Genomic DNA, 255009 nt, shown 5'->3' on the forward strand with positions numbered 1-255009 from the left:
CCTATAATGACAATGTGAAAAAATATTTCAAAAATTATTTTAATTGTTGCACATTTATTAATAATAAAAAACCTGAAAAAGCACATGTACGTTTTCACAGCCTTAGTGGTGTACAGCCATTTACAGATCTCTCAGTGTTAAATAGGATTCATTTTTGGGCTCTGGCTGGGCCACTCAAGGACATTCACTGAGTTGTTGTAAAGCCACTCTATTGATATTTCTGCAGTGTGCTTTGGGTTATTGTCCTGATGGAAGGAGAACCGTCACCGAAGTCTGAAGTCAAGAGCACTATGCAGCAGGTTTTCTTTCAAGATGTCTCTGTGCATTGCTGCATTCATCTTTCCCTCTATTCTGACTAGTCTTCCAGTTCCTGCTGCTGAAAAACATCCCTACAGCATGATGCTGCCTCCACCATGGATGGTATTAGCCTGGTGATGAGCAGTGTCTGGTTTTCTCCAAATGTAACGCCTGGCATCCACTCTAAAGAATTCAATTTTAGTTTCATCAGTGCAGATAATTTTGTTTCTTATGGTTTAAGAGTCCTTCAGATGCCCCTTGGCAAATTCCAGGCGGGAAGTGACTTCCGTCTGGCCACTCTACCATACAGGCCTGATTGGTGGATTGCTGCACAGATGGTTGTCCTTCTGTAAGGTTCTCCTCTCTTCCCAGAAGAATGCTAGAGCTCAGACAGAGTGACCATCGGGTTATTGATCAGCTCCCTGACTAAGCCCCTTCTCCCCTGATTACCTAACCTACATGGCTGACCAGCTCTAGGAAACATCCTCCAAACATCTTCCACTTATGGATGATGGAGGCCAGTGTGCTCATTGGAACTTTCATAGCAGTAGATTTTTTTAGCCTTGTGCCTCGAGGCAATCCTGTTTCAGAGGTCTACAGACAATTCCTTTGCCTTCATGCTTGGTTTGTACTTTGACATGCACTCTTACTGGGACCTTATATAGACAGGTGTATGCCTTTTTAAATCCTTCCAATCAACTGAATTTACCACAGGAGAACTCTAATTAAGCTGTTAAAACAGCTCAGGAATGATCAGTGGAAACAATGTACCCGCACTCAATTTAAAGCTTCATGTTATTTACATGTGATTTTTCAGGTTTTTTCTTTTCATTATATTTGCAACAATTAAATGTTTTTTTTTTTTTTCACATTGTTAATATGGGGTATTGTGTAGAAATTTTGAGGAAATAAATTAATTTAATCCATTTTGGAACAAGGCTGTAACATTAAATAAATGTGGAAAGTGAAGGGATATGAAAACTTTCCGGATGTACTGTATATAATATGCTAAAAACAGCATGTGAGCTGAGTAGTAGTGATGTCCCGATCCGATATTGATATCAGAAATTGGTCCGATTTCAGTCCAAAAAACTATATCGAACTGCGTTCAAAATCTTTGATATAAACAGTCTGATTCGCTCTAAACTCCGTTAAAGCTATTCTATCCAGCAGCGTCCAGAGTCAGTGTGCAAAGCCCACGTGATCACAACACTGCTTGCTAGCAAAGTCTCTAAGATTTAACATGCTCTTCACACTAAGTTATGGTTTATTACGATAAAAACCTATTGTAATGGTAGCACGCGCTGACAACAACGGCACATCTCTAACGGTACTGGTTTAATTACTTCACGTCCAGCGGTCTTTACATTGTTTTGTGTACGCTGCTAAGTAACGCAAGGCACCGAATGGCGACGTACCGCACATCATTTGAGCCTCATTTAAAACGTTTACGTTACAATTCAGTCATGGCATTTCGTGGTTCATCCAGTGTGATACCCAACTCAACACCAGCGCTTCACACACATAAGACTTTACTTCAGTGGCCCAGTTCTGTGTGCCTGAGAAACACTACAGACTCGGATGCTCTGCTGCCCACAAAGTTGCGCTGGGCACAAAACTATCTGTTTTGACTTTGGTAATAGCTTTGGGAAGAGCGTGAGGACACGCGGAAAGAAAAGTGTTTTACTTAATAGACTGATGCAGCTCATAATTTAGGGTGACAATACATCCTTTTTTTCCCGGACATGTCCTCTATTTGGGTCTTAAAAAATTCATTCAGCCAGGGTTTCTAAGTCGCATAACATGTCCCGAATTCTGCTTTCGTTTTCTATAGCTGTCATGTAAAAGGTGTTAAAAGCTAAAAACTTTTGTTGTTTTAATTGTCTGTTAAATAAGAATAATACATTATGTTGCTGAGGGCCATGACAGTTAAAAAGAAAAAAATGGTATTACTTGGAAAATACTTGGAACATTATTTGAAAAATTTAATTAGAGGCATTCCCATATTTAACTCTTCTTTAAAAAGCCCAGAAAGATTAAGTGCTCTGATAAACAGTGTCAGCTTTGCACATGAGTCTGCAGTTCTGTCTTTATTTACATTGTTGTTATAGGGTGGAAGCTGTTCAATATATTATGCAAATACAATTAATTTTGATAAATAAAATTATTCTTAAAAGTCACATTATTTTATGTACTGTGGAGAAAAGGTGTGTTTCAATCCAGCTACTGCAAGTATATTTATGTTAAAGATAATATGTGCAATATATATTTTTATAAAATTAATAGTGTTTTGTTTGGGAGCATTGATACAGCCATAATCTTCTTATGATACAAACACCGATTAAATAGATCTGATCATGTAAATGCTTGTACTAACCATACTGCACATTTTTATTAACTTATAATAACTCATAAAAATAACTCCTTATTTCTGCTGCCCATTGTGACAGATATTTTACAGCTCAAAACTGGATCAAAAATTCATCAAGTAGCTGTGTGTAAAATTGAAACTTTGGGCACTCAACCTGTAGCAATTGCTCAATTAACAATATATATATTTTTTCTTATGTTCCTGCTCTCTGTTACTATGTTACTACCATTTGCTGATGGTTAAACATAAATAACTAAAGTGACCTTTAATTAGTATTTTGCACTTTAAAAAATATATTTTTGTTTATTCAATTATAATATTTTTTAGGGTCTTGATATTTATTCTTTAATTGTTTTTTTATATATTCTAATGTAAAAGGTTCCTATTTATGCGACCAATTTATTAGTTAATAAATTGGTCGTTTTTTTCCATACTTACTGTTGCTGACTTTTGTTCTCAGTTTGAACTAACCATACATTCCACTCAATAAAATAGGTAAAAGTAAAGTATTCATGATTTGTGCTGATTTTGGATTTGTATTGGTATTGGTTCCTACTGAAGGCTGCAATATCGATATCGTATCGGAAGTTAAAATGTTGTATCGGTACATCCCTACTGAGTAGTGTGTCCGAATTCATAAACTTTAGAAAACAGTATGCAAGAAGTAGCCGGCTGACCTACTACTTCCGGCGTTATCATCCCATGCCTACTCTTGGAAATCTGGATTACTATAAAAGCCTCCTTTTTCCTCTAAATTTTGGTTTGGAATTCAGTTATTTGTGTGGAATTGTGAGATTGTCACATGTTTGAATTAATTTTCTTTTCTTTTCACTTATTTCTTTCTTTCACATTATACATTTACTTACAAACTTCTTTTTTTCTTCCTTTTTTGTCTTACATTTAGAAGTTAATCTAAAATATCTGACATTTTAATTTGCAAGGAAGATTCATCAGATTCTTGAGAAAAAATTAAAGTGTGATAAGAGTGTATATAAATAGTCAATATGAACACCTGTAAGTTGTTACTTTTTGTATTCAAATGACTAATATAAAAAAAAATTGCCTCAAAGTAAAAAGTATTACAAATGATCAAAAGCAACTGAAAATATTACACAAACAAGCATTTTTGAGAAAAGCTTATTTAAAAAAAAAAACAATATATTTATAATGTGCACCTTCTAAGAAAATGCTTTAAGTCACACATGGTTTCTTTAAGCAGCATTTGTGCACTGCGGTTTTAGCAGGAGACGCAGCAGCACAGTGAAGATACAATGTTATCAAATGTGCTCAGCCAAGGCCTTTCTGGCATTTCCTTTCCTTTGCTTTATCCATTGAGGATGACTGCTAGCAAAGTGCTGAAACCGTGGCTTCGAGCGCAGCTTCCAATGACAGAGGAAGTTCATAGACATTTGTGCACAGACAGCTCTTGTTCATTGCCTTTAGTTTAGCAAGATCAGAGGCCTGAGGCGAGATGATAAAACACACTGACACACAATGACAGGATCTGTCTGTGTTTCTCGCAGCACTATGGACCAATGTGTGCTGATGATAGGTTTTGGAGCACACAATAACTATGGAAAGGTCATCCACTCTCGCTTGGTATTTGAATTCTAAACAATTGATAGCACGCAAAGTTGCAGATAAGTGCATGCGAGCGGAAAAAAATGAACGTTTTGTAGGTTTATAATGCTGAGTGTATAGTTATCTTATTATATGGATGATGACCAGGTCTTGAAAAAAAAACAACAAAAAAAAAAACATTATATATATTCACTTCTTTGTGAGAAAATGCAGCGTGTTTTATTAATTTGGTTGCAGTGTTTAAAAATGCAGCAACTTTTGTCATGTGTATGCGTTGTGAGGAGTTGCAACGTGTGCTGTCAAACAGACAAAGATTTTTTTCTTATTTTGCTGGTGTTTTTTTAGGAGTTGCATGTGTTTCTCTCGGCCACCTTACTATACACTGTGCACTCACTGTACACTCAACCGTTTAGTGTAAGAATTTAGTCTAAATAGAAAACTAAAATTTTGTATGTAATAACTGGAAGTCAAAGGGCAAAAGATGTTTAATGGTCATCACACAAAGTCAAACTAGTGAAATAAATTCCCAAACTGCCAAATAGTAAAAAAAATATATAATTTTGATTAAAATATTAATAAATTTAACAGTCTAGTCAGTGTCTGATAGCTGCTTTCCTTTTAATATGTAAGCAAAGCTACATAAACAAAGCTATGTAAGCAAAGCATCAATTATTGTATATATAAGTCTTTAATTAAATTAATTCCATGCTTTTTTTATCGGTCGAATGAGTTCATGTTTAAAAGAACACTTTTTTTTAGACAATTTTTGTGTGTATATCTGTATATGTATATGTATATATGTATATGTATGTCTTGTGTGGTTGCCACTTTATTACCGGCCTAGTTATGAAATTAATATTAAATTGAAGAGGGATCAAATTAAAATGATTGATCATCAAAATTAACAAATGTTATTGTTAAATATTTTTTAACTACTTGTACATGCCTATAAACACAGTTTTCACTGATAATGGTACTTGTTATAATAATAATAATGCAAAAAACAAAATAAAAATAGCTGCTCTTTTAACCATTTTAGGTCTTCTGATTACAGTTATCATGCAAATAACCCACCAAAACACAAATGTTTTTGTTTGTTTTGGTTGTAATGCCAGTGTATTTTGTGCATTTGTATCCACTGGAAAATTAGTGACCAGTATAAAATTCTAAATATCAGCTAATAATGACACAATTTTAAAATGTAAGTCATTAGAAAGAAGAATTCTTGTTGTCACAATGATTCTCGAGAAATATTTTTAAAATAACAAAACCTTGCTGACCTTAAAATGTTTACTCTGGTACATATAACAAGGGTTAATTTATTTAGCAGTCCCCAAATGAGGCCTGTTTCCTGTGCTGGGTGTTTGGGGAGGAAGAACTGGCCAATTCACAGATGTGTTTAATAGCTTATTTCAGAGTTAGAAGCCCAAGCTACAGTCTGCCATTGTCCTTGTTTGTGTTTATGCAGGCTCCTGTTTACTTGGCCTTTCCTGGTGTACATTATGAGGTAACATGCTAATAAAACAGGGCCAGATGGAAATTGCATGACACTACTTTAAGCCTGTGAAACATATCACTAGATTCTGAATTTCTGTTGAGTTAAACTATTGTTGCGTCCATAATACGCTTTTATTAGGCATTTCCATGGAGGTATCATGCATTTTAAATGATCTCATGCACTGTGACAGAAGATATGTCAACAGTTTATTTCAAAATAATGATTCAATTATTTTTCCTGTGGCTATAAATCAATTGACTTCAATGCATGTGGGTGGCTACTTTGTGTGGCAGTAAAATTAAATTATTATTATTCCATTAATTATGCAAAACATGTTATGACAAACCGCTTTTTGTATCTTTATTTTTCAGAAACAGACCTTTCAGGATGGATGATAGACAATGCTACTACAACGAAACCATAGCCTTTTTTTACAATCGTAGTCAGAAGTATCTGGCCACAGAATGGAACGCTGTAAGCAAGCTAGTCATGGGACTTGGGATTACAGTATGCATTTTCATAATGCTAGCAAACCTGCTGGTGATGGTGGCCATCTACATCAACCGCCGCTTTCACTTTCCAATCTACTATCTAATGGCTAACCTAGCAGCCGCAGACTTCTTTGCAGGACTTGCCTATTTCTACTTGATGTTTAACACAGGGCCTAATACGAGAAGGCTAACGGTTAGCACGTGGTTGCTTCGACAAGGCCTCATCGATACAAGCCTTACAGCCTCGGTTGCTAACTTGCTAGCTATAGCCATTGAGCGCCACATAACTGTGTTCCGCATGCAGCTCCATACCCGCATGAGCAATCGAAGGGTAGTTGTGGTTATAGTCATCATCTGGACCATGTCTATCGTCATGGGGGCTATTCCTAGCGTGGGCTGGAACTGCATCTGCGCCATAGACACTTGTTCCAATATGGCCCCACTCTACAGCAACTCGTACCTGGGCTTCTGGGCAATCTTTAACCTGGTGACCTTCGTGGTGATGGTCGTACTTTACGCCCACATATTTATGTATGTGCGTCAGCGGACCATGAGGATGTCCCGGCACAGCTCGGGTCAACGGCGTAACAGGGATACTATGATGAGCTTGCTGAAAACTGTCGTGATTGTATTGGGTAAGTGCTCCAATCATTTTTGTATTTTTATCATTAATCCTTCAGGCTCTGCATGCTTCAAGACTATTGTCTGGAAGTTTGTAGTAAACTTGAACAAATGCTGATGTAAGTTTCAGAATAAGCTGGGGTCATACTTTATTTTGATGGTCCGTTTGTTGCATTGCATCTACATGTCAACTAATTTTTATTAGATTATAAGTAAACTGTTAGGTTAGGGTTAGGGTTTAGTGAACGTTGACATGTACTTGCAAAGTTTCTTATAGTCAGTTAATGTCTGTTGAAGGAGCAGTATCAACAGATATTAAGCTGACAGTCCACTAATACTCAAATGGATCATCAAAATAAAGTGTCACCTTAGCTGGTTCAAATGTGTTTGATAACCATTAGACAAAAAAAAAAAAAAACAGACTTGTAGGATAGTGGAACTTTGAGTGCAGAATTCAGTTTAAGGTAAACATGTGTTCCAACAAAATTAACACAACATTTCTAGTAATACTATAATTCTATAAACGAACTTTATAGCAAATGTTTGCATTTTTTTAAATCGCCTTGAGTATTACAGTACTATTTTTAAATCCATTCATCTGATCTTTGGGACTGGCGGGAACACTTTGAGCTTAGCTTAATATAGATGATTAGATTTGACCATTGACACCTATATTTTAATATTTAATATTTTATTAATATATTTTCTATTATTAATATGATAGCTTTAATGTGTTACAAATGTATGAAGAAAGAATAGCTGAACACCAAATACCATTATTAATTATACCATGATTATTTATTGGCCATACTACCAGTGAAGGGTTGCACTGTCGCCTCACAGCAAGAAGGTTGCTGGTTCAAGTCTCTGCTGGGTGATTTGACATTTCTGTGTGAAGTTTACATGTTCTCCCTGTGTTCTTGTGGGTTCACAGTCACAGTCCAAAGACATGCACTGTAGCTGAATTGGGTAAGCTAAAAGTAAGCTAAAACTGTCCGTAGTGTATGTGTGTGAATGACTGTGTATGGATGTTTCCCAGTAATGGGTTGCAGCTGGAAGAGCATCTGCTGCGTAAAACAAATGCTGGATAAGTTGGTGGTTTATTCCACTGTGGCGACTCTGTGATTAATAAAGGAACTGCGCCAAAAAGAAAATAAATGAACTACCAATGACAAACAAGTGAAAATATTTGTACAGTGAAAGAATACATTTACAATGTAAAAATAATGAACCTGAAGGATAAGACAAAGTTACAAAAAAAGTAACAAAACTTGTATTGAACAAACTTAATGTAAACAAAACATCACACTCTCCTGAAACTAATGAAATAGTAAGAAAGTTAACCTAGGGGTTGTAAATGTATATCCTACACCTTACTTCTATAACCTCTTTGAGGTATTACTCAACAGTATCAGTTAACTGGGAGAGTTCACAAACAAACACATTTCAATCTCAAATAGATTTTAGACAAGACTTTTGATCACAAAAATAAATAAAAAATAAATAAAACCAGAATTTAGTTTAGCCTAATAAAATTAATAGCCATTATGAAGAATCTGAATCAAGTGATCAGATCTCATTAACCTTTTCTTTACTGTATAACTTAAACATTCTGATTAAAAAGCAGCAAATGAATCTCATTTAGATTTTTTGTTTGATTACATTACATAATCTGAAAATGCACAGATCTATGTCAAAAGCATTAGAATGTTTTCCTGACTGTTTATGCTCACTTATAACAAAATTTGTTGTGTTTAAAATAGCACCCACCAAGATTGACATGTTTGGATGTTATTTTGTGTAAATGCCTTTTCAAACACGGACCCAAAACTCAGTGTCCACTTTCGCTCCGGTTCAAATCACATGTACAGAATCTATTTGGGGAGCAGCATCTATTTATCGTGATGTAGTTCATCTGACAGTCACTACATGAACTGACTGTTTCGATTATTGCATAGAAGCAGCAACACCACTTGTAATGGAAAGGAAGGGTATAACACCATTTTACATTTAGTTTCAAGGTGTTTTCATGACTAAATAAAATGAAAGCACAGAACAGATTCAGAGATAAGAGCAAGGGGCATTCCCTGGTGGTTTGGTGGTATAGGTTGCGTAGAGAGAGGATCGGCTTTATAATGTTTATTGTCACCCTTCATAAAAAGATTAAAAATACAGGAAAATACCTTTACGGGATGATAGTGGGACAGAATTGTAAAATACAGGAGAATCCCGGGAAAATCAGGAGGGTTGACAGGTATGGACTAGTCTAGAAATGCACCTATACCATTTTTTTGGAACCGATCCGATCCTGATACCAAAATTCTGAGTATTGATCGATACAGATCCGATACTAAATCGTTTTTTTTTTTTTTTTTTTTTTTTTTTTTTTCTCAATCTTAAAACAGTTTCTATAGTTCTGGTGCTCAAATAATATATATTTTTTAGTAAAAATAAAAGACCTGTAAGCCGACTGTATATGATAGATGGCACAATCTAACTAAAAGCATGATGCTTGCTATAAACTATAGGCTACATTATTTGAGCAGTCGTTATGACATCAATATGATCTGTTGTGGTCCAGCTTATGTTTTCTTTTTTTAATATTAGGATTTTTCTTTGACATCTGTACTAGGCTACCACTATTGACACTAATCGTTGGTAAAATAACCTGCCTTTTAGCAAAGCGTGATATTTTCCTGCAAGTTTGAAGCAGACTAAACTTAACCGTCTGAGGCCAGTTTTACTTAATAAACATTCCCCCGCCTAAACTTGATGTGAGTGCGATGGAGAAACAAAGCATGTCTGACTCTGAACAATTAGTTTTGTTTGAAAAATTATCTTTTTGAAACTAATTTTGTTTGGTATAATTTGTTGGTTTTTAAAGTGTTTTTTTGTTGGTCATCTATCCACAAAATAAACAAGAATTTATGATGTAAAGTTCTGTTCAAAACAAGGTCGGCTTTTATGCTTCAGCGCACAAACTGACAAAAAGATCTGTTAAATAAAATGTTAATATAAATATAATTATTGTTTCAGAGTAGCCTATATTAGGCTAAATTATTTTCTGTTATTGACAATGCTTATGCGCTGAGCCGTCAGCTTCACTTTTATTAATTTAATCAACTACTTTTGCTGCTCAAAACAGACACAGCACAACATGATGTAGAACCAGCAATAAATTCCATGTTACGGGTCAAAATTAAAATTGCATTTCTCCACTGATTATTAAAATAAACAGGCACAAATAGTCTTGGGGAGTTTTTCTTGTTGTCATGAACGTAACCTGCAGTTTGAATTGTGAATGAATGATGAATGATTGACAGGGAAGCGCTGAACTGAACATGAATTTAACCACGTGAATATTCATCTGTACTTCACATTAAACTATAGAATGGCTTCAGAACATACAAACAGAAGCGCACACACACAACCCCTAAGTACGTTCTGCATGGAAATGTGTAAAGGCAGACAGGTAATAAAAAGTTGCCATTTCTTGGCCAATACGGCTAAATGTGAAAATTCATTCAGGGTGCAAACTCTCACAGTGCATTATGGGTATTTTGTACATGGTTTGTGCATTCATAATTCTGGTGCATTGTGGGATTGATTGAGGGCACTTCAAACCATTCGCTATGCCCCCACTAGAAATGGCTGCTTCCTCAAATATACTCTCTTTAAGGGTATATTTATAAACACATCCCAAATTCTTATACGCCCCACACAAATTTGAATGTGACATCACAACAGTGACTTGCATTTATAGTGTAAAGTAGTTTCCAAGTGCTAAAGGGCTTAGGGTGTTTGATTTAAACCCATTTCAGATAGGCAGTAGTGAACACTTGTGTGGCGTAATCAGTGACGTACATTTGAGTTATCAAGACGGAGGAAGAATAGCACAGGAAGAGCATATAAATGTGCACTGGAATGCAGCCCATGTGCAGGATTTACAGGCCTGTTTATTTTAAAATGACATATACATTCATTTTAGCTTTTATGCCTTAGTCTTCCGCCCCATTTACAGTTCTGTATCTCATTTCATGATGTATACAAATACAAATAAAATGATGGTCCATTACTTAATATATGTGCTAACATGCACAAACAATTAGTACTACATTAATTATGGTATTTATTCATCAATGTTAACATTAGTTATTATTAAGTCAAGTATTGTTCATTTTAGTTCATGTTAACTTACAGTGCATTTGCTACTGTTAACAAGCACAACTATGGATTTTAAACATGCATTTAGTTAATGTTGAAGTATAATTAATAAATGCTTTACAAGATTGTTCATACATAACTCACATTAACTAATGGATTATTGTCTAAAGGGTTACCCAAATATATAAACATTCTTAAATTAACATACACTGTGAAAATACAGGCTTCGACATATTTCCTTCATGTTAACTCAACACAAATCTATTAGGTTAACTAAATTGTCTTTAGAAATTTAAGTTGATTGAACATAAACAAATTAAGTTATCCCATTAAACCCTCAAGAATTTTTTTTGATTCAGCTCATTATAAATAATTAGTTTGAAGTAGCAAAAATACTTTCTTTTTTAGTGTAAGAAACACTATTAAAAACAGTAAGGTTGCACATTTTTGTTTAATGGTTAAATTATTTTCTCTTTTCCTTTTCTTTTTTTTTCAGAAAACGGGAGACAATTTAATAGCTTCTCAAGTAAATGTCTCTTAATTTAAGAATGTTTAGATTGTTGCAGTGGGAAAAGATCCACTTATAGATAATATCTGCATTTAAATAACTATCACAATCATAAGCAGATGGCCTAAAACCACAGTGACTTGCTCAACAAACAAACTGTCCATGCTCATATTTAATGTTATATTCAAATGGTGGGAAACCTCATAAAGGTCAATTCTCTTGACTACTAATAGTTTGCAAAAAATACACATGAAAAGATTATTAATCCATTTTGGTGGACCGCAAGGTTTCTGCATTGTGAATTTGAGCATCGTGGAGCCAAACTGCATATGTTCTCTGAGAATCTGTCCTTTAACTATGACGTAGAAATTGGCTCTGGGGATCAATTTATTCTCTCCAATTGCTCTTCACACTGGCCAGTTTCCATGTGTCCGCTTCCTGTTGACGGAGATCCTTTTATTGATAGTGCAAAATTACACACCACACACTTCTCTGTGGTCTGAAACAGTAGCTTTACCTAAATGGAACACTAACAGTCTCCTTTCCATATTATATTATATTATATAATATTTTATTATATTATATTAAAATATATTATATTATATTATATTATATTTTATTATATATTCAGGTTTTATACAATAATACTCTATATTATATGTTTTTTTCATATATAAACAGCAATAAAAACAGCAACAACACCACTTTAAAATCCTGTCTCTGTGTATTTATTAGTTATAATTATGTTTTTAGGTTTAATTTTTTTTTTGTTTTTCTGTAAACTATTTACGGCATTTCTTCACAAAATCAAAAAAAAAAAAATCTGTCATTTAGTGTCCTTTTTTTACTTGAAATATAAAATATTCCTGCTTTTATGTACTTTTAGACAAACAATACCAATTTCGGCACACAACGGCTCATGCCGAGTTCAGACTGCATGATTTTAGCCTCGATTTCGACAAGTTTTTGACAAATCGCTGACAAATGGCTGAAATCACTGGCAAAATGGTGTTAGTTCCTGTAACAATCACACAGTGTAAATTATTAAAGGCACAATCTGATAGAATCGCCAATGAGTCGCCAACAGGTTTTCAGAAATCACTATTGCCTGAAATCACAGGCAAATCAGTGCTCGTTTACATAAACAGAGATTAGGGCTGGGTGATTTTGCCTAAAATCAAAATATTGATTAATTGAACATTATGATTGAGGAATTATTTGCCCTCATAGTTTACTGACAAGTTTTGTACATTAAATATGCTCACATATTAAAAGTTAGATATTTTTGTATTAGTTGATTTAAAAAAAACTGAAGGAATAACACAAAAATCTACTTTCTATGATTATGTATTGAACATCAAAGTTAAACACCTGAAATTAAAACACAGGGTAAGTAATTAAAAAAAAACGACCTGGAAAAAATAAATTGATCATTGGTTCAGAATTTTGATTATTTTGTAATATTTATTAATCGCTCCAGTCCAAGTAACAATCACACAGTGTGAACCATCAAAAATGCAATCTAAGAGAATCGCCAATGAGTCACCAACACCCATGATAAATATCTGGAGCTGTCGCCAATTGAAATCATGCTGTGTGGTTGAAAATAACATTGGCGATCATGTACAGCCAATGAGAAAGCAGTATTCACTTCTTCACTTCTATATTTGGACCCAAGAAATGAAGGAGTAAGTAGTGTAAATTTGGCAGCAACACCCGTGTCTGTTTGACATGTCATTTGAGCAATACCACAACCGGGTCGAAAAAGAAAAATGTTTGAGAGAAAATGCTAATTTCCATTAAAAGTCAAAATAAGTACATTTTCTGCCCGACTAAGAATGTCTTTCTCATTATGAAGCTAATAGCAAAAGGTATACTACGTGACCTTGCGCTGTTTCCATGTCACTTCACTCTTGTGTTTGGTTGTGAGATGTAGTTTGTTGACCGAGACAACATTGTCAGCGATTTTCCTATTGTAAAGTTATGCAGTGTGAAACCCTCTTTCCCTGATCCATTTTGCAATGTAAATACAGCACAGATGGAATGCTACCCCACATAAGTCACGCAGTGTGGAAACATCTGTGAAGCGACTACTTTGAAAATCATACCGTCTGAACTCTGCATTAGTGATGAGCACTTTTGCCTCACAACAAGAAGGTTGCTGGTTTGAGTCCCGACTGGGTCAGTTGGGGTTTCTTTGGATGCTCCGGTTTCCCCCACGGTCCAAAGACATGCAATATAGGTGAACTGAATAAGCTAAATTAGCCATATGAGTGCAAGAGTGTCTAGGTGTTTCCCAGAGCTGGGTTATGGCTGGAAGAGCATCTGCTGAACATAAGCTGGATAAGTTGGAAGTTCATTCTGCTTTGGCGACCCCTGATTAATAAGTGGACTAAGCCAAAGGAAAATGGATGAATGAATGAAAACTAATGTTTACGTGTTCACTGCAAAAACAGTGTAGTTGTTGAGCTTAGTTTGGGTTTTGTCTTGTTTTTAGTCCGGATATCTAAAAATTGTAATATGAAGAAGCATTTTTTTTTTTAATAAGTATAATAAAACATTTTTTGTTTCATAAAAAACGACAAATTATGTGTTTTTCTCCTTAAAACAAACAAAATAACCTACTAATGGGGAAAGTAAAACATTTTCAGTTTGATATAAGATGATTTTCAATTGGCAGATTATTTTACCAATATTTTTAGTTTGTTTTAGACGAAATCTACTATTAACTTATTTTTCTGTAAACAAAACTATATTGAACTTGACTTAAAAAAAATTATTTAAATATTGAAATTGTCATTTTTCGAAAAAAAAAAGGAAAAGCTAAATAAATAGATAATGAGGAAAATAATAGACAACATAATCAAACCACATACTGTTAAATAAAGACAAACTTAGAATTGTCTAATGGACTCTTTCTTTTATTAATTTATTATTTAAATTAATTTTATTAAATTTTTAATTTATTTATTCCTCCTTTGTGTTTGCAATACCCTAAATTGGCATTGATAAAAGTTATATTTGATTAAAGCATCAGATGGCAGACAATTAAATATAAATTCACAGAAATATCTCATTTAAAGGATGTACAGTGCTAATATAACTGTGAAAGTATTGCAGGTTGGTTTGTGATGTAAGATGTTACCCTTCACGCTATTGTGCCAAATTGATGTCAGCGAACAATGTGGCCCTTGACTAGTCTACAGCTGAGAGCCTGTCATAGTGGTTTTGCTCCCAGTTCCACTGTTTGCCTTGCACTGCATCAGTGTCAAGCCTCACCGGCTCCCCCAGTGAAGCCTGGCCCGGAAAAAAAGAGACCCAGTCATGGCGCTCCATTCCGCTGCTCAAGCACAGTGTAGGAAACAGTGCTGTTGTTGTTTGGAGCGGGCAGAGCTTATCTTCAACCTCTGGGGAGAATGGAGAGCAAGTGCTCTGAATGAAAGCGCAGTCTGTAGACCCTGAAGATAATACATTATTACATGGCAATTACAGTGTGTAATTGGTGCTTAAATATTATAATACTTCACATGATTTTACTTTTATAATTGTTGATCTTAGCTTCGATGTACCGTGGTCTCTCGTTATTTGTGGGAGTTATGTTCTAAAAATAATCTGCAATATAGGCAAAATCCGAAAAGTTGTCAACTTTATGTTTTACATTTATTATAGATGTTTTAAGGCTGTAAAACCTCTCACTACACACTTTATACACTTTTCTCAAAGAGGCATAAACATTATATATATATATATATATATATATATATATATATATATATATATATATATATATATATATATATATATATATATATATATAATTCTTTTTTTTTTTTTTACTTTTTTTTTAATAAAAATTTTTGGATTTAAATGATCTGAGGCTGCGGTCACACTGCAGGGCTTAGTGTTCAAATCTAATATTTTTCTCAGATCTGATTTATTTATTTTTTTTTTTGCATAGCTATTAACATTGTTAACATTTATAAAGCCATAAAGCCACATTCATAAAAATAGCCTTAAAAATATATTACTGGTGTGCATCTGGAGACAAAAAAAAATGACAGTGACATATTTTAAGACATCTCACCGCAAATTGTTTTGAGTTGAGGGAGCTGAAACATGCAATTTAACCAGCCCTAAATGTTGTTTGTAAAACTGGGGTTATACGTGCTAATAAACAGTTAATATTCTAATAATAGGTAGGTAAGAAGCTTGTAGTTAAAAGTGTTAATTGCTACCTAAAGTATTACCAAAATATTGTTTTTCTGAGACCAGTTGCTTGTTTTCTAGTGAGATTTTAGCTGTGATGTCAACTCTCACATGTATAAAGCACTGATATAAATTCAGGTTTTACTATCCACCCAAAACAACTTTCCAGGAAACAATGAGACACACTGTGTCTCCTCACACTTACAAATACACTTCCTCGGCCTGAAGTGAAATCAGTTTTGCAGCTCCTCAAAGGCATGACTCACTCATTGTTGAGAGTTACTCAAGGGCGTATGGAGCATATTTCAAAAACAGAGTTACAATGATGATGAAATCATTGGATCAGTTCCCACTCCTCAAGAAAACGAGACATCGGGACTCATGTGGCGTAAAACAGCTGGGCGTTTCATTCTCAATGCGTGACTTTTTATTATCCTGGCCATTGACTCTTGTCTTATCAGCATTATCAAATCACATGACAATCTCAGATGTGCTTACATGGCATGGAGGTAAAATTGTAAATAAATGAATGTGCAAGTTCTGTTTTTCCATTATGGTGGTTACATAGAGGCAGTGAGCAGCTCAGAAATAAAAAAAAAACACAGATTATAAAAAGCTGATTGTTGCGTTTTTAATCTGTGTAAAGATTTTGTTGATTTTATTGGCTTCTTGCCCATTGCGAATCCCAGAATCGCACATAATAACATTTTATAGAAATATAGACATCACAGTCCAAGAACAAGCAATGATTTCATAGTTGAGCACATTTTATTATTAAACATCACTTCATATTGACATTGGATTAGATGGTTTTATATTACGAATTTGTTTAATTACTTGACATAAACCTTTAAACAAAATGATTTGCAAATGAGGATGATAGAAGTATATAAAGTGTCATTTTCTATTAAGACAGGACAATATTTTGCAAAGATACAACAAAAAATCTGAAAACATGGTTTATGATTGTTCCATAAAAAAAAAATCTAAATACTGAGAAAATTGCATTTAAGGTTGTCCAATGAAGACAATGGCAATGCACATTACTAATCAAATATTTAGTTTCTTTTTTTATATGTACACTGTAAAAAATCTATTATTTTACGTTGGCGGAAAAAAAAGTTAAATAACAAACATTAAATTACAGAAATGTACCATAAATTAAAATTTAAGGACATTTGTGTCATTTAACATGTTATTTTATGGTACTTTTTTTTTTTTTGCCAGCCCAGCTGCTGGAAAGTAAAATAATAGATTTTTTTTTTAGCAGTGTATGGTAGGAAGTGTTACAAAATCTTTATAGAAGATGGTCCTTACATAAAATTCTGTTTGTTTTTCATTTTGCCCCATACAACATTTATCAAAATGTAATTTTTAAATAAAATTAATAAAAAAAAAATTATAATAATCAAATAAAAATTTATCAAATTGTATATTTTTATTCATACAATTGGCCATACAGTTTTACAAAAAATAAACTAGCATAACATAAGACTTGTAGTTTTAAGGCTTTTTTACTCATGCAAGGGGGGCATTTATTTATGTTTTATTTTAAAAATTGTAGGCTTTTTTACTAACACAAGGGGAACATTTATTTATTTATTATAATAAAATAGCAATTTCCAAATCTTAATTTTGCATAATGCTATACATAAAGGTTTATATAAAGTTACAATTTAAAAGTTTATCTCAGTTTGTATGGATTTACTTTATTTTTTATGTATGGGTAAAAGTAATATGTAAAATTTGTTTTAGGGAACATCTCTTGCAAATTATACATAAAACTAATAAACATGTATGTGTGTACAGTTGAAGTCAGAATCATTAGCCCCTCTCAATTTTTTTTTTTTTTTTTAAATATATACCATTGGATGTTTAACAGAGCAAGGACATTTTCACAGAATGTCTGATATATATATTTTTTTCTTCTGGAGAAAGTCTTATTTGTTTTAATTTGGCAAGAATAAAAGCAATAAAAAAAAAATTTAAGGTTAAACTTAATTGCCATTTTAAGCTATATATTTTTTGATAGTCTACTGACAAACCAATGGTATACAATGACTCGCATAATTATCCTAACCTGCCTGGGTAACCTAATTAACCTAGTTAAGCCTTTAAATGTCACTTTAGGCTGTATAGAAGTCTTGAAAAAATATATAGTAAAATATTATGTACTATCATAATGGTAAAGATAAAATTAAATTATATATAATATTATATAAATAACTAAGTTATTAGAAATTTGTTCCTAAAACTATTATGTTTAAAAATGTGTTGAAAAAAAAAATCCCTCTGTTAAACAGAAATTGGGGGAAAAAACAGGTTGCAAATAATTCACGTGGGCTAGAACTTCAGCTGTATGTACAGTATGTATTTATTCATTCATTGATTCATTCATTTAACATGTTTTATATGAATATCAGGGATAATCCACCAAATATGGATTTCCTATCTCTTCTGGAGTGAAAACTAGTACATGGTTACTTGTACTGTGTTGAAATAAGTTAATTGATTAACTAATTTCGAGAGGACCACATGGTTATGATTGGCCATGACTGGTCCCACATAATCTATTTCATGATTTAACAATGAGCCGAATCCAAACGCACATAAATAACCAGATTTTCTTACCTTAGTCATCTTTGCCTTGAAGAAATCCCCCATCCACACTGACTCGTTCCTTTTTTCCTAGCTTAATCCAGGATAGGGTGACATGGCGGCACAGTGATTAGCACTGTTGCCTCACAGCAAGAAGGTCACTGGTTCGAGCCCTGGCTGGGCCAGTTGGCGTTTCTGTGTGGAGTTTACATGTTCTCCCCTTGCTCATGTCCACCGGCTACTTCGGTTTCCTCCTGTAGTCTAAAGACATGTAGTAAATTGGCATAGTACATGAGTGTTTTACTACTGGGTTAAGACTGTAGGGGCTTCCACTGTGTAAATACATACTGGTATAGTTGGTGGTTCATTACACCATGGCAACCCTTGAAAATTAGAAAATAAGCCGAATTAATGAATTTATAGGAGCTCTCGAGACCTACTTGAGCTCAGACTCTCCTCTCTCCTGATGAAACAGAAGGGAGCCTTGGGCTCGAGGATCTACCGATGTACTCTTGGGACAGCATGCCAAACACGATTTATTTATCAATCATCAGCTAAGTGTGAACTCTTAAAAATAAATAAATAAATAAAATATTAAAGTACTTTTAAGTTAATATAAACATTTTTTTTTTACTTTACACTTAAAATAAATATCATTAGCAGTTTACATTAAAAACAAAACAAAAGTACATTTGACTAGAAACTGTAATGTGGAGAAACAGAGATATATATTTAAATGTGTCTTTTATTTTAATTGTATGTATGTGTATGTATATAAAGTAGTATACACTGTATATACAGTACATTCAAATTATACATTTATACATACAGTACATACAATTTAAATTATAGTAAACATTACAGGTTTTCCAGTAATGGGTTTCAGCTGAAAGGGCATCCGCAGCATAAAACATATGCTGTATTAGTTATAGGTTCCTTTCTCTGTTGGGACACTTGGTAATTAAGGGACTAAGCTAAAGGAAAATTAATGAATAAAAGAAACATCACTTGTTAATGCACTATATTAGAAAATCTGTTTTGGACTAAATGTGTCGAATCTTTAAACATTCTGAGGAAAAAGCAGTCCATCTGGGAGGGCAGAACAAATAAGCGTACATCTGCCAGACGCTGCAGTCTTAAATCTGCCGTTGACTATGTGAAGCATTCGCTGAGTTCTTCCACAGGTGCTGCCGCCGCACTAAGTTCCCATCAGCCTCCTGCTAGTAGTGCATATTTCTGACCACAAACATTTGGCCATGTGTTGTCAAGTTTGCAAGAGAAGAAGATAGCGCTTGTTTTGCAGAGATAACTATCACTGTTGCTGATAGACACTGATTATTTCAAATTGTAGATGCTAAAGATGAATCATTTGTGTTTAGAGGACATATGTGAGTTAAAGGTTGTCATGTGACTGTGTATCATGCAGTTTTTGCTAAATGATAGTGGATATACGATTAGGGTAATACTTTACAATATGATTGTAGAGGTTAGTGTTAGTTAATGCATTTATTAGCTTGAACAAACAACAATACATTTATTACAGTATTTGTTCGTGTTACTTAGCGTTAGTTAATAAAAATAATTGTTCATTGTTTGTTTATGTTAACTCACAGTGCATTAACTAATGTTAATGAGCATGAATTTGGATTTAAGTAATCCATTAGTAAATGTTGAATTGTTAATATTAAATGCTGTACAAGCATTCTTCATGTTTAGTTCATGTTAGTAAATATTAACGAGCATTAACTAATGAAACCTTATTGTAAAGTGTGACCACAATTAGTGAACAGATTCATTTAAATGACCCTTTAAAACTTCACTTTAAAAACACACTGTAGGCCTTTATTCAAGTACAGCAATTTAACTTCCGATTTTGTGATGCTGCAAATGATTGTTTGAACTAAGGTTTCGAGAAAGACCATGTTGTGAAAATCTGATGCTAATGCTAACAATGACATTTTGCTACCATACTGTAGCTAGATGACAGGGATTTTAGGAAAAGGGACATTTATTAACTGACTGATGTGCTGTAGAGATTTCTGATTTAATTTTCTTTTTACTCTGTATAATATAATTTTACAATTGTAATTGAAATTTAGAATTGTACAATTTAATTTTGTTGTTGTCAACTCTTTTGTTAAGCTTGTTAAATTGTAGAGAGAAGGACACCATTTTCTTTTGGCAAGTGTTATCTCCTGATTTTAGCTAGTTAGGGAGTGTGGTAAACTTACAGTATGTTGTGTTAATAGTCTTTATTTTATTAAATTATATATATAGAAATATAATTTTAAAAAACTAATTTTTTCTCCAAACCTCTAGAAATACATCAAATTGTAACACTAGTAAAATATATTATTTATTTACAATATACTTTTATGGTGATATTAGACTTAGACTTTATTTATAAGCGCAAAAAGTGACAACTGTTGTTGACCATTGTGCTGTGCAAGAATTGTGTTAAAGTGATCAAAGGAAAAGGAATAAAACAACACACAATACATACAACATGGAACAGAAAATAGCAAGCTCACAAAACTCCGTTATCTGAAGTCTTTTCTAAAAGGTGAAGTTTCAGTTTCCCCTTAAGAACTGATTTAGTAGCACTTATTCTAATAGAGAGAGGTAGACTGTTTCACAATTTAGGGTCCACAGTGGAAAAAGCCTGGTGACCCTTTTTCTTTAACTTTGATCTGGGAACTTTTAACAATTTCTGATTTGATGACTACACATCTAGGACATATGTTAACAGTAAGTTCAGATAGAAAAGAAGGTGCCAAACCATTTAAAACCTTAAAAACAAAGTGTAAAATTTTAAACATTTAAAAAAAAATAAATATAAAAAAAAGTTTTACAAAATTTTTTTAAAAATTATTATTGTTTTTTTAATTTTAAACATTTTTATAACATACCGGCAACCAGAGGGTAAAATGGGTAATACTATCTCAAATTCAGCAGAGGTTAAACAGCCTTTGACTTGTCTTTGACTAATCTTAACTAGTTCATTAACCGTCTTTTTAAAAATCAGGGCAAAGTCAAAGATGATAACTAAATTTTTTAAAATCTTTACATGATCAGATAAACTGGCTATCGTTTAATTCAAGCGGTCAGACACAGCGCCTAATTTATACTTCTGCGTTGAGTGATCGGCGTAACCCACGGTGCATGCAATACACGTAGCCGTGCATTTATACTTCTGTGCGCTGTTTGTGTTGCTATGCAATGACACTTCAGATACGCTAGCTGGTAGTAGGTGTTTATGTTCCTCCTTTTCGAGTTTCTTCGCTGGTGTTTGGTTTTGTTCTGAATGCTACCTTATTGTACAAGTCGCTCATTTTGAGGCAGAAAACGGTGGACGTGCAACAACTTTAACTATAAAGTAAACAAAACAACACTTTATCTAGAACTCCTGCACAGGGCTCCACACTTGTAAACACTTGCTCCATCTAGCTCTCGTCAGTGATATCAAGCCGACCAATCACATGGCTTGCTTTACGCATCTTTGCGATGTGTACTGTAGTTACATTTTTTGAGAGGGATGTGTCAGCGCCACCGACGACCACGGCGAGCGCTATGCGACCACGTGTATACACGTGTGCTTAACGCAGAAGCCTTTAATGGTCCAAAGACAATCGCCTTCCATCCAAACCTTAATATCTGACAAGGCAATTTAGTCACATAACCCAGCACTATCATTTTGCTTGATGGGCACATAAATTTGAGTGTCATAAAAATAAGAAAGTACCCCACGTTTCCTAAAAAAATTAGTCCAAAGGAAGCATATGCATGCTCAATGTTTTTATTGAATTTATTTTAGTTCTTGTCCTTTAACTCAAAGCTCAGTGATTTCATTATTTTAAAATGAGCTTTTATAAAATATTGCATATACATACCAATACCTACTTAACCTAAAAAAAAAAATAGTCTCATCTACCTCGTATTAGAAATCCCAAACACCAATCAATATATATATATATACATATATATATATATATATATATATATATATATATATATATATATATATATATATATATATATATATATATATATATATATATATAGCCTTATACACTCCAAACAGTTGGCAATTAAACAGTTGAACAATAAATCGCTTGACTTCTCATTTCCAATGCAATCAGGGCATGAAACTTGTTTTCCATCAGATGTGGCCAATTCCTTTCCTGTGTCAAGGAAAGCGATAAAATACAAACCCAACATTCACACAACTTGGCAAAACGATTTCACCTCCAAGCCTGAATCTTGTGCAGTGTTCGTCTGAACACCCCAGTCATTGTGCCTGATGGTGTTAATAAGCCTTTGAGGAAGTAATAAATCCAAATCCTGTTCTATGACGGAGCAAAGCTTTGAGCAGCTGCCAGTTTAACTGCTTATTCAGCTTGAAAGTGGAAGCAAGCTTTAATGAAGGATGAGGGGGTCTTTACTGGGGTATTTGTACCTAACCAATATCCTCATTTAGATTTGACATTTCGAAAGTAGGTTAAAACTGTACAGAATAACTAAACTGTCAATATACCTTAACAAAATGCCTTTTTTTTAATAAAATATGTACATTTAATATAACGTTTGGTGCTGTTTAAAAGTACCAATCAAAGTAGCTTGATTTCACCTCATACATACCCATGATATTTGTTTTCCATTGTGTTCCTGTTGATCACGTGAAGCAAAACTCAACCCAAACATTCCAGTTATCCATCAGACTAATTACTTTTACAAAAGTCACCGATTAGAGATATAGTAGATCAAATTATTTCATCCAGTAGTGAAAGGAAATGTGTGTAGAGGTATCATATCACAATAATACCACTCACAGAATCACTCAGAAGGGCAAAATTAAATCAAAAATGTGTTTTGGTCGATTGTAATCCAACTTAAGCAATGTCAAATTTCATACTTAATTTGATGACGTAAATATTAGCTAAGAAAATTGAGTAAAATGTTTCCGAGAGCAGAGATCAGGGTTTCTGATGAGATCAGAGTTTGCTATATGAACATCAGACTGATTTAATATCACAGTTGATGGCAGTATTGTATTTAAGACCATCATCCAAGTGGTCATGGCTGATAACAAAAGCTTGTCGGCCATAAACAAGGGGGACAGAGGGAAAAAATAACATCCATGATAGCTTGTAGCGGTACATATGAAGGCTCAAAAAAAATCAAAGCAGCTTATTACAAATGTTTTGTAATGACAACAAATGATCTGGTAGTCATCCATAGCCATCCATATTTTCAAGTTCAGGAGAGAAGCAAAGGCGGCTGAACGAGTCTTTTCATTGTTTCACATACATTGCTCAGTGACATCGACACATCCAATTAGGGTTGGGTATCGAAACCTGGTGCCATTTTAGCACCTGTACCTTTGTAACCGATATATACCGGATCAAATCAGCATATCAGTTTCGATGCCTAATTTCGGTGCCACTGGTGCTGCGACAAGGATGTAAGAAGCATTAAAGGGTGCATCAAAGGGCACACATATGTACGCCTTGTCACACCATCTTTAAATCTTTATTTCTAAACAACTTTGAGGAATACGGACAAGCGATGTTAGGTGTTTGTTCTTAATGCTAAGGGGACGGATGGATGCACGCAATGCACGCAGTACAGAGCATTCGGTGAGCGAGAGAGACTCTCTTCAGATTAGCATGCATGATCGCGTTCATCAAATTTGCTTAAATTAAGCGTTCTAAAGCATATTTTTTACAAGCAAGAATTCTGACACAGCGACGTGAAGCAGATGCTTTACAAAACTTGCGTGTAAGGGGGAAACACATCTAACTCAATGACACATTTGAAGGCTCAAAGGCAGAGGAATGCACTGTCTTTGACATAATCTGGCACTTTCAATATACGTGCATGGACACAAATGCTCCGATTTTATTATGATTAAGACAATACTCTGATTTAGAGTTTAGATTACCATGTAAACAGTGATTTCTGATAACATTTAAAGGACCACAGACACCTGCGTTGCGAAATGTGGAGGTTTTTTTTCTTTCCATTTAACGTGCGGTATCAATTTCCATTAAAAGAGCACTCTTCCACTAGTCCCTGCATCAACAAGCTTGGCCCCCCTAAATTTGGACGCGCATTTTTGTGTCAAAATGCCACGAAGAAGCGAGATTAGCCATCTGCTATCCACCTGCATAGGCTGTGAATAACAGGTAATAAAGTTGTAAACAATATTTAGTTTGTAGCACAGAGTGATCATTTAAGAGCCGCGTGCAAAGTATGAACAGCACTTAGCAGTGAAAATTAAACCGAAAGCATGCACATCATTTAAATAATCATATCGCATTTTAGAGTTATGATTGTGACAAGCATTTGATATGTTTTTTTTCTTTTATAGCGAACACACAGCTGTGCATGAAAATAAATGTTTACAGTGTCAGTAACCACTCTAGCCTATACAATGTTGATTTTACCAGTGAATTAAATGGTCTAATAATGTTGTCAATGACAGATTGCAAGCATAGGCCTATATCTCAAACATAATTCAACATCAGAATTATAATAAGTAGAATAGAATTATTTGTAGAAGCCAGTAGACCTACACATAATATTATTATTGTTGTTTTACCATATGTTTGGGAAAAACAATAATGGTTGCCAACTCTTATTAAGCTTTATTTTACATCCACAGAATCGTAAGAAAATCGTGATATTTATTGGAAACAAAAGAATCGCAATTATCATTTTAGCCAGAATCGTGCAGCTCTAATCTATAGTAATAGAGATGGAGTCAGGTGTGTTGAGGGAAGTTGGAGCAAAAATAATCAGGATACTGGCCTTCGAGGACCGGGTTTGGGCATCCTTGCTCTAATCCCTTCCGAGGGACCCTCCGAAAGGATTAGGGCGTAGAGTCTTAGAAATAAAGGTACGCAAGCTGTCACAGGAATGACACCTTTTTCAAAGGTACAAATTTGTACCTAAAAGGTCCGTATTAATACCCCAAGGGTACTACACTCTCAGAAATAAAGGTACATGAGTTATCACTGGGGTGGTAACTTTTTTTAAAAGATACATATTTGTACCTAAAAGGTCCATATTAATACCCTAAGGGTATATATTAGTACCTAAAAAGTACAGAAGTGTTTCTCTTAAAATTTGTAGGTACTAATATATACTTTTGAGTTACCAGACCCTTTAAGTACAAATGTGTACCATTTGAAAAGGTACCACTTCAGTGACAGCACGCGTACATTTATTTCTTAGTGCTCAAAACTGGTCCCTTCAAAAGACACTTCGGAATGAAGGATTTTGAAGGGTACAAATGATAGACAGTTGATCCTTTGTGAAATAGTTTGGTGTCACAAAATGGCAACTGAATGCTCGAAGTTTGACATTTCCTGTACATATATTGCATTTTTCTGTAAGCAAGTACTGTAATATTTGTAAATAAAGTTATAAGTAAAATGAAGAGTTATAAATGAAGTTATTCTAAAACAAAGGAAAATTGAACATACAAATGTAAGTAAGTAGGTAGGGTGCAGCCTTCACAATCTACTCTTCGTTTCAAGCGTGTTTTCTAAGTGGCAAACGCACACCTCCTTGATCGTCTCGTTAAGATGACTCAGAAGTGTGTTGGCTCCTACCCCCTTAATTCTTCTGAAGCTGTCACTCTGTATGTTAAACCTTTCGATGGGATTAGGGCATAGGTATGTGTCCTTCTGAATGGAACGCAGGGATGGTGTGAGTATTCAGGTCACTGCTGAACAATCGGACAGTAAAAGTGTGCACATGAATGGAGAGCTTTGGAATTACATCACATGTGATCTTGCTGTACAGTTGGAAATCGCAAAGTGTATGCCAAGACTAAGCCAGGCTTTATGACAATGAAGCACTATGCTATGTATAAGAAATTAAAAATACTTACTCCTAGAGCCATTTATGTCAAAGTCGATATTTAGCCACACCATATTGATGTTTCGTAACATCTAATTTTAACAAAGTGGGTCGTTAGCCCAACGCTCAACCCCCACCTGGAAGACCAGTACGTAATCTATGGACAATTTTGCTTGCCCAATTCTCCTATAACAAGTGAATTTGTACTGTGAGGAAAACCGGAGCACCCAGAAGAAACCCACGCAAACACAGGGAGAAAATGTAAACTCCACACAGAAATGCCAACTGGCCTAGCCTGGGCTCGACCTTTTTGCTGTGAGGAGACAGCCTTACCCTCTGTGCCACCATGCCACCCAAATTAAAATTAGCAGTGTATTTTTATTTTTTACCAATGAATCGTAGGTTAAAATTTAGTGACAACATTATGTAATTTTACAAACATATTAGAAGGACTGATGCTCTCGAATTAATGAGGTCAAAGCTAGCTTCTTGCATGTGACAAAGTTTGATTCTTTTAGAATGTTTCCCTTTAAAAGCAAACCAAACCAACATGAAACTGCATTGTTGTATAAGCTTTAATCCCTGTTTTGGAACAAAGCAAACAATATGCATGTGTAAAAATTGCCCAAGACATATTTTCAATATGTGTAGCCACATTTCTGGAATGTGTTTTTTTAACCTTTAAAACAAGCTCATGCACACTAACCTTTCAAATTAGCTTTCAAAGCTGTTCATATAAAAGAAACTCTAAACAACTTCAGTTCACACAGTGAAGATGGAAATCATCTTTATTTCAAGTATGTTTTTTTTATCTGTATATTCATTATTCTCAAGGCAACAGTGAATGTGAAGGCGCATCAGGTTTTTGATTGAAATAAACAGGAAGTTTGGGTGCAATGATCCATATGTCCTTGGCATGCAAATGTATCGTGATCGCTTACTTTCAACTCAGTCTTCATGATTCCCCCCTGTTCATTTCTCTGATGAGAGCAAAACATGTGGCAAAGTTGTGCTGGAAACAGCTCAGAGTTTATCTATCTGCTGAGAGTCTCCGCATAACTTTCTAGTGATGTAAACCATTCAAGAGCAGCTGCGTTTGTCTACAAGATGAGCAGTGGTCGTGTAAATGTGTTTCTGTCATGCACAATAACCACAAAATTGCCAAAGCATTGTGTTTGGTAGGAAAAGGAGAAATTTGGTGACCAGAAAAGGTTCTGTGAGGAATAATTAAGCACTAAAATACCTGCCTTAATTTCTGTTAGTAATGGAAAATCCAGATATCCACTGCCATATACTATGAGGTGATGGCTTTGTTTCAAAACGGAAACTTTTTAATGTGTTTTGGACATTCCTTTACAGGACAAGAGCGTTTTGGGAGTCTTAAAACACAAACATTGATGGTTTTAAAATGCTAATGCATTATAATCATCATTTAAGTGTCGACTGTCCAAAACCCAATGAAAATAGCCAAAATGGAGACATATTGTAAATGTGTATTAAGTGTTTATTCATGAATAAGTATTTGAAAACACAGTAATAATACCAGCTACTGGCCTGGCATGGCTTAATTCAATTAGATTTAAGTTTATTTTTTTAATTCATCTTTATTTTTTTTAGCACTTTTACAATGTAGATTGTGTCAAAGCAACTTAACATAGAAGTTGTAGTAAACTCAAACTATCAGTCCAGTATATAGAGTTTACGTTTAGTTTAGTTTAGTTCAGTTTAGTGTGGCTTAATTTTCACAGCTGAAAGTCTAAAAACTGAAGAGCAAATCCATCGAAGTGCAACTCCACAAGTCCCAAACCAAGCAAGCCAGTGGCAAGGAATAAACTTCACCTATTGACGAAATAGAATGTTTTTTTTTTGTTTGTTTGTTTGTTTGTTTTGTACAGCGCTTTTCACAATAATTATAGTTTCAAAGCAGCTTTACAAAAGGTGCACATTATTGCATTACAATCAAATTCAGAAAAATTAGGGTTATTATCAGAACTTTAGTAGTTACTAAAAATTTAACTAATTTACTAGTAACTAGTAGCTTTTAACAGTTAAAGATATTTCATGTATACATAGTTAACCTGCAATTATATAGTATCTAGGTGATGACTATGTGTATATGTTTAATGAAGTATATTTGTGTATTAAGTGAATGGGCATCTTTTGGAAAATGTAACAGCAAGCCATTGCCATGTAAACTAACCCATAACAAACAAGAAAAAAAAAAAAAAAACCTAAAGACATAAGGGTTTTAGATGGTAACCTAGAACTACAGAGCCAGTACAACACCGCTGTGCTAATTGTAATCCTGTTTACAAAGTACACCAAACTCCATACACTGTAAAAATACTTGGTTCCACACAATTCCTTCATGTTGTCCCGATGTTGATTAACCTAACCTAATGTGTTTTTGTTTGTTTGTTTGTTGTTATATTTTACAGTATTACAGTAGAAGAAATAAGTATTGAACTTTTTCTGGAATTATTTCTATAATGTGTGATTATATCTTTCAAATCTGTTCTTTATTTTGTATTTTCCATTGGATTTGAGTCAGGTGATTGGCTGGGCCATTCTACAGCTTGATTTTCTTTCTCTGAAAGCATTTGAGATTTTCCTTGTCTGTGTTGTAAATCATTGTCTTGCTGACATGTCCACCCTGGTTTTATCTTCATCATCCTAATAATGAAGATGTTGGACTGAAGCAGCTAATATTAATCTACAATGACGAAGGGCAGAGGCTTGCTAAATACCTACTGACATTTCAGCTGCTGTCTGGCATTTCACTGCCTTTCTACACCTCCTTGCCTTCATGTGTTCTATACTTTTTTTTCCCTGTGTTATTTAATTTCATTACACATACATTGATTAATTTGTGAACTAATATATTTTCTTTTCTTTGCATATATGGATTTCTTTGGTTGGTATCAACAACTGGTAAAAATTTCAAGTCAATGGCACCTTTAGAAATATTTTTTCTGAGAAAAATGGTGACGTGTTCAATACTTTTTTCCCCCACTGTATATTTTAAAATAAAAATTGCATTGAACATAAAATAATTAAGTTGTCCCTCAAAAAAATCAAGAATTGTGTTGTTTCAACTTGTTTTAAATAATTTGATTAAAAAAGCAGCAAAATATTTTTTTTGAGTATAAAAATGGCATCATATACTGAGTTACACTGATTTTCTCTTTCTTTTTAGGTGCTTTCATCGTGTGCTGGACGCCCGGTTTGGTGATTCTTCTGCTGGACGTGGTCTGCGCCAACTGCAACGTCCTGACCTACGAAAAATTCTTTCTTCTTTTAGCGGAATTCAACTCCGCCATGAACCCAATCATTTACTCGTACCGGGACAAGGAGATGAGCATCACATTCAAACAGATCCTGTGCTGTCAGCGACAGGAGAACGTGAACGGTACTGCCGAGGGGTCCGACCGGTCTGCATCCTCCATCAACCACACGGTTCTGAGCAGCGCTCACCATAATGACCATTCAGTGGTCTGAGGTTCAACAGGGGCCAGATCGACTCACTATACGCAAGAAGAGACTGTGAAAAAGGCATTTTCATCAGCAAAAGACTTGTGGTTATGAAGTTTGATTCGCTTTGTCAGTCTTTGACACTATATTGAACTATTTAAAGGCTAATCCAGGTGGATTTAAGAAGCCAGTTATAATTGTTCCCGTATTATGGAAAACATTGGTGTTTTCAGCAAGTTCTCACTCTCACGTAATAAACCAGCAGGCGGGTTGATGTCAAAAACAGGTCAAAAACACTAGTCGATTTGATGTCAAAATACAGATGTTTATTAGACATCCACACACTGCCCTTTTGACTACCAAAATAAACAAACTAAAATAAATAAAACAAATTACAAATTTGCACTGGATTTTTGTATCCCGATAATGAATGCAAACTACTTTGATGTCAAAATGACATCAAATTGACATTTAATATTGATGTCAAAAAGTGATTACAGGACTGTAAATAGGTAATTGCGTCAATTTGAGATTGGTGTCAGTAGATGTCAATTTGATGTTGTATTGACATCAAATTGATTAGTATTTTTATGTGTTACTTTGCCTGGGTAATACAACCACCTAGTAAAATGTTCAGTTTTCACAGCCACAATAATAATAAACCTTATAAATAATAAACTTTAAATAAACTTTATTTCATTAATTCGCATCAAAACAGTATTTTTGCAGGCTTTAAGTTATGTTGTAACATACAACAAGCTAAGAGTGTTACATATGTGAAATATGTCACAATTCCAAGTGTTCATTTTTGTTGAGAAGTGGTTAGGTTGGAATAAGGTGCTTATAAATATCTAAAGAAAATGCAAATGCATATAACATATAATTTCTACTAAATATATCTGGATCTGACAAAACTGAAAATATTGGAGTACTGTTAAAAAGTGATACCAAACGTGTTAAAAAGTGGCTCAAACGGACCATATGAAAAATTGGGAGTAAGAATGAGTTGATATTTTAGCTAGTTGTAATTTTTGGACTGATCGTTGTAAGAGTTTTTTATATTGTACAGCAGGTGAATAAGTGAAGGATATGGTGAAGTTTCCAGTGAATCTGCAATGGAAAGAAAAAAGTGTGTAAGGGACCACTGGGAAATATTTTTGGTGATTTATGCAAAGTACTTGATTTTTTTTTATAAATATTATTATTTTATTTTATTTTTATTTTTTTGCACTGCAGGTTCATCCCTACAATCCCAAATATAAAACCCTCAAAACATGTCTCTCGGCCAAATATATGATTTAGGAGTCCAAAGGGCTTAGAATGTAGTAAAATGCTTGAATTCAAATTTCACACAGCAAGTATCCTAAAATAGATATGTGAAGCTGGGTAAACGTATACACCAGTGACTTGAAACAGTAAATTTTTCAATTCAACGTTTTTGTGACACGCACAAAAAGAATTTCTATCATTCCCAATATAGCTGTGCCTTAACATGTTTGTCAAAGTAAATTTCTAACAACTTAATGAAATATTTTGTTTAAACATATTCTGTACATTCTTATGAACTTAGATTAATAGTACAGAAATCTGACTGATTTATTGAAGTTATTCAACATACCTTGAGTCAAAATGAAATGTTGCCATGTTGATTTTTTTTTTTCGAATTTCTTACGGCTCAACATAAATTATAGAAGCGTCTTTACTTCATATACCTATGTATGTTTGTATGTAATATATGTATATATTCATCTTTTAGTCAAAAAGGGATTGTTTATTGTTTAAAGTTATACCATTTGAACTATGGTATAGCTATTGTTTTTGTGTGTTTAAAATTTTATGGTGGCTGAAAAAGCTTAACGTGCAACAAAGAAAAACACTTCCAATTACAAAACCGCTAGCAAATTACAAAAAGATCTTTATCCGTTTGACAGCACACATGCTGCAAATAGTGACAATGCAAAAACATTTTTAAAAAACGCACTGCATTTTTTTCACAGTGCAAACAAATAAATAAAATATAAAATGTGCTGCATTTTCTAACAACAAAAGCAATTTACAAAAACACCTGCAATTTTTCACAACACTTTCAAATAGCTCAGAAAAACAATGGAAATCTTTCAAAGGTGACCCTAAAACGTTACAGGTCTAGCTATTTAGACATGATTATTTAAGCTAATAAAGACAAAGGAATCAGTATATTAAAATAAACAAACAAACAAAAAAAAAAACTCACCTTTTAAGATCACGTGCAAGTTTACTAAGCAAGTTTACTAAGCAATAGTCACAGCGGCATCTGCAATGTTTTTGTTCTTTTTGCAAGTGTGAGAAAATGTAGAACAATTTATTAATTTGTTTGCATTGTGGGACAATGTTCATGTTGTGAGGATTTGCAGCCCTTATGCTGTCAAATGGATGAAGCAAATTGCAGCATGTTTATCTCTTTCGGCCACTGTACAACTTTTTTTGAAACCTTATTCAGTCACTCATCATTTTTGAATAAACACATAAGGACCAATGTTTTAGTAAATGAAGTGCTACATAAATCTGATGCCATGCTTCCACAATTGGATATAAACAAAAGAGGAGAAAAGGGTAATTGCAACTTATTTTTCTATCTAATACATTTGGAATTTTAAGATTCTAAAAAAGAGAATTTGGAGATGCAAACAATCAATTTTAGACTATATTTCTTTACATTTCTGAGTTAAAATAACTTACATTTTTAAATAACTATAGATATGATAGGATTGCACAACATTCAGTTACCTGAAATAAATACATGAAAATATGTGGACGTTTAAACTGCATTTTTGATAATTAGACCATTAGACATTATATATGTAAAGTTATTGAAGATTTCAGATGCAAATACCTCTAGGTGCCATCTAAAATTTCCATTGAAAATTTTTCTCAGCCTCCTTTGTTTATGCTGAGATATTTTACTTTAAAGACCAGGAAAATGACTTATTATTTGCCATTAAAGTGATATTACTGAACATACACACAGGAGCCTGATAAAAATGCAAATTTTAGAGGAAAGTTTCAGACGGCATTTAGAGGTTTTTGCATCTAAACTCATCAATTATATATTAGACTTTACATCCCTGTGACTTGTGTCCAAAAACATGTTGGTGCCACTGTAATGCTAACATCTGTGAAATGAACAGTTTTATATGGTGTATTGTTCAAAAGAGGAAAGGCTTCTCAGGAAATAACCTCCGCTTAAAAAAAAAAAAGAATAATAAATAAAAATGATGTAAAATAAGTATTATGACAAAAGGATTTCCCTTTTGGACCCTAAAGAAATGTTGAGCCTAATGACAGTATTGCCTTGTGTGTTATGGGGTTGAACCTTCTATGCTAATAAGGCTGAAATTGGAAGAATTGCACTCTTTTGGAGGATTTTTGGCTGAGATGCTATTTAAATTTAAAAAAAGAGAAAAAAAAACATATCAGTATTACCAGTTTTCATACCAAATGTACTAACATTCTCATAAGTTTTACATATGATGTTTGAGTTTCTTGAGTGTTTTTCATGTTATTTGTCTTAGCAGGAAAGCCTATAAATCCTTTAAAAAATCAAATAATAATAAAAAAAAGTGTTAATCAAGCAGCAAATGTTCCAGGATTATTGCAAGACTTACTCTGTTGCGAAAGCACATTCGAAGCAGTTCAGTGCTCCAAATATGGTCCATCCAGAAAAGACAGCTGTGCTTCATGGGTCATGGGCCATAGGTTCACTCCAGGCTGAGAAACGACAGTGTGTTTCCTGTTCATTTCAGCAAATGTGACCATATTCAGCTTCCCTTAATGAATCATGTATGGTAACACTTAACAGTGTCGTTTAATTAGTGAAAATCTTAAAATAAATCTGTATATGGATCAAATCTTCTTGGCTTGTGTCATTCATATAGACAAAAGTGTATTTAATTTCCGATGACATTTTTTGTATCTTTTATGTTGAATTATTTCTTTAAATTTATTACTTCAATAAATTTGAATACTAAACTTTTTATAATATTTTATCAATAAACTGTAAAATTGTCTACACTGAATATGCTTACAAATGGTTGATTCCTGATAATGAAGTAATGATTTAATGTAATGATTCTATTTAATAGACTAGACATAATAAATATTAGAATATTTGAGGGAAATTGCAGGTTTATACACTGTAAAGAAGGGTTCCAATTCATTATTGTTGTTCCAAGTTAATGTAACAAATTTAAGTGGCACAGTAGGTAGTGCTGTCGCCTCACAGCAAGAAGGTCGCTGGTTCCTTCAGGTGCTCCGGTTTCCCCCACAGTCAAAAGACATGCAGTACAGGTGGATTGTGTAGGCTAAATTGTCGGTAGTGTATGAGTGTAAATAAGTGTGTATGGATGTTTCCCGGAGATGGGTTGCGGCTGTAAGGGCATCCGCTGCATAAAAACATGCTGGATAAATTGGTGGTTCATTCCGCTTTGGCAACCCCAGATTAATAAAGGGATTAAGCCAAAAAGAATATGAACATAAACACATTGTGTATTAAACATAAAACAATTAAGTTGTCTCTAAATATCTCAAGAACTATGTTTTTTTTCTACTCATTTTCATCATTCTGTTCATAAGTAGTTTCAACAAGTAGCATGTTTTGAGTGTGATTACTAGTGATGAATACAATCCAGGCTCATTCTGAAAACGTAGCCCTACAGTATATACATTTCTGGAGTGCGCCAAATACATCCCAGGAGGTACTTTTTTTTTTTTTTTTTTTTCGCTGTTTTTGTTTTAGCTTATCCACCAGAGGCCACTGTGTTCGCTTTCTGAGATCTCAATCTTTTTCTCACAAGTGCAATTCACTGCTCTTCTCACGTAAATCTACCAGAGGCCACTGTCAACTGACTGAATGACTGACCGATTGACTGACCCACCCCTCTCCTTCCCAAAACCCAACCAATAGAGTTTTCAAAAGCACTGACTGACCCAAACACCTACTTCCCTAAACCCAACCGACCGTGCTTTCAAAAGCAGTCCATAAAAAAAATGCTCTCGCAGCAGCCTGATTTTTATCATTTTCAGATTTTACCACATTCTCACCGTTATTTACTTGTTTTTTTTTATTTATTTTTTATTTTTTGCCTTTTGTTTTGATGTATGTGAAGAGCCACTGTACAAAATGGTAACAGTGGAAAAGCAATCCACATAGGGGTAAGCGGTCAGTTGGAAAGCACACAAACGTAACTCGTTACATTGCCCCATAGCATTCGGTTAAAAAAACGAAAGGCAGCCATATACACTTTTGGCTACATAATTTGCAGTCTCATTTTTGTGACACGTCCCAAATACATTTCCAATGATGTATGAATGTAATTCTTAAACATTATATAGCATCAATTAACACGTTGACATATGCTTAGTTTACATAACAGATTTAGCACTGCTAAATAAATATGTTTTTCACTGTTTGGTCATATTATCAAATCCATGAAAAAATAATGTCCTAATGTAAAAAAAAAAAAAAACATTAACTAATAGGCTGTTATTGTAAATGATACAAGTTTAATATAATTAAACAGATTATGTAATGCTGAATAAAAGTCATTTTTTAAAATTGGTTCATGATATACTAATGTACTATATGTTTAGTTAACATTAACTAAGATTATGTTAGGCTTAACAGATGTGTAGTTCACTGTTAATTCAAGTTAACTAATGCATTAATGATTACAACCTTATTAAAAAGTGTCAACACAAATAAATAAATTCATTCAATGGAAGTCTATGGTTAGGTTTGCCCCTTTTTTCCAAATATCTTAATTTTTTTAACAGTAGAAAACTCAAGGTTTTGAACAAGTGAAGGGTGACACAATGTATGTTTTTCCCTTGGAGGTATTCCATTTTTAAGCAAAGTCATCAAATCACTTTTTACACTTTACACACTATAAAACCCAAAAGGTTGAAGCAACGAAAATCATTTGAGGAAACAACTGCAAAAAATATTTTTAAGTTTAAAAACTAATCCAAATAAGTACTGTGAACCTACTTTATTTAAGTTATTTAATGAGATATTTAATGAACGTATTACCTTTAACACTGAGTTCAAAACTCTTTTCAAATGAGTAGAATTAACTTTCAGTCAATTTTGAGTTAAGAACGCAATTTAAGCACAGTAAAACCTAATATATGAAGAGAACTCAAACCAATGGAGTACTGTAAAACCCAATTATTTAAAGCAACTCAAACTGTTTGAGGAAACTGATTGTAAAAAACCATTTGAGTTAAAAAAAATCAATTTGAGTTCTGTATACTTACTCTTTTTAAGTTATTTAATGAGGTATTTAATGAACTCATTACCTTCAACACTGAGTTCAAAACTCTTTTCAAATTAGTAGACTTAACTTTCAGTCTATTTTTGAGTTAACTACACTCATTCCATTCGATAAAGTTGACTGTTGGGTTTTACAGTGCAGTAGACTGAACATTTTATTTTGACAGTGCAGAAAAGTCACCACATGCACATATTTTCCATGCGCGTGTACTGAATTTATATTGTTCACTACTTTGCATTTAAATGAAGAACTTGCTTGAGCATACAGCTGACATTTTATTGTTGATTTTGGTCTTTTGCAAAGGAAAAATGTGTCAATTATCCCCATAATGTCAGGGTTCATAGTTGAGAGATATTTTCCACAATTACAACAAAATGGAGCTTTCCACGTTTCCTGCAAACTGGTAGGAAATCCTTGAGTTCAGAGCAGGCTGGTGAGAGATTGGGATATTACTTCGTCAATGCTGATGTCACTAATCTACAAGAACTAATAAAAAAAATAAAAAAACTGCTTCACAAGCCTCATTTTTTGGAAAATGTTAGGAAGGTGTCTTATATCTGTAAGACAATCAGAAATATGCCTGGTATGTGAAATATACGGCCGGAGAGATTCCACGGGACAATCAGACTACAGTTTGTGCTTTTAGTTTGCCAAGTCTATAAACCAGAGCAGCTGGGGTCGAAATTCCTCTCTATTTGCGTTAATCTTTAGTCATGTGTGATACTAGACATGCAGTGTTTCAAACAGCTATGAAGAAACTGTGAAGAAAAACAGCGTTCCTGAACAGCAGATGCAGTGCAGGAGATTTGAAGTATGTCAGAAGTGAAGAATATTGGGATCCAAAAGACTTAAAATTAGTTTAAAAATAAATGAATAGATAAATAATTGATTGTAGCAGATTTTGTGTTGATGTCAATTTAAGCTGTGCATTTTTATTGAATTATAATATATATATATATATATATATATATATATATATATATATATATATATATATATATTTATTTATTTATTTATTTATTTTTTTGTGGCAGTAGTATCATATCAGACACAAAACATCATACAACATTAATAGTAGGTTAGATTTAGGTGGATAATGTAAGAATGATATTTTGACGTCCAATAACACTGTTAAATGACGTTGATATTTGGTTGATTTTAGGTTATCTTGGAAAGTGACCAAAATCCAACGTTAAGCCAACGTCTTAAACCAGCATCATATTGTGGTAAAATACTGATTTGTCAGGTATTGCAACCAAAATCCAACCTCTGATGAACGTCAAATTGGTAACATCCACATAATGTCAAGCTGTAACATCAATAGACATTTATATTTTGTTGTTGAAAGTAACCAAAATGAAAACTCAAAGGAAGCCAACGGGTTCGGGATTATTTTCTAGTATTTTAGATGGGGTCGGGCCGAGCTTAGGTTTGTGCTCAGGTTGAAACATTTTGGTTAGCGTGAGAATTTAATCAAATCGTTTGTTACAACATCAAAACCCATCCCTGCAAAGGTGAAACATTTGATGACGAAGATGTCAAAAATAACAAATTATGCAGAATGGAAAAATGACGAAGTCACTCGCTATATTGAAACCGTTTGACTATTGTTTGACTAATAGGTGTATATTTGACCTTCCCTCAATTGGGGACATTTTGTTATTAATATATTACATATTAATAATGTAGTCTTGGCGACCCCAGATTAATAAATTTACTAAGCTAGCTAGTGCTGTCGCCTCACAGCAAGAAGGTCGCTGGTTCGAGCCTCGGCTAGGTCAGTTGGCATTTATATGTGGAGTTTGCATGTTCTCCCTGCATTCGCATGGGATTCCTCCGAGTGCTCCGGTTTTCCCCACAGTCCAAAGACATGCAGTGCAGGTGAATTGGGTAGGCTAAATTGTCCGTAGTGCATGAGTGTGAGTGTGTGTGGATGTTTTCCAGAGATGGGTTGCGGCTGGAAGGACTTCCGCTGCATAAAAACATGCTGGGTAAGTTGGTGGTTCATTCCGCTGTGTCGACCCCAGATCAGTAAAGGGACTAAGAAAATTAAAAGAAAATGAAAGAATGAATGAACTAATTAAATAAAAATATATAAAACAGGCAAACCACTTTAACCACAAATTAACCATAGGGTTGCTACATTAAGCATGGTTTAACCATGCTATTTATAGTATTAATCAGGGCTTCTCAAAATCCATCTCTGGTCCAGATTTGGAGCACAGGGGTATTCAATCCAGACCAGATTCCATTATATTGCAAGACCACACTTAAACGATTCAAATCGTGAATTTCCTTCATTGATATGCATAAACCCTATAAATCAACTGTTTAATTAGTTTTATTTTTTATGTATTTATTATTATTATTTTTTTACAAAAATACAAGGCAACATATTCAGTTTTCCTGCTTGACTGTTGTCATGAAATCCAGTGATCATACTAAGGTTCACGTGATTGAGCGGGCTAATCGTGCACGTTCACCTGCATTAACACTCCGCAGCAAAGCAAACATATCATCGGCCTCACAAAAAAGAAAACTTGATGAAGAGAATAGACTAATTAAAGTTGAATGAAATAAAGAGTAGAAATTTGAAACTCCACGAAACGAAACACAGACATTTTAAGCAGCAGTATCCACAAAATACAGATATAAGGGATACAAAACTACACCACCTCAAGTTTTCATTACACACCTTTTGTATTTTTCACAGTTTTTTTTTTTGTTTTTTTGGAGAGAAGTCTGGATGCAAACTTAGTGCAGTAGCAGTCTGAGCTGCATGCAATGCTTTTTATGCTCTCACCTAACCCACCCCTAACAGCAACGTCACTTGCTCCATTGAGTGCGTTGTGTCTGACATTGCATCTCTGAGTCTCTGTAGTCTCAGCTTGCATCATCATGGCTGCATTCAACTACTAATGGGCCTATGTTTTATTGTGTTTTGTAAATATATATATATATATATATATATATATATATATATATATATATATATATATATATATATATATATATATATATATATATATATATATCATATCACTTATATTAGTGGTTTTGCAACATTTGCATTGTATATAATCTGGTTTAAATGCAAATGCAATTTTATTTAAAGAAAAATAAATAGTGTTGACTTGTGATACATGTTTTGGATCTTTTCATGTAAACATTGAGAATCCATAGTATAAATAGTGTAATTGAATGAATGAATGAATGAATGAATAAATAAATGAATGAATGAATGAATACACTTCTCTCTCTCTCTCTCTCTCTCTCTCTCTCTCTCTCTCTCTCTCTCTCTCTCTCTCTTTCCCTCCCTCTCTCACACACATTTGTATTTATGTATATATTTATGTATTCATTGTATATACATGTTTTACAATTTTATTTACATTTTAAATTGGTTTCCCTGTGTCAATCCATAATTATTTTCCAGAGATTATTATACAATAGTGCATGTATACCTAATTTTAACTCCATCCCTAGTTATTCAATAATCGTTTACTACTAGAAATCTAAGAACTACTATTCCAACATTTATAGGAGACCTCGACTATATTAAGATGTGAGCTCAAGTCCAAAACAAACAAACCAATATGGTAACAGTCAACCTACTGTCCACTTTACAGGTTTATAATCCTCCACTCTCTTTCTCAAAGACCCTGTGTCAGACCCAGGGAAACACCAAATCTGGCATTCGATGGTTTAGACAGAATCCACAGGATAAGGAACACAGCTTTAGTGATAGAAAAGAAACATCTCATCGGTATCTTCGTTATTATTTCAAGACAGCAGTGAGATTAGATGGAGACTTGAGGGTCAGTGGAGTTTCCTGGAGTCTCCTGAGAAAATGACCTCTGTAATCTCATGTGTCTACACTAGAATTTTTTTTTTTTTTTTTTTGTGAGCATTTAAAATAATAACAGAATATGAACTCAAAGACAGCTGTTCCAAGACCAATGCTGTGACTGCCTTGAAACTGCTTTGATTACATTTTGTTTGAGATGGAATTTCTACCTGGTATTCATTTCTATTCATCTGTCTTGATCACTTGTGTTTGGACTTCACTTTGGCCATTTTTTCTTACCACAAGAGTGATGCATAAATCCTATTAAGCCCTTAACTGCCACAGAGGTATGATGTTTATGATGTTAAATGAAAACGTATTACAAGTGAGCTTTAATGAAAATTATGTGGATGAGATTTGCAGCAAATGCACTTTCCACAATTACAGAAGTTGTTACAGTTTTTTTGGATTGCTTAAGCACGATTTTCAAAACAGGGCCCGTGTTTTCAAAACAGTACACACAATTAGCACAACCACACACCCAATTAGCAAAACACTACAGATCCTTTGCATAATTAAACACGCTTGTAAAAACTATAGACTTATGTTTAAAAACCACACTATTTTACCATAAGAAATACACATTTTCACATTTACTATACACTGTTTGCACGAGTTACACACTGCTGTGATAAACCTAAAACACTTTTAGCACTTCTACTTCCCTATGATTAGAGTAGGCTACCATCAACAAAGTACAAATATAAAGTAAATTCACCAAACACTACTCAAGAACAATGTTGCACCTTGAAGAAACTCATTTATTCCTCAACATGTCCAACATGTTGGCATGAAGATTCAAAGTACTGTAACATGTCACTTTACGTATTGAACTGTAACTTAGATCTGGCATGAGAATTATCAATTGCAATGTTGTCCTTAGCAAGACACCTTGGAAAGAAGTGTCTTGAATGTAGAATCTTGTATTGCTGCTACCTCCATCTGGTCACAGGCCTCCTCCATGGCTTGGATGAGGGGTACCTCAGCTTGGAGACGAAGATCATATACCATCCACCACTATGCAGAGAAAAACTCTTCAATAGGGTTGAGGAATGGAAATATGCTGGAAGATATAGGACGGTGAAATGTGGATGTTGCTAAAACCAGTTCTGAACCAGAGCAGAACGGTGGAAAGACACATTGTCCCAGACAACAATGTATTGCGTATGATCGATTTCATTTGCTGCTGTTATGTTGTGCAATTGGTCCAAGAATGTAAGTATATGTGCTGTGTTAGGGCCCATATGGGCACGGCAGTGGAGGACCCCATTCTTTATAATGGCTGCACAGAGTGTTACTGTATATTTCCCCCACGTTGCCCTGGGACATTGACTATAGCCCTGTGGCCAATGATGTTTCTTCTACTCCGTGTTCCCGTCAGGTTGAACACACCATCATCTACGTAAGCAAACTCATGCTAGATCTCCTCTCCATCCATTCGTAAAACTACCTGAAGAACAGTGTCAGGCAAAATTGTGTCGTTCAGTGTAGATATAGTATTACAGTACAGTAAAAGATTATGAGACAGTATGCAAGATCACACTGCTAAAGTGAATACATACCTCTGCATAATCATGCCTCTATCTTTTCACCCTTTTGAAATTGTGCTCGAAAGGCACTCCATAAATTTGCTTCATTTGAATATATATATATATATTTTTTTTTATGGTGTGTGCCAGTGTTGATATTGAGACCTGATGGTTTTCGTTGAAACTGGCATTTTATAGTGCTTAAACACCTGATTGATGTGTCTACAAATAATCAAACAAGTGTTTGCACACCTGACGACTGTGTTGAACCAATTGGTTGGACGGTGCAGTAATTTGACTCAGTGCTTTGGTATTGCAAGGAAGTGACTTCATGATAGATTTTAGTGTGTAATGTATGTTAAGTGTGTTTAGTGTTTTGCAAATCACTGTGTGTAGAGATTTGCAACAAGTGTGAAGCTGACAATGTGCTTATAGTTGTGCAAATATGGGCTGATGTTTTGATACTTTTGTGTAAGGTTTTGCTAGTAGTGTACTACTTTTAATTTTTGTGTAAGCAATCCAAAAAAACTGTAAAAGTGGTCAATATCAGAATATTTAAGACCCTATTGAAGTTTAGCATCATCTAAAATTCCGAAAACACCTGATCTTCGCATACACATGTATCTTTCTTTCACATTCTTCTTTGCAGTACCTCTCAAGCTCCATCTGGTTGGATTGATGCGCAGCCATTTTCAGATATCTCAAGAGATGTTGAATTGGGTTCAGGTCTGGGCTCTGGCTGGACCACCCACTGACATACAGAAAATTGACTCATAGCCACTCCTTTGTTGTGTGCTTACAGTTGTTTTTATGTTGAAAGATGAGCAGTGTGTTAGAGCTTGTGTTAGAGATAGAGGTCTTGTCTTGCGGTCTCGTCTTTTTTTTTTTTTTTTTTTGTCTTTGAACAATTATATTTAGACAAGACAATTGTGTTGTAATTCACACATATTACTCATGAATTAGTCATGCACACATATTACTCTGTTATCAGTGACTCATTACCCTACTGCATTACAGCAAAAAGTATTTAGCTACTGTAATGCATTACTTTTCTAATGTGTTTCTCCCAACACTTTATCAGACCAGGGAGTTTTATTTCTTGTGGTTTCAGAGTCCATCAGGTGCCCTTTAGAAATTTACGAAAACACCTGATCTTTTCATACACATGTAACTTTTTTTCGCAATCTTCTTTGCAGCCATTTTCAGATCTCTCAAAACATGCTCAATTAGGTTCAGATCAGGGCTCTGGCTGGGCCACTCAATGACATACAGAGAGTTGTCTCATAGTCACTTCTTTGTTGTGTGCTTACAGTTGTTTTTCTGTTGAACGATGAACGGTCCAGTAAATTTCTCTATGCACTGCTGCACTCATCTTCCAATTATCTTGACTAGTATTAGTATAAAAATTAAATAAATAAAAAAATACCTACAGCTAAAGCAATTCTACTATGCTTTACTGTAGTGATGGTGTTGAGCTGGTGATAAGTGGTGCCTGGTTTACTCCAAACAGAGTTCTATCTATCTGTGTTACATATTCTTACTTTCAAACTGGAACTGGTATTTAAACATAGTGTAATGCTTTTACTATCTACAAAAGCAGAACTTAAAGATTAGTTTGTCCAATTACAAAGAAAAAGACTTCAATGACTACAACTCCCATAAATATAACTTTACAGGGACATTGAACTACACCTTTGTTTTTAACACGCGACCTTGAGCAGTAACATAATATTCTGCCTTCAATAGCTTGAAGCTTTACAAAAAAAAAAAAAAAAAACTTGCATGACTGCAACTCCCATAATTCTATATTGTCATTGATTGTCATCTTTGCATACATATATAACTTTCTTTCACAATCTTCTACGTCTTAAGATCCATCAGGTTGTATGTGGAGAACTGATGCACAGCCATTTTCAGATATCTTTAAAGATGTTAAATTGGGTTCTGTTCTGGGCTGTGTCTGGGCCACACTCAATGACTTACAAAGAAGACTTATAGCCACTTCTTTGTTGTGTGCTTATGTTTGTTTTTTGTTGAAAGATGACCTGTCCAGTCTATTTCTCTATACACTGCTGCACTCATCTTCCAATGATCTTGACTAGTATTAGCATAAAAACTAAAAAACTAAAATAAAAACTAAAATAAAATAAAAAAAAACTACAACTAATGCTATTCTACTACTTTACTACTACACTACAACTTTTTTCTACTTTACTGAGATGATGTTGATCTGGTGATGAGTGGTGCCTGGTTTACTTCAAACAGAGTTCTATCTATCTGTATTACATATTTTTACTTCCAAACCGTAATGCTTAATAGATTACTCGGAACTGGTACATAATTACTTACCTTACAATATAACTGAGTTTTGAGTTACTTTCACTAGCTACAAAAGCAGAACTTAAAGACAAAGTTTGGCAAAAAAATAAAAAATAAAAAATAAATATATATATATATATATATATATATATATATATATATATATATATATATATATATATATATATATATATATATATATAAAAAAAACTTGCATGACTGCAACTCCCATAATTCTATACCCAATCACAGTGTCATTGATTGTCATCTTTGCATATACGTAACTTCTTTCACAATTTTCATGGAAGTACCTCTCAAGCTCCATCCGGTTGGATGTGGAGCATTGTTGCATAAGCATTTTCACATCTCTCAAAAGATTCTCAATTGGGTTGTTGTCTGGGCTCTGGCTGGGCCACTCAATGACATACACAGAGTTGTCTTGTAGCCACTCCTTTGTTGTGTGCTTACGGTTGTTGTTCTGTTGAAAGATGAGCAGTCCAGTCTATTTCTCTATGCACTGTTGCACTCAATTTCCAATGACCTTGACTAGTATTAGTGTAAAAAATAAAATCAAATAAGTAATAATAAAAAGAAACCTACAGCAGATGCAATTCTACTATGCTTTACTGTAGGGATAGTGTTGACCAGGTGATGAGAGATGCCTGGTTTACCCCAAACAAAGAGTTCTAACTATCTGTTACGTATTTATTTATTTATTTTTTTACTTCCAAAGTTCCAAAGTGTAATACATAACAGATTACTCTTAACTGTTATTTAAATGTAATTTCTTACCTTACAATATTACTGTCTCAGAAGAGTAATTCGTTACATTACTTTGTATTACAATTTAAGTTATTTTTACTATCTAAAAAAGCAGAACTTATAGACAAAGTAAATCCAATGAAAAAAAAATGCTTGCATGACTACAACTCTTATAATTCTATACCCAATCACCATGTGTCATTGTCATTGTACATTGTATAATATCATTAAACTATGCCTTTGCTTTTAACATGCGCCCTTTAGCAGCAGAAACAATATACTCTGCCTTCAATAGGTTGCGGTCTTGTCGTGTATTTTTCTTTGAACAATTACATTTAGACAAAAAAAAGTGTTATAACGCACATGTTACTTAAGATGTAAAGAGTAAATATTACTCAAAATGTTACTGCATTACAGTATAATTAGTTACTATAATGCATTACTTTTCTAATGTGTTACTTCCAACACTGTTCATGAGACCAGATAGTTTTAATTTCTTGTTGTCATAAAGTCTTTAAGGTGACTTTTGGAAAACATTAAGCAAACTGTTTGGCCACTCTACCATACAGGCTTGTTTGGCGGAGCACTGCAGAGATGGTTGCACTTCTGGAAAGTTCTTCTCTCCTTGTTCTGGGCAGCTGACCCTAGAAAAAGTACTGATTGTTTCAAACTGCTTTTTATTTCAGATTATAGAGGCCACTGTGTTTTTTGGGACTTTCAACAATGCATATATTTTTCTGTATATATTTTCCCTTCACCGTATCTCATATCTATTTAATCCTGTCTCTAAGGTCTAAAGAAAATACATTCGAACTTCATGGCTTGGTATGTGTCCGAGGTCTACAGATAATTCACTAAACTTCATGGTTTGGTTTGTGCTCCAACATGCACTATTAACTGTGGGACCTTATATAGACAGGGTTGTGTCATGCCTAGTCAACTGAATTTACCACAAGTGCACAGTTGTAGAAACATTTCAAGGAAGACAAGGAAACAGTATCATTTCAGCCCAATTTTCAGTGTCAGTACAAAGTCTTTGACTACTTATGGACATGTGATTTTTTTTTTTCTTTTATAAATTTATAAATATTTCAAACAAACTTATTTAACTTTTTTTTTTTTTTTTCCCTGTGAAATCCCCTGTGTCTCAGCAAGGTGTTTTCACACCTCACATTTAAAAAAGTCAGGAAAGTGAAAAGTCCAGTTTTGTTTAGGTGAGAGTGTTGAGTGACGAAAGAGAGAGGAATTTGCAAGGAAAGGGGAGTTTTAGTTAGAGCATGCACTGATATTCAGAGGCAAAACAGCACACAGACGCAGTGTAGAAGGAGAGTTACTATGTTGATGCACTTGCATCTTGTGTCAGAAACCCGTGTGTGTGTATAGACTATCCTGTCACAATAAATCCTACATGACGGTAATAGATTCATTAAAGTGTTAATGTTTACATTCAGAGAGCAGTATTTACAGCGGATCTTTCAGCCCATAATATTGTAGTGATATTAACATACTTTAAACTGTAAACAAATTATTTTGACTAAGATAAGTCTTTAAAACCTGAAAGGGTACTGCTGACATTACTAAAAAACTTTGCCTCTGAATAATCACAAACAAAGAACACTGATCACTCACTTACATTTACATTTACATTTACATTTACATTTAGTCATTTAGCAGACGCTTTTATCCAAAGCGACTTACAAATGAGGACAAGGAAGCAATTTACACAACTGTAAGAGCAACAATAAATAAGTACTAAAGGCAGGTTTCAGGTCTGTAAAGTCTAAGAAGGGAAGTATTAGTAGTTTTTTTTTTTTTTTTTGTACAGTTAGTGTGATATTCAAAGAGGCAATTGCAGATTAGGAAGTGAAGTGGAGACTAAATAGTTGAGTTTTTAGTTGTTTCTTGAAAATAGCGAGTGACTCTGCTGTTCTGATGCAGTTAGGGAGTTCATTCCACCAACTGGGCAGATTGAGCGTGAGCGTGAGCGAAAGTGATTTTTTCCCTCTTTGGGATGGAACCACGAGGCGACGTTCATTCACAGAACGCAAGTTTCTGGAGGGCACATAGATCTGCAGAAGTGAGTGCAGATAAGAAGGTGCTAGGCCAGAAGTCACTTTGTAGGCAAACATCAGAGTTTTGAATTTGATGCGAGCAGCAACTGGCAGCCAGTGCAAACGGACTAGCAGCGGAGTGACATGTGCTCGTTTAGGTTCATTGAAGACAACTCGTGCTGCTGCATTCTAGAGCAGCTGAAGAGGTTTGATAGAGTTAGCTGGATGCCCAGCTAGTAGAGAGTTGCAGTAATCCAGTTTGGAGAGAACAAGAGCTTGAACAAGGAGTTGAGCTGCATGTTCAGATAAGAAGGGTCGGATCTTTCTGATGTTATAGAGTGCAAATCTGCACGATCGAGCAGTTCTAGAAATGTGGTCAGAGAAGTTTAGTTGGTCATCAATCGTTACTCCAAGGCTTTTCACCATTTTGGATGCAGTAATGGTTGCCCCATCCATCTGGATTGAAAAGTTATGGTGTAGAGTCGGGTTGGCAGAAACTACAAGCATTTCCGTTTTTGCGAGGTTCAGCTGAAGATGATTATCTTTCATCCAGTGTGAAATATCCAACAGGCAGGCTGAGATACGAGCTGGAACCGAGGGATCATCAGGATGAAAAGAGAGGTATAGCTGGGTATCATCAGCATAGCAGTGGTAGGAGAATCCATGTCTCTGGATGACTGGTCCTAGAGATGATGTGTAGATGGAGAAGAGAAGTGGCCCAAGAACAGAGCCTTGAGGTACCCCATTGTTTAGATGCTGTAGGTTGGACACCTCTCCCCTCCAAGACACTCTGAATGACCTGTCAGAGAGGTAAGATCTGAACCATTGTATAACAGTGCCCGCAACGCCCAGTGACTCAAGCGTAGATAGCAGGATCTGGTGGTTGACAGTGTCAAAAGCAGCTGACAAGTCCAGCAAAATGAGGACTGATGGTTTAGAGTCTGCTTTAGCCAGTCTGAGATCCTCCACGACCGAGAGCAGGGCAGTCTCAGTTGAGTGGCCTTTCTTAAAGCCGGATTGCTTGTTGTCCATGAGATTGTTTTGAGTAAGAACGTCCAGAACTTGATTGAACACTACTTTCTCCAGGATCTTGGCCATGAATGGAAGCAGGGATACTGGTCTGTAGTTTTCAAGTAGCGTATGGTCCAGGTTGGGTTTCTTTAGCAGTGGGGTTACCCTAGCCTGCTTAAATGTAGTGGGGAATAAACCAGAGTCAAGAGATGTGTTAATTATGTGAGTCAGTGTTGGTATGACTGCAGGAGAGATGGCTTGCAAGAGATGAGAGGGAATGGGATCGAGTGGACAGGTGGTTGCATGGCTAGATAGCACAAGTTTGGACACCTCAGACTCAGAGAGCTGAGAAAAAGAGGTGAGTGTGTGTGGTGTTGGTGTTGTATCTTGCGTGTTTGTTGTAGGTGCAGCAAATTGAGCACTGATTTTTGCAGTTTTGGTGCAGAAGAATGTAGCAAAGTCATCAGTAGTAAGTGTGGAGGATGCGGGTGGAGGAGGAGGATAGAGGAGGGAGGAAAATGTTTTAAAAAGTAGGCGAGGATTAGTGGCATTGTTGATTTTCAGACGGTAATACGTCTGCTTTGCAGAAGTAACCTCAGCTGAGAAAGAGGACAGAAGAGTTTGGTATGTTAAGAGATGTGCAGGATTTTTAGTTTTCCGCCAAATTCTCTCCGCAGCCCGAAGTTTTGAGCGATGCTCACGGAGAGCATCCGAGAGCCAGGGTGCAGGAGGACTGGCACGGGCTGGCCTGGATGCAAGAGGACATAATCGGTCTAGACATGATGCTAGTGTGGAGCAGAGTGTATTAGTGGCACTGTTTGAATCAAGTGCAGTGAGTTTGCGAGATGGAGGAAGAGAGTCTGAAACAATGGTGGATAGTCTATTGGGTGAGAGAGATCGTAGGTTTCTGCGAAAGGTAACCAGTGTTGGAGTGTGTGGCGGCTCAGGAGTAATGTGGATGTTGAGAGACAGAAGGAAATGATCAGATATTTGTAGTGGAGTTACTATTGTTTGATCAGTGAAGCAGTGTTGTGTGTAAATAAGGTCTAGCTGATTACCTGATTTGTGGGTAGCAGAAGTAGGTGCTCTTTTTAGGTCAAAAGAGGCAAGCAAAGTCTGAAAGTCTGCAGCTTGCGGTTTGTCAACGTAAATGTTGAAGTCACCTAGCACCAATAAGGGAGTGGCAAAATTAGAAAAAGATGAGAGAAGAACATCCAGTTCATCTAGGAAGTGACCTAATTTACCTGGTGGGCGGTAGATGACAACCACATTTATGTAGAAGGGGTAGATAATGGTGACTGCATGGAATTCAAAGGAGCTGATTGTTGGCAGGGACGGTATCAGAGTAAATTTCCATTCTTTGGAAATTAGTAGTCCAGTCCCTTTACCACTTACCACATCTGCAGAGACAGGACAATCAACACCAACTGCAACCACGTCTTTTTTAAAAGGAGACTTTTAAAAAAACATTTTACTATTTTCACTAAAAGCTCTCGGGTAAAAAAATGTTCCTTATGAACATATTTTTGTCACGCGTTAACAGACTACTGTAATCTACACTAAGTACAGCTGCACTCTCATAGCCGGATATTAAAAACCAAACCTTCCTTTATTTACCTTCCTTCCATTAACGCAACACTGATGACAACAATGTCTCTAAACAATTCTTCTTCCACTTGTTTTAATTACAGTTGGCAACACAACGTAGCGTCTTCCTGATGATGAACATTGTAACAGGTAAAAACAGTCTTCAAAGCTATCATGCATAATAATGAAGTTATACCTCATTAACAATAGAGCACACTGATTCGTTCGAACCAAGTCTATCTCTTGAAATAATGATGAAAGCTCGAAAAACACAAGTACAGATAGACATTCAGACTGGAATACACACAAGGATCTAATCGCTGTGACATAGCTTCTAAATTCCTTTTCAAACCGGATGAATAAATAAAGAAAAGAAAAAAAATCACTAATTGTGTTTTTAGCAGCGTGGGACACATATATGACTGTCAACATCTCAAATAAAAAAGTGTTTCGGTGTTTCATGACCCTTTAAATGTAGAAAAAATTAATCATTTTGGAAAAAGTAATAACTTTCCAGATGTACTGTACATTCATAAATAACCAGGAATGACCAAAAATACTACAAATCTGGACATACTGCTTAAAATACAAAGGGGAAATTATCTGACCTATGTTACTAACTCATACATTTTGTATAATATTAATTCTTTATGCTGGCCCTTATGTATTCATGGGAATTAACCATTTCTAAAATCTAAAACATTCTTTAATTGTAATCCCAGAGAAGTTTTTATCAATTATATTTATTATCAATATAGGTTCTGTTTAACCTTAAAATGTTCAATGTTATATATGTATATATATATATATATATATATATATATATATATATATATATATATATATATATATATATACATATATAACATTGAACATTTTAAGGTTAAACAGAACCTATATTGATAATATATATATATATATATATATATATATATATATATATATATATATATATATATATATATATATATATATATATATATATGGTACTAAAGTGTAAACAGGGATGATTTTTAAGTTTCTATTAGAGTTATCGGGAATTTTATTTAATTTTTTTTTTACTGAGTTACATCACAAGGGTCAGAGAGAGTGTACAGTTTGAACAGAAATCACTGAGGCCCAAATGCATTTTTTTTTCTCCGTCTTCCAAACGTGCTGGCAGGAGCCATGGCTCGTGAATCCATTCGTCACTTGTTTTTCCTGGCCTGCTACTTGGACGTCTGTGGTTTTGCCTTTCTTTACTTCTTGAGGTTTCTATAACAGTGAAAACTCATGGCAAAGACGATGTATTTCTAGGATTATCAGATAGGATCGGACATTCTTAGATGATAAATGAAAAGCCGGAATAAAAAAGAACCGTCCCACACACGTTGAAAGTAAATCCTTCATCTTTGTTCTTCATTAAATGCCAGCGTGATTTAATACTGTCTCAGTAAGTTCCTGTTTTGAATGCTTTGAGCAAGAAACTGGCCCTAACGCAGAGAAAAGGTATTGCTATAAATCACGAGGTCGTTTTAGTACTTGTGATGTAACACTGCCCCCTTTCTGTTACATGATATAAAACTCAATATTTATTTGGAAACACAAAAGTCCCATAGACCAGGGGTTCCCAAACCTTTCAGCCCGCAACCCCAAAAATAACAGTGTCAGTGACTCACCCCCTTTTTTTTTTCTAGAAGGTGGTTATAAATCTCCAAAAGTTGCACACAACAATAGGCATACTTATAAACATGAGCATATTAACAACACAAAACTGCAACAATCTAATAACCATTTTTTTTAATTCATTCATTCATTCATTTAATCATTTTCTGTCCATCTTAGTCCCTTTATTTATCTGGGGTCACCACAGCAGAATGAACCGCCAACTTATCCAGCGTAAGTTTTGCGCAGTGGATGCCCTTCCAGCTGCAACCCATTACTGGGAAACATCTATACATTTTTATTCTCACACACACACACACACACACACACACACACACACACACACACACACACACACACACACACACACACACACACACACACACACACACACACACACACACACACACACACACACAGTGGTCAATTTTAGCACACCTAAATCACCTATACCACACATCTTTGGACTTTTGGAGTACATGCAAACTCCACAAAGAAATGTAATTTAACTTTCTTCAGTGGGTTATAAATAAAATATGGTAATTCTAATAGTTTAATAAAAGTTATTTGAGTTATGGAAATGACCAAGCGACCCCTTGTCATTGTTCCGCGACGCTTCCAGGGGGTCCTGACCACGTGGGAACAACTGCTGTAGACTATTGATTGCTTTTAAATCTCAATAATATTATTGCAGTTAACTCAGTTACTGTGACTATATAGCACAGTGTTGCTTTTTAAATGGTAGAGCTGTGTATTTATTTATGAATATGTATTCAAGACAAAAGAAATTGTTTTATTTCAAACAAAATTCATATCCAACATCTATTCATACATCTAATGTAACCACAGTATTAAAATAGATTGCTAACATTATGAAATAATATAATGATAACATTATTATAACTATAAAAGTCATGCTATGCATGTGCAATAGCACATGTTCTAAGTATTTTTGTTTCTGATATAGTGTCAAAATATCTGCCTAAAGTTTGGACTGGCTGAACTGAAGTGAAGTCAAGTTGTTGTAGAATTTGTTATAATGTGTACTGTTATATACCCACTTTAATATATAGAACTTTTGGTTAGTACTTGAGATCTTACTTCTATTTGAGTTATCTCAGAGACATTGACCTTATTTTCTAAATAACCTGAAAACTAGTAATAAACTATATAAATTCCACAAATCTTTATATAGGATTTTGTCAAAATAAAACTGATTGAACCATTATAGTCAGTCAGTCTGTTTGTTTTCATTTCTTTGACAATATCATAATACATTTTGGTTAACTCATGAAATCATTTTACAAATAAAGTATGCTACATATTTACATACTACACTGTTTTACTTACTACTAACAAATAAAACAAAACAAACAAAGATCTTATCTTGGAATATCAATGTGAAACAAAAAACAAAGCATAAAATAAAGTGATGATGTGCCACTTTGGAATATACTATTCTACTTTTTTTTTTTTTAATGAAATGCTGAGAACAGTCTATACGTTAAAGCACTGAAACATGTTCTTGAATGAATGTCTTTTTAAGAATTTTACAAAACTATATCTAGATGCATAGTACTTTCACTACTTAAAATATATCCAAAGGGAAGACAAAAGCAAAAAATACTATACTATATGTCTCTGCTTGCAGAGATTTCATTTTAGACTGAAGTGGTATATTATTACCCGGTGATTACAGAAATTCTCAAGATATGAACCTCAAGCCTTCACTACTGTAGCTCTCATTTGAGCTCCACCATACATCTGTGCCATAAAAAAAGAAAAAAACTATTGAGCTTCAAAGAGTTTGAGGGATCAAGGTATGTGAGCCTTTTCAATCGTTTAAGGCTTTTTTCCCATTCCCCAATGTTCTTTTGGGTCCTTGGGTATTTGTGGGACCCTAAAAGGTCCTCCGGCTTGCCCTCTTGAGCATACAATAAAGTGTTTTATGCTTCTTCATGACCTCTCTGGGCTACTTTGGATTGTAATGAGTTCCTTAATGATTGGAGCTGCATTTTAGAGATCCTCAAGAAAGACCAGATTTGAGCATCTGGTCATGCATTCTTTCCAGGATGCGGTGAATGCTGGCAAAACTAGGCCGGTCAGTGGGGTGACCGCTCCAACACAAACGCATGAGGTTATACAGCTCCTGTGGACAGTTTTCTGGGCAGGAAAGAACATTTCCATCCCTTACGTAGTAGATGACTTCTTCATGGGCCATGCCGTAGTAAGGCTGCATGCCATATGAGAAGATTTCCCATAATACCACACCATAAGCCCAAACATCTGACTCGCTGGTGTAACGATTGTAAAAGATAGATTCTGGTGGCATCCAGCGAATCGGGATGGCATCATTTTCACTGGCTTTGTAGTAATCAGCTGCATAGATATTGCGTGAGAGACCAAAATCTGCAATTTTCACAACCAAGTTTTCTGCTACCAAACAGTTTCTAGTAGCAAGGTCACGGTGGACAAATTTGCGCTCCGATAAGTACGCCATTCCTGCTGCCACCTGTTTGGAAATGGAGAGCTGCTCCTGGCAGCTGAGGGGTGGGTAACGCTCAGGTTCTGACACGAGACTGCTGGAAGTCAAGGTATCCCGACTTAGACTGGGCTGCTGGGTTGCACAGCGCCGTCGCAGGAATTCATTCAAGTCCCCATACGCCATGTATTCAAACATGAGACACATGGGCTTCCCCACTGCACAGACACCTGCATGACAGATACACAAACAATTGGCTTAGTCACACTGTCGATACCAAACCAAAAATACACTTCTGTTATTCTAACACTTAATGAGGCATTGAGTCTGGTTCCGGAATACCAGAAAGGGGACTGATGCGGGGTTACACATTGGGTCAACACTGAAATGGATGAGTCAAGCTATTTTAAGGCTTTTCTTTTTGATTGCGGTACCCTTGAGGAAAGGACATACATGTAATATGAAGCAGATGTGGTTCATTTTAGGAAAGTCCTCAAGCAGATTTTTGCTTTCTTTGAAAGCAAGCAGTTGTGATACATTACCCAGGAGACGGACAATGTTGGGGTGATCAAACTCAGACATGAGTGCAGCTTCTCGTTGAAAGTCATTCTGCATATCAGTTGAAGCTTCCTCTTTCAACATCTTTACTGCCACCATGGTGAAGGGCTCCGTTGGCAAAAGACCTGGGGCTCTAAAGGAAAGCAAGCATATTAGGAACTAGTAGCAACAGCTTACTTGAATCAGAGTAAAACAGTTTTAGTTCATATTTGCTGATCTTCCTTAAAATATATGTACAATGCAAACTTGTAACTCCAATAATTTGAGAAACGTCTATAATAATGTAGTAGGCAGAATAGTCTGAGCCAAAGTACTCAAGAACACACAAGCCTGCAAAACTGGGTTGTCAGTATATACAATATTCACTGTAATGGTAAACACTTTGCTTTGTGCAGTAATAGGCCAACCTTTAGTGATCTCAAACCAGACATCCCTAAACACATTGTAACAAATTGTCTTAAAGCCTTTTAAAATATTTTAAATAGTGATGCCAAGCTATGGAAACAGAACCACAATGGCAGAAATTCAAGAACCAACTTAGAATTCCATTAAGATTGCACTTCCTGTGCTTAAGGCTCCTGTGTGTTCCTGGAGAAGTAAACACTTTTCTAATGGGCGTCTATAAATAACTTCTGCTGCAGTGCTTTGCTCACACGATAGAGTCTACAGGGAAGTTTCATATTGAAACACATCACATGTTTACTAGACCTATCCAAGATCCTATTTCAGGATACAGCCATATGGAGTATAGCTTTTACCCACTGATGAATTTCCCTGGGGTCACTATGTACCTGATATCATAATTACAGTATGTTGCCGTCTGGTCTATATATGTCAGCCCTTTGCATCAGTTTGGGATCAGGTTGTCTCAAATCTAGTTGGTGAGTTAGTAAAAAGTTTCTAAAAGTTTAATCATTACTCACAAAACTAGACAGAATTCAATAATTATTTGTAAAAGTTCACTTTGATGAATCCATGCTAAAAAAGACATGCAATGAAGTGTCTGTATAAATATTGACAGTGCCAAATCAGGACAGAAATTAGCACCATTTGCTTGTAATATTTGTAGCTCTCACCTCGCCTGAAACACCCTCCCAAAGGCCCCCTCTCCAATATCACGGACATATTCAATGTTGTTGCGTGGATATTCGAGACTGAGGAGCTTGGAGTTAAGCAGTAGAGGCAGTCGCTGGTACATGGGGTTGGGATGAAGTCTGTCCAACAAGAGCTCTGAGGGGAGGGTGGTCAATGTAGGTGTCTCCAGCACCCTACTGAATATGGAAGAACAACTGTTTAGTTTTGAGGTATTTAGTTAAAACTGTAATGTAACTTTCAAAGCAACCACAAGTACAATTTTTGTCCTCATGGAGGGTGTTCTACTCTTGGGGGAGCATCTAGAGAGCCCCTTTCTTGCAGAAAGAAGACAACTAAGATCTCCAGAATTACTTGGGCTTTACAAGCATGTGTTTGGGAGCAAAATTAAAGATCTCCTATAGACCATTGCCAACCCTGCTCCTGTAGGGCTATATTCCTAATTAATTAATGTCCAGTCCTCCTTAAACACGTTATCCTCTCAGGTGATTCTGAACACCCCAATTAGCTGGTTCATGAATGTTTACATAAGGTTGGAACTGAAGTAAATGCAAAAGTGTGAATAGACATCCTGTGGCGCAAATTCAGCTCTAAACTCAAAGAGCTGGGTATACCTCTGAAAGGATCTAGTGGACTGAGACACAACCGCGAACCAATATACACAGTTTTTTAGGCTTCCAAAAGCACATTAACACAGCTATTCTCTCAATAAAATCCACATTAGCCATTTAGCAATGAAGCAGAAGCCCTGCCCATGATGTGAATCCTTGTCTGTTGTGAAGTGAATTTGATGCACGAATGAAGCAAAATTTGATGTGTGTAAGAAGCAAGAAAACTCAAAATGTTTATGTATCTATTTATGCATGTGCGCGTCTGGTGTGAGCAGACTTAAGACTCCTGTTATCCTAAGCTAAACTCTATATTCTTTGATCGTTGGTTTGAGATGTTCACTAAAAATAATTGAATGGCCGTTGTGATCAAATGTTCCCTCCAATAAAGTTCTCTCACTGTCAGACAATGTCAGACATATTCCTGCAGTGTCACTTCAGCTTCAACAAGCGTCAAAACAAGAACCAATAAGAGTGTTGAATCTGATGACATGGCGTCAGAAGCATGGCAACCTCAAATTACTTCAGTAAGCTTTTTTTTTCTGGTTTTATTCTTATGGCATGTGTGAGCATAATTACACTATATTGTTTACGATATCTGTAAGGGAATTTTTCCAGAACCTGGGTTATTGAATGTGTCACGAATCAATTTCGTCAAACTCTGGATGGGTTTTCTTGCACTTGTCTGTGTTTCGCACATCTTCATTGTCATTCTGTCTGACACTCTGACAACTGCGATCTTACAGTGTGACATGAGAATAATGTTTGTGCAGTCTGACAAGCTGCAGTCATACGGTATTATTGACAATTGCACAGTTTGAGCGGGGTTTAAGGGTGTACTCTCACTAGGGATGTTACCTTAAACCATGCCGAAGCATGCTTGTGCCCCCTCCCATCTACTCTGACGGCCTGAACTCACATTGCATCCGAGTGGGAGCATACTTATGTCATAGATGATGCTACTATTCAGTTTAACAAGAAGAAAAGGCTCTGGCTCTTAACAATAGAAATTGCTTTAGTTATATTGTTTTGTATTATTTTTTTGTCATTTGGGATGGATTGACAAACAGTCAAATATTTTGCTGAACAGATCCACAACTTTTGATGCTTATAAATTACCATAAAAGTCCTCATGCTGCACATATTAGGAGGTTTGCTGAAGTTGCAGCTGTCGTGCAGCAAAGAGTTTGTTTTTAATAAACTATGACAGTTTGCGTTCCTTGAAAAGTAAGAATGTTTAATAAATCCATATGAAACAGTCCCCTAAAAGTGATGTCGCATCTTCAGTTTCGAACTGCGCTCTGGCACACCTCTTTCAACCAGGCCAGGGCTGGCCAATTCAACCATGCCTGAGCCTGATTCAGATCACTCACACTTGTCAAAGAACCCAGAAACGTGTTTGGGCACAGTTTGGATACGATAGTGTAAGTGAGCCAAAGATGGTAGCTATCCAACACAGTGGTTTCCAGACCTGGTCCCAGAGAACTCAGAACACAACTCATTTTAGATGTCTTTCTTATGCCTACTATCAAGCTGAAGAGTTTAATTGGGTGTGTTTGGTTATGAAAACACAACATATCCACAGCTGGCAGTTCTTCAGCACTTGTATTGCAAACTCTATGCTTTAGGAGACTTGTTGGCTGCCCCTGGAGAGATCAGTAATCTTCAAACCTACTTATAGAGAGCTACATACTTGCAGATTTCAGTTCCAATGCTACTCCAGCACACCTGATTGTAAGTATCTGAATCATCTCTGAACAACATGACTAGCTGATTTTAATTTAGGTTTTTGTTAAAACTTTGAAAATGAAATACAATGGTAGCCCAGAATGATAGCTCCCCAGAAGCAGAGTTGGAAATCAATTTTCTAGACTACAGTAATCTTGTATGGTCTGGTTGGATTTAGGGTTAGGACTTTGGTTGAGAATGTTGGTTTAGTGTTAATATTATTTCAACACCAACTAAAACCAGCAAAATGAACATACTATACGTAGCACAACATATCTCTTACAGCGACCCTCATGAATCTCCCCTCTTGGAATTTGAGTCTTAAAACTTTTACCATTTCAAGTCATTTTAGTAAGTGACTATACAGTCTATTATCTACCTTTTCCTCTTTTTCCACATTTTCTTTCGTCTGTGACACATAAGGATGAGTACGGTGAAGAAGGCTGCTCCAGCAAAGCCAGCAATAACAAAGATGATAACACTCATTGAGTAGGCCGTAGACACAGAAGGAGGAGGGTAGAAGTGGGCAGGTTTTGTAATCGAGGGTGCAGTCCTGATACTGATAACTAAAGAATGGAACAATAATATTAACTCAGATTATTTGGAACAAGTTTTGTAATGACATTTATCTGAATAAAGGATTAGCACTCAGTATGGATAATATATGAGACATAAATGACATACCTTCTCCACATTTAGGCACCAGACAATATTCCCAACGTACATTAGGGTTTGTAGTGTAGCACCAGGGTCTGTCACTTTCTCCGCCTGGGTTACGACAGTAGTTTTCTGCATTTCGCAACTCAGGAATCACATCTACAGAGAGTCTGTGTTGATGGGGATCCTGAATGGGATAAAAACAAGAGCAGTCAACCAAGAAAACTAAACCAGTGGTCAAGCCACATATCCTCTGTGGCTTAATTCAGTATTCCCTTCATCCCTGATATTTCCAGAATTTTCAAGTTGAAACCAATTGCATTAAAACATTCCTTGTTGTTTTTAAAGAATACCAAATAATCTCTTTTCAAAACTTTCTTTGAAAGGAAACCTCTGGATTTATGTATTTTGATCCTCTATTGTTTTTGCTGCAAAAACATTTGTATTTTGTGTACATATCGTTTGAAGGTCACTAAGCATATGCCAATCTGTAGCATTTGAATTGTTTGGGGTTGGGTTATTGTTTGAGGAAGAAAAGGAAAATAAACAGGGTGATATATTTGATTACAGCTGCAGGGGGAAATGATAACATGTTGAAATGTATGAAAAGAGAAAAAAGGTCAAATTCTCCCCGAGAGCATCTCAACAAATGCTTATATCATTTCTTAGTCAAGTCTATTGTCATTTGCTATTATTGTTGTTTTAACCTTTATTTCATGACTGATTTGAATAAAATGTTAACAAAGCATTGTTAAAGGTTAAAAAGCCTGCATGTTTAAATAACTATTTGGCTAGCAGATAGCTACAATTATTTTCTCTACTGATAGAGCATACCCACATAGCAAAATTTCTCTGGCCCAACTCTGGCCCACACAATCAGGTTTTGCTTGGTCCACATGCTGAAGTGAATTACGCTACATGCCTGGATCAAGTCTGTCCTTCAGAGAGGGGTCAAACATGGACCATATCTAGTGAAGTCTGGTCAAGTCACAGCCAAGTTGATAACTCATAACTGGGCCTGAACTAGGCCAGATAGGTTGGTGTGTCATGATTGCAATGAAATTGATAAACCCATGAAGTATTGCACTTTAGGCACACTATGGGCGTTTTTTACTTGAAGCTACCACATTGGTATTTTTTTTTTCTTTACTGAAACATTATTTTAATGTATTTTAAATGTGGGTCAAGACAGGCTAAATGTACATGGCCCACATATAATAATAATAATAATAAAAATAATAATGGGCGAGGCAGTGGCGCAGTAGGTAGTGCTGTTGCCTCACAGCAAGAAGGTCGCTGGGTTGCTGGTTGGAACCTCGCTCAGTTGGTGTTTCTGTGTGGAGTTTGCATGTTCTCCCTGCCTTCGCATGGGTTTCCTCCAGGTGCTCCGGTTTCCTCCACAGTCCAAAGGCATGTGGTACAGGTGAATTGGGTAGGCTAAATTGTCCGTAGTGTATGAGTGCGTGTGTGAATGTGTATGTGGATGTCTCCCAGAGATGGGTCGCGGCTGGAAGGGCATCCGCTGTGTAAAAACTTGCTGGATAAGTTGGCGGTTCATTCCGCTTTGGCGACCCCGGATTAATAAAGGGACTAAGCCGACAAGAAAGTGAATAAATGAATGAATGAATGAATGAATGAATGAACGAACGAATGAATGATAATAATAATAATAATAATAATAATACATTTTATTTGTAATGCGCTTTTCTTATACTCAAAGCGCTAAAGGCAAAATACTAAAACACAAGGCAAGCAAAACAGCACAACAATAAAAGATTAATAAAAAATAATTAATAGATTAATAAAAAATAATTATAAAATTAATTAATTACAAATTAATTAATAAAAGTTTTTTTAAATAATCCAGAGAGGCAGCATTCCTAATGATGGGGAGTTCATTCCAAAGCTTAGGCGCACTGAGTGAAAAAGCCCCACCCATGGTCTTGAGTTTACACCGTGGTTGATGCTAAGTAAGTCCCGATGCAGAACGAAGACTGGGGGCTGGGGTGGCGAGGGTTACCAGGTCGCAGATGTAGCTGGGTGCTAACCCATGCACTGTTTTGAAAGTTAAAATCAAGGTCTTAAAATCAATCCATGATTTAACACGAAGCCAGTGTAATTGTTGTAGCACAGGAGTAATATGGTGGCGTGATGATATGTGTGTTACAACCCATGCAGCAGAATTTTGTATATATTGTAGTCTTCTGAGAGAACTTGCAGGTAAACCCCCAAAAAGTGAATTACAGAAATCCAGACGTGATGTGATGAAGGCATGGATAAGCCTCTCTGCATCAGGTCGTGAGAGAAATGGTCTGATCCGTGCAATATTGCGGAGATGAAAGAAGGCAGTTTTTGTAAAGTGTTTGAAGTGGGAGTTAAAACTGAGCTGTGCATCAAAGAGCACCCCAAGATTACGCACCTGGGTAGAAGGAGACAGTTGAACATTATCAACCAAAAGTGTAAAATCCTTGTGCTGGCTAACCTTAGTAGGGGTGCCAATTAATAAGACCTCAGTCTTGGAACTGTTTAATTTAAGGAAGTTTAGACTCATCCAAGATTTAATTTCTAAAAGACAGGCAGATAAAACTGCAAAGCAGTGTTAAGATCGGGGTGAGCACTAACATAGATTTGAGTGTCATCAGCGTAGCAATGGTACCCCAAGCCATATTTACTCATAATCTAGCCAAGAGGCAACATATAAATACTAAACAGCAGTGGACCAAGGACAGACCCCTGAGGAACACCCTGATGCAATGGGAACGTCCGAGATTTATGAGCACCCAAACAGGCAAACTGAGGCCCCGTTTACACTAATGCGTTTCCGTTTTAAAACGCATAAGTTTTTCTATGGTTACGCCATTCGTCCACACTACACCGGAGTTTTCGAGCGCCGAAAACAGAGTGTTTTGAAAACGCTGGAGAGGCCGTTTTCATTCTAAAACGCTGCTGCTCCGTCTCAGTGTGGATGGGGGAAAACTGAGACATCTGAAAAGGGAGGCAGGGCTGCAGACATTCGCCTGATTGGGGCTTTTCCTCAATATTAAGTAGCCTACACACACAGTTCAGTGTCGCATCCTCTCCCTGTAAGTTCAGACTTCACAAGTTTGATATAGAAAACAGACCCTCAAGGACATGTCTGGTAAATCTTCACAGGGAACAGAGTACTTTATAACCTTATTTACATCATCCTGGCTACGTTGTCTCACTTTCTCAGCAATAAAATGAAACATGATTTAAGGAACTACCTATGTTTTTTTTATATTAACAACTTAACAGACAACAGAAATGCTGAATTCGAAAATACGAAACGTATCCTCTGCTTTGCTGAATGTCAGTTTTAATAAACAATAATAGCCATTATGAAAGTATAACACACAATAAGTTTATACATTATTGGAAATAAAGGCAAGCGATCAGTCAATATACAGAATGTACGAGGTTACATTAATTATTAACTTATCTTTGCACTCAGCCAAAACACGTTACCTGTGAACAAGTAATCAATTCAAAAGACCAAAGTCAGGGAATATGTGGTTAGATATAGACAACAAGATTAATTAAATATTACGTTTAGCAAATATAGTGAGATTAGATCCAGCGGGAGATGCTTGATGAGCAGTCCTACCAGCACAGCGCTTGCCCGAGAGTGTGTGTGTGGTCACATGATGTGAGTTTTCAGCGTTTTGGTGTGGACAGAGAGCTGTTCAGAAACGCTGGGTAAAACGCTAGTGTGGACGCGGATCATTTTCATTCTAAAACGCTGTTTTAAAACTAAAATGCACTAGTTTAAAGGGGGCCTGAGAGCGGTCAGCGAGATAAGAGACAAACCAGCTAAAAACTGTACCAGACAAACCAATCCACTTCCTGAGCCTGCCCAGCAGTATTATGTGACATATGGTGTCAAAAGCAGCCGTGAGATCTAATAAGACGAGAATGGCACAAGCCCCACTGTGACCACCTCTAAAACCAGACTGAAATTTCTCAAATAGAGTGTTTACATGAAGATAGTTATGGAGTTGGCTTACCACCACACGTTACAGGACTTTAGCCACAAATGGTAAATTTGAGATGGGTCAATAGTTTGACAACAGTGTAGTGTCGCTGCCAGGCTTTTTAAGAACCGGTGTTATAGCAGCCATCTTCAATGCTAGTGGAACAATCCCATCACTGAGGGATGCATTAACAATGGCAGTGATGTGGGGCTAAAAGACAGATACAGACTGCTTCAAAATAGTGGTGGGGAATGGATCAAGTGTACAGGTGGAAAAATTCTGTGACAGTACAATACGTGCAATAGAATCAGAGTCCACAGCGTTAAAAGTTGATGACTGATAAGAAACACAGAAGGAAGAAGCTCAACAGGGACAAGAGCATGATCGCAGGCAATAGAGTTGAATATGTCATAAATTTTTTTTCAGTGAAAAAATTGAGAAACTCATTACATCGCTCTATAGTGGGAGGGAGGGAGTTATGAGAGGGTCTGATCAAAATGTTAACTGTACGGAATAAAACTCTGGAATTAGAACTATTACTACTAATAGCTCTTAAGTAGAATTCCCTCTTAGCTGCTGTAAGAGCATTGTGATAATCAGTTTGATGCTGATCAAACAGAGATTTATGAAATGTGAGCCCAGTTTTAACATATTTCTGCTCCAATTGCCTGACAACATCTTTCATTTTCCGTAGATCATTTTTATACCATGGAGCTGATCTTTTAAACGTTACAACGCGACTTCTCAGGGGGGCCAAGTCACCTAACACATGTTTAAAAACAAGATTGTACCAGTCAACAGATGTCAAAGGAGATAATTCACCAGCAGACTCCCGAAGATGATCATAGTTCATTTTTTCCAAGTTATCCAAATGAAATAATCACAATCTGTGTGGAGGGTGTGATCAGATTGAAAGTGAAAAGCGTATGGTCACTGATCAATACTTCCATACCAACAAGTGAGTGAATAGTCACTCCCGTGGAACAAACCAAGTCCAATGTGTGACCATGTTTGTGTGTCAGAAAATGAATGTGCTGTGTCAGATTAAAACAGTCCAAGATGTCCATTAAGCATGCAGCATGAACACAGTCAGCATTGTCAACATGAAAGTTCATATCACCCATTAAAAGGAGAGCAGGGCAGTGAGCACTGGCGAGTGTCAACAATTCAGAAAATTCAGAGTAAAAATCTGAATTGGGTTTAGGAGGGCGATATATATTTAAAATCAGCACTTGGGATGAACCAGACACTTTAAACATCAAGCATTCAAAAGTTGGAAAGGAAGGGAAGGCTATTTCAGTAACTGACACATTGGATCAGTAAACAACTGCCAGGCCACCACCATGGCCAGTTGAACGTGGCTGCTCAAAATATGTGTAGCCAGGTAGAGCGCACATATTTAGATTAAGGTAGTCATTTGGCTGATGCCAGGTTTCACAGAGAGAGAGAAAGTCAAGCTTATTGTCCACAATTAGATCACAAATCGAGGCTGCTTTATTATTTATAGAGCGAGCACTCAATGGTGCAAACCTGATTGTATTGAGGTGGGCTCCACTGATAGCAGAAGACCTCCGAAGACGATAAGCCACAACGATCCATACGCCTTTGAGACCACACCGTACTAATTGTACCAGCTATGCAGATCTGTGAAGATTTCGGCAAGAGCTCCTGTGCGTACATCTTGGGCACCGAAGAAGTTTCAGTGAATGTAGCATGCGCAACACATCATTGGCAGGCAGCAAAGTGCTTTCAAGTTGGTAAAGTTCAATAGCAGAGTAGGTGTACATGTTAAAAACCAGGTGACCGATATAGGCCTTGACATGTACTCCAATAAAAACCAGGATAAAGGAGGTAAAAACGTAGCATAGCCGCATGCTAGCCACAAACACAGACTAGCCAGGGGGCAAAAACAGGTAGACGAATTGGCGTCTAAGGAAATAATGTTCCAATTCCGATCAAAGTTCGCGGTGCAGCCTGTTTTAGAGCCACAAGATCATAAAAAAAGAGCACCTGGTATACATGAACTGCAAAATCAACTAAATCAACATGATCTGGCAGAGAAGCGGCAGGTTGCGCCAGCGTCCTCTCCCACCAGCATCCTAGGAGTGTTTAGAATTTTTAATTTCTGGGCCAAATGCTACATTTTACATCTGGGCCATGTTTGGCCCACATGCTGTATGCCAGTGTCGGATGAATGCCTGGCATGCCAGCTTTATGCCAAATCTGGGCCAGAATTCTTTGCTACTTGGGTTGGTGACATTAGTTTAAGCAAACAGGAGACAGAACACAATGATTTACAATAGAACACTTTTAAGCACACCCTTCATTAAAATGACATACACTAAATACACATTCACAACAGAATAATGGATAATTATTTGCAACATAAACTGTGACATAACTTTGTGATTTTATGCTGACTTTTGCAGTACAAACATTTACCTGCTGGTTCCATCGCTGACATGGAATGGACGATGCTGTGACATTGTGTGTTCCTTGGTAAAACCTTCCTTTGTCATTGTAGCAGGTTGCTGTAGATATATCAATTGTAAATGATTAAATGTGTTGGGATGCTTGCATGTTGAATATTATAGTCTGACCTAGAAGAAAATTGAGTTATTCAATAAACATTAAATGTATTTTTGTTAATATTTAATATGTTTTGCATTTTCTTCAGTTTTAACAGTTTTTTTTTTGCCAAATAATGTCAATATGTGAAAGCACTAAAGCAAACATTACCATAACACAAGACCTCACTTCTTTTTTATATGTAAATTATAATGATTAGACACACCCCTTTCTGCTAATTAGCTGCTATTGTGTTTTTCAAATGTTGCTTAGCATGTGCATCTTTTATTAATAATATGCATTATTTTATATGAACTCTTTTGGGTCTTTTATAAAGTAACATGTAAGTACAAAAGAAAGCTGGAGAGTTTATGAGAGTATATATACTATGCCAGCATGAATTTGCATATTTTTAGCATGGTTTACACCTGGCTAATTTATGGTTATCACGTTTAAGATTGGAAAACATAGGGTTAGAAACAACACTTGCATTAATGTGTCTACATGAAAATGGAAAATGTGATGTACATGAAATGTGGTGTAACTGAAAATGTGGATTATGTATTATATAATATTATTATATTTTTATAGGCTATGTAGCAAATATAACAAACATTGTGATATGTTATTTAGTCATTGTGTGGAAGACAAAATAATGTATAAAACTATTTTAGGATAAGGTATAATGCATTGGTAAGTATGTATATATGTTTAATAGGTATATAGAAGATTCAGGTTTAGGTTCTAGATTATAGGCTAATATTTATGTATGAGAGTATTCTCAATCATGGACATAACAACCCTATATGTTAGAAGAGCTGAATATGCAGCACTGACATGAATATGGGGTCTGAATGATTGGAGAATGTAAAACATCCAAAGTTTTTCTTTTTTCTGTGGCCTTTTTCCTACCCCTTTCTAATTTTCAGTAGGTGGCGGTAATGCTTTTAATGAGTTAGTCGCCATAAAACAAGAAGAAGGCTAATGTATTTTGGCATTCTGATAACATATTTTCAGTATTGTTTGTACACTACTGCTAACAGAAACTAGCATGTTTCATGCTATACAACTGGTTAACATTTTAAGCATGCTTCTAACATATTTCTAGCATGTTTAACACATTGCTAGCACAAAATTGAATGTTGCTAGTATGTTTAACACTATGTATGTTTTTAATTTGATATTACCATGTTGCTAGCATGGTTGTAGCAGTAACACAATTAACATGTTAACTAGTTGATAGCATTAATTATACTTTTCCAACGTGTCTTGGGATAACATGTTTTACTATGTTGATGGTACTTGATTTTTAATGTTTTTGCACAGGCTAACATATTTGTTGCTTATTTAACATTTTCTAACGTTTATCACTATGCTAATATCTGCATGTTGATAACATCTCAGCATGTTCTTAACCAGTCATCTGCATGTTTACTGTGCTGCTAACATAAATTAGCATGTTTTGTCATGTTTCTACCATGTTGGTCACAAAATAAGTACACTGTGAAACACAACAGTCCCTTTTATTAAATGAAATGAGTGTAGTTAACTCAAAATTAATTTACAGTTAATTCTACTCATTTGAAAAGAGTTTTGAACTCAGTGTTGAAGGTAATGAGTTAATTAAATATCTCATTACTTCAACTTAAATGGAGTATTTTATTTTAACTCAAATGGTTTGTAGCAATTGGTTTCCTCAAGCGCTTTGAGTTGCCTTAATTATTGGGTTTTACAGTACTCAGTTGATTTGAGTTCTTTTTACTATTGGGTTTTACTTTGCTCAAATTGCTTCATTTACTCAAATAGATTAAGTTTACAGTACTTATTAGGATTATTTTTTAACTTAAATGATTTGTTGCAATCAGTTTCCTCAAATTGTTTGAGTTGCATTAACTTGTTGGGTTTTACAGTGTATATAAAAAATACTGCAGCTTATAGTAGATCAGTTTCTGTAGACAATAATAAATCTCATATTGCACATCCAGTATTTTAGTTGGTCAGTAGGCGGTTAGTTATGCAATCTCAGACGTTTAGACCCCACTATACTGTATGCAAAGCTAAAATATAGTAATACTTACATGTAACTTGGTCTTTTTTGATATCTGAAACACACACAAACATATATTTTAATCGATTTTGTTAACTTTAACAATATCTCACAAGTTTCCAAAAATGCACACAACACAGTTAAATACTTTATGACTGTATTTAACTTCTGTTTTGTACAGATTTTTACAGCTCACCAGTATAGCAGCCTGCAAACACGCCATGGAAACTTTTGGTTGGGAACATTTACTCAGCTGTCCTACTGATCCTTCCTCACACGCATGGCCATAAACCACCCTAATCTAGTCCATCTACAGGTCCGCTGTCATCACATTCCTCACAGAGCATTTCACATAAACAAAAAAACCCTACAGCATTGTCTTGGCAAAAAACATGCGTGGCGTTTTTCCGCTAACACCCATTGTTTTCAGGGGACGGATGCTTTATGAACATCAGCCCCAAAATATCACAACTAAACAAAGATGTAGCCAAACAGCAGCCCACAGGAAAATGCGTGTCACTCTTACCAACATAAGGAACCGCTGTACAGGAGGATGGATCTGCTTGTTGGCTGGGTAGAGAAGTGCATTCTGGGAGAGTGATGTGTTGAAAGCCACGCTGAGATCTTTCTTCAGCGGAACGCCACTCTTTATAACAGTATAGCTCTTTGACTGTGAGACAGTGCTCTCTGTGACACAACAGCACAATGGAGATATAAATACATATGTAAAAATAACATGGTAGTGGTTACTGGTTAGGTTTAAGGCAAAGGCTTAAAAAGCTGTCGGTTTCTGGGTTGACCACTATTGTTTTTGTAAGCATGATATTTGATCTACATTATATTAAGTTGCCTTGGATAAATGACAGCATCTTCAGAATGATTACTTACGATGTATATATTTGGGTCTTTTCTGTATGTTGTTGGAATTGTTTTTTTATTTTATTTTTTTTAATTAAGGCATGAGTTTGACTTTGATGTATGTATACAACCTTTGTTTCCCAGCAAACACTTTTTTTATTTAATGGATGTCTAAAAAACATCTAAACGTCGACAGCTTGGCTAAAACAAGGCTAAATTTGGGCTGTCATTGAACATTTGATAGACATCTAAGAATAGCCTAAAACTAGAATAGTCGTCAAATAGACAAATTAGACAGGCTATATGTGTAGTCATTAAGTTCTGTTTATGTGATGACTAGTCTAGTTTTGGCCTATTCTTTGATGTCTATTAGATTTTTATTGTCAGCCCAAATTTAGCCTTGTTTTAGCCAAGACGATCATGTTTAAATGTCTTATTAGACATCTTTTTAAAACCCCAGATTCTTTGTAACACAAATTAAGGTTTGTTAATTCATGATCTGAAGATGAACTGAGGTTTTACAGGTTTGGCACAGCATTGGGTGAGTATTCAATGACAAAATATTTATTTTTGGTGGAACTGTTATTTAGGAAGCAACATAACAGGAGTAAAAGAGCATTTTTAAGCATATTTCAGGTGCTGTATACCGAAGCACAGTATTAAAGTGTACACTACTGGTCAAAAGTCTGGGGTCAGTACAATTTTCTAATGTTGTAAAATAAGCTGCTCAGCAAGGCTGTATTTGTTTCCTCCAAAATACAGAACAAATTGTAAAGTTGTTTATAATTTAATTAAATAATTTATTCAAGTGATTTCAAAGATGAGTTTTCAGCTTCTTTACTCCAGTCTTCAGTCACATTATTATTATTATTATTATTATTATTATTATTATTATTATTATTATTATTATTACTACTACTACTAATAATAATGATGATAATAGTAATAAAAGCAATAATGACTGCATAATAACTGCATTTGAAAATATAAACAATAAGAAAGCAGTTATTTAAATGTTTAACAATAATTTAACAATTTAACTTTTTTATTACAATTTCTTGAGAAACAGTATAATTTTCTTAAAAAATAAAATAAAACATAAAAAACTGGCCCAAGCCTAAACTTTTGATTAGTACATATATGTTTGAAAAAGATCACTGATTAAAATGAGAATTTTTATTTTTTTTAGGTGTCGGATCTCTTATCCAAATACATTTCAGAGTGAATCCAGATTTTTATATTTTTGAAGCTCCTTCAGCAGACCAGACCTCTTAACATTTTCACTGGTAAGTTTCATTGTTTTTTTTTTTTTTTTTATACAGCTTTTTAACTGATGCAATTACCAATACATATTTTGAATGCTGATATAATTCCATGAAAAAATTAGCGAAACCCTTTCTGAGTTGTTTGTGTAAGCTTGTATTTTACAATAATGTAAAAATACTTCAACATATATGTCAACGTCAATTTTTATATTATTCACCTCAATAATGAAGCTTTTTTTTCCTCAGAAATGCGAAAATGTAAAATCAAACACTGTAAAATAAATAAATTTATTAAAATTCTATATTCTTTTGATTAGTATTTTTTTTAGGTTGTGCAGTTTGATTCACAAACTTTCAAAATAATGTTGTATACTGTTATCTCACATAATTTTTTGGGTCAAATCCATAACACATTTAGTTCCTTTATTAAAAATAAAAAAAAAGTTTCCAGATTGCTTTTTTTACTCTGTGGTTAGTTGTTTTGGGAAAGAAAAATAAGCAGATGTTTCAATATACTGTTTTTAGACCATTTTGAGGGATATAAACAAAAACTATGGTCCCAATGTGTTTCCTGTTTTACAGTTTTTATGTCTAAAGCTTCTGAGAATCCAAAAAGAGTCACATATTGATAAATAATGTTTTGATAGCTGTTTTAACAATAAGTTATGATCGAATTGCATCTTGTTACAGTTATGAAATACTGTAGTTTGACAACAGGAAATGTTAATGGGCGAATGACATAACCACAATGAAATGGTCTATGTAAATATACTTAGACCATTTCTTTGAATTTATGTTTCAAGTGTTTACTGCCATTTTACATCCATATTGCTGGAATTGCTAAATTAGTGTAAAAGATTGTGCCACTCGCGTAATTTAACCTAAACTAAAACGATTTAAAACAATTTGAATGATGAATATCACAAAATTACTGAAAAAAAATCAGTTTTCTTCACTGTACATTCTGCATAGAGTACAGTATATAAATGCACTCCAAAAACAAAAAAAAAAAGAAGATGTCGATTACCTGCAGACAGGTTTAGGCGCTGGTCCGAGTCCTGAAGGATTGCAGTCCTGGAAGGTGCTGTGACAGAGCAGGGATCTGGCAGCAGGTCTGCAGAATGAACTGACCCCGTCCAGCTCAGGCCATGCACTCTGAGCCAGATACTCCTGCGCATCCTCAGGGTTCGGTAGAGAGTAGTTGAAGAACACCAGAGCATCTCGCCGAAGCACATTACGACACACATCACCTCTGTATGTGCTGCAGTAGCCGGCATGGCCTTTGTACAGTCTGAATAGCACACCACAATACAGAAATCATGAAATTAAATACTACTGTGAAAGTTTACACAGAAAGTTTTATTTGCTGTTAATTTATTCATACTTGAGCCTTTTCTTTTTTACATTAAAGATCAAATAAAGGTTATTGCTAATTATTACTGAATAATGCATGTCAATAGCACTTTGAGAGTCAATATATTGATGTCTTATGAATATACTTAAGTATAATATACTTATTTTTAGAAGCTGTGGATTAAAGGTGATGTTGTAATGTTTTGTTTTCTTGCACAGACAAAGCATTTCAATTTATCGTTAGACCTGAGTGTACAGTATCATCAGCAGCCTCGGGAATTCATATTGTTTTGTTATTTTTATTTATTTATTTTTTTTGTCTGTCTGTCAAAGTGCCAACTGCCTTTTAAGGAATCATCAGAGAACAGTTCCAACTAAAAATCTGCTTTAATGTTATATTAAAAAAAGGTCTACATCAGATCATTGCAAGTTTGGGTGAACTATCCCCTTAATTGTTTCTGAACACACTTTAAAAAACGTGCACTTTATTTTAGGTTTTAAGTTTCTTGTGTGCATTATAAACATACACTCGTTGTACATTTATTTTAATTTTATTGTGAATGTTTACTACCTTTCCCAGAGATGGGTTGCTGTTGGAAGGGCATCCGCTGTGTAAAAACTTGCCGAATAAGTTGGCGGTACATTCCGCTGTGGCGACCCCAGATTAATAAAAAGACTAAGCCGACAAGAAAATGAATGAATTAATGAATGTTTACTACCATAACAAAGCTCATAAAAATAATTTTAATAAAAAATATCAAACTATAGTTCATTTTAGTTGTAATGTTTTATTCAAGGACAACATGGTGGCTTAGTGGTTAGCACTGTCACCTCAGAGCAAGAAGGTTGTTGGTTCAAGTCTTAGCTGGGTCAGTTGGCATTTCTGTGTGGAGTTTGCATATTCTTCTCGTGTTTGTGTGGGTTTCCTCCGGGTGCTCTGGTTTTCCCCACAATCTTAAGACATGCGGTACAGGTGAATTAAATAAACAGTTGGAAGGTCATCCACTGTGTAAAACATATGCTGGACAAGTTGGCAGTTCATTCCGCTGAGGTGACCCTTGTTGAATAAAGGGACTAAGCCAAAAATGAATGAATTAATGTTTTGTTCAACATTATCAAAGGAGGAGGAGGTGGGCATGCTATTTTTTATATTTTGTTCAAAACAGCACTTAATTTTGCAAATTTTATAAACATTTAAAAATATTGTTTTTCTGAACATGTCTTCTAAATTGAACAATTTCATGAATTATTTACAGACTTATGTATGTTGTAGGTTCAGTTTCAATATGTTCTGCAACATTGTTTACAGTTGTGCACAGCTCTACACAAAGGAGTTTTATGTTTGTTGTGAATAAGGGTGTATTTTTTTTTTTTTTTTGGAATTGTAAAATTGTGAAACATACATATTCAGTGTCTTGTACTCAGATACCTCATTAAATGCAGCAATGTCTAACTTTACTGTAGTTTTCAAATGGCTGTGCAAATAGTATATAGTGCTGTCTTGAGCATTTTCAGGAAGTGTCACCATAATCTGACTTTTTGCAGAGTAATGTACAGAGTAAAGTCATAATGAAAACTGGTCAAAGCCATTTGACTATTTTGTTCACAAACAATGGTGTCCGGACTTTTGATCTTGATGACACTGACACTTTCTCTGACAACAATACTTGCTTTTAAGGAATAAGATGCACATTTTAAACAAGTGACACACTTTTGCAGGTTATCCACTGTTTTGCAGTTTGCACAAATATTGAGAAATGTATTAACTGTTGTGCAAATGTAAATAGTGTTGTCAGAAATGCACCAAAGTGACTGTGAAAAACTGTGAGTAAAGCAGTTGCTTTTAAAGAATTGAAATTATTAATGAACTATGGGTGTAACTATATAAAAAAATATGTTTACTCGACGTAACAGATCCATCTTACAACTGCTTTACTCACTTATTATGCAAATTAATTACAGTTTCTCTTAGTCACGTTGGTACATTACAACTTGTTCTGCCATGTAGTTTGCATGTAAAGAGTTTTGTTATGAACAAATTAATAAATGTAAGGGGTGAGACTATTCCAACAAAGAGCATTATATTACATTTTGATCAACATGACATCAGAAAATTGCACATTATCATTTAAATGGATGTACAAAAGCATTTGCAGCTTGTTCAATGGAATGAGAAACTGCTTTTTTGATGTGCACAAGTGACACAACGAGCTGCAGATTAAACATGTAGCTTTGAGAATTTCAATTCTGATCTGAGAAATGGACCAAAGCGACTGAGAAAAACAGTTATAATTGATAACTGTTATACTGAGTGAAAATGTTAGGTCTGAATGCTTTAAAACAAAATCTCATTATATTTGCTGTCAAAATTTCGCAGGAATAAACTATAACTTAAGAAATAACCATGTTAACTCATCAAAAATGAATATAAAGGTAAGATTAGCAGTAGATTTTGGAAATGTTTCCCCTCCATTATTCACAAAAAGAAATAAATAAATAAAAATTAAAAATAAATAAAATTGCATTATATTTAACTAATTTTAAACAAATAAAGTCATGAACAAAATTAATTTGAACCGTATTGAACCGTAATTTGAACCGTATTGATGTGTAATAAATGTAAACACAGCTTACCCTAGTGAAGCATATTAATTTAAATTGCTTTATTTGGGCAACCACAATGTTCCCCTTCAGATGGGAAACTTCAAGGCTAACAGTAGATTTAATCCACGTATGGGGATTTCATTCAGAAATCCAATCGTCTAAAAGATTATGTAAACGGGTGTCACCGACTCGGTCCCAGTCATTCCCCTGACTGCCCAGCAGAGGCCACCTTCTCCGGACTTTTAGCATTACATCATCCACTTAAACTGATTGCGCACACACCTGTTATCAATCCCACTATTGACCCACTCTCCCTGTTATAAGCAATGCTCAAACACCAGTTCAGTGCGAAGTCTTGTTCCGCCACGGCTAACATCTCTGAGCGTTATTCCCTTGCCTGATCTCCTGTGTATTACCCCGGACTGTTTCTGACTCTGAGTTGCCTTCTGCCTGCCCCGAACCTTGCTTGTATCTGGACTCTGAACCACGCCGCCTGCCACTGATCCATGCCTGTTATATCACTCTGTGTCTGTCAGCTGCCAGCCCTTCAACCCTTATTGCATACTGTTGATGTGAGTTCGCACTTTAGTGCGTATTGTATGATTGTGATTGAACTGTGTCAATTAAATACTGCAAATGGATCCCCCCGTGTCAGGCTTGTCGTTACAACGGGCCAATGAAATGCCAAATGAATTGGCAGTGTCAGCTTGCGCATCTAAAGCTTGTTGCAATCAATTTAGCCTAAAAGCACAGCGAAAGCAAGATGAGGCAACCTTTTTTTACTTCAGAGATTTCTACAGCCTTCTGAGAGAGTCGATGAGGGTTCCTCCTGCTGTTATCCAGCGATTTCAAATGAACAAGAGTGGTCTCCTGGTCCAGAGTGCATACACGTGGCGACAGACAATCAAGCTGGGCTTTTCCCTCTTCCTGCAGTGGGAACTTGGGCAGATCTGAGGGTTCCAGTGAAAGATTATTCATCGCCTCCGGGCCTGTGGACCTCCCGCTCCTCCAAATGCTCCATCCAAGCTTCAAGTGGAGGAAGCGATCCGTCTAAAGAGATGGTAGCCCATACGTTCGATGATACCAGGGACCAGATGTCCACTGCTGCATCGGAAGGTGGGCCTTTATTGTCCGATGAGGATCCAGACTCGCTCGCCCCCTCCGGACAGGTGAGCACTGACAATACAGATCCTAAAATGGACATGTTAGCTGTGCTTTCCCGGGCTGATTCGGCTGTGGGGTTGAAGATGGTTTATCCCCCACCTCCGCGGTCGGACCAACTAGATGGGCGCCCATCTAAGATAGCTGCCCTGCCCCCGCCTGCACCTCCGGCAAAGCAGGCTCGTCGAGCACCTCGGAAGCAGACAGCCCCCCCTGCCCAGGGTGCCGTTAAGTCCGGTAACGGACCACAAAGCATACCTGAGACAGGTAATGCGGAGAAGAGGGAATTTGCTCTTTTCCTGCTGGGGGGCCAGACCCCATTTTCAATGGCACTTTTCACTGCCATGCAAACATCAGTGAAAGAGCACGTTTCCACTTCCCTGGATATGACAGCCCGAACTCTGCCAGTCTAGGAAGCTATGCCTTCCAGGTCGCAGGTCCTGTGCATTTCGCCAGTGGCTCACAGGCGGTGGGAGGACAGTCTCCTTTCTCCCACCCCTTGAGTCCCCCCTCCGGAGCTTGGGTGCGAGGCGAGAGTGAATCTCTCGCCTCCAGCTCTTCCTCGGGACCCACACGCTTCCCGCATAAGCACACCCAATCCGCGTTGCCCCACTGCTGGTACGTCAGCAATTGTAGCGATGAGTCCATTAGTGAGAGCTCTTCCTACCTGGTTAGCGTGGGCCAGCCCTTCGCGGTGGCTCATACGGACAATCAGACTAGACGATGCGATTTAGTTTGCAAAACGACCCCCCAAGTTCACAGGTGTGTATTTCACCAGGGTCAGCCCCCTGTCCGCCCCTGTCTTGTGAGAGGAGATTACTGTCCTCCTGGCGAAGCATGCCTTTGAGCCGGTCCCTCCAGCCGAGATGGAGAGCGGGTTTTTCAGCTCGTACTTCATCAAAAAGAGCGGTGAGTTACGGCCAATCCTAGATCTGTGCACTTTGAAACGCTGTCTGCACAAGCTGCCATTCAGAATGCTCATGCAGAAGTTCGACCTCAGGATTGGTTTGCAGCAATAGACCTGAAGGACGAGTACTTCCATGTCTCCATTCTTCCACATCACCATCGTTTTCTGCGGTTCGCATTCTAAGGTTGAGCTTAGCAATACAAAGTCATCCCCTCCAGGCTCTCTCTGTCTCTGCAGGTCTTCACCAAGCTCGCGGAGGGTGCCTTAGCGCCCTTTTGACTTGCAGGCATCCGCATACTCAATTATCTTGACAACTGGCTGATTTTAGCCCGCTCTCGGGAGCAATTGATTATGCAGAGACAAGGTGCTCCAGCACCTCCACCTGTTGGGGCTTCAGGTCAACCGAGAAAAGAGCAAACTCGCCCCCATGCAGAGGATCTCTTTTCTCTGGCTGGAGCTGGACTTGGTCACCATGACGGCGCGCCTCTCCGGAGATGCTCCGGTGTTGAATTGTCTGAGAGAGTTTGACAGCAAAATAGTGGTTGCACTGAAATTATTTCAGAGGCTCCTGGGGCATATGGCATCCGCAGCCGCTGTCACGCCGCTCGGATTACTCCATATGAGACCACTTCAGCACTGGCTTTACGATCGAGTCCTCAGACATCACTGTTACTGTGGTTTGTCCCTGCACCCTTAGCCCGTGGAATGACCGCTCGATTCTACAGGCCGGAGTGCCTCTAGAACAGGCATCCAGTCATGTTGTTGTTTCAGCATATGCTTCCAGCTTGGGCTGGGGGGTTGTGTGTTGCGGGCATGCAACTGCGGTCTTGTGTAACAGAATCCAGTTGCATTGGCATATCAATTGCCTAGAGTTGTTGGCAGTGTTTTTCGCTCTCCACAGTTTTTTTTTTTCTGGTGCTGGAGCAGCAGCACGTGCTGGTCAGGACGGACAGCACGGCGGCGGTGGTGTATATAAACTGCATGGGGGATATTTGCTCTCGCCACATGTCTCAGCTTGCCCGCCATCTGCTCCTCTGGAGTCATACGTGGCTGAAATCGTGCACCATTCACATTCCAGGCAAGCTCAACCGTGCAGCTGAACAGACTCCACTCTGAGTCTGTTCAGCTGATATGGTCGCAATTTGGGGAAGCCCAGATCGATCTGTTTGCTTCCCCTGAGAATGCTCATTTCCAGTTGTTGTTTTTTTCCCCTGACGGAGGGCTCTCTCGGCACAATGCACTGACCCACAGCTGGCCTCGGGGCATGCGCAAATATGCCACTCTCCCAGTGAGCCTGCTGGTGCAGTTACTGTGCAAAGTCAGGAAGGACAAGGAGAAGTTTTGCTAGTTGCACCCCTCTGGCTTAACCGGACCTGGATGTCAAAGCTTTTCCTCCATGCGGCGGCCCTTCCCTGGCAGATCCCTATGAGAGAGGACCTACTCTCTCAGGGACAGGGCACCATCTGGCACCCTCGGCCCAATCTTTGGAACCTCCACGTGTGGTCCTTAGACGCGAGGAAGACTTTAGTAACCTACCGACTGTGGTGGTTAATACCATCAGTCAGGCTAGAGCCCCCTCCTCGAGCGTGCCTACGCCCTGAAGTGGTTCACTGAAAGGTGCATCTCTCGTAGAGAAGATCCTCGAAATTGCCAGATCAGTGTTGTGCTTTCTTTTGTCCAAGAGAATCTGGAGAGCAGGCTGTCACCCTCCACACTCAAGGTTACGTGGCTGCCATCTACGCTCATCATGACACGGTGGCTGGCAGCATCGTGGGAAGGCATAACCTCCTCATCCGGTTTCTCAGAGGCACTAGGTGAAATAATCCACCCCGCACCCCTCTTATGCCCTCTTGGGATCTCGCCCTCGTTCTCACAAGCCTGCATTCAGATCCCTTTGAACCACTCCACTCAGTATCTCTAAGATTTCTGTCCCTGAAGACAGCTCCGCTGGTCGCGTTGGCATGGATTAAGAGGGTCGGGGACCTAGAGTCACTTTCAGTCAGTGACTCGTGCCTGGAATTCGGGCCAGCTTACTCTCAGGTTGTCCTGAGACCCCGCTCTGGATGTGTGCCCAAGGTTCTTACCACACCATTTAAAGACCAGGTAGTGAGCCTGCAAGCCAGCCATTTCATTACTTTGTCCAGTTCACGCTTTGCAAATTTATCTGGACTGCAGTCAGAGCTTTAGATCATCTGAGCAGCTCTTCGTCTGTTATGGTGGTCGGCAGCAGGGAAGTGCCGTATAGAAACAGAGGTTGGCCCACTAGATATTGGATGCCATCTCCCTTGCTTACCAGAGCCAGGGCGAGCCGTGTCCCCCAGGAGTGGGGAGCTTCGCATCCTCTTGGGCGCGTGCACACAGCACCTCTCTAACAGACATCTGTAGAGCTGCGGGCTGGGTGACACCTAATAAATTCTGCAAGGTTTTGCAATCTGCGAGTGGAGCCAGTTCATCAAAGGTATTAGGTAACCCTTGGTGATAGAGGAAACAACTCGATTAAGGTGTTGAAACCCGCTTGCTGCACCATTCTCCCTAACACGGAGATATGTGTGCTTATTCATGCTGTCAGTAAAGTTCCCCACTTAAGTGAGCCCTGCAGATTCCTCCATGGCCCCCAGCTCTGACTCAGCGGAGGAGTCACTCGCTGGCCCACTACGTTGTAGGTCTGCCCTCATTTTGGGTAAAGGTGCCCGCTATGCTTGATCCCCATTAGACAATCCCATATGCTTATTCAGCCACGGTGTAGTCTCCTCTCACGGATGGACCTGTGTCTTCCCTCCTCGCTAACCATTTTTGTTATATGCTTACTTCCCCTTCTCAGGGCTAGTCCGTATATTCTGCCATCATATCTCCCCTTTGGGTAGCAGATGGCCTCTGTACTGTCGCATTTAAATTCCTAGAAATTATCTAGACCCTTGCGGCTCCCGGAAGATATTTCTAAATCCATAAATCTTTTTTGAAGTTGGATAAGTAAGGGCCAGGATCACGTTGGAAGACCGCGCCTCTATATGAAGCGCTCATGCTCTGCCTGGCTATCCTCTCACCGGAGGCGAAGGTAAGGTGCAGACATTATGGCGTTTTCCAGACATTTCTCAATAGGTGGATTAAATCTACTTATAGCATTGAATTCCCCATTTGAAGGGGTTACTAAGGTAACCCTCGTTCCCCGAGGAGGGGAATAGAAATGCTAAATTGCATCGCCATAATGATTATTTCTCAGCTGTAGATATAAATCTCTTCAGCTGAAAAAGTTTGCCTTATCTTGCTTTCGCTGTGCTTTTATGCTATATTGATTGCAACAAGCATCAGGTGCGCAAATCTGAAGCTGCCAATTCATTTGGCATTTCATTGGCCCGTTTACATACTATCTCAGACGATTGGCTTTTCTGATCCAATTGGGGCTCGAACCAGCGACCTTCTTGCTGTGAACATGTCCCTGTGTTAACGCATTCTGGGAATCTATTAGATCAGCCAACACAATTTCTTCATGTTTTCCCAACACAAATCTAAGGTAACTTAATGTTTAGTAACTTAAAATTTAGGTGTGATTGAACATAAAACAAATCAATTGTCAAAAGAAATTACAACAATTGCTTATCTCAGCTCATTTTAAACAAGTAGTTTGAACAAGCAACAATATATATTTTAGTGTCGACTTCTACTAAACAAAATGGTTGTTCTGGGTTCAAGTCATCTAAAGATGTCCCTTCAAGTTTTCCAAGCATTTCCTGACTCATGTACACTTCCACGACAGACAGAAATAAAGCACATTTCTCACAATTAGTTCATTTTGCTTCACTCAGCTGTAACTACATCCAGATGCTGACTCTGAAGCGAAGGATAATGGCCCGGTTTATTTAAGTTCATGTGTAACTATGACCATATGGTACGCCTGGCGTCAGCGGCAGGACTGTAGTGTGTTATTCAGCGCATGTGTGGATGTTTACTTTTATCATTTCAATCAGCAGAAACATGCGGATTCAATCTGAGCACCTCTTTCCAGTGAGAGATTTTTGAAAAACTTCCGACTGATTCCGTGAGTAGCTGACTTGAGTCGTGCGATGTACTGTCAGGATCTGGCTTTTGTTTGTTTTATTGCACACAGGTTTCTTATCAGTTGTAGTTTTGTAGTTCTCAGTCCAAATTTGATGTCTTTTTAGATGTCAGCACTACACTAGCTATGTTTCCATCCACCTATTTTGATGTGCATTTGGATGCACATAAAAAAGATAATTATTTAACTGAAAAAACTAATCTTGATTCATTTTTTCATTTGGCTTAGTCCCCTATTTATCAAGGCTCGCTATAGTGGAATGAAACGCCAGCTATTCCGGCATATGTTTTAAGCAGCGGATGACCTTTCAGCTGCAACCCAGTACTGTGAAACACTCTTTCATTTAAAAAAACACTCATACACTATGGCCAGTTTAGTTCATCCAGCTCAAATATAGGGCATGTCTTTTGGACTGTGGGGGAAACCGGAGCACCCAGAGAAAACCCAAGCAAACAAAGGGAGAGCATGCAAACTCCACACAGAAATGCTAACTGATCCTGCCTGAACTCGAACCAGCGATCTTGCCACGAGGTGACAGTGCTAACCACTGAGGCACCATGCCACCAAGAAAGAATCTGCTATAACATATACATATAACAAGCTATAATGGAAACACATTTATCAAATAAATAAATAAAAAAAAGGTCCTGTGATTTTGTTTTACCACTATATATATATATATATATATATATATATATATATATATATATATATATACATATATATATATGTAAGTGCTGTCAAAATTAGTGCGTTAATGATGCGATTAATTTGAAATAATTAACGCGTTTAAAAAAATTGACGCAATTAACGCAGTTGCAGGGTATTTATTTACTTCCTGTGGTGGTCGACATGTTCAACATGCAAAGAAACATGGATAATGCCAAAGAAGCACTTTTTAAAGACAAGTTCCAGGATAAAAGAATTAATTAATGTGAATTAATTTGAACTTTGTCATGATGACAGTAAATAATATTAGACTAGATATTTTTAAGACACTTCTACAGCTTAAAGTGACATTTAAAGGCTTAACTAGGTGAATAAGGTTAACTAGGCAGGTTAAGGTAATTAGGAAAGTTATTGTATAATAATGGTATGTTCTGTAGACTATCGGGAAAAAAATATATATAGCTTAAAGGGGCTAATAAGTTTGTCCTTAAAATGGCCTTAAAAAAATTATAACTGCTTTTATTCTAGATGAAATCAAACAAATAAGACTTTCTCCAGAAGAAAAAAATATTATCAGACAAACTGTAAAAATGTAATTGCTCTGTTAAACAACATTTGAGAGATATTTAAAAAAGAAAAAAATCAAATGGGGGCTAATAATTCTGACTTCAACTGTATATAATCATTTGGCAGATTTCCGGGAGATTATCATTCATTTGCGGGCATCGGGGAGTCTCTGTGCATTTACGAATACTTCCGCAACTTCCAGGAGACTTGGAATGTCTGGACTGGACTGTCTTAGCAACTGGATGAATGTAAAGCACAATTAAGCAAAATTGTTTCTACTTTATAATAACGTTCTCAACTGACAGCAATACAATTTTACAATGAGTGTAATTTTTTGTATTTAATACTTTATTGTTTTTATAATTTTCCAATTTTCATATCTGCTATGCCTATTTTGGCATTTTTTGCAGTCCACTTAGAATCCAGCTTGGAAATCATTTTTTCTTTATTGGCATTTCTTGTTTTGAAATTCAAATGGCATTAACATGCCTGTGTTTTTATTTCTATAATAATTATGGCTGTCAAGCCAGGATCTTAATGGTTTATTGTGGATATGTTGTTTACAATAAGAAATCTGTGTTACAAGTTAAACAAAAATTTGAATAAACAATTATATTTTGAATTGAAATAGTTTTTATCTTGCGTTTACATTAATTTTACATTTGAATAGCCGAAATTACACTTTTCAGTATTTTAAGTGCAATTAATCGCGATTAATAAAAAAAAGTGTGATTAATTAGTACATTTTTAATCGATTGACAGCACTAATATATATATATATATATATATATATATATATATATATATATATATATATATATATATATATATATGTGTGTGTGTGTGTGTGTGTGTGTGTGTGTGTGTGTGTGTGTGTGCGTGTGTGTGTGTGTGTGTGTGAGTGTGTGTGTATAGACAAAAATGCACATAGCTTTTTCGGTCTGCTTCTCAAAGAACCTGGAGAAGTTGCTTCGTCCTTACTGTCATATTCATATATAATTATATATTTATAGATCAATATAGGGGTAAATGACATGACATGCATTTTTAGCTGTCCATGATGTTATCTACTAATAAAACGGGTATCTGTTAAAAAGATATACATTTATGTTGTTCCTCCGACAATATTTTTTATAGGCTAATTACAAATTTCACTTTGTGAATCAGCTCTGTCCACAAGCTGTGGGGGTTCACTGCGTTGTTTTGTCACTATGGAGAGAGTGTGTGAGAGGACAACCCTCAGTTCAACAGCCTAACACACACCATAGATATAAACACTAGATATCACATTGGGACCCTGAGCGTGCGTCAATAGGACAAATGTCATTCCACCACACTGGTCAAGACAGTGTGCCAATGTGAAGATGGTGGACTTTATCGCTGTGTACGGGTACAGTAATGAACAAACAAACAAAACAAAGCACAAAGGCAGAACATTTCATAGGTATGATTTAGTTTTTTACGTTTCTATGTTATGAACTTTTGTGCTTAACAAGTAACGTTATTGATGATAATATAGACACTATATAGACACTCACTCTACTCACTGCACTGATTATAAGGCAAAGTAGCACCAACTTGCACTAAATTCTAGACTTATGCTAGCTTTGCTGAATAAAATAAGCAAACAATGTTATGAAATATGACAACAAGATGCTGCTGTGCTAGACACTTGTATTAATGTCAGCTAAGTGAACGAGTCATTCATTGCAGGGATGGCGAGGATCGCGCAAAGTGAAGAGCTTGGGGTTGTCAGCTTTGTGCTGAAGAGCGGAGTGTTGGCAGATGTGGTAAAAATGTGAAACATGCATATTCAGTGTCTTGTACTCAGATACTGTACCTCACTAAACGCAGTGATGTCTAACTTTACTGTAGTTTTCAAATGGCTGCGCAAATAGTAAATAGTGCTCTATGGAGAATTTTCAGGAAGTGTCACCAAAATTTGACTTTTTTTGCACTGGAAAAAATGTACAGAGTAAACTGTAAAAATGAAAACACAGCAAAGCCATTTGATCTTGTTTATAAACAAAGGTGTCAGGACTTTTCATCTTGATGTCACTGACACTTTAATTGATATCAATACTTGCTTTTGAGGAATGAGCAATCCATTTTGAGCAAGTGACACGCTTTTGCAGATTATCAACTAGGTTTTGCTGTTTGTACTAATTGTTTTGAGAAATGCATTAATTGTTGTGCAAATGTAAAAAAAAAAAACTATAATAATAATTATAGTATACAATCATAGAATAATATTTTTTTTGCTGTATTACATCAATAATTACTGAAATTATTGCAATATAAATTAACTGTGTTTTTATTGGATGCAGTTAAAAAAATCCAATTCTGTGATTTATCACCTAATTTTTAGCATGCTTACTCCAGTCTTAAGCGTCACTAAAAAAAAAATCTGTTTAAAATGATAGATAGATAGATAGATAGACAGATAGACAGATAGATAGATAGATAGATAGATAGATAGATAGATAGATAGATAGATAGATAGATAGATAGATAGATAGATAGATAGATAGATAGATAGATAGATAGATAGATTACACCTTAGCTAAGCTATAATAAGAATTTAAGAGAGCAAAAAAAATATTGTCTTACCTCCATTCTACGGGAAATGTACAGGATCCAGAAACGGCCACCAGGAGCAGAACCAAGAACAGAGAAGAGTAGAGAGAAGATCTGCTTAATGTCAGAGAGTCTGCAGGCCTGATCATGGTTGTGAGAAGTAAAGATCTGTGTTTCTCAGTGTTTCTGTGTGTGTGTGTGTGTGTGTGTGTGTGTGTGTGTGTGTGTGTGTGTGTGTGTGTGTGTGTGTGTGTGTGTGTGTGTGTGTGTGTGCATGTGACAGGCACAGTATTTGGGGGGTCTGTCTGGAGATCCAGCAGGTGTGACGTTTAACAGGCTTCCTGATGCTTCAAGAATCTACTTCACAGAATAAACCAGTTCAATGGAGTGTTCCAAAAGTTCAGATACACCAATAATAAACTATTTCAGTATAAGTACAAAGTCCTAATTTTAATGGACCCTTTTCATAAGCCTGTTATGATGCGTTTAACAGTCATCAGCATCTTAAATCCTTTAAAGCTTTTAATATTAAGATTTTTGTAAATGTATGTATATTTTTATGTATCAATATAATATATAATCTTTGCTTCAAATGATAAAAAATGAATTTCCACTTATGCGAGGCATTTCTAATGCTGCATCTATATGACAGGACAGTAATTTTATAATTTTAATTATTCTCTCCTCTGGCTGCCGTTATCAGTCTCACACAAATGTTTTTCTTTCTTTTTTTTAAAGTCTTTATAACATCATCGTGGAGTTTTTTTTTATTATTATTATTATTTTATTATTTGAGCAAATAAGATTGTAAAAAAATTATTATATATTTTTAAAACTATGATGGCTTTCACTACACTGCAAAAAAATGTTTTTCTTACTTAGGTTTATTGTCTTCTTTCTAGTCAAAATATCTAAAAATTCTTAAATCAAGAATATATTTTTTTAGGCAAGCAAAACATATTGTCTTGCTTTAGAAGTAATACTTCAATATTAAGTTTTTCATCAAAACAAGCAAAATAATCTGCCATCGGGGTAACCAAATTAGTCTTGTTTTGGCATAAGATTATTGTGCTTACCCCATTGGCAGATTATTTCGCTTGTTTTGAGGAAAAACTCACTTAATCTTGGCATATTATTTCTGAAAACAAGACAATATGTTGAAGAAAACCCGGAAACGTGAAAAGGGTCTATCTTACTTGAGGCAAAGTCTAAAAACTACTTTAGTTTTGTTTTACTTAAGTAATAAATGTAAAAGTACTCACTGATGATTCTTTTTAGCAAGGTAATTGAATTGCCTAACTTGTCATGCTTTGATATCTATACTGATAATTTATGACAATCCAAGTAAAAACATGTAAAACCACATTCACAAGCCAAACCACATTCAGATCAGTTTATAAAATGTGTAAATTATTTACTGGAGACTCACTCTGAACAGATCTTTTGCTGTGATAAATGATTTACTGGAGACTCACTCTGAATGGACTACTGGAATCATTGACCTTGGTCACTTGTGAACAGTCATCAGTCCAATTCACAAATGAACAGTTCCCTGCAATTTGTGATCCGCATTCACAAGCCAAACCCCATTCAGATCAGTTTGTAAAAATAGTAAATTGCTCTGAACATATCTTTTGAATCAATAAAGGATTTCCTGGAAATTCTGATCAGATCTCTTGAATCAGTGAAGCTTTAACTGAAGGCTCACTCTGAACATATTAATTGAATTAGTGAATCATTTACTGGAAACTCACTCTGAATATATCAATTGAATCAGTAAAATTCACTCTGAATTGACTATTTGAATAATAGACATAATGATTTGAGAACAGTAGGTTTAATAAAAATCTAGTGCAATTTTTGATCCGTTTACCATTCTTTCAATCATTTATTTTCTTGTCGGCTTAGTCCCTTTTTTAATCCTGGGTCGCCACAGCGAAATGAACCGGTAACTTATCCAGCAAGTTTTACGCAACAGATGCCCTTCCAGCCACAACCCATCTCTGGGAAACATCCACACACACATTCACACACACACTCATACACTATGGACAATTTAGCCTACCGCAAGTTCACCTGTACCGCATGTCTTTGGACTGTGGGGGAAACCGGAGCACCTGGAGGAAACCCATGCAAAGGCAGAGAGAACATGCAAACTCCACACAGAAACGTCATCTGAGCCGAGGTTCGAACCAGCAAACCAGAAACCTTCTTGCTGTGAGGCGACAGCACTACCTACTGCGACACTGCCTCGCCGGTCCTATTACCAGTTTAACTGATAAAATTCAGCCTGATCAAAAATTAAAAACCACTCTCCCATCTCAGAAATGTAGAGCAGGTTTCAAATTTCAAATTTTCCCTCCAGAACTTTACACAGCTTTATTTGGGAAATGTAATGAAGTAAACGTTTCCTAAAATAAAAAAATAAATAAATAAATAAAATAAAAAAAAAGTACCAAAACTTAAAATATGTTCTCTATTCAAGAGTATAACATCACTTCCTTGAACACAAAAGAAGTAAAACATTACACTGGCATTAAGTGATTACACATTATTTTGCGCAAAGAGCAGGGCGCAAACGCATTCAGGGCATGTCAGAATCCACTTTTGCTAATATGAGGATGGAAAAATCCACTTTGTGCCGTAGCCCAAGGTCTAAAAGGGTTGAGCTTATTTTCTTAATGAGTTATAGGTTTGTTTTGAGAATAAACCAATCAGAGTCTCATCTCCCATCCCCTTTAATAGCCAGTTGCGTCATGCCATAGCACATGTGCTATTTACATGACGACTTTGTAGGTGGAAAAACTGAGCATTTCACTGCCAAAAAAACAGTTAAACAGAGCATCTGCAGCGCGAGAATGAGAGATAAGGCCTCTCATTATCTACTTTCACTTTTAATTTCGTGGATAGGGAAACCTTGTATGCACAGACATCAATTAGCCTATAAATAATTAATTTTGTTTGTTAAGTGCAAAGATTAGTTTCAAAACTATTTATAAATTCAGTTCTAAATTCCAGCAAACGAATAAATGAACAATAATAACGAAGTGTGGTCAAAAAACTGAGTTATATCCAAATACACATGCTGTGCCCCATATGGTCTGAAACCTGACAGGTGGGCAAATCTAAGCTTGTTTTTAATAAAACAAATATAAATATGGATATAATATATAATACTGCTGATAATGATAACATTATACAAAAGCAAATTGTCACGAATAAGCTAAAAAATCCCCCCGAGATGAAGAAGGCATGAAAGTATGATTTTTATATTTATGTAGGCTGGAAAATAATATGCTGTTATTATTAAATCCTTTATATTTATATCCTATATATATCCTTATTATATCCTATATATTCTTAATATTTTTATTCTTTTTTATATTTAAAGATATTTAGGTATTCCTCTACATCTTGTGTGTATTAAGCAGTGTGTGAGCAAAGCACACAACTAACGCGCTCTGCGCTGGACAACAGACCGGCTTTGTTCTGGTCTGTTGAAAAATCTATTATAGTTTCTTAAAATAGCAACATGCCAACAATGAGTCCCTTACTTTTTAGACCAGAACGCCCATGGGCGCACATATGAGCGCAAATGCATTTGCTATTTAAACAGCGTGGCGCAAAACGCCAAAACAACTCTTGAGCCAAGCTGAAACTAGCAAACAACAATTGTGTCGCGCATTGCACCACATTGAGCCGGGTGTATGATAGAGCCCTTAATGTCAAAGAGGTTTAATATTTGTTAATTAGATCATAAACCTCACCATTCCGTAAGTGAGTGCATATTCTGTGCTTCTGAATGGCTATGTTTAAAATGCTTTAGTGTTGCGTCTGGTGTAAACAGCCAAATCGCTTATTACTGCAAATCTCCTCAAGTTGCGTGTTTTTATGACACTCGGTTACAATGTAACCTGTTCGCCTAATGTTTATGCTCATAATATGTATATTATTTGCTAATTAATAACCTTATGTGGAACTCCACGAAAGACCATTTTCAAAGCAAAATAACTGACTTCATCATTGTTTTCAGATAAACAAAAATGTTGACTTAAATATGGCATGTTTCTTAAATACCTGCAAACATATTTATGTATTTTTTATGCATCAGAAATATATACATAGATCACCTTTAAGTAGTGATGAGTAACTTTTTTTGAAGCAACTTACCTGAAAATGGTACAAAACTTTCTATATGAATCGTTAGTAAAAATACAACTTGTAGAAAAGTGGTACCAAACTTTTTTTTTTTTTTTGCCTGAGACCCTCTTTTCACCTAGAAAATATTGTAAGGCCTCCCTCCACATTTAGTGATATTATCGCTTGTGAAGTTTTGCAGTAAGGATGACTAAAAATGTTGTTTTCAAACAACTGCCAGCCAGTCACTGCGGCAACTCCATCAGCACAGACCCCAATACAGTCACTCCAGTTAATCTCATTTATTCTGATGAATGTATCAAGAGTTTCAAAAATATCGTTTGCCATCGTCGTGGTATGGAGCTCTTTACAAGACAAAAAAATATTCTTTTATCTCATTTTCTTATTCATAACGAACGTATGCAGGGAATTGTGCCATTTTTGACACAGCACCAGACTCGTCAATTTGAAGTGCAAATTTATTACCACAAAGTCGCACACAAAGCTGATCCCTCACGTCTTATGACATTGTTGCGATATGTTGTTTGACCATATTATTTGATAATGGTATCTTGGCCATTTGTTTTGATTTATCCTCTATAAATAATTCCTTGATAATCTCTGTTGCGCATGGCAAAATCAAAGTTTCTGCAATTGTGTGCCCTTTCTTTGCTTTGGCAATTTTTTCAGCAACTGCGTAGGATATTTTTTTAACGTTTCTTGTCAGTAGCTGTGACATCCCTCATATCATTTTGGCTGTTTGTCAATTCTTTTGCCTTGCGCTCAAAAAATGCTCTGGGCTTGTCACGGTATTGAGGATGAGTCGTCTGCAAATTTCTTATTAATTTGAACGACCTCATGCACTTGTTGGCAACCTTTGCGTGTCACAATCAGCGATTGGGAAGATTGTGATCTTCGAAGTTACAATCGCTGGATCTTACTCATAATCACATTGGACTACAAATCCGCCTTTTCTGGACTACATTTTCATACATGCACTCCGCTCACAGACATAAATGCTTCCTCATTCTAAATAATTACACTTGCACCGCCTGAGGATTGTCAAAGACTGATTTCACACACTATGTGAGCAGCTCACACAATCCCTTCCATTGCCGAGTCTTGTTCATCTGTAAAGTGACATTACAACGTGTTTTCCTTGTCTTGTTTTCCAGTGTTTTGACTTAGCCTTGCTTGCCTTTTTGTCTCTCTCTGCTGCCTGGCTTTTGACTTCTCGCCTGATACTTTTGACTATGATTCGGGACTTCCTTTATACATCTGTTTGCACGTGTGTTGACCATTGCTTGCCTGACTATCTGACTAAACCTGCAAGTGGATATATACTTCAGTTGTCTCTGTCACTCCCCGTTTTACATTGCATTTTGTGTTTCCAGTATAGCTAGCGCTGCACCCCGAAATGTTTGCAGCTTTCTCACCTGGGTCCAGTATGCTTGGGTCATTGCTGTTAGCTGCTGATGGCGAATCAGTGAGACAATGTCTTTTTTGTGAAGGACGATTTACAAATTCGTCCATTTTCTTTAAAATAAAATTATTTTTGATTTTTACAGCAACAAGATTGTTCTCCCAATTGTGAACTGCTAAAAAAAAATTTAAAAATATGACGCGACCCCCCACAAAGCTTGCTGATGCCCTCTTGTGGGCCGGGAGCCCCCTGTTGGGATCTGCTAATTTAGAGTATTAAAAACCATGGAATATGTAACAAATATGAAAAAAAAAAATATCAGCACAAGCCAATATTCAATTTGTTGCTAATTATTATATACATTTTTTTTATAATTGTATCGTATACATTCTCTTCATGGCCAAAGCATCATAGAATGGCATTTGAGGCATGTTTGCACAGGGTTTGAGGAAGCAGAAGAACAGCTTTGCAAACACAGGAGAAGCTGAAATAGTGGCACCAGAATCACAGCTGCTGAAACTCACTTCATATTTACACAAAGCAGACTGAGGAGCATATGGAGAAACAGTGGGTCACAGCGGGGGGGTGGGGGGGTGGGGTGGGGGGGGTTTGGGTGTTTACAAGGCCCTGTTTCATGGGCCTTTATTAACAGAAGCATTTAAAATTGATTTTGCTACTACATTATGACTGGTGACTTCATAGCCTTATGATAATAGATTGTGGCTGTAACTTGGAGGAATGACTGTATTATTCAGGACTGTGATATGTATATGTATGTTTCTTTTTTTTTCTTTTACTTTGTTATGTACAGAAGACCTGAGATGATTGTTCAATTGTTATAAGTAAAATTAAAATATTTAGAGCATTAAAACACATTAAATATGGGATTTCTGATCAAAAATGTAACCTAAAATTTGACACATAGATTGTTCAATTAATTTATTATCCATTTAATATTCATATGTTATACAGCACAAACACATCTGTGGTGTTTAAAATGTTTGTGAAATATGTTTGTGACATTTTTCTGAATGTAATTATTAATTATTTTATTAAAACCCCACATTTCTTTAGGTAGTGTATTCCAGTAATGCCATATCATTATGATAATTTTGTTTTTAAATTATCCAGTTTGATGACATCACTCTGCACTTTCAGATGTTCTGTATAATAAATAGCTTTTTAGAATCTGAAACTTCCTGCCTCCTGCACTATAAATGGACTCAAAAGCTGTGACTGAAACACAATTACTATGTTATACATGTTCGATGGTATACAGTGCACTGTTAAGGGGTAATCTAATCAGACAGTGTAATTTCTATTCAGACTCATGAAGTCTGTGTGAATGAGGGTATAGAGGCAATTTTTAACATGTAAATTGTTATTATGTTCACCTGTGTCCTGCTTGGTTTTCCATATTTCTCATATTAAAGCCCTCAATTGGGTTCTTTCTTTCTTTCTTTCTTTCTTTCTTTCTTGTTATCCATTCATATCTTCTGAATTATCTTTGTTTTTGCAAATGAAGCTAAAATTATCTTTTTTTTTTGTTTTTTTTTCTGCTCAGGTAACGCTATATTCTACCATAGTTGCTAGAGGTATTGCTACCACAATTGTTCGATTAAAATAAAATAAATTTGTAAATATAGAAATATTTTGTTTACAGGAAACTCTATTCATTTAATGTATATTTAAAAAACCAAAAAAAATTGAGAGAAAGCAAAAATCACTTAACTTATCTTTTTAAGACTGCATTTTTAGATTTTTCATCATCCTAATGTGTTTATATTTTATAATTTGTCTTTATTGAATCCTTGTATTTTATTGCTTTGATTTTTCTGTTGTTGTAGCGCCTTGGGTTTTATGCACATTATAAATGTAATGTATTATTGTTATTATTTTTAGTATTATTATTATTGATATTTAGTGCAATAGGATACTTTTTTAAAGCAAATATCAACCTATTGAAATGACTCACCTGAAACTGTTATCTTTGCTGTAGCTTTGACAGTGTTTTCTCCTCCACTGTGCCGATTAGTAGCCTGACAGGTGTAGAGTGCTGGTTTATGGACCACCACTTGCAGAACTGACAGTATAACTTCCCCCACCAGTGTCTCCACCACAGATGCTCCGGAAATCTGCAGGTAAGAAAACAAATATCAGAGACACCCTTTAATCACAGTAAAATTATTCATTCATTCCATTATTCATCAGGGGTCGCCACAGCAGAATGAACTGCCAACTTATCCAGCATATGTTTTGCACAGCAGATGCCCTTCCAGCTGCAACCCAGTACTGGTAAACATGCATACACACTCGTTCACACACATACACTACGGCCAATTTAGTTTATTCAATTCACCCATACCACATGTCTTTGGACAGTGGGGGGGCACCCAGAGAAAACCCATGCCAACACGGGCAGAATATACAAACTCCACACAGAAATACCAATTGTCCCAGCTGGGACTCAAACCAGCAACCTTCTTGCTGTGATATGACAGTGCTAACCACTGAGCCACCATGTCACTCTCACAAAAAAAAAATCACTGTTTTTTAAAAAGCCAGTTTGAGAAATTTTTTTCTGTGAGATTGATATTATTCATTCATTCATTTTCTTGTCCTCTTAGTCCCTTTATTAATCCGGGGTCGCCACAGCGGAATGAACCGCCAACTTATCCAGCTTTAAAAGTTTGTTAAAAAATGTAAAGTTTTTACGCAGCGGATGCCCTTCCAGCCACAACCCATCTCTGGGAAACATCCACACACACATTCACACACATACTCATACACTACGGACAATTTAGCCTACCCAATTCACCTGTACCGCATGTCTTTGGACTGTGGGGGAAACCGGAGCACCCGGAGGAAACCCACGCAAAGGCAGGAAGAACATGCAAACTCCACACATAAAATGCCAACTGAGCCGAGGTTCCAACCAGCGACCCAGCAACCTTCCTGCTGTGAGGCGACAGCACTACCTACTGCGCCACTGCCTCGCCCATTAATATTATTATTTAATTATTTTATTATTATTATTATTTTATTATTATTATTATTATTATTATTATTATTATTATTATTATTATTATTATTATCACCAGCAATCTAGCGGCTGCAGATCGTTGGTAAACACAATTCGCTAAAGAACTACAAATCCGCTGGTATATGGACTACAAGTTCCGTCACGCACCTCACACACAGCTGCTCCTGTTTCAGTTTGATTACACGCACATACACGCACTGATTATAGCACTATTTAAACGGCACACACACATCAGTGCTGAGTCTTGTTTAACTGTACTGTTAACTTTACAACTTTACAACCTTTCCTTACCTTGCCTTGTCATATTAGACACTTGCTTTGTTGTTTTTTTTATTGCCGTCTGCCTTTTTACCATCCACCTGTTTACTGACTTTGACTCTGGATTCCCTGTATACACCCGTTTGTACATAGTTGATCATTGCTTGCCTGAGTTTCCTGTTAATACACCTGCATTTGGATCTGCACCTCCATTGTCAGCATCCCAATCACATATCAATTAAAAGTATTGGTTTTTTTTTGTTTTTTTTTTGCTTGACTTAATGTACTAATCTTTTTTTTTATTTAAAGGATTACTAAAACATAAAGTAAAATAATAATAAAATAAATAACAAAAAAACATAATTAATTTAAAAAAATTCCAAATAATAATTTTTATTTTTTTCATTTTTAATTAAAAACAAAATTTTTGTTGATACTAAAAATAACACTGCTAAAGTTTGTAGTAATGGCTGATGTAAATGTATTTTTTATTATTTATTTAAAATTGTATTAAGTAATTGCAGCCTATAGGTAAACCTTTAAAAAACATTAAACATACTTAACAAATTAAAAACCCTTTAGTGTGCATAAGCTTTACAAATAAGGCTCATCCAATCAACCTATTTTTTTTATAACTTAAACATTTATGACATTATCTTTAATAGAACAGACATTCCAGTGCATTCAATGTGTAATTGAAAGCTATTTTTATTTATAATTACGTCCATATAGCCAGTAATATTCTTCACCATACAAATAGAACAGAACAGAACAGAACAGAATTGGATACTGAAGGGAACTGACAGGTCAAATTCATGTCGCTTGATTATTCCGACAATTATAACAAATCCTTCTATTTATCGTTTGGATGTGTTAAGGCTGCTGCTATTTTGCTAATGTGATTTGTTGAGTTTATGAGAGCCTGCAGGAATGTCAATCTCATGCTGCGATCGCACCTCTATATTTGACAAAGTGCTCATGCAGCTGATTTTAGAAGCACTTCATCTGGCTAAAGAAAACCAATGAGCCCAAGAGTCCTGCCAAAACCACACTTAGGTGCTCTGTTTAACTAACAGCTAATAACATCTCACAAGATCCAGAGATGCTCTTAGGGTCAGGGGTCATCTGTCCTTATCATCATTAACTCAAACTGAATAGCTATATATATATATATATATATATATATATATATATATATATATATATATATATATATATATATATATATATATATATATATATATATAGTTGAAGTAAGAATTATTAGCCCCTCTGAATTATCAGACCGCTTGTAGATTTTTTCCCAATTTCTGTTTAACAGAGAGAAGATTTTTTCAACACATTTCTGAACATGATAGTTTTAATAACTCATTTCTTATAATGGGTTAATTTTATCTTTGCCATGATGACAGTAAATAATATTTTACTAGATTTTTTTTCAAGACACTTCTATACAGCTTAAAGTGACATTTAAAGGCTTAATTAGGTTAACTAGGCAGGTTAGGGTAATTAGGCAATTTATTGTATAATGATCGTTTGTGACTATCGAAAAATATAGCTTAAAGGGGCTAATAGTTTTGTCACTAAAATGGTGTTTAAAAATTAAAAACTGCTTTTATTCTAGAAGAACTATATAAACAATTCTGTTTAACATTATTAGAAAGAAACCAAGACGGTGATGTGTTTATTGATTTGGTCTTGCAACCTACTAAAAACTTTGTTAAATAAAAGTAAAGTAATACAAAGTAATTTATTATTGGCCTTCAAAATTATATTTCCATGTTTGCCAATGTAAGAAATAAAAGACAAAATGCTGTGATAATATGGTAATGTGGGCGAAGCAGTGGCAAAGTAGGTAGTGCTGTCGCCTCACAGCAAGAAGGTTGCTGGTTCGAGCCTCGGCTCAGTTGGCGTTTCTGTGTGGTGTTTGAGTGTTCTCCCTGTGTTTGCATGAGTCTCCTCCGGGTGCTCCAGTTTCCCCCACAGTCCAAAGATATGCGGTACAGGTGAATTGGGTTGGCTAAATTGTCCTTAGTGTATGAGGGTGTGTGTGTGAATGTGTCTGTGGATGTTTCCCAGAGATGGGTTGTGGCTGGAAGGGCATCCGCTGCGTAAAAACTTGCTGGATAAGTTGGTGGTTCATTCCGCTGTAGCGACCCCGGATTAATAAAGGGACTAAGCCGACAAGAAAATGAATGACTGAATATGGCAATGAAACAAAAAATTACTTAACTGGAAAAACTACAGCAGTTACCAGAATTGATCTCATATGAAGCAAGAGCTCGTGATGACATATGATGACATGTGCAGATGTTGTGGTGGTGTCCCATTTCTTAGAGATAAATTTTAAAGCCCTTCACCTTCACAGTCTGTTTTAAGGGCCAAGGGGAAGAGGAAGGGGTAGGGGTAGGAACACAAAAATAGGTTTGGGATTGGGCCTAAGTGAGTTTTCGAACATTGCCGAAATGGCGGAACTACCAATAAAATATAGGACACTCAAGTTTAAAAAAATTACATATTAATATATATTGATGTATCTTAAAACCCAGACAACGGGTATATATGAAGAGTTCAGATGCAAAAAACTCTAAATGCCGTCTTTTAAAATGAAAAACTCTTAAACTAGGAGTCTGAGAAAAATGCTTATTTTCAATGAATATTTCAGATGGCACTAAGAGGTTTTTGCCTCTGAATTCAGAACTTCACAACAAAAAAATATGGCAATTGTAGTCAGGGGAGGAAAATAGGCCCATAAGTCTGGTGGTGTGCTCAGATAATATACTCAGCCTTAAATAGTCTAAATCAGGGGTCACCAATCTCGGTACTGGAGGGCCAGAGTCCCTGCAGGATTTAACTCCAACTTGCCTCAACACACCTGCCTGGGTGTTTCAACTATACCTAGTAAGACCTTGATTAGCTTGTTCAAGTGTGTTTGATTAGGGTTGGAGCTAAAATCTTCAGGACAGCGGCCCTCCAGGAACAAGTTTGGTGACCACTGGTCAAAATAGTGGAGTTTCTGCATCAAGACAGTATATATTGTATGAAATCTTACAGAATATTTATGGAATAAATCATATGGGAATAATGGTAGAATATGTATAAATTCCTGCCCATGTTGGTATAGACGGGAATCAAGAGGTGGATATGTTGGCAAAAGCAGCATTAGGGAAAGAGGAGGTGGAAATAGAAGCCCCACTGTGCCAAACTGAAATAAAAGTATTATTAATAATGCAATTATCAATCTTTGGCAAGAGTCTAAGGGAAGACATTTTTATATCATCCAATCAAAAGTGGGGAAAGAAAGGAGGGTAAATGGAAACAGGAAAGAAGACACCGTTATAACTAGGCTCTGTATAAGTCACTCTAATCTTAATTGTTTCCTGTTCATGATAGGGAAATGTGAAACAGACTGACGCAGTCTGTGCCGAAGAACAAAAACATGAGCATGTGGCAATAAGCTGTAAAGCATATAGAAGAGAGAGAAACCAGCTTGTTAGAAAGTTAAGAGATTTGGAAATTAATCTCATCTCAGTTGAAGGCATATTTTAAAATACACAGAGGCAATAAAAGGTGTATGATTGTCTATTTAAATTTTGGAGGAGTACAAGTTTAATAATTTTTTTTTTAAAGCTGGTTTGCCACCCACTATTAAACTAAGAAGAAGAAGAAGAAGAAGAAGATGAAGAAGAAAAAGAAGAGTAAGTGAGTTTGTTTGATGGAGTGGACTCAACCTCATGGTTTCCCTATCACTACCGGCTTTCTCCTGCTTGTCCTATGTTGAGAACTACTTAGTTTTAGCTCAACTAAAGGACTTTTTCATTTTCACCTAACTGTTAAGTTAGTTTTATGTTCACTAATTAGCACTGGTACTAAATCACCCTTACACCTGAAAAGTACATTAAGAACAATATTCAGACCAAAAGATCATTTAGGTGGGGCACCATTTTCTGCTGAGCATAAGTCTTCGTCAGATGAACTTCATTCACCCAGATTTAAACTTGATCAATCATTGCTTTGCACTCAAATTTTCATCAAATAATAAGTTCACTTGAATGCACTAGGCTCTATTTTATTGATATAGGCACAAAGTCTAAAGCGGAAGGCGCAAAAGCATTAAGGGCATGTCCGAATCCACTTTTGCTATTTTGAGGACGGAAAAATGTTCTCTGCACAGTGGTGCATGGTCTAACAGGATTATGATTATCTTCTTAATGAGTTATAGGTGTGTTTTGAGAATAAACCAATCAGAGTCTCATCTCCCATTCCCTTTAAGAGTCAGTTGAGCTGCACCATGGCGCATTCGCTACTTGGACTTTGTAGTGGGAAAACTGAATGCTTCACCAGCGAGTTAAGTGGTTATACAGACCATCTCCAGCGCAAGGATAAAGAATGAGCTTCCTTCAATTAGCCTTTACTTTCACTTTCTCTCTTTCGAAGATAAGGAAGCAAGATGTACGTACTCTGCTGAAGACATCAATTAGTCTACATAATTAATTTCATTTGTTAAGATTTGATTCAAAACTATTTCTAAATTAATTTCAAATTTCCAGCAAACAAATAAATGAACAATAATAACAAAGTGTGGTCAAAAAACTTTTGGAGTTATGTCCAAAAACGTGCTATGCCCATATGGTTTAAAACAAATTTAAAGCTAGACAAATCTAAGCTTGTTTTTAATAAAACAAATATAAATAGGCATAGGTGGCACGGTGGTGCAGTGTATAGCGCTGTTGCCTCACAGCAAGGTCACTGGTTCGAGCCTCGGCTAGTTCAGTTGGCATTTCTGTGTGGTGTTTGCATGTTCTGCCTGTGTTTGTGTGGGTTTCCTCCAGGTGCTCCGGTTTCCCCCCAGTGCAAAGATATGCGGTACAGGTGAATTGAATGAACTAAATTGTCTGTAGCGTATGTGTGTGAATGAGAGTGCATGGGTGTTTTCCAGTGATCGGTTGCAGCTGGTAAGGCATCCTCTGCATAAAACATACGCTGAATACATTGGCGATTCATTTTGCTGTGGTGACCCCTGATAATTAACGGGACTAAGCTTAAAATGAATGAATAAGTAAATATGCATATAATAAAAAAATACTAATAATAATAATATTATACAAAAGCAAGTTGTTGCAAATAAACTGAAAAAGATGAAGGCATGGAGGCAGTGGTTTTTAAATTAATGTAGAAAGTGTTATTTTTTTGTATTTTATTATTATTATTTTTTTCATGCTGTGTAAAGATATTCTGTGTGTATTAAGCAATGTGAATGCCTTTAAGGCGCACAACAATCGCACTCTGCGCTGGACTTTAGACCTGCTTTCAGCTGGTCTATTGCACAGTCCATTTAGGTTTCTTAAAATAGCAACACAACAACAATGCACCTTAACGCATCTCTTTTCTAGACTGGAACACCCATGAATCCACAAAGTGGCGCAAATGGATTTGCTATTTAAACAACAAGGCAGAAAGCGGGGCAAACACGTCTTGCGCCTTCTTGCGCTTGGTGTACAATAGGGCCCACTGACTTTCTCAAAAAAGCTATTGAGAAAACAACTTTAAAGGTTGTTTTAGGTTTGTTAGTTGGTGTGTTTTTTTTCTAACTGAATACAGCACATGTGGAAATTATAAATAATAAAAAATGTGTATATATTATAATTTGTCTACTGAAGTGTTTATTTTATTTAGTACATGCCAAAATTCTGTTGAAACCCTCAGAGGATACTTGTCAATCATCCTTTTTTTCTCGAGATTCTCCCGTATTTTACAATTTTATACCAATGTGATCCTGTAAAGGTATTTTACCGTATTACTATTCTTTTAGTTAAGGGTGGAAATAAACATTAAAGAGACGATCCTCCCTATGTGCAACCCATACCACTAAACACCCAGGGGATGCCCCTTGCTCTTAAATATGAATCTGTTCTGTGCTTTCATTTATTTAGACATGAAAACATTTTGAAATACAAATAAAAACAGTGTTATTTCCTTCTTTTTCAATTTCAGGCGCCCTTGCCCTCCCTATGCAATCCTTAAAATAGTCTGTTTATGTAGGGGTGCGTGACTGTCAGACGTGCTGTTTCCCCAATGGATTCTGTACACACAATTTGAAGCAGAGTGAATGTGGAGAGTCTGGGTTTTAGGTGCTTGATGAACAGACATATACTGAATAATAATGATAATAATAATAATAATAATAATAATAATAATAATAATAATAATAATGATAATAATGATATTTATTATTATAATTATAATAATAAAAATAATACATAAAGCTGCAAGCAGTAATTAACGGGGTTCAAGCATGTTAACAGTGTAAGGTTAATTAGCAGTTAGGAAGCCTATAAGTAGTTCATTAGACAATGAAATATATGATTAGAGTATTAGAGTTTATAGATTGAGCTAACATAGTCCATCATGCCTCACTGAGTTTCATTCTGATAGGCCATTGTTAACTGTGTTTATTGAGTGCTCAAATTTAATTGGCCATTGGTTGTCATTTTTTATAGTGTGTCAATCTTTTTTGAGCAAATACACTGCATTCCAAACCTCAAGTTGATCCATCTAGTGGCTAAAATGGTAATTGAAACATTATTGAGGTTCTATAGACATTATAGCGCCACCTATTGCCCGATCTCCACAAAATTTTGCATGTTTGTTAACATTAACATGCCACATGTTCTGAGTTTTCCTTATGGGTTTACAGGCATGTAGGTTCATGTGGACACGCACCTTTTGTAAATGAACTTGTTAGAGCTATCCAAAGTGGAAAGTTCAACTTTTTTGGATAATTATTGATCTGCTTAGTCCAGAGATTCTAACAACGCTGGTTTCATTGTGATTATGCAAAAAAAAAAAAAAAAAACAGGGACTAGTTCACAAAGTAGATTTTTCATATTTTTATATATATTTAAAAAAAAAATAACCGAGTTTCGTTACGATTACTTATCGTTAAACCAGTTTAATGGCTGCTCAATATTAATTGAATAATGGCAGCCATGTTATTTGAGATATGCCAATGTACTTATAGTATGTCATAACAACTTGGTCAAAGACAATTTGGTCAAGGCCAAATTTCAAGCTGATTGGATTAATGGTTGTAAGGTTAGGGTCAATTTATGGTTTTTAAACCTGATAGTGCCAACATGTGGCCAAAGTCAGTGCATTTTGCACTGTGACCTCAAATTGACACTACACATGTTTGCAGCAAATTTGGTGATGGTGTTTCATTAAGTTCAAAAGTTAAAACTTTTTTTTTTTGATACTTATTACTATTCAGTGTCCAGAGACCATTTCAGAGCTGTTTTGGTTCAGATTTGTAGTAGGTTTCAGACAAATCACGATGTAGCTGAAAACTTTTCAACGTACGGAAAATCTGAGTGACTCCACTTTTGTTCGGGCTCACCCAAGGATTATAAATATCTAAGTTTTTTGATTCTACAACAAACGGTGTACAAATGGTGGCCAAAAATGTCTAAAATGTTGGTTTTTAATGCCATAGCGCCACCTATAGTTTGATTTGGCTGATTTTTGTTGAGCATGTAGTGTACCGGAATACTACCATCTGACCAAGTTTCAGCTCTCTAGGCCTTATGGTTTGGTCTGAGCAATAACTTTGGCAGAAAAAACAATAATAAGAGCAAAAATGAACAAAAACAATAGGGTTTCAGCGATTTGCGCTTGAACCCCTAATAATAATGGGGGTGACGCAGTGGCACTGTAGGTAGTGCTGTCACCTCACAGCAAGAAGGTTGCTGGTTCAAGCCTCGGCTGGGTCAGTTGGCATTTCTGTGTAGAGTTTGCATGTTCTCTCTGCGTTCGCGTGGGTTTCCTCCATGTGCTCCGGTTTTCCCCACAAGTCCAAAGACATGTGGTATAGGTCAATTGGGCTGGCTAAATTGTACGTAGTGTATGAGTGTGAATGAGTGTGTATGGATGTTTCCCAGATATGGGTTGCAACTGGAACGGCATCCGCTGCATAAAACATGTGCTGGGTAAGTTGGTGGTTTATTCCGCTGTGGGAAGAGGTCAAATTTGTCATTTTACTGTTAATCACTGGTTGTCACCTTTAATCCTGTAGATAAGCTTGTGCAAAATCGTTTCTGACTTTTATATAGAGTTCTATGGAGTAAAACGCTCTTTTTACTAACGTAACCCTCGGGGAACGGAAATGCTATCAGTGGATTTTAATCCACGAATGGGGATTTTGTTTCAGAAAGCCAATCATCTAAGAGAGTATATAACGGGCCAATGAATGCCAAATGAGTTGGCAGTGTAAGCTTGCGCACCTGGAGCTTATTGCCAATTAGCTCCGCATATAAGGGAAAGCAAGGAAACACCATCCTTTTAAGCTGAAGAGACTGACACTTACAGCTAAGGAACAGTCATTATGGCGATGCTATATAGCATTTCCATTCCCCTCGGGGAATGAGGGTTACTTTAGTAACCAGAGCATTCCCCTTCGGGTGGGGAACTTCAATGATATCAGTTGATTTTAATCCACGAATGGAGAAATGTTTGGAAAACGCCATAATGACTGCACCTTAACTTCGCCTCCGATGAGAGGATATCCAGGCATAGCGTGATCGCTCCTGCATCAAAGAGAGGCGCGGTCTTCCAACATGATCCCTGGTCCTTACTTATCCCACTTCAAAGGAGTTTTACTGATTTAGATTTTTTTTTTTTTGGGAGTCGCAAGCGTCTAGATAATTCTAGGAAAATACGACAGTACGTTGGGAATCTCAGGGGAAGCAACAGCATCGATCTAGGCTTCCCCGAATCGCGCTAATATCAGCTGAACATTAGCAGATGCCGGGCGAGCTGAGACATGCGGCGAGAGCGAATACCCCCATGCAGTTGATATACACCACCACCACCTTGCTGTCCATCCTGACCAGCACATGCTGCTCCAGCACCGAAAAAAAAACAGTGGAGAGCGAGGAACACTGCCAACAGCTCCAGACGATTGATATGCCAATGCAACTGGGTTCCTTTCCACAGGCCCGCAGCTGCTTGCCCGCAGCACACAGCCCCCCAGCCCGTGTTGGAAGCATCTGCTGTGACAACAACATGACTGGACGCCTGTCCTAGAGGCACTCCGGCCTGTAGGAACGAGGGGTCGATCCAAGGGCTGAGGGCGCGGCGACACAGCGCAGTAACAGTGACTTAGTGTGCGCGTGCGTGCCATCGTGAAGCCATTGCTGGAGTGGTGTCATATGGAGTAATCCAAGCGGCATGACAGAAAAAAAATCAACCAGTCGTCGAGATAATTGAGTATGCGGATGCCCGCAAGCCGAAAGGGCGCTAAGGCACCCTCCACGAGCTTGGTGAGGACCCGCCGAGACAGAGAGAGCCCGAAGGGGAGGACTTTGTATTGCCAAGCTCGACCTTTAAACGCAAACCGCAGAAACTGACGGTGGTGAGGAAGAATGGAGACATGGAAATATGCGTCCTTCAGGTCTATTGCTGCAAACTAATCCAGAGGACGAACGCACCGGAGGATACGCTTCTGCAAGAGCATTAATAACGGCAGCTTGTGCAGACAGCGGTTCAAAACGTGCAGATCTAGGATTGGCCGTGACCCACCGCTCTTTTTGGGCACGATGAAGTGCGGGCTGTAAAACACGCTCTCCATCTCGGCTGGAGGGACCGGCTCAATTGCATCCTACGCCAGGAGGACATCAATCTCCTCTTACAAGACAAGGGCGGACAGGGGGCTGACCCTTGTGAATACACACCCATAAACTTGGGGGGCCGTTTCGCGAACTGAATCGTATAGCCGAGTCTGATTGTTTGTATGAGCCACCGCAAAGGGCTAGCCGCGCTAACCAAGCAGGCTGTGCTCTCGCTAATGGACTCATCGCTACAATCGCTGATGTACCAGCAGTGGGGCAGCGCGGAGTGGGTGTGCTGATCCGCGGAGCGCAAGGGTCCCGCTGAAGAGCTGGAGGCGAGAGATTTGTTCTCACTCCGCACCCAAACTCCAGAGGGGAGACTTGAGGGGTGGGAGAAAGGAGACCGTCCTCCCAGCGCTCGTGAGCCACTGGCGAAATGCACCGGACCTGCGAGCTAGAAGCATAGCATCCCAGACTGGCAGATTTCGGGCTGTCATATCCGGGGAAGTGGAAAAGTACTCTTTTATTGATGTTTTCATGGCAGTAAAAAGTGCCGTTGGAAATGGGGCCCCACCCTCCAGCGGGGTAAGAGCAAGTTCCCTCTTCTCCAAATGACCTGTTCCAGGGACGCTTCGCGGTCCATTTACCGAACTTAGCGGCGCTCTGGGCAGGGGGAGCTGCCTGCTTTCGAGGTGCTCTACACGCTCGTTTCGCCGGAGGCGTGTGCGGGGGCGGGGCAGCTCTTATAGGCAGGCGCCTTCGGCGAGGAGCAGCAGATATCGATGGTTCGGCGGGCAGAGCGGGCTTACGGTCTCGCCGATAGGTGACATTACTCATCGCATAGTCGGATGCGGTGCGAAGCTCACAAGCCTAGGTTGGACCGACCCTCGGGCAGCTCGGCCAGCACCTGCGCTTGGTAGCGCTGGTAGGTGGCCATCGCTTGCAAGGCGGAAGCAGCATGGCCCGCACCCTTGTAAGCTCTAGCTCCGAGGGAGGCACATAACTTACAGGCTTTGGACGGGAGACGAGGCGGACACCACCAAGAAGAGGTGCCACACGGACAAAGATTGACCACAATCGTGCGCTAGACCTGAGGAATTGCCTCATACCCCCTTGCTGCTACACCATCAAGTGTGGTGAGGGCTGAGGGACACGCAGCACGGGCAGAAAAAAGTGCCCTCCAAGACTGCGCGAGCCTACTGTGCATCTACGGGAAGAATGGGACGAGAGGCTTAGAAGGTTTTGCCCTCTGGTCCTCTACGTAGCATCCATCTAGTCGGTCTGGCCGCGGAGCTGGGGGATAAACCATCTCCAACCCACGGCCAAAGCAACCAGTCTGGTCCCCGGTGTCATTGAACGTAAGGGCTACCATCTGTTTAGACGGATCGCTTCCTCCGCTCGAAGCTTGGATGGAGCGCTTGGAGGAGCGGGAGGTCCGCGGGCCCAGAGGCGACGGATTATCTCCCACTGGAACCCTCAGATCTGCCCGGGTGCCCGCTTCACTGCAGGGGACAGCTGGGGTGGTTCGCCCTTTTGCAAAGGCTAGGCGCGATCATAACTACGCAACAGTCATGGCATCGCAATGACGACATGAACTGCCCGCGAGCACCACATTAACATGTTGGACCACCAGACATGCAACGCAGTGCTCGTGCCCATCATCCGGGGACAGGAAACCACCGCATCCAGAAATGCACGGTCGGAGCGCCATCCTGAAAAGGACATGCTGCACGACTGTGTTTCTCTTTTTGTGAAGTTGCAACTTTATACGCACAGCTCTGGAGGACCGGACCCAAAGAACGCCAGGCAAGGGAGAAACCCAGCTCGACCGTCTGCCGATGCTATACACACTCTGGACCTGGAGAATGCTCTCGTTCGCTCGAAATCGCAGGATCACAGCAGGAGGAACCCTCATCGACTCTCTCAGAAGGCTGTAATAGTTTCTCAAGTGAAAAGGATGGCGTTTCCTTGCTTTCCCTGTGCTTATATGCGGAGCTAATTGGCAATAAGCTCCAGGTGCGCAAGTTTACACTGCCAACTCATTTGGCATTCATTGGCCCATTATATACTCTTTCAGACGATTGGCTTTCTGAAACGAAATCCCCATTTGTGGTTTAAAATCAACTAATAGCATTAAAATTCCCCACCCGGACAGGAACAGCAGTTTATAGCATGTGTGCATAAATGCACTTATGTTTATTGTGATTTTCTCAGATCATGAAAAGTGTGTAAAAGTCTCACTCACTCACACATGCACAATGACAGTAAGAATTTAAAACAGTAGTGTGGATATGGATAATTTTTAAATGAAAATTCATTATCATCTGGATTGGTGTAGCCTATGTTATGACTATACTTGTTGAGAAACATTGTTGTTAACTCATTGGTTATATATTGTAAGTAATTAGATAATTCTGTCCGTGGAATTTGTACATACTTGGAAGCACAGTATATGCCAATCTAGTGCTATCAAATACATTCTGTAACAAAAAATAATATAGAGCAACAAGCAATATCTGATGATTCATCAAATTTTAAGTGCTACATCATGATACTTTAAACTTTTCTAATTTTGTGTTATAAATTTATTATAATAGTTTTATAAATCTAAGGTAAAAATAAAACACATGAATTATCTGCAGTATCATTTATCTGAAATGGTTGGTTCAAGGATCTCTATAAACTTTACTTTGTGAGTTAACTGTGTTGTGATTGGTCAAATAAAAAATCTTTTACATCTCAAAAATAAATCTGAATTACCAAATTACCAAATCTGAATAAGTTGCAATATTGTATATTGTGTCCTGTCACTAACATATAAAACACATACGCGTTTTTTTTTTTTTCCAGGCCTCAACAACAACAACAACAACAACAACAACAACAAGAATAATAATAATAATAATAAATTAATTACATTTATACAGCGCTTTTATGAACACTCAAAGATCTTTACACATTTTTAGGGGGAATCTCCTCATTCCCCACCTGAATGATGTGAATGCAGCCATATTGCACCAGACCGCAAACCCCAGACCAACTGATTGGTGGAGAGGAGACAGAGTGATGAAGCCAATTATGATATGGGGATGGTTATGAGTCCATGATGGACAGAGGTCAGTGGGCAAATTCAGCCAGGATGCAGGGGTTAAACCCCTACTCTTTTCGAATGAAACGTAAAAGGTTTTTTAATGAACACAGGCAGTCGGGACCTCAGTTTTAAAGTCTCTTCCAAAAGACGGTGCTCACTGAGCAATATAGAGGTTCCTTCACTATACTGGGGCGTTGAGCATTACCTGCTAGCCTCACTAGCACTACTTCCGGCAGATATTTAGCACTTCTATGTGGTCTCACATCCAGGTACTAACCAGGCGCAGCCCTGCCGAGAGCTAGCTGCCAGCTGACTATAACTGCATGGTTTGAGTGTCAAAGTACACATTAATTTGTGATCCATTGAAGATCATAGACTGAAATCATCAAATGTATTGCTAATAACAATCCATTTTAGACAGTTCAGAAGCATTTCTTCGTCTTTCTTTCTTTCTTTCTTTCTTTCTTTCTTTTATTCACAGAGGTTATTTATTCTCAGTTTCACTACTTGCTGCCCACACTGATGTTTCTCTACTTATCATGCCAGAAAATAAAAGTTCCAACCACAGCTGGTTATAGCCAAACCAATATTTATCTACGCATATCTCAAAAATGATTGTATTAAAATATGATTGCCGTTATCCAAATAAAAACAAAGGCAGCTCAACTTGTTCAGATCAACTCTTTACACCCCCTGTCAGAAGCCTGAGAAATCTGGATGGTGGATTTAAAGACTTACACGCTTGTTTTCAGTCAATATCTTCATGCAAGACTGCCAATCAGTGTTCAGTTCCCTTTGTTTCAGCCTACCAAAATCCACATCCAAAAAACGATCCCTGATGATGATAACAGCGCTGAGGTGTTTTGAATTCTTTTCTTGATCTCAATATGGCTTAAACTTTATTGCCGTGGCCCTATCAGCGCTCTGAGGAATGATTGTAGTTTGAATCCTGTTAATAGTGGCACCGAGTGAAGCATTTACAGAACGCAGGCCCCCCGTTATTGTACTGGCAGAGAGTTTGAGATTCGCCGTCTGACATTTAACATGGATGTCCTGTGCTCTGCTCTCTGTTCCAGTAAGATGAGAAGAAAGTACGATTAATTTTCTCTGCAGGGCCAAAGCAAGCAAGAGGAAAAGAAGGGAATGAGAGAGAATGAGAAATGATTGGAAGTAAGTAATAAAGTAGAGGATTACCGTATTGCCGTTTTCAAGCCATGTTATCGAAGGGATAGGGTTGCCAGTGGCGTTGCACTCTAATGTGACCTCTGATCCAATCTGAACTCGCTTTTCCTTGGGAACTTTCAGTATCTTGGCAGGAGCTTTAGGAAAGTCAGGGACAAAATATGAAGAAATAGAAACAAATATATATACAGTCAAGCACAACACATCTATCTAAGTGAATTAATAATTACATCCAACGAAAGCTAACCTAAATGCACAATACCTACAGTTGAAGTCAGATTTATTAGCCCCCCTGAATTATTAGACCACTTGTTTATTTTTTCCCCAATTTCTGTTTAATGGACAAAAAAAAATTTCAGCACATTTCTAAACATATTAGTTTTAATAACTCATTTCTAATAACTGATTTCTTTTATCTTTGCCATGATGACAATACATAATATTTGACTAGATGTTTTTCAAGACACTTCTATACAGTTTAAAGTGACATTTAAAGACCTAACTATGTTAATTAGGTTAACTAGGCAGGTTAGGGTAATTTGGCAAGTTATTGTATAACTGGTTTGTTCTGTAGATTATCGAGAAAAAATATAGCTTAAAGGGGCTAATAATTTGTCCCTAAAATGGTGTTTAAAAAATTAAAAACTGCTTTTATTCTAGCCGAAATAAAACAAATAAGCCTTTCTTCAGAAGAAAAAATATTATCAGACATGCTGTGAAAATTTCTTTGCTCTGTTGCTCTGTTATATTTGGAAAATATTTAAAAAAGAAGAAAAAAATTTGAAGGAAGCTAATAATTCTGAGTTCAACTGTACGTTTAAAAAATAATGCCACCCGACTAATAACTTGCAAAACACTTTTCCCTTAAGAAATAATTATTCTCAACAAGTAACTTCAAATGCTAAAAGCACTTTCATGAGATAACTGATTAAGTACACTGTAAAAAATAAATAAAATTAACTTAACATAAAATTGTAAGGCAACTTGCTGCAGAGCTTTTTAGAGTTGACGCAACTTAAATCAGAGCAGTTAAAATTAGAGCAGTATTTGTGTCATGATTGCCATCAATCTAACCCTTAAAGATTGCTGGAGAACATTCACATTCACACGGACTACAATCCTGTCTCCATACAAACTACAAGTCCTGTCATGCACCACACACACACACCTGTTCCAAGTCTCCTTTGATTAGACTCACACAGCTGAAGCTGCTCATCATACTGATTACACTACACATATATGTGGCTCAATTTGATACTCTTTTTGCTGAGTTTTGTTTGGTTAACACCCTATAACATTACAGTGTTCCCTGATTTAGTTTCTACTTGTTTTGAGCCTTGCTTTGTTTTATCATTTACCCTGTCTGCCGTCTATATCAACCATCTGCCTGTTGCCTGCCAACACCTCAGAATCTCCTTGTTTGCATCCATTTGCTAATATTTTACATCATTGCCTGTATGACTACAGTTCTAAATAAAACCTGCATAAAGATTCTCACTCTGTGTCACTCGACAAGTTTACAACTTGGGTTGAAAGTTGAGTCAACTCAAAGCTCTGCAACAAGTTGCCTCACAGTTTTGATTTTTTTTACAGTGTAGTTTTCAGATAAGCAGAAATTAAACACATGCTTAGTATAAAATAACACTCATGAGATATGTACCGCCATTCTTCACTGAATGCAGAGGTCACTCCAGGTAAGTTTACCAAGTGAACCTTATAAAGAACTACAAATAAGCGCAAATAAAACATTGAATTCAACATGGATTTTTTAAGTAAAAAAAAAAAAAAAAAAACGGAATACACCATTGACCAAAAAACCTAAAAATACATTTGTCTCAACAGAATTTGGACATTGATACTAAGTCACACTTGTCATGTTGTATTTGCATTTGCTTAAACTTAAAAATCGGAAAATCAGGGTTCCTATTGGCCCTTGAAATACTTCAAAGTTTGTGAATCTGAACAAAACTCCCTTTTTTTCTAGAAAAGAAAAATCTATTTTATTCTTTTCTGGTCTGCTAATGTGTTACAGTACTTCGCCAACACTTTATGACCTATAAATACCAGATTTTTTGATTTATGTCACTGTAGTTACGGTACATGCATTTACACATTATATTAAGTGTTTCCAGATTAGTTACAGAATTCAAGATTTCTTCATATTATCGGATACACTGATAAAGACAGCCTATTCATTTTTTTTAGGGTGTACTATACCTTTATTGAGGAGTAAAGCTAAAGTGTGTCATGACATACCTTGTACTTCAATAGTAACGGGCCTGGAGAAAGCAATTCCAAAACTGTTTCTGGCCACACATCGATATTGTCCAGCATCTTCTTTCTTGATGTTGGTAATTTTTAGGGAACCCGATTCCAAAATTGCTATACGATTATTAGCCTATATGTAAAAACACACATGTATCGTTGAGCTGTAATTAATATTACTGTCTCAACTAATAAATACTTGGAAGATATGTTAAATGGCAAGACAAGTCTTTTTATTTACCTTGATCAAATCATCTTCTTTTATCCAGGATATTTCAGGTTTGGGATAACCTAATGATAAACATGGCAGCACTGCTTTGGACTCCAAAATCAATGTCATGTTAGTAGGATGTCTCTTGATTTGGGGCTCTAAGAAAAAAAAATCAATAATTATTAACATTGAACTCTATACCAAACTCAAAGCAATGTAAAAATACAATTGACAAAATTACCATTTGGATATTAAATAATAATATTCAAATTCAGTAATTTTTAAACTATGATAAAGAAATGCTATTTTTGCCATTAATATGGGATGAATTTTTCAAGATAAGTCAGATTTGTGACTGAACTACCCTAGAAAGATGTTATGTCAGAATGTTTTCCAAAATCATAATTCAAAACATCACAGATTAATCTTATGGGGGGGGGGGGGGGGGTTGTTTATGTTTATGTTTTTAAATGTCTTTTCAGCTTAAACCAGCTTGATATGATACAAGTAAATTTTTCAGCTTAAACCAGCTTGATATGATACAAGTAAATCATATCAAGTAACCTTTAGCTTTCGTCACAACCCATGGACGCAAAAATGACAAAAATTATTTTAAAGTACACCACAAAGGGGGCGCAATTGTCAACCTGAAGATCATTAAAAATAAACTCGAAAAAAAATTAAAAGCAAATAGCAATAAATGCCATGTGAACTGAACAACTGCCATGTGAACTGAACAACTGTTTAAACAACTTTGTTTAAACCTATTATAAACTTCAGTGTTTGGACTCTTAGTAGTGATTATTAAACCACACTGAACTGAGCTAAACTGAACTTAATTTAAACTCTGAAAACTAAACTGACACTATTTCAATTTACTATGATCTTCCATGTGAAGCTGCTTTGACACAATCTACATTATAAAAGCACTATACAAATAAAGGTGAATTGAGTTAAATTGAATATATGATGAGTGAATTAAATATCAAATAATTGTTAGGATCTACAAAGAATTATTTGACAAGTTGCATGAACATGAAATCAGATTAGGTATTCAATGCTTGGTCTAATTATAGTCTGTGATATCTATCAATAAGCTATGAGAGTAAATATTGAACATACTCATCTTCAGCTGTAGAGCTCCACAGCTCTTGGCTTCTCCAACTCCATTGTTAGCAATGCAGCAGTATTCTCCACTGTCTGAATCCTTTACATTGGGAATGATCAGCATTTGGCCATTTTCTTGAATAACGTACCTGGAATCGTAATACCTGCAAACAAAAAGCGTATAATGGACATACTTCTCAGAACATTGATCATGTGTCATTAGTGTGTAATTGTAAGATAACTGCACTTGCATCTAACATCAACGACATCGATGTTGGTCTGACGTTGGGTTCTGACGCCAAACTTATTTTCATTTCTACCCAAAATACAACATAGCAATAATGTTGAGGTGCATTGTCTGATGTCATATTGACTTACTGTGCTTTCTGAACAATTCACAGAACTGTATATTTTAACTTTCACATAACCTTGTTTCAGCAATAATAATTATATGATATACAAAAAACACCTAATTTGTATGTTTTACGTAGCATGAGAAAGTGATATGATCAAAAAAAGTCATGCAGAATTTGATTGGATTTCCAGAAATGTTATTCTTGTAGGATTAAAAGTCATAACTGTGTTGTCAATGGAGTAAATTCATATCTAAATGGCAGTTCGTTATGAAAACACTTTGTTGTGAATGCTGATGGTTCATTGCAGACCAAAGTGCTTAAAACAAGGAGCTTCAAAGGACCCTTCCAAATGTGGGAATTGTTTGTGGGCAATGGGCAACCTTTGCTCTGATTCTTTGCAAATGTTTAATTTAAGACACAAATGAGAAGTGTTACCATGAATAATTTTTGGTTGCTTGTACCCATTATTTCTTTGTAAGTCTCTGAAGGGTAAGTAAGTGGTTCAATAATTAAATTTGTTTGGCAAATTATGTTGTTTTCATTACCTTTAATGTGAAATAACAAAGCATAAACAAAAGAGGCTAAGAAAAATGCAAAAAGAGAACATTTCAGGCAGCACTTATAAGTTTTTGCATCTGAACTTCCCATTTACAGTATTAATTACTTATTCATTCATGGTTGCTTAATGAAGTCAAATTTTGACTGACAATCTAAACAGACACTTATACTTATTTTAAAACTTTAACCTCTAAACCTGATAAAAACATAATAGTAATTAAGAATAAGCATTAAATTCAGGATGAAAGTTCTAACCTTATTGGATAATTATTTCTTGTCCATATTATATCAGCTTGAGGGTATGAATCAACCTCACAGATGAAAGTAGCATTATGATCCAGAGAGGAGTCTACAGTCTCAAGCAATGTTGTGATTCTAGGTGCTGAAATAGAAAACAGAAGACATCATTTCATAAATATATCAGAATATCAAACTACATATATATATATATATATATATATATATATATATATATATATATATATATATATATATATATATATATATATATATATCTTTTTTTTTTTTTTTTTTTTTTTTTGGTAACACTTTACAATAAGGTTGATTAGATAATGCGTTTACTAACGTGAACTAATCATGAACAACACATGTACAGCATTTATTAATCATAATTGAACATTTACTAATGCATTATTAACATCCAAGTCCATGCTTGTTAACATTAGTTAATGCACCATGAGTTAACATGAACTAACAATGAACAACTGTATTTTTATTAACTAACATTAACTAACATGAACAAATACAGTAGTAGATTTATTTTTCATTGTTTGTTCATGTTAGTAAATGCATTAATTAACTTTAACTAATGATCCTTATTGTAAAGTGTGACAATTTTTTTATTTTTTTTTATTTTTTGTAATGATATCATGTAAAATGACAGACGAAAATTACAAAAAAGCAATTTGACCTTCAATTATAAATCAGACATGTGCAACTCTTGTGAAACAAACTTTTCACAACAAAATATTTGACATTTTGAACAGTTTTGGGCACACCGCAGACAGCCGGGCTCAGACAGGGTCACAGAGGGAGAATATGTTTTCAGTAGAAATAACTGCTGCCAGTGCAAGCCTGATGTTTTCCTACAAATAACTCCAGCTGATAAAAGCACATCCCTCCACTGACTGAGTACAGAGTGCACTAAAACAATGCAGTACCATGACTTTAAATGTGTGTCATAGCACAGCCATGTTTTTGGTTAATGACACATAGCAATTTCAAGTTTGTTTGTTGTTGTTTTTTTTTTATGTTTACCATGGAATAAACCATGAATTTCAGAGATGTAACGTGACCATGGGTTTTTGGATGTATATTATGATAAGTAAATAACTTTTTGTCTGCCAGATCTCACAAGGAAATGTGACTATTTAAATGTAATCAGAAAAGTGGTTAAATTTTACTGAAATGTAGATGAGATTGTACTAATTCATATAAATTAGACACTAAATCAAAATGTTATGATTGGCTGTAAGATTATGTTGTAATAGATATAATATAAATAATAATAATATACAAATAATATACCTATTTGTAGAGTGCCAATACCTTTTTTGTTAACTTTTTTAGACATTTACCTTGATAATTATCATGTTGATGTTAGACTTATATCATGGTATGCTAGAAAAAAATAAATAAATTAGATGAATGACATGTTTTTTATTCCCTTGATTGATTGATTGATTGATTGATTTAATTATTTAGCAATGTGATGCAATGTGATGTGTAGTATAGTTGTTGTGATCACCATCAGTGTGTCACAGCTGACAGTCATTTGGGGACACACACACACACACACACACACACACACACACACACACACACACACACACACACACACACACACACACACACACACACGTACACAGCTGATACACATGATCATTGATTATTGGGACTATTTAAACCCCTTTGTTTCACATATAAGTTGCTGCGTCTTGTTTTACAGTTTTGTGGCATTACAGCGCATTTCGTTTGGCTTCCTTTGTCGTGTTTTGATTGTTGCTTTGTTGGTTAGTTTATTCCTGTCTGCTGCCTGCTTTTTGACCATCCACCTGTTTTCTGACCATGGCTCTGGATTTCCTGTATACTTCTGTTTGTTCCTGACTTGCTTGACCATTCTCATAATAAATCCTGCATTTGGATCCACACTCCATTGCCGGCGTACCATCACATTACAATAGTAAAATCAACATGTTTGTGATATGTGATATGTAATTTTAATAATTTAGATTTAAATAATTTTTAAAAATATCTTTAACAAGTAAGCTTATTTTATTATTTTTTGTCTTGTTTCCTTATCAATATATATAATTAAAGGAATATGTACCTAGAGTAAATTAAAAGTTCAGATGCAAAATCAAAATCAAAGTGTCATCTGAAATTTTTGTTTATGTTAGTGTTGAGTTATTTAATGTTAAATGCCATGAAAATAAAAGTGAAGTTATTCAAGTGAAATTATTGAAAATGCACGCAGGAGCCTGAAAAAAAAACAAGAACATTTCAGATGGCACTTAGAGGTTTTTTTAATCTGAACTCTTCCAATATTACATAAGATATTGTGTTTTGTTTATTTGTTTTTTTACCCTGGCACATTTAAAAAATAAAGAGAGGGGGGCTGTAAATGGGGAAATAACGTGTGTGTACTAGCAGAGAGAGCAAATTTAATTCTAAATTGACTATATTTTAATTATCACAATTGAATCTTATCACACCCACTTCGAATGCTACCACTTTATTGAATGGGCATTATCAGTGGTTATCAGCTGATAGTCATGAGCCAGTATGAGCCTTCTGCTGGTACTTGTAGACTCAGAAGGCTGTTATCATCCATCCACATGGTTAATCAGCTATACAAATAGAGAAGACTCCAGATCCAGATCTGTTTTCATATTACTGTCACGGTTGGGTTTAGGGTTGGGGTAGGGGTAGGTGTTAATAAAATACAATTATTGAGAAATTTAAGAAATAATATAAATAATTCCGGCCACAGCCGTATGATATCTATAGCTGATTAACCATGTGGATGGATGATAACAGCCTTCTGAACCTACCAGTAGGCGCAGAAGGCCTCTACTATCTGATGCTGTATTTATCAGCTGACAACCACTGATAACACCCATTCAATCGAGTGATAACATTCCAATCGGATGGTTGTCAAAAACATGCCAAAATTAAAAAAAAAATGTGTTTTTAGCTTAGCAATATGCTAACAACAAACTCTTATAATCAATCGTTCCTTTGGGTATTAGACATGGATTTATTACAGTAAAAGCATTTATTATCATTGTATAACTACAGTTTTATTTCAAAATAACTATGCATAAGCTTTGTTCAATGCAGCAATACCATAATTTGTGGTTTTCGTGATTCAACTGTATTTTTAATTTGTAGTAAAGTCATAGTTGATTTTAATCGATATTTATAAATGTTTTTCGTAAGTATAGCACTAATTATATACTACATTGAGTTGAGCTCTCAGCTCAGGTTTTAAAACTGTTGCTTGCAAGAATTACATTCATTTTAGATACACAAGGTAATATTTAGACTGTTTAACAGCAGCAAGAACTGTTCTTTATTAAACTTTTTACATTTACCCTGTTAAAGCCATTTAGAGTAAACTTTATCTAGACATTGCGGTTTCAGTTCTAAAATGTTTGCTCTTAAAGTTACATGATGTTTGTTTTAAGATTCATTAAAACAGCATTAAACATCCCCTATAAAAATGTGAGGTCAATTTGTTGTACTTTTCTATCTGTCTTTTTGTAATACATGTTTAAACTGGAGTCATGTTGTTTAGTCTGGCACTGTAACCTCAAGACACGTCAAGTCCAGGAAGCTCTCTTTTGCAATCCCACTTTATTATTTTTTAGATATTCATTTTTTTAGATATTTTTTTTAAAGATTATTTTTTTCCATAAGGAATCATTGCAGAATAAATAACACTTGCTGTACCCCCAAGAAAAAAAAAAAAAAAAAACCTGTATTCAATTTCCAACACCTTTGACAAGATCAGAAGCTTGACCATGTTCAGATTAATCTGGACCAAATTTGGACGCTCTATATTGTGCTCACTAATGTAATTACTGCATGTCACATATGTGGCACATATGATGCATGTGCTATTTTCAGTTTTGTCTTATTATTAGCAAGACAACAAGAACAAAAATATTGTTGTACACCAGTGTTTTAGTCTTTAGTCTTTTTTTTCAGTTATATTGTTATTATTATTATTAGTAGTAGTAGTAATAGTAGTAGTAGTATGTATTCTTGTTTAGTTTTAAGTTATTTTTAATTTAGTTTAACAGTTTTAGTAGCCTACTTCAGTTTAAACATAGTTCAGTTGGTTGCTAAGGCAGCACATGTGAATATAATACATAAATACAACAAGTGTGAGTTCATTTTCAGCCATTATTGCAGGAAATTAACATTAAGATTGTACAAAATAAAATATATATTTTCCAAGACGGAATACAATTACTGATTAGAACATTAACATCACATACTTGAATTATAGTGTCACTGTCTACATTATCTTGTGTAAATGGCATTTTAAAAAGTAGAAAGGACTTCATCTCAATTTTAACAAGACAACACTTTGTTTAACCTAGCTAAAACACCTTAACCCTTATGTACTGTTGGGAATGTTTTCATCCACTTTGGGGTGATTTTGAGTCTTAATTTGGCCATATCTTATTCTGTGTTTTAGCAAATGTAAAAATGTTTGGTGACAATTTTTTATTTTGACACATATATTTAGAAAATACTTTGAGTTTTTTAAAAACCCTCTGGTTACTAAAGTAACCCAGTGCTATAAGTGGATTTAATCCATGTATGGGGATTTCGTTCAGAAAGCCAATTGTCTAAAAGAGTGTGTACACGGGCCAATGAAATGCCAAATCAATTGGCAGCGTCAGCTTGCACACCTGATGCTTGTTGCAATCAATTTAGCATAAAAGCACAGCGAAAGCAAGACAAGGCAAACTTTTTAAGTTGAAGAGACTGATACCTACAGTTAAGGAACAAACATTATGGCAATGTAATATAGCATTTCTGTTCCCCTCCTTGAGGAACGAGGGTTTATTTAGTAACCAGAGCGTTCCCCTTCAGATGGGGAACTTCAATGCTATAAGTGGATTTAATCCATGTATGGTGAAATATTTTGAAAACGCCATAATGACTGCACCCTACCTTCGCCTCCGATGAGAGGACAGCCAGGCACGGTCTTCCAACGTGATCCCTGGGCCTTACTTATCCTACTTCAAAGAAAATTTACGAATTTAGATATATTTTTCTGGAGCCGCAAGCATCTAGATAATTTATAGGAATTTAAATACGACAGTACGTTGGAAAAGCGTGCAGTCCCGATGTGGAGGATGCTGCAGAGGCCAGCTGGTACCCAAATGGGGAGATTTGATGGCAGAATATATGGATGAGAAGTGGGAGTACGCATAAAATAAGATGGTTAGCAGAGGGGGAAGACACGGGTCCGCCTGTGGGGAGGGACTGCACCGTGGCTAAATAAGCATATGCGATCGCCTAGTGGGGATCACGTGCATCTATACCCAAAATGCGGGCTGACCAGAGGGCAGACCTACAACGTAAAGGGCCAGCAAGTGACTCCTCCTATGAGTCAGTGCTGGGGGCCATGGAAAAATCTGCAGGGCTCTACTAAGCGGGTAACTTTACTGACAGAAAAAATGGCGCAGTAAGCATGTTTCAATATCTTAACCGAGTTGTTTCCTCAATCACCAAGGGTTACCTAATAAGAGGATGCGATGCTCCGAGTGGATTGCGCAAGCACTCCTGGGAAACACGGCTCGCCCTGGCTCTGGTAATAGAGGGAGATGGCATCCACTATCCAGTGGGCCAACCCCTGTTTCGATACGGCACTTTCATTCTGCCGACCACCATAACAGATGAAGAGCTGCTCAGATGATCTAAAGCTTTGCGTGTAGTCCAGATTAATTTGAAAAGCACAAACTGGACAAAGTAATGAAAGGGCTGGGTCTGCCTCCTCTGGAGGCAGCGTTTGCAGGCTCACTACCTGGTTTTTAAATGGTGTGGTAGGAACTTTGGGCACATATCCTGGGCGGGGTGTCAGGACAACGTGAGAGTAAGCTGGCCCGAATTCCAGGCATAAGTCACTGACCGAAAATGCCTCCAGGTCCCCGACCTTCTTAATCGATGCCAATGCTACCAGCAGGGCTTTCTTTAGGGATAGAAATCTTAAAGATACTGAGTCAAGTGGTTCAAAGGGATCTGAACGCAGGCTCATGAGAACGAGATGGATTCGTTCTCATAGCACCTCTGAGGAACTAGATGATGAGGCTATGTCTTCCCACGGTGCTGCCAGCCAACGCATCATGATGAGCGGTGATGGCAGCCACATAAACCTTGTGTGGAGGGCGACAGCCTGCTCTCCAGCTTCTCTTGGAGGAATGAAAGCACAACACTGATCTGGCAATTTCTGGGTCTTCTCTGCGAGAGATGCACCATTCAGTGAATAGAATCCACTTTAGGGCGTAGGCGCACCTCGTGGAGGGGGCTCTAGCCTGAGTGATGGTATTAACCATCGCAGTCGGTAGGTTACCTAAGTCTACCTTGCATCTAAGGACCACATGTGGAGGTTCCAAAGATCAGGGCAAGGGTGCCAGTTGGTGCCCTTTCCCTGAGAGAGTAGGTCCTCTCTCAAATGGATCTGCTAGGGGAGAGCCGTCACGAGGAGGGAGAACTCTGACATTCAGGTCTGGTTGGGCCAGAGGGGCGCAACAAGCAAGACCTCTTTCTCATCCTCCTGTGTCCTCACCCATATTAGCTGAACAGACTCGGGATGGAGTCTCTATTCTCCGAGACGTAAAGGGTACCATGAGAGCACTTCGGCTGCACGGTTGAGCTCGCCTGGAATGTGAATGGCGCGCAGCGATCTCAGCCACAGATGATTCCAGAGGAGCAGACGCCGGGTGAGCTGAGACATGCAGCGAGAACGAATACCCCCCCATGTGGTTTATATACACCACCGCCGCCATGCTGTCCGTCCTGACCAGCATGTGCTGCTGCTCCAACATTGGAAAAAAAACGGTGGAGAGAAAGGAACACTGCCAACAGCTCTATGCGATGGATATGCCAATGCAACTGGGTTCCTTTTCACGGTCCCGCAGCTGCATGCCCGCAACACACAGCCCCCCAGCCCTTGCTGGAAGCATCTGTTGAAACAACAACATGACTGGACACCTGTCCTAGAGACTCCCCGGCCTGTAGGAATGAGGGGTCGTTCCAAGGGCTGAGGGTGTGGCGACACAGCGCAGTAACAGTGACTCGGTGTCTGCCCATGTGCCATGCATGTCTGGGAACTCGATCGTAAAGCCAGTGCTGAAGTGATCTCATATGGAGCAATCTGAGCTGCATGACAGTGGCTGCGGATGACATTTGCCCCAGGAGCCACTGAAATAATTTCAGTGGGACCACTATTTTGCTGTCGAACTCTCTCAGACAGTTCAGCATTAGCTGAGCACGCTCTCTAGAGAGGCACGCTGTCATGGTGACCGAGTCCAGCTCCAGCCCAAGAAAAGAGATCCTCTGCACGAGGGGGAGGTTGCTCTTTTCTCGGTTGACTTGAAGCCCCAACAGGTGAAGGTGCTGGAGCATAATCAATTGCTCACGAGAGTGGGCTAAAGTTAGCCAGTCATCGAAATAATTGAGTATGCAGATGTCTGTGAGTCAAATGGGTGCTAAGGTACCCGCCGCATGCTTGATGAAGACCCGCAGAGACAGAGAGAGCCCGAAGGGGAGGACTTTATATTGCCAAGCTTGACTTTCGAACGCAAACTGCAGAAACTGATGGTGGCATGGAAAAATGGAGAAATGGAAGTACATGTCTTTCAGGTCTATCAGGTCTTTTCAGTCCCTCCATCTTGGCTGGAAGGACCGGCTTCATTGCATCCTTCACCAGGAGGACAGCAATCTCTTCTTGCAAGACAGGGCATACAGACAGCTAACCCTAAAGTAATACACACCTGTGAACTTGGGGGGCCATTTTGCAAATTGAATCCTAGCCAAGTCTGATTGTGCGTATAAGCCACTGCAAAGGGATGGCCTGCAGTAACCAGGCAGGCAGAGCTCTCGCTAATGGACTCATCGATACAATCCCTGACTTACCAGCAGTGGGGCAGTGCGGAGTGGGTGTGCTGATGCGGGAAGCGCGAGGGTCCCGCAGAAGAGCTGGAGGTGAGAGATTCCCTCTCACCTCTCAACAGAGCACCGGAGGAGGGGCTCGAGGGGTGGGAGAAGGAAGACCGTCCACCCAGCGCCTGTGAGCCACTGGCGAAATGCAGAGAACCTGCCAGCTAGAAGGCATAGCGTCCCAAACTGGCAGAGTTCGGGCTGTCACATCCGGGGAAGTGGAAAAGGACTTCTGGGTTCATGGGTGAATTCATCGACGGTGTTACCAAACAGGCCAGCCTGAGGTATGGGGGAGTCAAGAAAGTGGAATTTATCAACTTTGGGCATATGAGCCAGGTTTAGCCAGAGGTGGCGCTTCTGAACCACTAATGTGGACATCGTCCTCCCCAATGCACATGTAGAGGACTTAGTGGTCTGAAGCGCATAATCAGTTGTGATGCGGAGCTCGTGAAGCAAGCTTGGGCCAGCGCCTGTACTTGGTAGCGCTGGTGGGTGGGCATAGCGTGCAAGGCAGAAGCAGCCTGGCCTGCAGCCTCGTAAGCTCTGGCTCTGAGGGGGGCAGAAAACCTACAGGCTTTGGACAGGAGACGAGGCAGACCCCACCAAGAAGAGGCGCCACGCGGAAAAAGATTGACCGCAATGGCGTGCTCAACCTGAGGAATCGTCTCATACCCCCTGGCTGCTCCACCGTCAAGAGTGGTAAGGGCAGAGGGACACACAGCATGGGCAAAAAAAGGTGCCCTTCAGGACTGCGTGAGCCCACTGTGCACCTCCAAGAAGAAGGGGACAAGAGGCTTCGAAGGCTTGGTGCTCTTATCCTCTACGTAGCACCCATCTAGTCGGTTCGGCCGCGGAGCTGGGCAATAAACCATCTCCAACCCCACGGCCGAAGTAGCCTGGGAAAGCACGGCTAACATGTCCATTTCAGGATCCTTTTTGACATCACTCACCTGCCCGGAGGGGGCAAGTGGGTCTGGATCCTCGTCGGACAATGAAAACCCACCCGCTGATGCAGCAGTAGATGTCTGGTCCCCGGTGTCATCGAACGTAAGGGCTACCATCTGGTTAAACGGATCGCTTCCTCCACTTGAAGCTTGGATGGAGCGCTTGGAGGAGTGGGAGGTTCACAGGCCTGGAGGTGACGGGTATTTCCCACTGGAACCCTCCGATCTGCCCGAGTGCCCGGGCCAGTGCAGGGGACAGCTGGGGTGGTTCGCACTTTTGCAAGGGCAAGCCATGATCCTTAATGCACAACAAACATGACATCACAACGACGACATGCACTGCCCACGAGCACCGCATTAACATGCTGGACCCCCAGACATGCAACGAAGTACTCAAGCCCATCATCCAGGGACAGGAAACCACCACATCCAGAAACGCATGGTTGGAGCGACATCCTGAAAAGGATGCTGCACGACTGTGTTGCTCTTTTAGAAAACTTGCAACTTTCATACGCACCGCCCTGGAGGACCGGACCCAAAGAACGACAGGCAAGGAAGAAGCCCAGCTCGACCATCTGCCGTCAAGTGTACACACTCTGGACCGGGAGACCGCTCTTGTTCGCTCAAAATCGCTGAATAACAGCAGGAGAAACCCTCATCGACTCTCTCAGAAGGCTGTAGAAGTCTCTGAAGTGAAAAAGGATGCCTTTTCTTGCTTTCGCTGTGCTTTTATGCTAAATTGATTGCAACAAGCATCAGGTGCGCAAGCTAACGCTGCCAAATCATTTGGCATTTCATTGGCCCGTTTACATACTCTTTTAGAAGATTTGCTTTCTAAACTAAATCCCCATACATGGATTAAATCCACTTATAGCACTGAAGTTCCCCATCCAAAGGGGAAGCTCGACAATTAACTACCCTTTTGTTATGTTAGAGATGAAAACATCCAATAAATTAAACTGCTGTAAAATGCAATAAATACATCTTTTTTTTCAGTATATTTTTGCATAAATCAGTTAATCAAAATCAATCCTGTTCAAAACTACTAAATTATTTATAAAACGATAGGATTTTAACTCTTTAATTACCAAATTACCAAATGTGTCAAAAAACACACAATATAACATATTATAAAAAATAAAAAGTACAATATAAAAAGTATTTGTTAACCTTTTATCAATGTCTTACACTGCAACAATATTACTAATAAGATGTTGCCTCCTTGAACAATGAATAGGACAGTCTTTTGATTTTCTGTAGATTTATTTGCCCCTGTCTTTTTTCTCTTTTTTTCTGTGACGATTCGGGACTGAACAATAACAAAGATTCATTTACAAGAACGGTTCACTTACAGACTGAATCACTTATCTGACTCTTCTTCTCTTATGAACACACAATGTCTCTTTTCTCAAAGCGCCCTCAACGGTGCACGCATGTATCCCTGTACGCTGTCTTCTCAAACTTATACAGATTTATATATAAACCACAAATAAAATAAAGGCATTAAAAATAAAAGAGACATGTATAATCCTTTGAGGCTATTATAAAGAGCTGTACCAATAATTGTAAAAAAAATTAAATCTTGATTCAAATACGAATGTATATTTTAATTTAAAATTGCATGTCATATTTGTTTTGCAAATGAATGGCTTTGTATGAACTCACATTTGTACTAGCATATTTTTTATCAAAAGAAGCCCCAACATTGAATCCACCCCTAACCATAATTGTGACTTGAACATATCCTAAATGACAGCAAAATCATATTTCTAGCAATTAATGTAAAATAGCACCCCGTGTCAAAACACTAAACATCCGCTCAGTGCAGACTAATCCTGTAGTTTATCTATGTTGTTTCGGTGGTCAACTACTCGCATGTGAACATAACACATATGTGTACAAAGGCAACGTTATTATATTACTAGAATGATGTTGTGGCAAGGGGGCGTGGCCGAGTGCCATGGGAATGGAATGAGGCCACCGCGTAAGTGGATGCACCTGCGGTGCGCACCGGCCTCGAATCCCACGGAAGGAGCTCTGGACTATAAAAGGAGGAACGATGGCAGAGGAAGCCGAGAGAGGATCGGGCCCGGGTATACTGTATTGTTTTACTTTAGTTTTCAGTTTGACGGCAGTCTCCGTGAGGAGCTGCCTTCCGTTTGTTTTGGTTTGGATGGCAGTCTCCGTGAGGAGCTGCCGTTCATGTTATAAATAAATAATTTAAAAACTGCGTCGGTTTTCCGCCAACTTCTTCTCGGCGGCCAAATGGTCGTAAACTTCATTACAGATATGTTTTAGTTGATGGTGTTTTTGTTTGTTTGTTTGTTTGTTTGTTTGTTTTTTGTTTATATAGAGACAATACTAAACAGGTTGACAATATTGCCTTTTCAGGCTGCCATAAATAAATGATCGGTGTGCAAACCAGATAGGTGTGCAATATTTTTCAAATAACATACCGGCAATTTGAACATCTCATTTACAGTACATTTTCACCAATGCAATAAGCCCAGTTCAAATTAGCATAGTTGACCAGGAATGACAAAGTTGGCTTGGGATGGTGGCGATTGTACACAATGATGTGGAGGGGCTAAGAAAATGTATTTACCATATGGAAGTAAGGCTACTTAACAAAAAATAGCTATGGTACCCATTCTGAACAAAAATGTAGCTTATAGTTTTACATTGGCCCATTTGTTTACTAATTTGGATGACACGATGGCTCAGTGCCTCACAGCAAGAAAGTTGCTGGTTCGAGCCTTGGCTGGGTCAGTTGGTATTTCTGTGTGGAGTTTGCATATTCTCCCTGTGTTCGCGTGGGTTTCTCCCAGGTGCTCTGGTTTCCCCCGTTGTCCAAAGTCATGCACTATAGGTGAATGGGATAAACTGAATTGGCTGTATTTTATATGTGTATGGATGTTTCCCAGTAATGAGTTGCAGCTGGAAGGGCATTCACTGTGTAAAACAAATGCTGGATAAGTAGGTTTGGTTCGTTCTGCTGTGTTGACCCAGGAGGAATAAAGGGACTGAGCCAAAAGAAAATGAATGAATAAATTAATGTTTACTTGTTTTATTTTATTTTTTATTATTATTGGCCCAATAATTTACATATTCAAAAAAGAGACAAGCTAAATGACAAGTGATTGCAAGACAATGACGAAAATGTTTTATATGATATCCAAAGGTAAAAGATTTTAATACTGGGCAGTACCCGGGAGCTCAGCACATGTTTTTTTTTTTTTTTTTTACGTTTACTTAAAGTAATTTTCTCTTGAATTGGTCAAAAAGATTTACCGCTATTTCTGAATTAGAGGAGCACAGGGCACAAAGTAAAGTGGGGTTAAATGTAACAACAGAGTTTTAAGGTATTTGCTCAGGGTTAACCATGGCATGTTTCCAAGGTTTTCACAACAGTGTCTGCTGACGTCTTCCTACAAATTATTAAAACAGCTTTCCATAGTTTAGCTCCAACCACCTCCAACTCATACCTGCTTAATAGTCTCTAGTAGTCTTGAACACCTTCATTAGTTGGATCAGCTGTGTTTGATTTGAGTTGGAGCAAAACTCTGCAGAGCTGTGACCCTCCACAGATCACGTTTTAGAAATAGGGCTAAATTTTAACGATATTGGCGCAAAGTTCAAGGCGCAAGGCACAAAAGCATTAAGAGCGTGTCTGAATCCACTTTTGCTATTTTAGAGATAGAAAAGTCCACTTTGCGCTGCAACGCATGGCCTAACAGGGTTGAGCTTATTCCCTTAATGAGTTATAGGTGTGTTTTGAGAATAAACCAATCAGAGTCTCATCTCTCATTCCCTTTAAGAGTCAGTTGTGTCGTGCCATGGCGCATTTGCTATTTACATGACGGAGTTTGTAAGTGGAAAAACTTAGCGCTTAACTGGGAAGAAAACAGGTAAAAAGAGCATCTGTAGTGCGAGAATGAGAGATGAGCCTCCTCATTGTTAAATTTCACTTTTACTTTCACTCTCTTCCATGGATAAAGAAACATGTAGTTTGCACAGACATCCATTAGCCTACATAATTAATTAGTTTAAATTTTATTTCTAAATTCAGTTCTAATTTCCAGCAAATGAATAGATAACAACAGTAATAATGAAGAGTAATCAAAAAACTAGTTAGTTCCAAATACACATGCTATGCCCCATATGGTTCAAAACCTGACAAGTGGACAAATCTAAGCTTGTTTTTAATAAAACAAATATAAATATGCATATAATAAATACTACTACTAATAATAATAACATTAAACAAAAGCAAGTTATCATGAATAAACTGAAAAAGCCAAAGGTGAAGAAGGCATGAAGGTAGTGGTTTTTATAATTATGTATAAATAATTAATTTTTTGTAATATTGTTTTTCCTTTAATTCATTTGTTAATATATCTGCGTATTGCACACCCTGTGTGTATTAAGCAATGTTTAAGCGAAGCGCACAACTGACGCACTCTGCGCTGGCTTTAAGACCTTCTCTTAGCTGGTCTATTGAGCGGGCTATTTTAGATCCTTAAAATAGCAACAGACCAGCAATGAGCCTTAACATACCTCCTTTTTTTAGACCAGAATGCCTATGGGTGCAAATATGAGCGCAAATTAATTTGCTATTTAAAAAGCGTGCAACATGTCCAAACGACACTTGCGTCATGCTGAAACTAGCAAACAATATTTGAATCACACCTGGGCCGTGTGTATGATAGGGCCCCTATGGTCTAAGTTCCTCGTACAAAAATGTATGACCCTAAAAAGGAGGGATGGGACCAAACCCTATCATTGAGGGATGAGCAAATCATACTAAATTGTATGAATTCATGCGAATTACCCACTAAATCAAAAAGTTACGAATTGTCATGAGATAGAATTGTAGATTATGAACGAGATGTACATTTTGACAAATGTTTGTGTTTTTAACAGTTCAAGCTCAAGGAGAACAGATTGCAAACTGATGAAACTATCTTGCCCAATCTCATGAAGAAATGTAGCTATTGTCATCAATGTGGCTAATTCATTCTGGAATATGTACTATTTAATTTGTGTAAAAATGTATGATTTATAAAATGAGGCATGTGCCCACAAACCCTACCCCTCATTGGGGATGAGCAAAGTAATAAAATATATAAATAATATAGTACAAAGTAATACAGTTTAGACACTAAATATGTATGTTGTTTAGATATTTCATTGAACATTGACAGTTTAATTGTGTCATTCAGCATGACTCTGCCTGTTCTGGCTTCTCTTGAGGCCTTGGTACACTTCAAATAAAATAGAAAAAAAGAGAAATCTGAAGGGATCTAATTTGGAATCTAATTTTTGCACATTTAAGCACTGATTTAATGGCAAAAAAAAAAAAAAAACTGTTTGTGCTGATGCAAACTATTAGTAAATCTGGCCAATTATCTGTTCCCCTTCGGGGGGAACTTCAGCACTATAAGTGGATTTGATTGTAAAATCCACGCATTGGGAGGTTCGGTTCAGAAGCTACTCGTCTGAAAGAGTATTGAACGGGCCAATTAAGAATGAATTGGCAGCGCAAGCCTGCGCAGGTGAGCGGCATAAGCAATCAACTGAGTATATAAGCTCACCTGGCGCCAGCAGACGCTATCCTTTTCGCTTCAGAGACTTTCTGATCGAGTCGATGAGGGTTCCTCCTGCTGTGACCAGCGATTCTGAGCGAACGAGAGCATTCTCCCGGTCCAGAGTGTGTACACGCAGTGGCAGACGGTCGAGCTGGGTTTCTCCCTTGCCTGGCGTTCTTTGGGTCCGGTCCTCCAGAGCGGTGCGTATAAAGTTGCAAACTTCACAGAAAGAGCAACACAGTCGTGCAGCACGTCCTTATCAGGACGGCGCTCCGACTGTGCGTTTCTGGATGCGGTGGTTTCCTGTCCTCGGATGATGGGCGCGGGCACTGCGTTGCATGTCTGGGGGTCCAGCATGTTAATGCGCTGCTCGCGGGCAGTTCATGTCGTCATTGCGATGCCATGACTGTTGCGCAAGATCGCGGTTAGCCTTTGCAAAAGGGTGAACCACCCCAGTTGTCCCCTGCTCTGCAGCGGGCACTCGGGCAGATCTGAGGGTTTCAGCGAGAGATAATCCGTCGCCCACGGGCCCGCGGACCTCCCGCTCCTCTAAGCGCTCTATCCAAGCTTCGGGCGGGGGAAGCGATCCGTCTAACAGATGGTAGCCCTTACGCCCGATGACACCGGAGACCAGATGTCCACCGCGACATCGGAGGGTGGGCTTTCATTGTCCGATGATGATCCAGACCCGCTCGCCCCCTTCGGGCTGGTGAGCGCTGTCACTACGGATCCTGAAACGGACATGTTAGCCGTGCTTTCCCGGGCTGCTTCGGCCGTGGGTTGGAGATGGTTTATCCCCCAGCTCCGCGGCCGGACCGACTAGAGGGGCGTTCCCTTCTTCCCGGAGGTGCACAGTAGGCTCACGCGGTCTTGTAAAGCACTTTTTTCTGCTCGTGCTGCGTGTTCCTCCACCCTAACCACTCTTGACGGTGAAACAGCCAGGGGGTATGTGGCGATTCCTCAGGTTGAGTGCGCGATGGCGGTAAATCCGCGCGGCGCCTCTTCTTGGCGGGGTCCGCCTCGTCTCCCATCCAAAGCCTGTAAGTTATCTGCCTCCCTCGGAGCTAGAGCTTACATAGCTGCGGGCCAGGCTGCTTCCGCCTTGCATGCGATAGCCACCTACCAGCGCTACCAAGCGCAGGCGCTGGCCGAGCAGCACGAGGGTGGGTCCAACCCAGGCTTACGAGCTTCGCACCGCCGCCGACTTAGCTCTTCGGACTACTGAGTCCGCTGCGTGTGCGTTGGGGAGGACGATGTCCACATTAGTGGTCCAGGAGCGCCACCCCTGGCTGATATGCGCAAAGTCGACAAAGTCCGCTTTCTTGACTTCCCCATATCCCCAGCCAGGTTCGGCGACACTGTCTGTGAATTCACTCAGGAATTCAAGGCGGTGAGAGAGCAGTTGGTGGGTGATGTCTTATCGGCGGTCCGTAGCCCGCTCCGCCCGCCGTGCCATTCATACCTGCTCCTCGCCGAAGGCGCCCGCCTACGAGAGCTGCTCCGCCCCCGCACACGCCTCCGGCGAAGCGAGCGCGTCGGGCACCTCGGAAGCAGGCAGCCCCCCTGCCCAGAACGCCGCTAAGTCCGGCAACGGACCGCGAAGCGCCCCTGGGACAGGCCATCTGGAGAAGAGGGAACTTGCTCTTTCCCCGCTGGAGGGCGGGGCCCCATTTCCAACGGCACTTTTTACTGCCATGAAAACATTATGAAAGGGCACTTTTCACTTCCCCAGATGTGACAGCCCGAAATCTGCCAGTCTGGGACGCTATGCTTTCTAGCTTGCAGATTCGGTGCGTTTCGCCAGTGGCTCACGAGCGCTGGGAGGACGGTCTCCTTTCTCCCACCCCTCGAGCCTCCCCTCCGGAGCTCGGGTTTGGAGTGAGAACAAATATCTCACCTCCAGCTTTTCCGTGGGACCCGCGAGCTTCCCGGATCAGCACACCCACTCCGCGCTGCCCCACTGCTGGTACGTCAGCGATTGTAGCGATGAGTCCATTAGCGAGAGCTCTGCCTGCCTGGTTAGCGCGGGCCAGCTCTTCGCGGTGGCTCATACGCACAATCAGACTCGGCTATGCGATTCAGTTCGCGAAACGGCCCCCCAAGTCACGGGTGTGTATTCACCAGGGTCAGCCCCCTGTCCGCCCCTGTCTTGCGAGAGGAGATTGCTGTCCTCCTGGCGAAGGATGCAATCGAGCCGCTCCCTCCAGCCGAGATGGAGAGCGGGTTTTACAGCCCACGCTTCATCGTGCCCAAAAAGAGCGGTGGGTCACGGCCAATCCTAGATCTGCGCGTTTTGAACCGCTGCCTGCACAAGCTGCAGAATGCTCACGCAGAAGCGCATCCTCCGGTGCGTTCGTCCTCTGGGTTGGTCTGCAGCATTAGACCTGATGGACGCGTATTTCCATGTCTCCACTCTTCCTCGCCACCGACAGTTTCTGCGGTTTGCGTTTGAAGGTCGAGCTTGGCAATACAAAGCCCTCCCCTTCGGGCTCTCTCTGTCTCCGCGGGTCCTCACCAAGCCCGCGGAGGGTGCCTCAGCGCCCCTTCGGCTCGCGGGCATCTGCATACTCAATTTCTTTACGACTGGCTGATTTTTGCCCTCTCTCGGAGCAGTTGATTATGCACAGAGACAAAGTGCTCTGGCACTTCCACCTGTGGGGGTTTCAGGTCAACCGAGAAAAGAGCAAACTCGCCCCCGTGCAGAGGATCTCTTCTCTCAGGCTGGAGCTGGACTCGGTCACCATGGCAGCGCGCCTCTCCGGAGAGCGCGCTCAGCTGATGCTGTACTGTCTGAGAGAGCTCGACAGTAAATAGTGGTCCCACTGAAACTATTTCAGAGGCTCCTGGGGCATATGGCATCCGCAGCCGCTTCATGCCGCTCGGATTATTCTATATGAGACCACTTCAGCACTGGCTTCACGATCGAGTCCCCAGACGCGCATGGCACGCGCGCGCACACCGAGTCTCTGTTACTGCGCTGTGTCGCCGCGCCCTCAGCCCTTGGAGCGACCCCTCGTTCCTACAGGCCTGGGTGTCTCTAGAACAGGCGTCCAGTCTTGTTGTCGTTTCAGCAGACACTTCCAACACGGGCTGGGGGGCTGTGCGTTGCGGGCATGCGGCTGCGGACCTGTGGAAAGGTACCCAGTTGCATTGGCATATCGCCTGGAGCTGTTGGCAGTGTTCCTCGCTCTCCACCGTTTTTTTCTGGTGCTGGAGCGGCAACACGTGCTGGTCAGGACGGACAGTACGGCGGCGGTGGCGTATATCAGCCGTATAGGGGGTATGCGCTCTCGCCGCATGTCTCAGCTCGCCCGCCGTCTGCTCCTCTGGAGTCATCCGCGGCTGAAATCGCTGCACGCCATTCATATTCAGGCAAGCTCAACCGTGCAGCCGATGCGCTCTCACGGCAGCCTTGCGTCCTGGAGAATGGAGACTCCACCCCGAGTCTGTTCAGCTGATATGGGCGCGATTCGGGGAAGCCCAGATCGATCTGTTGCTTCCCCCGAGATCGCTCATTGCCAGTTGTTCTTTCCCTGACCGAGTGCTCTCGGCACGGAAGCACTGGCTTACAGCTGGCCTCGGGGCACGCGCAAATACGCGTTTCCCCCAGTGAGCCTGCTCGCGCAGTTACTGTGCAAGGTCAGGGAGGACGAGAAACAGGTTGCTGGTTGCGCCCCTCTGGCTCAACCGGACCTGGATGTCAGAGCTCTCCCTCGCGATAGCCCTCCCCTGGCAGTCCCTTCGAGAGAGCACCTACTCTCTCAGGGACAGGGCACCACCTGGCACCCTCGCCGATCTTTGAAGAGATTTTTAGACGCGAGGAAGACTTAGGTAACCTCCGATTGCGGTGGCTAATACCGTCACTCGGGCTAGAGCCCCCTCCCCGAGCGCGCCTATGCCCTGACGTGGAGTCTATTCACTGAATGGTGTGTCTCTCGCTGAGAAGACCCCCGTAATTTGCCAGATCAGCGTTGTGCTTTCTTTACGCCGAGAGAAGTTGGAGAGCAGGCTGTCGCCCTCCACACTCAAGGTTACGTGGCTGCCATCTCCGCTCTCATAACGCGGTGGCTGGCAGCACCGTGGGAACGCATAACCTCATCATCCGGTTCCTCAGGGGCGTTAAGCGAATTAATCCACCCCGCCCCCTCTCATGCCCTCTTAGGATCTCGCCCTCGCTACACAAGCCGCGTCAGATCCCTTCGATCCTCGACTCAGTATCTTTCTGTCCCTGAAGACAGCTCTGCTGGTCGCGTTGATATCGATTAGAGGGTCGGGGACCCGGAGGCATTTTTCGGTCAGTGACTCGTGCCTGTAATTGGGCTGGCTTCTCTCACGTCCTGAGACCCCGCCCGCGATATGTGCCCAAGGTTCCTACCACTCCGTTTAATACGAGGTAGTGAGCCTGCAAGCGCTGCCCTCGGAGGAGGCAGACCCAGCCCTTCTTATTGTCCAGTTCGCGTTTTGCGTATTATCCGGACCGCACTCAGAGTTTAGATCATCTGAGCAGCTCTTCGTCTGTTATAGCGGTCGGCAGCAGGGAAGTGCCGTACCGAAATAAGTTCCCACTAGATTGTGGATGCCTTTCTTTCACTATCAGAGCCGTGAGCCGCGTCCCCCGAGAGCGGCGCCCCTCTAACAGACATCTGTAGAGCTGCGGGCTGGGTGACACCCAACACATTTGCAAGGTTTTACAATCTGCGAGTGGAGCCGGTTTCCTCAAGGGTATTAGGTAACCCTTGGTGATTGAGGAAACAATTCGGTAGGGTGTTGAAACACGCTTGCTGCGCCATTTTCCCTAACACGGAGATACGTGCGCCTTTTTATCTGTCAGTAAAGTTCCCCGTCAGGTGAGCCCTGCAGATTCCTCCGTGGCCCCCAGCACTGACTCAGCGGAGGAGTCACTTGCTGGCCCACTACGCTGTAGGTCTGCCCGCTGGTCAGCCCGCGTTTTGGGTAAAGGTGCCTGCTATGCGTGATCCCCACTAGGCGATCCCATATGCTTATTCCGCCACGGTTAAGTCCCCCCCCTGGGCGGACCCGTGTCTTCCCTCCCCGCTAACCACTCTTTTGCTATGCGTACTCCCCCTTTTTAGGGCTAGTCCATATGTAAATTCTGCCATCTATCCCCCCTTGGGTAACGGATGGCCTCCGCAGCGTCCTCCCTATCGGGATTGCACGCTTCCCAACGTACTGTCGTATTTTCCTAGAATTATCTAGATGCTCACGACTTCCCAAAAAATATATCTAAATCCGTAAAACTTCTGTTGAAGTAGGATAAATTAGGGCCAGGGACACGTTGGAGGACCGCGCCCCCCATGATGTGGGTGCGTCACGCTTGCTTGACTATCTCCTCATCGGGGGTGTTGGTAAGGTGCAGTCATTATGGCGCTTTCAATGGGCTCCCAATGCGTGGATTTTACAATCAAATCCACTTATAGTGCTGAAGTTCCCCCCGAAGGGGAACGTTCGAGGTTACTAAAGTAACCCTTCGTTCCCCGAGGAGGGGAACGGAAGCACTATACTCCGTCGCCATAATGACTGTCCCTTAGCTGTTGAAAGTCTCTTCAGCTTAAAAAGGATAGCGTCTGCTGGCGCCAGGTGAGCTTATATACTCAGTTGATTGCTTATGCCGCTCACCTGCGCAGGCTTGCGCTGCCAATTCATTCTTAATTGGCCCGTTCAATACTCTTTCAGACGAGTAGCTTCTGAACCGAACCTCCCAATGCGTGGATTTTAAAATCAAATCCACTTATAGTGCTTCCGTTCCCCTCCTCGGGGAACGAAGGGTTACTTTAGTAACCTCGAACGTTCTTATTGGCCTGCTAGAGTACCAGTTTGTCCTTCTGATAACTGCAAAACCCGTCTTTAAATCTTTGGGTCCAGCTGATAACTCCAGTTTGGTTCTACATATCGTTTTTTTTTTTTTTTTGCTTTTTTTTTTTTCAAAGGGGAATGCTTTGTTCTTGCCTATTTATGGTGTTTTTTTCTGTCCTGTATGCTGATGAGTGATATCGGTGAGGCCGGAGCCTCGTTAATTTACAGCATGACTCTGCAAACGGCACTTGCTGTCGGCTGTGTTTTCTCACGGGGATGCATTAACACTCTGCACCGACACAACCTGCCAATTTCCAACGTGTGAATCAGCGGATATATCACCTGTTCCTCACAAGGACATCACTGTCAGCCCTGACCTGTTAACAACACCTCAGGATAAGACACTGCTGAGGGTTTTATGTCACAGACTCACTCTTCACATTTATCCTGTTTGATGTAAATAAATAACATGACTTTCATTCATAAAACATCAATAATTTTTGATTTGTTTAATTGGTAACACTTTAAAATTAATAGTCAATTAGTTAATGTTATTTACTGTATTTACTACCATGAACAAACAATTAGTTATACATTTAATACTAATAATACCTTATTACTATTAACACACATTAATGATACATATTTCCCTTAATACATTTAGAAAAACATTTATTAGTTTTTACTCATCTACGTAAGCATTAGTTATGTTCTTTACAGTAAGTTAAATGATGTTAGTTCATGTTAGTTCAGGTAAACTCACAGTGCATAGACTAATGTTACCAAGCACAACTTTGTATTGTAAAAATACATTAGTTAATGTTGTACTATGATTTATAAATGCTTTACAAGAGTAATCTTGATAGTCTGAAGTCACCTATTTGTGAGTATTCACTCTGTCTAGTAGACTAAACTAATCAACCAATTTTAGGGACTAGTGAATAAGGGTGTATGGTTGGATTTCAGACAGTCTGGTTAATTTCTCGAAAACAAAGGTCAGATCTGTTACCGTTATTTCCCGTATTTTGTACAGAAATAAGCTATTAATCATTTCACAAGTTTTCACTGTAATGTGTTGTACAAATTTTTACTGTTAAAATCACAGACATTTTTTCACAGTGTGACGTAAAGCAGTCATTTTCGTTTTTGTTAGTTTTGGTCACATTTATTTTAGTCTGGTCATAATAACTGATGACATTTTAGCTTAGTTTTGGTCGACAAAAACTAATAACATTTTAGTGCAGTTGTCAACGAAAATTGTCTCGTCTATGGGAAAGGCTTGTTGATGAAGATATTTTTTAGACATCATAATTTTCGTAGACCAAAGCATTACTATTTTAAGAGTTCAAATGCAAAAACCTCTAAATCCATCAGACATTTTCTTGTAAATAAGCATTTTTTATTAGGTTCCTCTGATAAGGTTCAGAAGTATAAATGTATATTTAATAATAAAGTAATTAGTAAATAAAATACTTATTATTATTATTTTTTTTTTAAATGTCACTTTAGACAATTCTTTGTTTTTTAACAGGGTAAATTTTCTTTTGCGCCAAAACCAGCTAAATCCACCTCTGCTTTTTATGCAAAATCCTCTAAATCCACCTATTGGAACAAGACAGTGTAATTAATTGAAAATGAAGATGCCAATAGAAAGTATTTTGCCAATCATAAAACACATTACACAAACCACCTGAAATTTTAAATATATAAATCTGTCAAGTAAGTGGCGGGTTACTCCGCTGTGATAAACCAGAGAAAAAGCAGAAGAAAAATGAATGAATGAAATCTGTAAAGTAAGTGCATTAATCCATATCATAAAAACTGACATTAATTAAATATTAACAATCTGTTGTCATTTCTGATATTCATGATTTAGATTTAATGTAAGTAGAACAATGTAAACACTGCAAATATTGTAAACTAAGCTTGGTAGATTCTAATAATGTATTGTAAAACAATTGTGAAACATCAATATCTGTGCATTGTCTATTAATATAAAAAGCTTTTCAGATCTACAGTTAATATGCAGTAGGCTAATATAAACTAAAAGTTTTATGCATTATATTTATCTTTTTTTTTTAAATAGCTTAAATTAGCAAATAAAACACAAAGTAGTTTTACAAGCTGTCGTTCATTCATTCTCACCATACTTAAGGTCTTGGTCCCATGTTTATCCTCATAGCATCCACGTGTGATAAAAGAACAGCATCTTAACTCTGTCTTTTTTAAAATGCAGTTGCAGTTTATTGTATAGTAAATCGGACTCAGTCAAAGTAACGTCGCTGCGTAAAAACACTGTTATGTTTTGAATGCATGTTACACTTCCTACTGCACATTTTGTTTTTTTTTTCTTGTAAGGGACGTTTTCATTTGCCATTTACTGACAGTTAGACTGGTTCATCCAGTTCATCAAACTCTGTTTTTTTTATCGAAATTGAAAACAGAATACTGTATGTCTCCTCATAAAAGCTAGCCTATCAGCGCGCTGCTACATTAAAAACATGATTGGATTTGCGCTTCTGATTGGTTCTTGGGATATAGCGGCTTTTGCTGTCAAAGGCAAGTGGGATTTAGCGGCTTTTACATACAAACTGCTATTTCTGAATGCGCTGATGCTGGGATTTAGATGATTTGAATCAAATCTATTTGCTGATGGTGTAGTACGTGCCTAAAGCATTCACTCATTAGCTCATGGTGGAAGTGGTGTTTAGCGGCTTTTGCATCTGAACTCTTCATTTCTATCCACTTAAATTGTATGTGCATTTTGGACTTTTACATAAAAACGCTTAATAGAAATGTCAGGATGCACACACATTTTGAAAATGCACTACATTTTTATGCATCTTTTTGAGTAGAAATTAACCTTCTATTTCTTCCGGCGGCACTATGGTCTGTGTAGAGCCCTGCCCTCTTTCACTACTCCTCTCCAGCCTTCGTGATCCAAACCCTGCTTTCTCATAGCATGCACTCTTAGGGTACGTAGATCATCTTCTATGTTATCTAACCACTTCCTCCGTAGCCTACCAAGATGTCTCCTTCCTTCTAGTTTTAGCTTACATGCTCTTTTAACAGCTCTTTGTTTGGACAGTCTCTCTAAGTGGCCAGGCCATCTTATACGGTTCCTCTTTATATCCGTGACCAGGCTTGGCTTTGCATTCATATCTTCCACTTCTGCATTATTTCTTATCCGCTATTAACCTTGGTCATGCTTTGGTCTATAAATCCTCCTTAGGTTGAGGTTGAAGGCAGGAAACAAACATACTACAGCATGCAGCACCTCTTTAAATCCTGTCTGCTGAGCTGAGCAAGCAATGAAAGACTCTACCGTATAGTACTGCGTCCAGTGGTAATGTATGCTAGTGAAATCTGGGTATTGAGAACCCGGGACGAACGGCTTCTAAACGCATAGGAGAGGAAGGTCCTAAGGTGAAATTAACCTTTTATGTCATAAAACTGTCAGGATTCTGCCACTTTGGTTTTTTTAATTCTGTTTTGGAGGCAGAGTCCAGACACTAGTCCTGTCTTGTCCAGTATTTTTTGCTCAGCTTGACTTTTCTCAGGTCAAGCACTCATATTTTCTGTAATTGTTTGTCTTTGTCATTGTATGAGCGCTGTCTTGGCTCCGCTAGGGTCCGGTGCAGGATCGGGATGCACTCTCCTTTCCTGGTGTTTGTGTTTGTTCCGTCTGCAGCATGTTGTTTCATTCTCAGCATCTCAGTCTAGTTAGTTTCATTTTTGGTTGGCGCTGGGATGAAACATGCAAGTTGCAGAGTGCACAGTAAGTGTTTTTTTATTAATAGTGTACTTGTGTCTTGCGTTCTGTTTGTGTTGGTGTTGTTTAAGCACGTGGTCTGGTGTTTACATTGCAGTCACGTGGTTTAGTGTCGTGTTTCATGTTTCATGAGTTCTCTCATTGGCTGCGTGTTCTAGTCCCATTTTACGTGAGCACATGGCTTGTGTGTCATGTGCTCCTCTTGTCTTACCCACCTTGTTATCCTATTATTATTTATTATTATGTTCACCTGCCCACTTGTCAGTTTATTAGTTTGCTTTCCCTATTCTCCCAGTGTGCTCTGTCCTGGGCTGATCCATCGTCATTGGCCTTCCTTGTGTAAGTCAAGTCAAGTCAAGTCAAGTCGGTTTGTCTTAATGCTATGTTTTTCCCCCACGGGGTTGTTTAAGTTGTTTTTGTTTGTCTTTTATAAAAAAAAAAAAAAAATTGTCCATATTCTGCATTTGGGACCTCGCCTCCTCTTCCTCATGCAAAACCATGACAAAAACCACATGCTCAACAATGAAGCAACAATAAAGTGCAAATACAATGGGAAAGTATCAGAATGTCAAGTAGGTTTTACAGTACTTGTTTTTATCATTTGATTTCTTTAAAGAGTCTTTCTAAACACGTCAATAAATAACCTACATATGCACTCTCAGAAATAAAGGTGCAGGAGGTAGGGGCAGTATCCTTCAAAAAAGATTCACATTTGTACTAAAATTGGACCACATTAATATCTTAAAGATATCAGATACAGTGCAGTCTTTTAAAATTATCACAGTGACAGGTCTCATGCCTCTCATATTGGATAGTGTATCTAATATGTGACCACAAAACTACGCTATAAAAAATGTGACAAAATGTCATGACATCAAATGTGTTTATGTTACTTTGATTACTTTGATTGGTTTATGTTAATTTGAACCAGTTAATCAGGTTTCAATTATATAATTTTAGTTAAAAATAGCTTGATATTTACTTCATATTTTAGTCAGTTTGACTGATGTTGAGTTGAGATGACTAGAAAAGTTCTTTTGATTCAACTAAAAAAAACTTTTAGGCAGAAAGAATGTTTTTACAGTCATAATTGTAATCTACATGTGAGCAATTCCAGGGTTATGGATGTGACATTTGCAGTAAAATCTCAAAACCTAAATTCACAAAGAAAATATATGTTAACATTTTATTAAAAATTCTGTTTATGTTTTTCAAAATAACTAACCACAGAGTTGGGAGCAGAAAAATATCAGTCTGTAAAAAATATGTATATATTTTAAATGAAGAAAATAAACATGTGTTATGGATGTGATGACAAAAGGTAGTGAGTGAACAGTATACAACATAATCTGAAGAAATTCTGTGAAATGAACTGCACAAACCAAAAGAAATAATGCTTATCAAAATGATAAAAGTTTATTCATTATAGAACTAAAACAATTGATTTTATTTTATTTGACTTTTTTTTTTTTTTTGCATTTATGAAGAAAAATCTTTATGGAAGTGATGCCTCTCAGTTATGAATGTCACAATTGTGAAATTGGCACTTGTGGAATTTTGGTAAAGCAAATAAAATAGTTTGAAAATATTAACAAAGACAATTTTATGTATTTTTAAAGCACTGTAAAATACTTGCTGACGCAAAAATAAAAGGAGAAACGGTTTCGATATTTTGGGGAAAACCTTTTTTTTTTTTCATGACAAGGTTGACACTTGCATGGAATTGCTCATAAGCAAACATTGTTTTGATCCATACAGTTTATTTTTGGCTACTGGGAAAAATATATCCATTCAACATTAGATAAAAGAGGTTTTCTCATACAAGGTCATAGTATATAATTACAGATAATAATAATAATAATAATAATAATAATAATAATAATAATAATAATAATAATAATAAATTATTATTATTATTATTATTATTATTATTATTATTATTATTATTATTATTGTTGTTGTTGTTGTTGTGTTTTTTTATTTATTATTATTATCATTACTTCATACTTTCTTCCACAAAATCCAATATTAATCCAACTTTAAAATTACAATACATTGTAATCCTGGCCATTTTTGTTATTTAGTTCTGTCTCTCTGGCTCTCATTGTCCGCTCTTATTGGTACTTTCCCATGTGAATGACATTGAGTGTGATATCAAGAAGGATGTTCTGTATATGCAAAGGGTGAGAAGGAACATTAATTTTCATTCCGCAGCTCATTGACAGCCAGATGAAGTGTAGAACAGCTACCGATGCTATTAATTTGATTGAGGTAGTGTGTGTGTGTGTGCGTCAATATCAAATTTATACCTGACTATCTGATTGCATACCATTTTGGTATCATCTACAGGGAGAGCGATTTATAGTACCAGCTTTCAAATGATTTTGTTCTGGGATTTTACTTGTTGACATTAAGTGGCAATGCTCCAAATTGGAGTCTAGGTTTTACTTAAATTCTGGCTTTTCGTAGGTATAAAAAAAAAAAAAATTCCGCTTAGTTGCCCGATTTCCATCCAGATACAAATGAATTAGTGCTAAATGGGACATTCTGCCAGAAACTGTCCCTGACATAAAACATAATTATAGTGAATAAAAAAATGTTTCATCTCAAAAATGTCTAAAATGGACTGATGATGGAGTTTTGTGAGTTGTTCTGTAAAGGACTATGTCATTAATTTTACATGACTTTCATTCTTTATTAAAAAAAACTAACAAAAAACTCTTTTTATTATAATTATTATTATTAAAAAGCAAACTCTGTCATTGTCTTTGTCCTCAGCCCAATTGAACCTACAGCTTTAATGATTTTGGTAAGCTAAAAACTGTTAATTTAAAAATAAATAAATAAATAAATAAATAAATAAATAAATAAATAAATAAATAAATAAAGTGTGATCATTCATGAAAACATGAAATTAAAAATAATTTCTACAATTAAATATATAATTCAAATAAATGTACATGTGTCCACATGTCTCTAACGCCTGTTTCACACCGCAAGCGTCAGCGGCGCGTGAGCAGAGCGTGAGCAGCGCGTATGTCGAGCAGTAGCAGCACGCAGGCGTTTGCCTTTCACACCAGCTGCGTCTGCAGCGCGCAGCTCTTCGGCAGCTGCTGCTGAGATCAACCTATCTCTGTCTATTCTATCTAGTTACCCCTCTATATACAAATACACTTTTTAAACTTTTCATCTGTACCAAGGCCCCTCCTATGCTGTTTCATTAACCTGCAAATGTTTATTTAACAAATTTTATAGATCAAATAGTACTGTATGCTTCTAAAGCTAACTTATATGAGAATTGTCTACAGTCAGAAGACAATCGCCTGTGATATCATGTCATTTGTTTTTTGATTATCAGGTTGCTGTAGACCTAGTTATAATCATATTTATACAATATAGTTATAATGATATTTATACATGATCAAACTAGTGTTAATTTCTCCGCTTCAGTGATGTCCAGCGGCAGAATAACAGCTCGTTAATTCATGCTCGTGCAGATGATGAGACGGACAAAAGTAATTAATGCATGCCATTCTTTTACTTATTTTCGTGTTGTCAGATTCACAGTGCAAACAGCTCCCGGTAGGAATAACTCGAGTGAACATAAAACAAAGCCGATTAAAACTTTCTTCCTCTGCTTAGCTGCACAGAACACAGCGAGCTCACATCATCCAGCATGCGTGTCGCACTACACTACCCACAATACACTTCGCTATGGACTACAAATCCCGTAAATATTCTATTTCCCCTCTCCTACAACACTAGTGTGCAACTTAAGCAAAACTGATAGTAAAATTGTTTTACATTCGGTTTTGTAGTTTGGGCCTAAATAAATGTTTGTTGCCGTTTTTAATCGTTTTAAGTTCATTTGAATGACTATATATAAACCATTTGACATTATTAACGCATTTATTGGGTAAAATTGCTACTTTTTACTGTCATTCAATGTGTTTTGGTCATTATCAATGCACTGTCACTTTAATTGAGCGTGAGCAGCGCGTCAAAAATAGACCCAGCGCCGAAACTATCGCTGCACTGCTGCTTCGGCGACGCTCACGCCTCGCTCTGACGCGCTGCTGCTACGTGCGGTATGAAAGCTCTAATCTGTTAACATGGACGCCGAAAACACACGCGCTGCTCACGCTCTGCTCACGCGCCGCTGACGCTTGCGGTGTGAAACAGGCGTAACAGTCCTGTCCCAAAAAAAAAAAAAAAAAAAAATGAATATATATATATATATATATATATATATATATATATATATATATATATATATATATATATATATATATATATATATATTAAAGGAGCTAATCATTTTGATCTTTTTATTATTATTATTATTATTATTATTATTATTATTATTATTATTATTATTTAAAACTGCTTTTATTCTGGCCTAACTAAAACTAATGACTTTCTCCCGAAGAAAAAAATTCAGATAAACTGTGAAAATCACATTGCTTTGTTAAACATCATTTGGGAAATATTTAAATAGGAAAAAAATATCAAGGGGTATAACTCAATATGTCAATATGCAAATGGTATGAAAGGCAAGTTCATATTGGATTTCGCATACACTGAAAAAATAAAGGGTTCCACATAATTAATATATGTTGTCCCAACACAAATCAATTAAGTTAACATACGACTTTTAAAATTTATGTATTGAACATAAAAAAATGAGTTGTCCCAATGAAATCTCAAGAGTTGGGTTGTTTCAGCTTATATTAATTAAGTAGTTTGAAAGTGATTTTTTAATGTGTACTGTATATAAAATGGATGTCCTATTTGCAACATAAATTTTGAAATATAGCAAGAACGTCCACTTTCATATTTTATTACAGATATTTACAGATACTTACAGATATGTACAAATATATTTGAATATATATATGAACCATATATATACATATATAAATATCCACACTTAAAAAAAAAGATTTTTGCTGCTTCTTCAAACTACTTATTAAAAATGAGCTGACTTAACATAATTATTGAGGGTTTTTTCCTGAGACAATCATCTGGCAACATGAGGGAATGGTGTGGAGCCCAGCATTGTTTTAAGAAACAACTAAAACATTTGAACATTTTACATACACTGTAAAAATGCAGGGTTTTACACGATTCCTTTTTAATATCCCAACACAAACCGATTAAGTTAATTTAACACTTTTAACAAATTTGTGTGAATTCAACATAAACCAATGAAGTTGTCTCAATAAAATCTCAATAATTGTGTTGTTTTAGCTCATTTTAATTAAGTAGTTTGAACGTGAAAAAATATCTATTTTTTGAGTGTATTTGCACATATGACATACATGTATTTATGTAAAATCCAAATATGAACGTGCATGTCATATATGGGATTTGCATGTCCATATCAGATATCAATATGGACAACAACAAAACGATACAGTATATAAAACTAATGATGATTGCTGTTTGTTCAAACTTACAGTTAAAGTGAGAATTATTAGCCCCCTTGAATTATTAGTCCCCCTGTTTATTTTTTGCCCAATTTCTGAGGGACGATTTTTTTTAACACATTTCCAAATACAATAGTTTTAGTAACTCATTTCTAAAAACTAATTTATTTTATTTTTGCCATGATGACAATCATCAAATCAAATCAATTTTTTTTTACATTTTTCAAGACACTTCTATAGAGCTTAAAGTGACATTTAAAGGCTTAACTAGGTTAATTAGGGTAACTAGGTAGGTTAGGGTAATTCGGCAAGTTATTGTATAACAGTGGTTTGTTCTGTAGACTATTGAAAAAAATGTAGCTTAAAGGGGCTACTATTTTTGACCTTAAAATGTTTTTTTTTTTTTTTATCAAACTACTTTTTATTCTAGCCAAAATAAAATAAATAAGACTTTTCTCAAAAGAACAATATATATATATATATATATATATATATATATATATATATATATATATATATATATATATATATATATATTATCAGACATACTGTCAAAATGTCTTTGCTCTGTTCAAAATAATTTGGGAAATATTTAAAAAACAAAAAGTAATTAAAAGTTGGACTAACAATTCTGACTTCAACTGTATATACAATGAACTGAAAAAAACCCACAATTCTTGCACTATAAAATCCCAAAAGTTAAGGCAACTCAAACCATTTAAGAAAATCAATTGCAACAAACCATTTAAGTTCAAAAACGAACCCTAATGAGTACTGTGAACTTAATCGAGTTTGAGTAAATGAAGCAATTTGAGCACAATAAAACCAAATAAATGAAGAGATCTCAAACCAACTGAGTACTGTAAAACCCAGTAAGTTAAAGCAACTCAAACCATTTGAGGAAACCGATTGGTAAAAACTAAAAAAACTAATCTATATGAGTACTGTGAACTTATTCCATTTAAGTTGAATTAATAAGGTACTGTATTTAATAAACTCATTACCTTCAACACTGAGATCAAAATTATTTTCAAATTAGTCTAATTAACGTTCAGTATATTTTGATTTCATTTGATAAAGGTGACTGTTGGGTTTTTATAGTGTGAGTATTTATGGTGACAACATTGTCCACAAAATAATTACAATACAGTGTAATAATAATTTAAGAAAAAATATTCAGTTTAACTTAAAATGAATAAGTTACTTTAACTCCTTCATGTTCAGTGGTCAAAAGTAGGTAAAGTTTCTCTAGAATTGGTCAAAAAGACCATTCACAGCTGTTTCTGAATTACTTATAAGTTTTTAGTCATTCATTTAATCATATTCATCATTTATGCTCAATGTACAGTATAAACAAGCATTAATTCATCAATCTATTGATTATTCATTTTATAGTTTCATCATCTTCTCAACTGGTCAAACAGATTCATTCAAACCTCTTCCTGATTTACGCACGGATTTGTGGGTCATTGTTAGATAAATTAATTTCATTTGTTTCCATATATTATATTTATTTTATTTATTTATTTATATATTTTTTTTGTGTAAGAAACCCAAAGTCAATGTTATAAATATGTGCGCTTCTTGATAGAATCACATGCTCAACTGTAGTTTCAATCAGTTAAATGGCTGGAATGTGCCAGTTGCAGGACAATTGTGCTGACAATGATTTGATTTTATGATCAATAGGATTCTACCAAATAAACTGTTCAGACCAATGATTAAAGCAATGTATTATCATCTGTTTGTATGACTGTATATAAACTGGCCTCGAAGGACCACCCTTTGAGCAACCAGAATAAAACATCTCGTGTTTCCTCTGCATTGTTCCCTTGCTGCAAGAACATTAAAATCTCAGAAAATGAATCTTCATGAGTCTTGGAATAATTTTTGATCTTGACAGTCATTCACTTTTCACCACAACTCGAGAAGACTTACTCAAACCTATTCTGATTTACTCTTTTTCTCATTATTTTCAAGAGTTTCCTCATTTGGCCACTTGTAAAATAATAAAAGGATTTACTTGTGAATGAATTATGTGTTGTGTTTTCTACTGAACTTGGACAAAAAGAATCAATCAAACCTATTTTGACTTACTAAAAGATCTGTGAATCATTCAGTATGTCTTATTATATTGAGAAGGGGCTCAACTTTCTTCCCCCATAGCAAACTAAAAGTAAGAGGGAATAAAATTGTCAAATTGATATCAACAGAAAAAGACCGCGACTGCAACTTAAAAGTTTATTTTTATATACTTAAAAGTGGGCAATTTAGTCCCAATTGATATCCCAGACTTACATAGACTTACAGCACAAGCATACCTGTACATATTTATGTATTTACTACATGAAGTGTCCTTAAATATATACTTGAGCATACGTCATAAAATGTCAAATTAAAATAAAAAATTTGCTTCTTAATAAGAAAGGATATAATATATTTATCCTATTAAAAGGTACTTTAAAATGAGTTTGTTTACTGTATTTGTTTTAATTGTTGCTACACTGTTAACAAATTTTGTAAAATAAACAGTTTAACTGTAATATGAACTGAATTTTACTGAGGGACAGTTTTGCGGTATGTTACTGTATTTTAAAGGTGCATTGTGAAAATGACTGTATATTTTACAGTAAATATATACAACACTGTAAATACATATGCAGCAAGATAAAAGGTGCTGTAAGCACTTTATCAGCATCTAGACCAGCAGCCTGTAAGTACATTTAAGATTTGTTTCAGTTGTTGTGTATGGTTTGAGGACTTGTTTCCAGCTGTTTGTGTAAAGTTGTAGGACATTTAAACTTGCTTTCAGTTGTGTATAATACTAGAAGTTGTTTAGCCACTGTTTCCTTGGTTACTATAAGAGCTTGTGTAGCGAACGCAAACGCGGTTTCGCGTCGTCCGCCTCAGTTTCGGCCCTTGTTTTGACTCGGGAGGCGTGTCCAAACGCCAGGTAACCACTATATAGCGAGCACGCTAGCATTAGTCGGCAGGAGAAGCACTTTATCAGCATCTAGACCAGCAGCCTGTAAGTACATTTAAGATTTGTTTCAGTTGTTGTGTATGGTTTGAGGACTTGTTTCCAGCTGTTTGTGTAAAGTTGTAGGACATTTAAACTTGCTTTCAGTTGTGTATAATACTAGAAGTTGTTTAGCCACTGTTTCCTTGGTTACTATAAGAGCTTGTGTAGCGAACGCAAACGCGGTTTCGCGTCGTCCGCCTCAGTTTCGGCCCTTGTTTTGACTCTCGAGGCGTGTCCAAACGCCAGGTAACCACTATATAGCGAGCACGCTAGCATTAGTCGGCAGGAGAAGCACTTTATCAGCATCTAGACCAGCAGCCTGTAAGTACATTTAAGATTTGTTTCAGTTGTTGTGTATGGTTTGAGGACTTGTTTCCAGCTGTTTGTGTAAAGTTGTAGGACATTTAAACTTGCTTTCAGTTGTGTATAATACTAGAAGTTGTTTAGCCACTGTTTCCTTGGTTACTATAAGAGCTTGTGTAGCGAACGCAAACGCGGTTTCGCGTCATCCGCCTCAGTTTCGGCCCTTGTTTTGACTCGGGAGGCGTGTCCAAACGCCAGGTAACCACTATATAGCGAGCACGCTAGCATTAGTCGGCAGGAGAAGCACTTTATCAGCATCTAGACCAGCAGCCTGTAAGTACATTTAAGATTTGTTTCAGTTGTTGTGTATGGTTTGAGGACTTGTTTCCAGCTGTTTGTGTAAAGTTGTAGGACATTTAAACTTGCTTTCAGTTGTGTATAATACTAGAAGTTGTTTAGCCACTGTTTCCTTGGTTACTATAAGAGCTTGTGTAGCGAACGCAAACGCGGTTTCGCGTCGTCCGCCTCAGTTTCGGCCCTTGTTTTGACTCTCGAGGCGTGTCCAGCTGAATTCAATCAGCTAGTGCTTTGGGGTTATATAAACAACTAGTTCACCGCGGCAGCGGTCGCGGCAGCCTCGTGTGAAGACCGCCTCGTGTGAAGACCGACGAGGGTAAAGACCATCGACTCTACCTGCGCGACTCCACCGAGCAAAGACACCGACAAAGCACTTGAGTACTTTACTGTATTGTTTTACTTTACACTTATTTTTTATTGTCAGTGCACTTTTATTATGTGTTTTCTAATTCCTGTTGTTACTAACACTCGCAAAACACGGGAGGTGCGCTGCAGGCGTAATTCTCACAACCTTCGTTCAATACATGTATCTACTATTTCACAACTCTCTCCGTGGGCCTCTGGAATTGTCAATCAGCTGTTAACAAGGCTGATTTTATTACCTCCATAGCTACATATTCTGACTATAATCTCATGGCTCTAACTGAGACCTGGTTGAGGCCGGAGGACACTGCTACACATGCTACTCTTTCTGCTAATTTCTCTTTTTCCCACACTCCTCGTCAGACAGGGAGAGGGGGTGGGACTGGACTACTAATTTCCAAAGAATGGAAATTTACTCTGATACCGTCCCTGCCAACAATCAGCTCCTTTGAATTCCATGCAGTCACCATTATCCACCCCTTCTACATAAATGTGGTTGTCATCTACCGCCCACCAGGTAAATTAGGTCACTTCCTAGATGAACTGGATGTTCTTCTCTCATCTTTTTCTAATTTTGCCACTCCCTTATTGGTGCTAGGTGACTTCAACATTTACGTTGACAAACCGCAAGCTGCAGACTTTCAGACTTTGCTTGCCTCTTTTGACCTAAAAAGAGCACCTACTTCTGCTACCCACAAATCAGGTAATCAGCTAGACCTTATTTACACACGACACTGCTTCACTGATCAAACAATAGTAACTCCACTACAAATATCTGATCATTTCCTTCTGTCTCTCAACATCCACATTACTCCTGAGCCGCCACACACTCCTACACTGGTTACCTTTCGCAGAAACCTACGATCTCTCTCACCCAATAGACTATCCACCATTGTTTCAGACTCTCTTCCTCCATCTCGCAAACTCACTGCACTTGATTCGAACAGTGCCACTAATACACTCTGCTCCACACTAGCATCATGTCTAGACCGATTATGTCCTCTTGCATCCAGGCCAGCCCGTGCCAGTCCTCCTGCACCCTGGCTCTCGGATGCTCTCCGTGAGCATCGCTCAAAACTTCGGGCTGCGGAGAGAATTTGGCGGAAAACTAAAAATCCTGCACATCTCTTAACATACCAAACTCTTCTGTCCTCTTTCTCAGCGAAGGTTACTTCTGCAAAGCAGACGTATTACCGTCTGAAAATCAACAATGCCACTAATCCTCGCCTACTTTTTAAAACATTTTCCTCCCTCCTCTATCCTCCTCCTCCACCCGCATCCTCCACACTTACTACTGATGACTTTGCTACATTCTTCTGCACCAAAACTGCAAAAATCAGTGCTCAATTTGCTGCACCTACAACAAACACGCAAGATACAACACCAACACCACACACACTCACCTCTTTTTCTCAGCTCTCTGAGTCTGAGGTGTCCAAACTTGTGCTATCTAGCCATGCAACCACCTGTCCACTCGATCCCATTCCCTCTCATCTCTTGCAAGCCATCTCTCCTGCAGTCATACCAACACTGACTCACATAATTAACACATCTCTTGACTCTGGTTTATTCCCCACTACATTTAAGCAGGCTAGGGTAACCCCACTGCTAAAGAAACCCAACCTGGACCATACGCTACTTGAAAACTACAGACCAGTATCCCTGCTTCCATTCATGGCCAAGATTCTGGAGAAAGTAGTGTTCAATCAAGTCCTGGACTTTCTTACTCAAAACAATCTCATGGACAACAAGCAATCCGGCTTTAAGAAAGGCCACTCAACTGAGACTGCCCTGCTCTCGGTCGTGGAGGATCTCAGACTGGCTAAAGCAGACTCTAAATCATCAGTCCTCATTTTGCTGGACTTGTCAGCTGCTTTTGACACTGTCAACCACCAGATCCTGCTATCTACGCTTGAGTCACTGGGCGTTGCGGGCACTGTTATACAATGGTTCAGATCTTACCTCTCTGACAGGTCATTCAGGGTGTCTTGGAGGGGAGAGGTGTCCAACCTACAGCATCTAAACACTGGGGTACCTCAAGGCTCTGTTCTTGGGACACTTCTCTTCTCCATCTACACATCATCTCTAGGACCAGTCATCCAGAGACATGGATTCTCCTACCACTGCTATGCTGATGATACCCAGCTATACCTCTCTTTTCATCCTGATGATCCCTCGGTTCCAGCTCGTATCTCAGCCTGCCTGTTGGATATTTCACACTGGATGAAAGATCATCATCTTCAGCTGAACCTCGCAAAAACGGAAATGCTTGTAGTTTCTGCCAACCCGACTCTACACCATAACTTTTCAATCCAGATGGATGGGGCAACCATTACTGCATCCAAAATGGTGAAAAGCCTTGGAGTAACGATTGATGACCAACTAAACTTCTCTGACCACATTTCTAGAACTGCTCGATCGTGCAGATTCGCACTCTATAACATCAGAAAGATCCGACCCTTCTTATCTGAACATGCAGCTCAACTCCTTGTTCAAGCTCTTGTTCTCTCCAAACTGGATTACTGCAACTCTCTACTAGCTGGGCTTCCAGCTAACTCTATCAAGCCTCTTCAACTGCTCCAGAATGCAGCAGCACGAGTTGTCTTCAATGAACCTAAACGAGCACATGTCACTCCGCTGCTAGTCCGTTTGCACTGGCTGCCAGTTGCTGCTCGCATCAAATTCAAAACTCTGATGTTTGCCTACAAAGTGACTTCTGGCCTGGCACCTTCTTATCTGCACTCACTTCTGCAGATCTATGTGCCCTCCAGAAACTTGCGTTCTGTGAATGAACGTCGCCTCGTGGTTCCATCCCAAAGAGGAAAAAAATCACTTTCGCGAACGCTCACGCTCAATCTGCCCAGTTGGTGGAATGAACTCCCTAACTGCATCAGAACAGCAGAGTCACTCGCTATTTTCAAGAAACGACTAAAAACTCAACTATTTAGTCTCCACTTCACTTCCTAATCTGCAATTGCCTATTTGAATATCACACTAACTGTACAAAAAAAAAAATAAAATAAAAAATAAAAAAAAATTACTAACACTTCCCTTCTTAGACTTTACAGACCTGAAACTTGCCTTTAGTACTTATTCATTGTTGCTCTTAGTGGTGTAAATTGCTTCCTTGTCCTCATTTGTAAGTCGCTTTGGATAAAAGCGTCTGCTAAATGACTAAATGTAAATGTAAATGTAAATGTAAATACAGTATTTGTGCTGTAATTGATTCAAAGTAAGTTACTGGCAAACTGCTGTCTGTAAGTTACTGTAGATTTAACAGGAAACTGTTAAAAGTATCAAGGCTTCTTCATGTATCAAAATAAAATACAAAAAAACTATATAATGATAATAATACTGTGATTTTTTTTTTTAATTATTTTTTATTTTTGTAATGGGCAATTAGTGTACAAAACCACAACAAAGTCTGAATAAAATGTAATTCTTTGTCAATTTAAAGCAATTCTATTGTATATACTGTACAAAATATAAAATATCCACTGTGCACAACACACATATTTCTTATCTGGAATTTGACAATGTTTTGTTATAACAGACAAATTAAATCAATATTTTTAACCTCTTGCAAATTCAATAAATTAGCATGTATTTTTGAGATCAATTGATTTGATTAAGCTGTCCAACACCAAAATACCTTACTAATAACCTCATAACTTATTTTAAGATGTCGTTTAGTAACCGCATAAATGCATCTTAGGAAAAAAAAAAAAAAACCTTGGCATACAGTATATCTTTCCCATCTGGAGCTTTTAAAGCTCATGCAGTGCTCCCAAAATCATCACACACATTTCCAACATGGAAGATATTGAGGTTCAAAAGCTCTGAGGTCACACAACTTCTCCAAAAAAGTCATGTGTCACAAATTATAGACGTGACCTCAGCATTTAAATCATAAATAAGTGCAAATCAAATTCCCATTTGTCAATGATTCATACTGTAAAACACTGTACATTCTGATATGGGTGTAATTGCTTTTTTCACAAATGTTCAGGAAAGCCAGACTATAATAAATGTTTCTTTACTGTTGGTGCAAAGAAAAGTGAGATTTTTTATTTATTTATTTTTTGCCTTGGAAAGTGAAGGTTAGCTTGTGAACATTGTGTGTGCATATTGTAGAAGAACATGTTGGAATCATCTGTCCTCTGATTTAATATACGATGACATAAAGTATTTGTTGTGTATGACTATTAATGCTGTTATTAATAATACAGCAGCACTTGTGTTGAATCAAAGCACAACATCTGCTGGCCAAAAAAACAGCTCTTTCATAACTTTTGGCACATCCTTTATTTTCATCCATTCATATAAAGTACATTGTTTTTTCAACAATTTAATTTTAATGTGCATTTAATTGAAGTGTGATATTTGTTTCAACTGTAATGCTCGGTAGAATTGTTACAATAGTCTCCAAATGTCTGTGGCTCTCACACAGACATTCACAGTTAGACTTCCTCTCTTCTGGAATATATCAACACCCGCATAGACAGTGTTACAACCCAGAAACAGATCAGTACATACCCGAATCAGAAGCTATGGATGAACAAGGAGGTGTGCCTCCTGCTGAAGGCACGCAACACTGCCTTCAGATCAGGGGATGCATAGGCCTACAGCACCTCCAGGGCTAATCTGAAGAGAGGCATCTAAAAGGCCAAGCACTGTTACAAGCTAAAGCTAGAGGAGCACTTTTCAACTCTGATCTCCGGTGCATGTGGCAGGGCATTTAGGCCATCAGCAACTACAAACCCAGCCAGACTACACCCACAGCCACAGACGTCTCCTTCCTGAACGAGCTAAATGACTTTTTTGCCCGCTTTGAAAGAGACGATAAAGAGCCCTACACCAGGATTACATCCTCAATCAACCACTCACCTATCACACTCACTTCCTCAGATGTCTACACCGCACTGAGTCGGATCAATGTGTGTAAGGCTGCTGGACCAGACGGTATTCCTGGGCACGTCCTCAAAGCATGTGCAGAACAGCTCGCTTGGGTATTCACAGACATTTTCAACCTGTCGCTCAACCTAGCAGCTGTGCCAACATGCTTTAAAACCACCTCTATTGTGCCAGAGCCCAAACACTCCAGCCCAACATGCCTGACTGACTACCGCTCTGTAGCAATCACCCATCATCATGAAGTGCTTCGAGCGGTTGGTCCTGGCACATCTGAAACACTCTCTACCATCCACACTGGACTCACATCAGTTTGCCTACCGTGGCAACAGGAGCACAGAGGATGCATTTTCTATAGCACTGCACTCTGTACTTACACACCTGGACAATAAAAACACTTATGCACGAATGCTGTTTGTTGACTTCCGCTCATCATTCAACACTGTCATACCCTCCATGTTAATGATCAGACTTAGAGAAATGGATATTGACACGTCTCTCTGAAACTGGGTTATGGACTTTCTGACTAACAGACCTCCGAATGTTAGATCAGGCCACATCTGCTCCACCACTCAACACTGGTGTACCACAGGGCTATGTGCTGAACCCCTTCCTCTACTACCTTTTGACAATTGACTGTAGGCCTGTGAGCAGATCCAACACCATCATCAAATTTGCAGAGGACACCACAGTGATTAGTCTAATAAGCAACAATGATGAGACGGCCTACAGGGAGGAGATCCAGCATCTGTCCACTTTCTGCACTGACAATAATCTGCTCCTTAACACCAACAAGACCAAGGAGCTCATTGTCGACTTCAGGAAGGGACGAACAGGCTCACATGATCCAATACACATATATGGGATGGCCGTTGAGCCTGTCTCATCCTTCAAGTTCCTGGGGACCCACATCTCAAAGGACCTTCTCTGGACCATCAACACCTCCAGCCTGGTCAAGAAGGCTCACCAGCACCTTTTTTTTTTTTTTTTTTTTTTGAGGCAACTTAAGAAAAAGAAGCAGCTTTTATCAACTGTCTTGGTGAACTTCTACCGCTGCACAATAGAAAGCATCCTGACCAACTGCCTCACAGTCTGCTATGGAAGCTGCTCTGTTGCTGAGCGTAAGGTACTGCAACGGGTGGTGAAAACTGCCCAATGCATCACAGGGGCCACACTGCCAGCCATAGAGGACATCCGGAAGAAACACTGTTTGCGCTGACCACGCAGTAATCTTAAGGACACCTCTCACCCTGCTCACAGACTGTTTTCTCTCCGGCAGGTGCTTCAGACTCCGGATAAAAACGAGCAGCCTGAGGAGCAGCTGTTTCCCCAGAGCAGTGTCATTTTTGAACTCCCTTTTGAACTCTGTCCCTCACTATGCCAACCTAACCCCCAGACACCCCCCCCCCCCCCCCTTCTGTACACTCTTTAACATTTGCACATTTAAAATTTGCACATATTCATTGCACTACATTGCACTGACTCACTTACTTGAACTGTACCTACCAACTGCACATGGACATTTCTAATTATAAGCGCTGTCAAAATTAATGCGTTAACACATGCGATTAATTTTAAATAATTAACGCGTTAAAAAATTAACGCAATTTACGCAGTTCAGGTTTTTTTTTACTTCTTGTTGTGGTGGACGTGTGTTCAACATGCAATAAATGTGGATAAGACCAAGTAAGCACTTTTTGAAGGCAAGTTCCAGTATAAAACAATTAGTTGCATCACAAGTTATCCAGAGTTTCATGCAATTTCGGGTGTTTCATTTTTAACTTTCGACATCTGTTGTAAGTTGATACCGCATGGCGAACAGACTCTGACTCTTGTGTGTAGGCTCAGTAATTTTACTTTTATAGTGATGAATAAGTTCTTTTCATTGCCTTTCAAGTGAAATAACTGAACATAAACATAGGAGGCTGATAAAAAAATGCTCATTTAAGGTAAACATTTCCAACTGCATTTAAAGGTTTTTACATCTGAACTCCTCACATACAATTTTATTTATATAATTTGTATTTAGTTTATTAGCAATATTATTTAAATTCCAGACAAACTAAATCACATTAAGACACAATTTTATGGCAGCCAGCTAAAGTAAACTTGGAAAGAATATGTGTATGATGTAAATATTTTATGTTAATATTTTATTTAATATTCATGTCTTATATTATATATGAATATGCATAAACAAAACAAAATACAAACTACTATTTTAGATAATAATTTAACAACGCAAAAGTTTTTAACCATATGTAAAAAAAAGTTGAATATATATATATATATATATATATATATATATATATATATATATATATATATTTCCAATTTGCTTTCATTTGATTAAAACAAATACAAATTGCTGAGAATTTTACAAATCATTTGAATTTTTTTTTATTAAATTCAATTAATTTATTAAAATAATGAAATAAACTATTACATTATATTTTTAAATCATAAAACAATTTTTTTCATAAAATAAATCACAATAAAAATGTAATAATAGTAATAATAGTACTTGTAGTAGTAAAAATAATGAACCCACATATTCAATGCGTCCACACTATGAAATGTGCAAATCAGCAAATCCTAAGTCATAATTTCTCATCAATAAACAAGCAGCCCGAGTTCACCATGTGGTTATTGCTTGCACAACACAAGTTAGCTGTTCATGTTTCAAAAGCTGTGACTCACCTCTCTGGAGCCCTTCAGTCAGGCTGAAAAATGCCAGAAAAACTACCAGAGGAGTGTTTTTCGGGACCTTCATGTTCACCTTAAAGCCTTCTGCTTCAAATCAGCTTTAAAATCCATTGGTCAGCCTCGTATCAGAACTCTGAAATGAAGTCCAGCAGATGGTACAGTGTGTATGTCTGTGTGTGTGGATGTGTGTGTGCATGTGTAGAAAGGCCTTCGCAGTGTTCGTGCGGTCAGCTGAGATAGACAGGACCAGCTGCTGGATACACTTACAGGAATATGAGGGGGATGAGATACAGAAAGTGCCTAAAAATACCAATAATGCCATTTTTTAGACAAGGGAACATGTTGTACTTTTGAAGTTTGTAGATTTTATGTGCAGCTGCTGAATTCAGAGCTTATGATTTGGCTTGAAAAAACATAGAAATAAAACCACAGTCTGTGTTAACCCTGTAAGAGCTGAGATTTCAAAAAATAGGCAGAAAATTTGAATTTTCTGGAATTGAGATGTTTATTTCACCATTTAGTAAAAAGTAAATAAATAAAAGCCATATACATTTTTCTTCATATTTTTGTAAGATTTGATAAATCAGGCATTTGTGCAAGTTTTTGCTCACAACAAAGTTAATTTGAATTACAAAAAAATATTTTGCTCTTAACATTTTGACAACAGAGAATATTTAAGACATTTTTTTTCTCTTTCTTTTTACCTGTTATCTGCTTTACCTGTTGTATATCAAGTCATTTACAACAGGGTTTTAAACAAAGAAATTATCATGTTGATATCATAGTTCTTAGAAACGTGTGGATAAAATATGATAAGTGCGGTTAATATACTTAAATGTTCTTCTTGAGTCTGAATCTTTCAGAAGTGTATCAGTTTGGTACGTAACTTGGTTTCAAACTCACAATATTACTGTATGTTCAGTATAGCAAAAGGGGAAAAAAAACATAAAAAGCTTCAGTTTTAGTTTATGAATGATATAATTTGTCACAGTCTAAGCCAGAAATCCTAAAGTACATTTCAGCTGTCTGAGTTTTGTCTCAGAATTGCAACTTGTTTGTTGTGCCCAATTCAATTTTGAAATTTATATACTTTCTACTAATAGGGGTGTGACAAGGCGCTTAATCCACGAGAGGAGACTTGACACGAGATTGGGTTCACTAGAACGAGACAAGATTTTTACAAACTATTTTTATAACACATCTTCAATGATAAAAATATATGAATGGAAAGCAGTCTTTTATTCAACAACAACAACAACAATTACAAATTGCAAAACTATTTAACTATTTAATTTTTTTTTAATTAAACTTGTAATTATTGTTATTTAACTTGTATGTTAATGGATTTTGTGCAGTAAAGGACATGCAAACACTGCAAAATAATTTGCTAAGAGCCTATGTTAATGGAAAATAGACATTTTATATATAATTTAAAATATTAGCAAAATATTTGCTAATATATGAATGGAAAATAGATTTTTATTCAACTGAAAAAAATCATGAAATGCAAAACAATTTAGGTGTTGTTGTTTTTTTTTAATGAAATTGTGATGGTTGGTTTTTTATTTCTGTTTTAATTAATTCTGTACTGTTGGACATGCAAACACTGCAAAATGTTTAGCTAGAAACTCTACAGACTGGCTTCTCCCCTGTAGTGGCTACTCCTGTGTAATTTTTGTAGTATTTCATTTTTATTTTTTCAGCAACTTCAGTTTCATTCAGCAAGATTTCGTTCATGCCTCCGTGAGTCGTGACTCACTCTGTACGCAGGTTGCGTAGGGCCTCAACTCCGAATGGGGGCACCATCTATGGAGTTAGATTCATTGCTTTTTTTTTATTGCCAAGCTCGACCTTCGAACGCAAACCGCAGAAACTGACGGTGGCGAGGAAGAATAGAGACATGGAAATACGCGTCCTTCAGGTCTATTGCTGCAAACCAATCCCGAGGTTAAACGCACCGGAGGATGTGCTTTTGCGTGAGAATTCTGAACGGTAGCTTGTGCAGACAGCGGTTCAAAACGTGCAGATCTAGGATTGGCTGTGACCCACCGCTCTTTTTGGGCATGATGAAATACGGGCTGTAAAACCCGCTCTCTATCTCGGCTGGAGGGACCGGCTTGATTGCATCCTTCGCCAGGAGGACAGCAATCTCCTCTTGCGTTTCTGTTTCGCAAACTGAATGGCATAGCTGAGTCTGTCCGTGCGTATGAGCCCCCCCGAAGGGCTGGCCCGCGTCCTCCCAGCGCTCGTAAGCCACTGGCGAAATGCACGGAACCTGCAAGCTAGAAAGCATAGCGTCCCAGACCGGCAGATTTCGGGCTGTCACATTCGGTGAAGTGTAAAAGTGCACTTTCATTGATGTTTTCATGGCAGTGAAAAGTGCAGTTGGAAATGGGGCCTGACCCTCCAGCAGGGAAAGAGCAAATTCCCTCTTTCCCGGACGACTTGTCTCAGGTACGCTTTGCGGTCCATTACCGGACTTAACAGCACATTGGGCAGGGGGGGCTGCCTGCTTTCGAGGTGCTCGACACGCCTGCTTCGCCGGAGGAGCGTGTGGGGGCGGGGCAGCTCTCATAGAAAGGCGCCTTCGGCGAGGAGCAGCAGATATGGATGGCTCGGCGGGCGGAGTGGGCTTACAGTCCCACCGATAGATGATATTATCCATCGCATCTGACTGCTCTCTCACTACCTTGAATTCCTGGGTGAATTCACCAACGGTGTCGCCAAACAGGCCAGCCTGGGATATGGGGGAGTCAAGAAAGCAGACTTTGTCAACTTCGCATATATCAGCCAGGTTTAGCCAGAGGTGGCGCTCCTGGACCACTAATGTGGACATCGTCCTCCCCAACGCATACACAGTGGACTTAGTGGTCCGAAGAGCATAGTCGGTTGCAGTGCGGAGCTCGCGAAGCAAACTTGGGTTGGACCCACCCTTGTGCATCCGGACCAGCGCCTGCGCATTATAGCTCTGGTAGGTGGCCATAGCGTGCAAGGCAGAAGCAGCCTGGCCGCTCCACTGTCAAGAGTGGTGAGGGCGGAGGAACACGTAGCACAGGGAGAGAAAGGTGCCCTCCAAGACTGCGTGAGCCTACTGTGCACTTCCGGGAAGAAGGGGACGAGATGCTTCGAAGGCTTAGCCCTCTGGTCCTCTCCGTAGCACCCATCTAGGTGGTCCAGCCGTGGAGCTGGGGGATAAACCATCTCCAACCCCACGGTCGAAGCAGCACGGGAAAGCATGGCTAAAATGTCCGTTTCAGGATCCGTTTTGACAGCGCTCACCTGCCGGAGGGGGGCGAGCGGGCCTGGATTCTCGTAGGACAATGAAAGCCCACCCACTGATTCAGCAGTGGACGTCTGGTCCCCGGTGTCATCGAACATAAGGACTACCATCTGGTTAAACGGATCCCTTCCTCCACTCGAAGCTTGGATGGAGCGCTTGGAGGAGCGGGAGGTCCGCGGACCTGGAGGCAACGGTTAATCTCCCATTGGAACCCTTAGATCTGCCCGAGTGCCCATTGCAGTATACGCACCTCTCTGGAGGACCGGACCCAAAGAACGCCAGGCAAGGGAGAAACCCAGCTCGACCGTCTGCCGTTGCGTGTGAAGACTTTCACCTTTAACCCATGAACATTTTATTCATGCACCAATGACAAACTGGGGTATTAAAGGGGTGGTCCACTACGATCTCATATTTTAAACTTTAGTTGATGTGTAATGTAGCTGTGTGAACATAAACAACATCTCAGAATGTAAAAAGTTCTAAGTTCAATGCAAAGAGAGACCTTGGTTTTTACAGAGTTAGCTTAGCAAAGCCTACAATGAACAAGTTTTGGGGACTACAAAAAAATACTTCCGCCCCCTGTTACATCACAAGTTCGTTTACTGCGCATCCCACACTGCGCATGCCTGTAAGGGCCGTGGCCAGAGGTGCTTCAACGTTATAGCAGAGATGAAGCTAAAAATGCGTCTAAACACGGCTGTTTCCACAGAGCTTCGTCTGTTTCTGTATTTGGGCTTCCAAAGGACACAACACAAAGACAGAAGTGCCTTTAGTTCAATATTAATTATCTTCCAGATAATTATAAAATAATCAGCAAGCATGATTTGACAAAACAGCTCCAGAATCTCTCCCAGTTCAGTGTTGGATTCGACTCCAGATATAAGTGTTTTTATTTGTTAAAATTGATCATGACATGTACAGTGTCTGGCGTTAACAGTATGCTGTAGCAATGATGTAAACAATGCGAAATGCTGCTTTGCGGGCAAACGATTTAGCTACAAACTCACATTTATCAGCCAAACTCCTGTAAACACACACACTCACTCCACCAGCACGGTGTCTTATGTGTGTGTGCGCACGGGACTGCACTGATTGTCTTCAGGCAGCTTTTTCATGTGTTTCACATCTCAGATAATGAAGTCGCAAAAGATATGTGGATGATTCATATTACTTACACCTGCATATTCCGGATACTCGTGAAAGACGTCATAACGCATAGAGTTAAAAAAAAATACAGGTTAGCTAACCTGACTCGTGGTAGCAGCAGAATAATAAATCAAGGCTCAACAGGTAGCATCTCACATCTCGTGCTTTATTCTTCTGTCACGATATATTACAGAAAATAGCTTATTCCAAGCATCAGAGAAAAAGAAAGTCCCGCACACTGGGGCTTGTTATAGAAAGTTCACACATTCACACACACATAGACGCACACACAGATGCTGTTAAAGGAGCCACACCCCATTTTCACTCGTTAGTTACAGACACTTGTCAGATTTTATTTTAGAGATCAGGCAGGAAGTTGACTGTATGTTTACACAGCAGAAAAGCGCGTGCTTTTACGGGCGTGACGTGGAGCCGATCCGCCAATAGCAGCACATTATGATGATGACCAATCAGAGTCACTTAAGGGCGGGACTTTTAGAAGAAATAGGAAATATGACAGTCGTTTTCATGTTAGCTGAGTAGCTGTGTATAATCAAAGTGAGATATATGAAAAAATTACGCGATTTCCTTCAAGTGAAACATAAGCACACATTGCTTTGCATCTTATAAACACAACCAAGCCTTAAAATTACATTCTGGATCACCCCTTTAAGTAAGGAGTAAGGACTGGGGAGAGTGTTATGGAATTGAATTACTCATGCTAGTGATGCGAGGATGGCGGTTTTATCTGGCGATATAAGTATTATAAGTATAAGTATATATAATCTGGATCAAGTATTCAAAATACAATATGATTAATTGTGGGTGAGTTGCAGGTGAATGTAGCAGGACAAGGCAGTGGACCAACAAAAAAGCAGATAGTGGACTTTGCTGAATGGGAAGATGAGATGCCCAAAATAATGGATGAAGTGCAAGAGTTGCCTTCTGTTCAAAGTTTCAGTTAGAGGAGTCATCAGCAATCTGCTATCGTTCTGGGGGAAACAAGATCAATTATTTCCACAACTGCAGTGCCTGGAAAATCTTGTTCATTCCTACAACAAGGGGTGCGAGCGAATGCTCATTCAGTGCAGCTGACTGCGTTTTGGTGGCGAGGTGGAATTGCCCGAATCCAGGAACAGTAGATACTGTTCTGTTTTTGGACAGTGCAAAGAAATGGTAAACATATCATAGCTGCCGTTTAGGCTGAAGTAGCACCTTTTTTTATCTTCTTCCTGTATCTGTAAAAGCTAAAATGTCTTTCTATATTTGAAAATGAAGACAAACTTTTGTTTTTATAAATAAATGTTCATTTAAAACGTTTAATATTAAACATTATTTTATTATCAGAGATGCGCAGATTACAGCTCACTGAATCTGCTGTTATCCATGGTTATCTATCATCATGCCTAAAACAAAGAATTACATTATTTTCGGGCATGGGTCGGATGCGAATACATATATCAGATAAAACTAAATGGGTGGATGATTTGTATAAAGCCGCGGATTCGGGTGTCATTTCAGCTGATTCGAGCCTCTCTAACACACGCCAAATGGAAAGAAAAAAAACTTCAGCGTTTTGCGATGTGTGTGTGTGTGTGTGTGTGTGTGTGTGTGTGTGTGTGTGTGTGTGTGTGTGCGTGTGTATATGTGTGTAAGTGTGTGTGGGGGGGTCCTTTACTGACAGCCTTGTGTGTGGATCTTGTTGGAAAATATGGCGAAAAGTCCTACATGACGGTGTTTACTGATCGCGGTGTTAACTTCAATAATGCCACTAATATATGCATACTTCACATCTTAATTCCATTTCTGTTTAGTTCAGTTATGACTTTAAGTGATCAAAAATTGCTGTTTAGAGCTTATGTAGGCCTACAGTTCAAAATGCATGTTTAACTGAATAAACAGTTAGTAAACACAAGTACATCTTATTCAACATCATTTATTTTCATCACCAATTATGATAGTGGAATAGTTTTTCAAGCAGTTTGTGATGCATTTTAGAAACGATGACCCCCTGGTCTAATGTGCCATCTGGCTTGAGAAACTCGTTCTCAAAGACTTATTATTTGGGTAGCACACACATTCTTAATGCATTCAGCAGAATTCAAATGATCCATTTTTATAAATCTAGATTAATTCTGAGATTAGTCTAGATTAAAAAAAATTCAAAATTCAAAAAATTTAATGGGGGCTAATAAATGTCACAATTCTGATTTTTTTTTCTTGCAAAACCTTAACTAAACTAAGCTTAGAGAAAAATCCAGGCTTATTTTGGTAAATCAGGTTTATTAGTTGCGGATCCGGTTTAATAAATTAAGTTTACGATAGTTCAAACTCAGCTACTCTGGCAACTTATGCTGGGAAACTAGCCTGGTCCGGGGCAGGTTAATTTTCAGGCTAAGTATTAGTTGCTGTTGTTGTTGTTGTTTTTTTTTTTGTTGTTTTTTTTTTAGTTTCTGTATATATTTTTTTGTTTAATAAAAATATTTTTATAGTAACCAGCAATTGGAAGTAAGTGCACATTATCACTCTATCTCGCATATACGCAATCACAATTCCAGTGTATTGTGACATATTTAATTTAACGTTAACAGGCTTAAATATTATTTCAAAATATAATGCTACATGTTACCTATTAGGATGATCTGCATTTTCCTGTCAATTCAATTTAGTTCAATTCACCTTTATTTGTATAGCTCTTTTACAATGTAGAATCCTGATAAGGGGAATAACACAAGTTAGGGTGTCTTTCTAAGCCCTGAGCCCTCTCCCTGGACAGCACACCAAATATGCATATTCTATGCAGTAAAATATCTTTTTTATATTTTTTTCGAGTGTAAACTCGTGAAACTGATACATAGTCAAAATTTTGAGGAAAAGGGTGACAACTGCAAAATCATTATTTTCAATTAAAGTTTATTACTGAAATATAAACTTACAAGTTTAAAGAAGAAAAAAGTCTAAATTGTGGGGTTTATACTGTGGAAGAGACAAGCTTCCATGGTAAACTTTATAGCAACTTAATATATCATACGTATGAACATATGAATAGTTTCTCTTAAGAAGAAGGCACAAGTTGGGCACATTTTTGTAATATTTTTATATTTCACTCAATGCCTTTTGTTATCTGTGAATCCTCTAAAACTGATGAATTATCCTGGAATTTTTGATCCAATGCTGAAAGCGTGACAGGAGTGATTCTGTGTGTATGTTGGACTGCACTCAGAAACACACTTCAGCCACCCCTCCCCCCATTCATTGCAATAGCATGACAGGCACAGACTTTGCATTCAAGTGGTCTTTGTATGGAAGCACCCACCTGTTGCTCTGGTCTGTATGCACTCATTTATTTTAAGCAGTAGAGTGACATTTCCCAAAGTGACTGTTTATACCACATCCGCTGCACTTTTGCCTTTTACGGTTAATTAAATTCAATTCTGACCAAACACAATGCAGAATAGTAAAAAAAAAAACAAAAAAAAAAAACTGCCAATTATCACATCTCAAAGTTATTCTTGTTTTGACCATTTTTATTTAGTTGAATGCAAAATTATTAGCCTTTCTGTAACAATAAAAATAGTTAGAGTTATTCAGAAGTGATAACAGACAGAGATAACAAGGACATTTTCACTTAAGGTTTTTTTTTTTTTTTTTTGGACAAAGTATTACTTCTTTTAGTTTGGCTGAATTAAAAGTATTATACTAATATATGTATTTGTTTACTTATTTTCTAAGCTTAATGTGATTATTATTATTATTACTATTATAGTTTATTATATTTTATAATATTAAACTTATTATTATTATTATTATTATTATTATTTAGAATTTCCAGTAGAATTTCCAGTAACTTACTGGCAGCAGTTTGCCAGTGATTTACTATGATTCACAGTAAATCAAACTCACAGCTAAAATACTGTTTTAATATTTACAGTACCATTTATCTTGCTTTAGATGTATTTACAGTATTGTATATCCTGACTGTAAAAAATGCAGAAGCTTTACAGTAGTCTTCGCACATTTAATGTTTTCCATACAATACAATAACTTGTAATTTATTGTTCATTTTTTGTGTGTATTCACTGTTTATTTATTGTAAAGCAGTCCAAATGCTAAATTACAGTAAAATAATCCAATCACTCAGTAATTACTAAGCTAAATTACTCGGTAAATAATTTGAATATGCAACAACAACAGTGACAATTATTTTAGAGTTCAATAGTAGAAATCAAAATGCAGATCGAACATTTAGTTCTCCTCACAAACGTGCTGTAATATTTACTAAATAATACAGAAATTAATACTAAATAAATACTAAATAATACTAAATAATACTAAATTTAGCTAAATTATACAGCATTTAAAAGTATTTAATGAAAAAAATCATAAGAACAATTTTAAATGTACAAATTCAAAACACAAGTAGACAGCTTGTTTTATTAATTATGCCTTTAAATTGTACTTTAGGCTGAATAATGTCTTGAGTAAAGTGTTCTGTACTATTATGGCAAAGACAAATAAGCAAACAGAAGTTAGTTCTTAAAATTATTATGCTTAAAAATGTGTTGAAAAAATATCTCGCTGTTAAACAGCACTTTTATTAATATAAGATTTCATCGGACGGCTAAATTTGCCCTAAAATGTACATTGTGATGTAAGAGCGTACAAGTACATGCATCACTGAGCATATGTGTTTTATTTGGGAGGAAAAGAAATTCTTCCTTCCTTCAGAATTTAATCTCACCATTGCATTTTATTACACTTTTTATTGTTCTCATAGTCTTTTCATTACTTTCTCATGAAATCTATTGTTTGGCATAGCTTTTGAGAGTTTAGGCACACTTCTTGTCTGTATTTATTAATGTTAATTAAGTACAGTTTGACAGTTCAACTTGAATGAATATCTTGAACAACTTTCTGGCAGACATGGGTCAAGTTACAGTAGGAGAAAAGTGGAATAAGTATCAATTAGTATTCGAAAGTATCTTAATTTTGACGGGAAATCATGACCAAATGGGGACTGAGTCAGCATTTTGTTTTTAAATTTCATTATAAAATTTTGAACCGCAAGTTCCACTGAGCATTTTAAGGGTATGGTTCAAACGTATGCTAAATTGAAAAAATCACTTCCCAAAAGGCATTTAAGAGTAAAAACAATCATTCATTCATTTATTTTATTTTCGGCTTGGCCTCTTTATTAATCAATGGTCACAGCGGAATGAACCACCAACTTATCCAACACATGTTCTGAGCAGCGGATGCTCTTCCAGCTGCAACCCATCACTGGGAAACACTCATACATCCTCATTTTTACACATACACTATGGACAATTTAGTTAATTCACCTATACCGCATTTGTTTGGACTATGGAGAAAAAAGGAGCACCCAGTGGAAACCCACACAAACTCAGGGAGAACATGTAAACTCCACACAGAAACTTCACTTAAGACCCCTTTAGAATTAAGCATTTCCAAGGGTACAACTGATGGACACTACAGACCCCCATGGTCCTTTGCACAGACAAGTTGACTGGTGTCGCACACTGTGTTCTGTTTAGAAGTGATCATCCCTATGCCATATAAGCTGTCTTTTAAGCTGTCACTACAGTGGGTATTTTTTATTTGTTTATTCTTTTTTATTGAGATATTGTGCTCTTCTAAATGGAATGCAGCATACTTTTTATAGCAATACAATAATGCATTCATAAAATGCAAGTTGTAATGATAAAATTCCAAATTGCCACAATTAAAAAATATATATTTTTTGCTGCTTATTAAGCTACTTGAACTTAATCATCACAATTCTTAAGTATTTTAGGGACAAAAGTTAACTTAATCAGTTTGTCTTGGGACAACATTGAAGGAATTGTGTGAAACCCTGAATTTTTTTACAGTGTGGTAAAACTGGATATTATTCGAACATTTTATACTGAATTAAAAGAGCTTAATTGGATGATGTTCTGGTTTAAAATTCAGCATATGGACTCATACTTAGATGACACAAAACAATCTCTCAATATGCTAAAACACTGCAAAAATATTAACTGCAATAATAAATCAAATGCTAAAATACATTTAATTGTTTGTTATATTTGTTTGCACATATTTGGTCAATGGATGGGTTTTTCCAAATATTTTTTTGCAACTTATGTCCGTTACAGTTTGAAAATGGTTTGAGCCAATTTAGCAGAAAATTGAAGAGACCATTTAAGAAGTAGATTTTCATTAGTATTTTTTTTTTAATAGTGGAAATGTAATGGGAAAAAATTAACAAATCATGCTTTCAGTGGTTATACTATGATAGTTTCAAGCACCCACAAATAAAATGTTTGAACAGTTGGTGGCGCCAGATACAATGAGTTGGATGCTCTATAATTGCAATGGTAATTGTTCAAAATGGCCTTCTTACAGTATATGTGCCACATTTTGCAACTGTATACCAGTGTTTTATGAAGAAGAAAAAGAAGATGAAAAGAAAAGGGAAAAAAAACGAAGATAATGCTTATGATGATGATTTTAGCCTGTATGGCAAAATGAAAACTATTTTTTTTCTATCAAAATTAAATTCATAATGTTTTGCCAGATGATCTATGCTGTATTTGGCAAAAATCTAATTAACGGTCAAGTAGGTGAAACAATTCGTTTTTTAAGAAAATCAAAACAAAGAACAGTGATTTAGGCTGATTATAGCATAGATGGTTTCATTGTTTTTGTTTCATTGTTTTTTTACAATAGCCTTATTGAATATAAATCTATTATCAGTTAAAGTATTGATTTTGACCAAAAGATGGTGCTAGCCAGAAACGTTATGAGTAACAAACAAAGAAATCTCATAACACACACCAAGCTTGCCAAAGCACACACAAACCAATTTTGATTGGAATATGCTATAACACTTTATAATAACTATCCGTTATAACTAGTGAATAGGCCATTAATAAACTGTTAGTTAATGGGTTGTAAATGACTCATTAATTAAAAGTTAATAGTTTGTTAATTATTTATAACTGTGCCTTATACATAGCCAATAGATAATTTACAATATGTTAGCTAGAAAGTTATAAATGACTTGTTAACTGTATTTTAATGATTTATAACTATACCTAATAAAATAATAAAAGATCATGAACAAGCTGTTTGTAAATTACTTACTACTGACTTGTTAAGTATCAGTTAATAGTTTATATATGTTATTGAGACATTATTCTAAAGTTGCAGCTATTCTTAATTTATTAACTGTTACTAAATGAGGAATAGTTGCAACTTTAAAATAACGTCCCAATAACATACTTAAGCTAATAACTAACACTTATATATTAACTCTGACTTTATAGATCAATTGTTGAGATTATTTACCATCCAATAACACCAGTGAAACTTCTGTCGAACTTTTCTAATAAAATATTTATTTATTTATTTTGTTTTCATATTTAGCACAAAAAGTGCCCAAACCTCATGGGTTTGTATTCTGTTGTATACTGTTGTTCTGCCATGTGATGGCTCAGTATGTGTGTTTCTATACATTAAACACAATGTTCAACATTTCATCTGTGGAGTTTCTTTGGTTAAATACAGCATACAGAAAAGCCTATGAGTGGAACAAGGTTACGGTACAAAAATGTTATATTATAAACATCACATCAAATGTCTGTAGCTTCAACTTGTTCCATCCATTTGCTGTTCTACAAAGTTTCAATGGTATTAGTTGATGGTTAAATTATGAACAACTGATCTGTAAAGTGAAAGTTAATATATTGGTTAAGTGTTAGTTATAAGCTTATGTATGTTATTGGGACGTTATTCTAAAGCTGCAACTATTATTTACTAACAGTTAATAAATGAAGAAGAGCTGCAACAAGAAAAACTTCCCAATAACATATAAAAACTATTAACTGATACTTAACAAGTCTTTAGTAAGTGATTTACTAACAGTTTGTTCAGGATCTATTACTATTTTATCAGGTATAGTTATAAATCATTAAAATACACTTAGCAAGTCATTTATAACTTGTTAACTAACAGTATGTAAATTATCTATTGGCTATCTATAAGGCACATTTATAAATAATTAACAAACTATTAACTTTTATTTAACGAGGCATTTATAACCCATTAACTAACAGTTAATAACGGTCTGTTAACTAGTTATAACGGATAGTTATAATATAGTCATTTTTTTCTAAGTGTTACCGAATATGCCAAAGCTTTGTGAAGATGAAGCCTCACATCCAATTTTTGGATCTATCTATCTATCTATCTATCTATCTATCTATCTATCTATCTATCTATCTATCTATCTATCTATCTATCTATCTATCTATCTATCTATCTATCTATCTAAATTGGAGAGAAACAAGTATTATTTTTATCATACATTTTGGACAGATGGTGAAGCTTGCGGGATTGAGTTACTTTCACTTCAAATTTTCTAAGATTGATGTTCAGACTGCTCTCCACACTGTGAAAATTGAATGAGAAAAAGTCAAGGCAACATTTTTTTAAGCTTAATAAGTTAATCAAGTTTAAACTTTTTAAGCTATGCAAAGTTTAACTTCATATTTTTAATCAGTTTTATTGGTGTAAGTTGAGATAACTAAAAAAGTTAATTTGACTGAACTAAAAAAAATAAGGCTCTGGATCTGTGAATATGTGAGACAAATTTCCTAACTTTAATAGACATACAAATATTCAATGTTAGTTCATATTTGATCAGGTTTAAAAAACAATAATAACACAATACAATACATGACAAGTAGTTAATGTTACATGTAATGTAACATATTTACTTACACGTAAAGCAAAAAAAGAAAAAGAGCAACATTTACTGCATTATTAAAATCCAACACTGGACTTCTTGACATTAGTTAATCCACTGAGCTAACATGAACAAACAATTAACAACTGTCTATTCATTAATTAATGCTAACAATTAAAAATAAATGCCTTAGTAAAATAATGGTTTTTATGTTAGTAAATATATTAACTTACATTAACTAAGTGCTTCATTTTGTAAAATGTTATCAATAATACAACCCGACATGACTTTTGAATAGTAAAGTGAATGTACTGTACTGTTAAGGGTTGAAATGAAGTCTATTGTAAAATGGCAGTGTTAACATTATAGGGAGGCTGAAGACAGCTGCGATTCCTCAGATGTTCTGTTCGTAACCCTAACAGCGTCACCCAGACTTTTGGCAGACTTTGAGATATTGCAGACAGTGATCAACCAACACGCATGCAGCATTACAACAAGAGTGAAGCACACAATATTTATAGAGCAATCTGACTACAAACCATCTGCCAAAAGGAAAAATCCATAGGCCCATCTACTGTATATGTATGTAGTAAATCACTGAAAGACTGAATACATATGGGAAACACTTCTAAACTATGCTTGAATTTACAACTGTTAGCTTACACTGCCATCTTTTGTAGAGTCTGGGAAAAGCATCAACGCTGTGAGCCAAGAATTTCAATAATGACAGTTCCTGTTTAGCAAGCTTGGAGATTTCAAAAGGAATCTCACTCTGAAATGTGAACTGACATGAACTAGACTTGGTTGCACAACTGTTCTGACTTTGTACACTTCCAGCAGCTGTATGTGTCCTAATCAAAACGTATACTTACTAACTTATAATAGCTTAATAGCTTACATTTACAAGCAAAATAAAATCCTTGTCTACTTGAAAAGTTGATTTAAAAACATGTGAATTGCAAATCTGTGTATTGTGATGTTTTTGAAATGATATGAATCGGTTGATGGACAAGGGTTAAGGGTCAAAGTACATTTCTGTTTTGTCACCCTTTCTGAATATTGCGTGGATATGGGTGTGTCTCTTTGTATTATATATCAGATCCCAACAGAGTTCTGCTGCACACACTTGCAAAGAGAGGTTACATTAAAGCTTGTACAAATAGACAAAAATGAAACCTGATGAAATCTGGAATCTGAAATGTAATATGTCAGGCTGTATAATGTTTGAAATATGAAAGGTTACGTTAGACAGCATATTAAACAGAGAGTGTAGATCAGAATTTAACCCAGGCTCATTCTGATTATGTACCCCTATATACATTCCTGGAGATTGCCAAATATGTCCCAGGAGGTACGTTTTCTGCAGTTTTTTTTTTTTTTTTTTTTTTGCCAATCCCGAAGGCCACTGTTTATGCTATTCATAAATCCACCAGAGGCCACTGTTGACCTGCTTTTTCATACCCAACCGATAGTGCTTTCAAAAGCACCAATTGACCTGATCACCCACTTCTCTAAATCCAACCGACAGGGTTTTGAAAAGCAATCCAGAAAAAGTAATGCTGCTAGCGCAAAAAGGAACAGCACTATACCGACTCATAGTGTTCATTTTAAAGACAAAATGCAGCCATATGTATTTCTGCCAAAAAATTCGCTATCTCCACAACTGTATATAAGGCTACATTTCCAAAATAAATCAATGTTGACCAAAAAAGGTCAAATTAAACATAAGGTCATGATTTTTTCAAAAATCGGATGAAAAACTGAAATCTGGAGTGCAATTTGTCAGGCTGTATAATATCTTGATTTGAAATATGAAAGAGCATATCAAACATAGAGAATGGAGATCAGAAATGTATTTACTTTTTTAAAAAAATAATGGAATGTGTACTGTTTAAAAATGATTGTTGGCTAAACCATGCTAGCTGAAATGCTAGCTTTTAGCTCCGCCCCTGCCTTCGTCCTCGGCAGCCATAGCTGGATCTAAAAACTTTTGATTCAAGTTCTAGATAGGGCCTCCGCCAAATAAATCCTATGTTTTGTTAAATAGTACTATTTGTCAAACAATACTCTTCAAATAAATGTAGTTAAATATTTTACTTATCTCCCTGGTCTTTCTAGTAGAACAGTGTTTTAAAAAAATATCTGAGTCACTTTATTGAAAACCATTATTTTGTGGAAAACACAGTGAACAATATTAGCGAGCATGATGAGATTACAGCAAAAATTTCTAAAGGTTCAGCAGTCAATATTATTAGTGCAAAACAAGAGTACAGGACAGTGCTTTGGTTTCAGTGATATCACTAGTCTCTTAACGACATCACCAGTTTCTCAAAGACATCACTACTCTCTAGCAGGCTTTTCTAGAGTCTCACAGACATCACTAATCTCTTACAGTACATAACTTATCTCTAAAAGTTCTTTGCTGTGATCTTCATTCTCTTCTTCTGTCTACTCCACAGTTCACTGACTATAGTTTTTTAGTCATGACTTTATCAACAAGCGCGTTCCAGAGATTTTTAATCAGGTTCAGGTCAGGACTCTGGACTGCCATTTAATTTTTTCAGCTTCAAAAGAAAATTGTTTTACTGTGGAATGGGGCTTATTGACCTGCATGTGCTTGCTGGCTGTTTGAATGATCAACCGATTTTCTGTCCACATATCAAAGGTTAGTCTGGTTTTTTGATTAGTAGCCTACTGCTGCAGAAGGTTTGGTCACCGTGGACTTTCAGTCCAAATTCTCTAAACTTTGGAACATATTTGTCAAAACACAAATCTTTACTCTATCTAGAGCTGAATTAACTGATTAGCAATTCCAACTGCATTGTTGAACCGACTGTACATATTCTCCACAAATATTCTGTAACTGTAAAACTGTAAAAAGTTTGGCTGTCAGTAAAATAGTGTTTGTCAGATAACTAAGGAATATCATCTGTCACAGATGATGAACACCAATAACTGGAAAGATCTGAAAATGTTCACTAATTTTAGTCAGTGTTCGTTTTCAAGTATGTCATTTTAGGTTATGTATGAATGTTTAGGCTTCAGAATATATGAAGAGCTCAGATGCAAAAGCCACAATTGCCATCTGAGACATTTTACTCTGGCTCGACTGTGTATGATCGGGTAATGTATGTGTATTGTGATGAGTACCTTGTTTTTAATGCAATTAAAGGTAAATAATTGATCACAAACAAAAGAAGCTGAAAAATATGTTAATTCTAGAAGAAAAGCACTTTGGTGTTTTTTGAATCTGAACTTTTCATATGTAACTCATGAAACATGCTTAACAACTGCTTTTTTAACTTACTTTTTGAATATTACTTCAAATAGGAATAGCTTTTTAATTATTTTCAAATTTTGATCACTGTAGATTGATATATCTTTCTATGTACACAGCAAATTCATCAGAGTTAAATTCTCGGTGTTGAAGCATTTGAGAGTAAAGTGTTGACGTTAAAGAGTTAGATTTTGATAAATGAATATAATAAGAGTTAGAATTTATTTTATTCAGTGCGAAATCAAGGAGTTATCTTTTTAACACCTGGTGGTGTTATTTCCAACATCCGGGAATTCATGCAGCCCCAGTCACTGAAGAATTTTCCAGACGCCATTTTCCATCTGAGGTTTAGAACAGCAACTGGTGAGTCAAACTACCTAAATGTTGGTATTTTACTGACTTTCTTTAAGGAAATACAGTTGTAAACATGTTGTTAAGTTAATAACTTTAGAATGGAGTGACAATTTTAATCTTCTGCGGTTCATTCATGGTCGTTTGTGTATCTAGCTTAACTGCATTACTATTCACTTCTTTTCAAGAATGTTTTTATATATGCTCACGCATACATAGTGCATAAAATTATCAAATGTACATGTTCAACACATTTCTGTCACGCTTAATGCCATTTTGTGCCTTGTTACCCATCTGTAAAATAAAATCGACACTTCTCCTTTAATTCCAAGCAAACTAGCGAGGGAATGCCCGGAGCCGCCTAACGTTAGCCTACTCTGCCCGGATGCTAACGGCAACACAGGACGGTTTCCATAAGCTCTGGAGAGTTTCTAAAACATATCTGGTGAGTAAATGAACATATGCTTACTTGTAAAAGGCTTCCTGACTAAAACAAATGATTGTTTGTTATTCGTGTACGTTAATTTGGTTATTTTAAACACCGCGGCCCTTTTAAACTGGTTCATTCGTGGCCGTCCATATACCGTTAGTCCATAGACTCGTGTGATAACGTACGCTTGAATTATATTAAGTGTTGCCAACCATTAAAGTCGGAATGTTAACATTAATGTCTTTAAATGACCGCGTTTGCACTTTATCAGACATTTAACGTTACAGAAGTCTCCCGGAAGTTGCGGGACTAACGTTAACGTTATCCCGCAAATGCACAGAGACTCCCAGATGCCCAAGTAGATGCCCGCAAATGAATGATAATCTCCCGGAAATCGCGTCTCCTGCCCGGTCATTAAACACTTTGCACACCCCTCTCCACCGCATCCCTCCCAGCTCTTCAGGTACGTTGCGCGCAAGTCACCCCCACCGCTCTTTAGGTACGTCGCGCGCAACTCATCCCATTGCTCTTTAGGTACTCATCTCTCCCGCTACCTCCCGCAAATCAACTCTGTATCCCCCGAAAATTACTTTTCCCAACTCGGGATGTCTGACGTTATTAAGTTAGGCTATTTCTGTAGTCAGGAACATCTTAGTCAAGCTTTTTCTCCCGCATGATATTGTGCTTAAAACTATAGGCTAAACTTAGCATGTACTGTACACAACATTTCCGTTTTATTAGTGCGTTGTAAACAGCCACCTGTCTGTAAAATTAATCAACTGATTTATATTTGAGCAGCCTAATGATGATACAGGTTTGATTTGTAGATTTATTATCAATAATCAACATCTGAATCAAAAGATATGTGAAAAAGTGTGAGGCATACTTTGTGATGTTCATCTCTCTTTTTTTATCTGAAGGTTATGCATATGTGTTAGATACTAATGTGTTGTTGTTTTTTAAAGCCACAGTTCTCTGTACAATAACACAAGACCCTGTGACGGTGGCTGATTAGAGACGGATGGTGTATTTCCAGAGTTGGTAAAATGACCAAGCACACCTTCTTGGTCATATGTGGTTATAATAATGAAGGTATGTTTGATAAAGTTCTGTATTTGTTTCACAATAAGCTGAGAGGCTATTAGAGCATTAGAGAATAACAAATGACATGAAGGTGATAAGTTTTGTATTGTGGATGAACTGTTACTTAAATAATGTTTTGCTCTTTGCTTTGCACTTTTCCTCTTCTGCTTATCCTAATATTTTAGATTATATTTGGACCTGAAACAACTGCTAGACTCCAGGAAAGGTGGCGTCAATACTGGACCTGAAAGGGCCTAACAAGTTGAATCTGGTAAAGAAACGCACACACACACACACACACACACGCACGCACGCACGCACGCACGCACGCACATGCTTACAGAAAACTGTAAGTTTATGAATATTTTTTACACTGTGGCCAATATTTTGGGGAAGTCAGCATCACTAAATGATATAAAAGATTTTAAGCTCCTCTAAATTTTGCTCCAAGTGTTGTGTTAAATTGAGGATTCTGGACAGACAGCTGCCTGTTTTTCCAGTTCTAGTCATAGTGGTTAACCTAATTGTTTTTGGAGATCCAACAGTGATGTATGTGTTTTTTCTACTTTTCCATATTCTGTCACCTCAACCAGCTAGGAGAGTCAAGTTGTGGATCATCATGAAGATTTTCAAAAGGTGAGTTTAGATTTCTTGAATGTTTTATTTACTTTAAATGTTCTTTTAAATATATCATAGAATTTGATTGCAATTTGTTTTCAAACATTTTTCTTAGTCATGCTGGAGTCTTGAAGAGTTCTTAGATGAGCATCACCCTATATCCGTGCATCAGGAACCACCAGACGAGCGATCAGCAGCTACTACTGTACATCGTCATGGATAAAAAGGTCATCCTGTGGCTGGGAAGCACATCTTTCACAGGACATGCTTGATGAGATTTCCTAGCTCCAGTTTGTTTTCACACAAGTTTACAGCATTTATACCTTCATTTAAACTGCTGTGTTTGATATGGAGGACCAAGGAAACACCAGAAGTGAAAGATTTGCACGCCAAGTTGTTTAAAATGTAATTTCACAAGAAAACTATGCGTTCAGAAGAAAACTATGAGTGACGCTATATTGAACTTTCAAATTGCTCTGATGAAACATCAAGTTTGGACATCATATTTTGTTGATACTGTCTGTACTAATAAAACATTTAAAGCATATTTGACATTGTTGCATTTTAAAAATTGAATGAATTGTTGAAGTGGTGAATGTTTTCAAATAAAATGTTTTTTATTTTGTAATTTACAGTCTATTTGACCTTTTTACCATATTTACACTCAAGAGAGTTGAATAAAATAACAATATATTACACCAGGTGGTGTTAAATATAGTTACATTTTTTAACTCTGCCCTGAGTTAAAATTAACCCTTACTTCAGTGTCAATGTGCCAACCCTTTTGAAAGTGTTGATTTAAGTCTGTTTTGAGTGGACCCCATGAGACACTTTCAAAGTGTTGAAATAACACCCATAGAGTTGTTTTGGGTTCCCGTATTTTGCTGTGTATATGGTGTTATTTACCCAGACACATTCTGAAAATGTACCGCTTTATACATTTCTGGAAAGTTCCAAATATGTTTCAGTAGATACGTTTTTTGCAGTTTTTTGTTTTCGCAAATGCACCAGAGGCCACTGTGTATGGTTTTTTAGAGCTCAAATATTTCTCTCAAGTGCCATTCACCTGCTGTTCTCACATAAATCCACTAGCGACTGCTGTTTAATGACTGACTGACTGACTGACCAATCAACTGACCCACCTTTCTCCTTACCTAAACCCAACCAATAGGGTTTTTTAAAGCACAGATTGACCCACCCCTGACATCCCTAAACCCAACCAACAGTTTTTAAAAGCAATCCAGAAAAAGAAGAGTCCTTGACTGATTTTTATTTTTTTTTTTTTCAGATTTCACCACATTCTCACCCTGTTATTTACTTGTTTATTAAATTTTTTGGCTTTTGTTTTGTTTTATATGCTTTCTGCAACCATACTTTGCCTGACTCAAACCTTGTTGTCATGGACACTCCTCTCTGCGAGCTACTGGACAAACTTATAACAGCAGGAAAGCCATTCAAACGAAGGTAAGCGGTCAGCTGGCAAGCACGAAAAGGAATGTCATCAAACCACTCTGCAACGTTTGTTTTAAAGACATAGGTTTAAAGATGACATACGTACTTCTGGCTACATTAATTCGCAATCTCCAGAATATATATAGGGCTACGTTTTCAGAATGAGCCCATGTTGATTATTATATAAGTAGCTAATATAAAACAGTTTGACAAGGTAGACAAAAGTAAAAGCATGCAAAAGTAAAAACATTGGTGTCAATAGACACCAAATCCAGCAACACTAACATTTTAAATCAAAAACTTAAATCATAAACGTTCTGGAAATCTACTATTAATATCTAATACAGCCTAATGTGTCTCATATAAAGCAAAACTTCCTGTTCCGCCAACAAATTCAAACTCAGAAACCCCTACCCATGGGTGTGTTCATGCATTCATGACATTGCTAGGCTTTCCCAGAAGTCACTCAGCAGAGGTGAGTTGGCTCAGGTTACGACAAACATTGTCACAATCACAAGAAAAACACCTGACAAGAACTACAACTCTTCATTCTGTGCCGAACTTCTCTTATCTGCCCGACCCTTCTATAACCGCAGCTGGAGATAGAGATATGTGACCCCTTCCTCTTAAAGTCCACTGACATTGGATCTAAGCAGACAGCAGGTGAGTGAAGTGTTTATGTGTTACTACGGTATTATGTTTAAAGTGTTACATAAAGTTTGTTTATGAGACACATGCTTTTAGATTTATGTTGCTAGCTGTTGACTTCATTCATTGACGTACATGTACATGTGCTGTATTATGAGATTAGCAGGTAACTAAGGAAGTATGAGAGTCAAACGTGAACATGTTTTGCATAGGTTCTCCAAAATAAGGTCTGAACGTGATTGTAAGCATACTATGAGCTTTGGATTTTAGCATGATTTCATTAGAGACGTAAAAATAGTAATTGATTTTAGACATATTTTTTGAGGTTAATATTAGATGTCAATTTAATGTTGTTTTAATGTTAAGGTAGTTTACATGCATTGTAGAAATACAACATTCAGTTTAAATTTGTAATTTGATACATATTTTCTCATATTAATATATTTTGTGTCATTATTTTGGTGGTCAAAGGGGCATCAATGTTTGGATGTCAAATAGATGTCAAGTTTTTGACATACAATTAATTTGCATAATTTTTAATGTGTTTTTTGATGTCGTTTTAACATCAAGGCACCCACTGGGTCAGTCACGCCATTGTTTGTTTGATTCCATTAGTCCAGTACTTGTTGACAGCCATATTTGCATACAGATGCAGATCTTTTGACAGTCAAAATTCTTTCAAATCTGTGTTTGCCGCGGATCTGGATTTGTATATGTGGCTTTTTTTTTCGAGAGAGAGAGAGAGCAAGCACTGACTTGAACAACCACACCACTCCCTCTAATGCTCAAATTCATTGAACGCTTCAGGATTGACTGAGCAAAGTGAAAGTACAACTCAAACAATCCTAAACACACAAGACCGGCAGGCTTTTTTTTCAGTGGCCTCAGGCTTTAGTGTTTAAAGAAAGAGGGGACTTTTGAAAGGGCCTGTTTGCTAATGACACATTAGCATGGAGCATTTTCAGATGTCTTCACTCAAATACCACAGTCATTAATGCTGACAGAAACGTGTTTGGGCACAGTTGGAACTCTTCTGTGTGTAATATTAGGCAGTCTTGAATGTCTTGATGACTGCAGAAATATGAATATTATTCAGTTGATATGGTCAACATAGGCTCATTCGAAAACGTAGCTATATAGATTTCTGGAAATCATGAATTATGTAGCCAGAGCATTTTGTCTTAAAAACTAATGCTACGAGGCGGTATGACGCCGTTCCTTTTTTCTCTTACCAGCTGACCGCTTACCTCTGTGTGGACGGCTTTTATGCTGTTACTAGTTTGTCCAATAGCTCAACCTCAGAATGGAGTTGACTGCGACAACGGGGTTCAAGTCCAGCGAAGCACCGTTCCAGAAAGCGGGTAAAACAAAAGCTAAAAAATAAAATAAACAAGTAAATAACAAGGTGAGAATGTAGTAAAATCTGAAAACATGATAAAAATCAGGCAGCCGAGGGCTTTTCTTTTTCTGATTTGCTTTTGAAAACACTGCTTTAGGGTGTAGGGAAGGTGGTAGGCAGGTCAAACCTGGTGCTTTTTAAAACATTATTGGTTGGGTTTAGGGAAGGAGGGATTGGTCAGTAAATCAGTCAGTCGACAGTGGCCTCTGGTGGATTTAAGCAAGAACTGAAGGCATGAATGGCAGTCGCGAGAGAAATTTGAGATCTCAAAATGCATACACAATGGCCTCTGGTGGATTTGTGAAAACAAAAACTGCAAAAATAGCATAGCTCCTGGGAAGTATTTTGCTCTCTTCAGAAATGTATACAGTTGAAGTCAGAATTATTGGTCCCCTGAATTATTAGCCCCCCTGTTTATTTTTTTCCCCCAATATCTGTCTAACGGACAGAAAATATTTTCAACTCATTACTAAACATATTAGATTTAATAACTGATTTCTAATAACTGATTTTTTTATATATATATTCGCCATGATGATAGTAAATAATATTTTACTAGATATTTTTCAAGACACTTCTATACAGCCTAAAATGACATTCAAAGGCTTAACTAGGTTAATTAGGTTAACTAGGCTGGCTAAGCAAATTAGGCAAAACTTTTTCCAGAAGAAAAAATATTATTAGACATACTGTGAAAATGTCCCTGCTCTATTAAACATCATTTGGGAAATATTTTTAAAAAATATTAATAATTCAAAGGGGGCCTAATAATTCTGACTGCGCTATAGCATTGTTCTTTGTATCATATCAAAACATGTTTTATCAAAGTGCATGATTGCTAAACAAATACATTTTAATGTTTCCATCACATAACCTCTGTTAAACTGTAAACAGTCAGTGAAGTGTTTCAAGTTGCACACTTTGATGACCTGGAGTTATTATTCACATTAAATTTAATGGTAACACTTATACAATGTTCTTAATCATTGTGATTTCCTACTTTGTTTATGATTCAGTTTTTTGTTACTTGATTCATGTTTTACATTACAATCTTTGCAATCGGGCAGCATGGTGGTGCAGTGGGTAGCACAATCATCTTACAGCAAGAAGGTCGCTGGTTCGAGCCTCGGCTGGGTCAGTTGGCATTTCTGTTAGGAGTTTGCATGTTCTCCCCATGTTTGCTTGGGTTTCCTCCGGGTACTCTGGTTTCCCCCACAATCCAAAAACATGCAGTAGAGTTGAATTGGGTAGGCTTAATCGTCCATAGTGTATGTGTGTGAATGAGTGTGCATGGATGTTTCCTAGTGATAGGTTGCACCTGTAAGGGCATCTGCTGCATAAAAACATATGCTGTATATGTTGGCAGTCCATTCTTTGGAGACCCCAGATTAATAAAGGGACTAAGCTGAAAAGAATAAGAATGTATGAATGGATCTTTTCAGTCTTATTTAGAAATATAATAATGGTTTAAACATTGCTGTGTCAATATTGGGCTATGAGAGTTTCAAAATAAAACATATAAATGTTTATAAAACAACAGCCTTATAATAATTTTACAATATAACAATTTTACTATATAATAATATGATAAAGCATTTGAGTGTCATAGTTAACACATTTAAAAACAGCAGTGCACGTTGTGAATGACCTACTATTTTGTTCTCTGTTTAAAACATACTCTTTTATTTATTTCCTGGTAACACTTTACACTTTAACCCCTAATGCTGTCTAGACAGTTAAGTAAAGTTGACTGAACATAACTTAAAATTTAGCATTTTGGTCCTATCACTTAAAAATATGAGTTAGTTTAACTTATGTACCAAGAAAAGGCATAAACTTTAAGTATGGTGAGCTCAAAATTATGATTCATTATTTGAAAAGAAATAGGTAATTTTCACAAATGTAGTTTTTTTTTATATATATTTATTTATTGTATTTTTATGAGTTAACAAACAAAAGTAAAAAAAAAGACAATAACAGTACAAATAGAAAAAGTATAACAAAATTAATAAAAATAATAAAAATAAACCACACTATAAATCTCATATTGTGTGACAGTATATGATGTGCATAAACAATATATGCTGTAAAATTCTAATATGTGCAACCTTTTAAGTGCAAGGTCTTTTTTAAATCAGAAATGGCTTCATTTGTGTTTTCATACATTGTTAATAATTCATTTTTCATTACTTGATGTAACAGACTATCTAAAGGGGGACCATCAAAATAAAGTGTTACCAATAAGGGTACTGTAAACATTGCTCTGTCAATATTGGGCTATAGGAGTTTTCAAAATACAACATAAAATGTTTATAAAACAACAACAATATAATAATTATTTTAATATAACAATATGATAAAGCATTTTAGTGTCATATAAAGTTAACACATTTAAGAACAGCTGTGCATGTTGTGAATGAACTATTTTTTTCTCTATTGAAAACATACTCTTTCATTCATTTCCTTTTTTGCAAAGCATTTAATTGTCAGTTTTAATGGATTTGCAAAGCACAAAAATTCCCCACTTTAGATTTTGCTTACACATTATTATAACTGCACACTATGAATCATTTATAGAGCATTAGCAAGTTGTTTAGCATTTCTTAAGTATTAACTCTATGACTCTATGACTTAAGTATTAACTCTTATTACAATTAAATTGCAGTCTCTGCAATCCTATCTTCAAATTTTCTGTTGAAAACATACTCTTTCATTCATTTCCTTTTTAGGAGAGCATTTAATTGTCATTTATAAGGGATTCACAAAGCATAAAAGTCTTCACTTTAGATAATATTATCACATTCTAATAACTGAACACTATGAATCATTTATTAAGCATTAGCTCTACATCAATAGACATTATTACACAGTTTATAACATCTACAAAAGCTATATGCTTGACTTGTAAGCAAGTATAATGTGCATAATGATTGTATTTTAATTCTTTGTTAATTTTCATTACAAAATTAAGTATTTTCCAGTACTGGGTTGCAGCCTGAAGGGCATTTACTTTGTAAAACATATGTTGGATAAGTTGGTCGGTTCATTCCACTGTGGTGACCCCTGATAAATAAAAGGACTGAGGCTGAAGGAAAATGAATGAATGCATAAATTATTGCATTATTTACAAACCAGTTATTTAACAGTAGTTGTAGGTTTTAAGATAATTTAGAATGAGTAAGTATGATTAATAAAATATTCAAATTATTGATTTTACATCTTATTTTCCATGCATATAGTACTTTGTATGCAATAAATGCTTTATTACAACTTAATGCAGTTTTGTGATCTAATCTGAAGTGAGGACTATTTATGTTCACATATAAACCCAAATTAAAGGCTCTATATTAAATTAAAAATAAAAATTGACTGTTTTATTTAATAACTAAAATTACTGTACAATTTAAACATTCTTAAATGACATTGAAATGTATTATCTTATTATTATATTGTAGTATTATTGTTATGTTTCATCTAAATCATGTTATATGTTGATTCTCCTGTTATTCTGCATTTTTTTTCATAATTATGTTTATTGAATATTCACAACAATACAGACATAACAAAACATCTTCAAAAGATACACAAAGAAAGTAACAACACAAAACATTCATTCATTCATTCATTTTCTTGTCGGCTTAGTCCCTTTATTAATCCGGGGTCGCCACAGCGGAATGAACCGCCAACTTATCCAGCAGGTTTTTACGCAACGGATGCCCTTCCAGCCGCAACCGATCTCTGGGAAACATCCTTACACACATTCACACAAAAAACTCAAACACTACGGACACTTTAGCCTACCCAATTTATCTGTACCGCATGTCTTTGGACTGTGGGGGGGCACCTGGAGGAAAACCACGCGAACACAGGGAGAACATGCAAACTTCACACAGAAACGCCAACTGAGCCGAGGCTTGAACCAGCAACCCAACGACCTTCTTGCTGTGAGGCGACAGCACTACCTACTGCGCCACTGCTTCGCCCAATACAAAACAATGTAGAGAAAAAAAGAAAGAAAAAAAAATGGCATAAAAAACAACACTACCCCACAATAAAAAGATGAGAAAAAAGGATAAAAACATTGCTTGTTTTTCAGATAGCAATACAATTATAATATTCCTTTTAGCATAATAGGGCAAAGACCAGGTTCCAAATAATGTAAATATGGAGTCCAAACTTTGAAAAAACATTTCTGTTTTTTTTTTTTTTTTGTGTGTAAGACATGGGTAAGATGTTCCAGAGGAATTAACTCAAAAAACATCTTGTGCCAACCTTTAAGTCATGGAGATTTATCACTAAGCTAATTAAGTTAAATATTTTTTCTGGTGGCAAATGTTAATATATTATTTAATTTCTTATTAGCTGATAAAAAAATGTGTGCATTGGGAATACCCGAAATCAATGAAACTGGGTCAAAATCCAACGGCATGTCAAAGTTTTTATCCATTTCCCCCAGCACCAAGGACCAGAACCTTTGCAGTCTGTTACATGACCACATACAATACGTTAAAGTACCTACATCAGTTTTACGTTTTAAACACATCAGTAAATTAGAAGGGTTAAAAAGATGTCTGTGGTTAGGGAACATGTTTTCTGCAATTTAACCACACAATGGTTTCTGATTATAAACTGCTTTTAATTTACCTTAAAGGAAAAAATGATGCCCTATAGAAAAAAATTAAAAGCATTAGTTTTTCTCAAAGTAGTATTTTTACTTTAAACCAGCAGGTTGTTTGTTTTTATTTTATTTTATTATTATTTTTTTTTTGTCATGTTGACCACATCGCATGAATCCTCGCTCGGTGGCGTTTTGCCATCTGTCGTTATTTAATTCAAATGTCAAGTTGGATTTTGTTCCTCAAAAATAATTAATTTATGTTCTCTATTTAAAATAATAATAAAAACGCTATTTTTCTTGTGAGTGGATGCATTTTTATCCCTTATGCAGAATGAATATTTTGATTAGGATTCAATTATATCGTTTCAACCAAGTCAAAACTAATATTTGAGAAATGTTTATAAATTAGGCTGTAACAATTTAGAGTATTTTTTAAGTTGTCCAAAGCAAAATTATACTTTGATGTATGGGTAAAAACAATGTTTATTGTTAAAACATTGTTTTACCAAATTGTTTAAAAAAAATTATTAGTGATCTCTAGTATAAAGTATTGCAATTGTTGTTGTTGTTGTTGTTGTTGTTTTACCACAATAGATATTTGTGATTTAGATTAAGAGCAATTCTGAAGTTTGAACCAAAGTTCAATTATTCTAACAAAATAACAAATTACAGCAAAATGTTTAAGTCAGTCCAAAGTCAACTCTGGTTGCCATCTGGTTCTTACTTTGTTTCTTTTTTTATCATTTCTTGTATTTCAAAACAACAAATCAACGTTCTTTGTATAAAACTTGTATTTACAGTATTTAATGACATGCACTGGAGCGGTGCAATGTCAGTTTGCAGTTATTTTGCATACACCAACATGCTTTTAAAACCCATATCTGCAATAGAGAAATTTGCATATCTGCTTAAAAGATAAATCCCCTAATGATAGATTAAATTAATCGCTTTTGAATATGGCATGGTGGCTCAGTGGCACACACTGTTGCCTCACAGCAAAAAGATCACACGGCAGGACCAGTTTGCATTTCTGTGTGGAGTTGTCATGTTCTCCTGTCTTCGCAAAGGTTTCCTTCGGGTGCTCCGGTTTCCCCCAAAGACATGCGCTATAGGTGAATTGGGTAAAACAGATCTGGCAGTAGTGTATGATTGTGTGTGTAAATGAGTGAGTGGGTTGCAGCTGGAAGGGCATCCGCTGCATAAAACTTATGCCAAAATGCTGGTTCATTCCACTGTGGTTACCCATGCAGGGGCGGACTGGCCATCTGGCAATTCTGGCAAATCCCAAAAGGGCCGGACCAATTTTTAAATGTGGGCCGGTCAGTTTTTTTTTTCTTGTTTTTTTTTTTTTTATATGTATTCTTTTTAAGTGCAGGCAGCTTTTATCTCTTGCTAGATGTGATATTATGATGTTGATAAAAAAAATAATTAAAAAAAAAATAATAATAATAATAATAATAATAAATGTTAAGCATTTGGCCCAATCGGCGACGGCCGCCTGATTTCAAGATTAGCCGACCCAATCCGAAGTCACCCGGACGTTATCAAAATCTGGCAAGAATGTCATATTATTTTACCATCTGTGCACCAAAAAAATACTGAATGTGCGTGTCCGTGGGGGGGGCTGTGTCGGGTAATGTGCGCTGATGTGGCTACAGTGCCAGGGCTGAATTTTTGTCCCAGTCCGCCCCTGGACCCATGAATAAGGGACTAAGCTGAAGGAAAATGAATGAATGAATGAATGAATGAATTAACGAATTAACGAATTAACGAACGAATTAATGAACGAATTAATGAACGAATTAATGAACGAATGAATGAATATGAAATTCGAAAAGTTACATTTACCTGGGGCAAAAGCCATATTCCCAGTGATCCTGAATTGATACTGTCAGTTAATAAATGCTGTGCATATGCAAATGTATGAAGAATATACTTTCTCCACAGATCGGGTCGGCTTGTTGAAATGAATGCAGTCCAGTCAAACTCTGTTGTTCAAGTTGGTGCTGGAAATGTTTGCTCCAGGTCAGTAATAGTTGATATTGTATTGCATCATATTTTATTTATTCATACATATACACAAATTATATTTTAATTAAATCAAATGATTACTCTATATGTAATCAATGACATGGCAGGCTATTGTACTGTAAAAATAAGCCTGACATCTGAGACGACATTGAAAATCTGACAATCAAATTATAATTGTAACTCAAACAGTTTTATTTATCTAATTTCCTTATATGCCTGTCCTTTCTTGCTTGACTCACTTCTCGCACTGGATTCAAAGGGCTGAGTTTTTCTCTTTACTGAACACCTACAACTGCTTTCTTAAAGACAATACACACCTGCAGCTCACTGTTCATGAGGTAAAAATTACTTTTATGTCTTTATATCTTAATGGCTTATTATGCAGTCATTGCATGAATTATTGTGACATAAAAATTAGACAATTGTGGCAGTGTGTGATTTTGCATGCATATGTGTGGACTGGGCCCTCCAGTACTTTTGCAAAAGAAACAAAAAAAGTATTTTTCTGCCCTCTGCTGGAAATGAATGGTATTTCAAACCAGTAGAACTAATGTTTAATGTTTTTCAGTATGCAGGAAATGTAACATTGGAAGGCATCCTGGTCATTTATTGGGGTGTAAAGAGACCCATTCGGTTACAAATACAAGATGAGAAACAGATATTTTCTAATGAGTCTTCAGTCAAATCACCAGACCCCATCAGTCCACCAGGAAACAAAAGGTTTGTGCTATTTATTTTGTTATCTCAGATTCTGTGTATAGATAGATAGATAGATAGATAGATAGATAGATAGATAGATAGATAGATAGATAGATAGATAGATAGACAGACAGACAGACAGACAGACAGACAGACAGACAGATAGACAGATAGATAGATAGATAGATAGATAGATAGATAGATAGATAGATAGATAGATAGATAGATAGATAGATAGATAGATAGATAGATAGATAGATAGATAGATCAAGGCCATAGATTTGGCATTGAGAGGGGATGTGTCCCCACCAGTATCCAGCAATTACTGAAATATGTCCCCACCAATAATTTAATCACCTTCAAAATAAAATAGTGCTCCGTCAACCCTTAGTAACCTTGTCATGCAGAAGGGGTTCAATCAAAACACATAAGGACAGTGTGATTGTCTGGGCCTATTTATGGCTGTACTTTCATTAGAATGTGGTATGGGACAAAACAATCAATTTTCTCAGTCCTCCTTCATTGTACAAGATGTGGACATACTGAAAGTAGCAACTTTTCAAAGAGTCAAGTTTTTAAAGTCAAGCTTAATTGGAGTCCAACATACTGTAATAATATTAACCAAGGCTGTGCAATTATGCAAAAATAAGTTTATATAATAATAATCGGGGTGACGCAGTGACACAGTAGGTAGTGTTTTCACCTCACAGCAAGAAGGTCACTGGTTCAAGCCTCGGGTGGGTCAGTTGGCGTTTCTGTGTGGAGTTTGCAAGTTCTCCCTGCATTCGCATGGGTTTCCTACGGGTGCTCTGGTTTCCCCCACAGTCCAAAGACATGTGATACAGGTGAATTGGGCTGGCTAAATTGTCTGTACTGTATGAGTCTGAATGAGTGTGTATGGATGTTTCCTAGAGATGAGCTGCAGCTGGAAGGGCATCCGCTGTGTAAAAACATAGGCTGGATAAGTTGGCAGTTTATTCCACTGTGGTGACCCCAGATTAATAAAGGGACTAAGCCGAAAAGAAAATGAATGAATTATTGCAATTGTTGTTGTTGTTGTTGTTTTGCCACAATAGATATTTTGATTTAGATTAAGAGCAATTTTAAAGTTTGAACCAAAGTTCAATTACACTTTGAAAAAAAAAAAACTTAAAAAAAATTACTCTAACAAGTTACAGCAAAATGTTTAAGTCAGTCCAAGGTCAACTCTAAGGTTATCATCTGGTTCTTACTTTGTCTCTTTTTGATCATTTCTGGTATTTCAGAACAACAAATCAACATTCTTGGTATAAAAACTTGCTATTTACAGTATTTAATGACATACACTGGAGCGGTGCAATGTCAGTTTGCAGGTATTGCAGTATATAGACTCAAGATTAATAAAGCGACTAAGTCGAAAAGAAAATGAATGAATAATAATAATCAGGATTAAAAAAATTAAAGTTTTTCTCAGTGGCTTCAGTGCATTTCTTACAACACTCTTTACATTTAAACAATAGCTAATGCATTTCTCAAAACAATTTGTACAAACTGCAAAACCTAGTTGATAACCTGCAAAAGTGTATCACTCATTCCATTAGCTCATTCCTCAAAAAAGGTATTCCTGTCAATGAAAGTGTCAGTGTCATAAAAGTCCTGACACCATTGTTTATGAACAAGTCATAGTCATATGGCTTTGCCATATTTTCATTATGACAGTTTTCTCTGTACATTTTTTCCAATGCAAAAAAGTCAGATTTTGGTGACACTTCCTGTTCAAATGCTCAAGACAGCACTTTTTTGCAGTATTATATACTACTTGCCCAGCCTAAGTACAGTAAAGCTACACTACAGTAACTACAGTACTGTAAAACTACAGTAAAGTTAGACATCACTGCATTTAGTGAGGTATCTGAGTACAAGACACTGAATAAGTATGTTTCATATTTTTACTGCATATGCTCATTTCTATTCTAATGTATTCACAACATTGTACCAAAAAATAACACCTTTATTTTCAAAAAACATAAAACTTCCTTTGGGTAGAGCTGTGCACAACTGTAAACATATTGCAGTGCATATTGGAAATGAACCTATAACATACATAGGTCTGTAAATCATTCATGAAATTGTTCAATTTATAAAACATTTTCATATATATATATATATATATATATATATATATCAACTTATAGATCAACTTTTTTAAAATTTTTTTTATAAAATTAGATTGAAAGATTCTGACAACTAGTTTAACATTTTGGCAAAGCAGTGACGCAGTAGGTAGTGCTGTCGCCTCACAGCAAGAAGGTTGCTGGGTCGCTGGTTCGAGCCTCAGCTCAGTTGGTGTTTCTGTGTAGAGTTAGCATGTTCTCCCTGCGTTCGCGTGGGTTTCCTCCAGGTGCTCCGGTTTCCCCCAAAGTCCAAAGACATGTGGTACAGGTGAATTGGGTAGGCTAAATTGTCCGTAGTGTATGTGTGTGTGTGTGTGGATGTTTCCCAGAGATGGGTTGTGGCTGGAAGGGCATCCGCTGCGTAAAAACTTGCTGGATAAGTTGGCGGTTTATTTCGCTGTGGCGACCCCGTATTAATAAAGGGACTAAACCGACAAGAAAATGAATAAGTTTAACATTTTCGTATGTAATGACTCAAGTAATGAAAGGAGGACTATTAGTTTTACATGCAATGACTTTTTAGCATTCAAGTTTAGTTAATTTTGACTAACATGACATAAGCTAATGATAATGTTATAAACAGAGAGAGTTGTGAAAGCAATTGATGCATGTCCAAAAGCTTTTGCAATTTGCTGGAAGGAATGAGAAACTGCTACTATGATGTGCACAAATAACTAATTGTTTTGAGAAATGCATTAACTGTCAGGCAAATGTAAATAGTGTTGTGAGAAATGCACAAAAGCCACTGAGAAAAACTGTAAGTGTTTGAATCCTATATTTATGTTTTTTAAAGCATGAAAGAGAATTAGTGCTGTTTTAGGCTTTGTTGAAGATTCTGTCTTATGTTTTCTAATTCAATTATGTGTTTTTTGATTCGATCAACTGTGCCATTAGGGGTATGACACGATGGGGAGAATTTGACAACCTTCACAATATTGCTGAACTGGAGGAAGCTGGATCACCTGAAAATCCTACTGAAGGTTCAGTTTCTTTAACATTATTTGATGTTACAGTAGAATTTGGACTATGGTAACACATCTGATGGATCATATATGGTATTTCAGAAAATAAATGAATAAATATTAATTTACTTGAACACTTGTTTTCTTAGTAGAACATTAAAAAGGATATTTAGGCAAAATTGTGATTCTTGGTGAATAACAAAATACATATTCATGCAAAACAAAATTAATACTGTAATAATGTTTCCCTGAGAAGTTATAAAGGAAATCGATCAGTCTGTGTAACAAAGATCACAAAGAAGAAAGCATAACATTTAATCCATAGCTTTTAGTGCATCTATAAGAGTTTGGTTGTTAGGGATGGCCCAAATGGACTTAAAAGATTTATCACAATGTTTTTTGGCATTTGTGATAAGAATATCAATGGCAATATAATTCATATATATATCCACGAAGAGATCTTTTTATAAAATAGTGGAGAGTTATTCAACCCTGCTTCTGAATGCCCACTGTGGAGTGGAGCTCAGCAATAATCAAACACTAAAGCAGCTAATCAAGATTTTCAGGATCATATAAAATACACATATCAGGTATAAAATAGATGTGCTAAAGCAGTTTAAGGCTCTTATTCATAGTTGAAGTCCCCTGAAATACATGTCAATATTATTTATGTTTCATTCAAACTGGACACAAGAGGACGCCATAGTGCATAATCTACTCATAGATTATTAAGGATATCAGATAGGCTTCTACTGAGCAAATAGGAGACACATGATAGCAACAGATAACTGAATCAAACGTGAACACAATAAAAAAAATCATTGTAGCAATATATGAATTATTTATGTTCTTTAAGCCATCCTAGGTTTTGTATAAGGATAAATTATACTTATAATGCAATCTAATTGACGTCTGCTCACAAAAAAAAGACACTCGACTAATGTCATGAAGTTTATTAAGTACTTAAGTCAGTAAATCTTAAGTCAAAATAAATCACTGCAAATACTAAGTGTAGATTTAATTGTAGTTATTACTATTGTTAGTCTATTTTTTCCTGTTGTGAACAAATAATAAAATATCTCCCATCTTGAATGAGTATTAATTCAGTTTTCATCAGTTTTATCATTTCTTTAAAAGTCATGTTCAATATTCTACTGAAGTAATAAAAACATTATAGATGGCCTAAGGATGATCAAGCTAACATATTTACATTTTTGGGTGAACTATACCTGAAAAACAACTAGTGTACTACTACATTTAATAAATGACAAGTTGTTCTGCATTAAAAAAATTACTTTCATATTTCATTAACACAATCTACACTCTCTTCTAGACTACATCGTATACGAGACCATGACTTTAAGGCCATCGCGGACCATGCAAATCAATGAAGATAGTTCATATCTGATTCGCACCATGAGCGACGCCTCGCTGGTGAAAATGAGGGTGAAAAGTAAGAAGATGATTGAAAGTCAAAAGAACAGAAACCATCGCTTCTCCATCAATGGACACTTCTACAACTATAAGGTCTGTAGTTTAACTGCAATGATCCAAATGTCAAGCTTGGAGCTGTATGCAATCTATGAGTAATACAGTGTTGTTGTTTATCATAACACATAAATAATACATGAATACAATATTTTTAAAAAGCAAATGTGTTGGCTAAAAATTTGACTTTGAGAGGGTTAGATGCTAAATTCAGAAATGACACTTGTGGTCAATTAGTGAAATGCAGCAAGTAACTTACTGCTTGTTTTGAATGTTTCTTTATGGTGCGTTATTTATAATTTGCAAAGCACAATTATGAACATGTCATCTGATGTTTGAATATGTCTGTTATGTACAGTGCAGACAATTTTGCTGACAAAAGTTACAAACACAGCCTTATTAAATAAAGCTGTGGTCATGCAGGCAAGGATCAAACAGGAGCAGGCTGTAGCAAAATGGGTAATCCAAAAAAGTAATCCAAAAACAGGTCATGGCTAGGAATGGCTGATCCAAAACTGATGTTTCAACGTGGTGATGAGATTGCGAAGTGCAGGTGCTGCTCCGAAGTGTTTCAAGACATCCAGGTCATGTGACTAAAGCAAATCAAATAATTGGGGCATTTACCAAGTTTTTCAAGACCTGGCACCCTTGGCAAATCTCAAATAAAAAATCGCACAGTAAAAACCCACTCACACTTGTACTAGTGAAGAGTGCACAGGCATATAACGAAACTGTGCTGCAGACGTCCCAAGTTCAAATCCTAGCAGTACAAAAATTCAATAATTGTGACTTGATGTATTTTATTTACATTTTTAAAGACCAAAACAACCGATTTTTTCAAAAAGAGTTCATTCAGATGATAGACTCATGTTACAGCAAAACAGAGCAATAAAAACTAAAATTTTAAATGACTAAAGTTCAACTACACTTCCCCTTGGATTTGAACCCAATATCCCTGTCAGGAACACTGCCCACTCCACTTGTTCATATGTGAGTTTTAATTACTCAGTTCACTTAATACTTTCTTTGCTGAAGTGGTTTCAGACCAATACCTGAAAATGACTACCAGTTGTTATTGTAAAGATTGTTTTTTACATTTTTTAAAGCCTTGACACATTTTCTTCGATTGTTTTACTATTTCTCAAAACTTCACTCTGCTCACCGCCAGTTGTGGCAGGCGACAAACAATCAATAATGCAGATTGGTATTGGTATCAGCTGTAGAGTGTAATCAGTGTCCATGTTGGTGCAAAACATGATAGGAGTTGTAGTCTTGGTGAATAGTGAAGCAGAAAGTCCCACAAGTCCCACTGATAATTATGACAATGTATTTCACAATGTACAATTGTTTCACGTGAGCAAATAAAGTTTAAAATCAAGAAATTTAATTGCCTGCTTGTTGATGCTTTGGCACAAACAAACTGTGTGTAGTTGCTCTTAAAGTATGAAGAGTTCTGATGCAAAAGCCGCTAAATGCCACTTCAGCCAAAAATAAGATAATGACATCGAGTAAATGCTTTAGGCACGCAGTACACTATCAACAAATAGATTTGCTTCAAACCATATAAATCGCAGCATCAGCCCATTCAGAAAAAGCAGTTTGTTGTAAAAAACCACTAAACGCCACTTCCCTTTGACAGCAAAAGCCGCTATGTCCCAAGAACCAATCAGAAGGCACAAATCCAATCACATGTTTTCAATGTAAGGGTGCACTGATACTCCAGCTTTATGAGGACACTGTTTTATTCCGCTTACTGTAACAAGTTACAGCAAAATGTTTAAGTCAGTCCAAGGTCAACTCTAAGGTTGCCATCTGGTTCTTACTTTGTTTTTTTTTTATAATTTCTGGTATTTCAGAATAACAAATCAACATTCTTGGTATAAAAACTTGCTATTTACAGTATTTAATGACATGCACAGGAGCGGTGCAATGTCAGTTTGCAGTTATTGCAGTATATAAACTCCAGATTCTATTTATTCCACAAACAGAGTTTGATAAACTGGATGAGCCTGTCCGACTGTCATGTATGGCAAATAAAATCGTCCCGTACCTCAAAACTCTGTGCATTATAAGAAAAAGAAAACACACTGTAGAGAAGTTAATGCATGCATCCACAACGGGTTTTTTTCGCAGTGACGCTATTTTGAATGAGTCCGATTCACTATACATTAAACGGCAGCTGCGTTTAGATGCGTTTAGAAGCTGAGTTAAGATGCAGAATTTTTTTTATCCCACGTGGATAGGATAAACAAGAGACCAAGACCTTAAGTATGGTGAGAATGAATGAATGACAGTTTCTAAATTTGTCTGAGAGACATCACCTTTTTGCCCAGTAGGCCTATACCTTGTGATTTATTTGCTAATTTAAGCTATTTTTAAAAGATATAGTGTATAAAACTGTACAGTATTTATTAAATCTAAATACCAAATATCAGAAATGACAACAGATTGTTCAGATTTAAATAATGTCAATTTTAAGGTTAATAATTAATGCACTTGCTTGACAGATTTCATTCATTTTCCTTCTGCTCTTTCCCTGGTTTATCACAGCGGAGTGAACCGACGCTTACTTGACAGATTTAAGTATTTTTTAATTTAGGTGGTTTGTGTAATGTGTTTTATGTTTGGTAAAATAATTTCTAACAGCATCTTTAGTGATTTTCAACTAATTACACTTTCTTGTCCCAGTAGGTGGATTTAGAGGTTTCTACAAAAAAACACAAGTGGATTTAGCTGGTTTTGACTCAAAAGAAAATTCACCTTGTTAAAAACCAAGGAGTTGTCTAAACTGACATTTATGAAAAAAAACTTCTGAACCTAATCAGAAGAGCCTGATAGAAAACGCTCATTTACAAGAAAAGAGGTCAGATGAAACTAGAGGGTTTTGCATCTGAACTCTTCATATGTTTTTATACTTTTGTTATACATGTACAAATACTTTTTGCTTCAACTGCCTTTCGTGGGTCAATCCAACATGGTAAAATAAATGATTGCTGATAAATAATGGTTAAATAATAAAAAATAAAAAATAACATTTTTATTAAATTATCTTATGGCAATACAATTAATTCTGGTGACTCTTAAAAAAGTAATATGCTGATATATTTTGTCCTTTAATGAAATTATTAAATTACTGAATTCACCTATGATACAAAATATCTATATTCATAAAATATAACTAAACAAACTGTATTAAAGTAAACAATAAAAACAATTTGGAGTAAATAAAACGTAAATAAATAAACTTCCTAACCTATTACTTCCTTTCTTCTGTAGAATTTAAAAGAAAATTAAAAAAAAAATGTTTAAATTCTGAACACACCATTTTTCCTGATTTTTTTTTCGATGACTTTGTTATTGTTTTTTTTTTATAATTCTCTGAGTCATTTTGTTATTGTAGACATCTGTTTTCACACCATCATTTGGAGCAACCACAAATGTGCACATTAACAGCAGGATGACGACACAAGAGGTCATTACACAACTGCTACACAAATTTAAAGTAGGTACATGTATTATTACTGAAGGTTCGATACATAAGAACCACAGAGTTTACAGTTCCATTTAATTTTCTTTTTGCAGGTAGAAAACAGTCCAAATGAATTTTCCCTCTACTGCATTCATCAAACTGGAGGTATGTAGAACCCTCACTTTATTCCAAATCATACAAAAGCTGAAAAAAAAGCTCAATCATTGACACCACCATTATTAAGACCAAACCAGAAAATATACAAAACAAAATGCGTACATGCTTTTAGGGTATTATGCTTGTTCAAACTACTTAATTAAAATGAGCTAAAACAACACAATTCTTGAGATTTCATTAGGACAACTTGTTTTATGTTTACTCTACAGAAATTTGTTGAAAGTGTTAAGGTAACTAAATGAATTTGTGTTGGGGTAATATGAATGAATTGTGTGGAACCCTACATTTTTTAGAGTGTATCCAAACCCAAAAAGTATCAAATGAATATAAATATAGATTAAGCTATATGTATAAGATAAGTATTAAAATGAATTTTATTGGATTTTCTAATGACAATATCATGCCTTTTTCTTTTTCTTATATTCTGTGCAAAATTCTTTACAGATACCCAGTCCTTAAAGACAAAAAAAAAAAAAAAAAAAAAAAAGAATGAAACAAGTATTGCACTGTTATCTGCCAGACTTTTTAATCACAGTATTACTTTCTAATTATGGCTTCATATGTTTTCCCCCTTTTTAGCTTTCTGATCAAGTTAAGTCAGATATGTTAATGAAGTGAATCATCTGATTTCATTAATTGTCTCACATTTTTCATTGAGCAGGTGTAATATTTATTAATATTAATATTATTATTCAGATTATTATATTTACTAAATGATAATCCTTCCTGCTCATTCTAGTGTGTTAGGCTCATGATTAGTGCTTGGTAATGTTACAGAGCCTGGCTTTTCACTGTTAGCTGCAAACTAGACTAGAGGCTGCTGCTGCTGAAGAGCTACAGTACAGAAAAAAAGTTCAATACATAAACGGTGGTTTGCAGACATCATTGTTTTGCAATGCTCCTAACTAAATTATCGTTAACTTATCGGGCTCTATTTTGTCGGTCCATGCGCAAAACGGAAAGCGCAAAGCGCAAACGCATTCAGGGCGTGTCATAATTCATATTTTCTACTATAAGGATGGGAAAATCCGCTTTGCGCCGTGGCGCATGGTCTAAAAGGGTTGAGTTTATTTTCTTAATGAGTTTTTTTGAGAATAAACCAATTAGAGTCTCATCTCCAATTCCCTTTAAGAGCCACCTGCGTCGCGCCATAAGCGCATTTGCTATTTACATGACGTAAAGTAAGTTCACTTTCCCTTTTGCTCTTGTGAATAGGAAAACCTTAACGCACAGATATCAATTAGCCTATAAATAATTAATTTAGTTTGTTAAGCGCAAATATTTGTATCTAAACTTTTTCTAAATTTAGTTCTAATTTCCAGCAAACTAATAAATGAACAATAATAACGAAGTGTGGTCAAAATACTGAGTTATTTCCAAATACACCTGCTATGCCCCATATTGTCTAAACCTAGGTGGACAAATCTAAGCTTGTTTTTAATAAAACAAATATAAATATGGATATAATAAATAATACTGCTAATAATAATAACATTTTACAAAAGCAAATTGAATGAACTGAAAAGCCTCCCTAGATGAAGAAAGTAAAGGCAGCGGTTTTTAAATTCATGTAGGGTAGAAATTAATATGTTTTATGAAATTTTTATCATTCATATTTATATCCTATATATATGGATGATGGGCAGGATCACTGCGTTGCTTGCTTGGGGGTCCAACATGTTAATGCAGTGCTTGCGGGCAGTTCTTGTCGTCACTGCGATGCCATGACTGTTGCGCTATTGAGATCGCGGCTAGCCCTTGTAAAGGGGCGAACCACCCCAGCCGTCCCCTGCACTGCAGCGGGCACTTGGGCACATCTGAGGGTTTCAGCGGGAGATAATACGCCGCCCACGGACCCGCGGACCTCCCGCTCCTCCAAGCGCTCCATCCAAGCTTCGGGCGAGGGAAGCGATCTGTCTAACCAGATGGTAGCCCTTACGCTCGATGACACCGGAGACCAGACATCCACTGCAACATCGGAGGGTGGGCTTTCATTGTCCGATGATGATCCAGACCCGCTCGCCCCCTCCGGGCAGGTAAGCGCTATCAAGACGGATCCTGAAACGGACATGTTAGCTGTGCTTTCCCAGGCTGCTTCGGTCGTGGGGTTGGAGATGGTTTATCCCCCAGCTCCGCGGCCGGACCGACTAGATGGGTGCTACGTAGAGGACCAGAGGGCGAAGCCTTCGAAGCCTCTCGTCCCCTTCTTCCCGGAGGTGCACAGTAGGCTCACACAGTCTTGGAGGGCACCTTTCTCTGCCCGTGCTGCGTTTCCTCCGCCCTAACCACTCTTGACGGCAGAGCGGCCAGGGGGTATGAAGTGAATCCGCCTTCTTGGCGGGCTCCGCCTCATCAAAGCCTGTAGGTTATCTGCCTCCCTCAGAGCCAGAGCTTACAAGGCTGCGGGCCAGGCTGCTTCCGCCTTGCACGAGATGGCCACCTACCAGCACTACCAAGCGCAGGTGCTGGTCGAGCTGCACGAGGGTGGTTCCAACCTAGGCTTGTTACACGAGCTTCGCACCGCAACTGACTATGCTCTTCGGGCCACTAAGTTCCCTGCGTGTTCGTTGGGGAGGACAATGTCCACACTAGTGGTCCAGGAGCGCCAACTCTGGCTAAACCTGGCTGATATGCGCGAAGTTGATAAAGTTCGCTTTCTTGACTCCCCCATATCCCAGGCTGGCCTGTTCTGCGACACCGTCTGTGAATTCACCCAGCAGTTCAAGGCGGTGAGAGAGCAGTTGGATGCGATGGGCAATGTCATCTATCGGCGGGACCGTAAGCCCGCTCCGCCCGCCGAACCATCCACATCTGCTGCTCCTCGCCGAGGGCGTCCGCGAACCGAGCGCGTCGAGCACCTCGGAAGCAGACAGCCCCCCCTGCCCAGTGCACCGTTAAGTCCGGTAAATGGACCGCGAAGCCTCCCTGAGACAGGTCATACGGAGAAGAGGAAATTTGCTCTTTCCATCAATATAAGAGCACACAATATCAAAACATCAATATAAGAGCACTTTTCCGCTTCCCCGGATGTGAGAGCACGAACCCTGCCAGTCCGGGATGCTCTGCTTTCCAGCTCGCAGGCTCTGTGCACTTCGCCAGTGGCTCACGAGCACTGGGGGGACGGTCTCCTTTCCCCCACTCCTCAAGCCCCCTCTCCGGAGTTAGGGTGCGGAGTGAGACCAAATCGCTCGCCTCCAGCTCTTCCGCGGGAACCTCGCGCTTTTTCGGATCAGCACACCCACTCTGTGCTGCCCCACTGCTGGTACGTCAGCGATTGTAGCAATGAGTCCATTAGCGAGGGCTCTGCCTGCCTGGTTAGCGCGGCCAGCCCTTCGTGGTGGCTCATATGCACAATCAGACTTGGTTATGCAATCCAGTTCGCGAAACGGCTCCCCAAGTTCACGGGTGTGTATTTCACAAGGGTCAGCCCCCTGTCCGCCCCTGTCTTGCGAGAGGAGATTGCTGTCCTCCTGGCAAAGGATGCAATCGAGCAATTGATTATGTACAGAGACATGGTGCTCAGGCACCTCCACCTGTTGGGGTTTCAGGTCAACGGAGAAAAGAGCAAAGTCGCCCCGTGCAGAGAATCTCTTTTCTCGGGTTGGAGCTGGACTCGGTCACCATGACAGTGCGCCTCTCCGGAGAGCCCGCTCAGCTGATGCTGAACTGTCTGAGAGAGCTCGACAGCAAAATAGTGGTCCCACTGAAATTATTTCAGAGGCTCCTGGGGCATATGGCATCCGCAGCTGCTGTCACGCCACTCAGATTATTACATATGAGACCATTCCAGCACTGGCTTCACGATCAAGTCCCCAGACGCGCATGGCACGCGGGCACACACCAAGTCTCTGTTACTGCGCTGTGTTGCCACGCCCTCAGCCCTTGGAATGACCCCTCGTTCCTACAGGCTGGAGTGCCTCTATGACAGGCGTCCAGTCATGTTGTTGTCTCAACAGATGCTTCCAACACGGGCTGGGGGGCTGTGTGCTGCGGGCATGCAGCTGCGGGCCTGTGGAAAGGAACCCAGTTGCATTGGCATATCAATCGCATGGAACTGTTGGCAGTGTTCCTCGCTCTCCAACATTTTTTTCTCGTGCTGGAGCAGCAACATGTGCTGGTCAGGACGGACAGCACGGCGGCGGTGGCGTATATGAACTGTATGGGGGTATTCGCTCTCCCCGCATGTATCAGCTTGCCCACCGTCTGCTCCTCTGGAGTCTTCCGTGGCTGAAATCACTAAAAGCCATTCACATTCCAGGCAAGCTCAACCGTGCAGCCGATGCGCTCTCACACCAGCCCTTACGTCCTGGAGAATGGAGACTCCACCCCGAGTCTGTTCAGCTTATATGGGCGCGATTCGGGGAAGCCCAGATCGATCTGTTTGCTTCTCCAGAGAACGCTCATTGCCAGTTGTTTTTTTCCCTGATCGAGGGCTCTCTCGGCACGGATGCAATGGCCTACAGCTGGCCTTAACTACACTTCCACCAGTGAGCCTGCTTGCACAGTTAATGTACAAGGTCAGGGAGGACGAGGAACAGGTTTTGCTGGTTTCGCCCCTCTGGCCCAACCGGACCTGGATGTCAGAGCTCTCACTACTCGCAACGACCCTCCACTGGCAGATCCCTTTGAGAGAGGACCTACTCTCTCAGGGACAGGGCACCATCTGGCACCCTCGCCCTGATCTTTGGAACCTCCACGTGTGGTCCTTAGACACGAGGAAGACTTAGGTAACTTACCGATTGCGGTGGTAAATACCATCACTCAGGCTAGAGCCCCCTCCACGAGGTGCGCCTATGCCCTGAACTGGAGTCTATTCACTGAATGGTGCGAAGACCCCCAAAATTGCCAGATCAGCATTGTGCTTTCTTTCCTTCGGGAGAAGCTGGAGAGCAGGCTGTCGCCCTCCACACTCAAGGTTTACGTGGCTGACATCTCCGCTCATCATGACACGGTGGCTGGCAGCACCGTGGGAAGGCCCCCCTCTCATGCCCTCTTGGGATCTCACCCTCGTTCTCACAAGCTTGCGTACTGATCCCTTTTAGCCACTTGAATCATTACCTTTAAGATCTCTGTCCTTGAAGACAGCTCTGCTGGTCGTGTTGGCATCTATTAAGAGGGTCGGGGACCTGGAGGCATTTTCAGTCAGTGACTCGTGCCTGTAATTCGGGCCGGATTACTCTAACATTATCCTGTGACCCCGCCAGGGATATGTGCCCAAGGTTCCTACCACACCATTTAGAGACCAGGTAGTGAGCCTGCAAGCGCTGCCCCCGGAGGAGGCAGACCCAGCCCTTTCCTTACTTTGTAAAGTTAGCGCTTTGCATATTTATCTGGACCGTACTCAGAGCTTTAGATCATCTGAGCAGCTCTTTGTCTGTTCTGGCGGTCGGCAGCAGGGAAGTGCCGTATCGAAACAAAGGTTGGCCCACTGGATAGTGGATGCCATTTCTCTCGCTTATCAGAGCCAAGGCGAGCCGTGTCCCCCGAGAGTGCGTGCGCACTCCACTCGGAGCATCGCATCCTCTTGGGCGCGTGCACGCGGCGCCTCTCTAACAGACATATGTAGAGCTGCGGGCTGGGCGACACCTAATACATTTGCAAGGTTTTACAATCTGCGAGTGGAGCCGGTTTCCTCAAGGGTATTAGGTAACCCTTGGTGATTGAGGAAATAATTCATGAAGGTGTTGAAACACGCTTGCTGTGCCACTCTCCCTAACACGGAGATACTTGTGCCTTTTTATCTGTCAGTCAAGTTCCCTGTCAGGTGAGGCCTGCAGATTCCTCTGAGGCCCCCAGCCCTGACTCAGCGGAGAGTCATTTGCTGGCTCACTAAGTTAGGTCTGCCCGCTGGTCAGCCCCAGTTTTGGGTGTAGGTGCCCGCTATGCGTGATCCCCACTAGGCGATCCCATATGCTTATTCAGCCACGGTGTAGTCCCCCCTCACAGGCGGACCTGTTTCTTCCCTCTCCGCTAACCATCTTATTATATGCGTACTCCCCCTTTCAGGGCTAGTCCATATGTATTTTTTGTCATCATATCTCCCCCATTGGGTAGCAGATGGCCTCCACAGCGTCCTCCCTATCGGAACTGCACGCTTTCCCAACGTACTGTTGTATTTTCCTAGAATTATCTAGACACGACTTTCTAAAAAAATATATCTAAATCCGTAAAACTTCTTTGAAGTGGGATAAGTAAGGGCCAGGGATCACGTTGGAGGACCGCACCTCTCTTTGATGCCTAAGCGCTCAGGCTATGCCTGGCTATCCTCTCATCGGAGGCGAAAGTAAGGTGCAGTCATTATGGCGTTTTCCAGAGATTTCCCCATTCATGAATTAAGTAAATTGACTGATAACATTAAAGTTCCCCTTCCGAAGGGGAACGCTCTGATTACTAAAGTAACCCTCATTCCCCGAGGAGGGGAACAGAAATGCTATTTAGCATCGCCATAATGACTGTTCCTTAGCTGTAGTTCAGTCTCTTCAGCTTAAAAGGATGGCGTGTCCTTGCTTCACCTGTCCTTATATGCGGAGATAATTGGCAATAAGGCACATGTGCGCAAGCTTACGCTGCCAATTCATTGGCATTTCATTGGCCCATTGTATATTCTTTCAGACGATTGGCTTTCTGAAACGAAATCCCCATTCATGAATTAAGTAAAGTCACTGATAGCATTAAGTAAATTCACTGATAGCATTTACTTTAGTAACCAGAGCGTTCCTGCCGCTTGTTTTGGTGAAAAATGTAATCGGCTTTTTTATTTTATTTCTGGCCTTTTCAGTGCCACCTTTGTGCTTTTTTGCTATCAACTGCCCCCCGCTGCCAAAAAAAGGACCGGCCCACAGGGAATACTTCCAGTCTTCCCGATTAGCCAATCTGGGCCTGATGTCAATTGATTTTTTATTTTATTTTTTTCTTTAATATATTTTCATTTGTACTCAAACAGAAGCAACAAACTCAAATGGATTTGAAACAAGTGGGCAATTGTTTAGTCACAATCGCAACAGTTTCGCAACTATCGCAACTATCAGCCTATTTATACATGAGCAGGGTCAAAAACTGGACAGGAGATTACTCTAGTCAATTACTTCTAAATTAAGATGTTTGTTGTTGATGCAAAAATCTTGATAGCATAAGATTCCAGCAAAAATCGAAGGGTCAGCTAGACTGAACACCACTCTGATCACTTATTTGGACCTACACCTTCTCCACACCAGATACTCATTGTGTCTCATTGACACTCAAGATGCTTAGCCAGAGGAGAATTGGTCACCCTGTCTGAGTTTAGTTTCTTACAAGGTTTGTTCAAAACTGCCAAAAGATTTGATTCCTTGCCACTGTCACCTTTGATTTGCTTGGTTGGGGCTGGAGCTGTGCTTAGGTGGAGTTGCTCTTCAGTGGTTCTTCAGCAGTTATATTTGCATTACAATGACCTAAATTAAACTGAACTGAACTTTGCTATTTATTTGATTTGCTGGAATGTTCCAAGTTTTTAAATATTGTCATGGCATTTTATTATTTATGTAAATAGAATAGAAATAAACATTCATTGAAAAAACTATATATTATAAGGCTGCTTTATTAGTATTGGTTTGTGGCTGGAAGGGCATCGGCTGCGTAAAGACATATGTTGGAATAGTTAGTGGTTCATTCCGCTAAGGCGATTCTTGATAAATAAGGGACTAAGCCTAAATAAAATGATTAAATTTATTCATGAAAGTTCATGACCCCTTTAATGAAACCAAAAGCTGTGAATGCCAAGTGTTCCAGGACTAAATGTACAAGTTATGTGGAGTGAACTACGAATGTGAACACGCCCAAAGTCTTCAGTCACATTTCTGATTATTATATCCATCTTTTATAGAGAAGAGAAGGTTGAGCAGTTCAGACCTGCCCTTGTGGGAGCGTGTTCTACAAGGACCATCAAACTTCATTATGAAGATGTTCCTCATGGATACAGACGAAGAGGAAATTAGTCTTGATGTAAGTCTAGCTCTTCAGGTATTACAGAAAGTGTATTTTACTCAAATAAGCAAAACTAACGGGCCATTGCATTGATTTAACAGGTAGCTCAGTACCTCAATTTAGAAATGCCCATTTTGAAGGTTATCCTGCAGAAACTGGAAGAGCAAGAGAATCTGGAGATACAAAGGATAAAAGCAAAGTAAGTCTAAGGGTGTGTTGTTGTCTTTTTACAACTTTTACTTTCACAGTCATTCACTTAAAAAAATAAATAAATTGTATATAAAAGCATCTTGAGAGTGTGGTGAAGCCTACAGTATTGTTTAAGTGAGCCAATAAGTCAAGTTATTACTGCCAAAGAAATTCCTCTATTGATTTTAAAGATTATAATACACAATATAATTCAGTAACATTACACAAGCTTATATACAAACAGAAAGTTCCAACAAAGCCAGAGAAAAACATTTGTGTCTCAGAACAAAGCTGCAGAAATTCCTTCTTTTATGTATCTGTTTTAGAACAAATTAGATCAGTGATTCATCTGAGATGTTCACTTGCTTACTAACTAAATGTGTTGAATAAATAATTTGAATTAATGATTCTGTGATTTACTCATTAAAAGGAATTTTCACCCAAATATGAAAATGCCTGCACTATTTTCTCACACCCTAGTGGTTTTTGACTTTTATGAGTGTCTTTCTTCTCTTGAACCTGAACCAATATTTTCAGAAGATTGTAAATTGCTTTTAGTTCAGAGTCACATAGAACTAACAAAAAATGTAGTAGAACAGATTGCATTCATTGGCAACACTTTTACAGTCTGCATTTGCAGAACACAAGCTGATTCCTTTATAATCGTTGTCCATTCTGCACAGTAACCACTGCTTCCTTTGGTGATTCTAAACATGTTTGAAAATCGATTCAGAATAATTAGAGAAAGACTCATGATGCATGTTTTTTTTTTTTTCGACCACTCCTACTACCTTTTAGTGTCTAAACCAGCCCACTACCAACATACTACAACGACATTCCTAGCAAAATGTTTTTTTAAAAATAAAATCCCCAAAATATTATATCCAATTTGTTAATGTCACATCTATAGTCCACAGCACTTACAACATGATTGTGGCAATTACTTCATTTTATGATTTTTCCATAAAAGACTTAATCACTATATAATTTATTTTGTTACACAGATACCAGAAGGAAAGGAGTCTCTTGTTGCAGTGCTTGAGGAAAAAAATGCCAGTTAAAACCGAGACGACTGTATAAAGAAGTCTTGGCAGTGGGAAACAGTTTTCCATGTGAGATCAACCACGAATGAGAAACAGTAAAAAAAAAAAAAAAAGAAAAGTGCATGCAGGACATAGCTTTACACTATTATGTTTGTGGTGTGAGTGTAAATAATGTAAAATAGATTTTGCATAATGGAACTGTAATTAAACTATTTATCTTGTGAGAGACCAAATAAAATGCTGGTATTTGAGTAGCAGTTTGTTTGTGAAATAACTACTGTCGTGCTCTGTTGCTGTATTTGATCTGTGGTTTGGGGAAAAAATTCCATTAGGCTTACTGTAGCTTTCTGGAAAATGTCTGTCAGTTTATTCTGGGCAAAATGCAGCACATAAAATCACTTATAATTAAGTCATTACGTAACTTGTTTTTTAATAGTTTAGGAATACTGATGTCACTTCATGAATCTGAAGACATTTTATTAAAAAATAAATAAAAGTGGGTTCTAAACAAAATATTAAATTGCTTTTAAAAGAAGATTATTTCAATCCATGTTGTATAATCTTACAAAAATTATACAGAAGCTACTGGATATATCACAAAAATGCTAGCAAAACAATGGGTCATCAATATCCAAAAGTGCAAAACTATACAGTATCAATTTGTTGTTAAAGTGAAATTCAAGCGGATCTTTTGCAGATCATTTTGTGCACCTCATGGTCATCATTCATTGGGTCCATGGTGACCTCAAACTTGCATGTCAGTTGCTGAAAAAAATACAATAAAATAAATATTTTATTAAATTACAATGGTCATTTAAAAAAATAAATAAATAAAAACATCGCAGCAACAATTTTATGCACATGGGTCAAGTACAGTGTCTGTACCTAATTAAATTGACAAAAGTAACTATATACATAGAAAAACAATCAAATTAAACGCTATTGTAAAAATAATAACATTTTGACATATTTCCCAATCATCATTTATGGTAAAAGTCATATATAAAGATGCTCTAATAAATATTCAGGTAAGCTATATTTTTTTCGATAGTCTACAGAACAAACCAACGCAATACAAAAGTTTGCATATTTACCCTACCTTGCCTACTTTAGCTAATTAACCTAGTTAAGCCTTTAAATGTCACTTTAAGCTGTATAGAAGTGTCTTAAAAAAACATCTAGTAAAATATTATTTACTGCCATCGTGGCAAAGATAAAATAAATCAGTTATTAGTTATTAAAACTTATGTTTTACTAGATATTTTTCAAGACACTTCTATACAGATTAAAGTGATATTTAAAGGCTGAGCTAGGTTAATTAGGTTAACTAGGCAGGCTAGGGTAATAGGCAAGTTATTGTATAAAGGTGGGTTGTTCTGTAGTCTATCGAAAAAATATAGCTAAAAGGGGCTAATAATTTTGACTTTAAAATGTTTTTTATTTTTTTAACTGCTTTCCTTCTAGCCGAAATAAAACAAATATTATTAGACATACTGTGAAAATGTACTTGCTCTGTTAAACAAGTATATATATATATATATATATATATATATATATATATATATATATATATATATATATATATATATATATATATATATATATAACAATGTATTGGGCAACAATGTATTGGGTAAAGCATGTTTCTTTATTTAATTTTTTTTAAGAAAATGACAAATGTTTTATAAATGTTTTGAGGGATATTCCGTCAATTATTAATTTCTTAACTCTTCTGCAGTTAAAACATTGGTATTTTTTGTCTAAAAATGTATAATGTCTGAAAACATGGCAAACATTGTGTTTGTTTTTGCAAAATTAAAGCTTTTTTATTTTAAACTAGGAAGAAATGTTAAACAGCTACAAATAAACCCCATTTTCCTCTTTGATACATTTGAATTTTTTGAATGGATCCAAAGAAACGTAAACAAAAAATCAATAAATCTTTAATAAATCATAGAAATTCTAAATATTTTTAACTATTTAAATCTCATAAGTTAATAACAACTAAATTCTGAAATAATAATAATAATAATAATAAATAATTAAATATACCTTTTTTGCCATGAGACAAGTCTCAATGTTTACACCTTCCGATTTGTGGCATTTCGTTTTTCCAATAATGGCCTCTATTTTGTAGTTTATCCTATTTGTAACCTGTACAGAAAAGTGTGTTATTTAATGTGATTAAAATACATTTAAAGCACACGTGAACTGTAAGAACCCATGAAAGCTGTACCTGAGTGCTAGCTGATGTGATCTTAATGAGTTTGAAGTATTTCTTTGCTCTGGGCTTGCTGTTGAATTGCTCTACAGCTTCTTTCGCTGCTACTTGAACATCTTCTCTGTCCGGATTGGCATCAGTCCATCCACCAAGCAGCTCCACATTTCCTGAGAGACACAGAGACAGAATGTTAATCACAGCACTTGCTCTTCATGACATGAATCAGCAATGGGTTTATGAAAAAAAAAAAATTCTCAAATTATGTACATTTTTTAATAGCTTTTTTTTTCTATGGTTAGCATGTTAAAGCACAGTTTCCTCTACTATACTACAGATGCACAAATATTTCAAGAATAAAGATGACAAGAACAACAAAATTAACAAAAAATGTTAATGAAAAAATAAATATATCATGCAAAATGTTAAAACCATCATTTAAACACCTAGTTGTCGAGAAAAAAATAATAATTTTCAATTAAAAAATAACTAGAACTGAAATCAATAAAATATTGTTATTGATTAACATAACTAGTTACAATGTTTAATTCTAGTTACTAACATCTAAAATTAAAGTCAATAAAATAATGAAAACTAGCTATAGAGCCATAAAAAACATCAACATAATGATTAAAGAACATATATAAACACATAAATACATTAAAGCTAAATCAACTAAACAATTTTATTAAAAATAAGAAATGATAAAATAAATGTTTTAAAATAAAATAAATCTTAATTTTACAAAAAAATAATTCAGCTTGTTTAACGTGATGTAAGATATCTTAGTACTAAATTATACTAAATTTACTATAACTACACAACTAAATTATAACATAACTAATTACCAAAGCCTATACAATAAGATCAATAAAATAACAAATATAAGAAAAAATCTGGCACGCGCTAAAAAAACAGATGTTATAAATATAACGACTAAAATTATAAAATGAAAATAATAAAAAGTAACTTATGGTAATATCATCTATTCTATATTGTACAATAGCTGCTGCAAACATCGACGCAACTCCTGACAGTCTACAGAAATGTAGAATAAGACATTTAATTAGCCTAATAAAACAAATACGGCCCCTAATGTTACCACTTACTTGCTACAACTACCGCCTCCTCCAGAGGCTGGTCAGCTCTGCTCAAGTGAAACAAAGGGAGAAAAGACACCAAGAGAAGCAGGTAGATGTCCATGTCTCCAGCTGCGTGTGTCCGGCAGAATGAGGTTCTCTGTGAATATGTGGCCGCTTTTGGAAACGCAGTCCTAAAGATCTTGACGCACCCCGCGGCTCCAAATGCGCCCTTCCCCCGGGCGGAGCTCCGTCAACGCCCAAACCCGACAGTGAATCAACACAGACGGTGAGTCAGGGTGGAAAACACACAGTCCGCAATCCGCAATTGAGTCAAGTGTGTGTGAAAGTGTGTGACCTGTGACAGTGAACTAGGAAAGAAAGGGTAATCTGCTTAAATGCCGTAAACCCCGGCCTTCTGTCAGACTGACTTTCTATAGAATACTTCCTGTTACTTACAGGTTAAGATTAGTTTAACAACGCTTGACGGAGAACCAACGTCACTCCTACTTTTCACTACTGCTTAGTGTATTTAAATTTGGTTATTTATACGTTGTAAAACTAAGTCGATTTTGTTTCTAACTTAGTTCGTCATACAAGCTGTTTTACGTCAAATTGCAATGCAATTTAAGTTAAAAGTACCAATGAGGTTAATTTGATGCAACAAAAAATGCTATCTAATTTTGTGTGTGTGTGTGTGTGTTCAATGTTTAAAAAAAAAAAACATTTAAAATTTATTTTAGTTTATCGATAAATAACTTTACAAAGTAGAAGTTTATTCAAGTGTGCTATAGTATACTTTAAAACTAGCCTCAATTAAGTTTTACATTTACACTGTAAAAATGTAGGGTTCCACACAATGAATGCATGCTGTCCCAACACAAGTTAACAAATTGAAGTGAATCGAACATAAATCAATTGTTTTCCCAAATAAACCAAAAAATAAATGAATAAAATTTTAAGGCATTGTTTTATTTCAGCTCACTTTAATTTGAACAAGCAGCAAAAAAAAATTTGACTGTTGGCATATGTATATAAATCATCTATAAAAACTTAATTGTTTAGTATATTAATTTTTATAGTATACCTAGTAATATTTAGTATAAATAAAATGTGTGTGGACCTGAATCTGATCTTTTTGGTATATTTTGAGTATAATAAAACCTTCTACCTAATACGGAACATTTAAGGTCCAAAAAATAATAAACTGTAGGTATCATATTCAATTCACTGTTCAACCAAAAAACGAAACAAAAACTAAACATGGGTTTCTAATTGCTCCTGAAATTATTCATTCATTCGTTTTCCTTTGGCTTAGTCACTTTATTCGTCAAGGGTCACCACAGCAAAATGAAACGGCAACTTATTCGTCATATGTTTTACACTGTGGATGCCCTTCCAGCTGCAACACACACACATACACACATGCTTTTACACACATACACACTACAGCCAATTTAGCTTAATCACTTCACCCATACCGCATGTCTTTTGACTGTGGAGGAAACCGGAGCGCCTGGGGGAAACCCACACAAACACGGAGAATGTGCAAACTCCACATAGGAATGCAAAATGACCCAGTAGGGACTCAAACCAGTGACCTTCTAGCTGTGAATCAACAGTGCTAACCACTGAACCACTGTATCAACCCTCTGATATATATATGGTGACGCGGTGGCACAGTAGGTAGTACTGTCACCTTACAGCCAGATGGTTGCTGGTTCAAGCCTCTGCTTGGTCATTTGGCATTTATGTGTGGAGTTTGCACATTTTCCTTGTGTTCGTGTGGGTTTCTCCCAGGTGCTCCGGTTTCCCCCACAGTCAAAAGAAATGCGGTATAGGTGAATTGATTAAGCTAAATTGGCCATAGTGTGTGTGTGTGTGTGTGTGTGTGTAAATGAGTGTGTGTGGATATTTCCCTGTATTAATCCCGGTTTAATAGAGGAACTAAGCCGAAAAGAAAATTAATGAATGTAGGCCTTTATATATAGTTTTAGCACTTGAATGGTTCCATTTCAGCTGATGATTTTACCATTAGCGATGCAGTGGCACAGTAGGTAGTGCTGTCGCCTCACAGCTAGAAGGTCCCTGGTTTGAGCCTCGGCTGGGTCTGTTGGCGTTTCTGTGTGGAGTTTGCATGTTCTCCCTGCATTTGCATGGGTTTCCTCCGGGTGCTCCGGTTTCCCCCACAGTCCAAAGACATGCGGTACAGGTTAATTGGGTAAGCTAATTTGTCTGTAGAGTATGAGTGTGAATGAATGTGTGTGAATGTTTCCCAGACATGGGTTGCGGCTGGAAGGACATCCGCTGCGTAAAAATGTGCTGGATAAATTGCAGATTCATTCCGCTGTGGCGACCCCGGTTTAATAAAGGGACTTAGTGGAAAAGAAAATGAATGAATGAATGAATGAATGACTTTACCATTACTGTCATCATCAGAGCAAACTTCCCGAAGTACTTGCATTCTATCAATAATTCTGTAATTGAATAAAATTATGTTCAATTGACTTAATAACTGAAAAATATATATTTGACACAAATGTAAAATTCTAAATGTTTTATTATATTATGTTTTATTAATAATAAATGCATAACTAATATTGCTTACAAAACAAATGCTTCAATGACTCTTTAACACTTTGAATTCAGGATTTAAAAAGCTTGTTTTGGTTGTGCTTCAGTCATTTAGTCAGTTGTGACGTCCAAATACCTCTCACCAAGGCTACGTTTAAAAACAATCTAGAACGTGTGTGTGTGACAAAAATCACACCCACACTGCATAACAAAAGCACAGAACAAACAACCAGGCCATAGTCACATAAAGACTCTGCTGACAGAGCACAGCGAATGAGATCTGAACAAAAAAAGAAAAGTACTCATTACATTTACTATAGGTTAATATGTATATAAATTGTAATCAGATGAACTGCACTGTTCTTGTGACAGTTTGTTCATTTCATCTGCCATTAGGTAATGTCTGTGTATGATTTCATTTTAGACCACAAATGGCAGCTTAGCTTTTGTAATTACATTGTGTGTTCTACTACAGTATAATATACTGTATACATTTAACCAAAATGTTTGGTATTGCTTGATAAGTATACAATGATTACGTAAAAGAAGAAGGTGAGTGTTTATCAGGTGTTTACATTGTTATTAAAATCAGTGTTACACTCGTCCTCTGAGATCACTTTTGTTGTCATGTATCAGGATGATTAGTCATTTTTGAGGCCTTGTAACTTTAATTATTCCCAGTACTGGGTTGCAGCTAGAAGGGCATACACGGTGTAAAACATATACTGGATAAGGAAAATGAATTAATAACCTTGATTAACCTGTCATATTTGTCTAAATAGAAGCAGTGCAAAGCCTTAGCCTAAAAGGGCTCAATGCAGTTGACAGGCTCTTCTCCTTAAGGACTTAAACCGACGATGAACTCTTAAACCTCGTCTGACACATGGAGATTGATCTGCATGATGATTTAGGTTAATTGTGAACCAAGAGTTTAAGACAGTGACATACTGACTGTAAAATGTTGTTACCTTACAAAGAACTTTATCATGTACTGTATGTACAGTATGCATAAGCATACAAATTATAGAGCAGGTAACACATAATTGCTCCACCCACAGACATTCTAGTAACTATTTGTAACTTTTAAAGTACATGCCAACAAATTGCTCTAACCCTAACCTCTAGCAATCTACTAACAACTCTGAGAGTTAGTTAACTCTTGTTAACTGTTGTACTCAACATGTCTAAAGGGATCAGGGGCAGACTAAGCAATTCCAGGTGTGGGGCCCTAGCATCAAAACTCAAATATTTTTCTATAGATATTTGTTTTCTCTCTAGATTATTATTATTATTATTATTTTTTTGTAGATGAACTGCATGTTAATTAACATATTATATTATATATTTTATATTATATTTTAAGTGGAACCTTTTTAGTTTAAAATGAAATGCTTATATTCGCATAAAAAAGCAAGCTCACAAAATATCACTCTGGTTACTAAAATAACCCTCGGGGAACGGAAATGCTATAAGTGGATTTAATCCACGTATAGGGATTTCGTTCAGAAAGCCAATCGCCTGAAAAAGTATGTAAACGGGCCAATTAAATGCCAAATGAATTGGCAGCATCAGCTTGCGCACCTGATGCTTGTTGCAATCAATTTAGCATAAAAGCACAGCGAAAGCAAGAAGATGAAACCTTTTTAATTAAACTACTTATCCCACTTCAAAGAAGATTTATGGATTTAGAGATATTTTTTCGGGAACCGCAAGCGTCTACATAATTTCTAGGAATTTAATACATGAGTACGTTGGAAAAGCGTGCAGTCCCGATAAGACGGAAGCTGTGGAGGCCACCTGCTACCCAATGGGGAGATATGATGGCAGAGTATATGGACTAGCCCTGAGAAGGGGGAGTACGCATATAATATGATGGTTAGCGGAGAGGAAAGACACGGGTCCGCCTGTGAGGGGGGACTGCACCGTGGCTGAATAAGCATATGGGATCGCCTAGTGGGGATCACGCATAGCTGGCACCTATACCCAAAACGCGGGCTGACCAGAGGGCAGACCTACCACGTAATGGGCCAGCGAGTGACTCCTCCGCTGTGTTAGTGCTGGGGGCCTCCGAGGAATCTACAGGGCTCACCTAAGCCGGGAACTATACAGACAGAGTGAATAAGTGTACGTATCTCCGTGTTAGGGAGAATGGTGCAGCAAGCGTGTTTCAATACCTTAATCGAGTTGTTTCCTCAATCACCAAGGGTTACCTAATATCCTTGAGGAAACCGGCTCCACTCGCAGGTTGTAAAACCTTGCAAATGAATTAGGTGTCTCCAAGCATGCAGCTCTACAGATGTCTGTTAGAGAGCCACTGCGTGCACGTGCCCAAGTGGATGCGAAGCTCCGAGTGAAGTGCGCACACACTCCTGGGAGACACGGCTCGCCCTGGCTCTGGTAAGTAAGGGAGATGGCATCCATTATCCAGTCGGCCAACCTCTGTTTTGATACGGCACTTCCCTGCTGCCGACCATCTTAACAGATGAAGAGCTGCTCAGATGATCTAAAGCTCTGAGTAGAGTCCAGATAAATTCGCAAAGCGCGAATTGGGCAAAGTAAAGAAAGGGCTTGGTCTGCCTCCTCCATGGGCAGTGCTTGCAGGCTCACTACCTAGTCTTTAAACGGTGTGGTTGGAACCTTTGGCACATTTCCCGGATGTGGTCTCAGGACAATATGAGTGTAAGCCAGCCTAAATTACAGGCACGAGTCACTGACCGAAAAATGCCTCCAGCTCCCAGACCCTCTTAATCGATGTCAACGCGACCAGCAGAGCTGTCTTCAGGGACAGAAATCTTAAAGATACTGAGACGAGGTTCAAAGGGATCTGACTCAGACTCATGAGAACGAGGGTGAGATCCCAAGAGGGCATGAGAGAGGGGAAGGATGGATTAATTCGCCTGGCGCCTCTGAGGAACCAGATGATAAGGTTACACCTTTCCATGGTGCTGCCGCGTCATAATGAGCGGAGATGGCAGCCACGTAACCTTGAGTGGGGAGGCAACAGCCTGCTCTCCGGCTTCTCTTAGAGGAAAGAAAGCACAACGCTGATTTGGCAATTTCAGGGGTCTTCTCTGCGAAAGACGCAGCATTCAGTGAATAGACTCCACTTTAAGGCATAGGCACTTGAGGAGGGAGCTCTAGCGTAGTAGGTAGTCGTGTAGGTTCCAAAGATCAGGGCGAGGGTGCCAGATAGGACCCTGTCCATGAAAGAGTAGGTTCTCTTTCAAAGTGATCTGCCAGAGGAGGGCTCCCGCGAGGAGGGAGAGCTCTGACATCCAGGTCCGGTTGGGCCAAAGGGGCGCAACTAGCAAAACCTGCTGTGGGCCAGTGCATTCGTGCCGAGAGAGCCCTCGGTCAAACAACTGGCAATGAGCGTTCTCGTGGGAAGCAAACAGATCAATCTGGGCTTCCCCGAATCACGCCCATATCAGCTGAACAGACTTTGGGTGGGGTCCCCATTCTCTAGGACGTAAAGGCTGTTGTGAGAGCGCATCGGCTGCATGGATGAGCTCGCCTGTAATGTAAATGGCACGCATCGATTTCAGCCACGTATGACTCCAGAAGAGCAGACGGCGGGCGAGCTGAGACATGCATCGAGAGCAAATACCCCCCATGCAGTTGATATATGCCACAGTCACCGTGCTGTCCGTCCTGACCAGCACGTGCTGCTGCTCCAGCACTGGAAAAAAACAGTGGAGATCGAGGAACACTATCAACAACAAGGCGATTAATATGCCAATGCAACTGGGTTCCTTTACAAAGGCTCACAGCTGCATGCCCACAACACACAGCCCCCCAACCCCAGCTGAAAGCATCTGTTGAAACAACAACATGACCAGACGCTTGTCCTAGAGGCACTCCGGCCTGTAGAAATGAGGGTCGTTTCAAGGGCTGAGGGCACAGCGACACAGCGCAGTAACAGTGAGTTAGTGTGTGCCTGCCTGCCATGCGCGTCTGGGGACTCAATCGTAATACGAGCAGAGTGACAGCAGCTGCAGATGCCCTATGCCCCAGGAGTCTCTGAAATTATTTCAGTGGGACCACTATTTTGCTGTCGAACTCTCTCAGACAGTTCAGCATTTGTTGTGCACGCTGTCTGGAGAGGCGCGCTGTTATGAGGCGCTCTTTTCTCGGTTGACCTGAAGTCCCAACAGGTGGAGATGCCGGAGCACCTTGTCTCTGTGCATAATCAATTTCTCCCGAGAGTGGGCTAAAATCAGCCAGTCATCGAGATGATTGAGTGTGCGGATGTCTGAGAGCCGAAGGGGCACTAAGGCACCCTCCGCGAGCTTGGTGAAGACCCACGGAGACAGAGAGAGCCCGAAAGGGGATGACTTTGTATTGCCAAGCTTGACTTTCGAACGCAAACCACAGAAACTGACGGTGGTGTGGAGGAATGGAGACATGAAAGTACGCTTCCTTCAGGTCTTCAGGTCCTTCGGGTCGCTGCAAACCCATCCTGAGGACGAACGCAGCGGAGGATGTGCTTCTGCGTGAGCTTTCTGAACGGCAGTTTGTGCAGACAGCATTGATTAAAAAATATTTTATTTATTTGCACTTTTTACTTTATTTTACACTAACCAATGCAATGCATTGTTTTAAAACCAGGTTAAAAATAACCACATTTTTGTCACAAAGTTACAAGTATTAATTACTTAAAATACTTACCATGTAAAATACTTACCATGTACTTACCTTGCTCTTACAAACACGCACACGCACACACACCATAGAGGCACTTACACAGACAAAGAAACAACTTAGTAGAGATGTACAGTACTTAATAGACTGGAGCAGTTTAAAAAAACTGAAAATATGCTTAAACTGTTAACATTTTTTTTTTTTTGCAAATTAAGCAAATTACATTACAGTATTTAACTATTACATTTTTCACTGTAGGACAGTTATGCAGTATATTAATGTATTTTAAAGTTATGTTGTGAAACTTACTGTATATTTTACAGTGAAGATATACATCCAATACTGAAAATACAAATAGAGCAGGATAAATGGTGCTGTAAATGTAAATACAGTGTTTTTGCTGTAACTGATTTACAGTAAGTTACTGGCGAATTGCTGCCAGTAAGTTGTAAATTCTACCGGAAATTGATAACACTAAGAGAAAAACATGCAATGACTTCTTCTACCACATTAAATTGCTTTTTTTTTTATCTGGTGGCATTTTTTCAGAAAGTGAGGATTTTGTTCTTTTTGACTTATTGGATGGAAACAGAGCATTATTTGCAAATGTTTTACGCAATTTTTAGCTATGCAAGTAAGTTTAATTTGGATCTTTGGAAGGAAACTTAGCTACTGACATTGTAATATTGATATGTAATTTTATCAAAATCTCAGATTTGGATCAAGCAGCTTTTTGTGGTTTTGGTGAAATTGTTTCAGTCTTTTTGCTATTCATCTGGACAACCCACTGTTGGAGGTTTGTTTCAATTTAGAACGATAAGATAATTAGGAAAAAATATGAGAAGGTACTAGATTAACAACAATACAACTTTTGTTAAACTTGTCTTTACATGTGTGTAAATGAAAAGAAATATTGATTCGGGTCAGATGATTTATTTTAGAAAATAATGCACATCCAATATATATATATATATATATATATATATATATATATATATATATATATATATATATATATATATATATATATATACATGACCACTTCGGGAGTGCATTAATTTCTAAGAGTATAACAGCTTGTCATAATAATAATAATAATAATATTAATAATGATAATAATAATGATAATTACTTTATATAGCAATTTTCTGTGCACTCAAAGCACTTTACAGATTTGGTTGGAAAACTTCTCAACTCGAATGTCCACGAATGTCCACGAATGTCCTTGGTTTATCGTCTTATCCAACACATGGTGCTCACTGAGAACATAGAGTTCCCTATAATGTGTACTGTTTCACTAGGACCCACGCAGACAACTGGGTGAACACCCCCTGTCTGCCTCACTAGCACCTCTTCCAGCAGCAATATAGTTTTGCCGTGTGATCTGCCATCCAGGTACAGACACAACCCTGCTTATCTTCGGTGGGCAACCATGTTGTGAGGGCTGCAGAGAGCTAGCTGAATCATGTATTCCTTATTTTCTGGAATGCACAGGAGAGCACACATGATCCAAACCCATGATAACATTGCTACTTGATGTATCTGTGCAGCTCATTCTCCAGCTGAACAGCACTGACAATCTAGTTTTGTGGATCTTTGAAAGTTTTAAAGAGCTCAAATCCTCAACTGACAGTGCAGCTCAGTTGATGATTTAAGCTTAACAGGGTTAGATGGGAAACCATCTGAGAAAACTAGGTTGGATTAGGATTAGGTTTTGGATTAGGTTCTAGTGAGGCCAACAGAAACAAAACAGGACTAGATGGAATGGCTGAGCTTGATCTTGATTGGGCTTGATCTTTTTGGACCTAGGCCTGTAAGACAGGGTGTAATTGAATAGGCCAAATAAGAGGGCCCAATAAGACTGTTTAGGGCTCAGCCTCTTGGCTAAAAATATCTATTCAATTTTTTGAGAATGGATATGATTGGGCATGGGAGATGCACTTCTCTTCTTCTCATAGAACTGGTTCTCCTGCAGCCATTGTAGCACCTGCTGGTTATTTACTAGTGGATCAAGATAGTTGTAGATAGCTGGGGAATTAGTCAGACCAAACGGTAGGGCACAACACCTTGGCTACCTGTAAAAGTAACGGGTGGGTTTCGTAATTTTTGGGGCTCATTTTGTCAAAACACAATTTACACACCACACACACAAACAGCAGAACACATCAGAACTTTTGCAAAATGAAACACTTCCTCTAAAACTTTACAACAATATAACAAAACACAATTTTAACACCGTACAGAACACACATGCTTCATTCAATATAAATCTGTTTGCTTCATTTAAACACTGCTGTAATCAATCTTAAACACTTGTATTATGACTAATACTGATCTAATCAGAGTTTGAGAGATATTGCTATAAAGTACATGAACATACTGTATTCACTAAAGAGTGATAGACGGATTTAGATACTGAGCTAAATATTGCCCTATCCTAACAAACAATACAACAATGTAAAGCTTATTTATTCAGCTTTCTGGTGATGTGTACATTTCAATGTAAAAAAAAATCCATCCTCTGTCCTGTTTCTAATCTTTCTCACTTCCGTGCTTCCTCTTCCATACTGCAACACTGCCTTATTTATTGAAGATTAATATTCAAAGCTCCTGTAAAACATACAGTTGAAGTCTGAATTATTATCCCCCTTTTGATTTTTTTGTCTTATTTTTAAATATTTCCCGAATAATATGTAACAGAGCAAGAAAATTTTCACAGTATGCCTGATAATATTATTTTCTTCTGGAGAAAGTCTTATTTGTTCTATTCTGCCTAAAATAAAAGCAGTTTAAATTTTTTTTAAAAAAAAATTTAAACTGCTTTAAACCCCCCCCCCCCCCCCCACCCCTTAAGCCTTTGAAATGTCACTTTAAGCTGTAAAGAAGTGTCTTAAAAAAATATCAAGTATAACATTTTTTACGGTCATCATGGCAGAGATAAAATGAATCAGTCATCAGAACAGTTATTAAAACTATTATGTTTAGAAATGTGTTGAAAAAATCTTCTCTCCGTTAAAGTTTTTTCTGATTGCTTACACACATTTTCTGAAAGCATGTCTCATATTGTTAGAACTCTACACACAAATCACAAAACATGCACACATTGGGCAAAACTCTTCAATTCTTCTGCAAAATGAAACTTTACGTTCAACACAATGTGATTTCTTCTCAAAATGGTCTTTTGTTTTCAAATGGCACACACACGCCATCACATCAATAGACAATTATAAGAACAGTTGAAAACGGATGTGCTTAATGTAAAACACTATGACCACTTCTTTTTCATTCATCATAATGACAGTGTTACACTTATACATTGGCCTACAGATGTGCATTGTTTTTATACAAAACAGACAAATACCAAATATATTTTACTGTATTTTTTTCACAAAAACAGTGTACACAGTGTTCATCAACCAACACAAAGTTGCACATAATGTGGTCTACATATGCCGTCAACAGAAGTATTTACAGAATACAGTTACAGTAAAAATAAAACAAAAATAAAAAAGAGCTTTACTGCATCCTCTTTTCTGTTTTGATCTGGCCAAGCAGTGGGGGAAATGTCACCTTGCATGGTGAATCCAGCCACGAAACGCATCAACTGCTATAGCTTGGAGAAGGGGTATACGTGTCTGTGGATTTCAGTCATACATTTTCCATCCCCAAGCAGAAAAAAAAAAATTCTTAATAGGATTGAGAAATGGAGAATATGGAGGGGGAGATAAACAACTAAAAACATGGGTGGGCAGTGAACCAGTTATGAGCCAGATGAGCTCTGATTTTTAAATTGCAATTCTGTGTGACAAGTGTTTACTCATGTGATGAGTTGGTATGCAAAGTAGGTCAACTGACTTTACAATTTTGATTGACAGTGTGTTCCTTGTGAAAACAAGAGATTTTCTGCATGAAAATGGTGCCAAATGCAGAAAATTGTGTGTTTTGAAAAAGTGTGTTTTAAACCTGCAGTTTGAAAGCATAAATTGTGCTTGTAGTTTAGCAGAATTTGACAATTTGTTCATTGTGTCTGAATTACAAGTTATTGTGTGTAAACAATTAGAAAAAAACTGTAAAAAAAAAAAAAAAAAAAAAAACAGCTATACTGCATCCTCTTTTCTGTTTTGGTCTGGCCAAGCAGTGGGGGAAATGTCACTTTGCATGGCGAATCCAGCCACGGAAAGCATCAACTGCTATAGCTTGAAGAAAGGGCATACGTGTGTGTGTGGATTTCGGTCATACACTTGACATCTCCAGGCAGAAAAAATGTCTCAATAGGTTTGAGGAATGGAGAATATAGAGGGGGAGATAAACAACAAAAAACATGGGTGGGCAGTTACTAGTTGTGAACCAGATGAGCTCTGATTTCTAAATTGCAATTCTGTGTGACAAGTGTTTACTCATGTGATGAGTTGGTATGCAAAGTAGGACAACTGACTTTACAATTGAGAATGACAGTGTGTTCCTTGTAAAAACAAAAGATTTTCTGCATGAAAATTTCGCAAAATGCAGAGAATTGTGTGTAGTGTTTTGAAAAAAAGTGTGTTTTAAACCTGCAATTTGAGTGTAAAGCAGGAATTGTGCTTGTAGTTTAGCAGAATTGGTTCAGGGGGTTGGTGCATCATCAGCTACATGTTGTAGTCATTGTGTCTGTAGTACAAGTAATTGTGTGTAAACAATTGGAAAAAAAATTTAATATTTTACTGCACAATTTAAGTAGAGGCACAATCCAATAATCTACAAGTATCATTATCAAAAAATACTTCAACAATAATTTTAAAACGTGGTCTATGACCCTCCCTATGACTTCTAAAATGCTTTAAGCAATCATACTCTATTACATTTATTGTTCATATCTGGCTAGAATAAATCAGTTTTTGTGGTCCATTTAACTTGTAGATCATTTTATTTTGCCATTTTTTCTGTAACAATACCACAAACACTATTTTATAAATGAAATTTGAGTCTTTATAAACAGATGGATAAGTGATTTTAAACATATTTAAAATGTAAATAACCCACAGTAGTTTATTCCGTTTACATTCTCGATCCTTCAGTACATCAGTAAGCAGTGTCACTCTTGTGTCTCCCGGATCATTCTTGCTTAGTGCTACTGCTTTCAAGCTGCAGCAGTTTGATCTCAAAACCAATGACAGTACACCAAACCCTTTCTTTGTAATACCACAGTTTTTCGTAAATACAGCTTTTCGCTGTAATACTGCAGTTATCCACTCTTTATTTTAAGACAAAACAAACTCAGACTGAAATTTAATACCCTTTAAATTGATAAGTTGAGATCACTATGATTAAACTACTACTACTACTACTACTACTACTACTACTACTACTACTACTACTACTACTAATAATAATAATAATAATAATACCAATAATAATAATAATATTTAATACAGCAAAGACAATTTTACTGATGAAAAAAAGTTTATTATAATTAAGTCATAATGTTACAAATAGCAGGGAGTTATATACAGAGTTTAGACAATGAATATAATTATATAATGATATTGATATGATAAATATTGATATGTTAAATAGTAAAATATTGAATAATTAATCAAATGTCACAGCCATGTCACCCTGCAGCCCAAGACCGGTTACTCACTGAAGCTAAGATGGGCTGAGCCTGGTCAGTACCTGGATGGGAGACCACTAGGGAACACTAGGTTGCTGTTGGAATTGGTGTTAGTGAGGCCAGCAGGGGGCGCTCAACCTGTGGTCTGTGTGAGTCCTAATGCCCCAGTAAAAGTGAAGGGGACACTAAACTGTCAGTGGGCGCCGTCTTTCGGATGAGACGTTAAACCGAGGTCCTGACTCTCTGTGGTCATTAAAAATCCCATGGCACTTCTCGTGAAAGAGCAGGGGTGTAACCCCGGTGTCCTGGCCAAAGTCCCTCTATCGGCCCTTATGATCATGGCCTCCCAATCATCCCCTCTCCACCGAATTGGCTCTATCACTGTCCCTCCACTCCACCAATAGCTGGTGTGTGGTGAGCGCACTGGCGCCGTTGTCCTGTGGCAGCCGTCGCATCATCCAAATGGATGCTGCACACTGGTGGTGGTGTGAAGAGACCCCCCCTCATGATTGTGAAGCGCTTTGGGTGTATTGCCATACACAATAAATGCGCTATATAAATACACATTACATTACATTACATTACATTACAAATGATCACATAAAGACACAAATAATACTAAACATAGAACCCCTACACATTTTTTATTTTAAATTACTTTTGTTGGTAGTGTGCAAATGCAACAAGCACTCCCAGATAGCATACAAATGTGGGCCCCTTTGGGCAGTTATGCAGCATTGGTGGTATTCCTTTGGCCCAGACAAAATGAATGTAAGCCTAAAGTGGCCCACCTGTACAATAGCAAAGGGGGGACAAAGATTGAAATTCATATATGAGCCATTTATGGCAAATATTTGGCACTTTTGACAAAATGTAACCTGAATGTGAGCCTAATGGCAAAAATGTGGCATAGTCATTTAAGGGTAATCTGTGTCTAAACCTAAAGTGGCTCACATTGTAACGGAGGGTCTGACACAGAGGGATCCATTTGCAGTATATTTATTAAACAGAGTTTAATAACAAACAGCACACAGATGTTAAGCGTGTGCGAACTCACATAAACCACAATTGTAGTTAGTCAAAGGGGTGGCAGCTAAACAAGACTTCGCACTGAACTGGAGTGAGAGTGTAAGGTCCACCCAGTTGGCCCAATGCCGGTGTCCACTGGTGGATGAAGGTTCAATGCCTGTTCGGTCTTTCCAGTGCACAATGTTGATTTACCTTAAATTTAACTCATTTCTGACTCCAATTTTAGTATGAGGTGGTTTAGAATATTAATATATTTATCCTTGTTTTATGTGACTCCAATCATAAAGCATTAAGAAGATTATATCAATATGTAATTTAGATGAATGTTTGAACCTTTTGTCTTCACTAGTAACTATTACATCCGTTCATTCGGGTGCTCATGTCGCTCAGAGAAATCGCCTCGGCTGAAGGCGTCCCTCACGGTCACACTTCGGTCAGTCTTGAATATTAAACAGAGGTAATTGACTAATACTTTAGATGGCCGCTACCAGCGCGCTCGTTCTAAAATACTTTAGTTAGTCCCGCTTAGGTGTACACCTTTGAATTAAGACAATTATCATTTCTAATTAGAGGTTAGGGCATTAATATAAATGTACCCGACTACTGGACTCTATAGTAACTTTGGTTTTCACCAAGCCGATGGTTTCTCATATGAACTTAATTTAGAATAATATTACCTTCAAACAAAGGTCGGGTACCCAATCTAGGTTAGTCGTGCAACACCTTGTTGACCTAGACGGAAGTTAACGCCCTTTCCACATAAGTACACATGAATCAATATCAAGAGTCAGCCAGATCTCTAAAACACAATTAGTGTGCCCAATGCTCCATCTCAACTGGATTTTAGTCCGTCTACTGACCTGACGCAAGACGTGCGGAAACAAGGATACAGCGTAATCTACTTGAATTAATAATTACAGAGTGAGCAAAATATGGTCAAACATTACAATTTATTAGTCAGGTAAATGTATAATGCCAATTCAATCAGTCAATTCATAAATGATCAATACAAAACATCAAATTATCAAAGATAAATCCAAGATGAAAGATGCATACCTGACTTCAAAAATATACATAACATGGAGCAGGCTCCATGTTATGGGCTGATCTGGTTAGGCAGAATCGCCCTGAGCTTTTCTCAAACCTTACCTTAAATAATCCAAGAATTCCCTCAAGGAAGGGGGTGTGTGTATAACAAAAGGCATTCACACTTAGTGGAAAAGTCACACCCTTCACAGTGGTTCAAAAGATGCCTGAAGTTATATATTTATTGTTTTGATTATGTCTGTTTCTGAGAGGATGAGACCATTGTACCAATCGCACTGAGACATTTCAAATGATATCAAACATGATAGTTAAAGTCAGTTTGGTTAATCTAGAACATTCAAACATTGAAATGACCATATGTGAGATGGGGTGGATGAAGCCGAGTTTCAGCAGACTCAGATGCAAATGCAGCAGGAACTGGTTTTTCCCGCATTCCCACCTGCTGGGTTGTGGTCAACAGTCTCTGTTTTCAGCTCATGTTTTGAATTGTCAAAGACATCAAAAATATTTGTAATATTTCAATTCTTACAAGAGTGTGGCTTATATAGGTGAGTGTGGGTCGTTAGTCGGATGAGGAACAGGTGTGTGTGCTTATCAGTTTAAGTGGATGATGTAATGTCTAGAAGTCCTGTGATGATGACCTCTGCTGGCCAGAGAAGAGAATGACTGGGACCTAGTCGGTGACACACGTGTGGGTGCAAATGTGCCCTAGTTATTATAAAACATATGTGGGCCACTTTTGGTAAATATTTAGCACAGTAATCTCTGGTTAATGTGGTTGTGAGCCTAAAGTTGTCCAGATGTACTATAACAAATGTGGCCCAGTTATCTTAAGACAAATGTGGGCCATTTTTGGAAATTATTTGGCACAGTAAGCTCTGGCTAGTGTGTGGCTGTGAGCATATACTGGCCCAGAGAAAATATGGCAAATGTGGCCCAGTTATCTGAAGACATGTGTGCCTTTTTTGGCAAACATTCGGCACAGTAAACAGTAAATAGCTGTTAGTCCATAGTGGCCCAGAGAAGATATGGAAAATGTAGCCTAGGTATTTTAATATTTATATGGGCCACTTTTGGCAAATATTCAGCACAGTAAGCTATGGCTAATGTAGATTTGAGCCGATGGTGGCCCAAAGAAGATATGGCAAATGTGGCCCAGTTATGCTAAACATGGGTCACTTTTGGCAAATATTTGGTACTGATAGCTCTGGCTAATGTGGCTGTAAACTTTTTGTGGCCCAGAGACAATATGGCAAATGTTGCCAAGTTAACATAAAACATTTCTGTTATTCACAGCCTATACATGTTCTGTGCACTAAAGTAGACTTCATTCACAGGCACGCACCCGCCCTCTCTATGGTAACAGCTCACGGTCAGCAGCTCACGTCATGTGTGATATCGCGGCCACGAATACATCATTACATGAAGACAGAAATGGCATTTTTGGAATTAAAGCTTATAAATACAGTATGTGACCCTTTCAACACCATTGAAATCCACGTTGCTGAACAAAGTATGTACAATAATGTGAAGACCTGTGCGGCTGCCTTTTCTTCTCTCCTGAACTTGACAATATAAGGCCCCATTTACACTGTCAGGTCTTGATGCCCAGTTCTGATTTGTTGCCTATATCTGAATTGTTTACCTGTCTGTTAACACGTTGTTTTAATTGTGACCCATATCCTATTCATGCGTTTACACTTGCCATACAATTTACAATGTCACGCGTCATAAAGGCGGATTCTAGCGACTGTGCCATGATGATATGTATAATCCATTTATAAATAATAGGGATGTAACGGTATCAGAATTTCACGGTATGGTAATACCTCGGTATGAATGGCACGGTACGGTATTTATTGAATCATTTACAGGAAAAACAAAACTAATGAAAATACTCCAAAAAAGTGCCAAAAGTGTCAATGACATACAAATTAGCCATCTATTTGTAAGCTTTGAAACAGGAACTTCAATTTTTCAATTTTAATAACAAAAAGTTATTAAACCATGTAAAAAAAGTTTCAATTTAGTATTGTTGAAAACTCATCACATTCAACATTTAATCACTCACTCACTTAGATAGAGATGGGTTTTAAGGAAAATTATCATATAACTATAATCTGGTAAAAGCTGGGATCTCTTTCCCCCACTTGAGAGGACAAGCCATGAGTGAGATAGAGGTCTCTTTGCGGTATAACTCAATGTCTGCATCAATCTGAACAGTGTGCTGTATTCTGCAGTCCCCATGACTGTTATTAGTTGTATTCCCCAACTTGTATTTCACCGCAGTCTGGCAGTGCCTGCATACCATTTTTTTTTTTTTTTTTTGTCTGTCACATTTTCTCCTTTGTCGTATCTTTTTAGAGAGAAACCGAAAGGTTTCCACACATCCGATTTAAAACCCGCTTTAGGTTCGATCATTTTCAGCTCTTTTTCATCTCCGCTACTAGCAGCACACTCCATTTCCGCATTACTGGATCTGTAGCGACAACAGACCGCAAAGGATGATGGCCACGCCTGGGCTGATGGGAATTGTAGTTTCCGCTAACTCCCGTTCGCTTCATTCGCCTGAGCAAATTTTCTCAGACCTATAGTTTTATCGAGTCATGCGACTACGGTAATATTGAAAAAAATTGCTATTGGGGTATGACGGTATTTACAATACCGTTACATCCCTAATAAATAATATTGTTTTGTTTGCGTCTAACCATCCAAACAAAATATTCTTATTATTTTGTTGCTGTCATACCATAGATATTTACTCAAATTGTCATTAAATGTGGAGCTAACAAATTACTAGATAAAATAATAATTTAATCGGTTGTCATCATTTAAACAAGCCGAGTCCTTGCCAGAAGTGGCCTGGACTCTATACACATACTCGGGCCAGATATGGTTAACAGGAATCTTCACAAACGGATGTGCGCGAGCAAGCTGCGGGCCATACTCGGCCCGGATAACACTCGCCGATGCTCGAGCTCGGGCCGATTACTACCTGCTATCTGGGACTAGCCACGATGGAAGAAATTGTCTTGTTTTTAGATCTGCGAAATATGCAAAGTGTAGTAAAAGCAGTGAATGGTTCTGTCCAGATTTACCCCCACGCAGTTTATGTAATGGTATGGCCCTGATGTGTGTGTGTGTGTGTGTGTGTGTGTGTGTGTGTGTGTAGTTAAAGATGTAGCTTTTGCCTGTGTGCGCAGTGCTGCGCACTGGTGTTGGAAAGAATAAAGCTGTTCTATGTGAAGCCACAGTGCGTGTATTAATAGCGACAAAAAGCAAAAGTTACAACAAGAAGTTCGCCTAACTTTAAAATGATTTTGAGGTGGAGGTGGGAAAGGGCCGTCATCGGAGCTTGCACTTATGGTTTATGTGCTGTATGATGTCCTCCACCTTTCAGAGGAATGTATGGGTACGAGAGAATTCTCAGGTCTGGTGGGAGCAAATTGTGGTGATTGACCACTTTCCTCCTCTGTGTTTCCTCTGATGTTGTTTACCGCATCGGCATCTCCACACACGCTCTTCCTTCTGTCAATAAACCGCAGAGAAGCACCACATTGTCGCAAGTTTAATGATGTACAGAACGGAAGGCCTCAATAAATCCGATCTGCCTGTTTACATGACAGTCGCATTGTCACATATCCAATCTATATCTGATTTATTTCCACATATGAAGGAGGCCTGAAACCGATCTCTAAATATCCGAATGCATGCATTTTTTTCGTGTTTAAACGGTCATAGAACATATCCGATCTGTGTCACATATGAGAAAAAAATCGGAATTGGGTCACATTTAACTGACAGTGTAAACAGGGCCTAATTGGCAGAACTGTAGAAATGCTGGATTAACATCGTCTAGGGGGTCGAATCAAGATTGCGATCTTTTATCGATTAATTGTGCAGCTCTAGTGGATAGATTTTTCCAATAAGCAATGATATTTTACAGATACATCATTAAATCTTAAAATTGAAGGAGACAGTCTGCAAAACTAAAATTTACTAAATTTCAAGCTCACTGCTTAGTCCAGTTTGAAGTTCTCATAACATGAGTAAGAGTAGTTACCCTTCGTTCATCCAATTATCTGAAAGAGTATATAAACGGGCCAATGAAATGCCAATGAGCTTGAGCATCCTTTTCGCTTCAAAGCCTTTCAAAAAGCTTCTGAGAGAGTCAATGAGAGTTTCTCTAGCTGTACTACAGAGAGAGTAAGTGAGAGCTATCTCTTGGTCCAGAGTGTGTGACAAGTAGCAGCAGATGATTAAGCTGGGTTTTTCCCTTGCCAGCCGTTCAAGACATCGCTCTGACTGTGCGTTTCTGGGTACAGTGGTTTCCTGTCCCAAGATGATGGGCACAAGCACTGCGTTTCATTTCTGGGGGCCCAGCATGTTAATGCGGTGCTTGCGTGCAGTGCATGCTATCACTGCAGTGGCATGTCTGTTGCACAGTTAAGATTGTGGTTCACTCTTGCAAAAGGGCCACCCACCTCAGTTGTCCCCCACTTTGCAGTGGGCACTCGGGTAGATCTGAAGGTTACAGTGGGAGCAAATCTGCCGCCCTCGTGCTTGCTGACCTCTCGCTCCTCGCTCCTCCACGCTGCAGTCCACTGCGCGTGCCCTGGGAAGGACGATGGCCACACAAAGCGCCGCTGAGACAGGCCATTTGGAGAAAAGGGAACTTGCTCTCTCCACGGTGGAGGGCCGGGCTTTTCATCCTATGGCATTTAAAAAATGTTTCCCTTCCCTGGATGTGATAGCCCAAACACTGCCAGTCTGGGACGCGATGACTTCTGGCACGCAGGATCGTTGCACTTCGTCAGTGCCTCACGAGCTGTGGAAGGACTGTCTGCTTTCTCTCACACCTCTAGCCCCTCCCCTTTGGAGTCTGGGTGTGAGGTGAGAGTGAACCTCTCACCTCCAGCTCTGCCCGAGATGCTGCCCAACTGTTGGTACATCAGCAATTGTAGCGATGCAGGCATTAGCGATGGCTCTGCCTGCCTGATTAGCATGGGGCATCCCTTTGCGGTGGCTCATACACACGATCAGACTCGGTTATGCGATTCAATTTTCAAAACGGCCTTCCAAGTTCACGGGTGTGTAAGTCACCAGGGTCAGCACTGTGCCTGCCCCTGTCTTGCGAGAGAAGATTGCTTTGCACCTGGCAAAGGATGCAATCTAACCGGTCCCTCCAGCCGAGATGGAGAGCGGGTTTTACAGCTTGTACTTCATCATACCCAAACAAGCAATGGGCTATGGCCTAAAAGATGCTAAAAGAGCAAGCTCGTCCCCGTGCATCCCCCACAGCATCTCTTTTCTCAGGTTGGAGCTAAACTCAATCACCAAGATGGCGCGCCTCCCCCGAGAGCGTGCCCAGCTAATGCTGACCTGTCTGAGAGAGTTCGACAGAGAAATTGTGGTCCCACTGATAATATTCATAGGCTCCTGGAGCATATGGCATCCGCAGCCACTGTCTTTCCGCTTAGGTGCTCCATTTAAGACCGTTTCAGCATGAGCTACATGATCAGGTCCCAAGACGCCAGGCCCTGATTGGCTAATCGGGAGGATCGGGAGAATTCCCGGTGGGCCGGTCCGTTTTTTGGCCGCGAGGGCCGGTGTCCCTAGCTCCAGAATCTGTCGCTCTCAGCAGTCACACTTTTTAAAAATAATTTATTTATTTACTTGACCACAGCCTTCTTATTCAATATTTTACAGCAGCTCTGCTCTTTTTATCTATTTTATCGTAGCCTCTTAAGCAAGATACAGCCTGCAGGTTAATGATGATATAACTAGGTAAGTCACAATCCAATGTACAGCTGTTGTGGGGCAGTGGTTAGCACGTTAGGATATGACGTCGCCAACCCGGGTTTGGACCTCATCTGAGCAAAATTTTTATTTTTCATTTTCATTTTTATTTTTAAGACATATAATACTGTAAGGGTTGTTGAACATTTGAAGTTCTAAAACAGCTGTTTTTTCAAAAAAAAAAAAAAAAAGATGTGATAGTGTAATTAGAAACTGAATTAGAAATGACCTTATTTTAATATAGTCAGTGGTGAACTAAGGTGGGCCAGTCTAAGGCTTGAAACTCCAGGGCTGAAAAAGAGTCCCACTCCTGCCCTGCAAGACGCGCACGGCCTGAGCTCGTGCACTGGCTCACTGTAACTTCGCTGTGTCGCCGCGCCCTCAGCCTCTGGACAAACCCTGCAAATCTACAGGCCTGTGCAGCCTCTAGAACAAGTGTCCAGGCATGTCATGGTTTTGACGGATGCTTCCAGTTGTGCTGGGGGGCCTTGTAGTGCCGTGTAGCTGATATGCTCTCATGGCAGTTTTGCCTGGGAAAATGAAGACTCCAACCCGTCAGTACAGCTGTTATGGGCTATGCCTTTCTCTTTAACACAGAGATATGTGCGCTCTCTCGGTTGAGTTCCTCACTTGACAAAGTCTCCAGAGTTCTGGAGCCTACAGGCCGTGCATGATACGCATTTTTCCAGTGAGCCTACTCACACAGATACTGTGTAAAGTCAGGGAGGATGAGAAACAGCTCTATGCATTGCGCCTCTCTGGCTCAATCAGACCTGTATTTCAGCTCTCTCTTTGTGATGGCCCCTTCCTTCCACATCCCTTTGAAGCAGGGGACAGCATCCGCTTGTTGTTTGTAGCTTTAACCTGCTAGCACTGCTAGTCAGCTAAAGGCTACCGGCTTCTTTCATTCACTCATTTTCTCACTTACTGGCTTTTCTCTTCACCCTATACAATGTCACTTGTGTGTCTGTCCTTGAGTGCAAGAGAAGCATTGATGGAGGTGTTGGAGCTGGAAGCAGTGGAGTCCCAGATTCGCTATCTCGAGATGAAGCGAGCGCAGCTCTGGGAACAACAGGCCTTGTTCGGTGTGCCCAGCGCTGCAGCTTGCTCATCTGAGCTAAGTGTACAATACAATCACAACACTCCGTCTACCTCAACCCTTCATGTTATTCTTTCCAGGCCTAGCGAACCGAGGACGCAATTCACCCAGGCATCGTTAATGCAAACACTTGACTTCCACGGCCACTGGGTGCAGCCGCATAAGGTGCTTACCAGATCCCGGGGCAGAATGTCTCCTCCTTTTATGTTCGAGATCTCCACGGAGAACTGCTTTGCCCCTCTCTGCGAGATGGGTCGCAATGTGGCTATCATTGGTAACTCCATCGTTTGCCACGTCCGCACCGCCAAAAGAAACAAAGTACGCACTTTCTGCTTCCCGGGTGCCCGCGTTATGAATATTTCTGCACAGGTACCTACTATCTTGAGCGCTGCCGAGATCCTCTGTACTGTAGTCCTCCATGTGGGGACGAATGACACTGGGCTGCGGCAGACGGAGATCCTGAAGAGGGACTTCAGGAGCCTAATCGAGTCAGTACGACGCAACTCACCCGCCACGCAGATCTGGACCACTTCCTATCTACCGCCGAGGAAATGAAAGGTTTAGTAGACTTTTTGCTCTGTATGAATGGCTATTAACATGATGTAAAGAACAGAAATTGCTCTTTGCCAATAACTGGAATCTTTTCTGGGAATGTCCTAGGCTTTTCCGTGCTGATGGGTTGCATCCCAGTTGAGCTGGAGCAGAACACCTGTTGGACAACATCTCCAGGACTCTTCGTTCTGTCTGACTAGTGAGTAAAAGTTCACAAAATTCACATTTTAGCCATATAGACTCTTGTTTGTCCCACTTAAATAACAGTAATGCATATCTGACTAACCCCATAGAGACTGTGTCTGTTCCTCGTGTTATTAAATCATGAAATAAACGTACTGTGTGCTCCAGAAATAATCTATTAAAATCAAACCAGAAAAAATGCTAAAAAGTGAAAATACAAATTTAATTTCAAGCTTGGTCTCCTAACCATCAGGTCACTAGCACCTAAAACACTTATCATATATTAAATAATAACATATAATAATCTTAACGCAATCTGTCTCACTGAAACCTGGCTGAAACAAAAAAATATATTAGTTTACATGAAGCAACTCCTCCAGGATTCTTATATAAATATGAGGCTCATCAAACTGGTCGTGGTGGTGATTCTGGACATTATGCAAAAACCTATGTTATCTCTTGCTTTAATCACCATATATAGACCCCCCAGGACCCTATGTTTTCTGATTTTATTTTTGAATTACTAGTTAAAACTGATAAAATACTAATTGTAAGAGACTTTAACATCCACATAGATGGTGCTAATGACAGATTAGGGCTCGCATTTATGGATTTACTACATTCACTTAAGATAAAGCAAAATATTGTTGCTCCAACCCATCGCTTAAAACATACACGTGGCTGGTTTAGAGCTATTTATAATTTTTATAATAGTTTGTGAATATTAATGGAGAGCCTTTAAAAGTCAGGTTAGTAAAGTATGGGGTGCCTCAAGGATCAGTTTTAGGCCCTTTGCTGTTTACAATAAACATGCTAGACATTATTAGGAGGGAGACATTGGAGAAACATGGGAGACATTATTAGGAGACATGGGATCAGCATTTATTGCTATGCAGATGATACTCAACTGTATATTTCAACTAAACTTGATGAGATGTCTGAACTGTCTAAGCTAACTGAGTGTAATAAATATGTTAAAGACTGAATGACCAACCATTTTTATTCTCTTAAAATCCTGCAAACAGCAGATCTCACAACTCGACCTACAATTAGAAGGATACAAAGTTAGCGTTAGCTATCCTATAAAAGATCTGGGTTTCATATCAGACAGCAATTTAACTTTTGAAAGTCATATATCCCGTCACAAAAACTGCCTTCTTTCATCTGAAAAATATCACTAAGTTACGAAGTATGCTATCCATCTCAGATGCAGAAAACCTAGTCCACGCTTTTATGACTTTTAGGCTGGATTACTTTGATGCTCTGTTTGCTGGCTGCCCAGCATCCTCTATTAACAAACTTCAGCTGGTACAAAATGCAGCTGCCAGAGTTCTTACCAGGTCTAAAAAGTATGACCATATCACCCCAATTTTATCCTCCTTACACTGACTGCCTGTTAAGTTTCGTATTGAATTTAAAATATTGCTTCTTACCTATAAAGCTTTATATAATCTAGCTTCTGTTTATCTAACCAACATTTTGTCTCGCTACAAACCAACTTTCTCTTTAAGATCTCAAAACTTAGGGCTTCTGGTAGTACCTAGAATAGCAAAGTCAAGTAAAGGAGGTCGAGCCTTCTCATTTATGGCTCCTAAACTCTGGAATAGCCTTCCTGATAATGTCCAAGGCTCTGACACACTCTCCCAATTCAAAACTAGATTAAAAAAAGTAAAGCATACACTCAGTGCATCACTTAGCGGTATAATTCATAAATGTGCTCCACGCAGGTTTCTGCATCTTGTTTATAAACACTATAAACAGCAGCTACGCTAATTATTCTCTTTATTCTCTGTTTCCACCTGGGGATACTCATCCCGAGGCCCTCAGACTATACAACGCTACTGATTCAATCCAAGAGATGATCCCAAGTTTTTCATATCCTGGACCAGGCCATATCCTGAGCAGCTGCTGTGGTGTTCATGGAGGATTGGAGAGCATGAGACTGATTCCTGTGACTGTCCAGGGACATACGAGTCATCGCTGAGGTCCAGCTTCCAGCCTCCGGTGCCTTGACTGCAGCTCTGCACAAGACATTTAGCCAGAGGAGAAATGGTCATGCCCAACTGAGCCTGGTTTTTCTCGAGGTTTTTTAATTCTTCCCTGTCGCCACTAGCTTGCATGGATCTGTAGAGCACTCCACTTGGAGCGTGCATCCTTCTGGGCGTTAGTGTGCGGTGCCTCTCTAATAGGCATTGTAGAGCTGTGGGCTGGGCAACACCTAATATATTGCAAGATTTTTGTTTTACCTTGAGGGGAGCCGATTTCCTCACGTGTGCTGGGAAACCCCGGTAAATTTCAGTTAGGTGTTGTAAAACGCTTGCTGCGCCTTTCTCTCTAGCACAGAGATACATGCACTTTCTCTCTCTGTCAGTAAAGTTTCCTGCTTGGCAAACCCTGCAGAGATTCCTCCGCGGCCCCCAGCATCCTTTTCAGGTGGTTCCTGTGTCTTCCCTCACCGCTAACCATCTAATTTTTATATGTGTACTCCCCCTTCTCAGGGCTAGTCCATGTGTCTTTTTGGCACCAGGTCTCCCCACTTGGGCAGCAGGTGGCCTCCGCAGTGTCCTCTCTATTGGAACTGCACTCTTTCCCAATGTACTGTCATATTTAAAAAATTCCTAGAAATTAATTAAATGCATTATGACTCCCGAAAAATATATCTAAATCTGTAAAGCTTCTATTAAAGTGGGATAAATAAGGGCCAGGGAACACATTTAAAGACAGCGACTGTGGTGATGCAGGTGCACTCACGCCCTCTGCTCAGCATAACCTTTCATCAGGGGCAAGGTAAGGTTCAATCATTGTGGCAATGCAGTTCCATACATTTCCCCATAGTAGACTTTTCCACATTGCATTGAAGTTCCCCTCCCTAAAGGGAATGCTCTTGGTACTAAGGTAACCCTTATTCCCCGGTAGGTTAACGGAAATGCTATGTTCCTTTGCCACAATAATTGCCCCTTAGCTGTTGGGCTTGAAAGCCCCTTCAGCTAAAAATAAGGATGTTCAGCTTAGCACGCGCTGCGTTTATTGCCAAATTGATTGCAAATAGCTATCAAATAGCTGTGGAAGCTGATGCTAACAACTCATTGGAATTTCATTGGCCCGTTTATATACTCTTTCAGATGATTGGATTCTAACGAAAACCCCCATAGTGGAAGTTTTTACATAGCATTTCCATTCCCCCCTCAGGAAACGAGGGTTACCTTAACATTTCAATAACTAATTTCTAATAACTGATTTATTTTATCTTTGCCATGATGACAGTAAATTATATTTGACTAGATATTTTTCAAGACACTTTTATACGCTTAAAATGACATTTAAAGGCTTAACTAGGTTAATTGGGTTAACTAGGCAGGTTAGGGTAATTAGGCAAGTTACTGTATAACCATGGTTTGTTCTGTAGACTATCAAAAAATATGTAGCTTAAGGGGCTAATAATTTTGACCTTTAAATGGTTCTTAAAAAATTAAATCCTACAATAAAGACTTTCTCCAGATGAAAAAAAATATTGTCAGACATGCTGCGAAACTTCCTTGTTCTGTTAAACATAATAAGGGGGCTAATAATTTAGATTTTAACTGCAAATACATGAATGCATACATTGAATAAGAATCTGAATTAATAAAGCTCAATAAACACACACAGCCATTGGTTTTATTTTTACCAGCTTGTATCATTCCTCTTTTCAATATTGCAAAGTCCTTCTTATAGTATTTAAGTCATGACAACTTCATTTATGTAGCACATTAGAAAACAACCCTGCTTCCTGTTGTGTAATTTTTCTCATGAATTTATATATTCTCATATATACATATATTAGGTTATATTTATTTAAAATTGCAACTCAATGCTATTGGTATTATGAATTATTCAAATGCTTAATTAAGGAAACAGAAAAATTAATACTTACAGAATCCATAATTCTTTACACTCCTATTTTCACAGTACTTTTACTTTAACTTTTGTGAAGAGTTTTGGAAGTTACCACTTTCTTTTAAAACAGGAAGAAACAAGAACAAAAAATCAGCAAGTGAACCAATGAGACTACAAATGCAAGAAATACAATAAAAGTCATGTGTGCAAAGGACTTGCATAACAGAGGATTTTTGAAAAAAAAAGAGAAACAGGACTTAACTAAATGCATAATGCAAGATAAGCAAACAATAACAAATTAAAGTGATCAATTTATCTAGTAATCAATTTATTGTCTTTTGTCTTGCTCATATCATTGTTTGTGTTAGTTTTTACAAATTTGTACATGTATAGGGGAAAGCGGGGACAAAAGTAACATGGGACAAAAATACCAAAGTTATTTTCTCAAAGCCCTGAAAACAGTTGCTTTCCAGCCTATAACATCACATTCAGCATGCATTGTTGCAGCTGCAAAATATCATCTGATTTTGGAACAGCGTCCCAGCGGCTAGCTCCAAATTTCAGTTTTTAAGTGCAGAAAGCAAATTATTGTAGTGGTTGTTTTTTCCTTATTACAAGTTTTTATTTTATTTTATTATTTTTTTTTTTATCATGCATCACAGTAATGATCATTCTTCCTGTTATATGCCAAAAACACGCTCTTAAGTTTGAAATGTTTGAGTTTTTTGTTTAAAAGTATCAGGTTTAAATGACAAGATTCCTATGGGGACAAAAGAAACACTGTTATTTATCCCACTGCTCTACAACTACTAATAGCAATGCCTTATCTTTTACTTTCACATTTGAGGTTGCAGTGTTTTGATTCATATGTTTAAAAAAATGAATGCATATTGTCAATAATAATTCAAAAATATTCAAAAATTGTAGAAAAGTTTAACATTTTTGCATTGTTGGACTGCTTTTGAAACATTTGACAGAGCTGAAATTTAAAATGAATAAGTAGTTTAATATCTTTTGCAAAGATAAAGGACATGTTTGCAGTTAACATTAACAAGGTCAGACTTAGATATATTTATAATAAACAAGATTAAGCCAGTAAATCTAGAAAATATTTAAGTAGTGTTACTTTTGACCCACCTGTGTGTTACTTTTGTCTGAAGAGGTCAAAAGTAAAATGTTTCAAGTGAAATTATTTTAAAGTTATTTTACATTTGTTTAAAATATCACCCATTATTGACAGACAACACTTATGAGTTAACCACAGCAAAAACATATTTCTGTCTAAAACATATCTTTTAAAATTATTTTTTTTAATGAAAAATGGTACTTTCATCCTCGCTCTCCCCTACTTTTATGGTCTTATGCACCTCTTTTAGTCTTTTTAGTCAATCACCTTAAGAAGAAGCTTTGCAATTTTGTTGTATCGTATACACTGACAATAAAGATTTTTGTATGTACATTTTTATTTACAAAATGTAAATACCGGATTAAGCAGAAAGTACCCGCTAGAGCTGATAGATGAGAATGAACTACAACAAGTGGTCTAGCTTTGCATATTTCCAAAGTCCACCACAATGTCTGTCAACTGATTTACTGAATAAATTGATGGCTGTCATGTCACTAGACTTACTATGATGTTTGTAGAAAAAGGAAAGAATAAATTAAAGTGCTTCTTAACTATTACTTCATTCTTATGTTTCTAAAACATAAAAACTATAAATAACCAGACACTTTAAGGCTTATTCACACTACACTGACAGACAGAATGTTTCCTCTGTTGGCGATAGTTGGTGCTTGTTTATAACAACTGTATATTTGCTTGTCACCTGTCAGGTGGTGCAATGTTTGAGAAGTGTGACAGTGCAGTGTTGCTTTTTTTTAGGTGTGGGTGCAAGTACACTGTACACATACAACTCTGCACACTAAGCTGTAAATCTACCGTTAATCATTTACTTCAGTGGCTAAATAATCATAGACTGTCTTTATGGTCTGAATTATACCCCATAGAGGACAGGTGGTCCTCAGTCAGTCAACAGATTGGAACAAATAGCTGTACCGCATCTAAATATTACAGTACGTTCATTTTAAGAGTTTAAAAAAAAAAAAAATAATCTAATGACCAAACATTGATCATCCTGAAGTTGAAAACATTTTATATTGCCTTTTTACATTAAAAAAAAATAAAAATAAAAAACCAAGAGCACCTGCTACTTATGCCAGAATCGATGGTTCGAGCCACCTGAGGGTGTACGATCAGAGGAGTTACAGATGCACAATACACAATTTTTCAGTGTAGTTATTGTGTACATTAACAAAAAGATTTGAAAAAATGTAATGTAATTATGTGAGCTGTACTCTGTGGAGCAGTTAGATTTCCAACAACACTCTGAACTAGACAGATGTGTCAAATTATAAAGATGTGAAGCTGTACTTCATGTTTAAACATACCCACTGTGTCAGAGTACTGCAGGTGAATGATTTATGGTGTGGTGGAACAGCAAAATGAATAGCTTAAAAAAATGTAGCCTATTGTAATGGTAAAAACTAAGTTAAGTAAATATGTGCACGTAAAAAAAATAAATAAAAAAAAACATTCTTTAACATTAGTTGAATTTTACTTTTAATCATGCTTACTATTTAGGTTTTCCTGAACTACTAGCCTATAATTTGGTAGATTAACGGAACTATCATTTTCTGTAGTGTCTTCAAGTAAAAAAAAAAAAAGTTTTGTACTTCGATACAAAAAGTAGGTTAAAAAATAAAAATAAAATTAAGTAAATGATACAATAAAACACCAGAACTTAAATGAACGGTTGACAGGTCACATATTTCCTTACAGGTCACATGAACAAATACATATATAAATCAGATTACACTCTGTAAAGGCATAAGTACAATCCATTTCTCCCAATATTGCAGGTATTTATCCATTTGTAGTTTTAAAGAAAAAGTCATCCTCTCCATATTTTGAACATTAGATATGATATCCAACCATTCAGATTTTGTAGGGGGTTTCAATTGTAGCCACTTTCAAGTCACAGTTTTCTTACTGGTTGCTAGGAGAATTTTTAATAAGTACTTGTCTTTTACCGTTAGGTTGGCTGCAAAATTTCCCAGATAAATTGTTGTAAAAGAAAGATCCACATCATCACCAAAAATATTACGTATTATTTGCTTTACGTCCTTCCAATATGGCTGGATGGCTGGGCAACTCCAAAATATGTGAAAGTGGTTTGCCAAGTCTTCTCCGCATTTCCTCCAGCACTGCCCCCTGTCCTTCTCCTGTGTTTGCATGTATGCTAATTTGGGGGTTATAAAGTATCTGGTAAGATTCTTCCAGCAAAAATCTCTCCACATACCAGAATTGGAAGAGGTGGCCTGTACTGAGCAGATATTCAACCAATCTTCCTCTGAGATAACCCGGTTGGATTCTCTCTCCCATTTTAGTCTGATATAATTTGTTGATTCTTCCTTGGTCGATCGGATGGCAGAATACAATTTTGAAACAAGCCTTCTATTATCTTTGTTCTTGTAGATGTCTATAACTAAGTCAGTTAAATTGGGGGGATGGTTCTCTGAGCATCTAATCTCGCTATTAAAATAGGTTCTGGTTTGCAAGTACCTAAAGAAATCACATTTGTCCAGACCATACATATCTGGGATTTTCTGGAAGCTATCTAATTCCCCATTTGAGAAAAACAAGCTAAATGTAGTGATGCCGAGCCTATACCAAGCTTGAAACCTCCCATCGATTTTAGCTGGTTTAAAGTCAGGGTCAAATGCTACCCATTTAATCAGTCTAGACTGTTTTTCAAGTAGTGGAGAATTACATTCTTTAAACCAGATTCTAAGGGGAACTTTGGACCACTGATTTAAGCTATTTAAATAGTGTTTATGTAAAATCTTGCTACCCAATAATGATTGTAGTGGGATATCAATTTGTGAAGTTTCCAGGGGCCTCATGTACGAAGACTTGCGTGGAAATCTTACTAAAACGCACAAAGCTGTAAATGTGCGTACGCAGAAAAAATTTCAGATGTATGAAACACTGCGTACGCCGAATCTCACGCATATTCTGTTGTACATCTGAATGAACGTGAAACTGAGCGCAACATGCACGAGCACAAAACCCCTCCCTGCCTCCTCCCCCGTATGAATATGCTAATGACTATGCTAATGGCAAAACCCAACAAAAAAGCAATGAAAAATAGAGTGGGAGAGTTTAGCTGATGTGGTCAACACAGTTGGGTCTGAACATATCGCACTGAGTGCATTAAAAAAAAAAAAATAGTGTGGTTTATATCTGTAAAATGTTGCAGGGCGCTTAACAGTCTCAGTGGCGCGCTCGTGAGACGCTTGTGATCATAAATTGATACGTTCGAGCATTAACTTGGCTCGAATCCAGCGTCTGATGTACTCTTTCTTGTTTTTTCCCCCGCTACATATCAGATTTTGCCAACAATTTATCACGAGAAAGACAAGTATGAATCATCAATAAGTTCATATCAATAAGCATCATATTTTATTTGCACATTTATTGAATGGAAATGTTTCTGATTCACGCATGCAAATTCATCTTCAGATAGTGTCTTTATAGCAATGTGCGTGCAGTAGATCGCTCAGATTACATTAGGAAAACAGGCGACTGCTGCAAATTGTGCTTTAATGTTTAGCTGGTCAAATGTATGGTATGGAAACCTTATATACCTGCTGAACCCGCCTCATACAGCTGCCATTGCAAGGCTCAGACACTTTGTAGAGAGGAATTTAACACAACTGCCTCTAGGAGTCGCCAATGGAAATAAAACAGACACGCACAAAAAATGTGCGTACGCCTGCCAGAAAGCTGCCATGAAGCTGCGCACATTCCCACGTTCAGTTCATTGTTAGTAAATCCAAACGTGAGCGATTCTGAGTGTGAAACCTGGCGTACGCAAAGTTTTTGTGCGTACGCAGCGTTGATACATGAGGCCCCAGGTCTTTCCATTTTGCAGTGTATTCTGGATTACAACAGATTACTAAGGGTCGTAACTGGGTAGCTTTGTAGTAGTCAGACAAGCAAGGCAATGATCTTCCCCCTTTCTCCTTAGACAGTTGCAATGTTTTATATTTAACTCTAGGTCTCCTGCCCCTCCATAAAAATCTTGAAATCCACTTGTCCCATTCTCTAAACTGTTTTGATGAAATTTCGATTGGTAGGGATTGGAAGAGGTATAGAAGACGAGGAACTATATTAATTTTTATTGTCTCTATTCTATTGTGCATCTCTAAAGGCAACTGGGACCACCTATCTATGTCAGATTTTATACTCTTATTTATAGGGCCATAATTACTATCAAATAATTGTGTAGAATCTTTAGTTATTTTAATACCCAAGTACTTAAAACTTGTTGAATTCCATTTGAAATTAAATTTATTTTGCATATCTTTCTGAGGGAAATAATTAAAGCTTAAAATTTGTGTTTTTTGGATGTTTAGCTTGTAACCAGAGTAGGTGCTAAATTTATTTAAAACTGACATCAGATTAGGAATGCTAACTTCTGGTGTTCCAACAAACAAAAGAACATTATCTGCATACAGACAGATCTTTTGCTCTGAACCTTTAACTGTTATTCCTTTAATTCCCGGTTCGTCTCTTATTAACTGTGCCAAAGGCTCAATAAATAAAGCAAAAAGGGTTGGACTGAGGGGGCAACCTTGACGACAGCCTCTTTCCAAAACAAAACTTTTGGTAAGATGACCATTAATCCTAATTTTTGCATTTGGTGATAAATATAATTATTTTTTACATCTAATAAAGTTATCATTAAAGCCAAATCTTGTCAGTGCTAAATATAAATACTCCCAACGAACTGAGTCAAATGCCTTTTCCGCATCTAAGCTAATAACTACAGCTCTGGTTTTCTTTTTGTTGACATGATCAATAACATGTAGCACCCGCCTAATATTATCTTGTGTTTGCCTATCCCTTATAAATCCGGTTTGGTCTAGGTCGACCAATTCTGGTATTATATCTTCCAATCTTTTAGCTAGTATTGATGCATATAATTTATAATCCATGTTTAATACAGAAATTAGTCTAAAAGAACTACACTCCGTCTTATCTTTACCCTCTTTAGGAATAATCGAAATGATTGCCTCACTCCATGTTCTTGGTGGTTCACCATCTTTATGCATGTAGTTAAAACACTTGTTAAGCATGGGGATTAACTGGTCTTTGAAGACCTTGTACCACTCAACTGGGAAGCCATCTGAGCCAGGTGTTTTATTTACTTTTAATCTTGAAATTGCTTTCCCTATTTCCTCTTTTGTGATCTCTGCCATTAGGGATTTATTCTGTGTTGTGCCTATAGAGGGTAAGTCTAATGATTCTAAGAAGATATTTATTTCAGTGGGATTAGTTGTACTTATTTCACTATATAGATTTCTGTAGTAGGTTTCAAAAATGTTATGGATATCATCTTGGTTGTGTTTAATTCTATTAGTTATAGGGTCTCTAATTTCCGAAATAGTCCGCTCCGCCTGCTGTTTTCTAAGCCTCCATGCCAATAACTTCAAAGCCTTTGGGCCGGTTTTATAAAATCTTTGCTTAGTAAATTTGGCTTTTTTCTCTATTTCTTCCTCATATAATGTATTTATTTGCTTCTTAATATTTTTTATTTGGCTTAAAATATGAGGTTTCTTTTCCATAATATGTTCTCTCTCTAAGGTCTTAAGGTTCTCCTGCAAGTCAAACATCTTTTTACATTTTTCCTTTTTCTTATGTGAAGTAAGAGCTATGAGTTTACCCCTAATCACTGATTTTGATGCATCCCATAAGACACTCGGTGATACTTCCCCATTGTTATTGTTATCGATATAATCCTTTATTTCCTTTTGAATACATTCTTTGTATGTACTATCATTCAGTATACTTGTATTAAGCCGCCACAGTGAGTTGTTCTTTTTGTTATCTAAATGTATAGTTAGGTAAACAGGTGAGTGGTCAAAGATATCTCTGGTTCCTATCTTGCAGTCTATTAGCCTGTGTCTGTCTGAAAAAAAACAAAGAAGTAATCAATTCTTGAATAGGAAATTTGGCTTGCGGAATAGAATGTGAACTGCTTATCTAGTGGATGGAGCTCCCTCCATACATCTATCAATCCCAGTTCCATCAACAGTTTTTTAGTTACCCTTGCTCTAGGGGTTAGCCTCCTTATTGTATTAGTGGAATCCAGCTTAGGTTGCATCTGGGCATTCCAGTCTCCTCCACATATCAAAACTCCTGATGCCTCAGAAGCTATTAATTGAAAAACTTCCCTTATGCATAAGTTGTCTTGCTCAGGGGGTATATACACATTAATTAACGTAACTTTTTTTTGATCTAAGAGACCCTTAACAAGAACATATCGACCCTCTTTGTCTGTAAATTCAGCAAGCAGGCGGAAGTTCACACAGTTAGAGATTAATATTGCTACCCCTCTTCGTTTTCCCTTCCTGTAAGATGAATAAAATACGTTCTTAAACCCTTTTTGTTTTAATTTTTCGTGTTCAAGATTATTAAGATGCGTCTCCTGCATAAATATAACATGCAACTTTTCCTTTTTCATCTTTGCGATAACCTTGCTTCTTTTGATTGGATTGTATAAACCATTTACATTAAGGGTAATCACCCTATATTCCTGAAACTGCATGTGATCATGTTATAAAACACTTTCTGTAAGGTATATGTTATTGGTGACCTAGTCTGAACTACATATGAACTTTATACAATAAAATAAGAACCCTTGACTTTACAGTCGGAAATAACAGAGCTAAACAGAATGCATAGAGAGACCTCCATTCGAAGTAACAAACAGTTCTTACTTCTTATTGTAGGGGAATAGTCTAGATAAATACCAGAGCCCCTCTTCAGTGCAGCCTTAAGTGCCCTTTAGGGTATTCTGCGTGCAATAAAAAAAAAATTAAAAAATAAATAAATAAATAAATAAATATATATATATATATATATATATATATATATATATATATATATATATATATATATATATATATATATATATATATATATATGTTCCCGTGTTTGTCGGTCAACTACGTTATTTACTAAAGGCGATTTTACCCGTTGCAGATCAACAGAAAAATAATTGAGGTAAGTAGGATAATAGCAACAGCCTACATGAGATAACAGTCTTAGAGTAGTAACGTTAGGGGGAAGAAAAAAAAGAATTCAGTCTTACTCCATCCCGTTGCGGGTGTTCGCAGCTGTCGCCTGGCACACACTAAAATGTCCATAACAAACAGCTGGTTCCTTCACCAACTGTATAGTTTACAGTCATTTGTCACTCGTATCTAACAAACCATAAACCTTTAAATCTATCTTGGTCGGTGAAAAATTCCGGAGCCTCACTTTAATCCAATCCTGACGGGTCTGCCGGTTTGTCGTATTCGTGGAGCGTTGCCAGCCGGTCGTCCGCGCTTTGCTCAAAACCTCATCTTCTGAAGATGTCTCGCGGCCGAACTGGAAGCCCCTTTTCTTCATGTCCTCGGTCGCTTCGTCTGCGCTTCCATAGGTGATCGGCCCACCGTCAAAGAAAACTCGCAGTTTTGCTGGCGGCGGTGTTTGAAATCTTATACCCTTCTCTTTGTGTATCCTCCTGATCTGAGAGTATGCCTTCCTTTTCGCCAAGGTTTCAGCAGGGTAGTCATGATCAAAATAGATCCTGCTGTTGTTGTGAAAGATTTCCTTTTTCTTCCACGCAGTGTGCAGAACCATTTCCTTAACTTTGAATTCTTGAAAGTACACAATCACCGATCTTGAGTCTTGGTCAGAGCGCTCTGTGGCATCTTTGAATCCTGAGTTCAATATCAGCGAAGTCCAGTTCTTTTTTAATAAGATTATCAATGAATTGGTACATGTTGTTATTTTCAGCGCCTTCCGAGATCCCGTAAATGCGAACATTATTACGTCTCGAGCGTGCCTCCAGGTCCGTTAACTTCATCTGCATTTTTTTCTGGGCTTGTAGTGACTGGCTCAGAGCTTCTCTGAAGTCCGTGGACCACTCCTCGGCTTCGGCGATGCGGGCCTCGGCCTCACTCACTCTGTCAGTTGTAGTTTTTAGATTGGTTGTGATTTCGTTTAGCGTCTGATAAATTTCCTTTCGAAAGTCCACTAATTCTCTTTTCAGATCGTCTCAGAAGTTGTTTAGCTCTGACTTCATCTCCAAGGCCATCATCTTTATATTTGCGCGGATGGCCGCGACGCTATCATCCACTGTTGCTAATTTTAGATTTTCCTCTTGTCCGCCATTACGCTCTCCTTGTTCCTCAGCCACGGCGGTATCCTCTAAATTACTACCTTTATCCGCTTTCCCGAGCTGTTTTCCTTTGCCCTTTTTGATCTTCTCCCCTTCCGTCATTAAATTCGATCAATAACTAAGTTTTAATTGTATTGTTTGGGGAATTAATCTCCGACCGAACGGGAGACAAAAAGTTAAGCGGCCATGCGCTTCAGTTAACTGCCGGAAGTCCCCAAAAAGTTTTGTACTTTGTGTTTTAAATTGGTTTGGAGTAAATCTTTGTTACAGTTAAATATCATTCTTTTTCCTTTCAGCTTAGTCCCTTTATGCAACAGCGGAATAAACCCCCAACTTATCCTGTTAAATAATGCAAGAATAAGCTATGACATAAAATTAATATAACATTTAATCAAATTATTTTTTTATTATTATTTAAGTTACTTTTTTATTATTCTGTTAAAGTTTCTTTATGACACAACAAAAACTCTTATTTTGCATTTTAAAAAACTTGTCATAAAACTGTTATTTAAAAAAAATATACTGAACTTTTATCACATGCAGTATCAGCAAATGTGCACATTATCTACAATTTTTTTGCATTTTTGAATCAAATGACGCAACGAAATCTCGTTTACAGAAATTTGTTTACTTTTGTGGTTTGATGATACGCGCTCCGAATGACCGAGTCACTTGTTTTAAACAAACGATTCGCAAAGATTTCAAAGCTTTACGAAGCAGTAAGGAACCGATTCAGTGATTCGCGATTCAAACATTACAAGAGAACAAACAGTCCGTCAGACCGGTGAGGGGAATGAGATGAGGTGAGGAAACAGTACCTATTAGTGCCTTATTTTGGTCATTGTAGCCATGTCTAAAACTAGAGGAGAACAGTGCCGTTGAATCAGTTTATGCGGACGTTGTTATGTTGGCTAATAAATTTAATGTACCTTGAGCTATGGATTAGCTGATAAGCTAGTTAGCTTCAAAGCTAATACTCTTTTTATTAAACCTTGCTAGACCAAGATATCCAATTGTACCAACAATAGAGTAATTTGAATTTATTTTATAGTACACGCAGAATATCAGTGTTATTTTGCTAAAAATAAGACTTAAAACAATCACGTTAAATGTTAAATATCTCGACAGGCTGCATGCCTTCATTATTTAATGCATTCATTATGAAATGTAACGTTTTCGTTTGGATTCTTTTTCTTAGTAAACCTGTAACGGGTTGACTTTCTCCCCACTGTTTGAAGGTTTACACGTTGTTTTTAAGAGCGTCTTTGAGTAAATAAATATTTATGTAAGTAACAGTTACATATGTGTACACCTAACTCTGGTGACCATTTAATTAACAATTTGTTGTCATAGTCATGAAATATCATGGAGTCATCATTCACTGATCTGTGCTTAGTCATTTTTATATTTATGAAATACTGCCATTACATCTGCTTTTATAAATAAACAGAACCTTGGTGTACTGAATAATTTACCTCAAAATTATAATAAATGGTTAATTCACACTTACGCACAGGCCATTAAATATGTAGTTGAATATGTAATATGTAGTTTTTATTCATTTATTTAGTCAGCAGAACGTTAAAGAAGATTTTTAGCTTAAATCATGGTCCTTGGTAATTTATACTATACAAGTTACAGTCTACCAGCAATTTTAGAGACAAAACGGTTTGTGGTTAAAACAAAATAAAAAGCACATTGTAGTCCTGTGAAGTCTGTGCAAAAAACATAACTTTTGTTTATGCATTTCTCTTTTTTACAATTTTATGACTTTTAATCCACATCATAAGCTCATTGGCCTCTTCTTAATTAAAAAAAAGAAAATCACTGAACATACTTTTATTAAGGTTTGTTTTTGATAATGTTATATATATTTTTTTACTTTTTAGAAAATTATAACAACATTTTCCTAATATTCCCTTTTAGTGAATTGTTAAAAAAGACAACTTTTTTTTCTTTTTTGCTTTTACATTATTATGCTTGACAAATCTATCCAATATCTAAAATACCACCAGCAATTATTTAATAAAAAACATTTATAACGTTTATAAATAATTGAAATGAAATGGGCATTGCTTTTTAAATAATGCGAGTGTGTGTTTTTATTAAAGAATGCATGTACTGGAGAATTATCAGAAAGATTGTGGAAAAGTGTGTTCAGATTAGAGACATATTAAAGAAACCGAATAAACCCACAGGTTTGATCCCTGTTTAAATTTCCCTCTACATTTAACACTTGTAATATTTTTTTTCACTATACAATTGGATTAATATAATCAATAGAACATGTTTTGACTACATTTTGCAGCTAATTATGTGAACATATAGAATCGTTTGTAGGCCTGTCACAATATCTGTTTTTTGTTGTACGATATATTGCACCAAAATATATTGCGATAGACAATATTATTGTAATTTTAAGACCATTTTATGCCACTCATTATATAATAGCAGAATGACCATATAATATTATCACAATACACTCTTCCTAAGAACACATAATATTTTTAAGAATATTTCAATTAATTACAATCATTTTAACAATTTAATAATGAGGCATTAGAATCAGAATTTGAAAAACTAAATAAACTTAAATTAAATAATAAATGTTAACAAAAAAGTGCAAGGTAACAAGTAATAGAGGCTGCGATATCTGCTACCAGATCTACTTTCAATTGTCAGGCCCTCACTTGAAAATATACTTGGGTAATTTGCAGTAAATTGAGTAATGTTTATTTAACCATACTAACAATAGAGATGTTGCAAAATCAGTTAAAATGTTGCTAGAATTGCTTTGTATACATGAGCGATATACACTCACCGGTCACTTTTTTAGGTACACCTGTCCAACTGCTCATTTCTAATCAGCCAATCACATGGCAGCAACTCATTTAGCCACGTAGACATGGTCAAGATGATCTGCTGCAGTTCAAACTGAGCATCAGAATGGGGAAGAAAGTTGATTTAAGTGAATTTGAATGTGGCATGGTTGTTGGTGCCAGAGGGCTGGTTTGAGTATTTCAGAAACTGCTCATCTACTGGGATTTTCACACACAACCATCTTTAGGGTTTACAAAGAGTGGTCCAAAAAAGAGAAAATATCCAGTGAGTGGCAGTTCAGTGGGCACAAATGCCTTGTTGATGTCAGAGGAGAATGGTCAGACTGGTTTGAGTTGATAGAAAGGCAACAGTAACCACTTGTTACAACCGAGGTATGCCGAAGAGCATCTCTGAATGTGCAACATGTCCAACCTTGAGGGCAGATGGGCTACAGCAGCAGAAGACCACACTGGATGCCAATCCTTGTTGAATGTATGACTCGATACATTAAGACAGTTCTAAAGGCATAAGGGGGTCCCACCTGGTATTAGTAAGATGTACCTAATGAAGTGTCCGGTGAGTGTATATTGCACCAAAAATGATTGAGGTCATGTATATGTGTTGTGCGGTAGGTCGATACATTGAATATTGTGACAGCCCTAATTGTTAGGTTAGTTCACACGGTTATAAACAACCCTACAAATGACCCGTAGAAATTCTAGAAAATGATTAGGTTGTAAAACTACAAGTGAACATTCTTTTATTTAATGATTTTTGATAAGGTTATTTTTTGGGTAATTTAAAATTATTCCCCCTGCAAAGTTCTGGGAATTCATTGTTTTGTTGCAATATTAGCATTCTGTATAGGTTATTTTAAGCTATTCAAAATAACCTTGCTGCAGTAGTCTGAGATAATCAACCTGCAACATTCCATGGATGTTATTTGTTTGTAAATTTTCAAAAATAATTAAACAGAAGCTAAAAACAAGCATTATTGGAACATGTCTGCTGGTGTGTATAGAAAAGTAATTTTAATTTGACTGTGTGTGTATATATATTTTATTTATTTATTTATTTATTTATTTATTTATTTATTTATTTATTTATTTATTTATTTATTTTCTGCCCAAAGCCACCGAGTTGCATTTTATGAACCACCAAGAACCAATGTTTCAGCTTAAAATCTTCAATAGAAAAAAGTCGCCTATATCATTAGTAAATCAATGGCATTTTAACATTATGGGCTCTATCATATACCCGGCGCAGTTTGGCGCAATACGCGGCGCAAAAGTCTTTTGGTAGTTTCAGCTTGGCGCAAGAGTGGTTTTGAGGCATTGCGCTACGCTGTTTAAATAGCAAATGCATTAGCGCTCATTTGTGCGCCCATAGGCGTTCTGGTCTAAAAAGGAAGGCGTTCTAAAGTGGACCGCTGGCGCGTTGCTATTTTGAGAAACTATAATAGATTGTTCATTAGACCTAAACTAACCTGGTCTAAACTCTGCGCATCGCTTACGCACTGCTTAATACGCACAAGAGAGCAATAGGCAAATATCTTTACATATGAAAAAAATTAAATATTAAGGATATATATAGGATATAATAAGAATAGATATAGGATAAATATAAAGGATTAAAATATTACATATTATTTTCTAGCATACATAAATATGAATAAATCACTGCTTTTATGTCTTCTTTATCTCGGGAGGCTTTTTCAGTTCATTCATAACAATTTGCTTTTGTATAATGTTATTATTATTAGCAGTATTATTTATTATATCCATATTTATATTTGTTTTATTAAAAACAAGCTTAGATTTGCCCACCTGCCAGGTTTTAGACCATATGGGGCATGGCAGGTGTATTTGGAAATAACTCAGTATTTTGACCACACTTGGTCATTATTGTTCATTTATTCGTTTGCTAGAAATTAGAACTGAATTTAGAAATAGTTTTGAAACAAATCTTTGCACTTAACAAATGAAATTAATTATTTATAGACTAATTGATGTCTGTGCATACAGGTTTCCCTATCCAAGAGCGAAAGTGAAAGTAGATCATTTATCTTTCATTCTCACGCAGTAGATGCTCTGTTTAACAGTTTTCTGTTAAAAAACTGTCAACTGTTAACTGTTTGCTTGTGAAATGCCCATTTTTTTCCACGTAGACTTATATTGCGTCCCGTAAATAGCGAATGCACTTTTGGCGTGATGCAGCTGGGTCTTAAAGAGAATGGGAGATGAGACTCTAATTGGTTTATTCTCAAAACACACCTATAACTCATTGAGAAAATAAACTCAACCCTTTTAGACCATGCACCTTGGCGCAAGACAGATTTCACGGGTCCTGGCCCGCCCTGAAAGCATTTGCGCCCTGCGTTTTGCGCTCTGCGCATGGACCGTCAAAATAGAGCCCCATATGTTTATTGTCTGCTTTCATTGGAATCTGCTTTTGTCTTCCAGTACATCAGGTTTCTGACCCCTCCATGGAAGAGGCCAGCGATGAGGGGCTTTTACTCCAAGCTGGACTCCTCATCTATAGGTATGGCTGTGCCTCTGAATCTTGCCGTGGAGACAGAGAAAGCGCAGGCGCTACTCCAGACCTTCAGCACTGCCTCTCTGTTCGCCAGCGCAGGCCTAGGCGCTTTCTGTTTCGTCGCTGACCACTTCCTGACGCTACCCTTCATCCAGCATCATCTGTGGCTCAGGGCTCTTTTCGATAACACTGTCCACGCCATCATTGGTCTGTGGTCTTGGGCCATCGTGATCGGCTTGAGGAAGAAAAGTGACTTCTATGAAGTCATCCTGGCCGGGTTTCTGGCCTCGGTCATTGACCTGGACCACTTCTACATGGCTGGATCATTGTCAATCAAAGTGAGTCCTCTTTGTTTATTTTATTAGCACAATATGAAATATTAAGATTATCGTCAAGAGAAATGTCTTCTTTTATTTTAAAATTTAACAAATTCAGGAAAGGTAAAAACAAAACAAGCCTGGTCTATTGTATTTATTCTACTTGTTAAAGCGGGTGCTGCCTTTGTATAACTTTTGGCTCGAGACTTCTAGTCTCATTCACTTCCATTAATTTTAAACGTTAAAAACAGCCCGTTATGCTGCTTGATAGTCCTAGGCGATTAATCGAAATCGAAATAGCTTCAAAATTCAGAAGTTATAATCAATCTAATTTGTCAAGGTAAATTTTTTCAATTACTTTCCCTACCGCGTTGCGGAGTCACGTGACCCCGCTATGTTAAGCCTTTATTTATACTTCTGTGGCAACTGTGGATCTGTTGAATTAGGACGATGGACCCATTCTTGAGCCTTACTTTGCACTTCATTGATGCTGATTTGAAGCTGTTCAAGAGATGCCTCGAGATGGCATATTTTCTATTACATTAAACTTATTATTTACAACAAAATATATGTTTACAGAAGATTCAAGAAATGCATGTTTAAAATATTATTTACAGGATATGCAAAATATTTTATTAAGAAGAAATTCTGCTTATTTTCTACTATTAATATGAAAAACATTCAAAATAATTTAATTTTGTTTCCAAAAGTGCAAGTCAGTTTTTTATAAGAAAAAAGTGACTGTTCATTTTAGGCAATGTGTGTTTCATTTTCAGTTGTTCAATGTTTACATTCAATAAATAGTCATAGTGTTCGTTTCCTTCAATTATTTTAAAAATAAGTAATGCACCCTTCATTCAGAAATCTCTCACTTGCCTTGTAATATGTGAACATATTTATTGTACAAAATCAGTGAATTATGAGGGCAAAAAATATTTATGTAAAAAGATATTAATTGTTCATTTATCGTAATCGAGTTAAACTGTTCAATTAATCAAGATTTTGATTTTAGACCAAATCATCCAGCCCTACTGCTTGATTTTGCAAACTGAGTTTTTCTTATTATATTATTCTACTTTTTATGTTTTATGCCTTGAACACACTTGTTTGTAGAGATAGTAGTTTTACTGTTTTTTGCTCTTTATTATTCCTAGTAATTTCTCTCAATGGAAACTGAATCAAAAGTACTAAAACTATCACAAAAAAAGAGTACATTACCACATTGCAGAATAAGGTCAATAGTAATACATATTGTACAGTATATGCAATAATATGAATCATCAAAAGAAAAAAAAAAGAAATGATTTTGCTCGATGTATCTTAGTTACTGACCGATTAAAAATTTATTTATTAATTAAGTCTGAAAATAATTATGTGAATCTGGACATGCTTAATTGATTTGAATAAAAATGACAATGTCATGAAAACATGCTAATTAAATTTGTTATACGAGGTTCAACAAAAAATAGATGTTCAAACTAGTGCTAGCCAACAGTTCATTATTGTTATTATTATTATTAATATTTTAAACCACAATTTATCGCATAATTGTCTGGGATTAATCATAAATAGTCGCATTGGTATACACAAAAATCAATGATGATTTCAAAAGAAGTGTATTAAGCACTTTTATTTTTAAAGTACTGCGTAAGTGTATGAACAAGTAGAAAAAACATATTTTAACTATTAAAACGTTATAGGGATATGTATTTAAATCTCAACATAAATAGTGTATTCAAGTTAAATTTACAACCAGAGATATTTGCCGCTGTCAGGGCATTGGAATTTTGCCTACTTTGTAATGGACATTAAGTAGGGATGTAACAGTATCAGAATTTCACGGTACGGTAATACCTCGGTATGAATGTCACGGTACGGTATTTATTGAATCATTTACAGGAAAAAAACAAAACTTATGAAAATACTCCAAAAAAGTGCCAAAAGTGTCAATGACATACAAATTAGCCATCAATCTGTAAGCTTTGAAACAGGAACTTCAATTTTAATGACAAAAAAATTATTAAACCATGTAAAAAAAATAAAGTTTCAATTTAGTATTGTTGAAAACTCATCACATTCAACATTTAATCACTCACTCACTTAGATAGAGATGGGCTTTAAGGAAAATGATCATATAAATATAATCTGGTAAAAGCTGGTATCTCTGGGCATTTAAGATGTCCCCTGAAACAGAAAAAAACCCTCTTATTTGGGACTGAGGTTTCTGTGACATAGAGATATGACTTGGCCCAGGTTGACAGCAGTGGGTAACGTTGTGCATTGTCTTTCCCCCACTTGAGAGGACAAGCCATGAGTGAGATAGAGGTCTCATGTCTGTATCAATCTGAACAGTGTGCTGTGTCACACCCTCCGTCCCGCCCTTCATTAGGCGCGCGACCACACCGCTCTTGAGTATGCGCGCTCGACCCCCCCCTCCCCGCTTTACAGTACGCGCGCCACAACACAGCTGATCAGAACGTGCGCGACAACACGGCTATTCAGTACGCGTGCGGCGACAACACCCGCTTCAGGTTCGATCATTTCCAGCTCTTTTTGATGCCCGCTTCTAGCAGCACACTCCATTTCCGCATTACTGTATCTGTAGCGACAACAGACCGCAAGGGATGATGGCCACCCCTGGGCTGATGGGAATTGTAGTTTTCGCTACCTCCCGTTCGCTTCATTCGCCTGAACAAATTTTCTCAGAAGACCTATAGTTTTACCGAGTCATGCCACTTCGGTAATATCGAAAAAAATTATTATTGCGGTATGACGGTATTTACAATACCGTTACATCCCTAACATTAAGTTATGGTCAGAATTATCGGGCTTGAACACAACATTATAACAGGACACCTGCAAACAACATCTACTTAGCATTCACATTTTATTTTATCAGGAAACAACATAAATAGTCTATTCTCTAGCAAGTGTTACTGTTTAGAGTGAGGGTAAATGTTTGAAAGCAACTACAAAGTTTAAATGTGCACAGGTACTTAATTTCCTTTGGATAATCTTGGCCACTTCACATCCACATCACCTTCTGGGAAGTAAATATTTTCTGATAATTTGACTATTTTTTTGTTCCATCATGCATCTGAATTAAACGGGCATGTTTTTTATGTATCTGTGCACATGAAAAATGCTACTGATCATTTTTAGAAATATCATAAAAACATTTGCATTTTAATCAATATTCTATCTTGTGGATTGATTTGAATCGAAACCCATACCTGGCTTCTTTTTGCATATATAACATATAATGTTTATTTTTCTCTGCTAATAAGTGTGGTCTGTTTTTGCCAGGCTGCTGTGAATCTGCCACACAGGCCTCCTCTGCACTGCTCTACCTTGATCCCAGCGCTCTGCTTCTCTCTGCGCCTCCTCATGTGGGCCTGCCGGCTCAAAGACTCCTGGTGCTCTCTGCCCTGGATGCTTTTCATCTCGCTGACATCGCACCACATCCGGGACGGGGTTCGCCACGGCCTCTGGGTCTGTCCATTCGGCAACACAGCACCAATCTCATACTGGCTGTACGTAACCATCACAGCCACACTCCCTCATCTGTGCTCAGTGCTCATGTATCTGACCGGCACCAGAGACATGATCTCCACCAAACACGGCGTCGCTATTGACGTCTGAGACAATCTATTTCGCTTCCTTTCTTTACTTTTCCCTGCAAAACGTGAAGCTGGAAATATCGCCGTTGGCTCTGCATCTTTGCCATTCCTACTTTATTCCTTCTTGAGAGATTGTGTCAGTGTGTTTGATACTTCTGACTGCTGTAGACGTTCAGGTATCAGTGTGAAATCAGGTTACGTCGACTGTGGAGACTGTGAATAGTTTGGTGCGGTGTAGTTCAGGGTTGGGTGATAATTCTTTTCAGTATGAATGTCTGTGTTCCTAATAGTTAATAATTTATTACATTTTGTCACTAATACAATACAATAGTAAATAGCACTATTTGAGTGATAAGTAAATAGATTGTTTATTGTTTTGAATCAGTATAGGTAATAGTAAAGGTGTGGTCACTGGTGAAATGTTGGGATAATCTTGCCATTACTTGAAATTTCCAAGTGTAGAGATTTCTGTTGAAATAACCAGATTTTCCCAATGGAAATTTGCAGAACAATATGTCTGAACCATAACAGTTTTTCTTCTGAAGGTATATAACTGTATAGATGACAATATTAGTGTCCTTGTCAATGCAATGGCAACATTCTTTTTATAAAAAATGATACTCTGCAAGTTTATTGTTTGCATTCTTAAGTGTTTGCACTCTTTTAAAACAGAATAGATTCTGATTGACTAAAATTTGTTTTAATCAAAATTGTATTGCAATGTCATGCCGAATGCAGTTTTTGCATTCATAAGCACCTTTTCTAAATGTTTTCTATTGGCAGCGAGTATTTTGCACCTCGCATTTTAACTGTCTGCTGCACCTTGCATTTTAATGGGTTGTTTGGTGTGCCTGCAGATAAAAACATCAACTCTGTGCTGAAAAATGCCTGACTCCAGCACCAAGAACATTGATATACAGTAGTTGCCTAACAACATATGAAGCGCAGCACAATGCTCTTTTCTAAAATCAGCAAATAGGTCGTACAGTTTGCCTTGTGTTTTCAGAAATGTTTTCACTTTATTTATTTATTTATTTATTGTTTTACTATATTTTCATCATTATCATAAGTTATCATATTCAGTATAAAAGAACATTTATAATAGCTACTTTTAATAGCTATTTTAATAGCTAATAAAAGTAGTTTTTAATTACATGACAGTTTTCTACTAAAAACAGAAAACTTTTTACTTAACATTTTGCCCATTAATTTACACTTTTGTGGCCTAAAAAATTACTTTTGAAAACAGGTTTCACGAAGTATGTTTTTAAGTCTGATACTGATATCTTTTTTTTAACTGTGTAAATGACAAAAATCCAAATTAGTTAAAGCCACGTTCATAACAAGAACTGTGGACTACATATTTATATTTGCGTGTGAATGTGTAGTGTTTTTACTTATTTATCGCCAACTACTGGTTTGACATGCAAAGTACAGCAATATTTAGTTAATTTTGTGTATCCATGTGAATGGGTAACTTTTTGACAACTCCTGGAAAACAGATATCTTTGTTGTGTAAACATTAACTAAAATGTGACAAAAGTGTCTCCTGAAAGATTGTGTGAATGTTCAATATTATCACCCAGCCCTGGTGTAGATGGTTCGTAAACACCCTTACAAACCTTATTTAAAAGCTTCAGCATAGTGTTGTCATGTTTAGCTTATAGTGTTATAGACTTGTCTACCCAAATAATGCATTTATTTTTTTGAAGGAATCAGACACTAGAATAATTCTAAGACTTACAATGTAACACATGTTCAGGGATATATGCTCTGAATGGTGAGTAATGATGGTGTTTGTGCTTGTGAAACTGAGGCTGTGTTTATTTGTCTGCAACATCTCTAGGATTTCTTGAAGGAATTGAGTCTCTTTAGTGTTTTGGAGTGTTTGAACTGCACCGCTAGTTTGTAATGGAAAGTGTTTAGGGACCGAATAAACAAAGCTGTTGTTGCAGACGATTACTGTTGCCTTTTTAGCCACAGGCATTGGAATAACTGTAAATATGATGTGTCGACTTTCCAAACACTTATAATTTATAGTTATTTAGTTAGAGCTGTTATTAAGTGTCTTTGTGTATGCATCACATCTAAGGTTCATTTTGGTTGAATTTAAATGGGACTAAATACTCACCGTGACGTGTTTTCAGATTTAATTATTAGTCCAACATTGCTTAATGTTAGGTTTTACAGTGTAGAGCATAGTGTTTATACTATTCATAGCAATGCATTCTATATGTATTCTAACAGTCAGATGTTTTGGATCAGCTCAGTTGTTCTTGGCTATTTTTCAACTTTTATTTTGTACTCCAAAAATGCTATAGATTTGTATAGATTCATCATGTTTTGTTTGGTCAAGACATTAATTTGAATTTTGAAAGTATATATATATATATATTATTATATATATAGTATATTATTTTTTTTTGCTGGGATAAGCACCTTTTTAAAATGGTGTTCTATTGGTGGTAAGCATTCTGCATTCTAAAAACACAGGTCCACAAAATAGTTTTTTCCTGAGCTAAGCATTTTTTTTATATTGTTGTCAGTGGAAGTGTCACACTTTTTAAAATGGCTACAGCATATCAATGCACTCAGTGTGTGTTTAAAACAAAGCAAAGAGCACCCAATAGTTTTTTAAAAGCTTTGGCAGTTGGAGAAGCACTCAAAGATAAGCATCTTTAGAAAAATGCTACCGTTTTTTAGCTGCTCAAAAAAACCAATTGATATGGGCCTAAGCAATTGAATGATGTCAAGTTTGTGTGGTTAAAGAACCTGTAATCACATGCTCCTGCACCAATATCCTTGATACAGTGGTTGCTTAGCAACATAAAAAGTGCAGTGCACTTCTCCTTTAAGATATGTGTCCACCAAAGCATTTTTGTGCAGCTAAAAATGTCATAATTATTTCCAAAAATGCTCAGCTGATGGCTTCTTTAACTGTCAGAGCATTTTAAAAAACACTGAGCGCTCAACTCTTCATTATGCTGCTGCCGTTATTTTCATTGACAACAGAGAAAATGGCTGGTTAATAAAATGAACACTTTGGTGGACATGTATCCCTAAAGTCCATGTGAGATCTGAATGTACAATGTTTGTTTTTTCGGTGCACATTGTTATCCTTTAGGTCACAGGTGTCAAAGCCAGTTACTGGAGGGTTGCAGCTCTGCACAGTTTAGTTCCAACCCTGCCTCAACACACTTAAGCTGCGGTCACACTAGAGTTTGTGTGTGCGAAATTCTGTCATACAGCGATGCGAAACGGTGCGGGATTAGACAATAAAAAAAGCGAGCGATTGCTCCATGTTTTAAATTTCTGTCCAGAGAGGTCATGTTTTGATCCTCGATTGGTCTCACGCTGTCAAGTGATGCGTTTTCGCAGGTCAGAGTTTACCAAGCTTGAATACCAAGCTTTATACCGCAGCAACCTGCGAAACTTGACGCATGACACTGCGTTTCCGGTCTGACGCATTCGCGTGCGCATGAATGGAAGTCTATCGGGAGATAAGTCAGGTGTGGCCGCAGCTTTACCTGGAGGTTTCAAACAAGCCTGAAGGGCTCAATTAGTTTGATCAGGTGAGCTTAATTAGGGTTGAAACTGGGCTGTGCAGAGCCCTCCAGGAACTAGGTTTGGTGCTTAAGGTGAACGATTTATTTATTTTTTACTTCTTTGTTCAGTGAAAAGTTATTCTTAAGCAAGTTAGTCCATAGAAAAAAAAGGTAAACTGATTTAATAATCTTTAAGCAAAGTCCTTGCTTCTCCATTATGGAGTGGCGGTCCTTCTTTGTTGATGTCAGTTTGACTGCTTTCGCCACAATATTCTTAACCTCTCCCCTCTTACCGTTACTTTTTTATGAGGGAATGATGTGCAAAGTGATAGCTCATTCCCACTCAAAATTTAGTTAAGGTGTCAAGCACATCAATATAATGAAGTAAAAGTCTCAGCAACTTTACGGTTATGCAGGCTTTAAATTCAACAAAAAGGCTGTGCGGATCCAATCTGAAAAGTGTGTTGTGTTCAGTTTGATTAGCAGTCACAGCCAAGTGGTTTTACCTTTGAGTTTCTTCTTTTGATCAAAAAATACTGTAAGTCAATAAGAGTTTTTCCCCCTGACATTTTTCAGTTTTTCAACAGAAGAAAAACTCAGAGTATGGGTGAACTGTCCCTTAAGATGGCCACAGTTTGTAGGAAAATATGAAACACATTTTAAATAATTAAAATATTTTAGAGGCATAGGTTGTTATCCAAACTTTTGACTGTTGGTGTATATATAAAGCAGTATAGTCTTTATTCACTCATTACTATTATTCATTGTTTACTGGATCAGGAAGAACATTTATTAGCTTTACTTCATCCTGAACTACAGCAGTGGAAACGTGTGTGTTTATGCTTTTACTCATTCATTATGGCGTCAAGGGAAATTATGTTTTAATAATTTGTATTTTTTATTTATTTTTTGCTTTGGTGATAAATGCTTTAATCAGTTTTCATTGCCTTGTCAAACCTGCAGAGGGAGCTGTAGACCAACTCCAGCCAATGCTTTTTGTGATCCTTTCTATATTATGCTCATTTTGTTTTTTTTTTATTTATTTATTTTATGTTTATGTAAGTGATGTATATATTAATTTTATTTATATGCCTTTTTTTGCACATAATTTATATTTGTCAATAATGTGTTGTTGATGTGCATTGTCAGGAAGAGACAAAGCATTATTTATTTCTGAAAATTGCCACAAATCACACTAAAGCTGCAAATGCAGCCTTCTGTTATAATCGACTTCTGTCTTTATTTCTGTTGCCGATTGCCTTCTTTCCATTTTAATTGACTTTAAGTGCTTGCTCAGTTATTCTGTTGTGTTGTTGTCAGGCGTTCGTTCATCACCTTAGTCAAGATAACAAGAATAAGAGACGGCACCCTTAAGAGGGTTATTCTCACGAAACCCTTAGAGCAAAATGGCACTTGAGATTTTAAATATAAAACTTAGTAATTTGTTAATTAAAAAAAAAAAACAAAAAAAAAAAACATAATAAAGACAACGCTGTTCTCCACGAAGCACAAAGTGTAATTTCAACATGATTTATTTTTAATCATTTTACTGCATTTTCTACTTAAATTCTCATTATCGAAACGTGTCCAAGTACGTTTAAATGTGTGTTATGTTGTAATTTAAACAAATTAGCATAAACATTTTAGAATAAAAACAAATGAATTGTTCAAATAAATTATCTTACATGACAGAACAAATAGTTTACAGAATATTCATGTATAACGACAATTATAAAAAACTGAAAAATGATGTGTCTTTGACGGATATTCTCATCCTCCGCAACCACTTTAAAGTGCTGTTTAAACACATAAAGAGTTTAAATAAAGTTAAAATTTTTTATAAAGGAGCACATGGGCCAGTTGGCTGCCAGGAAAGAAGATCTTTTATATTTCTCCAGTTTAATGTAAAATTTTCTCCTGCCAAAATGGTTACACGACTTTTTTATTATCATTACCGAAACAGGTAGCTTTCTTTTATGGAGATCCCATTGAACCATGTGAGATGTCACAACAAGATGTTGTTGGCAAGATGGCGAAATACTTACAAGAGAACATTTCAACCAAATGTTTTCATGAGTTCTCAAAATTTATCCACACAATTCATTTGATATATTATTATATTAATTTATTTAAAAACTCACTGACAACTTTGAGCACATCAAGTATGAAGTATACGGTTGGTTGGATTTACATGGCCATCTTGCCGACCACAAATGTGACATGTGGGTATCCATAACTTCAAGTTCTGCCTCTACTACAAGTTATGCCACTGTTTCAGACCCTACTCGGAAATACAGCACTAATTTAAACTTAATTAAAATATAAAAATTACAAAAATTTCACTGTTTTCAAATGGAGAAATGTATGTTAATTACTGCAAACATATACATGTTTACCACAACCTTTACAGCGCCCCCCCAGCCCCAATAAACAAGATTCAAAATAATAAAAATATTATATAAATATAATTGAATTATAGCTAAAAAAAGACTGTGGGTACTTAAGTTGTTCGTCCCTTTTTGACCGGCTAAGACCACAAGTTTGATTCCCAAATAAGGGACACCAGAGGTATAAAGCTTTACTAGAGACCACACCATCTAGTGAGGATAATGATTCATTTCAGCTTATAAGCAATTGGACATTTTTCTTTGAAATTAAAGTTTTGTTCTAAAGCACTAATAATAAAACATATTTGTAATTAAATGTTGTTTTTTCTACATTAAATGTTTTAACAAAATCTCAATATACTTAAAATCAATGTTGAAATGATTAACCTAAATTCTGCAACCAATGTTCATTAAGTGATATTTTATTATTATTTTTTAATTGTTTGCTTTTTAATGCATGTGCATAATCTACGCACTTTGTCCTTTAAGGTTAGCCACATCATTTTGAAAATACATCAGGTTTTATCAAAATATATTAAAAAGGTGTTTTCAATTGTGTACGGTGTTTCGGTAATGAGAAAAAACAATTAAAATTAACAAAACCCTATTAATTTAAAAATAAATGTTAATTCAGAATCTCAAGTAACTCCACATCACTGTTAATAATACCTTTTTAAAAAATGTCAAAATGACTTAGCTTTTTTGACAGGGTCGATTTTGCAGACTGTTGCGGTACTGAGAATTTTTATTGTTTTGGAAATTATGCTCAAAAAGGAATTAAATTATATGTATATATTTTTTAATTAATGTTGACAAATGCTCTAGACTTTGTTTTAATTATCTGCAAAAACAAAATTTAATTTAAACATTTTTAAAAAATTCATGTTTGAAAATTTTTAAACTACAATTTAACGTTTAGAGGTGAGTTCAGGATTCAGTGTTATTTAAGAGAGTTTATTCCAAAATATTCACATTGATGACAGCATTAACTTGTATGAGTTATTTTCAATATTGATTATGAAAATATTATGTCAGTGTAATGCGTTTGTGTCCTTAACCCTATTAACGACATTTAATCAAACATTTGACAGTGCATTACGTTTGTGAGATAATCTTGGAATATTGCAATACTGTTTCCTTTAAAAATACAGCATTCTCTGAAAAAAAGCATTGATTTCCACAGAGAAACTTAAAAAAAAAAAAAAAAAAAAACCTTTTGTGGTGTTTCTCATAAAGTGTTGCATTTTACTGAAAACATAATTACTGCATACTCTCATGTAAGTACTGTGCTCCTTTAAGGAAAATCATTCACAAAATCATTGTTCTTCTGAGAGACATTGCATTCATTTGCCTAACATTTGCATTATTTTCAATCAATCAAAAAAATCCTCTAAAAAAAAAAAATAACTGCCCAGAGGAAATTTGCTTTTCCATCCAAAAGTATTTGCATTCTGTTGTAAAAGTATTGTGTTTCTTTAGGAAACGGTTGTTCTCTTTTGCAAAACAGTTACAATGTTCTTTTGCAAACAGTTGTTCTTTTTCAAGATGATTGTGCGCTTTTGTAAGATGGTTGCACTCTTTTGCAAGACGATTACGTTCTTTTGCAAGACGATTTTGCTCTTTTGCAAGACGGTTGCGCTCTTTTTCAAGACGGTTGCACTCTTTTTCATGACGCTTGCGCTGTTTTTTAAGACGGTTGCGCTCTTTCAAGACAGTTGCGCTTTTTTCAAGAGGCTTGCGCTCTTTCAAGACGGTTGCTCTTTTTTTCAAGACGGTTGCACTCTTTCAAGACGGTTGCGCTGTTTTTTAAGATGATTGTGCTTTTTTGTAACATGGTTGCACTCTTTTGCAAGATGATTGCGCTCTTTTGCAAGATAGTTGCGCTCTTTTGAAAGACCGTTGCTCTCTTTTTCAAGACGTAGTGCGCTTTTGCAAGATGATTGCACTCTTTTGCAAGAGGGTTGCTCTCTTTTTCAAGATGATTTTGCGCTTTTGTAAGATGATTGCACTCTTTTGCAAGACGGTTGCACTCTTTTTCAAGATGATTGTGCTCTTTTGTAAGAGGGTTGCTCTCTTTTTCAAGATGATTTTGCGCTTTTGTAAGATGATTGCACTCTTTTGCAAGACGGTTGCACTCTTTTTCAAGATGATTGTGCTCTTTTGTAAGATGGTTGCACTCTTTTGCAAGACGGTTGCACTCTTTTTCAAGATGATTGTGCTCTTTTGTAAGATGGTTGCACTCTTTTGCAAGACGGTTGCGCTCTTTTTTCAAGACGATTGTGCTCTTTTGCAAGGCGGTTATGTTCTTTTTCAAGACAGTTGTGCTCTTTTAAGACGGTTGCACTCTTTTTCAAGACAGTTGCGCTCTTTTGCAAGACGATTGCAATGTTTTTCAAGACTGTTGAGCTGTTTTGCAAGACGGTTGTGTTTTTTTGCTTGACGGTTGCA

The 255009-nt window shown here is 37.4% G+C and overlaps 5 protein-coding genes across 15 annotated transcripts in view; 3 read left to right on the forward strand and 2 right to left on the reverse strand.

Annotated features, from left to right (window-relative positions):
* Positions 1-30071, forward strand: part of lpar1 (lysophosphatidic acid receptor 1) — a 129366-nt gene extending 99295 nt beyond the window's left edge. The window contains exons 3-4 of one of the 2 annotated variants that reach the window (XM_087268986.1): positions 6119-6873; positions 29398-30071. In XM_087268986.1, coding sequence (XP_087125112.1) covers positions 6135-6873; positions 29398-29699 — 1041 coding nt within the window. In that variant the 5' untranslated portion in view covers positions 6119-6134 and the 3' untranslated portion in view covers positions 29700-30071. 2 annotated transcript variants of the gene reach the window in all.
* A 19021-nt stretch (positions 30072-49092) lies between these two features.
* On the reverse strand, positions 49093-151327 carry musk (muscle, skeletal, receptor tyrosine kinase). Of its 4 annotated transcripts, none has more exons than XR_015500253.1 (17): positions 151122-151321; positions 109972-110098; positions 108818-108966; positions 107726-107853; positions 107476-107617; positions 105232-105356; positions 90016-90175; positions 69616-69879; positions 66992-67152; positions 66497-66520; positions 64293-64381; positions 57886-58045; positions 57581-57767; positions 54850-55044; positions 53758-53906; positions 50080-53445; positions 49093-49850 (listed from the first exon to the last, which is right to left on the reverse strand). XR_015500253.1 is itself a non-coding variant. In NM_001004503.2 (17 exon segments), coding segments are annotated over 17 exon segments (2826 nt in total). In that variant the 5' UTR covers positions 151195-151327; the 3' UTR covers positions 51507-52759.
* Positions 149905-198605, forward strand: rassf6 (Ras association domain family member 6). 5 transcript variants are annotated; one of them, XM_087269739.1, is made up of 12 exons: positions 172065-172179; positions 173400-173525; positions 180129-180206; positions 180472-180550; positions 180781-180932; positions 183959-184044; positions 185360-185553; positions 188915-189016; positions 189097-189148; positions 197022-197140; positions 197224-197333; positions 198316-198605. In XM_087269739.1, exons 2-11 carry the CDS (start codon positions 173431-173433, stop codon positions 197323-197325), a joined length of 1059 nt encoding a protein of 352 aa, XP_087125865.1. In that variant the 5' UTR covers positions 172065-172179; positions 173400-173430; the 3' UTR covers positions 197326-197333; positions 198316-198605.
* A 162-nt stretch (positions 198606-198767) lies between these two features.
* Positions 198768-201996, reverse strand: si:busm1-57f23.1. The gene is given in 4 exon segments (NM_001004512.2): positions 198768-199119; positions 200407-200508; positions 200591-200742; positions 201682-201996. Coding segments are annotated over 4 exon segments (435 nt in total). The 5' UTR covers positions 201776-201996; the 3' UTR covers positions 198768-199032.
* A 36070-nt stretch (positions 201997-238066) lies between these two features.
* On the forward strand, positions 238067-252023 carry tmem267 (transmembrane protein 267). Of its 3 annotated transcripts, none has more exon segments than NM_001003574.2 (4): positions 238067-238140; positions 242620-243030; positions 246316-249700; positions 249741-252023. In NM_001003574.2, coding segments are annotated over 2 exon segments (708 nt in total). In that variant the 5' UTR covers positions 238067-238140; positions 242620-242658; the 3' UTR covers positions 246652-249700; positions 249741-252023.
* The last annotated feature ends 2986 nt before the right edge of the window (positions 252024-255009 follow it).

This window comes from Danio rerio, chromosome 10, assembly GCF_052040795.2.
Source record: "Danio rerio strain M-AB ecotype USA chromosome 10, GRCz13ab, whole genome shotgun sequence".
NCBI classification, from domain to species: Eukaryota; Metazoa; Chordata; class Actinopteri; order Cypriniformes; family Danionidae; genus Danio; species Danio rerio.

Coding starts and splice junctions, on each gene's coding strand:
- rassf6 (XM_087269738.1), top strand. CDS start 173,431: ATGCTGTTACTAGTTTGTCCAATAGCTCAACCTCAGAATGGAGTTGAC. Junction 173,526..180,128: donor AGCACCGTTCCAGAAAGCGG/GTAAAACAAAAG, acceptor CTTTCTCCACAG/ATCGGGTCGGCTTGTTGAAA. Junction 189,017..189,096: donor AACTGCTACACAAATTTAAA/GTAGGTACATGT, acceptor TTCTTTTTGCAG/GTAGAAAACAGTCCAAATGA.